Below are 270985 nucleotides of genomic sequence, written 5' to 3' on the forward strand. Positions count from 1 at the left end.
ACCCCTATCTCTCACCCTGCACAAAAATCAACTCACAATGGACCAAGGACCTTGAAATCAGACCAGAGACCCTGCATCTTATAGAAGAAAAAGTAGGTCCAAATCTTCAACTTGTTGGCTTAGGATCAGACTTCCTTAACAGGATTCCCAAAGCGCAAGAAATAAAAGCAAGAATCAATAACTGGGATAGATTCAAACTAAAAAGCTTTCTCTCAGTAAAGGAAACTCTCAGTAATGTGAAGAGAGAGCCTACAGAGTGGGAGAATATCTTTGCCACTCGTACTTCAGATAGAGCACTAATTTCCAGAATATATAAAGAATTCGAAAAACTCTACACGAAGAATACAAATAACCCAATCAACAAATGGGCTAAGGATATGAATAGACGCTTCACAGAAGAAGATCTACAAGCAATCAACAAACATATGAAAAAATACTCTTTTTTTGAACCCAGGGCCTTGTGCTTACAAGGCAAGCATTCTACCAACTGAGCTATCTCCCCAGCCCTGTTCACCATCTTTAGTAATAAGAGAAATGCAAATCAAAACTACACTAAGATTCCATCTCACCCCAATTAGAATGGCGATTATCAAGAATACAAGCAACAATAGGTGTTGGAGAGGATGTGGGGAAAAAGGTACACTCATACATTGCTGGTGGGGCTGCAAATTGGTGCAGCCACTCTGGAAAGCAGTGTGGAGATTCCTTAGAAAACTTGGAATGGAACCACCATTTGACCCAGCTATCCCACTCCACGGCCTATACCCAAAGGACTTAAAATCAGCATACTACAGAGATACAGCCACATCAATGTTCATAGCTGCTCAGCTCACAATAGCCAGATTGTGGAACCAACTAGATGTCCTTCAATTGATGAATGGATAAAGAAACTGTAGTATATATATATATATATATATATATATATATATATATATACACACACAATGGATATTACTCAGCTATAAAGAATAATAAAATTATGGCATTTGCAGACAAATGGATGAAATTGGAGAATATCATGCTAAGTGAGATAAGCCAATCTCAAAAATCCAAAAGACCAATGATCTCACTGATAAGCCGATGATGACACATAATGGGAGGTGGGAGCAGGGCAAGAATGGAGGAAGGAGGGACTGTATAGAGGGGAAAGAGGGGTGGGAGAGGTGGGGGGAAGGAAAAAAATAACAGAATGAATCAAACCTTATTACCCTATGTGAATGTATGATTACGCAAATGGTATGCTGTTACTCCATGTACAAAAAGGAACAACATATATCCCATTTGTTTACAATAAAAATAAATTTAAAAAAAAAAAAAAAAGGACCCTGGAAGGTCCTTTGCTTTAGTGGATTGTGGAGACTGATATGTACTTGTGTAGAAATTAAAATTTGTAGTCTACTTCAAAAAAAAAAAAAAAAGATAGAGTGTAGTTAAGTTGCTGAGGCTGGCTTTTTTTTTTTTTAATTAATTAATTTTTTTTTTGCTGAGGCTGGCTTTGAACTCATGATACTCTAAGGTCCTTGCTCAGTCGCCAATCAGATTGCCTCTTTGTTGTACAGTTGTAGAGGTTCTTTGTCTATTCTGGATATTAAATCCTTATCATATATGTAATTTACAAACATTTTCTCACTCTCTTGATAGTGTCCTTTGATGTTGTTTTGGTCAGCTTTTTCACTGAGGTGACCAAAAGACCTGACAAGAACAAGTAGAAGAGGAAAAGTTTATTTGGGGCTCATAGTTTCAGAGGTCTCTGTTTATAGATGGTGGACTCCATTCCTTGGGACCTGAGTTGAGGCATAATATTGTGGCAGAAGTGTGTGGCAGAGGAGAGCAGCTGGGGACATAGCATCCAGAAGCAGAAGAGAGAGTTCCACTCACCCAAAGGCTTGTACCAGGGACCCACCTCCTCAGGCACACTCTACCTGTCTGCGGTTACCAGCCAGAAGATTAATGTACTGAGTAGGTTAAGACTCTCATAACCCCATCATTTTACTTCTAAACTCTCTTGCATTGTTTCACACCTGAACTTTTGGGGGACACCTCATTTCTAAGCCATAACAGATGTACAAGAGTTTTTAATTCTGATGAAACTCAACTTACCTATTTTTTTCTTTTGTTGCCTATGCTTTTGTGCTACATTTGCCAAGTCCAGTGTCATATAGACTTTCCCCTTTATTTTCTTCTAAGATTTTTATAGTTTTAGCTCTTAAAATGTAGGTAAGATGAGAATCCAACTCCATTGCTGTATGCGGATGTCCTGTTTTCCCAGCAATATTTGTTGAAAAGAACATCCTCTACTCATCTGATGGTCTTGGCACTCTTGCAACAAATCAGTTGGCTACAGGGCTGGGACTGTATCTCAGTGGTAAAGTGCTTGCTTAGCATGTTTGAGGTCCTGGGTCCAAGTCCCAGCACTAGAAAAAAAAAAAAAAAAAAAGGTAATTTGCCACAGTTGTAACACTTTACTTCTGACTTCTCAGTTCTAGTCCATGGATCAGTATGTCTTCGCTTATGCCACTGCCACATTGGATCACTGTTTTGACTTTAGAGAGTTGTAGTAAGCTTTGAAATTGAAAAGTGTGAGTTTTCCAGATTGTTTTCCTAAATCATTTTGGTTATTTGGGGTTCCTGGAAATTCTGTGTGAATTTTAAGGTAGATATTGTTCATTTCTGCAAAAACAACAACAAAAAAAACAAACAAACAAAAACCATAAGTGAGATTTGGATAGGGATTACATTGAATCTATATAAACTTTTGTCGTCTTAACACAATTAAGACTGGAAAGTCTGTGAACATAGGATGCTTTCCCATTTATCCATATTTTTCTTAATTTCTTTAAGCAGTGTTTTGTAGTTTTCCACGTTTAGGTCTTGCCCCTGCTTTGTTAAATGTATTCGTCAGAGCCGGGTGTGGTGGGGCACACCTGTGATCCTAGTGGCTCTAGAGACTGAGTCACAAGGATCTTGAGTTCAAAGCCAGCCTCAACACTTTAGCAAGGCCCTATGCAACTTAGCGAGACCCTGTCTCAAAATAAAAAATGAAAAGGGCCGGGGCTGTGACTCTGTGGTTGAGCGTCTTTGGTTTTGATCCCTGGTACCAAAAAAAAAAAAAAAAAAAAAATCCTCAGTATTTTATTTATTTATTTATTTATTTATTTATTTATTTATTTATTTATTTATAGCAGAAATTGAACCTTGGAATGCTTAACCACTGAGACACATTCCCAGTCCTGTTCATTGTCACTATCCTGCCTCAGCCTCTCAAGCTGCTGGGATTACAGGTGTGCCTCTCTGAATCTGGCTACTATTTTATTTTTGATGCTCTTAACAATGGAATTGTTTTCTTAATTTTTGTTTAGGATTATTCACTGCCCGTGTGTAGAAATACAACTGATTTTTGCTTATGGATTTTATATTGTGAAGATTTGCTGAATTTATTAGCTCTAATAGGTTTTCTTTTTAAAAATGTTTTATTATAGTTATACATAATAGTGGGGTTCCTTTTGACCTATTCACACATGCATGGAATACAATTTGCTCCATTTCCGTCCCCAGTGCTTCCTCTTTCCCCTCCCTGCTCCCCTGCTCCAGAGTCCTTTACTGGAATGGTCTTCCCTCTATTTATTGATCTTTTTTTAAATTGGCACTTTTAATGGAATATTCTTCAGTTTCTCCTACAGAGATCATATTATTTGCAAACAGACATCATTTTGTTTCCTCCTTTCCAATTTTGATCTTTTTTCTTTTTCTTGCCTCATTTCCCTGGCTAGAATTCCCGAGTTGAACAGAGATGGTAAAAGTGGACTTCCTTGTGTTGCTTCTGATTTTAGGAGAAAAACTTTTCGTCTTTCACAATTTACTATGATGTTAGCTGTGGATTTTTCATATGTGGTCCTTATCATGTTGAGAAAGAACCAGTCCATTACTAGTTTAGTGTGTATGTGTGGTTTTTTTTTTTTTTTTTAATTATGAAAGGGCGTTGGATTTTGTCAAGTGCCCTTTCTGCGTCAACTGAGATGGATGGTGGCATTTTTCTTCCCTTCGTTCTATTAAATATAGTGGATTACACTGATTGTCTCATGTGAAACTACCTTTGCAATCTTGGGATAAAATCTTTCTTGCTCATGGTGGCTAATCCTTTTAAAATTCTGATGATTCAGACTGCTAGAATATGTTCTGTCCTGGAGAACGTTTCTTGTGAACCTGAGAAAAAATGTACATTCTGCAGTTGTTGGATGATTTGATGTATGTCTGTTAGATCTAATTGATTTGTAACGTTGTTTGAGACCTTCATTCCCTTATTGATTTTTTTTGTGGAGTTGTACTACCCATTACTGAAAGTGGGTTAGTGAAATCTGCAACTATTATTGTAGAACTATTTTTCCCTTCAATTCTGTCTGTTTTGTTTTATATATATATTTTTTGAGGTTCATTGGTAGGCACATATATTGTTATGACTTTTTGATGAATTGAGCTTTTATCAATATATAATGCTCTTCTATGCTTTCTGTGCATTTTTTGGACTTAAAATCTGTGTTGTCTGGTAATAATTCCTCAATTCTTTCTTGGTTACTATTTGCATGTAATATCTTTCTCCATATTTTACTTTCAAACTCTTTGTGTTTTGTATGTAAGTCTCATGTAGACAAAATATAGACAGATCATGTTTTTAACTTCACTCTGTCAATCTCTGCCTTTTAATTGTAGAATTAAATTCGTTTATGTAAAGTAATTACTGAAAATGAAGGACATACTTTTGCTTCTTAGCTATTTGTCTTCTGCATGTCCTTTTTTTGGGTCCTCAATACCTCTATTAATGACATTTCATTTTTGGATTTTTTTTTGCAACATAACATTTTGATTCCCTCATCTTTCCTTTTCTGTGCATTTTAAATCATTTTCTTCGTGGGCTCATTTGGAGATTACTGTTAATATCTTAAGCTTGCGACAACCTTGTTTGAACAATAACTAACTTAATTTTAGGAGCATACAAATTCTCCCATCCTATACATCTTCACTCTTCAGACAGATTATATCTTTATATATGTATGCACATTAGCATGGATTTAAATAGATTTTTTATGCATTTGCCTTTTAAATCATATAGAAAAAAGAAGAGTTACAAAGCAAAAGTAAAATATTCTCTCTCTTTTTAAATATAAAGATAGAGATCAGTAAAGTGCCATCTGATATATATATATATATATATATATATAAATAATAGATTCTAATAAAATAACACTGGGTTTTATCTTCACCTACAGTTATCTTTGTCCTCTTCTTTGTGACTTTGAGTTGCTGTCTAGTGTCCTTTGATCTGAATTCCCTCTACTATTTTTCCTAGGGAAGGGGTCCTAATAACAAACCCCCTTAGCCATTGCTTCTCTAGGAAATGGAACTTTCTCTTATTTTCAAGGGATCATCACTTTTTGAGGTGGGGGATAGAATTCTTAATAGAATTCTTGGGTGGCAGTTTGTTTGTTTGTTGATGTTGTTGTTTCAGGCCTTTAAATTTGTTATTCCACTGCCTTCTGTCCTCCAGAGTTTCTGATGAGAAATCAATTATTAATCTGAGGACCCCTTGTATGTGGACGAGTTGTTTCTCTCTTGTTGCTCTGGTATTTTGCTTGGAGTTTGATGATTAGATTCATGTCTTTGGTCAAATTTGAGATGATTTGGCCATTACCTCTTCAATACTTTTTCTTCCTTCAGAAATCCCCATGATATTGGTTTTATGATATCTCCCAGGTCCTCCAGTTCTGCTCATTTTTTCATTATTTTTCTTTCTATTCTGCAAACTGGATTATTTCAACTGCCTTATCTTCATAGTTGCTGATTTTGTTATTTGCTTACTCAGATCTGATGTTCAGTTCTTATTGTACTTAATTTCATTTTTTAAATTTGGTCTTATGATTTCTGTTTTTATGCATTCCTTATTTGCTAATATATTATTCTCCAATTTCCTTTCTTTGTCCATGGTTTCCTTTCGCTGAACAAACATATTTAAGACAGTTGATATAATGGATTTGAGTATTCATTTAAATATCTGGTCTTCCTCAGGGATAGTTTCTGTCAAATATTTTATTTTCTTGCAAATGATACATAATTCTGATTTCTTCATATACTTTGTGGTTTTCTGTTTGTTTAGGTCTGGGCTCTTTGAATATTATAATGTGGTTACCTTTTAAATCAGATTCTCTTTTTAAAAAAATATATATTCTCTCTTTTAAAATTAAAGATAGAGATCAGTAAAGGTGTGCCATCTGATATATATATATGTATATATATATGATTCTAATGATTAATTAATAAAAGACAAATAACCCAATTAAAAATAGGCAAAATAGCTGACTAAACATTTCTCTGAAAGAATATACAAATGGTCATTAAGGACATAGAAAGATGCTTAGAATCATTAGCTACCAGGGAAATGTAAATTGAAAATAAAATGAAATACCATTTTGTACCCACTGTGGTCACTATTAAAAAAAGGACAGATAACAAGTATTGGTGGGAACGGGGAAAAACTCTCATATGGGTTTCACTATGTGAAATCAGCAAAGTTACAAGTTAGATGGTCAATATACAAAAATCAATTTATCTCTATATACTAGCAAGGAACAAACTAGAAAATAAAAATTTTAACATATTTATAGTATCATCCCAAAACATAAATTATTAAGGAAAAATTTTACAAAATATCCATAAGACCTATACAATGAAAACTAGAAATGTGTCTAAAAGAAGCTACAGAAGTTTGAATTAAATAAAGAGCTAAACTATGTTTGTGGATTAAAATACTCAATTTTTCTCAAATTGTTCTGTAAATTCAACATAATCCAAATCAGAGTCTTTTTTTAAAAAAAGGAAATTGATAAGCTGAATCAAAAAATTGTATGGAAATAAAGAAGATCAAGACTAGCCAAAACAAACTGGAAAAAAATATATTACCTGACTTCAAGGCTTACTCTAGAGATATAATAATTAGTACAGTGTGGTATTGGCATATGGATAGAAATGGAACCAAAAAAGTGATTTCATAAGTAAATTCATAGATACAACAAAAGTATGACAAAGCACTTAAGCAACTGTTAACTAGAAAGTATTAATTATAAATTGGTAACAGAAAGCAAAGTACATTCATGAAATAATTGATGAAATGAAAGTTATTTAATTTAGGATTTAACAATTAATAAATGATGAAGTGCCAATGGCATGGTGTACATTTTACTTTATTACATTCTTTTATGGAGATGAACTGACATGATGGAACAAGTGTAGACTTTGTAGTTAAACCTAAAAACAGTAACAACCACACCAGCAACCAACATTTCGGAGGGTTTCCCAGGTTCCTGGCAGCAGTACATGAAGCTCTGTGTATCTTACATTATCAAATCTCAGTAATGAATTTGTGTAGTAGGTACTACTATTATTACCCGTTTACAGATAGGAAACCGAGAATTGAAACAGTAACTTGGACCAAGTTTACACATTTTTTAATCCATAAACCGAGAATTAAACCCAAGTTTATTGATCCTGGAGCTCAGCTTCTAAACTATTTTATGGTCTCAAATTCCAGTTTGGTACTTATCAGCTACATGTCCCTTGACAAGTCACTTAAGGTCTTTGAGCCTCAGGCAAAAGGCATGAAGGCAAGAATAATTTAAGGAGGGCCATTCTGAAGATTAAACGAGATAATTTAGGTTACATCTCTTAGCACAGCTTTGGAATTAATACAGTAGATAATTTTTCTTTTACTTTAGACTTACTTAAAAACATGTAGAGTATAGCACTTTGTGAGGATCAAACAAGAGAATTACATAAAATCCCTTTACAATCAGTAAAATACTAAAATGCTAAATAAATTCTGATGAGGATTATAAATGTACAGAAATGTAAGTGTAAACTAACCATGTTTTTTTTTAATCACCATATTAAACTAAAACTCTAGGCTTTAAAATTCCCAAACCTGTGTGCTTAGCAGAATCACTAGGGAAGTGTTTGTAAAAATCCTATTTCTTATATTCCATCTAGAATCTAATATTCCAATGGTGAGGCCCTGGGATCCAAATGATTCAAATGTACCACAAAGTTTAGAGAATGACTTTCTTATGAAAACTTCTTCCTGTTTATCAATCATAAATATTTAAGGTACCTCCAATGATGTCAAAGCACTATGCTGGGTCCTCAGATCAAGGATTTGTAGTAAATGATATGAATTATTCATAATTGGAGTCTCCAAAGTATATAATGGCATTCTTTGTACTATTTTAAATATTCCCCATATCTTGATAAAATGCCTTCTTGATAAATATCAACCATTTCCCTGATAAAAAACCTTGTTTACTAGCTAGGTTTCTCTAGAGAAATAGAGCAGACAGGTTATATATAGTTGGCCTTCTATATCCACAGTTTCTTCCGCCTTCAATTCAACCAACAGTGGATCAGAAATATTAAAACAATAGAATCAATACTGAACAGGTACAGACTTTTTCTCTTGTCTTGTCATTATTCCCTAAACAATACAGTGTAACAGCTATTTACACAGAATTTACATTAAGTTAGGTAATATAACCCAGGTTATATATAATTAACCTAGAGATGATTTAAAGTTTGTGGGAGGATGTGTGGGTAGTATACACAATTATTGTGTCATTTCATATAAGGGAATTGAACATCTGCAACTTTTGATATCTGTGGAGGGTCCTGGAGCCAATCTCCCATGGATATCAAGGGACAATTGTGTGTGTGTATGTGTGTGTGTGTGTGTGTGTGTGTGTCCTGAATTAGATGATGGCAAATGGAAGAATTATCAAAATAAGGAATCGCAAGCATGGGTAAGCTTACAAGCACACGAACCCAAAAATATCTGAGGAAAACTAACAGCACACTTGTAATCCCAGCAGCTCAGGAGGCTGAGGAAGGAGGATTGCAAGTTCAAGGCCAGCCTCAGCAACTTAGCAAGGCCCTAAGCGACTCAGTGAGACCCTGTCTCTAAATAAAATATAAAAAAGGGCTGGGGATGTGGCTTGGGGGTTAAAAGCCCTTGGGTAAAATCTCTGGTACCAAAAAAAAAGAAAGAAAAAAGAAAAAAACAAGAAAGAAAGAAAACTAACAGCACAATATGGAAGCATCAAACTCAACAAAGACATTAATCCCTGAACTAACAGAAAAAGAGTTTGAGTGAAATAATGACTTTCCATTAAGATGCCAACATATATTGACATTTTTGTGTACCCTTTTTGATGTGAACATGTAGAAATGACTGGGAAACATAAAAAGCAAAACCCAAAAATGTTCCTACATCTATGGTCAGTTGAGTTTTGACAAAGGTGTCAAACAATTTAATACTTCAAGGTAAATGAGAATGGCAACATAGCATATCAAAATCTCTGGGACACTGTGAAAGCAGTTCTAAGAAGAAAGTTAACAGCATTGAGCTCATTCATCAAAAAAATAGAAAGTCACCATATAAATAACCTAACATTAAATCTCAAGGCCCTAGGAAAAGAATAAATCAACACCAAAAGCAGAAGAAGACAGGAAATAGTTAAAATCAGAGCTGAAATCAAAGAAATTGAAGCAACAACAAAACAATTCAAAAATATCAATGAAACAAAAAGTTGTTTCTTTGAAAAAAAAATAAATACAATTGACAAACCCTTAGCCAACTAACCAAGAGAAAAAGGGAAAACCCCTCAAATTTCTAAAAGTTGTGATGAAAAAGGAAATATCACCATAGACACCACTGAAATATGAGGATAATTAGAAACTACTTTGAAAACTTACACTCCCCAAAATTTGAAAATCTTGAAGACATCAACAAACTTCTAGAGACATATAACGTACCCAGATTGAACCAGGAGGATATAGAAAATTTAAATAGATCAGTTTCAAGCAATGAAATCAAATGCCATCAAATGCTTATAAGCAGGAGAGCTGGGTAGTGGCTCCGTGGTAGAATGCTTGCCTAGCATTCTAGGCAATGCTAGAATGGGTTTGATCTTCAGGACCACATAAAAACAAAGAAAGAAAATAAAGATATCAGGTCCATCTACAATAAAAGCATTTTTTTTTAAAAAAAGAAGAAATGTAAAAGGAAAAAAAAAAATAAAAGCCCAGGACCAGATGGATTCTCAGCTGAGTTCTACCAGACCTGCAAAGAAGAGTTAACACCAATCCTCCTCAAATTATTCCATGAAATAGAGAAGGAGGGAACCCATCCAAACTCATTCTATGAAGCTAGTATCATCCTGATACCAAAACCAGACAAAGATACATCAAGGAAAGACACTTCAGACCAATATCCTCGATGAAACTGGATACAAAAATTCTTAATAAAATTCTGGCAAATAGCATACAAAAACACTTTAAAAAGATAGTGCACCATGATCAAGTAGGGTTTATTTCAGGGATGCAAGGTCGGTTCAACATATGGAAATCAATAAATGTAGTTGATCACATCAGTAGACTTAAAGGCAAGAATCACATGATTATCTCAATAGATGTGGAAAAAGCATTAGACAAAATACAGTATCCATTTATATTCAAAACACCAGAAAAACTAGGGACAGTAGGAACATACCTCAACATTGTAAAAGCTATGTACATTAAACTCAATGCCAATATCATTCTACATGGAGAAAAACTGAAAACATTTTCTCTAAAAACTGGAACAAGACAGGATGCCCTCTTTCACCACTTCTATTCAACATAGTTCTTGAAACTCTAGCCAGAGCAATTAGACAAAAGAAAGAAATTAAAGGGATACGAATAGGAAACGAAGAGCTCAAACTATCCCTATTTGCCCATGACGTGATCCTATATATAGAAGACCCAAAAAACACCAGAAAGCTTCTAGAACTCATACACAAATTCAGCAAAGTAGCAGGATATAAAACTAACACCCATAAATCAATTGCTTTCTTATACACCAATGGTGAATCAGCTCAAAGAGAAATTAGGAGAACTATTCCATTCACAATTGCCTCAAAAATATATATACCTGGGAATCAATCTAACAAAAGAGGTGAAAGACCTCTACAATGAAAACTGCAGAACTCTAAAGAAAGAAATCGAAGAAGATCTTAGAAGATGGAAAGATCTCCCATGTTCTTTTGGATAGGCAGAATTGTTTTCAAAATGGTCATGCTACCAAAAGTGCTATCCAGATTTAATGCAATTCCTATTAAAATTCCATTGATGTTTTTTGTAAAAATAGAAATAGTGATGAGATTCACTGAAAAAAATAAGAGGCCCAGAATAGACAAAGCAATCCTAAGTGAGAAAAGTAAAGCTGGAAGCATCACAATACCAGAGCTACCAAATTAGTTATCTCATGTAGGTCCTTAAAATATATTTGTAAAGAATTGTGGTTTTTAAAACTATCTTTTTTTTTTTTCTTTTTTTTTATTGTAAACAAATGGGATACATGTTGTTTCTCTGTACGTGGAGTAAAGGCATACCATTTGTGTAATCATAAATTTACATAGGGTAATGTTGTTTGATTCATTCTGTTATTTTTTCCCTTCCCCCCACCCCTCCCACCCCTCTTTACCCTCTATACAGTCCTTCCTCCATTCTTGCCTCCCTCTCTAACCCTAACTCTAACCCTAACACTAACCCCTCCCACCCCCTATTATGTGTCATCATCCACTTATCAGCGAGATCATTCGTCCTTTGGTTTTTTGAGATTGGCTTATCTCACTTAGCATGATATTCTCCAATTTCATCCATTTGCCTGCAAATACCATAATTTTATTATTCTTTATAGCTGAGTAATATCCATTGTATACATATGCCACAGTTTCTTTATCCATTCATCAATTGAAGGACATCTAGGTTGGTTCCACAATCTGGTTATTGTGAACTGAGCAGCTATGAACATTGATGTGGCTGTATCTCTGCAGTATGCTGATTTTAAGTCCTTTGGGTATAGGCCAAGGAGTGGGATAGCTGGGTCAAATGGTGGTTCCATTCCAAGTTTTCTGAGGAATCTCCACACTGCTTTCCAGAGTGGCTGCACTAATTTGCAGCCCCACCAGCAATGTATGAGTGTACCTTTTTCCCCACATCCTCTCCAACACCTACTGTTGCTTGTATTCTTGATAATCGCCATTCTAATTGGGGTGAGATGGAATCTTAGGGTGGTTTTGATTTGCATTTCTCTTATTACTAGAGATGTTGAACATTTTTCCATATGTTTGTTGACTGCTTGTAGATCTTCTTCTGTGAAGTGTCTGTTCATTTCCTTAGCCCATTTGTCGATTGGTAAAACTATCTTTTTTGAGAGGGGTCAGATACTGCGGATTGAACCCAGGGGCGCTTAACCACTGAGCTACATTGCCAGCCCTTTTAATTTTTTATTTTGAGACAGGGCCCACTGAGCTGCTGAGGCTGGCCTCAAACTTGTGATTCTCCTGCCTCGGTCTCTTGGTTCATGGGATTACAGGCACGCACCACCACATCCAGCTAAAATTACCTGTCTTTTGACTGTCACTTCCCCTTGCCATTTCTTATTTGGTATCTTTCTCCTTCTTTTAAAAGAAGTTAGGCTGGCCATTATTTTTGTTAATTTTTTCAATCAAATCAGCTTTCTAGTTTATTAGTGTCAATGTTTTAATCTCATTAATTTTTTCTCTGATTCTTACAAATATCTTTCTGCTTTCTTTCCATCTGTTATTTTCCCATTTTTTTGGTTGCATACATAATTGATTTATTTTAGTATTTATTAACATAGGTATTTAATGCTGTTAGTTTCCTTTCGGCATTGCTTAACTACATGACTGACATTCTGACCTATCTGTTTTTAAGATCATTATTTTCTTGAAATTCTGCAGTATCATTTTGCATTTCTCCTTTGATCTCAGAGCTCTTCAATTGAAATATTTCCAATATCATAAATAACACAGGCCTTTTATTTTTCTTTTTATCCTTGTTTGCCCTTTTGTAATATTGCAAAATTCGAAATAATAGGATTGGAAGGCATGAAGTTTTATATTTATCTGTGGGTACTTTGCAAACCTCATGCAAACTCCAGGCCAAGTTTGTGACAGGTGCCTTGGGGCTTGATGCCCTCTGAAATTCCTTCCAGTTCTAAGATTATATTATTCTAACTGTACATGGAAAATTGAAAAAAAAATTGGCTTTTAATAATTGTTTCTCTCCTCAGAAAGATTTTCACGGCTCTCTGAGAAAGCCAATGTCTTCATTCTGTGGCACACCTGAGACTGCGGGGCAGGGTGGAGTTAAGTTCAGCTGAATGGGCAGAAAACTTCTTGAAGTGGAGTAGTAAAAGAAGGAAGACTGAATACAGCTTTGTCCATTATCAAGCAGAGCCCCTGCTTCCAGGGCCACGCTGGGTGTCATTTTGTCCAGCCACAAGAACATTACACTGTTATCTGTTGGGGACACACATAGAGCTGGGCATGGCGTGGCCTACCTGTCATCCCAGTGACTCAGGAGGCTGAAGCAGGAGGATCTCAAGTTCAAGGCCAGCCTCAGTAACTTAGTTTACTGAGAGCCTGTCTTAAAATAAGAGAAAATTTTATATAAAAAATGGGGAGCCAGGTGAGGTGGTATATGCCTTTCCTCATTCCAGCAACTTGGGAAGTTGAGGCAGGGGGATCGCAAGTTTGAGGCCAGCCCTGGCAACCTGGTGAGATTCTGTCTCTAAAAAATAAAAAATTGGCTGGGGATGTGTCTCAGTGGTAAAGGGCCCCTGGGTTCAATTCCCAGTATATAAAAAAAGTGGGGGCTGGGATGTAGCTCAGTGGTAGAGCACCCCTGAGTTTAATCCCAGTACTTAAAAAGAAAAAAAAAATCACTCACTACTTTTGTCCAGTGAGGGGAATTATGTTATGACCACTGTACACAGTGTACAAGTACCACTTCTCAGAGTCACAAGTGGTACTTGAAGACTCACCATTTGCAAGCAGTTACGGCATCAGGAATGCTGTGATCGCCTCTGTTTCAGAACAGCTCTTACAAATTTTCTCACAAGGAGCCCAAACTCACTGCTGCTCAGACCCTGATAACTTGAAATTCCCTAAGCCAGCAGCACCTTGTTGCCGCATCTTAAGTGACTAGTCCTCCGTAGTTGGAACAACACCACGCCTTGCAGCAGAATTCAGAAGCAAAGTGGCTTGATGTTGGGGGATGTGTTTCCTGGTCCAATTCTGTGTTTCACGAATTGCATGTCCTGAGGTATCTGGAGTATTCTCGGAAGCACTGTTCTTTTTCTGCCCTTTTGGATATAGATGTTCACATCTGGCACCATCTGGCATTTTACAGTTGGGCTGTTACTTGACAGCAAAAAACTCAAAAATTGGTTATTAAGGTTCAGCTCCACAATAAGAGTGTTACCATCTTAGACTTGCTTTCATGTTTTATTTATTTATTTTATCTTGGGTACTGGGGATTGAATCCAGGGCACCTAACCATTGAGCCACCTCCTCCGCCCTTTTTTATATTTTATTTAGAGACAGGGCCTCACTAAGTTGCCTAGGGCCTAAGTTACTGAGGCTGGCTTTGAACTCACAATCCTCCTGCCTCAGCCTCCTGAGCTGCTGGGATTACAGGCATGCACCACCGCGCCCGGCTCATATTATATTTAAATACAGTATATACCATACAGTATCCAAGAGGGATTGGTTCCAGGACTCCCACGTATCCCAGAATCATAAATCCTTAAGTCCCTTATACAAAATGACGCAGTATTTGCATATAACTTATATGTACCCTCTTGTATACTTTGAATCATTTCTATATGACTTATAATACCTAATGCAATGTAAATGGCACCTTGGGCCATTTTACCCATGGGCTTGTATGTGTCTACAAAAAGTTCAGTGTTTAATTTTTTTTTTTTTTTAAATTCCCATTTTGGCTCTGGAGGGTTGGTTCTACTTACTTGTTTAGGGAATAATGACAAGGGAGGAAATCTGAACACGTTGGGTACAGACGTAACCATCGTGGGCCTACATCTACAGCAACGCTTGATTTTTGTGTTAGCTGGCAGCTAGCAATGGGCAGTGAAATGCATGGTAAGCTCACAAGTGTCCTTTAAATTATTGAGGGTCTTCTTTAAACTCTCCTCAGAGTGGACAGATGAGAAATCAAATGGTGGCCGTTAATCTGTAGAAAATAAACAAAAGCAAGGAAGTTAATTGGAAAACACGTCAAGAGAAAAAGGATTCATGGGACTAACCTTGGACAGGGTCCACTGAGGTTGGTGTGAAACTAGGAATTATGGCTAAAGGTGTCTCCATCTGTCTGGGAAGGAAGATGCCTTTAGTAGTGCAGGCACAGAAAGTTAACCTCTGACCAGCTCTTGACCCCAGTGACCACATTAACAAGGGATGGTAGATGAAGTCCCCCTAAATAGGATGGCGGTTCTTAAGAGGACCAACTAAGATAAAAAACTCCACCACCCAATGTGACAGAGGACTGAACAGCTGATGGAGAAGGTTGCTGAAGGAGGACCCTAGTGTTCAAGTCAACCATCGAACAGTAATAACCTGGGAGACTGCGCCGTCTCCTTTGTCCATCTCGGCTGGGAGACCGCCCATCCTTGAGAGTGTTCTCTGCTTAAGCTCACTTTGCTTTTTCTTGACTTTCACCTCACTTTCATGCTAATAAAGTTCTTGCATGGCTTTTGGTGTCTGACTTTAAATTTTCTTTCGTTAGAAACACAAGAACAGAGGTTTGGAGTTTCAGCTCCCTACTTTCCTGGGACAGCTGGATGTGGAACTCATGGATAAGGGGGGCCAACTGTATTTTTAAATGAATCCCTTCATTTCATATAAAGCTATGTCTCTCTCTACCCTTCCATCTCACAGCCCTGCAGCCACTGAAGACTCAGGGCTTACTGAAAGGCAACAGCAGTTAACTCAGGCAGGAGAATGGCACTTTGGCTCACCCCTGCCTATGGTATCCAACAGGCTCTGGAAAACCACTAGTAAGAAGCTGGATCTTCCCACCAGTGCTCATCCGGATTACCTGTCCTACTGCCTGTGAAACTTGGCGAGAGGACTCTCTCTTCCCACAATGCCCCTCAAAGGCTTCTTCCCTCCAAGCTCCCTCTTCCCTGCAAGGAGTAAAATATATCTTTTCTGGTCCAGAATGATCTCACCTGTGGAAGTCTTGGACTTCCTTATAGATGAGAGTGAGCTGGAAAAGTCGTTGGTGATAAGATGGCAATGTATGAAACACATTTTTAATATTCTCTACCCTTAGACTTTGTAATTTTTAATTAGATGGATTCCGTCACTTAGGGTAAATGTTTTAATTAAAAGAATAGTTCAAGCAGCCAGCAGCCCTGAGGCTTGAAGCAATTGTAAGGATAAAGATACTGCCAAAATGCCCAATCCCATTTTCCAAGGTACTCCCTGAGGAACCCCGCCCACTTTGTCTTCACTGGGCTGGAGGCAGTGGGCTGTGGTCCAGAGGCTGACACAGAGCCTCTCCCCTTGTTAGAGATGGAGTGTTCTAGCAGGCATCACACGTTACTATCTGTTGAAGCTTCCTGCCCTGTGCAGCCCAGGTGGATTTCAATATGAGCAGCTTCTACTTCTCTTTGATAATGGTTATACCACCAGCTTAGCTCTTAGCTGATTTTTTAAATTCTTTTTTTTTCCTTTGGTACCAGTGATTGAACCCAGAGGTGCTTTACCAGTGAGCCACATCCCCAGTCATTTTTATTTTTTATTTTGAGACAGGGTCTTGTTTAAGTTGCTTAGGGCTTTGCTAAGTTGCTGAAGCTGGCCTTGAATTTATGATCCTCCTGTCTCAGCCTCCCTAGCTGCTGGGGATTATAGTTGTGAGCCACTATGCCTGGCTTAGCTCAGATTTAACTAAGCAGGAAGTTTAGAATCTTATATTTAAAGACAGGGATGTAGACCATATAGCATGTTTGGATTAGACCAATAATAAACTCCAGCTTTCCATGGAACGGACCCAGGGGGTAAATGGACAATAGAGAGATCAGCTCAGTAATAAGTCTGACCCAAAGCCCTGATTAATCAGAATAAATGTACTACAACCTGTGTTACACATTTATATTCCATGTAAATTTTAAAAGGTATTACCTTATCAAAGAGTAAAGTTTGAAGACTACTGGACTAAAAACACCATTTAAGGTTTGTGGATTTCCCAGAGAATGGGGATTGCCCCATCTTTTTTAAAAAACTTATTTAATTTTATTTTTTGTACCAGGGATTGAATCAAGGTCTTCTTAACCACTGGACCACACCCCTAGTCCTTTTTGTATTTTAGTTACAGACAGGGTTTCACTGAGTTGCTGAGGTTGGCTTTGAACTTTCGATCCTCCTGCCTCAGCCTCCTGAGCTGCTGGGATTACAGGGGTGCACCACCATGCCTGGCTGGATCGTCCCATCTTTGAAGGCTTACTATATGTACTGAGAACTGACTTTGAATGAAATTCCAGGTTTCAAAAGGATTACCATTATTTTAGAGAGGTGATTTTAGTTTTTGCATTTGTCTCTAAATTCTAATTAAATAAAAGCCAGCTTAGCACTTTGGGAGCAAAATCTGGCTGAATGGAATGACTGGAATGTAAAGATTATCTTTTTACCTTCTTCTCAAGCTAGTTATAATCATAAATTATGTTTTTTTGAGTTCTTTAAGTTACGTAATATGGGGTTCCAAAAAGCCTGTGCCGCTCTCAGTGGTAGGACCAGGTCCCCTTACCAATGTGTAGTCAGAAACAGCTTCATGAATATTCAGAATACCTCACATGATTTTTAGTGTGTCCTGTATTTTGACTTCTAAAAAAATTTTCTAGTTGAGAATATTGGATAACAGCTGTTATTTTATCATATTGATCTATTGATTAGGATTTTTATAAGCATAAACGTTTTCCTTTGACATAAATTATTCTACTATTTTGCTTTTCCCTCTATAAATAGAAAGGAATTTGATGCAATGTTAGCAGCATCTTCTCATTTTTGAGAGTTAATACCACTTGAGTTGAGACACTCTGTGGGCAAAATGACAGAGGTGATAGACAAGATATTAAAAAAAGAAAAAAAAAAGAAAAAAAGGCCAGGTGCTCTGCTCTGGTGCATGTCTGCAATCCCAAAAGCTGGAGAGGCTGAGGATGGAGGATCACAAATTCAAGGCCAGCCTCAGCGATTTAGTGAGGATCTATGCATCTTAGTGAGACCCTTTCTCAAAATGAAAAATTAAAAGGACTGGGGATGTAGCCTCACCCCTGCGTTAAATTTCCAGTGCCAAGAGAAAAGAAGAAAACAAGAATGAAAGAAAAGAAATAGTTTCATGGTGAAACGTGGGAGTCTTAAAGAGTGGGGCTATTTGGACAAGGAGAAGAGAGATGCATGAACAGAGACCTCATAAACAGAGCTGAATAGGCAGGAAAACACAAAACACAAATGCCATTTGGGTAACGCTGAGTACACCATCGACTGGGGTGGATTTATATAGTAGGAAGCTAAGACTATACGATGGGTTTTGTTTGCAGAGGGCCTTGAGGACAAGCTCCAGATTGTCTTTTGTGCTCTAGGCAGCAGGGAACTATTCCGGGTATGTGAGTCAGGTATGGGTTATGATGAAAGCGATGCTTTAGGCTTTATCTGGCCTAACTTTTTAGAAAGGATGGGGGAAGAAGATCTGGGAGTAGCAAGAACATTGCAAGAACATAATTCACGGTTCTGAACAAAGGTGATCTTTGCTTTTGAAAAGAGCAACATCAAAGAGACCAATATGGTGACCCAATTAATAAGAAGTTGGAAATCCAGGTGGGTTTGCTTGTTTTAGAATGCATTCATCTCCAATCTGTTACATTTTAGTTAGTCCCCTCAAAGTTCAGTAGATGTTGTATAAGCCACTGCTGGGTTATGCTTTGACTCTACAGGTTGGGTCCTTCTATAGTTGTTCCTCATCAAATTTTACTGTATTATAAATATGTATAGCCATATTTTCAGATAAAAATCAAGAAAACCTCAGCTGGAATGTAGCTCCCCCTTAAAATCAAGAAAGCCTACTGATTTCTGTCTCTATATTCCTTCTTTCCTTCCTTCCTTCCTTCCTTTCTCTCTCTCTCTCTCTCTCTCTCCCCCCCCCTTTTTTTTTTTGAAAGAAAGGCTTATTTTTAAGTAGGGTGCTTGAAAGAGCTTTATCAAATATTAAAAGCAACCTCACCTGGGTATGGTGGTACATATCTGTAATCCCAGCAACTCAGGAGGCTTAGGCAGAAGGATCCCAAGCTCGAGGCCAACTCTGGCAACTTAGTCAGATCCTGTCTCAAAATAAAGAAAAGAAAGGGTTGGGGATGGAGCTCAGTGGAAGAGTACTCCTGGGTTCATTTCTCAGTACTGGCAAAAATAAAAAGCAATCTTATCTTTCAACAATACCCTTACTTCAAAAGGTCATGGCTTTTCTGGGAGAGGCCAAACTCCAAAGTTTAACAAAGATCATCTGGACAACCCAAGAAGAGGTAACAAATAAATGCAAAGATTTCATAAAACCAAAGAAAAAGAAACACCATTGCCACATCCCATACTGATTTCATACCTTTTTTTTTATACTATCCTCACTCACGTGAATTACTCTCCTTTAATTTCCAAACCATCTGCTTACAATGTTGCAATAACCAGTCCAAAAACTAGCTTTTTGAGGAATCTCACCCACTTGAGGCAAAACTCCAGGGAAGGCCTGTCCTTAATACATTTTTGTTGATATTTATCAGCCAGCTGCAGTGTGGAAAGGAACAACTCTCAAATACCAATGGCTTACCATGTAAACGTGCTTTTGCCACTTAGGTTACATGTCGGCAGCTGCAAACTTGAAATGGTTCTGTTACATCTCTCCTTCCCCTTTGGGGACCAGTTTCGGCCATTTTTGTTTTGTAAGTGAGATGGTACTTATGCACTTATGGAGTAATTCTGTTTCCATGCCCTTGGCTGAAGAAGACCCCCTAACCAAGCATCACGCTAGGGGGGACAGGAAGGCAAATCTCTTAGCAAAGGGTGGTGATGTGTCAACTACTTATAAGAAAAGACAGTGAATTGTGATCAGTCATATTATTCCCTGATGACATCCATTCTTTCAGCAAGTTTTTAGAGTTATGTCCAAAGGGTATATTTACCAAATGCGAAATAAATAAAAGAGAAAAGAAATGAGAAAGCTAGTCTCTTTAAATATAACAATGCCTTTTGGAATGGCAGTCTTAGTAATAAGGTTCCCATTGAGAATGTGCCCAGCCAATTGATTAATTTAGCTCAGTGGCCAAAATCTGGCTTCACAATGTCAAGATTGGACCTAAAGCCTGACTAGAGATTTAGTCAATCTCTGACTTGCTTCCTCAACTTGAGACCAGCTATGAACCCATTTCTTTACCTTAGAAGGGTGAGACAGATCCTCAAAGAAAAAACTAAGAAGAAAAACTATGAAATTATTAAATCATTCATCAGGAGGAAATTGTAGAAATCTCCTAAGTAAAAGCCATGTTTCACTCATTTGTACTCAGCCACAAAAGAAATTACAAAGTCCAGCTCGAGAGGCACTCTTTATGACATCTTTGTGTCTAGAGTTCTTTGCTCCCACCCTAAGCTGCACTTTCTGTGAGTCTAGGGTCTCGTTTACCTAAGCTCCTGTTTTTCCTGTAGTCTAATCTCAGGCATCTCTGCTCAGCTACCCAGAGGACCATATTTCCAGTTCACTGGTTTAACTACTGGGCTTAGCCGGACATCACCATGTTCTTCCACATAAGGCTTCAATTTTACCTCTGAGCATCTGGTGTCTTCTAAAGGAGCTTGTGAAGCATCTCTTATGACTGTAACAATAATAATTGCACACTCCATCACCCATGCAGAAAATAAAGAGATGATTGTTATACACAAAAGCATTTGGAGATCTATACCTCTAAGGCTCTGGGCTTATGTTTTGGGGATGCTCATTTATAAATAAATAAATATATATATATACATATATATATATATTTGGTACTGGGGATTGAACTCAGGGGCACTCAACCACTGAGCCACATCCCCAGCCCAATTTTGTATTTTATTTAGAAACAGGATCTCATTGAGTTGCTTAACGCCTTGCCATTGCTGAAACTGGCTTTGAACTTGTGATCCTCCTGCCTGAGCCTCCTGAGCCACTGAGATTACAGGTGTGCACCACTGAGTACGGCTTCTTATATTTTTGAATGACTTCTCAGAATTCCATTTCTAATCTGCCAGACTTAGTTGAGATCCCCATGTACTTTATATTTAACTCTTTATAATGATCTGTTCAATAGCTAGCTTCCTCATTTAAGTTACCAATTCCATGATAGCAAAATCTTTATCTGTTTTGTTTATCACTACATTCCCAGGACCTAGAAGAATACAAGGAACATAATAATTGGTCATTACAGTCATTGATTTACCATCAGGTTAATGACTTAATATCTTAGGTCATTAGTTTTTAAAAATCTACATAATTAGGGATGAACTAGATCATCTGTAAAGTTCTTATTAGATAAAACTGATTTGTGTGCATGACTTATAGAATGTACTGATGTCTGAAACTCACAATAAAAAATGAAAAATGAAAAATGAACTGGATTGTTTGATGCATAGTGTGATTAATAAGTATGAAATAAAACAAGGATGATAATATAATAATTGTAGAATATAGGTGATGGGTATAAGAATGTTCCCTGTACAGCTAGTTTGACCTCCTGTGTGTTTTAGATTTTTCACAATAAAATATTGGAGAAAATGTGGGGTTCAGAATAGCCTAAAACATGGTCCTTAGTAGAAAAAAGAAGTTAAAGATACTATGCAAAAATTTATAACAAGTGTTATAATTTATGACTAGAATAAAAAGCTAAAACAGACACATGCATTTTAATAAAATTGCATGAACTTGCAAACAAATCTGAGATTTGTAAATAGTAGAGGCAATAAGTATGTTTTAAAAGTTTAGAGGAAAGAAAATAAATCATGGGGGACCAAGGAGGTGGGCAGGAAATGCCTTGTGAAGTATGTGATATTTCAGCTGGGACTTGAGGTATGATTTGGATGGGTCATAAGGCTAAGAAAAGTAATTTCTTTCTTTCTTTTTTTTTAAATTTGAACCCAGCAGAGCTTAACCACCGAGTCACATCCCCAGACTTTTAAATTTTTTATTTTGAGACAGGTTCTCACTATGTTACTTAGGGCCTCACTAAGTTGCTGAGGCTGACCTCAAAATTACCATCCTCCTGCCTCAGCCTCCTGTGTCACTGGGATTACAGGTGTGCGCCACGACACCCAGCAAAGAAAAATAATTTTTAAGGGGGTAAGGACAGCTACAATCCATAGAATGTGCATAAGTGTGAACCAAGAATACATAAGATTAAATTTCATATTGGTTTAGCTGCAACTGAATTGGGGAGATAAAACTGAAAAGCAATGACAATGGATACAAAATGTATTATATTCTTCTTTATGTGTGAGGGACTCTCCTGTGATATTTGTCTGATATTATCTCATTTAATCCTTACAACAATCATCTGAAGAATTATTACTACTATGCTTGTTACTCATGAGGAAACAGAGGTTTAGAATTCAGGCATTTGTTGAGGTTGCATAGCTAACAAGTGGTAGAACCGGTAGTGAAACCAGCCCAAATCCTGTACACTTAACCACTAAGCATGCTGCCTCCCTGGCAAACGGAGGCTAGACTCCTCAGGACCTTCAACACCAAATTTAGGACTTTGAGCTCTACTCTCTAAGCCTGGGGATCCACTAAAAGATTCTGACCAGAGAATGATGTGGTTAGAGATTTTAAAAAGAGGCCCACTTGACAGAAATAGGCAAGAGATTGAAGCCCAGAGTTAGGGGGCTGTCATACTTAATAGAGGTGAGGATAAAGGCCCCAGATCCAGAAGAACAGTAATGCGGACAGAACAAAGGAATCGTTCTTAAGAAGAAATTACCTACTGTCTTCGTTCTGGTAATATTACGTTGAAACATATTGAACAATTCACTGCTGCAGTGTTAACTATTCAAACCAAAGCATCTTTAGATGTCAAGTGTATGGGGTGTCAAAACCAGCAACCCACCTTTATTCCAGGCCACATTTATTCCCCAAATCACCCAGGTCTTGGTGCTGGTTTGAGGTCTTCAGAGTATTTGTAGATCAGGCTCTGCTGAGCTGTCTACGGATCCTCCCTGGATCTAGTCTTGCAATTTTCTATCCTTACCAAGGAGTTCCAGGGAGGATCCCAGAAGCCCCAACTTGTAATCCAAAGTCCCATCAGTCACCCAATCTCCCTCCCCTAGGAACTAGATCTGGAAAAACTAGGGTTTGTCAGGTGCTCATGGAACTTAACCTGATCTACGGGGGTAGCTGTAGCTCTCTGCTGCGAACTGCCTGGAGGAGTTAGCTGATTGGTGGAAATTCTTATCAGAAGAGATGGATGTGGATATGGAAGTGGCTGAGAATGACCAGAGGGGTGGGGTTCCCTGGGGAGCATTCATTTACACGTGGGGTGAGGCCCCTGTAACAGGTGTTCTCTCCGCCCCTCTCCCTTAGGTTATCTCCTTGATAAAGGTGGCAGGCTGGGGAATAGGTCCTGTAAAATCACAGAAGAAAAAGGGTCCTGAAAACACAGATCAGTAGACAAGCATGTGTGTGTGTGTGTGTGTGTACCTGTGTGTGACTATATTAACTTCTAAGTGAGGCAGAAAATGATTTCTTGAACTGATAAGGTTTGAATCAGAGGAGGGTAAATCAGAGGGAATGACTAGTTGCATTATTTTTCCATATGTTTACCAACGAAAGGTTTCAAGTCCAAGGAGACTTGTCAAAGGAAAAGTACCATTCAAGGGTGAGTCCAAAGCTCAGATACAGAGGCCAACTACAGTGAGGGACAGCCTCATGGAACTACTGCCATTTGTTTACAATAAAAAAAAAAAAAAAGAAAGAAATGACAGATCAGCCAATGTGTTGTAAACTACCTCTTGACTGCAAGGTGCTGGGTAAACAGCTAAATAGATACAAATATAAGGGATGTAGGTGGTGATTTTTTTCAGGGGGAAAATAATATTCTGAACACAGTCTGTAATCTGTCAATCAGAATTACGACTGCTTATTTTTTAACAGAATTTGGAATGCATCTTTTTCTCTTTTGAAATCAATAACCTAGATGGGACTAGATGTGTATTTCAAAAGGAAACTATTCAAAACACATCTGGGACTCCTTTTTTGGAATTCATTTGCTTTGGGACCAGTTTACAACCATGGAACATTATCTTGTTAATTGATGGTCATTGTGTTTTGAATCTTATATATTATCCGGTTTAATCATTAGATTTGATGCCAAAAGGCTTCTGAGTGTTTTAAAATCGAAATATACCCCCTAAAGAAATGATTCTTAATCTGTGTGTGTGTGTGTGTGTGTGTGAGACCTGGCTGACACACAATACGCAGAAAACACAGAATGGTTGTGTAGGAATCTCTGGCTCCTCAGGTAAAAAACTGATTTTCCAAGAGTTACAGAAATCCAATTAATGTATCACAGATTTATGGGCAATCATTTCATGTCTATAAGCAGCCGCCTCATTGGAATAAATGTTTAGCCTCTCAGAGGAATTGCTTTGAAGAAAACCACATCACTGCAGGAATATGGTATGGTCTGAGTGTTTAAAAATGAGTCCATGATTGACACACGGGTTTTGTGTTGTCATTTCTACAGCTGTCATGGGTTTTTATGGAGGGGATGTTGCTAGTGGGATTCCTGGCAGCAGCATCTGCCTGTCCAGGTGTCCACCCTCAACTCAATTTAGCCAATTCAACTTAAAGGCCATGGCCCCAGGGAAAGTACCAGATGTGCTGGAATTGCCCTAGAGGCCCACCTGCTTACAGGAGCTGGAGAAAGGCATGATTGGCATTTGTTTGGCTCTTCTGGGAGGAGTCCTGGGAAAGGGGAGTTTGGAGCCTACATGTGTGTTTTCTGAGACAGGAATTCTTGTGATTACCTCACCTGCCAACCTGCCAACAACTGTTAGCATGTTATTAACTCATTTAATTATTTTAAGAAATTTCTTTAAATGTTATGGTGCTGGGGACTGAACCGAGGGGTGCTCTACCACAGAGTTACATCTTCTGCTCCCTGCCACCCCTTTAAACATTTTTTTTTTTTTTTTTTTTTTGAGACAGAGTGAACTAAGTTGCGCAGGCTGGACTCGAACTTGTGACCCTCCTGCCTCAGCCTCCGAGTCGCTGAGATTAGAGGTATGTGCTACCATGCCCAAATGGCTCATTTACTTCTTAAACTGCTCTGCAAAGTAGTATTGTTATCATTTTACAGATGAGAACATTGACACACAGAAAAGCTAAATAACTTATTGGGCGGAGCCAATTAGCTCATAATTAGCACAGTCAAGATTTAAATGCAGATTTCCTTCCAAAACCCAGGCTCTTCCCACTGCCCAGTACTGTCTCTTCCCATTTCCTCTTGGCTTCTGTGAAATGTTCCCATAAACCTCTCCCTCCCTGGGGGGCCCCAGAAATGAAACCCATTTCATTACTCTCAGGAAGGATCATGTCCTGAATGACCCCTCAGACATCCAGGACGAAGACACATTTGCTTCTAGTACTAACCCCCTTTGTGACCTTGGCAAACTCCTCAAGTCCCCTGGCTTCCATTTTCTCATCTGTAAAATAAGGGGACAGAATTAGATGCTACTTCCAGCCTTGAAGTTCAGTGACTGTATTCTTTGCTCCATTTCCTCCGTTACCATGCCTTCCCATCCTGTGAGCTGGGCACTGCTCATCTCTGGAGTGCAGTCTCTTCTGACCCCAAGCTAGAAGCATACTCCATGGTGACATACCACTTGGCGTCCATTTTACACTTGCTTAGCCATCTTATTCTCCTTCCATACATTATCTGAGCTCATCTGAATTCCTCACATTTTTTTCAACTCCTACATAGTATTCCTATTTATGTTTTTTATTTTTATTTTTTTTAAGTTGGGGTGTCTCTATGTTACTCAGGCTGGTCTTGAACTCCTGGACTCAGGCAATCCTCCTGCCTCAGCCCCCCAAGTAGCTGGGACTAATAGTATTCTTATTTATGAGCAAACCACCATATTTTAGTTCCCCATGAGATGTTTGGTGTTTTAAAAAAAATTGGGAGGTGGGCTGCGTACCGGAGATTGAACTCAGGGGCATTCAACCACTGAGCCACATCCCCAGCCCTATTTTTTTGTTTCTTATCTAGAGACAGGGTTTCACTGAGTTGCTTAGCACCTTGCTGTTGCTGAGGCTGGCTTTGAACTCACGATCCTCCTGCCTCAGCCTTCTGAGTTGCTGGGATTATAGGTGTTGGCCACTGCACCCAGCTAAAAGATTTTGTTTTTAGATATACACGACAGTAGAGTGTGTTTTGACATAGCGTACATACATGTAGTATAACTATTCTAATTAGGATTTCATTCTTGTGGTTGTACGTGATGTGGAGTTTTACTGGTTGTGTATTCACATATGAACAGGGGAGAGTGATGTCCAATTGAGGTGGTTAGTTGTTTCCATTTTTTTCAGTGTCATGACCAATACTCTTTTACTTGCCTCCTCCTGTACATGAAGAGATTCTCCAGTGTTAAGTGTCCAGAGATGGAATTGCTCAGTCATAGGGTTTGTGCATGTGATGTTGCCAAATTGTTCCCTGTAGTGGGAGTACCCACGCGTGTTCCTACTGGTCATGTGTAAGTTCCCTTTCTCATATCCTTACCATTAACTGTCAAATTTCATTTATTTCCAAAGTAATATTTTGACTGCATTTGTTTTATGGCATTACATTATTTTCTTATCTTCCTTGCTGGGTGGTAAACTTTGTGAGGGTAGAAGCTTTGTTTAACTCATTTTTTATATTTCCTCCCGGGAAACAGAGAGCTTAGGAAGTACACAATAAAGACTTGTGAACAGTCAGGTGGGGGGCAAACGCCTGTAATCCCAGTGACTTGGGAGGCTGAGTCAGGAGGATCAGAAGTTGAAAGCCAGCCTCAGCAACTCAGCAAGACTTTCAGCAACACAGTGAGACTTTGTCTCAGAAATGGGAGGTGGGGGTTTAGGGATGCAGCTCAGTGGTAAGGCACCCCTGGGTTCTATCCCCAGAAACAACAACAAAAGAAGTTTATAAAGACAGTTGTGAATAAATACATAATGAACAGAATGAATTCATCTTGACCCAAGAAGACGCCTGAGGTCCATGAGGACGTGGATGAGGCTTTCTATATTTATTAATCTGGGGTCAAGATGAAGGTTGAATACACTCACAAACTGCAGAGGCGATTTGCGCAGTTTCCACATCTGTCCTATAGGCCAAAATCTTAAACATCTGGAGAACTATGACCAGTCTTTCCCAAATCACATCCTTTAGGTCATATTTTTTTATCCTACTATTCATCACACATTTGAGTGGCTGTTGTGAGGAGCCCATTTCCCTGCCTCTGGGGCCATTTTTATTAAGTACCAAGAGGCCTGTTTCTGAATGGAACTCCCCCACCCCTGGTCCCGCCCCAGTACTAAGGGTTGGGTACAATCCATGTGTCCTTTGGACTAGGGTGCTGCATGACCTATGGTAAATGCCTCCCCTTTTTGTCACCCCAGCAGTTCCTCCAGTCTGACTCATTTTCTAAATAAGCTACTTGTGGTTTTTTTGGTCTGACATCACATGTGGAAGAATGAGTAATTTTTCAAGAACCAGAATTATATTTGATCCTAATAAGATATATAGTGTATGTTACTCATGGTTGTAGGACAAGGGGTCAACGTTGGTAGCAAGTTCTTTAATCTCCCACCCCTTTCCCTGGTTCAGTGGATAGAGGAAAGGTGAAGGAAGGAGGCAGCAGACATGCGTGTGAAGAACTTTGGTGTATGCATCTCATTTTGTGATCACATTAGGCAAAATTTAATAAAATTATATTTTATTGCCTCTGCTAGATTAGACAAAGCTAACATGGAGAAGTTACTAAGGCCATGAGTTTTGCTCCTAGATTGCTTGGGTTTAAACTTCAGCTTCATCACCTGACCAGTTGGTGACCTCAAGCAAGTTATTGAACTTTGATGTACCTGCATTTCCTCATATGTTAAATAATAATAGTACTTATCCTATGGACTGGTTGTAAGAAATAATTAAGTCATTGTATGTTAGGATAGTGCCTGGAACTTAACAGGTACTATGGAAGTGTTGGTAGATATTTCTTTGAATCTATCTCAATGTTCATGCTCATAGTAAGTGCTCAATAAATGCTTGAGTAAGTGAATGCATTCTATTAAAATATTTGTAATCAGGAAGATAAAAGCAACAATAGGTAGAGGATTCTTGGTTGTGAAGGGGTTAACAGCAGGCCACCTCAAAATATGCCCTTTGAGAACATACTATTTATTTTGAGCTCAACAGTGAAGCAATGACAGGTATAGGGAGGACTCGCTGACCCCTTTGGTGCTTGAAGCATTATCTAAAACTTTTCACATGGAAGGCGTCTCACCCGCAACCGGTACAAGATGGAAGAGAACATTCTTAGTATCAGAGACAGGGAATTGATGCAGGGATGGACCTATACAAACAGAACCTTACTAAGATTTGTAACTTCTCTTCCTTTAGTTTCCTCCAGTTACTTTCCCATAATTTATGGGCTTTGCTCAGACTCCTTTGTCTTGTCACATCCTCACAATTTATCATTCTTTGTTTAATCTGGAGTATACGTTTTGGGCCTAACAGCTTCTTCGGGCCTTCACTTTTCTTACGAAGATTCCTGTGTGTGTGGAAAAATGTTAAATAAAATGCACATGCTGGGGTAGGGATGTAACTCAGAGGTAGAGTGCTGGTTTAGCATGCGTGAGGCCCTGGGTTCTCTCCCCAGAGCTACAAAAAAGGGAAAAAAGCATTTGTTTTTGTCCCATCCAGTTTCATTCTCAGGCCCAGTCAGCCACAGAACGTAAGAGGGCAGAAGGAAGCGTTCCCGCTCTTATAGTTGAAACTAGAAGTAACCCTGAAGATGGATTACCTTGAGCCTAGCTATGCCTCCATCTTTTGATTGGTAGTTACACGTACTGTGCAAGGGCTACCGCAGCTCAAGTGCCACTCCGTGGGAGGCTCCACTTCCTGTTTTACACATCTCAGTCCTTGAACCTGGAAAACCTGGGATGAGAGTGACTAAGGAAATTCACCTCTGACTTATTAGTGTCTACAGCTTGTGAGGCGGGTTAGCTTGATAGTGGCCGAGTGTTCTCTCATTCACTTAGATGGGTATCGTGGGCAGGAGATTATTTAGATATGATGTTAACAGGTTGGTTTGTTTTTATCAGTGCTGATGTGGTATTGATCTTCAGAGCATTTGTGGTTGTTGGGAACACACTTGAGCATCAAGGAGTCATGAAGAAGCCAGAGCACAATCCCCCGGAGCCCACCTCCACGGCAGGCCTCTCTGGGCTGCCTGTGAGGGACCCGCCCATCAGAGCAGCTTGGTCCATTCACGCTGGCACCACCATGTGAGCTTTAGCTGAGGAGCTCGACAGACCAGAAGAGTGGGTCTAACTTGCCTGATACGGAAGCAAGGGTGCTATGCTGATGGAAAAGGTTACAAATTCAGTAAAACAGGTAACAAAGAAATGCTGAGTTGCTGAAGGCAGGCCAGCTGTCCTGGAGGAGGCTGATTTGCTGGGCCTGTTGGAAGCCCAGTGTAAGTGGCCTGTTGAGGATGGACAGAGTCTTGCAGACACACATGTGTACCTACCATCACGCTCACACACACACGTGACACAAGCCGCTCACCCTCCTAGGCTTTCATTTCCTACACTCACAAACATACACGCGTGCCTCTCAGATGCTCTCTCAGACTGAAGGGTGGCCCAGGGGAGACCTCATGGCTGAATCAAATGCTGGTTAATGTTGTTTCTTTTATTACACCAAAGGTCTGACATTTATTAGGTGAGGAACACAAAACTGGGCATACTGCTGTTAAGAGTGACATGCATTCTCCTCTACGACACAGCTTTGGAGTTCAAGGTCACTGCACTCATACAGAAGAACTGCTTTCCAGAGAGGACACTGCAGAGCTAGCTTTCTGGAATGTCACAGACTCTAGGCGCTTCGCCACCACAGCAGCCTGGGGATTGCGGGGTTGGGCGAGTGTGCTTTAAACAGGTGTGACAAGGAATCAGGGTTTGGGAAGGTTCCGAAAACACAGAGACAACAGTATGTCTAGGTAAGCTGACACTTTCCACGCAGGTGGCACTGGCTACAGGGGGGTCATGCTTCACACTGCCTATGAGCTGGGTTAAGCTGTCAGGAGTCCTCAACTAGAGTAAATCTGGCTTCACGGAAAGAAGACACGATGGCGCTGTCACAATAAGGCCACTAAACTCACAGCGACGATGACTTCAGAAGGAAGCTCTCATGACTACAGGGGAGCAGCTCTTTCCTCTCTGATGTCAGGTGCCCCCTTCTGGGTAGGCACCTGCCCTGAGTCTGTCACATGGTCCTTTCTGGGCTGCACAACATCACTGAGCACGACGGAGCAGAGGAAGGGGGCCACACACGTCAACGCCATGGGACTTGGCCACCAACCATGGCTGACTGTTGTTGGTGAATGTCTAGGTGCCTTTCCTGGTTGGGTCAGGTGCCCCCATGTGTCTGAAGAGCTAATCTGAAAAGAGGCTGGCAAAGGACTTCCTCAAGCTCCGGATGGTCTCCGCTTGGGCTTCGTCCTCATTGGTTGAAGACCGGAAGAAGGAGGACTCAGAGAAGCTGAAGGCATTTGTCAGGGACTGCGACTTGCTTGAAGATAAAAACCAGAGAGAATGTGAGAGGGTGGTGTTCCAGTGAGGCAGGGAAGGACGACGACATGAGGATATACAACCGGAACCCCCACTCCCACCCCAGGGAGACCAGGGTGACAGAGGGGAAAGCTAGAAGTGGCTACTAGGGAACCTGGATGTGCTCATGCTACTTCCTCACCTTTGGTGCTGCTGAAATAGGAAAGGACAGGGGCAGAAAGGGAATGAGAGGGAAGGGGGGAAAAAGTGAGACGGAAAAGAAGAAGGGGTGACTCAAAGTCTTTTATTTTTTTAAATGTTAGTTTTTTGCAGTGCAGGCCTCATGCAGGCTAGACAGGCGCTCTGCCGCTGAGCTGCATCCCCCACCTCTGTTGCTTTTATTTAATGCTAAAATAGCTGAGGGCTAAAGTTCAGAGGCCCCCAACTTGGAAAGCACTAATGCAGGAATATCACACCCTTCTCCTCTGCAAAAAGGCAGAGACCAGGGCCTGTGGGCTCTCGCCTTCTTGTTCCCAGCTGCTGCCAAGTGGTGGATTGAGCATTAGAAGATCCCGGGTCCAAGTTTTGGTTCTGACACTTGTGCCTGACCTTGGGCAAACCACGTGACCCCGGTTTTTCCACTTGTGACAAGAAGATGTCTGGTCAAATGATCCCTAGGCCCTCTTGGTTCTTTCCTCTCTATTCTCTGAATCTAAAGGAACCTTTTGTCTTGGCCAAAACCTCTAATGACTCCATTTTCCTGTTCTTAAAGTGGGCGTGGTCACCCCTGCAATTCTCAGCCCCGATATGAGACCTGGGAGGTGTTCAGGGCATGGAGCAGCAAAAGAGATATGTATCAGGACATGATTATTAGGCAGTTTACTAATAAAAAAACCTGAACCACTACATTTTAGGGGACCAGTTTTCCCTTGGAGACCAGTGAATGATCCAAAGGGAAAAACTGTGAAGACAAAGAGGCCATGGGGAGATCCAGCCCACAGTCTTGAAGGGCGCATCAGGTCTGGCTTCTCCCGTGGCTGGGCTGGTCTCCTTCTTGACTCCCACCAAGTCCCTTTCCTGCTGATTTCTGACTCCAGAATGCTGCTCCTGCAGCCCTCTCCTCGATGCTGGATGCCACCCAGGAAAGCTGCTTCTGTAGGACTTGTAGCAGGCTCTCCTCCTGCAGTGGCTATGAACAGATGGCCTGTCTTTCATTGGAGCTGGGGACAAGCCCCAGCATGCTGGCCTCTGTAAGGGAGGGAGCTCCTCTACACGCAACAGGCAGAGGGCACCAGGTACAGGCCTCCAGCTTGTCATTGGAGGCTGGCTCTGTTTGATAGCTTCAGCCCAGAGGCAGTGATGGCCCAAAGAACTGCCCTCAGGGTGGGGCAGGGCTGGCTAATGGGAAGGTAGGAGAGATTGGAAACTCAATACGCAGCAAAGTACGGGGCAGGCACAATATGGGAGGTGCCACTGGCTGGTGCTGGGGAGAGGAGTGGGCGATGCCCTTGCCATCACCCGGGATTGGGAGGCCTAGAGAAACTGACCATCTGGACACTTGAGTCCCAACCCTGGCTCTGCACTAACGGTGTTGAAAAAGAAAATCCATCAAATATCTCTGAGCAAGGTTTTCTCATGTGCACAATGACTAGATTATCTCAAAATGGCTCGTATGAACCCTGAAGATCTGAAGTCCCCTTTTCTCCCTCCCTAGAGATACATTTATTGCATCTGAGCAGCTTGGTTGGGTCACTCCTATCCTCTTAGGACACTGAAGGGGGGTCTTCCAGGTTGACAGCTGGACAGAGTTGAAGGTGGAGTTGAAATGGAGTCAACACTTTTTCCTTTTCCTTCTGGGCAGCCCTGAACTATGACTCAGAGGCAGGAAAGAGTGTAAAACAAAACATAAAAAAAAAAATTTTTTTAGAAGGAGAGAGATGCACACAGAGAAAAGGAATAGAAAAGAGAGTGAGAGATGGGTTTAAAAAAAAAAAAAAAGACAACCAAAACCCTAGGCTAGTACGAGAGTAGAGAGGGGACTCTGACTCTGCTGGAGGAGTGCCACTCCCCGAGAGAGCGGTGGGTGTGAGCTTCTAGCTAGACCTTAGACTTTCATTTCCCTCTTCCCTCCCCTTCCTAGTCAACCCCAAACATTCCCCTCACCAAAAACAAGGCAAAATTAAAAACAAAACAACAACAAAAAAAACCCAACATTGAAATACACACAAAACACCACCAAAAAAACCATTGTGAACTATGTGTAGGAGAAGCCCTGCTTGAAGCAGCTTTCTAGCAGCTCTGGAGCCTGAGGCCCATGAAGAGGGGCAGGAAGAAGGGGAGGGGAGGAGCTGCTGAGTTGTCTCTTACTTGAGCTGTGGGTGAGGCTGGGGCTTCTGTGGTGGAGCGGCCGGGGGTGGCTGGGCCTCTGCCAGGGAGTTGCTGCTGGAGGGTGCATCTCCGTGGGTGGCGGTGGGGCCGCCCGGCCGCTGAGGAGCCGAGGAGGAGGAAGAGGAGGAGGAAGAAGAGGAAGGTGGCAGTGATGTTCCAGGGGGGAGCCGGCGTGGTGGCAGCACTCTGCCTGGGGGCTGCGTTCCTTGGGGTTGCCCAGGGCCCCCTAGGTTCAGTACAAGAAAAACTTCATAATTTAACCATATCAAAGGGGTTCCTTTGTAGAATCTATGTCTCAAAGGGTGTGGTTAATTATCAAAGGGATAAGTTCTATTACGAGAAGCCACCCAAGTCTCTGAAGGGCTCCAAAGGGAGTCCCTGCCCTCGTACATCATCCCTGAGGCATGGCAGAAGTCAGGAGGACAGGCGAGAAAGTAGGGGGTGACCGGGCCCTGGACAGAGGTAAGCTCTCTTACAGAAGATTCCCACACCAGGCGGACCCCATCCCGTTCCCCAGAGGCTTCTCAGAACTCCCAAATTCTACACATCAGAAGCAGGAGAGGGCGAGGTGGAGTCGGGGAGCACGAAACTGGGATTCAGAAAACACAAGAAAGAGTTTATCAGTGACTCCCTGAGCAAATCGCCAAACTTCTCTGGGTCTTGGTTTTTCCAACCGTGAAACCGTTAAAAACTAAGTCCTAGCCTTATCTTTCAAGATGATAGTGTTTTGAAGATGATAACAGATGAGAAAGTTCTTCAGAAAGAATTGTGCTTTACCATCATCGTGGATGATCATGGACTGGCACTGCTTCCTGGAGCTGCCCTTTGTCCTGCTCCAAGCCTGAGGGTCTGACTGCTGTCCCTGCCCCACCCCCAGGCTTCAGCGCTGTACCCCTAACTCCCATGACTAGGATCAATCCTGTCTTCTCAGACACTCTTGCCTCTCAGGGTCATCCTCAGGGGCTTTCAGGTGTGTGGAGAAAGTTGAACCCCATTCTCCCTTGGAGATGCTGTCGGTATCATCTGGCAAAGAGCCCCTCTACAAAGAACCAGTATATCTTTCTCCCAGCATAAAACACACAACAGTCTGGTAGCCTTGAAAGAAAAAAGCCCATTTTCTTCTGGGGGTTGATGGGCTATAAGGGTAGACACCAGTTTGCTCAGATTTGGCTGAAGGGTCTCTACACTCAGAAGTCAAAAGATGACCCCACAAGAACATGCTGACTAGTGGAAATGATGCTTCACTGGCCTGGAAGATCCAGTTTCCAGAGTCCACATCCATGGGCTGGCTGGAAGGAGTGAGCTTACAGGAATTCAACAGGAGCTAGGAGTTGTACTGTTCCTTAGTTTTCCAGAAACACCAGAACACCAGAACCCTTGGGTTCTGGGTAGGCAGGACTCTGTGTCTATGCTACTGTGCCTTCATGACTGTAAGTTGGCTCCCCTGTCTATGACAGGACATGGGTTCCCCTTTATCATCAACACGAATTAATATCAGGGTTAGTCACACATAAATAGGTACATACATAAACACATGGAATTCTGCAAGTTTAAGAAGTTCACAGTTCAAATCAAATTAACTATTGACGATGACAGATTAGAAGATTATTCCACCTTAATCAGTTCTTGTCTTTCCCCAAGCTTCACATCTGTATTAGCATTTTCTTGTAAAGTCATTCAGGTTGATAGCTCAGCCTCTTGTTGCAGAAACCTGAGTGCTTTCCCACTGTACAGAAAGTTGAATAGCCAGAAACTTTACAACTTAACACTGAAGACAGATATAACTTTTCCTTTATTGCACATTAAGCTGTACAAGAGAGTCACAAAAGAGAGAGGTACTTCAATCACACTTCCAGCATTGGCTGAGGGTCTCCCAGCTGGATCAGTACAAAAAAAAGGTGGGTGGGTGGGGGGACAACATCAGAAAAGAAATGTGTACAAAACACCTGAACGGCAATCCTACACTGTGACACAGATGTCCCTCAGGCCACAGAGTTGTCCCTTAGCATGCTGCCTGAGGGCACATGACAGTCAGGTGATGCAGTCTACTTGCGTTTGGCAGTGGGAGTCCTGATCAGTTTCTCCCTGCCTCGGAGGCCACGACTGACCCCACCTCTTAGCCTGACTGAATTCAAATGGCAACTTTGTATTTGTGGCTCACGAATGTCACATGAAAAGCACCTGGATGTACACACTGATAACATGCAGAGAAGCAACACCACCATCAGCTCACTGCTTGGACAAAAAAAATTAAAAAAAAAAACAAACAAAAATAAATGTATTCCTCCATTCTGGGAAATGTTACTTTCATCATTTCATCAGATTGGGAGGTATTTAAGGACCTGATTCTTAAGCAACCCACCCACAAGAAGTGCACATATGCAGGTATGTATATATTTACAACAGACTGACTACCATCATGATCCAAGGGAGGGATCACAGGCAAGAACATTCACACTCTGTGCATTTCTCTATGGTCTCAGAATTTGCCAAAGGAGAACCACGGCACGTGCCCCTTGACATGTCCCTCAGGTTCCATACTACCAATACTGCTTACTCCTCAAACCTGACAGTCCAGAATGGGGCCCGGTCGGTACAGAAGTGGGAGGGAATGTAAAAATAGAGCCAGAAGCATTTCTTGTAAAAGGCTAACTGCTGGCACGATCTCCCCAGGGCCAAGGTGCTAGAGAAGGCCACTTGGTACCCGTTCCCAGCCCTGCCCAGAGATGGCAAGATGAGGCACTGACTCCGAGTCCTGGTTTAATTAACTGCCGCATCATCTGCCCAGGTGCTTCTTGTGGGAGGAAAGAGGACAGACTGGCCAGGGTTCTTCCAGCTGTGGAGCCTCTGTCCAACACACATATAAGCTATATCTGAGACAGTTCTTTCCAGAAAGCTCTGCATTCCAAGGCCTGTGGAAGGCTACAGCAGCAGCTGAGAACTAAAGCTGGAATCAACCTCAGAGTTACGTAGGCAGTGTACCCTACCCACTGGGGTGACAAAGGGTATCTATGGTTTGGTCTCGAGTTACCTTGCCTCAGAAATGGGCAAATTCTTCCCAGACTTTTAGTAGCTCCCTGCATTCTCTATCCAACATTGCTAAAGAATCATCTCTGAACGTAGGTCAAACTTTGGGGAACACAAAGCAGCCCTGGTACCAAAAAAATGCACATATGGCTGGTTCAGAAACAGCAACGAGGAAGGAACAACTTTGGGGGGGTCTGAGATCAACACACAGAAAACACTCACGAGTTCACTTGGATATTGCACATTGGCGGCCCCATTTTTTTTTTTTTTTGTTTTTTGTTTGTTTTTGTTTACTCTCATAGCTAATTAGTTCATAATAAAAACGAAGGGTTCACTGGGATGTAAAATACAGAACACATTCCTGGAAGTAGCTTGTTCATTGTATTTCATCACTAAAAACACAAGAGCTCTACAGGCACAGCCAGCCTATTCACATAAACTCAAACTGCACCAAATTTTAGCAAATGGAGGAAAAGGTGGATGCCTTCAAATTCAACGGATGAAGCTATGGATATCAGATCTTGAAAATCTCTTAAAGTTCTATTTACCCTAGTCATGCAGAAAGGAAGCGAAAGCACAGTTCACTGAGGATCCCAAGCACACTCATGGAGGTAAGTGGGAGGGGTGTTCATCTGAGCCTGGGGGAGGAGACGGGGAGCTGGGTTGTATTTGTGTGGTTTTTGTTTCTCCCCTGTCCATCCGCCATGCTCCTCTGTCACCCAGCATCATATAATACTTTAAAAAACACTCTCAAACCGCCCATAAGGTAGAGTCCCACTGGACTTGGGAGAGGCACGATTCTTTTGTACACTGTTGACAAACAGCCCTGGAATCACAAGTTATACAGAGAAACAAAAGTGAGCATTACAAGCACGAACAGGAACAGGTAAACAACCAGACAGAGGAGCTGACACTGCATAGGAAAACACAGTCCAGTCAGCACTGAGAACAGAACGCAGCATCGGCACCAACCGGAGGGCTGTTCTCCCCTCCCCACTTTCCTTTCTTTCTTTCTTGTTTTGTTTTGTTTTTGGCTTAATATTTCTGCTTTGAAAAATTAACTACCAATCACTTTAAGAGGCTTGGACTTGTTTTGGCCCTACTGCAATGCCATTACAGTCGAGAATATACTGTAAACAACCTTGCGGGGGTGGCCGCTGAGGTGGGGTCTTGCTCGAGTCTGGATCCTTGAGTGTTCCGCTCTGGAAGACAAAAATGCAAAAGAGATAAAAACAAAAACTCCAAGCAAATTCCAAAGAGAAACCCTGTGGCTCCTTGGCAAGGCTGCAACAGAATCCAGTGGGATGGGTCACGAGTTTGTGCTGTCCCAGGAACACCTCAAAAGGACCCGGGGCCTCTGGGTTGTTGCTGGGGCAAGGTGTGGGCAGTGTGGGAGCCACCTTGATACACAAGCCTGGGACTCCTCCACCCCTTTTTCTTTTTGCTTCTCTTTAGACTTGCTCTTTCTAGAAACTTTGGGTCTTGTAACACCACCTGGTTTCTTTTCTGGCACCCTGCCTGATGTCCGGGAGGGTTCAGCACCCAACTCCAGACGGGGTTGGGCTGTTGGTGGCTCCAGGGGCAGGGGGAGTGGTGGCTGGGCCAGGTGACTAAGCCAGACGTGGCTCGCTGCTAGAGTGAACTTGGTCTGGAATGGGATCAGTTCTGGGGCTAAATCAGGGTCATATCTACTCTTTGGGCAGGGGTGGACCACAGAGAGGAGGAGACAGTCATTTTTTTTTTTTTCCCAGAGTCCTCCTTACCCAAAAGGAAGGGATAAAACACTAAGGCTTGTAAAGTGCTCAAGGCCAAGCTGTTTTCCCCTCTCATACAGCAGAATGACATTGTGCCCAACAACATGGCTCTGCTCCCATGCTTCCTCTCTTTCCAGCTGTGATTCTGATTATGCCCTGACAGGATCAAAACCACTATGACTTGGTTCATCTAACATTGTATTAAAGACAATGAGCATTTGGAGCTTGACTTCAGCACAAGGGAAACGCTCTATAAAGCCTAAAGCCCGCTGAGTGTGCTGACAGTGATGTCAAAGAGCGGGCTTCTGAGGCAGAGCTGCGAAGTGAGCTAAGTATATCTTCAGCATTCTCCCGCTTCCTCTTTTCAGTACTCCTCTCCCCTTGTGACATGCCCCCAGCTCTGCTCCCACATTAACGCCATTTCCCCATGTTCCCTGTTTCCCCTGGTCCTTGATTCTGGCCATCTATCTCACCTCCGGCTGATTAGAACCTGTTTTCAGACCCATGACCAAGTAGAAGTGTTACCCTTCCCAGTATCACAGTTTTGTTGACAATAGCATTATCTTGAACAGTTCTACCAAGAGAATTTGGGATAGTAATAGGCAGACGCATCTGAAGTGTCCTTAGGACATCAGAGAGTGCCCATCCTACCTGTAACCCCCCACCACTCCTAAGTCACAGCAAGAACACTGCACTGCTTTTCCTTTCTTCCAAGTACTCTCACGGGGTCCAGGAGACTATGCCTGAACCCGGATCCTGAAATACCTACATCCAGTGTGCCAGGTGGAGACCACTCTGTCCAGCCAGTCATCAAGGTTCCTCAGTTATCCCCTCCTGGCACCTAAGATTTACTATCGTCTGTTTACCAAGATGCTCAGGCCTGTACCAATTCTTTCTTAGACCAGAAAGTCTCTTAGTTCTTCTAACTCTTCCCTCTCCAATCTGTCCTCTCCTTGGCTGCCTATTACCCTCCTAAACCCCTTCCCTAGTTGTACAACTTAGCTTCTCTAAGTAATTTAGAACTAACACTTAGTGAGTACTTACTGTATGCCTGCTAACATGGGGCCATTTTTATGCACTATCTCCCTTATACCTTGCAATGGCTCCATGAGGTAGACACTATTTTATCATCATCCCTAATTGCTTCAGCATGGTTGGACTCAACCTTTCTAAACTTCTCTCTTCTTTTTGGTACAGCGGATTGAACCCAGGGACACTTAAGCACTCAGTCACATCCCCAGCCCTTTTTCATATTTTTTATTTGGAGACAGGATCTTGCTGAGTTGCTTAAGACTTCATTAAGTTGTTGAGGTTGGCTTTGAACTTGCAATCCTCCTGCCTTGGCCTCCTGAGCCACTGTGATTACAGCTGTGTTCTGCTGTGCCAGGCTAGACTTTTCTTTATGTCCTAGATGCATCTGCTCCTTCTGGTCCTGACCTTGATGTTTATTCTCTAGTCTAGGCCATGCTATCAGTGTCACAGCTTCTCACTGCCTGAGATGGACACTTATGTATAGGATAGCAAAAGTCATACAGCTTGTCTCCACAAGCTAGGCTGGTTCTCGCCAGTCTCCTCCCCCAGGCATCACTCCAGGTATTACTGATTACTGCCAATGAATTGCCTCAGACACTGGTCAGGAAGAGTTTCTACCACTACCCTCCAAGAAGATTCAGAGAGGGCTACAGAAGACCATAGAGCAGGAGAGCAGAACAAGGGCCAGTGTGCCACAGCTCCAGAAAGGCACCTTTCACTCACAGGAAGAACTTTCTATTGTAAAAATGGGCCAGGTTATCTTAGGAGGTAGATGTGTTCGTGCATAGCTATCTCTAGCTGACAAAGATATTGTAGAGAAGAATATACATCTACTTAGTATGAAATAGATTAAATAAACACTAAGGGTCCTTCTAATCCTGAGAAACTATGATTCCAGAAAAATTTTTTTTTTTAAATTTCAGATGAAGTTTACTGGGAGAACTCCAGTCATTCACAGGATGAGTTCACAGAGGGGATTACACCACGAAGGCTGGCCCCAGTTCTCCTCAGCCACAGAAATACACATGTGAGACTCTTGAGGATGAACTCAGCCCAAAAGTGTCCTTCCCAAAGCTTTGGGGAAGAGCTCCCAGGGCACTCCTTTGGGCTGCAGCCTGGGAATGTGCCTTGGCCATCCGTGATGGCGCCTAGGGAGCCTCTCCTATTCCTGTTCCAACGAGGTTGTGGACTGAAGACTTTTCAGGGGCTATGGGAGACTGGGAGGAGAATCCCTAAGGACTGTCACTTGCCAGGCTGAGACACTCTGGCTCCGCCCACAAGCCTGCTGTCTGCTAGGGGCTGAGGGCCTATTCCCTGTGGGGTTTGGCTACCATGGGATCTGTCTCCAGTCACCAAGAGCCTCCTGGGATGCAGAATTCCACAGAAGTCTGGCCACTCTGGCGTCACTGCCAAAGTCTGGCTTGTAGCCAGCCCACAGCAGGAACTCGTGGTCATTCTGAGCAGCAGAGTTTCTCTCAGGAAGCTGGTTGACTCAAACAGGTAAGAATGTGAAGTCCAGTGCTTGTGACCAGCTACACACATAAAGGAAGGGGGAAAATGGCCTTATAGCAACATAAGAAAAAACCCCAAACAACCCTGGGCTTCCAGAATGACTACAAGCTCAGAGGGTGTGAGTCTGTGATGCTGCTGTCAAAGATCTGATGTGGTTGGAGGCAGATCAGCGTCTCCCAAAGGGCGAGTCACAGGTTCATTGCTTGGTTGACTGACCAAGCCTCACGTGAAAGTTCTGCCACCACTTCTGGGCACCTCTTTTAAGGGGCACACTGGCAGAATAAAATGGAACTGTGGAACAGATAAGAGGGTGAAAAGTCTGGAAATGACATCTTTTCTCATGTGACTTTGGGCGAACGACTTAATCTCTGAATCTGTTTCCTAAACGGGCAGATGGTAAGGATTAAATGGGGTGTCCGTGGAAGCACCTAGGCCTTAGAGCAGAAGATCAAAGTTAGTCCAGTGTAAATCTGAATCAAGTCAAGGGCTGCCTGGGGAGTAGTCAGCTTTTTGGCATGAGGGGTGTTTAAGCAGGACCTGGACAAACTCTGGTCGGAGACACTGTGAAGGGCTCAAGCAGTTATAGGGAGATGACTTCTACTAGGCTCTCTGGCTCTAGGCTCCCATTAATTCTTTCATACATTTTTCAGTTCTTCAGATGTCTGAGATAAGAGATAAGCCCTTCTTAGCTGCACAGTCTGGAGCCCAGCAAGACCCCAGGGCTATTGGGCCTTAGCAGAGAGACCCCGCAGGCACAGGCGTGAGGGATTGGCAAGGAGATCTTGCTGCTGCCCTCCATGGAAGCCGGTATCCTGATGTGCAGACTCCATGGAGCTTTAGTAATCAGAGAAGCCAGGAGGGCAGAGCAGAGCTGGGGAAGCTCAGAGACTCCACAGGTTGGTCAGCTCTGCCCTTGGTTGTTAAAGGTTGTTAAACAAGAGTTTTCCTCACACAGGGCCACAAATGCCCATTCTTACCTCACCCTGTGCTCTGGTGTAGCACCAGAAGAGCACGGTGCATGGTATTGTGCAGAACTCCCTGAAATAGGGCCCAGAAGATCCAGCTCTCCTTCTTAGCAGGCATGAGACTTTGGGCAAGTCATTTGCATTTTCTTTGCTGATATATAAACACAGATAGAGTTACTAGTTCAATCCATCTCACATAAGGGTTGAGAAGCCTAAAATCATGAATATGCTTTGTAAATCAGTGCTAAGCAAAGCAAGACTGAAAGTGAGCATCATGAGTATTATTTAAATCATAATAAATATCATCCCAAAGGAATGAAGCTGCAATGTCAGAATCGCGTGCATCAGTGGAGAAGGTATCGTTGCGTAGCTTCCTGTCTGCTGGTGTGCAGTAGTTTCATGTGTGGGAGGTTTCTGGGCTGGGCAAGGTCCCTGCAGATACAGAAAAGGCAGTTCAGAAAGAGCAAATATTAGCTCTTGAGGTGGCTGTAAAGGAAATTACTGGTCTGGGCGAAAAACCAAGTCCATGGATGAGGATTTGTGGGTTTTTGTTAAAGGCACCTTTAATTTGCCATTCTGTGGCTTTCAGCAGGCAAGCTGGAAGAGGGGAGCTCCTATCTGAGGTCCCAGCAGGATGAACAGCTGAGGAAGGAAAGACATGGAGTGACTCAACTCTTGAGAGCTGTTGGCTTGAGACCAGCTGCCCCCATCAAGGAGGAAGGCCTGTGCTTGCTCAGCATATCTGAGACAGGAAATTGGGAAAGGGTCCCAGGGTCTGGCCCCAGGAAAGGGGCCAGGCCAAGCTCCTTGCCGGACACGCCACAGAACTATTCTGATCAGCTCCCCCAGGCCCCACTCCCCCGGTCCAGGACCCCAGGGAGAATGAAGCAGCAGGAAGGAATGTGGTCAGGAGGCTGAAGGTTTAGTCAGAGCAAAGGGGACAGCACGTTTCAGCACCTTGGAACCCTTCCGGACTCTCCTTGGCAGTTGCCAGCGCCCACCTTCCTTCCTCTAAAAGTCAGAAAGGTAACCAAGGATGAGCTGCTCCTACATTCTTTCCTGAGGGGAACTGCTGGCCAGAGGGCAGAGCTTGTCTCCTGGACTGGGCCCTCCCATAACCTAAGGACACAAGAAATGTCCCGGGGGGGCAGTCCATGAATCCTATGGGGGCACTGAGGGTCAGGTCACGCCAGGTCAGAATGTCAGCTTCAAGTGATTAAAGATGTCCCTGAAAGTTAAGCCAATCCCAAAATAGTCAGTTTCTCTTAATAGTCTGTTAAGGGATCTGGTCACTAGTGGCTTTATCTGAACCTGCCCCAAATCTCCTCATTCTCAGCTTATCCTCACTGGGGAACAAACTCTCTAAAGTCAGTCCTGCTGTGGGAAGCAGGAAGGCCTTTCATTTGTCCTAAATTTACCTCTTCCAAACTCAAGAGCAGCTGAAGCTCATGTTTGGGATCTGAGGAACAGTTGTGTCCCCTAAGTGCACAGTGCTCCAGGCTCTACTTCTTGGGGTGAGAGATCCCTTTCCTGTCTTGATCTCCTTGCACTCAAGAGAATGTGGCTTTTGGAGTTGTGGGGACTCAAAGACCTGGCTGGAAATGTTTTGAGTCTCTCTTCAGACCAGAGAGCCAATAAAAATAGGCCTGGCAAAATGTCCCACCACAGGCCAGAGGTAACCTGGCCCCAGTCCTTCAATTCTGAACTCTTATCATGCCTTTCCCTGGTCCTGTGACTGTGCACAACCTGGATCATGGCAACTAAGATTGGAAGGAGGTTTTAAAAGCCCAAGACCTCCAGCCCCAGCCTGTCCTTCCACCACGTCCCTGAGAAGCAGCTCATTCTGCCCCTGCCTGAACATCAGCTACCACATGAGCCACGTGCCACTCCCCAGGGCAGCCATTTCCTCTCTCAGAGTCAGTGAGTTTATTCCCTGTGCTGGGTCAGAACCTGTCTTCCAGCAGATTTGCCTTTGGAAACATTTCTAACCCACAGTGGCTTCGAGAGCTGAAGACAGTGAACCATAGGCTCCTAGAAATGACTGCTATTCAACTGTAGTTCCTTTACCTCTAACCCACAGAACAAGTCTGCCACATCCCTCCACCTCCCATTTTCTCTCCTCCAAGTACATTAAAGTTCTCTTGTGACCCTCAGACCAGAAACAACACTCCTGTGTTGTGTGGCCTGTCAGCTCAGGGAAGAAGAAGAGGTTCATCCTCACCCTGGCACCAGATGGGTATTAATGTTTCCAAAGACGGAGCCAAAGAATCATGGCCCAAGGGTCTAACCCCTAAGCTAAACAGAAAGGCAGCTCTGTGGTACAACGGAGGGACACCGAAGAGAGACTAGTCCTCACCTCACCCATTAGGGTCTGAAATTCCTACATTAGCAATTCAGTCTTTTGATTCCAGAAGATTTTACAGGAAAAGAAAACTGAATGGGACCAGTGTAATGAGATATGAAAAAGATTAGCTACACAAAGGAGAGAACTAGATACTGCCATCTCTCCTGATGTGACCTGAAAACTTTCTCTCCCCGAAGTCCTCTCCCTTGATTCTGGGGGTCTGCGGAGCAACCACACATCTCCAGAGCCTCAGGATACAAGGCTCACCTCAGATCCTGGATGATGGGCCCCAAGGGCCAGTGAATGTGTTGGGAGGAAGGGAGGGAGACTTTTGGACCCAAGTACTGGGAGGAAGCTCTACACCAACAGAGCCTGGGGGCTTTGACCTCTACTGGCCACCAGGTGTCACTGCCACACTGAGAACAGTCCCTAGCACTTCAAAAGAGGCCAAGTGTGGAGGGTCAGAGGCCCCAGCAGCCCCAAGCCCCAAGGCTGACACTCAGACAGGCTGAGTCCAAGCTGCTGTCTGTTCAATCAGGCCTTGGCACTTGACTCCTGCTTTTGATGACACGGCCAATGCCTCTTGCATCCCTGGCCTTATTCCTCAGAACTGTGCACAGCATTAGCTAGCTTATATTTTCCATAATGAATCCACCCCAGGATAGGGAGTTGGCTGGAAACAGGTAAGTGGTGCCCTCCACTCGCCATCCTCGCCCTCCCTGTCTGCCAGCTGACACAGGTGCTCTTCTATAATCAAAGAAACGAAATCTCTTCTGGGCAAGCTGGAGGCAAGGATAGGGAAAGATCAAGAGAGGAAGCTTCGCAAGCAGCTAGTCACTGGTCTGCTCTGGTCTTGGTCTAGAATTCAGGGCAAGAGACTAGGAACGACCTCATCCAGAAGCTCTTTCAGCCTGATTTTCTAGAGCCACAGAAAACAGACCAGCAAGAGGGGCCTAACTCTGAAGAATGGCCCACAAGTCAGTGACAAGAGCCAGGGCCTCAGTTGGCCATGCAGCAGCCAGGCTGGGATCCTGATAATGTTCCTTGGTTTACATCTTTCTACTTGCACAGTACCAAGGTCTCCACGGGAACCTGATGTCAACTCCAAATACACTGATAGGGTTGTTCATGATGTTCATTCCCAATGGGAACTCATTCAACCAAAATGCCTTGCAACAGCCTGCAAGGAGAGAGGTAGCAAGAGTGGTTTGCCTGGACAGGAGGAACATTTTAACTGTCATTTGTATAGAATTGATATCACATGGTAACAGCAACAAAAATAATAGAAGGCAGGCAGACTTAGTTTTGTTATTATTGTTTGAATTTTCTACAGAAAACTGACCGCTCTTGGGCCAACCACTCTCAACCATCCTTCTTAAAACAGCTTTGATATACAATCAAATGCTGCAAAACACAAACCATTGGATCAATGATTGACCAGGTATATGATGGTGGTTCCATGAGATTATAGTGCCTAGTGATGTCATAGCCTTAGTAATCTCAGCTGATAGAAAGTGCTATGCCAAATGTTAAAGAAGGGAGAGGTGGCCCCCAGTGAGTCAGTGACTAGGTGGCAACTTTGGGTTCAATGGTTGAGGAAATACCTGTTACACTGCTGTGAAAGAACCAGTCATGCAAAAAATGCAAAAATTAAAAAGGAGGCTGAGGGAGAACATTTCCGATAGAGGACACAACTAACACAAAGGCCCTCACCACTGTGGCTAGGGCACCATGAGCAACAGACAGGATGATACAGGGGCAAGGAGCTAGGCAAAGGTCTACATAAATTAGTTGGAGAAAATTAAGCAAGGGGTAAAGACACATTTCAAGGGAAAAACAAACAAACAAACATGAATCCTACTCTGGGCATGTTATATTTAGGACGCCTTTTTAGGAATTCAGATAGAGGCGTCAAAGGAGTTAGATGTGTGAATTTGGAGTTCAAGAAGTGGTCAGGGCAGGAGATAGACAGGGCTGGCCATGACCACACTAAGTTCTGGGGCACTGACATTCAGAGGATTAGCAGAAGCAGAGGGGTCAGGTAAAGGAGGAGAAGCCAAAAAGGTAGTGTGAAAAGCCAGTACGGGTAGGTCGCAGAGGCCTAGCAAAGGGCGTGCTTCAAGGAAGTAGTCAACTATAACAAATGCTGCTGCAAAGCCTGTAAGGTAGAAACAGAATTGACCAGTAGGTGTGGAGGGAACATGGAGAAGACTTTGCCCAGACCAGTTTCAGTGGAATGGTGGTGAAAGAAAGCCAACTGGAGTGGGTTGAAGAGAAAATGTGATGGAGGAGGAGAGATGGTAGCTAAAACAACTCAAGATTGGGCTGCGAACAGAGAAGGCGACAGTAGCTGGAAGGGAATATGGAATTGAGGGATGCTTTGGGGTTTTAAGTGGAAGCCATTTGTATGTGGGTGTGACAATTTTTTGGAAAAGGAAGAACTGATGATAGGGAAGAGAGGGTACACTTGAAAGCAAAATGGGTGTGATCCAGATGACAGGTGGAAGGGGGGGCCGCAGAAGCAGATTCATGTAGGTAAAGATGCAGGAAAGTGGGAAGTGACTGTAGGAATATGGTCATCGAGTCTGAGAGATCCAAGGCCTGAACCCAGGGTAACTGAAATGTCTCCACAACCATAAACAATGTGTTGTCACCTAGGAGAAATGGAGGTAGGATTGTGACCAGGACAGTCATGCCTTCAAGCCCAAGTTGCAGCATTTTGCCAAGTGTGACAGACTGTTGGGTACCGTCTGTCTTCTAGGCAGCCTGGGGTGAAGGCACAAGCTTAGAGGAAGCTAATAGAAGATATGAGAAGACACCATTTGAAGGCCAATGAATTCAGTCACGATTTCAACTTAGAATATAAACAACTTTTAGACAAGAACTATATCTCATTCTTCACTGAAGTCCGAAGGTGGTTAGCTAACTTAAGCATACACTCTGGGCCAGGTCTGCGTTCAACAGTGGAAACACAGAGGAATAAGGCAAGGTTTTTGCCCACAAAGGGCTGAGAGTGTTTGAGAACATTTGCTATATTAACTTGATAGTGTATGCAGTAAAGAGTTTGGCCTCGCCCTAAGAGAGGTCTGGCCTTTGTGACAGGCTCCCAGGAAGTAACCTATAAACTCCTGGAATTTCCTGAATGACAGGAGTATCTGTTATTCATGGTAGGTTCCTTAAGTCACATGGCATTAGCCTGATCTCCAGGGACAGGGAGCTGGAGACTGAGTACAACCAGATGATCAGTCAATCATGCCATGTAATGAAGCCCCATAATAACTCTGAACTCTGAAGCGCAAGTGAGCACCCTCTGGTTGGCAATACTTCATGTGTGTGGTCACACATGATGGCACAAGGGTAACACATTTTAAGGATGATGGAAGCTTTGTGTTTTGAACTCTCCCTGACTCTGCCCTATGTATCTTCCTTTGACTTAGTTTTGACCTATGTCCTTTCCCCACAATCTGCCGTAATGGTGAGCACAACAGGGTTCAGTGAGCTCTGTGAGTTCTTCCAGAAAGCTATCCAACCTGCGGCAGTTTGGGGAACCTCTGAATTTCAGTTGATGTCAGAAGTTACAGCAGTCTCATGGGGAACTCTGCTTTACCTTTGCAGTGTGTCTAACTCCAGGGATTACATGATTTTAGAATTGAAAGAGATCTAGAAATCATTTAACTCAACTCCTTCACTGGTGAGGAAGCAGATGTCCAGAGATGGAAAGTAACTTGTCCAAGGTCATAGTGAATAGCCTGAGAGTCTCCTGACTCCCAGCACAGTAAGCTTTCTACAATATCCAGCTGTAGTCCTGAATGTGAGTCAGACTGACTTCACTACTAGGAATTTCTGCAGGGGCTCATATATTGAGGGAAGCTTATTCTTTTCTGTTTTCTGCCTGCACTTTGAGATATATTTCTCTTGAAAAATGTTTAAGTTGCAGTATTTAAACTTTATAAAATAAAGGATGCAATATTTTGGATAGGTGAGTTTGAAGGTTTCCCCCAGGGATCATGTGCTAAAATTTAATCCCCAAGTATTAAGAGTAGAAACAATCTGACTGGTGTTTAGAGGTGGGACCTTTGGGAGATGATGATCAGGATTAGATAAGGTCATCAGGGTGGAGCCCACAGAATTGAATCCCAATGAGCATGAAAAAAAGAGAAATCAGAGGCCACAGATATACATGTGCTCTCCAACTCTTGCTATGTGATGCTGAACGTTGCCTCAAGATTCTGTTAGCAACAGAGGCCATTATGAGATGCAGCCCTTTGTCCTTGGACCTCCATAACTGTGAGTTAAAATAAACCTCTCTTCTTTATAAAGTAGCCTCCCTCAGGTATTTCACTTTAGTAACACAAAATGGACTAATTTAAGGGGCTTATACCAAAGAAGAGCTAATGCTTTTTGTGAGGTAAAATTTTTTTCATGGATTATCTGTTTGCTATTGAACTTTGATGCTTTTTGATTCAACCACTGTAGACATAACTACATTTCTGATAGGCAGTTGGCTGAATTTGCAGAAATGGAATGTACAGATATGGAAGGTCAACTGTTACTTGTCCTCTAGAGCAGGGAAAAGCAATCATCTGATGAACAGGATATTTCTAACTATCCACTAAGGTCTACTGTGCACGAAAACACAGGACTAGTACCCAAATATTTTGATTTCATCATATTTACAAAGTTATAAAATCTAATTACAGGCCTGATCTTTTTTAAATAATGAAAATATTTTTCAATATCTACCTACTTTCCTACCTACCTATCCATCTAGCTATTTAGGGGTGTTAGGGATCAAACCCAGGGCCTTGTGCATGATGCTAAGTCACACTCTATCACTGAGTTACACCCCCAGCCCCAGGAACAGATAAGATTCTTGCATTTGGTCAGAGGTCAGATACAGTGTGCATCAGTTAAAGAAGGTGTGAAAACCTCACCATGCATAACAGGTGGTAGGATCCCACTGTACAAGGTTACTCTAAACTTGGCTACTCAGAGTCAAAGTCAATATCTGTTAGCCCAGGGTTTCCATTTATCCAGAATCCATAAGGACAGGACTATTCTATTCAAGACATTTTTATTTTTTGTTGTCGTTTTTGGTGTGCTGGGAATGGAACCTAGGGCCCTGTGCATGCTAAGCAAGTGCTCTACAATTGACCTGCATGCCGGACCCCTAAAGGTATTTTTAGAGCAGAAGAGAGATTTAGATGGTTTCTCATATGACAGGTGAGGAAACAGATTCAGAGAGAGAACTGACTTACCAATTGTCACATTGTTTTATTTCAGTCAATTATTTTCTGGAAATATTCCTGTTATTTTCTGGAAATATTTTCTGTTTGTAGCTTCTTAAACAGAACATGAAACACTAAAATGTCAGCATTCCCCTTCCCGATGATTCGGGTTCATTATTATGAGTTCATATCAACAAGACTAGCAGGCTATCATCCTGTGATACTCCAATCTCTGGCATAATTTCTTCTATCCTAAATAACCCACACTGCTGTTTTTTGTTTTGTTTTTGTTTTGTTTCCTTCTCCTCTTCCAGTGTAAGAGTGTCATTCATTTCTTCTTTCTTACTGAAGGATTTCTAGATTCCAACTATCTGCTCCTGAGTGCACACTCATCTTCAGAAGAGGTGGTGACGATCTCCAGGCCTAAGGCTGCAGGGATCCAAGGCCAGAGTCTACTTATTTCTATAACAACAGTTGACCTTCACCAGGTGCTTTACTTTGTGCGATGCCACCTTTTAGGTTTCTTACATCATTTAATTCTCCTAACAACCCTAAGAGATAGGTCCTGTGGTTATCATTCTTGAGCCAAAGACAGGGATCTTGCCCCAGGTCACAACACTAATAAATGCAGGGTTTAGAATTCAAATTGGGTAGTTCTCATTTCAAAGCCCACATTTTAAATCACTATTATATTCTACCTGCATAACTGTTTGATGTTGGATTTTGAAGAAAAGGTTTTTTTGAGAGAATTCTGATTTATAAATGATAAAATTCATAAAGCCCTCCAAAGCTAATAACTTCTTCCCAAAATTACACAGCTACTTAGGGGAAAAGCTAGATTAAAGCTCAATTCTTTGATTCATTGCCCCAAGTTCTTCTCACTTCATTATATGAAAGTTCAGTGGAAAGAAAAGTATAAATATTTTTGAAAAATGAGATACCTTCTTTGTGGAACCAAAGAACTTCAGATCCAGGGTCTCTTCCTTTCTTTGGCACATGCTGAAGCCACAGGGCCACAAAATTTCAGTGTGGATTTCCTAGTAGGCCTGCAGCTGGGATACTGTTATGTGACTGGCCCTAAGCTAGGTACTACTTCAATTCAACCTCCTCTCTCTTAGGAAAAGGGGATCTTTAATTTTGAGTTTTACCTTGTCACTCTCCCAGAATGAAGAATCTGACTCTTCTCTTTTTCTATACCAGATGTCTCAGAAAGACACTCCCCAGCTTTTTTAAAAAACAAATGTAGCAGTGAACAACTAGTGAGCAATCTGATTCAGCTCTTCCTCAAAGACCTCCCACTTTAAATATGGGAGCATCCTGAGTCCCAGAGGAAACAAGCTCTGGTTCCCTGGAGACTTCAAGTTCAGAGAGAAGAGATCCAATACTCCATACCTGTCAGTCCTATAGCTGTTACTGCATACTGCTCATGAGAAGGGCCCTATCACGGGTGGTGGGAGATAACAGGTCTCCAGAGGAAGACAAGAAAGAGGGAGAAGATTGCTTAGATCCTACCCAGGCCTGTGGGTGTCTGACGTCTATTCCATTCTAGAGTCACTAATGTACAGAGCAGTGGGCTGTCCTATGTCTCTTCACAGTTGCTTACCTGGGGCTGCTGGGTGGTTAAGGGCCTCTGAGGAGACAGGACAGGAGTCCTGGACAGAAGCTGGTTCATCTTGCTGATGACTAGTTCAGTGATGAGTTGTCTGTCCTCCACCTGGTGTTCTCCAATCAGTGGCATGCTACAGTCCATGACCTGGTGGAAGACGTGAGGAAAGGGTCTGGAAATGGAAAGGCCTAGCCTGGTCTTCCTGGGCTGGTGACGAAGCAGGTGGTTCTTGTCTTTAGCTGGAAGCATGGTCCTTGCAGAAACAGGACCTTGGTCCCCTCTTCCTGCAAACCTTTGCCTCAGGCCACTTTCCTTTACCTTCACCCAAGCCAGGGATGGGTGAGAAGGAGATTGCTAGCTGAAGGTAATGGGAAGAGGGAGGGAGAAAGGAAAGGGCTTGAAGGACCCAGGGCTCAAAGTTTGCAGACAGAGGAACAGGAAGACATGAAGGACGTTCCCGTAAGTTTCTGATGAAGAACGGGCAGTTTTCATCCCTGTGAATTTTCACCTGTACAATCTCTGTCTCCAAACAGACTCTGCTCATAAAATGATCAGATTCCTCCCTGTGCTTCTGACTTGGGATGCCTTTCCTAACTGCCACCAATTCTGATTCTTCTTGAATCTCAGAGTCAAAAGCAATTGGTCGCTCTTTTTGGAAATGTCTGATTTAGTAGGATCATAGATTCCATAGTCCAACTCTCTCATTTACTCAGGGAAAACCTGCTCCCACTCCGAGAGGGGTGGTGGCCATCCCGGAGTTGAAGCAGGCCATGGGGGTGGGGGTAAATTTTGAATCTAAAAGCCACTCTGGGCTCCTGACACCAGTACTCTGAAATCACTCTGGCAAGGAGCCATTCCTGCTCCCAGGAAGACTGGGCAACAATGTATGTGAAGAATTCATACTGCCGTGGACTTTTCTCTGAATATGGAAAAAGAGAGTCAGAAAAGTTGTGTTAGAGGACCAGGATGAGTAAAGTGTCTCCAAGGACCAGAAAAATGCTAAGAAAAATCTCCCGCCCGCAGGTGCCCAGGTTAAGACACCAATTCACCCAGTGTGCCTAGGCACAGGATCACAAGACTAGGCCAATTTTCTTGCCTGTAAAATGAGCAGGTTGGACCAAATGACTCCAAAAGGAAGCTTTCTCAGACTAAGAATGCTAAAGTCACTACAGTCTTCCCAAAGGAATGGCTAGACTAGGATGCCAGGAACCCATATCTGCCCTCTATTATCCAAGGTGTGCTCTGGATTAGCAGGTTGGAAGCAATAGCTCCACACTGGTGGAGGTATCCCACTACTCAGATGTGCCATCTGGGGCCTTGAGACAACTCAGATTCTAAACTAAATGTAGTCTGGGCTGCCCACATAGTTTTTGAGCCAAGAGTTTGGCCTCCAGCCTTGGGTATTGTTTCTCAGATACTTTTGGGTCAGACTTACCTCAAAAATGTAGTCTTTTCCATCTTTGCCATGTACAGCTTTGACAGCACAGATGTCTAGACCACCAAACATCTCAGAGCAGGTGTCCACCCATAGTTTGTACCTGGAGGGAATGGGAAAGTGTCCTGAGGATGGAGCATTAGCTCACCTCAAGCCTGCTTGCTGACTGGACTCTTCTTACAGCCTCCATCTCTCCCATCTCCATCCCACCCCCATTTTCCATCCTGCAACCATCCAACATGGTCCCTTATTTACATACAGTGCTTTCCCTTTCTGCTCTCCTGATCCTACCCATCTTTGCAAGCCCAGGGAAGGTTCTACCTCTTCCAGGAGGCCTTCTTGGCTATTCCAGCCCATGTTTACTACTACTCCTTTCTTGGACCTTCTTTAGTATGTAGTCTTTATCTCCATAATTTAGCACAAGACCCAGTCCTGCCTGATCTTGTTGACTGGCTTCTTGGGTCTTTGTGTTTTATTAGTCCTGTCTGCTCAGAGGCTCCCTTTGGGCAGACTTCCTCCCTTCTTACACCTCTTCATCTATGGCAGCCTCCCTCTCACTGGGGACTGGATTCCTTTTCTCACTCACCTGTCTGACATGGCGATCTGCTCCAGCATTGCAGAGCCAGTATTCGTCTTCCAGTTCCCCGAGATTGATGTCCTCCTGCAACAAGGTCCCACCAGGGTAGAACAGGCCATGAGCCACATCAGCAACAGGAGGGCATGAAACCTTCCAGAATTGAAGCTCACTTTCCCTAACTGCTTTTCCCGCAAATAGCCTGGGGTCTGTCTGTTGAGCCTACAGCACACCCCCTGCCTCTGCCAAACTCCCACTTGTGAGGCCCTCCTCTCTCCACAGTGGTCTAGCTCAGAAGACTCCCGCTCCATGAAGACTTTTCTGATCTGATCTTTTCAAATAAATCAGTTCTTGCTCCCATTAGAATTTTGCCTATACCTCACAATCTTACATCTACTTTTTAATTTAGTTACTTGAGCTGAAACTTAAGCCAAGACTTGTCCATGACTTTGTAAAACACCTGGGGTATATACTGTGTCCTGTACCCTTGCCAACTCACAGTGCCTGGGCATACAAACTGAATCCCACTTGTCCTGGAAATTCTAACAGGGTTCTTGTGAATATTCCCCAATGTCTTCTTCACTAACACTCTCAATGCATTCATTCAACAGTTAATTTCTGAGCTCCACCACACTATTAGCCGTGTGGCTCTGGGTAAGTCAGTTAACCTTTGGGCTTCACTCAACTGTCAAATGGAACTGATGGCATCAAGTCATCAACCTCTGTTATGCCCACTGCACCGGCCCTCCATGAGCATGTGTTAAGAGTCAACTAGTCTTGGACTCCATAAGAGGTGGAAGACCAGGTTTCTGATTCTGGATTTGCTCTTGACTGACTGGGTGACCATGGGAGAGTTGGTCACAGGGTTGCCAGGAGGACCAGTTGGTACAGGGTTAATGAACTGTAAAACAGCAAAAATGTAACTTTTAAATCGTAAGTCTTCAACCAGACACAGTCAAGGGGGAAGGGAATGGCTTAGGGGACAGAGTCCTTCTCTTACACCATGAACAGAGCCCTCCATGTACTGTCCTCACCATGAAGTACTGTTTGCAGAGTGGCTGTGCCAGTTCCTCCAAGTATCCCCCCACAAAGATCTGATTTCAGACACTGAGAAAGCTCCATATATGGAGGGGACAACAACAACCATCTACTTGGACAATTCTGGCTGCTTTCCAGGGTGCCTCCTCACCAAACCCTTCACGAGAACCCCACTTCAAACCCCCTGCTCTGAGCAGGCAGGAATTCTTGCTCTGCTTTATAGGCAAGAAGTTCAGACTCAGGCTAGATGACTTGTCCAAGATTGCATGTCCAGTCACAGCAGATAGGAGATAAAAATCCAGGAAGCTTGATTCCCTCTGTGATGTGCTTTCCCCTGCATCCACTACCAAGTTCAGAAAAAAACTAATAAGTAGCTGAGTAGCTGGCAAAACCTGAGTAGAAACTCAAAGACAAAAATCAGAATAACTATAACTGTCTTCCTAAGCTTATGGCTTACTAAGGTGTCCCTGTAAAGAGATTCCTCAAGGCAGGGACAGAGAGACACTCACTTTTAAGTTCCCAGCATAGAGCCATGACACATAACAGGGTCTCAGAAACTCTGAGTAAATAATAATATCCCTTATGTTTTCATTATATTTTCAAGTTTGCAAAGCTCTCTAAGACTTTACATCCTTAGCTAACAATGGGACATAGATATAGATCTATAAGGGCCTCCTCAGGTATGGGAATGGAGGTGACACCAAGAGGCCACTCATCTGCCTGTGGACTTGAAGGCCATGTGACCTCTGTTATGGTCTACTGAGAGTGAGGGCAGAACCAGCATCTTCTTTTCCCCAAACATAGATTTTTTTTGTTTTGTTTTGCAAAGAAACAAACAAACAAACAAAGGAAATGCCATCTAAAGTTTCTCTAGTTGCTCACCCTTCATCAATTTTAGGAATTTTTCTTTAAATTCTAATGAGGGAAATTTTTAACTTTTCATTTTGCCAAATGGATACAGTTATGTGGGGAAATAATTTCCTCTTAAAACCCTGGACTTTTAACTCTCTGTAGCATTTTTAGGGCTAGATATGTATGTTAGGAGTTTAACTTTACTCGTACTTTGGCAGTCTGGTGAAGCACAGTATTCCTTTCCATGTATAAAATATATAAAATGGGCAAATGTATAAAGTATGTAAGATCACAAAGACACCCAATTAGAGTTATCAAAAATATGTAAATATGTAAATCAAAGGACACAGAAGCAGGTCTAATAACTACCATAATTTTTACATAGGAATGACAGTAACAGTTACTCAGATCTGTCACAACTGTAGTGTGATTACCTTTGGTGACAAAGTCCTATGTACTGCTACTACTATAGTCTGTGGTAGCAGACTGTTTTTATAATTGAAGAGAAAGCTAGGGAAATTAATACTAATTTTATTTTTCATATTAGTTTATAGACTGGCCTCCCCTAACTTCCAAAGAACCCAGGTTAGAAGTCCCAGATCTAAGTGGCATGCTCTCTCTGTATCCTGCCTTGTGAGCCAGATGAGGTTAAACGGAGAGCTGTTTGACAAGAAAAATAGCATCTGCTGGGACACCACACCTCCTCACTTACATGTAAGCCTTGTAATTGCTGCCAATCTTCTGGACCCGGATATCATACTTGGCATCAATAAAGGGCTCTGCTGTGGCATAGGTCTGAGTGAGGGCCACCACACTAGCAATGTCCTGGAAGTCGTAGTGGTTTTCCACTTTGACCTAATGTTGGAATTAGGCAAAAAGGAAGAAAGGGAGACATACACATGTACACCCTGAGAAGTCAAAAGGGCCCAAAGCATTCAAACCCACTGAAGAGTGTCCTTCTGTTTTTCCTCCACTATGGAGGATTAAAGCTAGGGCCTCATGCATGCTAGGCAAGTGCTCTACTGAGCTATTTCTCCAGCAGAAATGCCCATCTTGGTCCAACCCCATGGCACTGCAGGCCCCTCTGCCTTACCTTGCCCATGCCAGAGTGAGCATGGCCAATCTTCACCACCACGGGGAATGTGGGCAGTGTCAGCTGAAGGCAGAGAAGAAAGGAAAAAACTGGTCAGGTGTGCCTATCTTTCTGTGGAATCCTACAAACATTTTTCTTGGGAACACCCTTTGGAGGGTCCTTAAAGAATCAGACCAACCTATTTGCTTTACAAATTAAAAAACTGGACCCACAGAATGATGGTGACTTTCCCAAGGTCACACAGCATGTTAAAGAGCTTTTATGAACCTGTTCTTACTCTACATCCACTGCTTCAACCTTCTCTGATAGACAAACCCTGGCAGGATTGGCTCTCAGCTAAAGAGAAGAACAACAACAAAAATTTTTGGAAAGGGTAAATTTTACTATATGTAAATTTTACCATATAAACCCAAAATTTTTTTAATGCATATATATCATCTCAATGTCGTTTCATCATGTACCTCTTAGTACCCAACCCCTTCAAAAATATGCACTCTCCTTTATTCACACTCTTCACTGCTCACCAGCACCACAAACTCAACCCCAAATATAGCTTAATATGCTAAGGCCTATTTCTGCCTCATTTGGGGTTTGGAAGAGAGCTCATATAAGAATTTAATATGTTTACCCTTGGAAAGGGATCCTTAATGAAAGTAAATGCTTCCTTGAAGTAGTCTTTAACAGAGGAGCAATAAATCTTAAAAGAAAAATTACCCTCTAAAGACAGGATTTTGAGTTGTTAGAAAAAAAAAGACAAATAAAAGCCAAATGCAACTGGAAGAAATAATGTGGTAGAGAATATGGAATGCTAGAATAGATGTCAGGATACTTATATTCTAGTCTTCCCTGCCACTAACTTATCACAAGTCATTTTATATCACTGACCTTCAGCGTTCACACCTGTCAAATGATTGGACTGGATGGTTTGGCGATTCCTCCAAATAATAATACATCCAACTCTTATTTTGGTCTAGACATGGTATGAAGAACCAACCTGGATACCAACTTGGACCTATCCTCTCTTTCAGTCTGACTTGGCTCTCTCCTTTCAAACATCACCAATACCATCCAAGTGAAAAGATATCCTCTGAAGAAGATAATGGTCACCCTGATGAAAACGTCAGATTCCCATGGAATCTTGGTGTGATGAGATACTGGGAGAATGTAACCTGAGGATTTCAGCATTCCTGGCTGAAGCCAGTAGAGGCTGGGGGAAAGGGCTTCAGAAAACATGTACTTCAGGGCTAGGGGTGTAGTCCAATAGAACAGTGCTTATCTAGCTTGTGCAAGTACTCCTTATCCCCAGCACTGAAAAAAAAAAAAAAAGAAGAAGAAGAAATCATGTAGTTCAAGCCTGTTTTATGGAGAAAAAAATTAAAGTCCTGCAAAATAAAGGTGGCAAAGCTACCTAACGACAGAATCAGAACCTGACCTTCTACTTTCTAGTACAGCACGTGTGGAAATACCCTCCAGCTATAATTCCACAGGTCTCCTATTTGGAGACTTGGCACCCTATGCTATCAAACAGTGGACAAGGCTTGGGTCACAGTGAGCCTAAGCATCATGCTTCTTTGGTCTCCAAGCTGCTCCACCTGCTATAACATGACATAGTCTCCAGTGGCTATAACATGCAATAACAATCAGTATAGCCCAGGGCCTGGAGTCAGGGCCTTGAGGTCTAAAGTTTGCCCTGAGTGATAGGGCACACAAGGTGTTAGCAGACACTGAGGAATGCCCCTAGCTATCTGCAGAGTCTAAGGCTCTGGCTTTGAGAAAGGGTTTCTAAAGCACAGGCTGCTTTCTCTGACATCTCTCCCCACCCCACCCCCCAGCAGACAGAGCCAAGACACGCACACCACAATGTTCTCTGTCCCTTCCCTTACTGTTTGTTGTTGCTTTGGAGCCTCATAAATAGGGCATTGAAAACACTTCCTGCAGCTGAAGGAAGCCCTGAGTAGCTTGTCTCATTCCCAGTATGCAGCTCAGCAAGGGTCCGTCCTTCTCCATCACTGTCTTTTGCCTGTTGTAATTCTGTCTGTCTCTCACTGACTCTGCCTGTCTCTTTCTCTCTGAGTCTCTCCTCATTTGTTCTTTCTGCCTGAATCACACACAGTCCCTCTTCTTTCTGTCCTCCTGCTCTTTGCCGCTCTTCCATCTCTGTGCCCCTGACACCATCCCCTCTTCCTGTCTTCCCTCCACCTCCAGAGGCTTAACTACTTAGGATTCCCACTAACTCTCCCTGAGATGGTCAGTTGGTCAGTCAAGGGCCTCAGGTCCTGCGGCCACACGTGGCTTCAAGCCAAAGGAGGGAGGAGCCCATTGGGGCGGGGCTGGTTCTAGGGCCACCTCATAAAGCCTTGGGGGGAGGGTCAGGCACGTTCTGGAGGAGCCTTGAACTAACTGGCTGTTCTGGTCCGACAGACTCCACAGTCTCCACTGGGTCTCTGCCTTGTCATGCCCCGGAGCCCCTCCATCGCGCCGAGCTGGGTGCTGGTGCTGAGGCTGCTGGCTTTGCTACGGCCCCCGGGGCTGGGCGAGGCATGCAGCTGCGTCCCAACGCATCCGCAGGAGCACTTCTGCAACTCCGCGGTTGGTGAGTCTGAGGCCCAAGTTCCCCGTAGCAGGGGAGGGTTGAGGTGGAGCTGAGCAGTAGACAAGGAGTCTGAGGAAAGGGGAGGAGCTCAAATCCCTCTCACCGTTGCCTCCTGCTGAGGCCGATGGGTTGAAAGGGCTCACCATAGCAATCTTGCTAGCACAGAATCTGACTGATTTGTAAGAAAATAGATTGTCAGGCCCTCTACAGCAACCTCCGCCCCATCTTGGCCATATTGCAATTTAGGAGTCTCATTGAACTGGAGTGTCAGAGTGATCCAGCTGGGTTGGGGGTGGGAAGGAGGAAGAGAGGGAATTTGCCTAACACCTACCTGTCTCTGTCCAGATCTATAATTGAGACTGTCACCATGTCCTCATCTCAACTCTGATCTTTTGCCCTTTCTCTCCCCTCTACCTGGATGCCCTTCCCCCATACTCTTAAATTCCTGGCAAACTCCTATTCATCCTTCAAGGTCTAACTCAGGTCCCTTCTTTGAAGGCTTCCTCATTTCCTGGCTACTACTGTGTCTCTATCAAGTTTGGACTTCTATTCTATTATTCTTTAAAGGCATGTCCTCTGCTAGACTAAAAGTTCTGCAGAATGGGGACCCTGTCGTAATCACAGCTGTGGGACTTATGCTCAGACAAGACCGAGAGGAAGACTTTCATAAACAGTTTTTGATTAATGCACAAATGGCAATAGATGAATTTTCTCAGTGCACGCTCAGAATATTTACGGATTCAATAAACATTTACTAATATCAACTCTGGGAGAGCTTCGAGGCTCTAAACTAGTTCAACAGATGAGTCTCACAGGAATCCTTCAAGGGGCTCCTTCCCCCTCCACCATCCTGACTCCTCCCGTTTGCCCACTGTCCCCAGGGTTACAGGAACTAAAGCTCTCCAATGTAATAGGTTGAACATGGCCAAAAGAGCACAGAGGCTGAGGATAACAAGTCCTGAAGAGTTTGAACTTGCAGTGACTGCAGAACTCATAGCTATCACACCACTCAAAATCCAACACCTGAATGAAATTCTCCAGCGTCCCCAGATCATCCAGAGCTCCAATGGACCACTCCAAGTGCTTCCCTCTTTCTTCTCCCCATGCAGTGATTCGGGCCAAAGTCTCCAGTGAGAAGATAGTTACTGCCAGTGATGACCCTTCTGACACTCAAAAATTGATCCGGTATGAAATCAAACAGACAAAGGTACATGGGGGCAGGACAGGGGGTTTACCCTCATTGGGCTGATAGGGGGACTGGGTCTGTGTTTGGGGAGGGTAGGTTTCAGACAATTTGGTTCAGTGATCTTTTCAAAGTGGAACTGGCTGGAATGCTGGGAGCAGGGGCCACAAAATCCAAGGGCAGTACAGGGTGGGGCCTCAGTGGGTCCCATAGCTGCCTGTTCACAGAGCCATTGAAGTACCTTTCCTTTCACTGGAATAAACCAAGGTTTAGATTTTTTTTAAAGACAAAGACAACCCAATTGGAGTCCGTGGACTCTGTGCACCAATTCTGAAACTAGACTTTTAATTAATTTTTGAGAATGAGAAATGAGAAGTTTTTGCCTGTTAATATACAAATCATATTCACTGGCCCAATATTTTTGTTTGTTTGTTTGTTTTTGCAATTGCCTTTCAGATGTTTAAAGGGTTTGAGAAAGTCAAGGATATTCAGTATGTCTATACCCCTACAGTCCCTCCTCTCTGCGGTGTGAGACTAATAGCCAACAACCAGAAGCAGTACCTTCTGACTGGTAAGTCAAAGACCAGCAGCTGGCTGGGATGGAGTTTGTCCCAAGTAGGTACTGAGGTAGGAGCCAGGGCCTTCCTGGGGCTGCAGGCTAGTCAGGTGGCATAAAACAGTTGTGATAGTGACAGCCTGCTTGTTAGTTGGAATGAGTCTTGGTGACCTCCCTTTAAGGCAGGAGTCCTCCTTAGAGTGATATTGGCCACTGCTTCATAGTTTTAAGGACAACGTGCTCTCCCAGCCTAGGGCAGCAAGCTCAATTTTGAAAGTTTTAATTAGTATATGATTTTTGGCATCTTGAACCAAAATCTACCCCCTGAAACTGCTCCTTATGGGTTCAGCACTGCCTTTTGCATAGGCCCTCATGGGAGCCTTGAGTCTAACACAGTTCTGTCCCATGAACTTGGGCACAGGCAACCCTCCTCCATTCTGAAATGGTTTGGATAGAACAGTTAAAGAACTGTATAAGAATATGACTCCATAAATTAATAAATACAACACTAAATTACTTTGGAGTTTAGGGAAAGGAGGTATTTGTGTGACTGCGAACAATCAAGGAAGCTTTGCTGTATAAGTGAGATCTAAATTAGCTGCTTTCAAAAGATGAAAAATAGCTGGGCATGGTGACATATGCCTGTAATCCTAGCGACTTAGGAGGCTGAGGCAGGAGGACTGCAAGTTCAAGGCCAGCCTCAATAACTTGGTGAGATTTTGTCTCAAAAACAAAAACAAAAAAGGGCTGGGGTTGTAGCTTAGTGGTAGAACACCTCTGGATTCAATCCCTAGTACCACACACATACACATACACCTACACATACACATACACATACACAAAGAAAAGAAAGAAAAGAAGAATAATTAGAAAGAAAGCAAGGAAAATGAAAAACATAGCAGGGGTAGAGAATAGGTAGAAGCATTTGACTATCCATCGATCCATTGGACAACAAATGACCACCTAAACACACTGCCAGGTCTTAGACAGGAGAATGGAGATTGAAAAAAACATAGTCTTCAAAGAGTTTGGAAATGGCTCTTGAGAAGTGACAGGCATGGGAAGCCACACTGATGGGGGTCAGCTCCAAGGATGTGGAATTGTGCTAAGTGGGGAGCTTCTGGGTGGGAGACGCGGCATGCTGCTGAGCCCTCAGGTTCCCAGGAGACCAGTGCCTACCCTCTGTGTGTCTGGTCATTTGTTAGGCTCTGAGGTACAAGCTCTCTGCCCTCAAGAAGATCAAGTGTAACTGAGGGTTGGGATAAACAACAAATTGTAAGTCCATGGAAAAATCATCAGTGGCACCCACACCCTTCAGAGAAAGTCAGGAACTCTCATGGCTGATTATGAAAGCCCTTTGAGACCAGAAGAACATTTCTAGCTTGATCTTCTGCTGTTTGTCAATAACAGTTCCCTGCCCCTCCATCTCTCAGAGCTGAAATAAACTACTTGCAGCTGCAGAAGGTGTGCCAATGGACTGTCATTCTGCCTTTGTGTAGGACAGAGCCAAGGTCCAGAAAACCCTCCACATATGTGGCAGATGAATTCTTACCCATTCCTTCAAAGCACAACACAACCTTCCCCTCCTCTGAGACACCTTTTTTTCTCTCTTCCTCTTCCTTACCTGGAGATAATTGTACTTTCCTTTCTCTTACACTACATCTTCTGTATAATCACACAATAGGGTCATTTTGCCTACTTAAGGATCTACCCTTCACATTTGAAGTTCTTGGGGGCCGAGATCCTGTCATATTTATTTCTGTATTCCTGGTTCTGGTCTTAGTCGTTATGCTTTGTGAGCAACTGAAGTTCTAGGAGAGGTGACAGCCCACATGGTCACGACAAGGACAAGGTGGTACTGAAAAGGATCTTTGAAAGATGGGAAGGAGCTTGCTAAGGAAAGAAGGGGAACTTTCTAATGGGCAAAGACTCACCAGGGGGTAGGAGATGGGAAAGATTGGAAAGGGGAAGGGAACCTATTATTTATTGAACGTTTTCTGTGAGCCTTCAACTGTATGGGGAATTCTACAGACATTCTTATTTAATCTTGACCACAACTTTATTATTCTCATCTTCCAGTTGAGAGGTTTTGTGACTTTCTTTAAGGTTATACATTAAGTAAGTGAAAAGAAGGGGGTCCCACAGAGTATGACTTTTTTTAAAGTTGTTGGGGATCAAATCCAAGACATTGCACATGCCAGGAAAGCATTTACCTCAGCTACATCCCCAGTTGAAGTCTGATTTTAAAGTCCACCTTCTTATTTCTGTACCATGCTAAAGGACAATGTCTTCACCAGACCCTACAATTCTACCTTGCACAAATGTAATATGTTAATCTCTTGCTATAAAGGTTAGAGGGGGTTTTTCCAGTTCTTTCAATTGAGTCCCATATTGCCACGGCTATCAAAAAGCCACTGGACCCTATACACTGAGGCATATTTTAAACCAGCACAGAGGCCCCTGAGTTATTTCACTGGAATATTCAGTAAGATGCAGAAGTTCAAGAAGGAGAGGGTAACACAGTTAAAATTATGTCAGGTTTCTTAATTAAAGTTCCTTATTAACCTTACATCTAATTTTGGTAATTCACACAGTGAAAATTAAAAATCAATAAACTTTATTGCTTACAAATCTCTATACCTAATTTAAAACATTGCTAGTTACAGATAGAAATTCTGTTTCCTTCATTCTTTCAACTCTCTATGCCTTAAAATAAAATTCCAATATTTTTCATTAAAAAAAAAAAAAAGCCACTGGAGCTTTGGCTTTGTCATTGGCTATAATTTTGGGTTCTTGAAGGACTCAGGGCTCTAGGAGCAGTATCCTGATGTTATATTCTCTTCCATCTCCCCATGAAGGTGACGTCCTCAGTGACGGAAAAATCTTCATCAGTCTGTGCAACGAAGTCCTGCCCTGGGAAGACGTGTCCTCTGCGCAGAGGGAGAGTCTGAATCATGGCTACCTTATCAACTGCGGATGCAAAGTGAGGGGATGGCCATTTCTAAGACATTCTGGGGTGGGCGAGGGTCTTAAGCCTTGCAGCCTCACCCTTCATGCTTCCTTCCTTCATGTATGCATTTATTCATTTATTATACTCCACTTGAAATATGCCATGGATCAGACACTGCATGAAGCTGGGGGTGGGGAAGCAAGAGTCCATAGGCTCTGACCTTGAAGAAATTAACATTTTGACTGGGAGAGTGATCATCATATAAAGCAGACCGAGATGACATTACCACAGTCACTATTAAATAAGAGTTACATTTTAAGGTAAAGAAATTAAAGCTCTGGGAAGTGAAGTGATTTGCTCAAGGTAAATGGTAGATTCCAGAAATGATATTAGGGAGCACAGGGCAGGAGAATGTAGGGGGAAGTGTGGGGATGAGGAAAGGCTCCATAAGACACAGGGTGAGGGCTGGGGATATAGCTCAGTTGGTAGAGTGCTTGGCACAAGGCCCTGGGTTCAATCCCCAACATCGCAAAAAAAAAAAAAAAAAAAAAAAAAAAGACACAGGGTGGGTGATTGAGAAGGGCTGAGAAGATATGCAGGGGTCTGAAAGGTAGCAACAGAAAAGGAAGGACCTCTTCCTCACCCTAATGTTGTGGTCATGACTCTAGATTACCACCTGCTATTCAGCGGACTGTACCAACTTGGTTCGCAATGAGTGCCTCTGGACAGACTGGCTGTTGGAACGGAGGCTGTATGGGAACCAGGCCCAGCATTTTATCTGCAAGAAGAATGCAGACAGCACCTGCAGCTGGCAGCTGGTACACCACCATCCCCTTAGGAAGGCGTTGGTTGACATCATCCAGCCTTAGTAAAGACCAGTGACCACCACATCCTTTCAAGAGACCTGAAGACCAAGCCAGTTCTCCTTCTCTGTGGAACTCTGACCGTGACCATCTACCCTGTTGCTCTAGCCAAAGGGAAGTACCAAGTGGTCAGCCTTACCAGCATCATGGCAGGGATGGGGCACATTACTGCTTGTGTCTAAGACTCTAGTCTACAACCTGAGAAGGTGGTATGACTTTTTTTGTCCAGCCCTCATTACTTCTCTCCTTCCCCCCAACCCCCTCCCCCCAATAGTTTAATCTATTGTTGAAAGTTTTGATTCTGGCTCAGTTTGTTTTCCAGGGCCAAGACTAATTTCTTTTCTCCCCAGGAAAATACGTGTTCATTTAGCTTAAATTATCTGATAGGAGAGAAATGGTGAATGTTACACATATCACACCCTTGTGATGTGTAATAATAGAAGATGGGTTGACAGGAGTAGGAATGAAGTGAACAACACTACAGCTGTGTGTCCTCTACTCCTGTTGACTCCATTCATCCTAATCCTCTCATGCACTGTCATGTGTGGGGGACACAGAATCACTTGATGTGAGAGCTAGAACAGTCCAACGCCCCTCTCTATGCTGCAGTCCCCTTGACACCATTCCTGGCAGAAGATCCCAGCACACCTCTGGATAAGAGAAGACCTGCTGTCCCTGATGCCCTCAGCTGATGTCCAGAGGCCATCTCTTCTGCCTATTTTAGGTTACTAATATTTTCATTCCTACTTCAGGACTTTTTTTTTTTTTTAAGCCAAAAAGGCCTTTCTCTTGCAGAGTGGAAACACCCACTTCATCAGCTTTTGACACCCTAGAGAGGTGATCTCAAATTTCAGGACAGATGATAGGAGATAACACAAGGACCCTTGGGGGAAAAGAGGAGGAATACACCTTGCACTTAATGTAATTTTCTTCCTCATTGGTCAGCCCTGCTAGAGGTTACAGCAGGAAAAAATTGCTTTGATCCCCAGAGATTTCCTCTATCTTACCACTGTGTCCTAGACTACCTGAGATCTCCAGCCACAGGCCCTCAGGGTTCCTCAGGCCCTCTATAAACCTTCCTGGCTTGCCTTAAATGGGAAAGTCCTGATATTAACCTCTAGGATTTATTTAGGGCAAGAGTTTAAAATTCCAGAGCTCTCCCTGAGGAAGTTCTGGCAAAGATGATAATAGACATAATTCTTTTTAAGCCCCAAGCCCCCCGACCCCTCTTCTATATGTGTGGTCTGCTGGTAAACAGGGTTGTTATGTACAATGTGCCAGAAGAAGGCTCAGGATTCACAGAGGTGCTGCAAATGGAGATCCCTTTTGGAGAATGAACAACACGGTCTTTGTTCCAGAGCACAATATTTGCAAAGCTTTGGCAGCCAGTCTCCATTGGTGGGTTAAGCAGCATCACCAACTGATCACACCAGCCTTGGGCAGAGAGTATGATAGCTTGAGCTCCAGACTATCCTGGAGGAAAAACATTAGTCACAGCCTTCCTATGGACCAATCATCCCATCTCTCTGATCCTTCTGACCTCCTAAGATGGACTCAGAGAAGGCATAGGGTTAGCCCAGCCTTATCACAATCTGGAGGAAGCTAAGGGAATGGAAGTCTGAGGAATAATATAAGAGCAACACCTTATATCTAAGGAGAGCATCACACTTTATCAGAAAGCTATTACTAAGAAACTCAAGTTACTTAAATTTTGTACATATCATATTAGACATCCTGATCAGGGATAGTGTTTGCCTACCCATCTGTCTGGTTGGAAAACTGACACACAGTAAGGGGATGTAACTTGTTCTGTGATACCCGGCAGAACTAGAGATATAACTCCTAATAGTGAGATCGGATTGTCGGGCCACAAGTTTGTTACTCCCTTAGATTGACTAAACTGCCTTTGTTTCTGTTATTACCTATTCGGTCTCCAGAATTTAAAAACAAAGGTTGTTGGCCAAAATTCAGTTACTATAGCTCCACAAAGTGACTCTATAGTTCCATTCCAGGGAGTCTTTGGGGTTGAGATAGTGAGGCCATGGTTAAACTCAGAGGGCAATCAGCAGAGACTCAGTCCCTACTCAGTACCTACCATCTCTTTGTGGTTGGGGTAGTATGTCTGCTCAATGAGTGGGAACTTGTCTCCTCCAAGTGTCTTGTAGATGGCCACCATCTGGGCGAACTGCAAAGAGAAGAAAACATTTCAGCTTACCTAAAACAACTCCTGGAACAAGGGGACAAAGCACCTATCCATCAAATACTGAGCATTTGCTCTGTTGAGGCTTTGTGCTAAGCACATTGAAGATATAAGTGAACATATAATTTCTGTTTGCAAGGAACATATGCTTTAGTTGGAGGAGAGAGAGAGAGAGAGAGAGAGAGAGAGAGAGAGAGAGAGAGAAAGAGAGAGAGAGAGAGAAAGCACTTTCATTGGGCACCTACTCAGTTTTAATGGTATTTAATTTAATTCATATGAAATTGATAAATTAGATATTTTATCTTCATTTTATGTACAAGGCACAGAGATAAAACTGAAATAAAACCAAAGGACTGAAAAGAGGTGATGCTAGGATTGAAACTTGGGTCTCTTCACTGCAAATACCTGCTTCTCTGACCAATGGCGTCAGAAAAAGCTAGAGAGGTAACACAGGTCAATTATTGGAAGTGCAAGTGCCAGCCGAAGGAATGGAAGTTTTTTCATGGAGCTGTATGGAATCCCCAGAATTTGGCAGAGGGTGTCAAGAATAAGCTGTTCTTCAGGAAGATTTAGATGGTTATGGTGTGAACAGACAGACCCAGTCTTTCTGGGACTGTCTTACCTAAGGACTCAACTTGCTGGACCCTTCCCCTTTGAGAAATGGGATAGCATCAAGGGGAAGAGGCAAAGCCACATATACAGTGTCAGGGTTAAAAGACTTTTAGCACCCAGTCAGCACCACTCTTCCTTTGTAAATGAAGAAACTGAGGCCCAGGAGGCCACTTGCCCAAAGTTGTACAGTTATTGAGCAGATTCATACCCAGGGCCTTTAATTCCCAATCTATAACTCTCCCAATTCCTTCAAGTAGCTATCTCTCAGGCTCTACAGAGGCCCCTCTCACAGGAAACCCAGGACTTTCCTGTCCAGTCCCTCCACACACACCCCACACTCCCAACTCCCATGTATGAGCACAGGGAAACTCTTGCACTGTGGGATTAGTTCATACTACAAGTCACCAGTATCTAGAGCAGCTAGAATGGAAAGTTATCTGATCAAACCTAGCTTCTACTTATCAGAAAGAAAAGCTAGGACAATTGTTAAAAGCTCAGGCACTATTTCTGCAAGGGAGGAAAGCTGGCGCACAAGCCAGGCAGAGGAAAAGTGTTAGAGTAGTAAGAGCTCAGAACCAGATTATTAGAAACTTGGAGTCTTCTGGTTCTTTGTTTTGCCTCTTAACTTGCTAGATGTCTCTGGAGAAGAGATTGATTACTCCTCTCCAGGTCTCATTTTCTTCACATATAAGAGGAGAGGGTTAAATCTGATCAGTTTGTCATATTCTATACCACAAAGACTATCCCTTTACTGTATATCCTCCCAAATTCCATTATATAACTGCAATTTAAGTAGTCATCTGTTGAGATCCTTCTGTGGACAAAGATATGACCTTGTAATTTTTGAAATATTAGAAAATATTGGAATTCCTGGGCCACACCCTCTGGTGACACATAATTGGTGACCCTAGAGCTCTATGGTCTCCTCCAGGACAGAAAGCGTGATTCACAAACTCTCAATAAACAAGATTTTATTGCTGAAAAAGACTTCACAGAGTCTCCAGACCAGGCCTCCCACTTCACAAATGAGGATACTGAGGCTAGAGAAGCAGGGGAGGGTGCAGGCTCCCAGGACACACCTGGAGAGGATGCGGGACTCTTCCCTTCCCCCAGTGCATTCTCTATTGTAACCTGCTGCTGCTGTTCTTTGGTTCTTCAGTTTGCTTTGACTATCAAGACTGTTCCCTCGGACCTTTCCTATCTTCTCAGATTCTCTCCACCATCTCATCTGCCTGCCCACGTAGAACCGGCTGGTCCCCTGCCCTACCTGGGCTCTTGAGGCTCTCCAGCATCCCCGGGGAGCTGATGCCAGCTCTGCCTAACAACCTCTGTCCTGCTGCAGCCCACGCTCTGGCAAGGCACTAAGGCATGTGGGGCCCCATCTTCCCTGCATGTGGGGGAGTTACACAGATACCACACGGATGCCAGGAAGGCCTGCGGCAGACTCCCAGGGCCCTAGGACAGCCAAGACCAAAATGACAGCCAGTTCCCAGGCTTTAGCTAGGTTCCAGGGAGCTCACTCCACCCTCCTCACCTGATCTCCAGCAGTCCCTGTCTGCTCAAGGTACTAGGCTTGGCATCTAACCTCAGCCTCCCTGGAAACGTTGATAAAGTAACAGGTACACAGTTACCAATTAAACAAATATAATATCTGATAAGGGCTATTTCCTCTATACACAGACAAAAGAATGAATTTGGGAGCTGGGGTGCTGGTGACAATGAATAGGAAGAAATTCTCATTATAACCAATTACCCAATGAAGAAGAAAAAATTCATGGAAGAAATGAGATTTCAAGATCTGTGTCAATAATTTTATCCCCATCTCTTGGAACTTAAATGCTTTAATCTTGGTTCACCTGTCACTAAAAAGCTCACAAAGTGGGCTAGGGATTCAGTGGTAGAGTGCTTGCCCGGCATGTGTGAGGCCCTGGGTTCCATTCATAGCACTGGAGAGGAGAGGAGAGAAGAGGAAGGAGAGGAGAAGGAAACAAACCAGAAAGACTGACAGGAATTCAGATAAATTTAGAGCAATAAGGGGTGGTGGCATTCTTACTTTCTCTGGAATTCTGCTTTCATTGAAAGCCCCATTTCTGCCTCTGAAACTCCAGTGGCCTGCCCTGACAATTTCAGAGACAGCGGATGTGTTCACATGTGCAAGGCAGCGCCTTTGTCAACCCACTGGAGGCCTCCCCTGACATCCAGAGCAGAGTAAGAAATTTAGAAACATGAGCCAAAGTCGTCATCTCAAAGGTACCCTCCCCTCAGTCACCAATTTGTCCACTTCTATTAACAGGCAGAGAACAATATGTAAAATGTCATCTGTGCGGCAGCTGCTTAGTCAAACTGAAGGGAATACTTGGTATGTGGCCAGAGAGTTCTGCTGTTCTCATGCAGTGCCAAAGGCAATGTGCTGGGATGGTGAATGGGTGAGAGTGTGACCCCTCACCAGATCCCAGATCCCAGAGCCCTCAGCACAGGCTCTCTCTGTTCCATTGCTGGCCTCTGCCACAGTTTAGGTAAAGAAAATAGGGAACTAGTTTCTTTATGAGGTTTCAGATATTAGGGGACTATAACAACCAGGCTGGTAAAAAAGAAGCAGGTAATACGATTAATCCCAGTTTGTAGACAAAGAAACCGGACATAGTCAGAGAGCTGATAAGTAGTGAAATTACCCAGAAAAAGCTGATAATGGTGGCATCAGCCTGTGTGGCTACAAAGGAGCCAACTTCTGACAAATCCTGGGGATGCGGTGTAGGTGGATTAGGGCATAAGTACATGAGGAAGCCCATGTGACTGAGGAGAAAGGGGAGGTACCCAGAAAAAACACTTGCTGAAGGTCTCGTGTGCTCTTCTGGGATGAAAGACACAACCCCTTTAGCCGGTTTCTGCAGAACTCCAGGATTCCAGACCTCCAGCCACACACACAGAAAGGCTTAACAAGTAGAGCTCGGGAGCCCAACCCGCTCCTTCGCTCACTGTAAGGCCTCCTGGCATCCAGGGAAACAGGAAAGCTGTCAGATCAGGTGTGAAAGAAGATCAAGAGCAGAGGTGATGGACCTGTTTGGTCAACCAACTTCCCCAGACTCCAGCTCTCTGAGTGGTGAAGAGGCTTGGGGTTCCGAAACTTCACAATTAACCACCAGTGCCAGAAACCTTGGCAGTCGTGTATGTAGCAGCTGAAATCTGATTTTTGTAAAACATGAAGATGAAGAAGATGTAATCAGGGCAGGCATTTCTTTCAGAGATGGTCCGGCTGGAGCAGGAGAGCTAACAACTAGAGGAGCTGGGCCCCCTCAGGGTCAGAGTGGAGGCCAGAGTGCCCTAGTAGCAATCACACGTCACTCTCCCTGTCAACCTCACATGCTCCCTTTTTCTGCTTACAAGTTTCAAATGCTCTTTCAAATGCTCTGGAAGAGAAAACCAGACCAGCTTTTCCTCACAGAGTAGCCCCATCTGTGTGAGAGGCAGTGTGATCTAGACAAATTCTGGCTCTATAACTTTGGCAAGTTACTCAAACCTTTCTGGATCTTGTTTTTTCATAAAAAAAATGATGATGATGATATTTTCCTTCTAAGGTTATCATGAAGATTAAAGGATATTAACTCAGGAAAATCTCAGAGGCTGGCACCCTGTAATAAGTGATTTTACACTCTATCTTCTTCATTTTCACATCCCCACTGTGAAGTGGTCAGATTTGATGATCTCAAAGGACACCTACTGTTCACATATGTGACTGATTCATATGTATATGGATAAATCTCACTCTAAGATTGTTGAGACACTTGATGGGACTTTGTCACTAACACCCCTCTGAGCTGGACCATTTCCTTGGTCTCACTGGGCTCAGGCCTCTCTAGTAGTTAGTCTATTCATTCTAAAAGGCAAGAAATAGGCATTTTTTCTCATTGCCACCATGGTCAGGGGCACAGCCTACAGAACTGTAAGGATTTCTTCACAGAATATCTGTACCACTTCATTAAGAAACCAAAGTTTCACTTTGCAGCAAAGGTACCCAACCTGTGACAGGTGGTCACATGCTGTTGTGATGACCTGCCCTACCCCATGGCCCAGCTAGGGCTCTTTATCCTCTCAGCTGGTGCCTACCAGTGGAGCACTAGGGTCCCTCCTGGGAGACTGGGAGATACAGGATCTAGGTCTCCCCCTTCTACCTGAGGGGAAGAAGAGCCTCACTTACCACCCATGGCTTGTCACAGAAGTTGTAAATGGATTCCAGAGAGTTAATGCTGGGGAGACCTGCATATTGCATTCCAATAATCAAGTGGCGGAAGTCCTCATTCTCTGCCATGCCAAACGCATGCTGCCGGATGAGCACAAAGTCTGGCCGGAAGGACCTGGTAAGAATGCAGAGGCAGGTTTTCCATTACCCAACACCTCATCTCATACATCATCTTGTCTCCCATTTCCAAAGCCCAAGTCCGAGAACAGGTGTTAGGGACCACCTAATCCAAGACCCTCATTTTATTACTTTTATTCCTTTCTGGACAGGGAAATGAAATATTACAGAATTTTTCAAAGATTTGAGAAATAGATTTCTGAAATCCTCTTACTCCTTTGGACTAAGCATAAATAGCTTCAGGAGGGAAGAAACAATTTTAAATCTTCACAAATTAAGTGAGACTCCTTGTGTTTCCAAAGTTGGTGCTCAAGGCAGGTCACGGAAGACTCTGAAGACGACACATGAAGCTGCCTAAAGCACGCTGCCATCAGGTCTGATCTCAGTGTCCTGTTCAGACTCGTTACAGCTGCTCCTTAAAATAGGCAATGCCCTCATAAGGTCCCCAGGAGAGCAAGGGGTCAGGCTGGCTGAGAACAGATGCCAAACTTCCCAATGGTATTCTTCCAAAGCGGACGCTAGGGAGGGGTGCAAATATTTTTTGCAGAACTGAGGTTGAGCAACGGCTGCAGGAAGCACTGAGAATACAGAATGTTCTGAGGCATGGGAAAGCTCCTTGTTTCACCTCTAGCCAGCAAAATGCCTAGCCACAGCTGCTGCACAGGACCAAGGCTCTGTCTTCATGCCCTAGCCTCAGAAACCTTCCCAGAGAGACGGTCTGTGGCAGCATCCACCCCCGGGACTCCAAGGCTCAGCAGTTTCACACCATGTGCAATGACCTACCTGGTTCTCTGCCCAGGCACTCATCCAACCCCACACCTACAGACTCAGCCCCACCCAAACTCAGAGATCAGGCCTCAGTAGTGGGGGTTGAAGGAGTTCTCAGTCGCTCAGGGACTTAGCATGTCAGCATGACATCTGCTTGAGCTGCTGTGACCTTGTTCTCAGTTCTGGGATCTGTTGTTAGGCCTTTTCTGTCACTGACCTAGATCCTGTCAGACACTGAAAGCCTCCAGCTGAACACCTGAGATCAAACTCCAACCTTATATTATACTTACAGGAATGGAGCTCTAGACGCGGGGCCAGACCCTGAATTCCTACACCGGCACTTGGAAGGGCCCTGCCTTATTCTTGTCAGTTCCCTTCTGCTGCCCTGCTACTACACCTTTCTGTCACTACCTGCTTGTTTGTGTATATCTACACAACACACTCTATTTCCAGTTGGAGGATCCCATCCATTCTCTGTTGTAGGACCAAACTGAACTCACTTCTCACCTAGATGGACATTTCTGTCTTCTCTTTAGTCTCCAGAATGTACACACTCACGTTTCCTGTTGATAGGTCCTAGACACCCCCAGTCTGGCCTTTCCTGTCACTGACCCAGATCCTATTGGACACTGGAAGCAGACTGAGATGCAAAAGAAGGTGAGCTAGAACAGGACTCCTAGAACAGGACTGATTTTTGAAAATGTGAAACCACACTGAGCTCCTGGATGGACACTGTGGAAACCATTCCCCACCATCTGGCATTTTCGTTGCCTCCTTCAAAGAACTGTTGTGTGTAAGAAAACCTCTCATCTATAAGGAACCCAGCACATCATCTGACATGGAAGTGTTCAATAATTGCTAATTTTCTTCCACCCACAATGTCTGTTCCAATCTGAGGTTTTTCTATTAGACATGAGTTCCCAGGAATGAGAAATATAAAAAGAACACAGGGCTGAGAGTCAAAAGAACTCGCGAAGAACACAGGGCTCTGCCACCAACTCACTGGGTGAAACAAAGCAAATCAACATAAAATGGAAAGTTGAACTAGATGCTTTCAAACTTTTTATAAAGACATGGAACCTAGTTTTCCAGGGGAAAACTCTACAGAGAAAGAGTAGAGATGTGCAGTGACTGAAGGTGGGGCAGGAGCCCTAGTAGGAAGTCAGTTACCTCTAAGTGAGCATGAGTCCTGGAAGCTTGAGGGTGCTTTCTCTACCAGAGAACTGAGAACATCGAAAGGCAGGAGTTCTGCCTTCTCTGCCTCTTCCATGCCACACACATCATGGCGTTCTCTGCACCACACGCAGCTCTGCTACCTCACACTAACACTTGGCTTTGAAACCACCTCTTTGAGTCAGAATGGAGACAGTGACAGTGACCCCGAGGACAGAAAGGCTTTTACCGGACAACCTTCGTGCCGTTCCTCAGCACCTGCATATCCACAGCATAGGTCCCATCTGCATGGGCCACCAAGTTGAGCTCTGAAAATTCCGCCTGGAAAATAACAGTAGGGGATATAAGTACATAGTCCTGACTCTGCCAAGTCTCCAAAGAGCAGCAGCAGTGGCGGCAGCAGCAGCCCCACCACTAAACACTGATTTATAGTTTTCAAAGCGTTTTTCCTTACCAATTTCATCCAATTCTCACAGCAACCCCATGAGGCAGGTGGGACAGAAATCATTATCCTCATTTACCAAAAGGAGGAAACTGGACAAACAAAACTTCTCGTTGGAAGAAACAGGAACAAAACTTGGGTCTTCTGACTCCCATCCTGGCATCCTTTGTGACTCCTCTCAACAATGAGGGAATGAACAGGACGAATGTTCCCTTTCTCCAGTTTCAACATAAAAGCACTAGATTTTAGTTTAGGTAACTGGGCTTTAGTTCTGCTCTTCCCCCAACTAGCTGCGTAAGATGTTAAGTGAATTATTTGTCCTGCCTGGGATTCAGTTTCCTCCATCTACCAAATGGAAATAATTTTGATCAACCTTGCCTATCTAATAAGGTGTTTTAAGATCTGAACGCAATAACAGAAAGTACTCTATTATCTATAACACTGCGCAATGAATGAGGAATAACTTCTATCATTACCTAGAAAATAAACAGATTATTTAAATTGGGCATCCCCCTCCTTCCAAATGGACTTGATCATCTACTTACCATGGAGCAAGGGTTAGAGGAAGGTGAAAAATGTACCTTTTAGGACTCCCCTGTATTAAAACAAAGGGGGGCTCTTTTCTAAGTTCCCTTTGAAGTTAGCCTCAGGCCCAGGTCAGCATTACTGGAAGCAGCACACCTGAATGGTCCACATGTGCCTACCCAGGAATACACTGCCACTAAGGACATGGAGGTATGGCCAATACCTAGGAAGACATTCTTCTAAGGTCTTCCTCGGCCTGGGAACCATGTACTGCAGGTGGCCCTAAGAGCCATAATGTTTGCTCTGTCCCAACATTAGAACCATAAAAACAAATCAAAGAAATAAAAAGGAGCAGCCTTTAGGACTGTGCTTCAGAGACAGGAAAGCCCTAGGGAAAGTATGTAGAGAGGAGCTGGAGAGCCCAGAAGTCCATGACAGACACTGCACTCCACTTGGCAGTACTAGAGGGTTCGCTCTGGGATGCTAAAGGGAATGATGATGTCACAGAGGCAATTTGGGGCTTTGGGCTGGTTACCTGTTCCACCTTGATATCAAAATCTCCAAGGACTTTTTTGCCCCGAAAGCACTTGGCCCTGGAGAAAGGAAAAAACCCACACAAATTAGTTTTGTACAAGTGTTTGGAGTCAGACATTTACTCTCACAAAGAAGAGGACTCTGGTAGACTGGATCTCAGAACAAGACTGTCCCTGCTACTGGATTGTCATAAGCTGTCAAGCAAACCACCTCTCACTTGGCCTCAAGTTACCTGCCTGTAATATTTCCCAAAGCACCCTTTTACTCTCAGCTTTTGAGATTTTATGATAATATCCTTGGTTATTTGGTTACAAGAATCTAGAAATAAAAATTTGCTCAATGTTACTCTTGGTAAGACTAGGTCAATGTTAGACATCTCTATGGTTTCCTTATCTTTTGATCCTTTGTTTCACTCTGATTTCCTAGCTGTTTTCCATCTGTGGATTTTTAGTTTTTGGTAAAACTAGTAATAACGCTTCATCTCTTCACATTTATACAAGGAGAGGAGGCAACTGAGGAGAGCTACTACAAATGGACATAAAATTTATGCTACACTTCTGAGTAATCAAAAAAAAAAAAAAAAAAAAAAGTCAAGTTGAGTTATCCCGTACATGATACCTAATTTGTCTTGGACCTAAAGGAACCTCAAATTAATGTATTAATGGCATCACAGTCCCTCATAAGCAGACTTTGTGGATGTCTCCATTTATATTCAATCTTATCTTGCCTCTAACCTACCCTTCCTATAAAATCTTTGCCCATTTAGGATAGTTCTCCACTTGTACAAAGGGCCTTTCCACACTGTACTCATTAGCTAGATCAGGCTTGCTTTACAAGTTCTTGAAATGTTTCCTTAGAAATTTTATGGGAATTTCTTTCCAAAATAAAGAAATAAACCAACATTTATTGGGCATTGCGTTCTAGGAATTACATGCTAGTTGTTTTCAAGACTATTTCATTTGATTCTCATAAGAAATAATGAGATAGGGAGACAGGTCTTAATTTTAAAATCAAGAAAACCAAGATTCAGAGGGGGAAAACAGCACAGTGAAAGTTATTCAGCAAGTCAGTGGTGGAGCTGGTATGCATACCCAAGCCTGTGGGACTCTGGTCTGGTGGCCGCCACAGAGCATAGCACTGTCTCCCTCTGCTGATTTCTTCTTTCCATCTTTCCTCCCACAGTATGAAAACTGACTTGCCATGTGTGCTGTACTTTTTTTTTTTTTCCATTTCCCTTCTTCCATTCAAAATGGACTTGATGTTATGAACACTAGTCGTCCCTCTACAAATACTTCCTAGCCTGGTTCCTGTCAACTTACCCAGGACGAGGCCAGGCTATTTCCTTTTCTCTATGGATTCTGGAACAGCCTGTTCTAGGAAGTTGTCATTTGTCCTATCCAAGTCCCTGGCCACCCTGAAATTGTTCCTCTGAGGCACTTAGCAGTCCTCAAGCTGGATCACTGAAGTCCATCCCTCCCACCTCTGCCCCAGTTCCTTACTCAGCTTCACATCAGCTTGCTTCCAGGACCGTGATCAAAATTCACAGTTCAGCGAGCCCCTGGCGCAGGGGACTGTAGTGGGTGCCATCCCTTTGGGTACTAAGCTGTCTATGCATGGCACTATCACTGCTCTGTAGATCTCAGTCTAAGATGTCCAGAAAAAGGAAGAAATGGAGCAAATGACCCACAAGGTCACTTTCTTTCATGGGTTGAGGTCTGTTTACAGTGCTATCAGAATGCCTTTCTGATGTTTCCTCCTATCTTCCTGTCTCAAAATAGCTCTCCTGTGAGATAAGTCTCAAAGATATTAACAATAACCTTTCATTTTGTATAAGGACTTGCATTTTCAAAGCACATTCCTTGACTTACTGATACAATTCTGTGAAGAAGCCAGGAGAGAGAGTGCTGTCCATTGATGCTGGGACAATTGAAACCCAAAATAAATAATATGCCCGAGTCACAGAAAAGTTCATAGGAGTTGAGCCTAGAACTAAGGACTTATAACTAGATGCTCACATGCTGCCAAGTTTTCTAATTCACTCATCTATTTCGTGGGTTTAAACACTGATATTGAAGTATATTTATAGATCCTGGCTGGGTTTATCTGCCACTTCCTGCACCTGCCTATTGACCAAGTTGGCTAGTGAAACTGTTTTCATGCCTCCCCATCACCCCCACCCCCAGCTATCCTAATGCCTTTTCCTTAAGGTAATTTGTCCTGTTGGAAATCTTAGTTTGTGTTTCCTGGCCCAGGGTCACTGACCTCTCTTGGCTGAGCCACAATCTTAGAGCAAAAGAGCCAAGATGGCAGGCAGATGGGGCACAGAGCCCTCTTCTGGAGAATGAGCACATTCTCATAGCTTCTGGCCCTTGAATATTTTGATGCCAGGCATCTACATGAAAAATTCTAGAACTTGCTAGCAAACGACAGAAGTCTTTCCTGATACTAAAAGAGCACCAGTCGAAGACAGTGTGTTGGGATCCAGAGGATGGGCTCTGAAATCAGTCTAGGGTGTGAATGAATCCTGGCTGTGCCCTTTTCTGTCTTAGGCAAAAAATGGTGCATCGTATGGTTAAGCCATTCTATCTATCTATCTATCTATCTATCTATCTATCTATCTATATCTATCTATCTTCAAAATTACATAAAAGGGTAGAATTTTAAATGTTCTCTTTTCCCATTATTCTTGTATCACACACACTCCCCATTATTGGTTACAGGCATAGCTCTCTGGTGAACGGGTTGGGGTGGGAGTGTGGATATAAATGTATGCATATATGCTTCAAATATGCACAAATGGCATCATGCTACAAGAGTTCTTATGAAATGTTCATTTTTTGGAAATTAAAAATATATCTTAGAGATATGCTTCCAGCACACACCAATGGACCTTTCTTTGTAATAGCTGCATGAAATTCCATTTAAAGGGCATACAGTAATTTAGCCAATATTTATTGACAAACATTTAGGTCCATAGATTCTTGATATTGCCATTAAAAATAGTGCTACAATGGTTTGTTTGTTTGGTTTTGGTACTGGGGATCAAGCCCAGGGCCTATGCGCATGATAGGCAAGCATTCTACCACTGAGCTATAACATCACGTGTCTGGTTTACATTTTAAAATACCACCATAGGATAAATAATACCTTGAGGAATTGCTTGTTCAAGAAACAGAGATAATTATAGTTTTTAATGAATTATCAAACTGCCCCCCACCTAAGAAAAAGATCATATCACTCTCATCAGTGTTCAAAAGTTTGGGAAATGCACTTCACCTCCCTTAGTTTTCCCACACAGTCCCTTGCCATAAGATGAGAACAGAGTAGGTACTCAATATTGATTTTCTGATTGGCAGTCTTGTAAAATAAATCTAAAATTCATTCCAGTGTGCTCAACCCTAAACAGAACCCAAGATGTACATCCTTGAAACACTGACTAAAAATATCTGTAGTGCCTGTGTTGTCAATTTCCCCCCATTGTGACATTTTCTTAACAAGCCTAGCAGCTGAGGACCTATGCAGGTTTAATGGCTTGCAGCTTCCTTGATGGACCATGTAATAAACCATCTCCCCTTATTGCCAAAATGAGTTGAAGCTTCTAGATTTAACTCTTGTTACTCAAGGATGAGAATGCCTTTGTAATTTCCTATGCAGTTCCCAACCAGGGCTTGTGACGCTGAAGAGCATGATTTCAGAAACTTCTGTGCTGATACCATCTCAAAACTTGGCCCAAGCCAGGCAAACTCATCTTAAGTATTCCCTCCTATGCTTGGGACTATGTAGAGTAAGTTCTAGAAACAGTAGCCAGAGAATTGAATTCAGGCCTACTACCACCATTCTCAGCTGTGTGACTTTGGGCAAATAACTGCTTCTCTGAGTCTTAGTTTCCTCATGTGTAAAACAGAGTTAAAGCTGGACACAGGGGCATATTCTCTGGTACCTGCAAATCAGGAGGTTGAGGTGGTAGGATCACTTGAGCCCAGGACTTTGAGGTTAGCCTGGGCAACATAGTGAAAGAGCTCATCTCAAAAGTGGGGGTGGGTAGTGATAACTTTAATAATAATAGTGAGAACTCGTCTATGCACTAAACACTACTATAAATATTTTATTAGTTTTATCCCATTTAATAATACCTGGCTCATAGATTGCTGAGGAGAGAATGAAATCAGATGACATGGACGTGTTTTGGAAACTCTGAAGTAGTTTGGAAATATGAAGTCTGTTAGCAAAAGGCAGCGGACATTTATGCTGTTTTACTATTATTTCAGCCAACACGGCCTCTTTCTTTTCTGAACTTCCATTGTATTTATTGTCTGCTCATCTTGGGCTGACAGCATCATCACCTGACACCACCTTCTAAAGTTAGTTATCTAATAATCTGACCTCTTCCCCAGTGTCGCCCTCGGACCATCCCATATGAGAGTCTTGGATTTTCCAGATATTTTGGTTTTTAAATACTAATTATGTCCTTCTATTTGATTACATGCTCTGAGCCTATACAAATATAATCATATCTGTAAATTTCCAAATTCTTCACAGAGTGGTGTACTTAGTAGATCACAAGCAAGACTTGCTTATTGACTGGAGATGTTGGGAGTGATTTGGACCAGACTACTAGTATAGAAACCAGAAGGGACCATCCTTGGGACTGAGTGCGTCTGTAGACCCCACTGTCTTCTCTCTCCTCAAAAATGTCAATCCCAGACTATCATGTCCTTTCTTCCCTATCCTCCATAAAACAATCTGTTCTCAACCTCCAACTACACTGGAGCTAAAGGACCCTAAACAGGCTAGAGCACAAATCCTCCCTACGTGACTAAAGTGTGCAAAGAACAAACCTCAAGCTAGAGAATGAAAGCACTGACAGTGCATCCACAGACTCCCAAAGGCAGTTAGGGAGACGTGGAGCCTTGGTATTACACCTAGTACATCCCGAGCACTAACTAGTCTGGACATCTGTCTCTAACAACGTGCTTAGCATTTGGCTCTCACTGGCTATAACTCAGGTCTCTCTCTTTCGACCAAGCATTTTGAGGTTTCAAGAAGTTAGAAGATAAACTGGAAATAACGGGATTCCTATTTCCCACCTTACACTGGGAGGGTAAATCCAAGCCTGCCTGTTTTGGGGAGTTTGTAGGCGCCTGCTGCCACCCACTGGCAAGATGTATACAGACACTCCACTGCAGTCGGCTCACCCATGCACTAATGATCATAGACTCCACCGGCTCAGGGATATCCTCCAAGTACTTGTTTCCTGCTCTGAAAAACTGTGCTTGGAGACCAGGGCGTAGCTTACTGGTAGAATGCTTGGCAAACAAACACAGGCCCTGGGTTTGATCCCTAGAACCACAGAAACAAAACAAAGCAAAAATCCCATGACCCAAGTTTAATTATTGCGCTCTTCCAAAAAAACGTGTTTTACACGCATACCCCAAGCTGAATTGCCAGCTTTTTGCAACCTGAAGAAAGAAAGGCCATGGTTTGTCAGTACACTCAGTAAAAATTTACACAGCACCCGGTAGTAAGACCAGAAATATAAAAATGCATTAACAGCTGCCAAGTAGAGAAAACAATCTAGAAAAGACCAGTGTCAATATGGGTAAATGTTATGGTCCCTTTTAAGTCTTAAGATTATTATTCACATTTCTGCTTTTCAATCTCTTCCTAATAAAAAAAATTAAAGCACCCACATAAAATGACAGCAGCAGCCACAGCTTCATATGGCTTAGAAAGACATATCTGGAAAGTAAGTTTCTTTGACCTTGCGTGTTAGTGGGGAGACAATAAAAGACTGTAGTACAAGGTATTGCCTGAGGACACAGGAATGGGGTACTATGGGAACCAAATGAGGGGGCAGTCTCAGGAAGAGTAGGAATTTGCCACTTAAGAAGGACACAGAACTGAAAGATGAGGGCAAAGGCCCAGAGGCTTGAGCGTGAGGTCAGAGCACTGCAGGGGTCCAGCTCCCTTGGGCTGAGCAGTGCTGGCTGAGGCTTTCAAAAGTCAGGCTTACTGTCTGGGGCTTAAAGATCAGTCTCCAAAAACTTTTGAAACCTTTTTTATTATGAAATCATTTTTCATCAATAATCATCAACACTTTGCCAAGCTATTGCCCTCTCTGTTTTCATTGTCAGGACCGTGGTTTGTTTTGAGTATTTTAAAGCAAATCCTAAATGTCATTAGCACACATCTGTCCACTTTTAAGTATTATCTCTAACTGGTAAGGACTTCTTGTTTTTTATTTTCTTATTGTGGCAAAACATATAAAACAAAATTTGCCAATTTAACCAGTGTAAGCGTACAATTCAGTGGTATTAAGGACATTCACAACCATCACCACCATCTATTTTTCAAAACTTTTTCATCATTCCAAGTAGAAACCCTTTTTTCTTCCCCCAGATCCAAGTAACTTTTAATCTACTACCTATCTCCATGAACTTGCCTCGTCTAGAGCAAAGCCTTTTTAAATGTAAGCACCATTTCATTATTTCACCAAACAAAATTAACAATAGTTCTTTTTCTTTACTTTTTTGGTACTGTGGATTAAACTCAGGGGTGCTTTATCACTGAGCTACATCCCTAGCCCATTTTATTATTTTGAGACAGTCTCACTAAGTTGCTGAGGCTGGCCTCCAACTTGTGATTCTCCTGCTTCAGCTTCCTGAGTTGCTGGGATTACAAGTATATGTGTCAGTGCCTGTAATAATAGTTTTATTAAAGATTTTAAGCAGGGAGGTGACATGGTCAGGTGTGCCCAAGATCCTACAGTCCATTTTGTCTGGAAGTGGAAGGGACTTGAGGGAATGAATCAGAGCTCAGAGAACTGTGCAGTAACCAGATTTCAGGATTTGCTGTTTTACTGGTAAGTGGCAAACCAAAAGTTATTGTATAGCACTTACCTGATAATTCAATTAATCACTCAAAAAATTAGCCCGAGGAACTTAGAAACTAGCTGGGCAATGGCTGTGACAATAAGAAAACAAACAAACAAACAAACAGGATTTAATGAAATGATAGGGGCATAGAACTTCCTCTGTAGATGTTTTGGAACAGAGACATCAATGAGACCTAAAACAATAGATAGGGCCTTAACTGTGGAAAAGGGGTTCTCCACTCAAATTTGGACTTGCTAATCTTATTCACAGACCTTAAAACTTTCTTCCAATACACGGAGATATTTCAGTTATGGATAATTAACTGCATTTGGAATAAGAAACAAAGAACAGGACGACATTAGCACGTGTCTCGATAAACGCAATGCTCTTGATATTATTAATTCAGTGATTAAGTTGTTAAGTCAAACGTTGTGCAACAAAGACACTGCTGAGATGGAGAGCAGGCTGCATGGTATCTTAGTCAACATTCATATAAATGATCTGGAAGAGAGTGCATGGGGAATTGCCAAGTTTGCAGATGGCATTCAGCTATTCCAGGGATTAAAATGCCAAGCTGATTAGGGATAAACTGAAGGAAGATGTGGACGTGGGCAGAAAAGTGGCAGAGGAGATTTAATGTGACTAAGTGTAAGAAAACACAATCAGGGGAAATAATTTTATCAGAGGATTATGAACCAGAGCGCTCAACTATAACCTGGTAAAGGAACCTGGAATGACAGAATATTGTTTCATGACGATAATTCTTGTGAGATGCCAGAGGCAAAACCTAAAAAGACTGAGTGAAAAGTGAAAAAATGTTAGTTAGCATCAGCGAGTTTACTGAAAACCCAACATATTCTATAAACTGTGGGTTTTTTTTTTTATTTTATAAGAAATAAGAAATCATGTATATCATATCCACTTGTCTAAACACAAATGACATGAGGAAGGTAGAAGTGGTCCCGAGAAACACAGAATTCAACGAAATGGCTCTGATTTTAGGTAAGCTAAAAGAATGGTCCTCATCAGTCTGTAAAGACCCAAAGGTGACCCTCAGTTATGAAGGTCACCTTTTTTCTTATGAAGAAAAGAGAACTCTGACTGTAAATAGTGCCACTCATCTCAAAAAACCTAAATTCATTCTCACAATATTTTGTGCCTCTTCTAGGAATGTTACCTCAATTTTACTGATCTTATAGAAAAGTGAGGCTCAAATGAATTAACTGATTTGCTTGAAGGTAGTGGGTGGTGGAGCTAGTGAAATCAAATTATAGCTCTTCTGATGATCAAATTTAGAGACTGAATACTTTTTTAGATGGGAGTGTGCTCTACTCATTTTTGTATTCCTAGTGCTTATTCCACTCTTTGGCTGAGGATGTGTTTGCAGGATTATTGAACTGAATACAAGTAGAAGTTTGGAGGTTAATATCAGAGAGGGCAACCAGGATCAATCTGATATAGAATCCTGGGCTTGAAGACCAGGATACCCATTGAGTCCTTTTGTGGAGTTGATGAAATTTCCTCAAGTGATGTGCAGAAGGGCTTCAACAGCCTTATGTGGTAGATGAGACCCCTTCAGTAAAACAGCAATCTCAAAGCTTTGAAAAAAACTAATTTCTGAGTAAACACCCAGCTGTGACTTCAGTTGGGAACAGCAAATCACTTTCTGAGCTGATTTTCTGAAGACATCTATTTTGGGGAATAATTAAATGATGCCGTATCACAAGATAACAAGATTATCAAATACATGGGGTAAAAAAGATTTTTCTAACTCTGGAGAACACATGATGGGAAGATTAGATGCATTTGTCTGTAATTATAGTGGAGCTACAGAACAGAATGCTTTGGAGTCATGGGACAGATTCTCTTTCCATGACTGGCTTATAAAATTAAGTTGGGCTGATTTGATATTGGAACAAAGTAGATCAATTATAAAGTTTGCATTGGAAAAAGATCAGGCAAATACAATTATCAAAGGACACGGATGTATTTTATGCAAGACAACCAGGCTCCTAGCATTGAGAAAGCTCCAGGTTTACCTCCATAGTAGTCATACCAAGAACCCTTGACCACCACCAAAGCTGCACATTTCCATCCTTATGTAGCAGTCTAGATTCAAGACGATGTTCTTTAGGACCTGGTCCCACCCTTCTATTTAAAACATATCCCCCACTTTTTCCCTCCTATAGGTCTGCTGCAGAGTTTCTCTATGAATTAGAGAAAGGTAGCCTTTCCTTTGGGAGCCTGCACAGGACATACTCCTGCACTGGGGCACTTGGCTTGGTGAGCAGAATGTGAGGCTGGATTCCAGCCTGCACTGTCTCCTCAGTCAGATGTCCTTGTGCAGTGAACTATGTGCACAAATCACATGCATGGACCCTGTCCTACTTCACCTCCCATTCAGCTACCACCCTATGCCTTGGTAAATCACCCCCCTAACATTTCTCAAGGTTCAAAATAAGTCTGCCTCCCTCATGAAATCTTCCCCGTCTTCTCCTCCTGCCTCAGTTTCTCTTTCTTGAAAGCCTAGTCTGAAATCCACTGACTTGTCATTTTAAATAGACACCGTCTAGCTCATTTCCCCCTTACGTATATCTCTTCCTCCCTACTGCCTCAGAGGCCTCCTGCTATGTGTTATGCTTCCCCCTGCTCCCCAACACCGCAACATCATGCCCATTACAACCTGATCTGAAGCACAACTATGATGGTTGAGTTTATGTGACAACCTGAGTAGGTCAAGGGATACACAGATATTTGGTCAAACATTATATCTTGGTATGTGTGAGGATGTTTTTTGGTAAGACTAACATTAGACTAAGGAGACTGTCCTCCCCAATGGGGTTGGCATCACTTAACTGCATTAAAGGCATGAATGGGACAAAAATAAGGAATAGAGAAGAATTCGCTTTCTCTGCCTAATATCGTTAAGCTGGGACATTGGTCTTCTCTTGCCTTTAGACTTGAACTGAAACTTGTACCATTGGTTTACCTGGGTCTCCAGTTTACCAAATGCAAATTTTGGGACTTCTCAGTCTCCATAACTGTGTAAGGCTTGTGTGTGATTCTCTCTCTCTGTCTCCATCTCTTCCTACCTTCCCCCAACCCCCTGCCAACACACCTCTGTATCAACACACCAATGGTAGCCTCTGTATCTATCCCATACCCGGCTTAAACAAAATGAATTTATTGACTTCAGTGAATAAATTCATTTATAAATACAGTTGAAAGTATGATCATTTATTCCAATATGTGATGGGCCATCTCTATCTTAATGTACTTTTTTTTTTCAGTGCTGGGAATCAGATCCAGGGCCTGGTGTATGCAAGGTAGGCACTCTGCCACTGAGCTGTACCCCAGCTCTTAATATACTCTTCTAGGTACAAATTAACATGCCAGTTATTGAAGTGCTTATATAGTTCATTCTCATGATAATGTAACAAATTAACAAGATCACAAAATTCCTTTATCCTTCTGAGAAAGAAAATTTTGCTTAGAGGCATTTTTCTTATTTTCGTTTCAGGGAAACAGATACCAAGAAAGGAAAGGTTTGATTAGCTTGAGACCTAACGAACGGTTAAGGCAGGCCATGTTCCCTTTCCATCCCACCATGATGTCACTTTAAAGCAACAAAGGCAACTTTCTCCCAAATTAGAGACTGGAATTCAATGGACAGAAATCCCTAAATGATATGACAGGATGGAGAGGACCTGGTTTCCATTAAGAGTGCTTGTGAGATCAAGTATGACGCGGAATGTAAACAGCTGGGCAATACAGAAGAACGTGCAAAGGAACTTCCTTTTCACTTCACAGATGAATTCGTTCTGTCTGTGATACTGCATCACCAGTGCACAGCTCAGACAGTAAACTGCTAGAAGGTAACAGATGAGCTCTCCCCACATTCTGTTCTCACTAGCAAAAGTGACTTAGTCCTCTTCTCCTGATCCAAGTTCAAACTGCCATGCTTAGTATAATCAGCCCACTCACCACCATGGTTCAGCAGAAACATCCTTATATCTCAAGGCAATAACACTTCAGATTTCCAAATCCAAACCCAGGTGGCACATTCCACTCTACAATTTTCCAACTGGCACCAATCCAGGCGAGATATCATTCACCAGAATAGGCATTCAAGACTGAAGTTTGGCAGGCTGAGAAGAGAACTGGCACAGTCCTGAAAGAGTCATGGCACAGGTTCCCAGATGTGCCTAGGTTGAGCACTGTGGAACCACACAGGTTCTCAATGGAGAAATGGACCTTTGATCCCATCCTCTTGTTTCCATAGGTGGAGAAACTGGGGCCCCAAATAATGCAGTGGGAGCCCTGAAGAAATGCTGGCATCTCAATCCAATGGTCTTTCCCCCACACCAAGTTCAGCCTAGAACATATGCCTGCATACCAAAATTGAGAGAGATGATGAAGTGCTAGCTCTTCGTGACTCTGTCCTTCCTTTTAGCTACTTGTAATGATCAACTAAAATATTGCTCACATTCAGTAAGCCCTAAAGGGTACTTTTAAAAACCAACCCGAACTTATCAGTCTGAAAACCTAGTTCCTTTTTTCCTTATGCTTGAATGCATTTCTTTGAAAAAATATCTATTATTCAGTGCTGCTATAATGAAATATATTCTTTAAAAATACTTAACTCGCATTCATTTAGTCATTCAAAAGAGATTCATTAGATTAGGCACCTATTATTCACCCAACTACATGCCAGGCATCAGGCAGTGGGCAGGGGAAGGCAAGACTGCACCTAGCTCCAAAACAAAGTAGAATAAAAATAATTTGTGTTAAAAGAAGTACAGTAGATTATTAGCTGGGTGCAGTGGTAAACACCTGTACTCACAGCTAATCAGAAGACTGAGGCAGGAGAAAAAGTTAGAGGCCAGCATGGGCAACCTTGTAAGTAAAATTAAAAAAAAAAATTAAAGGGCTGGGGATGTAGCTCAATGGTAGAGCACACCTGGGTTCAATCCCCAGTACTGAGAAAAATAAAAATAATTTTAAAAAGAAGTTGGACAAATCTGAGATTTTATTCAGTACAGCTCTTTTTGGGCAAACTATCACTTAGGAGAGCATGACCTTGGAGAAATACAAGTTTGTTTACTTCTTTAAATGTATGTATATTTTAATCAGATTCAGAAGAATCTGTTTACATTTATACCACCACTTTATATCATGCCTCACTGTGGCCAAACAAAAATTAGTTAGAATCCTCAGTCAGCTACACACATTTCCTCAAAGTTAGGTTCATTGCTTGTGTAAATGAAGAAAGATTTCAAGCATGCAGAAATATTTAAAGAATGATGTAATAATTACTTGTTTATTCATCAACCTGGCTTTGTCAAACCATAATATTTTTCTACATATTCTTCAAAATTTTACAAAAGAAATATACCATTAATATCCATTGTTGAAATGCCTTGCATATTCCTTTGCAACCCCATTCTTCTACTTCCTTCCTCAGGGATAACTATTCTGAATTAATAATTGTCATTTCTTTGTGTGTATTTATATATTTTCCCATATGTTTATGTACCCATAACTATATACTACTGTTTTGCTTATTTTGAGGTTTTATATAAGTGGTTCTAGTCTACATTTTCCTACAACTTGCCTCTTCTTAATGTTATATTTTTGACTTGCATTCAAGATATTTTTTTAAATTTTTTATTTTGTAAAGATTTTTGTTTTACCCTTTTAATTTCAATGACTATACCTTTCATTTCTAGAAACTAGTTTTCATATCTGCCTTTACTCTTGGTATCTTGTTTACCAACTTCTTTGTTATTGCTTTTTTCATGTCATTACTTCCTTTTGGATTTACTTCTTACTTCCTGAAGAATTATTCATTTCTGTGAAATCCTTTCAGAAATGATCAATGAAATGTAAAGTTGATGTCCTTATCTGTCTAAAACTGTCTCCATTTTATCTTCACTTTTGAACGAAGGTTTAACTAACTGGAAAATTCTAGACTGTTATTTTCCTCTCAGCTTTTGAGGGCATCTCATTCTTTTATATATTTTACCCTTGCACCCTGATCTAATTGTGATTCCTTGTAGGATATTTCTTTTGTCTTTGAATGCTCTTGTCTTTGATGTTTGGCAGTTTAGTTCTAATATGTCTAAGCATGGATTCAATGTATCCTTGGAATTTGGTGTGCTTCCTAATGTCTTTCTTCAATTGGGAAAAACTTCAAAACTTCTGAATATTGCCTCTTTTCCATTTGATCTGGTCTTTCCTTCTAGAACTACCACTGGACATATATTGAATCTTCTCATTCTATACTCTATGTCTCATAACCTTGCTTTCAGATTCTTCTGTTTGTTTCTTTGAGAGGCATCATGGGTAATTTTAACTTTATGTTCTTAGGTTTTGTCCCTTGTACCGAAGATTAAATCCAGGGATGCTTTACCACTGAGCTACAGTCCAGTTTTTTTTTAATTTCTTATTTTGAGACAGAGTCTCACTAAGTTACTGAGGCTGGTCCCCAAATTGTGACCCTCCTGGGTTAGCCTCCTAAATAGTTGGAATTACAGGTATGTGCCACCATACCTGTCTTAGTTTACCTTCTTATTCACCAATTTTATCTTCATCAGTGTCCAATCTCCTGTTTAAATAGTCATTACACTTTTAATTTCAATGACTATCTTTTTTATTTCTAGAAATCTATTTGTCATATTGGCCTTATTTTGTTTATGGTGTCTTGTTCTTTCTCAAATTTTTAATTCTTTCCTGTCCCTAACAATTTAAAGTATATTAATTTTATGGTACAGATATTTTAATCGTCTCACAGCTTTACATCTTTTGCCATCTGTGTGTATGTGTTTATGTGCATGTGTGCACACCTACTGGGAAGTGAAGCCAGAGTCTCATGAATGCTGAGCACATACTCTACCACTGAGCTACATCCCCAGCCTAGATCTCTTACCATCTTAAGAAGATTTGTATTTTCTTCTGCTAAGCACCCCAAGGTATCACTAGCTGGGCATACTTTTTCAAATTCTGAGACCTGGATCTCCTAGGTAGTATAAATCCAAACTCCAAACCCAAGTGAAGATAGATTTGTGGTTATGAATTTTAAAAGGGAGAATTTCTTTTATTTTTCTTTCTCTGGAGGAAAGTTGAGATAGACAACTTTCTTGTGTGCATGTATAAATGAGAGAATATAAATTTTCTATTTACTGTTTTACTGAAGATCTAACCCTCACTTATGGATCTCAGTTTTAACTCCTGTCTTGCAAAGACTCAAGTCATCATCTCTTCCATCCTGTGTGGGTATTAAAAATCCAAGCTCTGCAGTTACAATGACAGACATCCCAAGAGTCCTGATTTTAAAAATCCTCTTATAGGCTTATTATTCTGTCTGTCTTCATTTTCAGCCTCTGGACACTCCCTCACTTTTCTGCAAACTCAGTTATGTATTTCAAAAAACACTATTTTTTATTCAGGGTTGTTAGGAGTTTAGTGGTGGAAGATTTTCAGGTTACTGAGTTCAGGTTATTACTGGCAACAGAAGAAAGATTGTTCTCTTTTTCTAAGCTGCAGATAAAAGTTCAAAAGCGTACCTCAATTCAATTCAGCAAGCATTTATTGGTTATTTACCATGATGATTAAATTTTATGTGTCAATTTGGCAGGGCTACGTTGCCCAGTTGTTGGGTCAAATACTAGTCGAGATGTTATTAGGCAGGTATTTTCTAGATGGGATTAACTCCTATAATCGGTTGACTTTAAGAAAGTTACTCTAAAAAAACATGTGTATGAGGCTCATCTAATCAGTTGAAGGTTTAAACAGCAAAACTGAAGTTTCCCAGAGAAGAAGAGATTTAACTCAAGACTTGAACACAAAAACTTTGCCTGAGTTTCTAGTCTGTTGACTTACCCTAAATACTTCACACTTGCATCTATAGTATTACCTCTTGCCTGAGTTCCCAGTCTGCAGCCTTCCCTATAGAATTTGAACTTGCCAGCTCCCACAATAATTCCTTAAAATCCAATTTCTTAAAATGACTCTTATCTTTCCCATTGTTTCAGTCTCTCTAGAGAACACTGACTGATAGATTTATTCTGAACAGGTTTTAGAGGGGACAAAAAGATGAGTAATATGCCATCCTTTTCCTGGTTCTCAGAGCTTATAATCTAACTGGAGACAAACAACTGCCAAAAAATGTAAAATATAAAAAAATTACCTATGTATCCATTCCACAAGTATTTATTAAACACCTACTATAAGTGAGATGTTGCTAGATGTTAGAACTAGAAAGACAAGGCATAGATCATCTCTCTAGAGAGACTAAACAGTGTGAGGTTTAGATGCGAACAGGTAAATACACTGTGTAAGTAAAAGGTGACAGGTACATTCTATCCCAAGGGAACCTAACTCAGCGTAGAGAGTTAAGGGAAGACATCCTGGAAGATATCTGAACCCTTCCTAAATTTAGGAGGGTGTCAGCTGGACAAAAGTGAAGTAAGGGGTAGGAGCAAAAAATTCCTCACAAATGGACAGCACAGGCAAAGGCACAGGAGTGAGGAACAACGTGAATGTGCAAGGCTGCTGCGCACAGACTATGAGGCAGGGAGGGAGTGATGGAAACTGAAGTGAAGCAATTACGGTACTACAGCAGGAGACCGCATCAGGGTGGAAGCTGAGAAAGAGTTCTTGAGAAATGTGGCGTATAAGCTTGCTCTGGAAAGATGAGGTGCAAGGGGGAAGAGAACATAGCACCCAGGGAGAAAACAGAGGTACATGAAGGTGACACTGGGAAATAAAAGTACAGGGGTAAGTTATGGCCAGACCACAGGGAGCTTGGGATGATGGATGACTCCCAGAGGACAGGTGGAGATGTATTCCCTCAGGTAGTGGCTGCAGGCCTGTGAAAAACAGAAGTTAATGAGGAAACTGCGGTTATAAACACCTACCACCTCCAAGGGCTTGGAAGGCCCTGAAAAACACACCTGGCCATGGCATTCGGTTGCTCTGAAACACATAGCCAGACTGGCCAAGGGACAGGAAACATCTGTGCCACCATTACCTGCCTGAATCCGCTCTCTCCCTATCCTTCTTGGCACCACAAAAACTGGGAACAGAACAAAGGCTAAGGCAAGCCCCAGCCTGGGTCCCAGAGAAAAACAATAACAAGAGGGGCCAACCTGAATTTCTAGTGGGGAAGGAGAGGTGGACCCTGTCAGATTTCATCAAGGGGAATACAATAAAAGACTCATTGTTACTGTTTCCTCCCCTTGGGAAATGAAGCTCTGAACATTAAGTTGTGGTTAAGAGCACACTGACCTGGAAAGGAAACCTGGGTTCTAGTCCAGGTCCTGTCACTAGCTTGCTGTTGTTTCTCCAGGTCTCTGTTTCCCCATTTGTACTTGGAAGGGGTTGAACCAGACCAGTGTTTCCTAATCATGTTCTGTGGAGTCCCAGAGTATCCCTGGGGAAGCCCCAAACCCATTTCAACAAAAGTAGCTCCATTTTAACCTGTTTCATATATAGGGTTCTAGCTAAAGTTTTGTTTAAAAAAATTCTTTTCATTTTAAAGATGTAAAAACCTCTGGACTTGAATCTCCAGGGTACTTTCTAACAGGAGTTTTGACTTGGTGGTTTCGTGGTAAGTTGCTACCAGGGGGATCCCACCTTCAGGACAACCGGGCTGACTGCATTAAGAACTTCAGGGAAGGTCCACATGGAGAGAGCAAAGGCAGGTACAAAGGGAAGAGAGGGAAAGTACCTGGAAAAAACATCAGAAATCACAAGTAAGCAGTTAAGTAACCAAGCCTCCAAGTAGAGCCCAAAGGCTTTCCTGACATACATAAATAAATCTGACAACCTGAAAGGTCTGAAGAAACAACTATGGAAGAGGTTTAAAATTCTGGGGGTATGTTCTCCTGCAAGTAATTAAAACCACAAATAACAAAAGCACAGAGCTGTGGCAAAAACTATTGTTAAAGACAAAAAGAGGAAAATCACTGTTGACCGGGACAAAAAAAATGCTGGTGAGGGATCCAAGAACAGTTTCTTTCTTTGTTCAATTATTAAAAGTTTATCAAATTTCTGCTTGAGGTCACAAACTGTTGTGTTGCTGGGGTTGCAGAAACGAATAGGACACTATCCTTGTCCTTCAGGGACACAAAATTTCGTAGAAGAGACAGATTATAAATAAAGTGAGATGGGAGTTCAGTTCAAAACAGCTTAATGTTCACACACACACACACAAAAAGAAAGGGATAGTTCAGGAAATACTAGCTGATTTCAAATAGTAGTTAGATAGAAAAGAGATAGATAGACAGATATTTTTTTAAAAAGCTGACCAAGGAAGGATACCTTACACTGAGGCAGAAAAGAAGATGGTTTTTTTTAGGGATTAAAGAAATGAAAATAGGCAGATCCACTGAAAGAAAATAATGAAGAAAGGAGGAAAGGTTAGAAAACCAAAACTGGAAGGAAGGGGAAATGGAGATTACAGAGGCTGCACTTTCCACTCCAGCAGCCCTCAGCCACACTGGCTCCTTAGCACCTGAAGAGTGACTGGTGCAAAAGGGAAGTGTGTGAGTGGAAATGCATGCCCAATTTTGAAAATATAATGAGAAAAGAATTTAAAATGCCAGTGATCTTTATATTGATCACAATGTTAAAAAGATAATATTTTGAACATAATGTGTTAAGTAAAATATATCATTAATTTCACCTGTTTCTTTTTTTTTTCACTGTGGCTACTGGGAAATTTGAAATTTTATATTTTGCTATGTGTACTAGATTTTTATTAGATCACACTGTGTTAAACCTTTGCCAACTCCAGCAAATAAGGTGATAGTATATTTCTATAGCCAATATTCTTAGGTTGAAATAAGTATGGACCCATAAACATCCCCACATTCTGCCAAATGACATTTATATGGAGCCACCAGCACACTGGTGACCTAACAGTCTTACATTACCTGAGGTCTATGAACAACGGAGAAAAAAGAAAGCCATGCTATTTTGTACCTAAACTTTTAAAAGTCATGCTATTTTGTCCCTATGCTTTCATCACAAGCATGGAGACTTTCAGCAAGCTTTTTCATCTCTCCATGCCTCATCTGTCCTCACCTGTAAAATGGGATAAGACAACTCCCTACCTGTGTTTGTATTTTAATTTGTAGTTTCCAAAGTTTTCATATAATATCTCATTTGACCTTGAGAGTTACACAAAGTCAAGATCATTATTACTTTTTTTTTTTTTGAGATCAGTAAAACTAGGGCAAAAGAAGTTCATTTACTCATGAAGATACAACACATGAACCTGAGTCTTCTAATGGTAAGTTCGCTGCCCTTTCCATTACTCCATCCTACCTCTCCCTGTACAAGCATCCTGTCTGAGACTTTCTGTTCTTGCTTTTTATTTAGCTTCATTTGTGCATAATCCATCTCCCTAACCAGACTAAGTTCTTTGAGTGCACTATACAGGTCACTTTCATCACTATAACCACCATATCATCTAACATTCTTTGTGAAGCAGGAGCTCAGAATTAAGACTAGAGTGTTGGAGAGGGTCAAGGTCAGAGGATACTGGAATCCCCACTTCACAACCTGTCTCGGGGAAAGATGCCACTAACTTCAAGGCAGGAAAGTCAAAAGACAGAAAACATAGACACAAGCAAGAGGATTTACTATTTGAGAACTCAAGCAGAACTTTTAGCAGGTTATATAATGGATTCTGGTGCTTCCACTTTCACCACACAGACTGCTGTTCATTCTAGTTCCTTCTGTTACTAGGGAGGGTGGGCTGGGACTGAGCCAGTTCTCTGCCTCATGGGGCCTTTCCAAAGAGTGAAGGATGAAATCTTACATGGGCAAAGCACTGAATGGTACCAATCCAGAGCAGTATAACAAGCAACCTCCAGCATTTATTTGAAGATTTTGAGACCAGATTTAAATAAGATAGAATATTTATTTTCCTAAGGATTATACCTTGGTAAGGTACAATTAGGGACTAATCTATTCCAACACTGAATCCAAAGCACCTAGCAAACCTGTCACTTGACAAATGTATGCTAAATGACTTGTAATTTCTAGAAGAAATTGTCTCATAGTTTTCTCTAGGAATAAAAACTGAATTGAGTGATCTTATATTTAAGCTTTTGTGAAAAAGAAGAAACCACAACAATAGCACATACTAAGTGAATCTTTTTACATGTCTATAAAGATAGGGAAAGGGGCAGGGAGTTGTAGCTAACTGCACTGATTTTATGTAACCCCCACCCAATAGATCTCTAGGAAATTCTTGAGGGACATGGGCACTGCAATGCCTTTATTTTATCCTGAGGTTAAATGCCAATCAAGAATGCCCTTGAAGCAGGTATAGTCATGGAATTCACTTGGGAGGCTGAGAAAGGGGAATCTCAATTTCGAGACCAGCCTGGGCAACCTAGGCTCAAAATAAAAAGGGCTGAGGATGTAGCTCAGTGGTAAAGTGCCAGTGGGTTCAATTCCCAGTACTGGATGGAGGGTGTCCTTGATTCAGAGCTTACAGTGTCCTTGAAAAAATCCCTACTTTGAAGTCCAAAAATCTGATGAAGGAAATTTTTTTTTTTCCTTTTCCTGGGAGTTCAGCAAGATCCACAGTTTTCGCTTTCTGGGGCTTATATGCTCATTATTGCCAGGCTTTGATTTATCTGGGCCATTTCCCCCCAAGAGCTGATATATGGCTTATGAATCAACTAACAGGCTCAGGGCACCTTTTCTGGGCTATGATTAACCCTCCGATCCTGACTAAATGACTCACTCAGGGCTCTGACTCTCTTGGCTGAGAAATGCCTTTGTAAAAGAACAGGCACTCATCTAAAAGTGAAGTAACAATCTCAATTCAGTTGATTCTTTAAAAAAAAATATTTAACCTATGATATGCTAGGAGACATCACACTAGGAGATAGGCAACCCCAGACCCTGCCCTGTGGAAGCCAGCAATGACCCAAGTCCTCAGACCTGACAGAATACCCACTGTATACCACTTACTATATTCAATGCTAGAGGGAAAGTTACATTCTGGGAAAGAGAAAGAACTCTCAAAACATAATCTCAGCCCACTGTAAAATCAGGAAGACAAAAATCAAAGACTTCACCCAGAACCCGTTGGGACTTAAGTTCCTATGTATATTGGAACTTTCTGTCCTGTTTGTTTAAGGATATCAGAGTAGGTTACTAAAAATATGGAATGAATAATGGGCTAGAAGGGGCTCCTGAACCCTGGAAGGTTTCAATTATCATATGTGATAAAAAAAATCAAGTTATTCACAGCCAATTTTCTTGATGCCTTTTGTAGGAAAGTGGAAAAACAATGTACAGATATGAGGGTTGAAACTGTCCTTATGCAGCCACTGAGAACAGGCTGTGGACTTGCTTTCTCCAAAAGTAGGCTTTACTTCCAGGCAGCTAGCTGTCCATGCAGCAGGGCTGGAGAGATGAAATACATCCTTGTTTTCTGAAACTTCATCACATATTCCTTTAGGTTCTGAAAAGAGCAACAGTATGATAAATTGGAATAAGGTGCCCAAATCTAAATTCTGACTCCACCATTTATCAATTGTTTGGTCTTTCATGAGTCATTTACCTGACTAAAACTACTCTAGAATATGGGTCTCCTGTGTCCCAAGCCCATTTGCTTTCTGTAAAAATGCCTCGTTCCAATAAAAATTAGATCATTCTTTGGAACAAAGAGTGGGAATCATTTCAGGGTAATAAGACATTTCTCCAACAGAAACAGTAATTAAGTATAAAACTGGGAACTGAGAGGCAAGTTTCTTGGGGGCATATTGCAGAGGAAAGATCCTGGGTTATGACATAGAGCCACAGGCTAACGGAGGAGCTGGAGTTAGCAAAGTTGTCACACTGGCTTGGAGGCTGGAGAGTGACCTCATGTCACATTCATCTTGCTGGCATTTGCTTTTACCTTATGTTGTGCCCACCTTGAGGGATTGTGAGAGGGCAGATAGGAAAGGGTGCTCTAAGAGGAACTAGTAGGTGTCTAAATTTAGTTTTCTTTCCCCTTCAACATTTTATTATGGAAATTTCCAAACACCCAGCAAGAATATTAGATGAAAGAATTTTACAGAAAACCTATTAGTATTATAACATTATCCAACAATTACCTCAAAATGGAACAAAGACCAAAGGGTAAAACCATTAAACTTTTTGGAGAAAACATGGGAATTAATCTTTATGATTTTTGAGTAGGCAATTATACCTAAAGCCCAGTAACAAATGAAAGAATAAACTGGAACTTTGTCAAGAGTAAGCATTTTTGTGTATCAAAGCACACAATCAAGAAAGTAAAAAGACAACTCACAGAATGGCAGGAAGCATTTGCACATCATATATCTGATAAGGGTTCCGTCTCCAGAATATAAAGAAAACTTATGACTCAATAACAAAAAGACAACTCAATTTAAAAATAGGCAAAGGACCCTAGTAGACATTTCCTCAAAGAACACATACAAATGACCCACAAACACATGAAAAGATGCCCAACATCATGAGTCACTGGGGGAATGCAAACCAAAAACCACAATGAGACATTACTTGACACCCACTAGGAAGTCTATAATAATAATAATCATGATAAAAAGATGGACAGTAGCAAGGGATGGAGAGTTTGTGGAAAAATGAAAACTCTGATGCACCACTGTTGGGACTGTCAAACGGTGCCACACTGTGGAAAACAGTATGGCAATTTCATAAAAAGTTACACGGAGTTGCTGTGTGGCCCAGGAATTCATCTGTATGTACCCTAGAGAATTCAAAATGGGTGCTCAAATAAAAATATTTGTATATAAATGTTCAGACTTGCATTATTTCAAATTGTCAGAAGGAAAAATTGTTCATCAACTGATGAATGGATAAATAAAATGTGGTATATTCATAATAATGGAATATTATTCAGTCATAAAAGGAAGAAAGTACTGATACACACTATAACATAAATGAGACTTGAAAACATTGTGCCAGGTGGAAGAGATCAGGCACAAAGAGTCCACTGCATTATATCATTTATGTGAAAAATTCAAAACAAGCAAATCAACTGAAATGAAAGCAGATTCAAAGCTGCCAGGGTGGGGGAGGAAGAAATTAAGAGTGAATGTTTAACTAATGGGCACAAGGTGTTCTTTTGGGGTGATAAAAATGTTTGGAATTAGATAGTATTTATGGTTGCACAACTCTGAATGTACTAAATGTCACTAAACTGTTCACTTCTAAACGGCTAAAATTCCTTCAGAGATTTTATGTCATGTGAATTGTACCTCAATTTTAAAAATGGAGAGGGTTAAATATGGCCTGTCTCCCTGATGCATAATTTTTACTCAAAGATACTTTTTCCTCTTTTGTAAAAGATTTTTACATTTAACATTGACAAACATTTTAGAGTAGAATTCAAGTTTTATGCCTATTTAAAAATCAAACATAAAGTTTTAAATATTTCAAATTATGGCAGGTATTGGGTTACAAATGTACTTTCTTCTCTTTAGGATATTCTTGGTGGAGAAGTATTGTATAAAGATATCAATGCAGATAAAGAATAATAAAATTATGGCATTTGCAGGCAAATGGATGAAATTGGAGAATATCATGTTAAGTGAGATAAGCCAACCTCAAAAAACCAAAGGATGAATGATCTCACTGATAAGCGGTTGATGATACATAATGGGGGGTGGGAGGGAGGCAAGAATGGAGGAAGGAGGGACTGTATAGAGGGAAAAGACGGGTGGGAGGGGTGGGGGGGAGGAAAAAACAACGGAATGAATCAAACACCAACAGAGAAACAAGATGTACCCCATTTGTTTACAATAAAAATAAATTTTAAAAAAGGTAACAATGCAGAGAAATAAGATGCTGATCTGGGCCACAAAAATTCCTGGAGAGTGGAACAGAGATGAAGGTCATCTTTAGGATAACAGGCAAATATTAAGATCACCACCACTCAGCATAGAATTTGCACAAAACCCTCTGCAAAAGAAAACCCTGTCACTCAGAAGAATAGGCACTAAATACCTCTGTGGAGATTTCTCTATGCATTTAAAGCCCTACTCAAACCTTATCTACTCTACAAAGCCTTCCCTGGTCATTACAGCCCTTGCTGAGCATGCCTCTTTGGACTATCACAGAACTTACTATTCGTGCCACAAGAATATACCATATACCACCTTAACCTGAATTAACTCTTACAGCATTTATCTTTCAAAAAAAGTGCGCTGTCAGATATCCATCAAGACAGCTGAGGTGTAACGTAGAGCTTTCACTGGGATGCAGAAGAAATGGGTTCATGCTTTTGTCTGCCATTCACTTGTGGTATATCGAAGCCCTGGCTGGGCACTTTCCCCTATTCAGGCTTTAGAGCCCTCATTTACAAAATACATAGTTTAAATTAACAAGGACTACAGGAGTCACTGTATTAACCATGAGAGAATTATGTGCAATATTTTCCAAAGTGCTAAATACTACACAAATATGAGGGATTTGTACCTATGTTTTCATGGGTTAACGGCCTTGTAACTTCACTGTAAAATATTTGAAAACATAGCCCATATATCTGTGTCCTTCACAGCTGCAAATAGAGTCACCCTCAAATAGTGAATGTAATAACCCATGTCACATTTCAGTTGATAGAGGCAGTTGGCAATGCAGAATAAAGGAATAAAATGAATTAACTGAATCTGACTGTAAAGTCACCAGGAATGTACACAAAGAGAATGAGTTGTTCCAAGATGTAAAAAACCAGGGCAGGGGATGGCAGATAGTCAGTCTGCAACACAGTATTTCACTTGTATATGGGTGCTGCACTCTCAGACCCCAAGCAGAAGGGGTCAAAACACCTCTGGCAAGACCCTCTGTGCACTACACCACGCATGTTTTTCAGCATTAAACACTACTCATTTTGCAGGAATTCTAGAAAGACGATGTCACCCAAGTGTTTTCCTCAATGTCCTAAATCATTTCTCAAAGCTTTTTCCCCCAGAACCCTGCCTGACACAATGACGCCATGACCCAGACTCTGATTCCTTCTACCAGTCACTTAGTACATGGGGATCCTAAAATTACACATCATAGTACAGTGGCCAAGGATCCTGATTCTTCAACATGGAACGGTAGGCAATATTCTCAGAGATGAATGGCCCAATGCAGTGCATAGATAGCTAAGAGTTCCAGATTTCCTTTAAAAATTGCCACTAACCAAAACCATTTGATAATATGATAAAGTGCACAATATATTGACACCAAAAGCAAATTCAAAGCTTTTGATCAGAAGTCCTATTTGAGATAAAGAAGAGAAAGATCTGAAAAGGGAAACTTGCTAAATGATGAAGTTTGTTTCCTGTAAGTCCTCTGATAGGACTGCTGAGGAATTGCCAGTTCTTTAAAAGTTCATTTGGGTTTGCCTAAGGACTGAATGGGATCTGTATAGGATGAGAAGAGGAGAAGGAGCAGGAGGAAGAGGAGGAGGATCACAACTAACATTTATCATGAGTGTCACGATACTCCAGATACTAAGGTTATTCAGAACACAGCCCCATTCGGTAAGTATTCCATCTTAAAAAGGAAACAAACAGAGGTTTTATCAAAAAAAACTTACCTTAGGTAACTCAGTCAGTAAATGGCAAGAGCCAGGATACAAATTTAGATCTGAATTTCTTCCAAGCATGAGTCTTTAATCTACATACTCCATGGCCTCTCAGAGTCTAAGCAGAGTCCTCTCTTCTTATACTACACGTCTACCCTAACCCCAGGAGAGTTCTTGGAACAGATAAGTCTTATTCTCTTCCTTACAGAGGCAAGAGAGGAGGGGAAAAGAAATCAGGGAAGTTTGGAGGTGGAGGCTGTGCTGGGGGAGGAAGGAAAGATGAAAGAAAGCTAACATTGTACTGAGCACTTAGTAAATGTCAGGCACTTCGCATAGTTCCTTTTTACATTACAACAAAAATGTATTCATCAGTTTTCTAATCCTACATAATTAGCATGAGCATTTCAAAAAAAAAAAAAAAAAGAGGAGAAAGTAAAAATTTTTCTCAGTCTCACATCCCAAAGGCAAGCTCTAATTAGTCTTATGAAGATAATGTAACATAATGATATAATAAACACCCATACTTTGATTCATGTAATCTTCATAATCCTGAAGACGGGTGGTATTATCTTCATTTTAGAGATCAGATACCAAGTTCAGAGAGATGAAATACCTTGTTCAAGATGATGTAGCCTAAAACCAAGAGGTCTGGTGACTGCAAAGTGTGGGATTTTCCCAGCACTGCCTGGGTCATCTGCACCTTTTCATTTCCTGCCTCAATTCTCTCCATGTCCCCCACCCCCATCATGTTTCTTTCCTGAATTTAGCCTATTTCAATTTCCTATAAAATACTCCCTTAAAATGATTTCTGTTAATGTTACTCTAGGAAGGGAAAGCAAGAATGAAAAATCTTCAACGTATAAAGAAATAGTTATTTAGGGATGGAAGTATAGGCTGTTAGCAGGGGCAAGCTGCAAGCCTCAAGTCTTTATGAACACATTTTCTTTTTTAAATTGGATGTTTGGAATAGAAATTTGAATTTTCTACATACCATCCCTATTCCCCAAACTTTCTGTCTCCTCTCTTCCTCTCTTTTAAGTAGCTGGCCAGCAAAAGCTCTATCATTATACTGCAACAATAACACCCATCACTCAAAATTATAGGTTAATAAGCTATGCAGGCAGGATGAAAAACATAAGCATTAGATAGTCCCAGGGTAACAGAATTTCAATTTCAAAGATAAATTTGTCTTTGAAGCTACTGTTGGTATCTATCTAGATGCTAGGAGGAAACAGTTTCTCTCTCTGATGCCTATTTTCAAGCATTTTTTTCCTTTAGTTGGAATACTTCTATGGAACAGAAATGCTTAATCAAGTCAAAATGCTTAAGGTGGGCTGGGGTTGTGACTCAGTGGTAGAGCGCTTGCCTAGCACGTGTGAGGCACTGGGTTCGATTCTCAGCACCACATAAAAATAAATAAATGAAAAAAAGGTTAAAGAAAAGAATGTTTTAAAAAAATGCTTAAGGCATATGATTATATGATATCGTATGTCTGAACAGTTGAATAGAACATGAACTAACAGCACAGGGTATTAGAATGTAAAAGGTTATCTAATCCAACTTGTCCTCTCCTCTAAAACACACACACACACACACACACACACACACACACACTTACTGGTTAGTGGCCAGGCCAAGATAAAATCCAACTTTCATCTTTTATTCCAGAAAAAAAGCACAAGACATTCATGTGAATAAACCCTTTGCAAATTTTTGAGTATAAAGCAGAGATTAAAGAAAAAAAAAAACACTAGTAGATCCTATCTGTACTCTACCATTTTATTAAAGCTACAAATAAACTGCAAATAGAATTATACTTTACTTTTGAAAAATACATCATGTTACATAATAATCAAAATAGTAGCTATGGCTCTGAATTATATAATTATTCATTCTTTCATTTATTTATTAAATATTTACTAAACTATACTATAAATTATATGCTATGAATATTTTATTATTCATATAAATTATATGAATAATATTGCAATCCTCATGCATAACACTAATTTTTAGTTTCTGAAAATGTAGATACCAGTATTTATTAAGTGGCATATTGTGTCAGACATGGAGCTGCCCTCAAGACCCTAAAGATCTAGTAACTGAGATAAAATACAAATGTGGTAAGCAGAATTCTAAGATGGCTCCATATTTCCCACTCTAATGCCAGGATAATTGAAAAAGATGGGTTTTACTTTTAGTTGGCTTTCAAATAGGGAGATTATCAAGGTGGGTCTAAGCTCACTCAAGACAGAAGTTTTCACCTGCTGTTGGCAGAAGAGGAAATCAGAGACTTGAAGCATAAGAGGATTTGAAGTTTCATGGTGGGGCTGAAGGCCCATGCATCAAGGAACGCAGGCAGCCTTGAGGAGTGGAGTGGCTCCTAGCTGACAGCTAGTGGCAATAGGGATCTCAGTCCCATAACCATGAGGAACTGAATTCTGCCAACAAGAATAAGCTTGGAAGCAATTTCTCCAGCACTTCTAGGTGAGAACTCACCCAGCTAACACCTTGACTTCAACTTTGTGAGACCTTAATCAGAAAAAGAATATTATATCTGACTACTGACCTGCAGAACTGTGAGCTAGTAGATAGGTGTCACTGTGCAGCAACAGAAAACTAGTACAACAAGCCCTTTCCAGCTTTGGAATGACAGGAACCACATAAGTTTATAGCATGTACAAATGTGGCAAGGTAGGTCTGGGATGACATTTAAGCCAGGCTAGAAAACATTTCCCCCGTGGTGTAAGAGAATCCACACATTCTCCTGAAATCTTAAGAGACAAAATTTCAAATGAAGCTATGTGACTTCTGCAGCTAGGGGACTTTGAGAACATTATGGATTGTTTCCCTCCAAGTTTGTAACATTTTCCCTTTTGTTTTGGCACTGGGTATTGAACTCAGAGGCACTTGACAAGTGAGCCATGTCCCCAGCCCTTTTTCTAATTTCTCAGTGAGATAGTGTCTCACTGAGTTGCTTAGGGCCTTACTAAGTTGCTGAGGCTGGCCTGGAATTTATGATCTTCCTGCCTCAGCCTCCCAAGTGGCTCGGATTACAGGAGTGCACCACTGCGCCCTGCTGTTTTCCTTCTTTACAAAGCACCAGAGTTTCTCTAGAGCAAGGTTGTCTTGTATGTTAGTTTTCTTGACTTTGCTTTCCTAAGGTTTCCAGGGATAAACACCCCAGGAAGACATGGATCCTTTCTTTCCTTCTTGTCCTTATTTTCCATCATTCAAACATTTGTGAGATAACCAACATATGCCAAACATGCAATGATAAAAGACAGCAGTGTCTCTGAAGAGATGGAGGCTACTCCTGGCAATATGGGGGTGAGGTATTTTTTGAAGGGTCAAAAATTATTTCACCAGGCTTTCAGATATGCAAAGAAGTTCACATTTAGGCTCAATAATAGTGAAGGAAGTATTCTGCTCCAAATTCCTATTCCTCTTACTCCAGTGAATGAATGCAATGTCCTTGTCTAACACTGCAACCACTGCATGAGCTGGCATTCTTCTAATTTAAACTTGATGAACAGCTGAAATCAGATTGCTCATACAATTCAATTATGTTGTCAAAGACACAGCAGTTCCCTCTCAATTCATGGCAGGGACTGGGAGTGGAAAAAATGGATGTGTCTCAAAGGGATGATCAAGGCTTCAGAAACTGATTACAAGTATTGTGCTCAGTGCTAGCAATGCTCAGAATCAACAAAGGACTTAAAGGAGAATCAAGTTAATGTTCATTTATATCATCACCATGTTTTCCTTCTTGTTTGTTTTTAAATTTTGTTATTTTGTTTTGGACAATGTTTCACATGTATTTAAAAAGTATGTATGTTCTCCAATTGTCAGGTATGGGACTTGTATATATGCCCTTTAGTTCATGTATATTAATTGTGTTGTTCAAATTGTCTATATCTTTACTAAATTTGTGATGCCTCAACATCAAATAATTTTAAAAAGAGGTATTGAAATCTCCTAGAAATTTGTAAATTTCTCCCTGGAGTCCTATCAATTTTGCTTTATATGTTTTGAGGCTATTTTAGAATTAGTAAATTTTCTGAGTTGAACCTTTCTCCCTTAAAACATATTTTGTCTATTATTAACATGGCTACCTTAGCTTCTTTTTAATTTTGCCTAACTCTATTGAGGTATTTTGCTATCCTAAGATTTTTATGTTTACTATTTACCTTGAACATCTAGTTTAAATATTTTCATGTTCTCATAGTTAAGGTATATTTCTTATAAAAATCATAAGGTTATATTATTTTACAATTCTATCTGACAACTCCTCTCTTTTGACTGACAAAATCTGACCACTCATATTTATCAAGCTTACTGGTTATGTTTGAACTTGACAGGGATTTTCATTTTTCTCTTCTCCCTCTTATTTTTTATTTGTTAATTTTCTAAGTCCAATTTTTTCCATGCTCACCTGGAAGTTTTATATATGTTATTTTCTTTAATTCATTAGTTATTCTTTTTTTTAAATTTTGTTGTCAATGGACCTTTAATTAATTAATTAATTTAAATGCAGTGCTGAGGATTGAATCCAGTGCCTCACACATGGTAAGCAAGTGTTCCACCACTGAGTCCCAATCCCAGCCCCTCTAGTAGTTATTCTTGAAATTACATTGCTGGCTGAGCAAGCTGGAGGTTAACTGATATCACACTTCCCATTCCAAACAACTCAAGGACACACAGAAGAGTGCTTCTTCTTCTTTATCACAGGTAGGAATCACCCAGGGAGTGTTAAAATGCAGATTCCAATTCAGCAAGTAGATGATACTAGCATTCTATATTTCAAAGTTCTCAAGTGACACAACACTGCTGAGAAGCAAGGCCTTAGAACACTTTACTTTAATTATCCCTCTTTAGGCTGACTTGATTGCAAAACCCAGGGATTTTAATTATCTTTCCAAATTCTATAATTATACATTATTTCATAGAATGTTCATTTAGAGTTACAGAAATGTTTACTAATTTCTTTGCTCACCTTTCTCACATCTCAGAAATTTCTTCTGGGATTATTTTCCTTATTCCTAAAGTTCCTTAAACAAAGCTCTACATTTTATTTCATCCTCATTCATAAAAGATAGTATTGCATTAACCATGTGAGGCAGGTTGTCTTGAGTTTGAACCCCTGATATGTCAGGTGTGGACTTTGGGAAGTTCACATTAACTTTTTAGTCTTCAGTTTTCTCATCTGTAAAATGAAGATAAAAAATAATGCCTACCTTAGAGGGCTGTTGTGAGGATTAACTGAAATAATATACTCTTAGAACTGTCTGGTCTATCATAAATTCTAAATAAGTGTTAATCATTATTATTAGAAAATTCTAGGTTATCAGTTATTTTCTCTCATCACTTTGGAAATATCACTTCAATTTTTCTAGATCCTATTATTGTTATTGAGAAGTCTGTTATTTGTCAGTATTGATCAGAACAGTCTAGGTTATGTATGCTTCAGATAACAATTCCTGAAATCTCTATGGTTTAATGTCATAGTTCATTTCTTGCTCAACCTACATTTTCTACAGTCAGAAAGGTTCTTTCCCTCAAAAGTCACCCAGATTCAGGCTTGCGAAGGGTCAGTCTTGACATATGCTTCATAATAGCTCAGACAGGAAAAGAGGAAAATGACAAGTCACATACAGGTCCTCCTGGAAGTGATGTATCATTTTTGTTCCCATCTGCTAAAGAAAATCACACACCACCTCTGATTTCAAGGAATAGGGAAATGCAGATCCTGCTACACAACGACCCCAAAGAAATATTCGTTATCAGCATTGTACACAGTCCGATCGTTCTGTTGCTTGTGACCTTTTTCTTCCTGTTATGTTTAAGATGTTCTCTTCTTTCTTTGGTGTGGAAGTTTTGCCACAATGTACATACATATACGGTGATTTTTTTTCTGTTTGCTGTACTTTTAAAAAATTCTGTTTTGTACTTTCTTTGGAGACTGTTTTTTTATCATTCCAAATTCTTACCAATATATTTTTGGATAATGCTTTTCTTATTATTTCTGACAAAAATTTAGATACACTTAAAATCTTTTAATTATATTCTCCGTGTCCTATAACTTTTATGTGTGTGTATGTGTGCGTGTGTGTATGTGTGTGTTTTGTGGTGCTAGGGATTGAACCCAAGGGAGCTCTACCACTGAGCTCCATTTCCAGCCCACTTTATTTTTTATTTTGAGACAGGACCTCAGTAAGTTGCTTAGGCTGGCCTTGAACTTGTGATCCTCCTGTCTCAGCCTCCCAATTCATTGGAATCACAGGTGTGCATCATTGTGCTCAGTTCTGGGTTATTTATTTATATCAATTATCTAATTTGTTAACTCTCTCTCAACTGTGTCTATGCTGCTATTCAATACACTTTACTGAGTGTCCTTTTCAATAATTTTTTTCTTTCTAAAAGTTCCACTTGATTCTTTTTCAAATGTTTGTGGTAATTTAAAATTATATTTCTTTAAATAGTTCTTGAAATTTCTAATGTCTGCATTTCTTGGGATTCTAAATCTGCTGCTTGTTGTGGACTATCTTCCCCCACCCCCATGAAAGGGTGTTAGATTTTTTTCCAAATACTTTTCAGTATCTGTTAAGATGATCATATGGTTTTTCTTTATTAATTAGTACATTAAGTAATGTTTGTATGTTGAATCAACTTTAAATTCATGGGATAATTGTAATTCATGACTTACAATCCTTTTCATATAGCACTGAATTAAACTTGCGATTATTTTTTTGATAAGTTTTGTGTCCATATTCATCTATAGTTTTACTCCACTGTGTTTTCGGGTTTGATATCAGGGGCTTAATGGCCTCAAAGAATGAATTACTAAGTGTGCCCTCCTCTAGTCTATAGAAAAGTTTGTAAAGAATTAGTATTAAATCTTCTTCAAATGTTTAATAGTAAACAACCAGAGAAACCTTTGGTCCTAGACTTTTCTTTATGGTTCTTTTAAAAATTACTAATTCAATCTCTAATTTTATGGATCTCTTCAGTATCTCTATTTCTTCTTGGCCAATATAACTAAAAAATTGTCAAGTTTTGTTGATCTATTCAAAGAACAAATTTTTATTTCATTGATTTTTCTCTATTGTTTTTCTATTCTCTCATTTATTTCCATTCTAATTCTTATTTTTTTTTTTCTTTTACTTGCTTGCTTTGGATTTAGATTTCTCTTCTTTACTTTTTACTTTTTTTGGTGGCGGGGGCTGGGGGTGGTCCTAGGGATTGAATCCAGAGCAGGGCCTCATGTGTGCTAAGCATATGCTCTGTCACTGAGTTATAACGCAGTCTATTTTTTCAAGGTGAAGTTTAGGTTGATTTTTAACTCTTCCTTCATTTTCAATGTAGACACATTAAGCTACAAAATTCTCTCTAAGCATTGCTTTCACAACATCCTGTAAACTTTGGTATGCTGTGCTTTTTCTTTCCATTTACCTCAAAGTATTTTCTAATATCCTTTGTGATTTCTGCCTTGCCTCTCTGGTTGTAATAACAAAGCATTAATTTCCATCTATTTGTAACTTTCTCAAATTTCCTTCTATTATTGTTTCTAATGGCATTCCACTGCACTTGGAGAATATACTTGGTATTAGTTCAGTCCTTCATGTTTTATTAAGACTCACTTTATGGACTATCTCTTTTTTTTAATGGACTATCTTAAAGAATGTTTTATATGTATTTGAGAAGAATGGGTGTTCCACTATGTTAGGTCTGGTTGGTTTCTGGTGTTAAAATCCTGTTCCTTGTTTTTGATCTTCATTCTTAAACTATTACTGTTGAATTTTCAATTTTTTCCTTCAATTTTGACACTTTTTACTTCATGTATTTGGAGACTCTTGTTAGGTATATGTACCATGATTATAATTATTATATCTTTTGATAGATTGATTTTTTTTTCTAATTTCAGAATATTTTATTATGCAAAAAGAAATCCTATACCTATTAGTAGTCACTCTCCATTTACCCTCCCCACAACCCCTGACAATCACCAGCCTATTTTCTGTCTTTATGGATTTGCCTATTCTGGACATTTTATATAATGCAATCATACATTATATGAACTTTTATGGCTGGTTTATTTCACTTAGCACATTTGCAAAATCCAGTCACATTGTAGAATGCAGCTATAACATTTTATTTTATGACTGAGTAGTATTTTTTTTATTCTTTTTTTTAATTATTGTAAACAAATGGGATACATGTTGTTTCTCTGTTTGTACATGGAGTCAAGGCATACCATCTGTGTAATCATAAATTTACATAGGGCAATGTTGTTTCATTCATTCTGTTATTTTTTTCCCTTCCCCCCCACCCCTTCTACACCTCCCACCCATCTTTTCCCTCTATACAGTCCTTCCTTCCTCCATTCTTACCACCCTCCTTATCCCTAACCCTAAACCTAACCCTAACCCTAACGCTAACCTCTCTCACCCCCCATTATATGTCCTCATCCGCTTATCAGTGAGATCATTCGTCCTTTAGTTTTTTGAGATTGGCTTATCTCACTTAGCATGATAGTCTCCAATTTCATCCATTTGCCTGCAAATGCCATAATTTTATCATTCTTCATGGCGGAGTAATATTCCATTGTATATATGTGCCACAGTTTCTTTATCCATTCATCAACTGAAGGGCATCTAGGTTGGTTCCACAATCTGGCTATGGTGAATTGAGCAGCAATGAACATTGATGTGGCTGTATCTCTGTAGTATGCTGATTTTAAGTCCTTTGAGTATAGGCCGAGGAGTGGGATAGCTGGGTCAAATGGTGGTTCCATTCCAAGCTTTCTGAGGAATCTCCATACTGCTTTCCAGAGTGGCTGCACTAATTTGCAGCCCCACCAGCAATGTATGAGTGTACCTTTTTCCCCACATCCTCGCCAACACCTATTGTTGCTTGTGTTCTTGATAATCGCCATTCTAATTGGGGTGAGATGAAATCTTAGGGTAGTTTTGATTTGCATTTCTCTTATTACTAGAGATGTTGAACATTTTTTCATATATCTGTTGATTGCTTATATATCTTCTTCTGTGAAGTGTCTGTTCATTTCCTTAGCCCATTTGTTGATTGGATTATTTGTATTCTTGGTGTAGAGTTTTTTGAGTTCTTTATAGATTCTGGAAATTAGCGCTCTATCTGAAGTATGAGTGGCAAAGATATTCTCCCACTCTGTAGGCTCTCTCTTCACATTACTGATAGTTTCCTTTGCTGAGAGAAAGCTTTTAATTTGAATCTGTCCCAGTTATTGATTCTTGCTTTTATTTCTTGTGCTATGGGAGTCCTGTTAAGGAAGTCTGATCCTAAGCCAACAAGTTGAAGATTTGGACCTACTTTTTCTTCTATAAGATGCAGGGTCTCTGGTCTGATTCCGAGGTCCTTGATCCATTTTGAGTTGAGTTTTGTGCAGGGTGAGAGATAGGGGTTTAATTTCATTCGGCTGCATATGGTTTTCCAGTTTTCCCAGCACCATTTGTTGAAGAGGCTATCTTTTCTCCATTGCATATTTTTGGCCCCTTTGTCTAGTATGAGAAAATTGTATTTCTTTGGGTTTGTGTCCATGTCCTCTATTCTGTACCATTGATCTACCTGTCTATTTTAGTACTAATACCATGCTGTTTTTGTTACTATTGCTTTGTAGTAGAGTTGAAGATCTGGTATTGTGATACCCCCTGCTTCGCTCTTTCTACTGAGGATTGCTTTAGCTATTCTGGGTTTTTTATTCTTCCAGATGAATTTCATAATTGCTTGCTCTATTTCTGTAAGGTACATCATTGGGATTTTAATTGGATTTGCATTGAATCTGTATAGCACTTTAGGTAGTATGGCCATTTTGACAATATTAATTCTGCCTATCCAAGAACACGGGAGATCTTTCCATCTTCTAAGGTTTTCTTTAATTTCTTTCTTTAGTGTTCTGTAGTTCTCATTGTAGAGGTCTTTCACCTCTTTTGTGAGATTGATTCCCAAGTATTTTATTTTTTTTGATGCTATTGTGAATGGGGTAGTTTTCCTAATTTCTCTTTCTGAAGATTCATCACTTATGTATAAAAATGCATTGGATTTACGAGCATTGATCTTGTAACCTACTACTTTACTGAATTCACTTATGAGTTCTAAAAGTTTTCTGGTGGAATTTCCAGATTCCTCTAAATATATAATCATGTCATCAGCGAACAGGGATAGTTTGAGTTCTTCTTTTCCAATTCGTATCCCTTTAATTTCTTTGGTTTGTCTAATTGCTCTGGCTAGAGTCTCAAGGACGATGTTGAATAGAAGTGGTGAAAGAGGGCATCCCTGCCTTGTTCCAGTTTTTAGGGGGAACGCTTTCAGTTTTTCACCATTTAGAATGATATTGGCCATGGGCTTAGCGTAGATGGCCTTTATAATATTAAGGAATGTCCCCACTATCCCAATTTTTTCTAGCGTTTTGAGCATGCTGTAATTTATCGAATGCTTTTTCTGCATCTATTGAAATAATCATGTGATTCTTAACTTTAAGTCTATTGATATGGTGAATGATATTTATTGATTTCTGGATGTTGAACCAACCTTGCATCCCTGGGATAAAACCCACTTGATCGTGGTGCACTATCTTTTTAATATATTTTTGTATGCGATTTGCTAAAATTTTGTTGAGAATTTTTGCATCGATGTTCATTAAGGATATTGGTCTGAAATTTTCTTTCCTCAATGTGTCTCAGTCTGGTTTAGGTATCAGGGTGGTATTGGCTTCATAGAATGTGTTTGGGAGGGTTCCCTCCTCTTCTATTTCATGGAATACTTTGAGGAGTATTGGAATGAGCTCTTCTTTAAAGGTTTTGTAGAACTCGGCTGAGAACCCATCTGGTCCCGGACTTTTCTTTGTTGGTAGGCTTTTGATGACCTCTTCTATTTCATTGCTTGAAATTGATTTATTTAAGTTGTATATGTCCTCCTCGTTCAGTTTAGGTAATTCATATGTCTCTAGAAACTTGTTGATGTCTTCGAGGTTTTCTGTTTTGTTGGAGTATAGATTTTCAAAATAGCTTCTAATTATGTTTTGTATTTCACTCGTGTCTGTTGTGATATTTCCTTGTTCATTCCAAATTTTAGTAATTTGAGTTTTCTCCCTCTTTCTCTTTGTTAGTGTGGCTAAGGGTTTATCAATTTTGTTTATTTTTTCAAAGAACCAACTATATATTTTGTTAATTTTTCTGATTGTTTCTTTTGTTTCAATTTCATTGATTTCAGCTCTGATTTTAACTATTTCCTGTCTTCTACTACTTTTGGTGTTGGTCTGCTCTTCTTTTTCTAGGGCTTTGAGCTATAGTGTTAAGTCGTTTATTTGCTGATTTCTACTTCTTTTGTTGAATGCGCCCCATGAAATAAATCTTCCTCTAAGTACTGCTTTCATAGTGTCCAAGAGATTTTTGATATGATGTGTCTTTGTTCTCGTTTACTTCTAAGAATTTTTTTATTTCCCTCCTGATGTCTTCTGTTATCCATTCATCATATAATAGTGTATTATTTAATCTCCAGGTATTGGAGAAGTTTCTGTTTTTTATTCTGTCATTTATTTCTAATTTTAATCCATTATGATCTGATAGAGTACAAGGTAGTATCTCTACTTGTATTTGCTAACAGTAGCTTTGTGGCATAAAATATGGTCTATTTTAGAGAAGGATCTATATGCTACTGAGAAGTGTATTCGTTCTTTGTTGGATGGTATATTCTATATATGTTGGTTAAGTCTAAATTGTTGATTGTGTTATTGAGATCTATGGTTTCTTTATTCAATTTTTGTTTGGAAGATCTATCCAATGGTGAGAGAGGTGTGTTAAAATCGCCTAGTATTATTGTGTTTTGGTCTATTTGATTTCTGGAATTGAGAAGGATTTGTTTGACGTACATGGATGAGCCAATGTTCGGGGCATAGATATTTATGATTGTTATGTCTTGCTGATTTATGCTTCCCTTAAGCAGCATGTAATGTCCTTCTTTATCCCTTCTGACTAGTTTTGGCTTGAAGTCCACATTATCTGAAATGAGGATGGATACTCCAGCTTTTTTGCTGTGTCCGTGTGCACGGTATGTTTTTTCCCATCCTTTCACCTTTAGTCTATGGGTATCCCTTTCTATGAGTCTCTTGCAGGCAGCATATTGTTGGATTTTTCTTTTTTTTTTCTTTTTTTTTTTTTTTTTTTTTTTTTTTTTTTTTTATTTTTTTTTTTTATTTTTTTTATTTTTTATTGTGAACAAATGGGATACATGTTCTTTCACTGTTTGTACATAGAGTAAAGGCATACCATTTGTGTAATCATACGTTTACATAGGGTGATGTTGGTTGATTCATTCTGTTATTTTTTTCCCCTTCCCCCCACCCCTCCCATCCCTCTTTTCCCTCTATACAGTCCTTCCTTCCCCCATTCTTGCCCCCCTCCCTAACCCTCACTCTAACCCTAAAACTAACCCCTCCCACACCCCATTATGTATCATCATCCACTTATCAGCGAGATCATTCTTCCTTTGGTTTTTTGAGATTGGCTTATCTCACTTAGCATGATATTCTCCAATTTCGTCCATTTGCTTGCAAATGCCATAATTTTATCATTCTTTATGGCTGAGTAATATTCCATTGTATATATATGCCACAGTTTCTTTATCCATTCATCAACTGAAGGGCATCTAGGTTGGTTCCACAATCTGGCTATGGTGAATTGAGCAGCAATGAACATTGATGTGGCTGTATCTCTGTAGTATGCTGATTTTAAGTCCTTTGGGTATAGGCCAAGGAGTGGGATAGCTGGGTCAAATGGTAGTTCCATTCCAAGTTTTTTAAGGAATCTCCATACTGCCTTCCAGAGTGGTTGCACTAATTTGCAACCCCACCAGCAATGTATGAGTGTACCTTTTTCCCCACATCCTCGCCAACACCTGTTGTTGCTTGTGTTCTTGATAATCGCCATTCTGATTGGGGTGAGATGGAATCTTAGGGTGGTTTTGATTTGCATTTCTTTTATTACTAGAGATGTTGAACATTTTTCCATATGTTTGTTGATTGTTTGTAGGTCTTCTTCTGTGAAGTGTCTGTTCATTTCCTTAGACCATTTGTCGATTGGATTATTTGTAGTCTTGGTGTTGAGTTTTTTGAGTTCTTTATAGATTCTGGAGATTAGTGCTCTATCTGAAGTATGATTGGCAAAGATTTTCTCCCACTCTGTAGGCTCTTTCTTCACATTGCTGATAGTTTCCTTTGCTGAGAGAAAGCTTTTTAGTTTGAATCTATCCCAGTTGTTGATTCTTACTTTTATTTCTTGTGCTATGGGAGTCCTGTTGAGAAAGTCTGGTCCTAAGCCGACATGTTGAAGATCTGGACCTACATTTTCTTCTATAAGATGCAGGGTCTCTGGTCTGATTCCGAGGTCCTTAATCCATTTTGAGTTTAGTTTTGTGCACGGTGAGAGATATGGGTTTATTTTCATTTTGTTGCATATGGATTTCCAATTCTCCCAGCACCATTTGTTGAAGAGGCTATCTTTTCTCCATTGCATATTTTTGGCCCCTTTGTCTAGTATGAGGAAATTATATTTGTTTGGGTTTGTGTCCGTGTCTTCTATTCTGTACCATTGATCTACCTGTCTATTTTGGTACCAATACCATGCCGTTTTTGTTACTATTGCTTTGTAGTAAAGTTGAAGTTCAGGTATTGCAATACCCCCTGCTTCATTTTTCCTGCGAAGGATTGCTTTAGCAATTCTGGGTTTCTTATTCTTCCAGATGAATTTCATAATTGCTTGCTCTATTTCTGTAAGGTACATCATTGGGATTTTAATTGGAATTGCATTGAATCTGTATAGCACTTTTGGTAGTATGGCCATTTTGACAATATTAATTCTGCCTATCCAGGAACATGGGAGATCTTTCCATCTTCTAAGGTGTTCTTTAATTTCTTTCTTTAGTGTTCTGTAGTTCTCATTGTAGAGGTCTTTCACCTCTTTTGTGAGATTGATTCCCAAGTATTTTATTTTTTTTGAGGCTATTGTGAATGGAGTAGTTTTCCTAACTTCTCTTTCTGAAGATTCATCACTTATGTATAAAAATGCATTGGATTTATGAGCATTGATCTTGTATCCTGCTACTTTACTGAATTCACTTATGAGTTCTAAGAGTTTTCTGGTGGAATTTCCTGGTTCCTCTAAGTATATAATCATATCATCAGCAAATAGGGATAGTTTGAGTTCTTCTTTTCCAATTCGTATCCCTTTAATTTCTTTGGTCTGTCTAATTGCTCTGGCTAGAGTTTCAAGGACGATATTGAATAGGAGTGGTGAGAGAGGGCATCCCTGCCTTGTTCCAGATTTTAGGGGGAATGCTTTCAGTTTTTCACCATTAAGAATAATATTAGCCATGGGCTTAGCATAGATGGCCTTTACAATGTTAAGGAACGTTCCCACTATCCCTATTTTTTCTAGTGTTTTGAGCATGAAGGGGTGCTGTATTTTATCAAATGCTTTTTCTGCATCTATTGAAATAATCATGTGGTTCTTGACTTTAAGTCTGTTGATATGGTGAATTACATTTATTGATTTCCTGATGTTGAACCAACCTTGCATCCCTGGGATGAAACCCACTTGATCATGATGCACTATCTTTTTAATACATTTTTGTATGCGATTTGCTAAAATTTTGTTGAGAATTTTTGCGTCGATGTTCATTAAGGAAATTGGTCTGAAATTTTCTTTCCTCGATGTGTCTCTGTCTGGTTTAGGTATCAGGGTGATATTGGCTTCGTAGAATGAGTTTGGGAGGGTTCCCTCCTCTTCTATTTCATGGAATACTTTGAAAAGTATTGGAATGAGCTCTTCTTTAAAGGTTTTGTAGAACTCGGCTGAGAAACCATCAGGTCCTGGACTTTTCTTTGTTGGTAGGCTTTTGATGACTTCTTCTATTTCATTACTTGAAATTGGTCTATTTAAATTGTGCATGTCCTCCTCGTTTAGTTTAGGCAATTCATAGGTCTCTAGAAACTTGTTGATATCTTCGAAATTTTCTATTTTGTTGGAATATAGATTTTCAAAATAGCTTCTAATTATGTTTTGTATTTCAGTCGTGTCTGTTGTGATACTTCCTTGTTCATTCCGAATTTTGGTGATTTGGGTTTTCTCTCGTCTTCTCTTTGTTAGTGTGGCTAAAGGTTTATCAATTTTGTTTATTTTTTCGAAGAACCAACTATTTATTTTGTCAATTTTTTGTATTGTTTCTTTCGTTTCAATTTCGTTGATTTCAGCTCTGAGTTTAACTATTTCCTGTCTTCTACTACTTCTGGTGTTGGTCTGTTCTTCTTTTTCTAGGGCTTTGAGCTGTAGTGTTAGTTCATTTATTTTTTGAGTTTTACTTCTTTTATTAAATGCGCTCCATGAAATAAATCTTCCTCTAAGTACGGCTTTCATAGTGTCCCAGAGATTTTGATACGATGTTTCTTTGTTCTCGTTTACCTCTAAGAATTTTTTAATTTCCTTCCTAATATCTTCTGTTATCCATTCCTCATATAATAGCATATTGTTTAATCTCCAGGTGTTGGAGTAATTTCTGTTTTTTGCTCTTTCATTTATTTCTAGTTTCAGTCCATTATGGTCTGATAAAATACAAGGAAGTGTCTCTATCTTCTTGTATTTGCTAACATTAGCTTTGTGGCATAATATATGGTCTATTTTAGAGAAGGATCCATGTGCTGCTGAGAAGAAAGTGTATTCACTCTTCGTTGGATGGTATATTCTATAAATGTCTGTTAAGTCTAAATTATTGATTGTGTTATTGAGATCTAAGGTTTCTTTATTCAATTTTTGTTTGGAAGATCTGTCCAGTGGAGAGAGAGGTGTGTTAAAATCACCTAGTATTATTGTATTGTGGTCTATTTGGTTTCTGAGATTGAGAAGGATTTGTTTGACATACATGGGTGAGCCACTGTTTGGGGCATAGATATTTATGATTGTTATGTCTTGCTGATTTATGGTTCCCTTAAGCATTATGAAATGTCCTTCTTTATCCCTTCTGATTAACTTTGGCTTGAAGTCCACTTTATCTGAAATGAGGATGGATACCCCAGCTTTTTTGCTGGGTCCATGTGCATGGTAAGTTTTTTCCCATCCTTTCACCTTTAGTCTTTGGGTATCTCTTTCTAAGAGATGAGTCTCTTGCAGGCAACATATTGTTGGATCTTTCTTTTTTATCCAATCTGCCAGTCTATGTCTTTTGATTGATGAATTCAGGCCGTTAATATTCAGGGTAATTATTGAGATATGATTTGTATTCCCGGTCATTTGACTCATTTTATTCATTTATTTGCTTATTTTTGACACGACTTGGTTCCTCTTTATTTGAGAGTTCCTTTAGGATATCTCCTCCCTTTGCTGATTTGCTTCTTTGTTTTTCTTTTCTTCTTCATGGAATATTTTGCTGAGAATGTTCTGTAATGCTGGCTTTCTTTTTGTATATTCTTTTAGCTTTTGTTTATCATGGAAGGATTTTATTTCGTTGTCAAATCTGAAGGTAAGTTTTGCTGGGTATAAGATTCTTGGTTGGCATCCATTTTCTTTTAGGGCTTGAAAAATGTTATTCCAGGCCCTTCTAGCTTTTAGGGTCTGGATTGAAAAATCTGCTGATATCCGTATTGGCTTCCCCCTGAATGTAATTTGGTTCTTTTCTCTCACAGCCTTTAAGATTCTGTCTTTATTTTGTATGTTAGGTATTTTCATTATAATGTGCCTTGGTGTGGGTCTGTTGTAATTTTGTGTATTTGGAGTCCTGTAAGCCTCTTGAACTTGATTTTCCATTTCGTTCTTCAGATTTGGGAAATTTTCTGAAATTATCTCATTGAATAGGTTGTTCATTCCTTTGGTTTGTTTCTCTAAGCCTTCCTCAATCCCAATAATTCTCAAATTTGGCCTTTTCATGATATCCCATAGTTCTTGGAGATTCTGTTCATGATTTCTTACCATCTTCTCTGTTTGTTCGACTTTGTTTTCGAGGTTAAATATTTTGTCTTCAATATCTGAGGTTCTGTCTTCCAGGTGTTCTATCCTATTGGTTGTGCTTTCTATGGAGTTCTTAATTTGGTTTATTGTTTCCTTCATTTCAAGGATTTCTGTTTGGTTTTTTTTCAATATCTCTAACTCTTTATTGAAATGGTCTTTTGCTTCCTGTATTTGCTCTTTTAACTGTCTATTGGTGCATTCATTCAATGCCTGCATTTGCTCTTTCATTTCATCGTTTGCTTCCCTTATCATGTTGATTATGTACATTCTGAACTCCCTTTCTGACATTTCTTCTGCCATGCTGTCATTGGATTTATTGATATAACATCCAGATTTGTTTGAGGCATTTTCTTCCCTTGTTTTCTCATATTGTTCAGGTATCAGTGGACTGCAGAGATGTTGCATATTTCCTCTATTGACTTATAATGTCCCTGAAGATTGCTAGTGTATCCCCTCTTATCCTTCAGTAGCCTGAAGTCTTAGAGGAAGTTGATACTTCGGTGTTCCCCTAGGTAGCTGCCTCTCTAGGGGTGGTGGTCTTCAGGTGGGGTATATTCCCTGCTAGAGGGCAGAGGTGCCTCTACTTGTTGACCAATGGTCATCCAAAGGGGAGCTAGACTGCGGGCTAAGGCAATGCCTGTTTGGGCCTGTGTCTCTGGTTTTACTGTCTTTGTGGGAAAACCTCACTCTGCGGGGAAGACCCACCCGGTGGGGAGGTCTCACTAGTCCGTTCCCCTCCTAGAGGTTCTCCTCAGTCCACAACTACCGCCTGTGCAGGGCAGCCTTCCCAAGCAGCGTTTCCAGGGGCCTGGACCTACCTCCTGGGCTTGGGAGCCCTGCCCTTCGCAGACGAGTCTCCTTTGGTGGCCCCTCCTCAGAGAAGCTGCCCACAGTCCTGGAACCTTCGCTCCACCCCTCAGCTGGTCTCTGTGTAGCTCTTTCAAGAAAAGGTGCTTAGATCCCCGGCTCAGACCGTGCTTTGCACCTAATCACTTGGCTATGCGACCCCTCCTCTGAAGAGTCACTTGGAGCCTCGTACATATGCTCCAAGCCCCAGTGACCCGTCACTCGTCTCTTCCTCCAGGCAGGTGTTCTGTGTGGGCGCTTGGAGACCAAGCCACTCACTGCGCACCTCCACCTCCTCAGGACAGCCCCCTCCCCGTTGTTCAGGCAGTTGCTGAATCCAAATAGTTCGCCACCCAACTCTTTCTCTGGCAGCCCCCGGAGCCCTGGCAGATTGGTCCAAAAAACCAAAAAACCAAGCGGTGTGCTGCTCGGCCTCCTCTGCAAGGTCTCCCACTTTCCGAGCTCACTGTTCCAATGAGGGTAGATGTGTCTTGCTGCCTGGGCAGGGCAGCCTTCCCAGGGGCCCAGACCTACCTCCTGGGCCTGGGAGCCTCACCCTTCGTAGACGAGTCTCCTTAGGTTGTCCCTTCTCAGAGACGCTGCCTGAAGTCCTGGAACCTTCACTTCGCCCCTCAGTTTGTCTCTGTGTAGTTCATTCAAGAAAAGGTGCCTAGGTCCCTGGACCGGACCTTGCTATGCACCTAATCGCCTGGCTATGCGACCCGCCCTCTGAGCAGTCACTTGGAGCCTCGTACATATGCTCCAAGCCCCAGTGACCCGTCGCTCGTCTCTTCCTCCAGGTGTGGGCGCTTGGAGACCAAGGCACTCACTGCGTACCTCCACCTCCTCTGGGCAGCCCCCTCCCCGTTGCTCAGGCGGTTGCTGGATCCAAACAACTCGCCGCCCCACTCTTTCTCTGGCAGCCGCTGGAGCCCTGGCAGATCGCTTCAAAACCAAGCAGTGTGTCGCACAACCTCCCTTTGCAAAGATCCCCGCTTTCCGAGTTCACTGCTCCAGCAGGGGAGGTGTGACTTGCCGCCTGGGCAGGGGCAGCCTTTGCAGGCAACGTTCCCAGGGGCCCGGACCTCCCTCCTGGGCTTGAGAGCCTCACCCTTCGCAGACGAGTCTCCTTAGGTTAGAGAATCTGCCCGCCGTCCTGGAAACTTCAATCCGCCATTTTTCGCTCCGCTTCGCTGTCCGTTTTTACCGCTCCGGCGGGGGAGGGGCGACCCGCCGAGTCACTGTACTTCACAAAGTTCTCTGCGTTCCAGGGCTACTGCCCCTTCGGGGACGCCTCCCCTATGGGAGAAACTCCCCGGGCGGCTTTGAGTTGGTCCCAAGTCACTATCTCCTCTTTTGAATCTTGAGTCCTGGAGCAACATGAAATGCAGCCGCCCTCTAGTCCGCCATCTTGAACCTCCCTCGGATTTTTCTTTTTAATCCAATCTGCCAGTCTATGTCTTTTGATTGATAAGTTCAGGCCATTAACATTCAGGGTTATTATTGTGATATGATTTGTATTCCCAGTCATTTGACTCATTTTTGTTTTTTGACATGATTCGGTTTCTCCTTTATTTGACTATTCCTTTAGGCTAGTTCCTCCCATTGCTGATTTGCATCGTTGTTTTTCATCTCTTCCTCATGGAATATTTTGCTGAGAATGTTCTGTAATGCTGGCTTTCTTTTTGTAAATTCCTTTAGCTTTTGTTTATCATGGAAGGATCTTATTTCATCGTCAAATCTGAAAGTAAGTTTTGCTGGGTATAAGATTCTTGGTTGGCATCCATTTTCTTTCAGGGCTTGGTAAATGTTGTTTCAGACCCTTCTAGCTTTTAGGGTCTGGATTAAAAAATCTGCTGATATTCTTATTGGTTTCCCCCTGAATGTAATTTGATTCTTTTCTCTCGCAGCCTTTAAAATTCTGTCTTTATTTTGCAATGTTAGGTATTTTCATAATAATGTGCCTTGGTGTGGGTCTGTTGTAATTTTGTATATTCAGAGTCCTATAAGCCTCTTGTACTTGGTTTTCCATTTCATTCTTCAGATTTGGGAAATTTTCTGATAGTATTTCATTGAATAGATTGTTCATTCCTTTGGTTTGTTTCTCTAAGCCTTCCTCAATCCCAATAATTCTTAAATTTGGCCTTTTCATGATATCCCATAATTCTTGTAGATTCTGTTCATGATTTCTTACCATCTTCTCTGTTTGGCCCACTTTGTTTTCAAGATTAAATATTTTGTCTTCAATGTCTGAGGTTCTGTCTTCCAGGTGTTCTATCCTATTGGTTATGCTTTCTATGGAGTTTTTAACTTGGCTTATTGTTTCCTTCATTTCAAGGATTTCTGTTTGTTTGTTTTTTTCAGTATCTCTAACTCTTTATTGAAATGATCTCTTGCTTCCTGTATTTGCTCTTTTAACTGGTGATTGGTGCGATCATTTAATGCCTACATTTGCTCTTTCATCTCCTCCTTCAATGCCTGCATTTGCTCTTTCATCTCCTCGTTTGCTTCCCTGATTGTTTTAATTATGTACATTCTGAACTCCCTTTCTGACATTTCATCTGCTGTGCTCTCATTGGGTTTTATTGATATAGTATCTAGGTTTGTTTGGGACATTTTCTTCCCTTGTTTTCTCATATTGGTCAGATGTCAGTGGGACTCTGAGATATTGCAGATTCCTCTATTGGCTTATAGTGTCCCTGTAGATTTCTAGTGTATCACCTCCCAGCCTTCAGTAGCCTGCAGTCTCGGAGAACTTGATAATGCAGTGCTTCCGAAGAGAGCTGCCCCTAGACCACTATTGGTTCCAGGGCTTGGAGCTGGCTCTGTGCGGAAAGGCTCTCACTGGGGGGCCTGCTCTGAGAAGCTGGCCGTGTGGGAGGAGCCCACCACCGGAGTGTGCAGGGCTACCTGGGGAAGACTCTAGCTGCCCTGCCCTGCTCTGATAAGCCGCCTCTATTCGTGCCTGCCACCCAGGCCGAGCTTCACCCGGTGGGGGAGACTCACCCCGTGGCTCTATTTCAGTCCAAGTCTCTCAATGCCTCCCCTTCTTGAATCCTGTGTTCTGGAGCAACTGGAGATGCAGTCACCCTCTAGTCTGCCATCTTGGATTGCCCCATGGAAAGAGCCTACGGCCAGAGGGGGCAGGGCCGCCTGGAGAAGTCTCTGGCTGCCCTGCCCTGATCCCAGAGGCTGCTTGCGGGTCGGAGCTCTCCGTTGGCTTGGGGACTTGTGGCTGGCTCTGTGTAGAAAGGCTCTCACCGGGTGGTCTGCTCCAAGAAGCTAGCCTTGAAAGGTGCCTCCTGCTGGAGGGGGCTGGGCTGCTTGGGGAAGTCCCTGGCTGCCCTGTCCTGGTCCCTGAGGCCGCTTGCAGGCCGGGACTCACCGCGCTGGCTCCGGGACTTGGAGCTGGTTCTGTTCAGAAAGGCTCTCACTGGGGGGCCTGTTCCGAGAAGTTGGAGAAGCTGGCCGTGTGGGAGGAGCCCACCACCGAAGTGTGCAGGGCTGCCTGGGGAAGACTCTAGCTGCCCTGCCCCGCTCTGATAAGCCACCTCTATCCGGGCCTGCCACCCAGGCCGAGCTTCACCTGGTGGGGGAGACTCACCCGTGGCTCTATTTTAGTCCAAGTCTCTCAATGCCTCCCCTTCTTGAATCCTGGGTTCTGGAGCAACTGGAGATGCAGTCACCCTCTAGTCCATCATCTTGGATCGATAGATTGATTTTCTATAGAAATACAATGTTGTCTGTAGTAACAATTTTTGTTTAAAGTCCATTTTGTCTAATATTAGTATAGCTACTCCTATTGTTTGATCTATTTGCATGGTTTATATTTTTCATGCTTCTGCTTTTAATCAATTTGCAACTTTAAATCTTTTGTAGACAGCATATAGTTGAATAATATTCCTCTTAAAATCTGTTCTGTCATTTTGTTTTTTAATTGGCATGTTTAATCTGTTCACATTGAATGCAATTATTGTTAAGGTAGGATTTACATCTGCCATTTTGTCTTTTCTAGATCTTAGGTATTTTTTATTCTTCTATTCCTCCATTAGCTTCTTCTCTTGTGCCAAATGGGTATTTTCTTCTGTACCATTTTAATACTCTTATTATTTTACTTTTCTAAAATTTTTTTTTGTTATTCAGAGGATTACAATTAGCATCTTAATTTATAACAGTCTTGTTTAGATTAATACCAAGGTAATTATAATAATATACAGAAATTTTGTCCCCATATAGTTCTATTCTTCCCTGCCCCCACATCCTTTGTGCTGTTATCATACAAATTATATTTTATTACATTTTATGCTTACCAACACAGGTTATTTTTTGTGGGGTGGGATATGGCATTGAATTCAGGGACGCTCCACCTCTAAGCCACCCAGGCCTTTTTTGTCTTTTATTTAGAGACAGGGTCTCTCTGAGTTGCTTATTTAGTGTCTCACTTTTGCTGAGGCTGGCTTTGAACTTGTGATCCTCCTACCTCAGCTTCCCAAGCTGCTCAGATTACAGGTGTAGGCCACCGCACCCAACAGATTTATAGCAACAAATTCTTTTTTTTTCTTCTTTTGACCTATCTAGAAATATTTTCATGTCTTCATTTTTCCCAATAGCTACCATTTTTAAAATTTAATTTTTAAATGTACATGAAAACTGTACATACTTGTGGATATTATGTTATTTTCCTCTACATGCATACATTGTATAGTGTTAAATCAGGTTAAATTTATCTATTTCCTCAAAAGAGTTATCTTTTTTATGTTGGTAACATTCAGAACCCTTCTAGCTTTTTGAAGTATGCCATACATTAGTGTTATCTATTGTCACTCTAGTGGACAACAGCACACCAGAAGCTTTTACTTCTAACTGTAGCTTAATACCCATTGATCAACCTCTCCTTGTCTCTCTCTCTCCTGCTCTCCCCACCATTCTTTCTTTTTAAAAAATTTTTAATTTGTTCTAATTTGCTTGGGGATAAACCAAGGAATGTGATAACTGGGTCAAATGGTGGTTCCATTTCAAGTTTTCTGAGTAATCCCCACAGTGTTTTCCATAATGGTTGCACCAATTTGCATTCCCACCAGCAATATGTGAGTGAACTTTCTTCCCTACATCCTCACCAACATTTATTGTTGCCTACATTCTTGATAATTGCCATGCTGATTAGAGTGAAATGAAATCTTAGTTTTGATTTGCATTTCTCTAATTGCTGGAGATGTTGAACAATTTTTCATATATTTGTTGATTGATTGTATATCTTTTTCTGTGAAGTGTCTGTTCAGTTCCTTAGCCCAATTATTGATTGGGTTATTTGTTTTTGGTGTTCAGTTTTTTGAGTTCTTTATATATCCTAGAAATTAATGCTTTATCCGAGGTACATGTAGTAAAGATTTTCTCCCAATTTGTAGGCTCTCTCTTCACATTATTTTTGTTTCTTTTGCTGAGAAACAGCTTTTTAGTTTGAGTTTATCCCATTTATTGATTCTTGATTAACTTCTACTTTCAACTTCTATGAGATCAACTTCTTACATTCCATATATGAGTGAGATGGTGTGGTATTTGTCTTTCTGGGCCTGGCTTAATTCATTTAACATAATGGTCTCTGGTTCCATTCATACTGTTGCAAACGACAGGAGTTATTCTTTTTATGGTTGAATAGTATTTCATTGTGTACATGTACCACATTTTCTTTATACATTCATCAGGTTTTGGACTCTTGGGTTGTTTCCATTTCATGGCTATTATGAATAGTATTCAGAGGCCTCTTTGACATACTGGCTCCATTTTCTCTGAATGTATATTTAGTAGCTGGATGACTCAATCAGGTGATAGTTCTATTTTTAACTATTTGAGGAACCTCCATGCTATTTTCTGTATGGCTATGCTAATTTAATTAGTGTACAAGGGTTTTCTTATCAACATCCTCAACAGCACTTGTTATCTTTTCTCTTTTTGATATTGTCTCTTACTGGGGTAAGATGACTTCTCACTGTGCATTTCTGTAACAAATAGTAATGTTGGACATTTTTTCATATACCTATGGCCATCTGTATGTCTTCTTTTAAGAAATGTCTGTTTAGATCTATTATCCATTATTTAATCTTTTTTGTTTAAATTCCTTATGTATGCTGGATATTAACATCTTGTCAGATGTATAGTTTGCAAATATTTTATCCCATTCTGTAGGTTGTTTCTTCACTCTGTTGATTCTTTACTTTGCTGGGGAGAAGCTTTTTAGCTGATATATTCCCATTTGTCTCCTTTTGCTTTTGTTGCTTGTGCTTGAGTCTTGTTTAAAAAAAATACTTGATCATTCCAGTGTTCTGAAGCAATTTCCTTTGGCTTTCTTCTAATAGTTCACAGTTTCAAGTCTTAGATCTATGTCTTTAATTCATTTTGAGCTGAATTTTGTCAAATGGTGAGAGAGAGGGGCCTTGTTTCATTCTTCTGCATATGGATATCCAATATTCCCAGCACCATTTATTGAAAAAGACTATCCTTTCACCACTGCATGTTCTTAGCACCTTGGTCAAAAATCAGTTAGCTATGGATGCAAGAGTTTAATCTGTTCCATTGGTCTATGTGTCTGTTTTTTGCTACAAGATCATGTTGTTTTGATAACTATGTCTTGAAATATTTTTCAAAGCCAGACAGTATAATGTCTTGGCTTTGTTCTTTTTACATAAGATTGCTTTGTTTATTCAAGGTTTTTGTGGTTCCATATAAAATTTAATATTTTTTTTCTAGTTCTGTGAAGAATGTCATTGCTTATTTTGGTAGGGATTGCATTGAATCTGGATATTTTAACAATTTTGGTTCTTCCAATTCATGAACATAGGCTCTTTCAATTTTGGTGTATCCTCTTTGGTTTCTTTCATCAATGCTTTATGGATTTCATTTCAGAGATATTTCAACTCTTTGGTTAAGTTTATCTAGGTTGTTTTGTTTCTCTAGCTATTGCAAATGCAACAACTTTCTTGATTTCTATTTTAGATCATCATATATCAACACTACTGATTTCTGTATGTTGATTTTATATCTAGCAACTTTGCTGAATTCATTAGTTCTGATAGTTTTTTGGTACCCTTTAGAGTTTTATATATATATATATATATATATATATATATATATATATATATATATGTTATAAGATTATAATATCTAGAAACTCACAATTTAACTTCTTCTTTTCTAGTTTGGATGCCCTTTATTTCTTTCTTTTATCTTGCCCTGGCAAAGGTTTCGAGAATAGAAGTGGTGAAAGTGAGCAACATTGTCCTCTTCCAGATGTTCGAGAGAAAGCTTTCAGTTATTCTCTATTCTTAACATCATAGTATTATTTTAGCTGATGGATTATAATATATGCCCTTTATTATGTTAAAACATATTCCTTCCATACCTAATTTTTTCACAGTTTTTATCATGAAGACATATGGAATTTTATCAAATGCATTTTCTACATCAATTAAGACAATTACAGTTTTTGTCCTTCCTTCTGTTGATAATTTACACCACATTTGTTGATTTGTGTTTGAACCATCTTTGCATCCCCAGGATGAATTTTCCTTAAGATAAATCATCTTTTTAATGTGCTACTGGATTGGGTTTGCTAATATTTTGTTGAGAATTTCTGTGTCTCTGTTCATCAAGATGCATATTGGCCTATAGCTTTCTTTCTTTCCTGTGCCCTTGTTTGGTTTTTGGTGTTGTTTATGTTCTTGTTCTGGCCTCACAGAATGAGTTTGGAAGAATTCCTTTCTCTTCAATTCTTTGGAATAATTTAAGAAGAATTAGTATTAGCTCTTTAAGTTTTTGGTAGAACTCAGCAGTGGAGCCATCTGGTCTTAGGCTTTCCTTAATGGAAGACTTTTTATTACTAATCAAATTTTGTTACTTCTTATTGTTCAGTTTTTCTATTAATTCATGACTCGATTTTGATAAGGTGTATGTATACAGGTACTTGTCTATTTCTTCTAGGTTATCAAATTTGTTGGTGTAAAGTTGTTTATGATAATCTCTACTATCCCTTGTATTTCTGTAGTGTCAGGTGTAAGTCTTCCTTTTCATTCCCGATTTTTATTATTGAGTCTTCTCTCTTTTTTTTTAAGTCTAGATAAGGTTTGATAATTGTGTTTACATTTTTGAAAAGTCAGCTTTCATTTCATTGTCTTTTGCATGTGTTTTAGTTTGTAATTTATTTCTGCTCTGATCTTTATTACTTCTTTCTTTTATTGATTTTTGTTTTCATTTGTTCTTGTTTTTCTAGCTTTTGAGATGCAGGGATAGGTTTGAGATATATTTCCTGATGTAGATGCTGACTGCTATAACCTTCCTTCTGCACACTGCTTGAGCTATACCCTATAGGTTTTAGTATGTTGTATTTCCCTTTTCATTTGTTTGAAGAAATCTTTTAATTTCCTTCTTGACTTCTTCCTTGATCCATTTGTTATTCAAGAGAAAGCTATTTAATTTCCATGTATTTGTATATTTCCAAATAGTTTTTGATACTGATTTCCATTTTTACTGTATTATATTCAGAAAAGATACTTGATATGATTTGAGTTTTTTAAAAATTTTTGGAGATTTGTTTTATGGCCTATTATATAATCTATCTTCTTTATTTCTAAAGGAAAATGTTATTAGATAAATTCTTGGCTGAGATTCTTTTAAAAATTTTCAGCATTTTGAACACATCATTCCATTGCCTTTGATTTCTAATTAGAAATAAGATGTTAATCTTTTTGAGGAACTCTTGGGTATGAGTCACTTTTCTTTTTCCACTTTCCAGACTGTCTTTGGGTTTGCTTTTGACAGTTTATTATGATGTGTCTAAACTCTTTTAGGTTTATCCTCCTTGAAATTTGTTAATCTTCTTGGATATGTAAACTCATTAATTTCACTGAATTTGGGAAGTTTTCTGTCATTTCTTCAAATATTCTTTCTGCTCCCTTTTCTCTCTCCTTCTGTGTTCTGCATTGGTACGCTTGACAGTGCTCTACAGATCCCCAAGGCTCTGTTCATTTTTATGCATTTTTGTTTCTGATCCCAAAACTATATAATCTTAACTGACCTGTCTTCAAGTGTACTAATTCAATCTTTCTTTCTTTTTCTTGCTTAAATCTGTATTGAAACTCTCTTGTGAATTTCTCATTTTGGTTATTGTATTTTTAAAACTACAGAATTTCAATTACATATACATAAATGTACACACATATATACATATAACTATATAGATGTGTGTACACACAGACACACACACACACACACACACACACACATATATTCTATCTTCTTATTGCTATTTTCCATTTGGGGAGACAGCATTCTCACATTTTCTTTAGTTATTTAGACATAGTTTCTTTCAGTTATTTGAACATATTTAAAGGAGCGGATTAAAGTCACAAACATAAGGAGAAGCTGATGATCACAAATGAAATTTTTAATATAATCTAGTAGCAGAAGTCTTAAAAGAATAACAGAAAAGTCATGTGCCTTCCTTTCAACGTTAAGAAAATGTCACTTGGAATCCAACGAGTGAGAATATCCTTCTGGAGCTCTGGACTGGTTCTCAGGACACCTGGGTTCTCTTCCAAGCCACCCCCTGACCTGCTGTAAGATTCTGAAAAAGCCAACAAGAATCTGTCTTTCAATGTGAAAATGCTTAATTTCATCCTTAACTCATACATGCCCTACCGAATTTACATTTTTAGGAAATATCCTTTCCTGCATTATGGAGAAAGATTTATAGGAAAGCAAGACTAAAAGTAAGCAGAGGAAATAGGAAGTTGCTTTAAGAGTTTAGGTGAAAGGTGATGGCGATGACCTGGGCTAAAGGGAAATGGGATGGCTTGAGATAACTACTGGGGGTATAAAAGATGTGATTTAGTGTTAGATGTCACAAAAGGGAGAAAGCAATAAAACAAAAGCCCTAGCTCGATTGGGTGGTTGGTGGTACTATTTATTAAGATGGGAAAAAAATGTTGGGGAAGAGAGAGATTTGAAACAGAGAAAACATAAGAGGTCTACTTTATTTATTTATTTACTTATGGTACTGGGGATTTAAATCAGGGGTGCTTAACCACTGAGCTATATCCCCAGATCTTTTTATTATATTTTATTTTGAGACAGGGTCTCGCTAAGTTGTTGAGGTGGTTTAATACAAAATATGCCTGTCTCCGTGCTGCCTTTGATCCCCCACGTACCCTTTCTGAGACAAGTCTTCCCAGAAATAAAATGGACCTATTGCTTCCTAACTTTAGATTGTTAAAAAAATTTTAAATAAGTGGTAAGGTACATATCCAATATCTAGTTAAGAGAATAAATGCAAGAAACACTAAATCCCCTCCATTCTCTCTCTCTCCTTCCTCTATACTGTTTCTGGGGCCAGTCAAGTGATATCAGGATTATACGAATGAACAAAGACTTCCTTGAACTCAAGAAGCAAAGAATCTATTTGAGATAAAATGAACATGCAAAAACCAATGAGGTAATAATATAAGACAGAACTAAGCATTAAATTCATGACAAATGCTTCTTAGAATTTTTGAGAAAGGAGCAAAGGCATTCAAGGGATGGACTTGGGAGACTTAGAATACCAGAAAACAGCAACAGGATACTCAGAAAAGAATACACTAACATAGAAAGGAAAATAATGTGCTCAGAGTCATTGATGAAAGCAACCCTTATTTTAAAAGGGGCTTATTATTTGCCACATCAAACTGTTTTTAGCACTAAAGTTTCCTTTTGGGGTTAAAGTTTCCAATGGAATAAAGGGAAATTTTGAGCCCATTATTAAATCCAAATGCCTTTTAATGATGGCAGAGCCATCATTAAACTGTCTATCTACCTTTACAGGGGAGGGAACCAAACCCCAGACTCTGACCCACACGAGACAAAAATAACTCAGATGCTGGGATGTGCTTTGAGAATATCACATTTGTCCAAATGGGTCTAATGATATCAACCACCTTTTTCTAGCTTGCACTCTCAGTTGTAGCTGCTGATACTGACAAACGTCACTATTTCTGAGTCCAAAGTTTTCTTTGATTAAAAACTACTGGAGACTACCAGTACTATTATGTTCACAAAGTCTGGGGTTTAGATAAAAGTTTTATTCTCCAGAACTTGTTCAATCAAAACCAATTTGACTTTTATGTGAAATAAATGTGATACATAGTTAGTCCCATCATTCAGCAGAGATTCTGGATAATAGTGTCATAGAATGTTAGAGCTGGCAGGAAACCTGAAGGTAATTTGATGTTATTTTACTAATGAGAGCATAGAAGCCCAAAGAAAGGAAAAATGTCAAGGTCAAAGGGACCCTACACAAGAGGAAAGATCATTAAGATGATTAGCAGACCTTGGAAATGAGGAATCTCAGAGTAGCAATAAGAAGAGTCATAAAAATGAGGAAAAAGGAAAACTTCATAGAGCTACTCTCAGAGCACCTATAATGGCTTTTGGTGCTGATCAAGAAACCTAAAAGATATTGCAGATTTCCTCTATTGGCTTATAGTGTCCTTGTAGATTTCCAGTGTATCACCTCCCAGCCTGGCTTAGGATCAGACTTCCTTAACAGGACTCCCATAGCACAAGAAATAAAAGCAAGAATCAATAACTGGGACAGATTCAAACTAAAAAGCTTTCTCTCAGCAAAGGAAACTATCAGTAATGTGAAGAGAGAGCCTACAGAGTGCCACTCATACTTCAGATAGAGCGCTAATTTCCAGAATCTATAAAGAACTCAAAAAACTCTACCCCAAGAATACAAATAATCCAATCAACAAATGGGCTAAGGAAATGAACAGACACTTCACAGAAGAAGATATACAAGCAATCAACAGATATATGAAAAAATGTTCAACATCTCTAGTAATAAGAGAAATGCAAATCAAAACTACCCTAAGATTTCATCTCACCCCAATTAGAATGGCGATTATCAAGAACACAAGCAACAATAGGTGTTGGCGAGGATGTGGGGAAAAAGGTACACTCATACATTGCTGGTGGGGCTGCAAATTAGTGCAGACACTCTGGAAAGCAGTATGGAGATTCCTCAGAAAGCTTGGAATGGAACCACCATTTGACCCAGCTATCCCACTCCTCGGCCTATACTCAAAGGACTTAAAATCAGCATACTACAGAGATACAGCCACATCAATGTTCATTGCTGCTCAATTCACCATAGCCAGATTGTGGAACCAACCTAGATGCCCTTCAGTTGATGAATGGATAAAGAAACTGTGGCACATATATACAATGGAATATTACTCCGCCATGAAGAATGATAAAATTATGGCATTTGCAGGCAAATGGATGAAATTGGAGACTATCATGCTAAGTGAGATAAGCCAATCTCAAAAAACTAAAGGACGAATGATCTCACTGATAAGCGGATGAGGACATATAATGGGGGGTGAGAGAGGTTAGCGTTAGGGTTAGGGTTAGGTTTAGGGTTAGGGATAAGGAGGGTGGTAAGAATGGAGGAAGGAAGGACTGTATAGAGGGAAAAGATGGGTGGGAGGGGTGGGAGGTGTGGGGGGAAGGGGAAAAAATAACAATGAATCAAACAACATTACCCTATGTAAATTTATGATTACACAGATGGTATGCATTGACTCCATGTACAAATAGAGAAACAACATGTATCCCATTTGCTTACAATAAAAAAAGAAACCTAAAAGATTATCCAAAGTCATCTCAAACTGTGATTCGACAGTTCCTTCTCCCATCTCTCAAATGCTCCAGATGATCAATCAGTAAGGATTTATTATGTACCAACTATGCATTTTGCAACACTGCAGGGTGCAGAATGCAATGACAAAACATAGTCACTGACCCCCAAGAAGTCTACAATGCTGCTAAGGACTTAAGAAATAATGCATGCAAATGAAGTTACTATGAATGGTAAGGGGATGGCAAGCAAGGTGGTATAGCTAATAAGTGTTCTGAATTCAGGAGGGCTTAGAAAGATCCAAGAGGAAGGAGCGGAGTGAGAAGACATCATGGCGGGAACTAGAACTTGGTCAGGATAGGTATCTGGCTAGGAGAGAACATGGAGAAGTCCCTTCAGTCTAGACCAGAACAGAAAACCTACATTTATACATATCATCACTGATGAAGAGGAGATCTAATCAGAGAAAGCACAACAGAAGATGAGATTGGAAGCAACAGCAAATACTAAAAAAAATGCACTTCATTAATGTGTTTTAATATTCAGTGCTGCCACCTGCTAGTTTTGTGGCTTTGAGTAAGTTATTTAACTTCTATAGAAACAGGAATAAGAGCCTCCATCCTATTGTAAGAATGTCAGAGTAAACATGGGTAAGTACCCAGAACAGACCAGTGATATATAAGTGGACAAAAAATGGTTGGGCATTTTTGCTGTTCTTGTTAATTTTATGTTTGAAATTAAGTGTATGAAGGAAAGGTCTAAGTCAAGCAAATTTTGGAGAAATAATAATGAGGTCAGTTAAGTCCTGAACAAACAGGAAAAGCTGAAAGCAAAAATTTCACTCACAGTGTAGAGACTATAGCTCTGGTGAGAGCTGGATGAAAAGAGGATCAGTGTAGCTAGTGGTTCTCAAACGGGTCCATATCTCTGTCAGGCAATTCCAGGACAATCGCCTGGAAAGCTTAATAAAATAAAATAAAATAATCTGTGATCCTAACAGTCTGATTACAGAAAGCTGAGGTGGAAACAGGGTATCTTTATTTTTTTTTTTTAAGTTCTGCATGGAGTTCTGATGCATAGAAAGAACTGATAACTACAGACTAAGGAACAATTGAGGTTCCTTCCAATCCTAAGAATTTCTGATTAAGAACATAAGAATGGTTATATACACAGGAAAGTAGTTTTTTTCACTTCAATATCATCGAGAACTTTTTGTTTGAAGGGAACAATAGTTTATTTTTTAAAAATTACCCTATACTAATCATGATGACCAGTATGTAGGCAATAATGCCTTTTTTTGAGGATATTAATGCTGCAGTATTTTTGTAAACAGAAATGTTTCAATAGGACCAAGAACATTAGAGAACAAAGATCTTAGATGAAAATGGACAGTAATAACTCTGGTGTTCTAACCCACGGAATTAATTTAAACCCCCTATGACTCACTGTGTCCTCAAGAACTTTAATCAAAGTAATCCAACAGACTTCCTCAAGGGGCAGAAATATGAGAAAGGAAGAAACTCTGAGATAAACATGTTCAAAGCCTTTATGGGCATATAAGAGAAATTAAGGAAAGATGTGAAGAGTGACAGTTCCAAGTCAAAACTTAGGTATCCAGACTTCCAACCTAGTACCTTCCTCATATATAATAAAGGATAAATGCATAAAAAAATGAAACTATAAAATAATACATATATCACAGGACTATAAAAGTCTCAAGGTTGGATAGTGGCAAAAGATCTATCGTCTCTAAAACTTCTTCCTTTCTTCTTTTTTTTTGGTTAGAACAACTTGGCAAAATTAAATTCCAGTTTATTATTCAACAACATCATTTCACATACATATCAAATAGGCCAAAAAAGTACGTATATAAACAGAAACTTTATACATAAAAAAGGGAGGGGAATTTTTTTTATTCGGCTTTTTTAACCAACTACTTATAGTACATACACAAAAAAGTTACCAGAATGCTTGCAATAAGACTTTGTTGTCATTGTTTTTGCTTTTTTTACAATTTTTTTTTCTCTTTTGAGATTATAGGGCCTGGGGATGTAGCTGGGTAGCACCACAAAAGTGGTAGCAGCGAGTAAGGCATTGAACTGAGAAATAATGCAAAGATGGCTTTTCAGAGCTGCCAGGAACCCTACAACTATCCAATTTATTTATAAATACCTTTCATAACAAGGTAGTTTCTACTTCCTACCTTAACCTACTTCTGCTTCTAACTGCCTTCAGAAAGTTCTTCCTTATACCATACTTGGCAGAAAAGAGTTACGATAGCAGGCCTAAGACTGCTAATCTCAGAAAGACCTGTTTGCAAGGTGTTGGCCTTGGCTGCCATATGGGAACTTGGATTTCACAAAGGTTAAGACCATTCTCAGAACTCAAAGGAGTGGTTCACTGTGCCTAAACTGTTAATATAAACAATGTGGTTTATGCAGAACACGTGCTTTCCTTCTAGGAATCTGAAATTTTGGTATGTACTAGGCAGACATTGCTTACATGATCAGCCTACAGCAAAAACTTTGGGCACGGAGTCTCTACTGGGCTTCCCTGATAGACAACATTTTAAACTTGTCACAACTTGCTGCTGGGGGAATTAAGTAGATCCTGTGTGAAGCCATGAGAATAGGACTCTTGGAAGCCTACCCTTGGTTTTCCCTAAACTTTGCCCCATGCCTCTTTTCCCCTTGTTGATTTTGCTTTGTACCCATTCACTGGAATAAACATAATTAGGAACATGACCATATGCAGGTCCTGGGTGTCCTTCTATTGAGTCATTAATCCTGGGGCTGCCTCGAGGGTCCCATACTGAGTCAAATTCTGTCTTCCTCAGTTTCTGCCCAGTGGTCCTTCAGTTTCACACCATAGAACAAATGTTAAGTTTAATGCAAACCAATAAGCACATGAAGAAAGGACAGGGTAAGTGATACAGGAAAGCTCCTTAGAGCAAATAATACTTGAGTTTGGCTTTGAAGAGAGAGTGACACATAGACAAGCGGGAAAATAGATTACAAATCAATTTATTTTGATATTCAAGTATGCAGTTTGAATATTAAAAAAAAAAAAGTCTAAAGATTGGGGTGCGGGAAGATATAGTGGTTGCAGGAGGGTAAATTAGATGGCTACTGAGAAAAATGCTTCCAGGATCCTGACTGTACTTTTCTAACACAGTTAGAAATCATCAATACAATTATAAAACCTCCCTCACTCCAGAAATGTACAGAACACATTCTTTGAGTCTGTAACAAAGGACAGATCACTATCTAAATTGCCTTCTTAAGCACTCTTTCAGAATCTTTGCAATTTGCAGTGGTAACAAGAAATAAAAATAAATTAAAAGGAGCTGAAAACTCAATCTAAAATGAACAACCTAATAATGTACACTATAATTAGGAATACCAAAAAAGCATATCCTTTCAGGTAACTTTTTATTGTAGAAATGCAAAATATGTGGAATAATAGCTTGTTCCTTCAGAAACCAATGGAAGGAAATTACTTATTCCATTTTCCTTTCAAGCAGCTATGTGATCAGATATTATAGGCACACTTGTAACATTGTATTAGATAAAACAATTGTGGTGCATAAATAAAAGGCATATTTTCACTTATTTATTCAACGAGCATTTTTCAAGCATTTATGTGGAAAGCATTATACCAGGCTAACAGTGCAGATTAACCTTTGATTAAATGTTGTTGCCCACTGTCTAAAAATAAAGTTCTAAATTCTCAACTCCAGATGTGGTGAAATTCTTTCATCAGTGAAAATGCATTAATAGATGATGCTATTTACTTTCTTCACACTACTTAATGATCTTTTCCACCACAGAACTATTAGCATTCAAATTCTGCTTTTATTTTAAATCCAGACCATGTGACTTGGGCTTGTGTAGGAATTCAGTTTGACATGACTAAAGATGACTGAAGTCATCTTAAGCCATAACCGCATGAGTACCCCTGAATGCCCTGATGGGCTTCCTCCACAGTTTTCCTGGCATTTATAATAAACAAAACCATTAGAGTGATATGTGAAGCTTTACAAATGGCCCTAGTGCCATTTTAGCCAGAGATATGCCTTTGATGTTACAGTGAGATAAACCAGGTATATTTCAACTTGGATGAATTCACTTGTCCTGACTATATAAATACCCCCTCTTCTACCTCAAATTAGGAGGATCAATTGGTTCTGCCAGCTAGAACCATGCTTCTGTCAATATTGCCTACTAAACTGCCCTCTGTGAAAACCTAGATCCATTTGTGTCTTTCTGTACCGAGGGGATGGTTCTAGACACGGACAGGGTTGTCCTCATCCATAAAATTTTGATAATAATCATAACTACCTCATAGGATTATTGTGAAGGTAAAATGTATTAAAGCATGTTCTAAAGTATCTACAATAGTGTCAAGCAAATGCTCAGTTCTCAAGGAATGTTGGTTATTCCAGCTACATGTTCTTTTAAGACAGTAACTAACTCACTGTTTTAAAAACAATGTGGCTTAATGTTACAAATAGACATTATATGTGCTTTTCAGGAAACAAATTTTAAAAAGGATTTATATATTACTAATGAAGTTTTAGAAATGAAAACCCTCTCTCTAAATCACTCACCAAACATGGAAGAAAATATTGCCTTGATAATTCATACCATATAAAAATTTTATTATTAGGGAAAAGATAAAAAGTGGCATATCTTTTCAAATAATGACCTGGAAGATTTAATTTTTTTCATTTCAAGAAAACTGCAAGGGTAAGAAGAAAACAAACTGAGCAGCATCCACAGAAAAATGGACTGCAAGTTATTTTATTATTCTACTACAATGGCAGGGCATCTGTTCATTATATGCCTCCACCTGTGCTAGGTATTAAAAACTACATATCATATTAATTATGCCCAAAGTAATTCTCCTCCAAATATAATAAGCGATTTCTCATCATATTATCTAAGTATGTAAAGTAACTGTTTTCCTGTGATCTTAATTCTACTTTTTTGGAATAGAGGAAGTTCTGGGGTGTGTATTTGTGTCTCCTTTGGCTAATTTTGATGTGGGATGATGCACAGAAAGCCACGGGACTGAAAATAAGACCTGCATTTTCACCCGAACTGATAAACCACATCTTGCCAGTACTTGAAAAGTCATTTCAGTCTAGCTATCAGATTTTTCATTTATTAAATTGAAAAAATATCCAATGGTCACATGTTGGGAGAAAAATAGAATAATTGGTGACTCATATTTAAGAAGCTATGAAGTATTAAACAGTCATACAATAACATAATTTAAAATTAGTAAAGTTTTATGTTCTAGTAGAAAAATAAAAAAGAATAAACAAGTATACAAAGAAATGATTACTGATGAGTGCTACATAGGAAAAAGGATTTACCAGATATAGATGGTATGACTATTACCCAGAGAGGGTCAGAGGATAAGAAAGGCAGGGACCCTACATTTCTGGCAGAAACTGTAGTATTCAGATTTGTGACAAAATCAGGAGCGTGCCTTTCTTCCCAAGTTGGAGGTCTTCCTTCCAAGTCACTTCTGTTCCTCCCCTTCCTGTAACCTAACCCTAAATACCAGTGCTCCTCCCCTTCCTGTAACCCAGCCCTAAATACCAGTGCTCCTCCCCTTCCTGTAACCTAACCCTAAATACCAGTGCTCCTCCCAGCATGGCTCTGAATAAGCAAGTATATTCAGTCTGTAGCCCAGTCATGTCCCAGCCAGTCTGTTCTCCACCAACCACCTCTCTCACAATTGATCATTTTTGTTATTTTTTTCATGCATTTTTCCAGTGTTTCTTTTTAAAAATATAAATGAATGTATCACAGTAATGGTTCTCTTGGGTTTCTCTAATCTTTCAGTATTAAAAATAATATGGAGTTTGTTGCTAATGCTCAACCAAGAGACAAAAATGAACTCTTAAGCCTGCCCAAGGAACTAAAACTGGGTCACAAAGCAAAAATAATAAACCTAATGACTAATTTGAATATAAAAGCAAGTGAAATATAAAAACTGTACAAACAATAACAACCTGAGATGGAAGAGAATGATGAGAATGACTATGAAAGGATAAAGAAATTGGTTGAACTTGGACTTTATGCCATTTGCAACTTTCAAATTTTAAAGGTTTCAATATAAAAATAAAAATAGAATGTATAACTTTCAAATTAACGGACAGGAAAAATGGGGATTTGCAAGTTGGTAGAAGGCAGGAAAAAAAAAGAAAATGATGAATGTTCACACTAGTGAGCATTATATGAATGGTAGAAATTAATCAGCATATCATTAACTATAATAAGTATAAAATTTCAATTAGGAAAAATATTGTCAGATTGATTTTTACTTCACTTAAATGCTGTTTACAAGAGATATACCAATAGGAAGGTTAAAGGAATGGAAAAAGAAGTATCAGACAAAACTATAAAATAGATAAAACAGAACTAAAGGCAAAAAGAACTGATGGAGGGATAAAGATAGTCATTAGATGTAGTTAGTAGGAGCAATCTACCAAGAAGATAAAACTACTTGGAAACATCTATGGCCCTAATTCATGGTTTCAAAATACATGAAGCAGAAGTTGACAGACTTGCAAAGAAAAACTGACAAATCTACAATTGAAATGGTGGGTTTTAACAAACCTCTCTAGATAATTGATAGATTAAGAAGAAGAAAATTAGTAAGTACATGAAAATTTATATATAATTTACAAACTTAATTCAACAAATGACTAAGATACCAACAATTAAAGAACATGTTCATCTTAAGCATGCATGGAACATTTATAAAAATCAACCTCTCCAAAGCTATAAAGCAAGTTTCAACAAATTTCAAAGATTAAAATCTTTGACACTAAATTAGAAATTAGTAAGAAAAATTCTCCAATATTCCGTCCTTTGGTTAAAGATGACAGGACACAAATATTTAAATCTGTTACCTTCAGAAATCCAACAATAACATATGTAAAGGGTTGCTTTATTATTGTTTTTTTAAAGGTATAAATCTACAAGGACAAACAAAAAAATAGGGAAAAAATGACTGTCCCAAATTTTACATACTGGAAATGGAAGGAGTAGTGATTAATAGTGGATTTGAGGAAGCTGAATACTAAGCCAGGCACAGGGAAAGCATAGTAGTCTTTGCTGTCCTCAAAAGTCACTGGCAGTTGTGTGGCAGGTACAGGTGAGCAGAGAGATTGAGTATTAGGAAGCAGGTAGGCTTTATTGTCCTTTCCACCACTACAGTTGGCTGGGTACCATTTCCCTGGGCCCTTCACCCATACAAGAAGCTGAAACTTTATCTCTGAAGAGGTTAAAATAAGGGATTTTTTTGGCCCAGGGGACACTAGGCACATTTGAAGACAGGGATACTTACCTGGAAACTGGTGGGACTAAGGAAAAGTTTACTTTCTACCTGTTGAGAAACCCCCGTCCATGCCATAATGAAATTTGAGAATGCTTATATTCATGATTATACCCTCCCATGAAGAACTGTTAAAGAATCTTCTGAGATGTTCAAGAAAAAAAATGAAGATACTGTAATAGTTAATTTGAATTGTCAACCTGATTAGATTAAGAGATGTCAATGATTAAGAGGCTTCTGGATGTGTCAGTGAGGGCATGTCTAGGAATGTGGGACAGTGAACTGGAGACCCTCCCTAAGCATGGGCAGTACCACCCAACAGGATGGTGGCTTGGATGGAATAAAAGTTGGAAGAACAAGGAAGCAGAAGTAGATTCAAACTTGACTCTTCTTGAACTGCTTCTTGATTGCTGCTTCAATCGTCTGAGGATATCGGACACTACTAGCTTCTTCACTCTTCCAAAGTGGATTCTGCCAGTGATTCTCCAGGAAGCTTCCAGAAGCATTCAGTCTTGGACTAGGGTAGCACTGTTGATCCCTCTTGTTCTGAGGTTTCTGCCTCTTGGACTGCGCAGCTGCTGGTTTTTCCAGCTCTTTAGCCTATAGACAGCCACTGTGGACTCTCCAGCTTCTGGTCGTGTAAGCCAATCCAATAAATCCCCCTTTTTTATAATCCTACCTCCTGTTGATTCTGTTCCTCTAGAAAACCCTAATACAGATACTAACATATTGATGAGGTCTATTGGATCACCTGACCGTGAGGCCCAGAGTAGATAAATTCCATCTAAAAACACAGCTTTCAATCACTCTTTGGTGCCCTGTCTTCACAGTGGAACAGACAGTTGAGAATAACATACACTTTAATAGATACTACTTGACTAGACACAGAGATTAAACCCATAAACAGAGAAAGAAGCAACCTGGAGAAACGGAGTCTTAAGTAGGGAAGTTAAAGTTTTAAAGGTCATTGTTAATAGCCTCAGAAAGATAATGGACCTATTATAGAAAACAGGATGAATAAGAGAATAGTTGAAGAAAAATAAAGAGGAGAAGCTCTAAAGAAACTCTCACATTTATGGTCAACTGAATTTTTTTAACAAGGGTGTCAAGAAAAATCAACAGAGACAAAAAAGAAAAAATCCAACAAATGGTGCTGAGATGGCTGTATAGCCATATGCAAAAGAATAAATTTAGACTAACCCAATTGTGTACAGAAATTGACTCAAAGTGAACCAAAGGCCTTACATTTGTAAGAGGTAAATCTATAAAATTCTTAAAAGAAAAGAAAACCTAAATTCTTCTGACAATGGATTAGACACTTGATCTGACCCCAAAAACATCAATAAAGGAAAAAAATAAATTGGACTTCATCAAAATTGAAAACTTTTGTGATTCAAGATATTAACAATAAAGTGAAACTTTAACTCATACAATGGCAAAAAATATCTGCAGATTATATATTTGATAAAGATTTGGTGTCAATAATAGATGAAGAACTCTATAATTTAACAATAAGAAGACAACCCAATTAAATATGGTCAAAAAGATCTGAACAGACATTTCTTTCAAGAACATATACATATAACCAATATCACATGAAAAGATTCAACTTCATTAACCATCAGGGAAATACAAATCAAAATTGAGGCACCAATTCATAACCACCAGGATGATTATAACAAAAAATAAGTGTTGATAAAGATGTGGGTAAGAGGGAAACCCTCAAATATTGCTGGAGGAAATGTAAAGTGGTGCATTTGGAGAAAGTCTGGCAGTTTCTCAAAAGGTTAAACAGAGAGTTACCATATTGGCCAGCAATTCCATTCCACTCATGAGAATTTAAAGCACATGTTCATACAACAACTTATGCACAAATGTTTCCAGCAGCCTTATTCATAAAATCCAAAAAGTAGAAACCCAAAGGCCCATCAGCTGATAAACGAATAAACAAAATGTGATATATTCATAGGATGGAATGCCAGTAAGTAACAAGGTATGATGCAATACTGATATGGCTAAACATCTTGAAAACATGCTAAGGAAAAGAAGCTAATCACAGGAGACCACACACTGCATAATCCCATTTACATAAAGTGTCCAGAAGGCAACTCTGTGGAGAGAAAGCACATTAGTGGTCACCCAGGGCTGCGAAGGTTGGGGAAAATGGAGGTGAGAGTGCTAATGGTTTATGTTGGTGTGATCAAAGTGTTTTAAAATCTAGTGATGGTGGCTTCACAACTCTGTGGATATACTAAAAATCATTGTGCTTTAAATGGGAAAAAATATCTTACAGACAAGAAATTATCACAGAAAGGAAACTCAGCTGGAAGACCGGAAGAAGTGTTATTGAGAGAACCTTCCTTAAAAGACAGAAGAAAAAAAAGGTTTTTCTTTTTCTTCTTCCAGAGGTGGTGTCTAGAGGCATTCAGAACGGTTCAGCATTTGACGTACCATCTTAGCCTTTTCTCTATTACAGTCTCTAACAAAATGAGGCTGTATAGAACTCCTGGTAATAGAATTGTTTACATTTATACCAAGAAGGTTAGGAAACTGCCCAGATCCACACATGGCACGTGCCCTGGTAGACTTCAAGGGGGTTTGTGCTGTGAGACCTAAAGTTATTTTGAGATTGTCTAAAATGTAAAAAATATGTCAAAGGAACCTATGATGTTTCCAGTATGCTAAATGTGTCCATGACAGGATCAAGCATGTGTTCCTCTCTGAGAAGCAGAATATAGTTGTGAAAGTGTTGAAGGCACAAGCACAGAATCAGAAAGCCAAATTTTTAAAATGAAACTTTGAGTAAGGAAAGAAATAAAGGCAGAAAAACTCAAAGATGGAAGGTAGGAATGAAAAATGAGAAAATTGGCAGAGCAGTTTAGAAAGTTCAACCTCCAAATAATAGTTACAGAAAGGGAGAACAGAAAACTATGGACTGGCAATCAACAATGAAAGAATTCAAGAAAATGTCCCTGAATTGGAGGACCTGTTTTCCAGAAAGTGGAAAGTGTTTTCATTGAAAGTGTCCTAGAAAGCCAAGCCAAATAGATAAAAATAGATTCTCACCAAGATTCGTCAATATAAGTTTCAGAAAAGCAAGCCAACAAGAAAATTCTAAACTCTGTCAGGGAAAAGAGTGGGAACAGATCACATTAAGAAGATCAGATATCAAAGTGACTTCCCAGGAGCAATACTGGAAGCCAAAATTGAGCAATGTCCTCAATATTCTAAGAGAAAATGACTTTCAACCTAAAATTCTAGAGCCAGAAAATCATCAGTTAAGTTCTAGGATGGTATAAAAATATTTTCAGATGTAAAAGGTAGAACTTCAAATGTTCCCATAAAGAGGAAGAGAATTAAGTGGAAGGTACATATGAAATTCACTTACTACATTTAAGTTCAAATTTTAATTTTAAAAAGTTAAGGAATGCTTGAGAAGTGTTTACATGACACAGAGGGAGGAATCTGAGAAGTTTTTGCAGGAAAAGAACAAGGAAATTGGAAAATACCTACAGAGAAGCATGAGAATCAAGAAAGCTTTTCCCTTTTCTCTTTCCTTCTTTCTTTTTCCTTTTTCATTTTCCTTCTTCTTCTTCTCAGTTATTGTTTAAGATAAGGGATCTTAGAGCTTGTGATATGCAAATGAAACAATTATTCAGTAGAGAGGAAGAAACTGATGCTCCTTGGAACACCTCCTCCATGAGTTTTGTAAGTCTTCATTTACAGCAGCATAAAAGTTTCCTAAGGAGTGAAGTAAATACTCTATTGAATCTTTGACGATTTTCTGGACACCATCAGAAACAAGTACAATCAGAGCCTTGGACTGGATCTGTGTGTTGTCATACAAACTTTGCTCTTCTAAAGCTGCAAAGACCATGAAGTGATCTATCTAGGAGGTTAATACTGATAGTGCTTGAAGGGCTAAGAGAAGAGGCAATCACTGTACAAGAACTGCCTTGGAAAATACATTGATTCTCGCGGTGCTCTAGGCTCAAGCTATGATCATATCTGTGATTCTTGATATTTTTATTGTGAAATCAGAAGCTGTAAGCAAAGTTTATCATCTCAACCGAATACATAAACCATCCAACTCTCAAATGTTAGCTGTGGAAAGGACTTCAGATAACATCTTGTCCAACATTCTCAGTGTGAAACTGAAGAATCTAAGGGCCTGAAAGGAACAGTGATTTTTCTAAGTGTAATGAAGATGAGAAATCCTTTGAATGGTTTGAAAACAATAATGTTGGAATCAGATTTTTTTAAAATCATAATTCTTTCATTACTTAGAAAAAAATAGGGGCCAGCAATGTAGCTCAGTACTAGAGGTATTGCCTAGTATGTTTGACGCTCTGGGCCGGATCCCTAGTATGACACAAACACAAGAGTAAACCACAAACAAAAACAACCCCAGAGGCATCAGAACTGGAACTCATAGCTTCAGTTCTATTATATTCCCTCTGCTTTGCCTTTTCTTCAATTACAAGACATTTTTACACTTGCTACCTCTTGCACAAATTCCTGACATATCGTTATGTTGGTGTATATTATAGGGGCTACGGTAACTCAGTTGATCAATGGGTCAAATAAAGCACCAGTGATTTGGGCACAAGTGCAGTCATTTTTGCCAAGGCCCTACAGAAAACCTGAGGATATGTGCAAGTGGCTCACAGTACCGGAAGGCAACGCAAAAAAGCTTGCATTCCTCATTATTATATGAAATAAATGTACCTTCCCATTGTTTAGTAAAAATGGCATTCTGATCTCAACCTGAAAATCTCAATAATAACGACTTCACACACAGAAACAAAATGTTCAGTTAAAAAAATTATTAAGGTATTCTGCCCTTTGTAAGATGCTCTGCAGGATACAAGGGATGATGTCTGCCACCAGGGGACTTTCAAATAGTTCATAGAATGAGACTGACATATATGCTTTCTTTATATCAGGAAAAGACTCTAGAAACTATATGAGTCTTCAATTTTGATAATAGGAAGTTTGAAGACAGGAAAAGCAAATGGCAAGGTAGTGATCCAGTTCATGTTAGAATACAAGTCAGCAGACTTCCTAATTACTGCTCTTACTGCACCAGCTACAACCACACACCCATAAGTAATTTTAATGTTTCATTCCTTTGCAAAGAAATTGAGAGTACTTTCTAGGACATATAATAAGAAAAAATAAAAAATAAATTATTGATGGTGTTAAGGCCAGGAAAACAGCAGCAGCAGAAAATAATGAAGCCAGAATGAAAAGCAGTACAGATATAATCCATATGGTCCTATGTACAGTTGCTAGCGATGGACAATAAATTTGGCACTCAATTTCTGTACAGCAAAGCAAGCGAAGGAAACCAATCGGATTTGTCTCATGATTAAATGGAAACAGACAAGTTAGTTGGGAGAAGCCTCACTGTTCCTAAAAAGAAGAATTGAGAAGAAATTCTCCCAGAGTCTCACAAAAAGGAAATGTACACATGATAGGTAGATATCCCATTTAATCAAAAATATAGCAATTTAACAGACTTTTATTACAGCAGTTCAACAAAGAGACATAATACAGACTAGAGAGAAACAGAGGTTCCATAGAAGACTTGGCCTTGGAGGATGGAAGGAATTTCACAAGGGAAGTCTACCTCCCCGAAAGAGTTGAAACAATAAAAGAAAAAACCCTTCTGTCACTGAATGACTTGGGTTAAAACATGGACACCATTCTGTTTCTTTTACCTTACTAAAACCTGTATCTATCTCTCCTCTCCCAGGAAATGTGAAACCCAATATAACAAAGCTTGTGAAGAGGTTTTTGAACAGAACTGCTTTGCATTTTGAATGCATCTACCACGCCACTCTCTGTGATGATGGGACATGTCTATTTCCATATTCTGTGTGCTACAAATATTCTGATATATCTATACAAATGTTGTTAGGTGGAGCTGGGGTGGTGGCTCAATGGTACAGCACTTGTCTAGCACATATGAGACTCTGGGTTCGATTCTCAGCATCACATACAAATAAATAAATAAAATAAAGGTATTGTGTCCGTCTACATCTAAAAAATAAACATTAAACATATTTTCAAAAAATGTTGTTAGGGTGTTATTTGGCTTGGAAAACTCAGTAGCTAGGCAGATATGAAACGCAGTTTACATAAAATTCATCCAGATTTTCTTCCATTGCCTCCAAGAATTTTGGTGAATATAATTCATGCCATACAGCTTGATTAGATCCCCCCCAATCCTTTTTCTAAAACAACTGGCTCCAATTATCCCTGTTTCCCTAAGAGAGGTCTTGTTTATTTTTACTTCTGATGTTGAAACAGCTGCTTCCATTTTTTAAAATCTAAAATGTGGGTGTTTTTTTTTTTTTTTTTTTTTAAGTGCAGTTGTAGATTTACAGAAAAACTGCAAAGATAGCAGAGAGTTCCCACCATCCCACACCCAGCTTCCTCTATTGGTATCTTATATCACTACAGTACATTCATTAAGTACATTCATTATAGTTAATGAACCAATATTGATTCATTATTAACTGCAGTGCATACTTTATCCAGAGATCCCTAGTTTTTTCCTTCTTTACTGATGTATAATTCATACACAATTCACTCTCTTTTAAAGTGTGTAATTCAGTGGTTTTAGTATATTTATCACTATCTAATTCTAGAACATTTACATTACCCAAAACAGAAACGACATACTCATTAGCAATTACCTTCCCAAGAAAACCCCATTCACACCCCAGTTCTGGGAAGCCTTTGATATGCTTTCTTTCTACAGAGCTGCCTTATGAACTTACACTAGTATAACTGGAATTATACAATATGTGGTCTGTTGTTACTGGCTTCTTTTACTTAGCATCATGTGTTTAAGGTCCATCCATGTTGTAGTGTGAATCAGTACTTCATTCCATTTTATTGCCAAATGACACTGCACCATATGGTTATACCACGTTTTATTTATCTGTTCAACGGTTGATGGGCATTTGGGTTATTTCCACTTTGGGGGTACATGGATAATGACACTGTCAACATCTGTATATAAGTCATCGTGTTTTAATTCCCTGGATATATATGGGAGAGGAAGTATGGCTCATACGAAACTCCACGTTTATCCTCTTGAGGACCTGCAAACTGGATTCCCAATCATACCACTTTAACTTCCCACCAGCGGTGTATAAATGTTCCAATTTCTCCACTTTCTCACCAACACCTGTTATAGTCTTTTTTGTTATAGTTGTCCTAGTGGGTGTGGAGTTGTATCTCATTATGGCTTTGGTTTATATTTTCTCCCTTATGACTGCTGATTTTGAGCATCTTTTATGTACTATTGACCATCTGTACATGTTCTTTGAAGAAATGTCTATTCAAATCCTTTGCCTTTTTAAAAACTGGGTTGCCTTCTTAGTGTTGAGTTGTAAGTATTCTTAATGTATTCTGTTAACTACAACCTTCTTGGTTATGTCGCTTAGTTTTTTTGTTGCCCATCCTATGAAATCTTTTAATTTTACTGATAGTGTAATCTGAAGCATGATTTTAATTTTGATGAAGTTGAATATATAGTAAGCTTTCCTCTTGTCAGTTTCTCAGACTTTCCTTGTTTTTGATAATCTTAGTTTTAATAAGTACTGGCCAGGTATTCTGGAGAATGCCCTTCAATTGGGCTTTATGCAATATTTTTTTCTCTAGACTTGGGATATATTTTGGAGCAAGGAAGATCACAGAGGAATGTGTAATTTTAGTCACATAATGTCAAAGATACGTTCTACCAACATGACTTATCACTGGGGATGATGACCTTGGTCAGCAGAGTTTAGCAGTGTTTGTGTTTTTTCACTATCGAGTGACTCTTTCTTCCTACTTTCCATGCTGTAATCTTTGGAATGAATCACTATGCACTGCTGATACTTCAAGAGTGAAGTGTTCCATTTCCTTGATGCAGAGCATCTACATAAATTTTTGGTAATTATATTACATGGGAGATTTTTTTCTCTATTTAATTCTTTAATCATTTATTTATATTAGTATTGACCTATGGATAGTTATCAAATATTCTGGATTATAACCCAATACTACTTTATTTTCTTGCTCAAATTATTCCAGCTTTAGCCACTAGGAACCCTTTCAATTGACCTCTTTCAATTGATCCTCTGACACACCCCAATCAATATTACAGATTTCTCTATTTAACTATCTGAACATAAGCTGAACATGAGTTCATATGGATGTTTCCCACTCTAATCCATTACTTTGTGGATTAGTCTACCTTCCCTCCCAGGTTTATCAGTAAACTCAAACTCCCACAGTGAGAAACCTGGCTCCCACTAATTTGCCAGTCATTTACCTGATTGTTCGACTTCAGTATTTATGTGCAGAAGGGATGCAACATTATCGATCAGGAGAAAGTTCTTATATACAGTTTCTTTTGTCTTTAGTCTTACAGAATCTTCTCATTTTCATGGTCAATGAAGTCAGTACCCTTCATTTTCCCTGATTTTAGTGAGGTTGTTTCATACCTGTGGAATTGTGTCACATCCTGCATTCTGTCCTGGGATCACCTGACCTCCTAAGTGATTCTTTTAAAATTTTCAAATTTAATGCTCCACCCCTTGTGCTATTGAATTCTATAGATTTTGACAAGTGCATAGTGTCATAGTTTCAGTATCATAGGGAATAGTTTCACCATTCCCAGAATTCCCTGTGCTTCACACCTTATTCAAGTCCTCCCCTCCCAGTTTCCCCTAGCAAGCACTGATTTTTTTTTTTTAGAGAATTATAGTTATGCATAGCTGGGTTCATTTTGAAAAAATCATATATGCATGGACTTTGACTTCAATTCCTGTTCCCCTCCCCTCATTTTCCCTTCCCTCCTCCCTCCCCTATTCTTTCAACCACTGATCGTTTTAAGTCACTGTAGTTTTGCCTTTTTCAAAATGTCATATAATTAGAATTGCTTACAGCTTTTTCAGATTGGCTTCTTTAACTTAGCAATATATATCTAAGATTCATCTGTATCTTTTTGTGGCTGGATAGCTTATTTTGATCACTGAATAACATTCTCACTGTATGGATGTTCCACAGTTTATCTATTCACCTATTGGAGGACATCTTGGTCACTTCCAGTTTTTGTCGATTGTGAGTAAAGTTACTATAAACACATGCAGGTTTTCCTCTAGGCATATGTTTTTGAATCATTTGGGTAAATACTTAGGAGCATGAATGCTGAATCATATGGTAAGAGTATGTTTAGCTTTATCTGAAACTGCCAAACTGTCTTCCAAAGTCTACTCATTTTATTGAATCTTAGATTTCTTTGTATATTTGGATACAATCCCTTTAATCAGATATGTGTCTTACAAATATTTTCTCCCAGTCTGTGGCTTATCATTGGATTCTCTTAATAGTCCTTTTCATAGAGCAGAAAATTTTAACAAAGTTCAATTTATCTTTTTTTTTCTTTCATGGATTATACTATTGAGGTTTTATCTAAAAACTCACTGACACTAGGTCACATATATTTCCTTCTAGGTTTTCTTATACATCTATCATTTTTTATTTGAAGTTTTGAAACACAGCTCCTGAACTTCCTGCTGCAGTTTGTTTATGGTCCATTTTGAGTTAATTTTTGTCTAGGTATAAAGTCTGTGTCTAGGTTCACTATTTTGTATATGAAGGTACATTTGTTGAAAAGACTACCCTTTCTCCATTTAATTATCTTTGCCCCTTGGACAAAGATCAATTTACTATATTTGTATGGGTCTATTTCTGGGCTTTCTATTCTGTTCCACTAATCTATTTGTCTATACTTTCACCAGTATCACACTGCCTTGATTACTGTAACTTTACAATAAGACTTGAAATCAGGTTGTGTGACTCCTCCAACTTTGTTCTTCAATATCATGCTGGCTGGCTATTCTAGTGAATTTGACTTTCCATATAAAACTTTAGAATTAGTTTGCTGATTTCTACAGAAGTAGCCTGCTGGGATTTTGATTGGGATTCCATCACATGTATAGATCAAGCTGGGAAGAAGTGATATCTGAATAATATTTAGTCTTCTGATACAGAAATAGAGAAAAAAATATATATATATATACATATACTTCTTTCTTCAGGGTTTTGTAGTTTTCTGCTTATTGATCCTGTACATATTTTTGTTAGACTCATACCTTCCCTGCCTTGAACTCTTGTAAATGGTGGTGTACTTTTTTTTTAAATTTCAAATTCCAATTGTTCATTGCTGGTACACAGGAAAACAATTAACTTTTGTATATTAGCCATGTGCTGTGCAATCTTGCTCTACTTCTTAAGTATAGGTTTTCATTTTTTCTGTCAATTCTTAGTGATTTTCTTCATAGATAATCATGTCATCCATGGACAGTTTTATGTCTTTCTTCACAATACCTGTTCTTCCCTTTTCTTGTCTAACTGCGCTACCTGGGTTACCCAGTAAAATGTTGAACAAAAGTGGTGAGAAAGAATATCTTTGACTTATTTCCAATCTTAGGAGCAAAATATGGGTTTTCACCATGAAGTACAATGTTCACTGTGTGGGTTTTTTTTTTTTTCTTCTTAAAATGTTCTTTATCAGGCTGAGAAAATTCATCTCTATTTCTAGTCTCTGAGTGTTTATCATGACTGGATGCTGCATTTTGTCAAAGGCTTTTTCAGCATCCATTCCTGGTTATCAAACATCTCCCAAGGATTTTTTTCTGTTCTTTTTTTCTTCACTTTCTAATATTCTAAGCACATATTATACCTGCTGAAAATGCCCCACAATTCTTGGACGTTCTATTGTTGCATGAAACTCTTTTCTCTTTTGCATTTCTGTCCAAGAGGTCACTACTGATATATCACTGACTCTTTCCTCAGCTGTGTCCATCCAAGGTACTCACCATTTATTAGGTATTTTTTTTTAATTTTTTTCGGTGCTGGGGATTGAACCCAGGCCTTGTGCTTATAAGGCAAGCACTCTACCAACTGAGCTATCTCCCCAGCCCTTATTAGTATTTTTTATTCTAGCATTTCCTTTCCATTCTTTCCTACAACTTCCATCCCTCCACATACATTATCCACCCATTCTCTCATGTGAGTTACTTTTTTCCACTAGGACCTCTACCATGAGTAGGCTAATTTAAATTTCCTGCCTAATGATTCTAAAAATCTGTGTTATCTCTAAGTCTGGTTCTGATTCTTGTTTTGGAGACACTTCAGATGATTCTTTATTCCTTTTAGCATGACTTATAATTTTTTTGTTTAACCTAGATGTGATATATTGGGAACAGGAACTGGGGTAAATAGGCCTGAAGTGTAGAGCTTTATGTGGATCTGCCTGGGAGTTTAGTTGTGTTGTGTGCTATAGCAATAAGTGCCAAAGTTTGCAGATTCCTCAAGTGTCCCTGTCTGCATCTCCCCTGAGGTCTCCTGAAACTTCCACTTAGATAGAGTCTGTATGTTATATTTTTGGCTGTAACCTGGTAATGATTCTGGAGTATTATTGGTATGGTGATGAGATGAAGGGAAAGGAAGCATTTGGTACAAGTATAATTAAATCTCAAGTCTTTTGAAGGGTTGTGTTGCTGGTTGGTGACCTTAACAAGTATTTCTCAGTTTCATCTCCTTCCCCAACTTAGGTGAGACCGACTGGAGGGCTCTGGAGTCACAGAAATGCTCTTTCCCAGGTGGGAAAAGGCTCTGTTGAGGTCTCATCACCTAGAGAGTCAGTGTTTGTCATGGAGAAAATTCTGGGTCTATTTCATAATGGTAATTCTTCCTCTTTTCCTGCCACAACCAATATGGGATCCTTGTTGGCTCTTCACAGTGAGAACTTGTAGAGAACCTGGAAGTAAAACCCTTACAAGTGTGAGGCTGCTCTGAAAACTAAGGCCAGGAGTTTCTAACTCTCAAGCCAGTCCAAACTCGGCCTCCAACGATTCAACAAAATGATTTTTATTTTGTTCAGCTTTCCTTATGTAAGCCAGAATGATGCCTTCCAAGCTCTTCATACCCTGGAGCTGAATGATTTTTCATCCTTCATCCTTTCATCAATTGTTCTCTTGAGAAATCAATCTGGCAAGATACTACTTGGGATGTATGTAACCAGAGAGGTAGAGTTAGGTACATCTTAGTGGCAGGATCCAGTTTTGGACCAAAGAATAAGGATCTCTCTGTTACTCTGTCCTAATCTTGTAATGCCTAGGTGACCCAGCTGAATTTCTATCCTGCCCTAATTTTGCTTATCCTTGAGGACAGGTCGTCAGAAGGCCAGGAGTCCCTTTTTGGGTGAAGTCACTGACTGGACCTAAGATAGCTGCTGGAGTGACACCAGACAACCTCTAACTCATCATCATAAATGAGAGCAACATTCCTCCTATCAGCCTATCCCTCCCCTCACTTCCTTTACTCTGTATCTATACCCTTCTGTAAATGAAGGGGCAGAAAGTTGATTTGTGAGTTTTACTTCCCCCGATTCTTGGCCAAAAATAAACATCTCCTTCACTGCTCAGTGGGTGCTTGGTCTTGTTATTGGTTCCATAATTTCAAGAGGGAAAAAGAACCCAGCCTTTGGGATAAAAATCAGTTAACACCTCTTCCATTTGGTGGGAATGTGGAGCTCAAATGCTATAACTAGTTGGTTTTGTAATATGAGAAAGCAGTTGAAACCTGCCTAGAACTGGAATGAGAAGGAACTCTCAGGACCCAGAAGAGTACAGGTGGGTACTCCTTTTTTTTTTTAATTAAAATAGTTTTTATTTTTACATATTTTGATTCATTGTACACAAATGGGGCACAACTTATTTAAAGCCATTCATGAGGCACCAATAGAATCCTTTGAGTGGGTCAGGAAAAGCAAAATATCAAATACAACTCTAGCACCCATGCTCCTTTCTGGGTTTTTCTCTGCTTGTCCCTCCCCGCTTTATATTTTTTCCAGCAGCTTCATAGTTCCCTTTCCCAGTGTTTTTATCTTATTCAGTGCCATTTTGATACGCTAGTGCTTATTGTTACCAGGAGGGCTGATTTCAAAGTAAATTAAAATAATTGAGGCAAACTGTCCAGCTCTGGAAGGAACAGTCTGCTTCTGCAATGGAACAATCACTTGACAGGAAAAGAAGTAAATTACTATTATCTCACACCATGCAAACATAGAAAGGTTAATGACTGGAATAACTGACACTTGTGAAAAAAACCTGAGTTCTGAGTCCTTTTTTAGTCTTATATATGTGAACAGTATAACAGCACATCTGAATTTAATGTCTTTTACAATGCAGCTGGGAATCATTCAGAAGTCATCTACTATCATTAAAGGGATCATTAATTTGTGGGAAAGAAAATGTATTTATGCTAAACTGTCAAGATCTCCAAATTACATCAGAAATCTATGATTTTAAAAATATGCAAAGAGTCTACCAAATCAACCTCCAAATGGCCTATTAATATCTATAATGTACTTAAAGTTTTTTATATAGATTAGTCCTAAGACATTATAGATGATAAATTTGCAGTAAAGAAATAAATAGAAACATTTTAAAAGGATAAGGATCAAATTCTGGACATGAACACTTAAAAAATAAAGAAATTCTGATTGAGAAGGGTTGGGTTTTGACATAGAGTCAGAGAACCACACTTTGAAATACTATGCTCTGAAATGATTAAAATAAAGAATATGTTTCAAGTATGTCCATAATTATTTTTTAGTTTTAACTTTTTCAAATTATAGAAACAACTCAACTTACATTTTATTTTAAGTATTTTCACTGTATTTTTTCATAAAATTTTCCTTGATTATCTCAGCAACAATAAAAGCATGCCAAGGGTGAAAAAGCAGAAAGCTAGAAAGCATAGAAGAGGTCAGTTAGACTAGATAAAGTTAGAATGGGTAAAATAAAGAAAATAAATTGAAGTCAAAATTAAAATTTGTTATGGTTTGGAAATAACACTTATGTAAGGCAATGTGGCAATGTTCAGAGATGAAATGATTAGATTATGAGAGCTGTAATCCAATCAGTGGGTTAATCCATTTAATGGGTTAATAATCCAAATAGATTACTGGGTGGTAACTCTAGGCAGGTAACTGTGGCTAGAGGAAGTAGGTCACTGGGGACATGACTTTGGGGATTATATTTTGTCCCATGATACATTTGTTCTCTGTGTCTGTCTGTCTCTGTTTCTCTCTCTCTTTCTCTCCCTCTCTCTCTCCTTGTCCCTCCCTCTTGAATGCCATGAGCTGAGTAGGTTTCCTCAGCTACACCCTTCTGCCATGCTGTTCTGCCTCACCTTGGGCCCAAAGCAATAGAGTCAGACAACCATGGACTGAGCCTCTGAAATCATGAGTCCAAAATAAACTTTTCCTTCTCCAAGTTGTTCTTGTTAGGTATTCTGGTCACTGTGACAAAAGGTTGATTAATACTAAACTATTAAATAGAAAGCCAACTTTCAAAAAATCAAGCTGCAATCCAAGAAAAAATACTTTGAATCTTGCTCAACTAGATGCACATCTAATCCATGTTTATACAATGTTCAGGGCTAAAGTCAATACCACATAAGAAGACAGAAAATATAATCCTGTCCTGTAGCATATATGTATCTTTGAGATTGTTCTGGTATTGCTCAGCTGCTGGACTCTATTTGAAACTCATGTAAAACATCTTTGTTCATGTTTCAATGGAAGAACAACTTTTTTAAAAAACATAAGATGTTAAAGATGTCACTATATTTTCATATCTGATGTCTTCTTCTAACTATAACTTTCTTCTGTTAGAATAAAGAACATGATCAGTCCTTTATAGAGATTAGTTGGGGGTGAAATTTTAATATACAGGTCAACCCTCAATATCAGCATGGTTTCAGGACTCTTGCAGATACCAAAATCCTGGGACATTCAAGTTTCTTAAGTCAGCTCTCTACCTGCAGATTCTGCACCCACAGAAAGAACCAAATGTGGATAGATCCCTGTGGATATGAGGTCAACTTTAATGTTTCCATGGAATTTTTAATACACATTGAACACACAACTTTTTAGAAGAAAACTAACTGAAGAATAGCTACTACAGACACTGGGTTTAGAGAGATATTAATGTAGCACTCACACTTCTACCTGCCAACACCAATGAAGAACAGAAAGTTTACTTTGAAACCAAACCAGGTTTGGACTTAAATTCCTGCCCTGCTGCTTCTTACCATGCACAAGTTATTGGACCTCTAGTAGACTCTATAAAATCAGGATAATTAGTATTGATTTTATGCAAGATAACATCTATGAAATACCCTAGTATGGAGCCTATTCCACAGTAGTCAAATGTTTATATATATATATATATATATATATATATATATATATATATATCTTTCTTTTCTCCTCTCTGTCCACTAATCCTCTAGCTCATGAGTTCAGATCACAGAAACCTCTTTAAACTCTTATGCTATAAAAGAAAATGAAGATACAGAAAAGCCACACCAAAAAATGTATTGCTTAGAGTTTAATCAGTTGTTATAAGGTAAACAGTCATGTATCTGCTGACCAGTTTCTGTAACAACTCTGTCCACTGCTCAGCCAGCTCCTTTAGTGCCCTGTCCCAGCCTTAACCTCATCCCTTCCCCCAACAGGTATGACTCTCCTGATTTTTATAGCAATCACTTCTTAAGTCTGCATCCAAGGTTGATTTTTGGATGTTATAGTTTAGAATTGCCTATTTGAAAATTTTTTTTCTCCTAAATTTCTCTTAATCCACAGGTTTCCTCTTCATCCATTTCTTTTCTTTAGAGATGCTCTGCTGAAGAACCCATACATTGAGCCACATAGAGCATTACACACAATCCAAGTTCTGCTAACTGCATTCTCACCAGGAAAATCAACATCCTTCTCAGTTCTGTGTTTTCCACAAATTGGCAGCTGGATCCAGAGGATTGATGATTCAGGTTAGATCACTTTATGCTCTTTTATCATAAGTTCATAGTATTGTTTATCCATTTTGTTTCTGCTTTTGTGATATTAACAGCTGTTGAGATCCAGTGTCTAAGTTGATGTCCAGTGTAATGTGTCAATTCATTAGGAGTTACAAACTGACAATACTGTAAATGTTATAAATTTTTTTTTGCAAAAATTTATCTTATTTTTATAGGTTAGCAACCAATAAAAAAAATGAAATTAAAAGAGTATACTACTTATAATGGCATAGAGAACCACCAAACTCTCAGAGATAAAAACAATGAAATATCTGGAAGACTTCCACACTGAAAAACCACAAAATGTAACTGAGAGAAGTTAAAGAAGTAAAGAAGCATCATATAAATGGTGGGCTACACTGCAGTGATGAACTAGAAGATTTTTTTTTTTTTTTTTTTTTTTTTTTTTTTTTTGGATACCAGGGATTGACTCAGGGGCACTCAAACACTAAGTCACATCCCCAGCCCTATTTTGCATTTTCTTTAGAGATAGGGTCTCACTGAGTTGCTTAGCACCTCACTTTTGCTGAGGCTGACTTTGAACTCTCAATCCTCCTGCCTCAGCCTCCCGAGTCACTGGGATTACAGGTGTGTGCCAGCACAACTGGCTAGAAGATTCCTAATTACATAGATGTCATTTCTCACAAAATTGATCCACAGAGTCAAGGTAATCACAAAATCCCAAAAGGTCTTTTCTATGTACATGGAAATCCACTTTCTTACATACTTCTTTTTTCTTTTGTGTTTATTTTCTTCATAAATGGGACTTAGTTCATTCATTTTAAAACTTTCTCTCTGTAGTATAAATTTTCTTCAAAATACCACCTTTGCTGCATCCCTGAAACATTCCTCTGTAGGGTTTTCCTTATTATTGAGTTTTAGGTATCCTAAATTTATATTATTTAACAATGAGGTTTTAAGTTTTCAACATAAGAAATTTTAAAAGTTTATCTTTTATATTAATGTCTAATTTCACTGTTATAGTAAAAGGTCATTCTTTATATCTACTTTTGAAATTTTTTATGGATTCTGAGTTTTCTGTATTTTATGAATGAATATTCCAGTACACATGAGAAAACGTATATTCTTAAATTGTTAAATATTAAAATCCATATGTTCAAAAAGTCAAGCATCAAGCTTTATTATTTTGGTGTTCCTATTCATATTGCTGATTTTCTGCTTTATTGATCTATTGACATTAAATTCCTCAGTAGGATGCTAAAAGAGAAAAGAAATCTAAATTTTGAAGAAAATTCTTTTCCACATAAAATTCCATATTCCACTAAACCTTTAGCCAAATGTATGGATGAATAATGGTACTTTTGAACATGCAATTTCTCAGAAGATTCATCTTCTGGGCATCTTTTCTTTAAAAAAAAATTCTTGATAGATATGCTTTTGTCAAATGAGGGAATACAGTAAGGCAAAACAGAAAAAGTCAGGAGTTGAGGATGTAACTCAATGGTAGAGTGTATGCCTAGCACATGAAAAACCCTGGGTTTGACCTCCAGCACCACAAAAAGGAAGGAAGGGAGAAGGGAAGAAGATGGAAGGGAGGAAAATAAAAAGTGGCATCCATAAAACAGTATCTATTTCCCAGGAAGGTAGTAAGAAGTGATGGGGGGAGTCCTAGAATGCAAGAGACCTTGATAGCAAATTGTCTAGACTGAAATAAAATAGGTCTCTACGGGCAGAGAATAGGAGAAGTAAGAACTGGAGGATTATTCAGATACTACTGGTAACTGTTGTGTAGGTACATCTTTGGCTCCTCCTCTGGTTCTTGTAGATTTACTCACTCTGCTTCAGGTGCCACTGTGGCGATTCTGTGTGGGCTCATATGGTTCCACCTCCTGAGGTCAGACCGCAACTTCCAGGTTCAAATGAAGTGCCACACTGTGGGAACCATAGGATCTTTCTTCTCTCCAATTCACTGCAGACACATTTGATGATGCAAACAGGAAGTGGGCAGGGTGGGGAGAAGGTATTTTTCATGGTAAATTTTAACCAGTGGAATACAGAATGTAGAAAGCAATCAACAGATAAAGTCTCTCTCCATTCTTCTGATGAACTATTCTGAACATCTGCAATATAGCCGAATGGAAATGTCCTGAGTAGGTAGGTAGGTGTACTTGCCAAATGATCAGCTATTATCTCTTTGTGACTTGTGAAACAGTAGCCAGCATGATAAAGCCTCACCTTCCATCTTCTTCCCATCCTTCCTACCTCACTTCCCTCTACCATGATTCTTGCTTTCCTGGGATTTCGTCTCCTAATAGTGCTAGCATTTAATGCTTACCTCGACTCTGTTACGTAGGAAAAGTTAACTAAGTCGCAGGTGTATGATGGATTCAAATGAAACATTACTAAAAATTTTAATTGAGGTTTACAAAATTATTCAAGAAAAATAACAGAGAATACTATTAACTCTAGGGTGGAGAGAAAACTCTATAAGGTAAACATTGTAATCATAATACAGTGTATCATCTAGCTCTGTGGTACATATTGTGAAATAATTAAATTTGATGGATGGACCACAGAAGAGGAATGGGAGAGCTACATTTATGATCCTAGTTTAAAGTAATTCAATGTATGACCCCGGACAAGTTGTTTAATTTACCTTTGTCTCAGTGTCTTCATTTATCAAATGGGAATAATATCTATCATGTTTTCTGCAGCACTTTTGTAAAGGTATTAAGAAACAATGTGTGGAAGCATGTTGAAAAGAGAAAAGTCATCCTTCAGAAGAGGCATGCCAGCCAGTAGCAAGTTCAAAGCAGCATCTGGGATCAAAGAAAGGTAAGTAGGATGTGAAGAGAAACCCACTAACTTATCACTTCTTTGAGGATAAGCTATGGGGCAATGCTAAGAATTGCAAGATGTCAAGATTTTAAACCTTTGGAATTTGAAAAAAAATTTTTTTCTCTTTTCCAAAGGAGAAAGACATGACCAGGCCTGACTCCTGTAGATAATCTCCTAACTCATTTTTCTGCCTTTAGTCTCTTTTCACATTGAACCATCTAGCTAACGTAACATTCCTAACCTAACTCTCTCATGCTATCCACAGATCAGGGATCTATCAATAACAGCTCTATATCCCCAAACTTAGGTTCTATCCTCTTTCCATAAATTTGCTTTAATTTCTCTGGCCTACTGAAATTTATTTCTTCTTGCCTTCTTCAAACAATCGACTTAAGTTCCCCCAACCCCAGAAGTATAAGCAACAATTAAGTCCTACCACTTGATTAAATTCTATGCCATCTTTACATACCTTGACTCCTTCAGGCATTGCATGAATTATAGAGAAGAGCAAATATGTCTTTACTGCTCCTAAGTGCTAAGCACAGTTCTAATCAGGTAATAGGTACAAAAAAGAAAGAAAGAAAGAAAGAAAAAAGAAAGAAAGAAATAAACAGAAGTTACTTACTTAACCTCTTTAAGCTTCTAGTTTTTCTTCTCTAAAATGTGGATAATACTTACAGAGAAAATCTGAGACTAAAAAATTATGTGTGCGTATATGAGTATATAGTACAATACTTAGCATGCAATTAGCATTAAATAAATGTTTGCTGAATCATAATACTGAAATGTAGATAATATCCATCCCATATGACTGAAAAGATTAAATAAGGATGTGTCAACATATTACCAACTGAAACATTTGCTAGGTGCATAATTATCATTTCAAAGTACAAAATTAAAAAAAAAAAACAGAATGAAAGAGGAAAGCAGCAAGGAGCCAACTCAGAAGTGGTAGCCACATCAGAAATACATCCTGGCTTTAACAAGACTTCTGGTCTCTGAAAAGCTTCCTTCTTAGAGAAGCTGAATGGACACCTGAGAAAACTGCCAGAAGAGGTGAGATTCCAACACATCCAGCACACACAGGCCTTGAGCAGATGAAGTTACAGAGTGTACTCCAAAGGCCATTCTTTGCAAGAGATCTACTTAAGGAATATTCCTTCTGGTTCAGAGAAGATCCTCAGAGTCAGTTCCAAGTAGGCTGATGCAGGAACAAGCCTGTGTTCAGTTTTGGAGATTTGAGATCTACTTCATGGTTAGAGTGGCTCACAATTAAAAGTACTCCATAAAAAGAAAGGGGCAAGCCACAGGATCTCTTGGAACTTTCAGTTCTGACATTTGGGGATTCATCTTTACTTTAAAAAAGAAGAAGAAAAAGAAAAAGAGGAACTTATAGAGGCAGTGGCAATTTGAAGAAGAGACCATTACCACTCAAAACTAGAAGAGCAGCAGTAGCTCTGGAGGAGAAAGTTTCAGTTCCTTTGCCCCTGCAAGAGATGTAGAACAATGTAGCAACTCATCTCTAGCACAATATCCTTCTCTGTGTTTCAACAAATTAGAACATTTTCCACCTAGAGTTACCAGAGAACCTCAAGAAATTGACACTATTCCGTTATTACAATCTAATAAGTTCATCTTAAAATTCTGCTCATCTGGAAAGCTTTTTTAAAAATTTTTTTGCTAAAGTATTTTTACTTAAAATAAATCGCTTTTTATTTTCATTATCTGAACTGCCTGTACTAGCAGTTAAAGAAGTAAAAACAGGTAGGTCCACTGTCATTCACTAAGCATTGGCCTGTGAGTCAAAAGACCTACTTCCCGTCCAGACTTTTCTAATGGCTTGGTGCATATCCTTTGGCAAGGCACTTATCCTTTTGCTATTCTACTTTATGGACTCTGTTTTGTTTATATTTAAAATAAAGAAGTCAGATAAACTGATTCCCCAAGATCCTTCAAAGTCTAGGAACCTACAAAAATCATTCCAAACTGTGGCCAACCATGTCAAGGGCAGCACACTAAATGAAGAGAGTAAGCTAAGAATCTACTCTAATAAATCTAACAGTCAAATTCTTGTACATTGATTCACAGAACTGCTGAGAATGATACTAGTGCCTGCGTGGAGCTCTCCAGGGTACTGATTTCATTTCCAGCTGGTTTCTGACCTTCTATTTGGATGCAAGGATGTTTCTGAATGTATCCATCACCCAGGCAGAGATGTGGCACAACCATAATGCATGCCTGATGGATACATGAATGAACAAAAGGGAAGACTATCACAGCCTAAAACATAAGACTGCAAAACAAAATGAATTCATCATCAGTGGTTGACCTAGCCTCCTACTTAACAGAGAAAATAGAAGCCACCAGATGGATGAATCCTCAACTTCCCACCATCCAATCTACACAGCTTTCTGTATCTTCACCCCTAGTCTCCTCCATCCCTTCTGTTAAAATAACATATCAGGTGCCCTCCTTATGTAACACCAAAACCACCTGTGAAATGGACCTCATTCAGCTCCTCCTTTTCTTAAAGAAAACTCATCATATCAATTACTGTTCTCTTTCTATACAATTCACCTTTCTTATAAGTTTATGATGGCATGTAACTGCAACTTTAGTACATAAAATGAATCACCATTCAGTCATGAAGAAAATAGTAAGGTAGTTCTTTTTTGTCCTGATATGTAACAGTCAAGGAGTGAAATACACTCACCTAAAGTTCAAGCTGCCCATAGTCATCCTGGACTTGATTATCTCACAGGTACTTCAAACACAACATGTCTAAACACTATGCTCATCATCTCCCCCCAAAATCTCTCTCCAGAATTTCTCACCTCAGTAAATAGCACTTCTATCTATCTAACTGTGCATTCAAATACCCAGTTAACATACATTTTTTGATACCTTCCTCCTTTTCATTTCCAATCTAATCAATCAACAAATCCTGACAGTTTTAGCTATTATTATTATTATTATTATTATTATTGTTATTATTGGTACTAGTGATTGAAACTGGGATGCTTTATCACTGAGCTACATCCCAAGACTTCTTTAATTTATGTTGAGATAGGGTCTCACTAAGTTGCTTAGGGTCTGGCTAAATTGCTGAGGCTGGACCTGAACTTGCAATCATCCTGCCTCAACCTCCTAAGTAACTAGGGTTACAGGCATGTGCCACAATGCCCAGCTTAGCTATTAATTTTTCTTATATTATTTCCTTTTTCTTATATTATTTCAGGATCTTTGTCCAAGACAGTGTCATTTCATGGGGACTTCTGCAATAGCCTTTTCATCATTTCTCACTAACTTTTCCCCTCCTCCAAACCAGTCTCCACTAGATCACAGCCAGGAAGTCATTTCCAAAGGAATTTCTAACTGTGGCTCTCCTCTATCAAAACTCTTACATAGTTTCTTATTTCTATTAGAATTGAGTGCAAAGTCCTTAGCAAGTCTTTGCATAATCTAAGCTTCATTTACTCTGGATTCTGTATTCCAAATCACTCATCCCCCTAGCTACATTCCAGTCACATGGAAAGCATTTATTCAAACTAACTATGCTTTTTCCTTGCCAAAAACTTCATATTCTTTCTTCTAGAATGTTTTCTACCTTACTTGCCTATCCAACTCCTAGTCACCCTTCAGGTCTCAATTTAAATGTAATATCCTCAGTGAAAACTCTTCCAGTCCCTTAGATTCAGAAAAGCTGATTTTAATCCCCCCATCCAATTTACCAGATATTCATTCATTTATTCATTCAACAAATATATATTGAGCATCTAAACTGTACCAGTTCTTCTGCTAGATATAGAAAGACTGTAACTGTGAACAATCCTTACAATATTTTTAACTGATAAAACATATCCTAGTACAAAGTGTAATCACTAAATAAATGATTATTTAATTAGTTATAATAAATACTATAAAAGAGAAATACAGGGTACTTTGAGAATGAATTATGTCTGATAAATGAGGGAAGTAATTCAAAAATAGTTTTGCTCTGCTGACTCCAAATCCCATGCTTTCTCCTTTGTACAGTAGGCAGTAAAGTCAGGCTTTATTTTTATTTCTAAGTATAAGTGATTTTATCTTTCTTTTTCTTCTTCTTAACTCCACCAGAAAAAAATTCTGTATAGTTCTCTCCTGTGCTTCTGGGAGGTGCTCCTGAGTGCCCCACTATCCAACATGGTGGCACTCCACTCCACAGGGCCCACACAAATCAGCAGCTCACTGTCAATAGTGTTCTGGGAGACTGTGGGGCTAGGGATCCAGTAGAGTGCAGACATGTGCAGAAGACTATGCAAACACAAAAGACAGGAAGATTTATTCTGCTGGGGGTTATAACATAGATGAAAGTGCTCTGTAAAATGTAAAGCGCCACTCCAATGACTGTTATTAGTGATGGCAATAGTGGCAGCAGTCTCTAGGCAATTGATTCCCCAAAGACAAAAACAAAAGCGTCTATTCAAATTGAAACAGTAGGTCCATGTATTTATTTAATCCATAAAAACTGAAATCCATTTCTACTCATTAATTCTTAGCATTGGATTTTTACTCATTTTACAAACAAAATTCCTATTTACAGTCAAGAAGAAATTAATTTGTATATTTTGTTTTTACCCACTCCTTTATATTACATCAGAACAACCTTGAAAGTATAGCAGTTCTCATTTATTATAGTCATATCTTAGCCTTTAAGCAGTCACTGAGTTAAAGAAAAACACTAAAATATACTAAATGTAAGAAACCTCATTTTTGTGATACGCCACAAGCACAGCCACAGCCCTCTGGTGGTCACACGGTGGAATGACACTGGGTTGAAAATGATTCCACATTACTAGATTCCTGAAAAGCCCAGTATTAGGAACCTCTGGATCGTATAATCTTTAAGGTATGCAACATATTTTTAATGATTCCACCTATTTAACTTCTTAGATACATGACCTTGCATTTCTTAACTTCTCTAGTCTTCAGTTTCCAAAGTCATAAAATAGAAATAATTGCACCTTTCTCATAGGATAATTGTGAGGATTAAGGTATATATTTTAAAAAGATTAGTACAGTGTATAGTGTACAATTAGTACTCAATAAATATTTGATATATTATTCTTACTATCTCTCAACTCTGAAGTCCTTAAGAATTCTATAAGCCCATTTCTATAAAGCACATAAAATATAGAAAACCTGTACTATATTGTTCTTATTCCTCACCAGTGGGCATGTGCTATAGTTTATAACAAGAACTATTACCATTAAGACTTCAAAGGAATGCCAACTGCTCATCTAGAAATCTCAACGCTTCCATACACTTCTATAAAACAAAATCACCATCATCCAAGATTAAAGGACTTCCCTTATTTTGAGGGGTTCTAATGTTTAATCAAATGTCTTCATCAGATTCCACATATCTCATACTCATTAGCCTAATTCTTTCCTCTGTAAGAGTAGAAAACAGTTGTTCAGAATTATTTTAACCACAGAGCAAAATAAGTTTAGATAGTTACTAAGTTTTCAGTCATATTTTTGAAACCCTTTACTTTCCCACTAGGATCTTATTTCAAATCTTTCAATATCCTGCTTACTCATGAAGTGGGAAAGACAAGAGAAATATGATATTCTACCTGGAGTCTGGACAAGCTTGACTGTGAGAAAGAAATTCTTATTTATTTTCGCCTTGCTCAAGCTGTTCAAGTTCATATTTTTTTTTCTCCTCTCCTCATGTGACTCCTACCTATCTGTTAAGTTCCGATTTTAATTTTCTGCTAGCACTTTTGATTTCACTTCACCATTTGACTTGTGAGTTGAGCAAGGCAACCATCAGCATCCTAAGAGTGGAAACCAAGGCTCAGAGGCTAAAAGATTTGCCCAAGTTTACAGAGCTGATAAGTGACAGCTCTGTAATTTTATAAGTCCATTGAAACATCAACAGTCACAGTGGTCAGTTAACTGTAAAGGAAATGCAATGACAATTCATAGTACCGAGAACATCTAAACTGCCAATCTGGATTCTTCTGATGAAAAAATATCCAGTCTATTTAAAACAGATATTAAGACATAAGCAAATCTACCACTTACTGAACCTGGTATACTCATTTTAAAGATGAGAAAACAGAGGCTCATTAAACTTGTCTAAGTTGCTTTGTTCAGTTAGAACTCACACAAGTATAAACTAGGCCCAAAAAATAATTTATAATGCACATGTTTGAAAAGTCTAGATTTTGAGTTCAACAGATGTTAAGAGTTATAAGGGCCAGGTTTTTGCTCTTCATGTCTGTTGGGGTCTCACTACCAGGCAGAACTTTTCTTGAGGACCTCAGCCTTGCATCCTCTTAGATTAACATCTAGTGTAAAAATAATACATCTCTTTTCTTTGATCAAAACATTTTGATCAAAAGTCAGAATCACAGATCCAAACTGAGATTGGAGTCCACTCCTAAATAGATCTCTATGATCAGAAGAATATAAAACTTGAATTAGAAAGGCATGAAATCACATCGCTGTAGCCAGGGATAAAATGGGCTCTGTCTAATGCACAAAGTTTGAGTTCTAGGGAAGAGGTGGCTCCTCAGAGGAAAATCTGGACACAGGGACTAAAAGAAGGGGACATGGATACTCAGAGACAGAAACAACAAAAGTCCACTATAATAATACAGCTAGTTAGAGTCAGATCTGGGACCAGAACTTGTATTGTGACTTCCATTTCAGTGTTTTTCTATAGTACTATGTTACTCCCCTGGAGGAACAGACTATTACAGGGACCTCAATCAGCTCTCATCTCTGAATTAGCCAAGCTTAAAATATTTGTTTTTCTTCTTAAAAAGTTATTTTTATGAAAAGACATATTCAGAGAACTCTCTGGGAAATAATCCTGCTCCACAAAGAAACTTTAGTATCACCATTCAAGATGATATTGTTATCATGATCTACCTAAGGCTAGTCATACAAAACAGAAGATAACCTATAAGGCTGAATATTCAGGGAATCAAAATACTTCCAACCCAGACCTCAACCTCACTACCAATCAATGTATTTTTTAATAAAATTCAATTGAATTTGGAAGGCCTACTGGGCTACTGGTGTTGCTAGAAAACCACAGATATCCTAGGAAGAAAATACCTTTAATTTACTTAGTCAACACTTAATGAACGTGAAGCAAAAAGTTAGGCATTTGGGGAATAAAATGAGCAAGAAGAACTCTTCTTTTAGGGAGTCTGCATTTTGGGGAGGCAGACATGTAACACAATTATAAGGCACTGTGAAAGAGTTATGATACATTTCTTATAAAGTGATATGCAATAAAGCACAGAATTCACTTCAGAACAGAAATTATCTAACAGAGGAAAAGGCCCAGAGAGGGTACCAGGTATACCATGAAGGATAATGATGCAACTAGGAAAAAGATAGGAAGAAACCAAAGATGAACTCCTGTCTTCTCAAGGTTGGCAAGGGGGCCTGAAAAAGAGGGGAAGCTGGAAGAGGAAAATAAAAATTCTACAATTAATTAACAGATGTTAGGGAGTAAGGATTCCTCATAAATAATATAGAAATATAAAAATGAACAGGACAAGACCTCCAACCTCAAGAGACCTATAATATAATATACCAAGGCAAATAAGACAAGGCAGAAATCACATTATGAAAGACAGACTGAAATTGCATGCAATAAAACTGAAACAGAAAAATGGATATGGAGTTTCAGACAACAGAGAACAGTGACAAAAAAACAAGGAGAATGTTAAGTAAAGAGGAATCCATGAAAGAGATGTGATTATGTGGGAGGTGAGGAATAAGTGATGACTAGGGGAAGACAGATGCTGAAAGAACCTCAGGAAAGGGCTGGGGTTGGGGCTCAGTGGTAGAGCGCTTGCCCAGCACATGTGAGGCAATAGGTTCGATCCTTTTTTTTTTATTAAAAAGAAATTAATAAAATAAAGTCATGGTGCCCATCCACAACTAAATACACACACACACACACACACACACACACACACACACACATTAAAGTCTTCCATTAAAAAAAAAAAAAAAAGCTCAGAAAAAAGATGGTTCCAAGACCCCTAGCTTTGCCCTGAGTTATCCACCTTTAACAACTGTCACCAATCCAGCATGGATGGACCGTCACAATTTAGTGCCCAGCATTCTGGAGGCCACCATAATAAATTCCTCAGGCAGTTGTCAGAAGAAGAAAAGAATACAGCTGAAAACATAATGAAAGGATAATCCTAAACCTGTGCTTTGTATCTTATCTAAGTCTTATTTTTCTAACCAATAAAAGATGGATACATCATCCCTACCCTTGTAAGGTTTGGGGAGATAAAATAACATATTAAAGTCCTTAGAACATACCTGGTATATAGGAGAACTTTGAGTAAATGTCAATTTTTCTTCCCTTCTATATTAGTTTCCTAGTTCTGCCCTAATAAAATATCATAAACTTAGCAGCTTAAAATAAGTGAAATTTATTCTCTCACAGTTTTGGAGGTTACAAATCTGAAATCAAGGTGTTGGCAGGGCTATTTTCCTGCCAAGTTTTAGGGAACTATCTGTTCCTTTTTCTTCCAGTTTCTGGGCTATAAGCAATCCTTGCTGTCCCCTGACTTGTAGCTACATAGTCGCAATTTCTGCCTCCATCTTCACAGGATCTTTTCTCTGTCCCCTCTTACATAAGACACTGGTCACTGTCTTTAGGGACCACTTTAAATCTAGGTTTAAGATCCTTGGATAATTTTATCTGTAAAGATCCTATTTCCAAATAACATCACATTCTGGGGTCCTAGGTGAACATGAACTTGGGGAGGAAATATTTAGCCAACTACACATTCCTTTTCAGATTCACTGCATTTGAACATTTGTAGCTCTTATTATTGTCTAGTTCACAGGAAAACATTTTTCCACTGAAGTCCCAGTATACTTCCATGGAATTGAACAACTATATCTAGAAATTCCTCAAGGAAAACTGGGATTTTAAGAAATCCCAAGGCAAGTTAGCATTTCCAATAGACCCAAAGCTTGGGTTCTAGTTCTGTCTGGGCCAGTTACCAGCGGTGAGGCCTTGGATGGATTATTTCAACTCTAAAAGATTCAATCTCTTGATATCTAAATAGACTTATCAAACAATTTGGGGGAGACTTAAGAAAGATAATAAATGTGAACGTATTCTGTGACCTCTAAAATGATATACAAATACTAGTTACTAGTTATAAAACTTCCAATGTTTAACTGCTTAACAAAATGTACTGAAGGTGCTAGGCACCATCTTAAAAACCTCTGTGACTTCAAAGGGTGCACATCCAACACTAATACACAAATTAAGAATATAAAACAATTTAACATTAAATTATTTGGAAGGTTTTATACATGCCTGATAGGATAGTTTAGACTGTGATTGAGACTGGCTTGAAGGAGGAAGAAACTAAGCTCAGTCTTATAGATCAGATAGGATTTAGCAAGAGAAAAAAAGGAACATTTTGAGCAAGGGGTACAGGCAGAAATGAATACTACATCTTGCGGGAGAGTGTGAAGACCAGCCTGCTCAGGGTAGATGGTGAATGCTTGGGAGAAAGAGAAGACATAAAGCTAGACAGTCTGCCCAGACTTGATGTAGAGCCACAGTTAGTAGAGGGGCCTGAATGGAGATTGCCAGGATAAAAGTAGGGATTTAAGGGCGAAAAGCCTGGCAGCATTTACAGGCTAGACTGGCAAGGAAGAGGCTAAAGGCAAGGACACAAACTAATCCAAAACATGCTCATCTTCACCAGTTGCTAAAATCGTGACTGGCAGCAGGCTTGTGATTTCTGGAAAGCTGCTTACTTCTTAGACAATAATACTAAGCCTTTCCCAGGTTTTTTCTGGTGCTGACCTCACTAAACCAATCACTGGATTGTATAGAAGCTTGCATTTCATATTTCTCATAATCCCAGGGCAGAAAAGCAGCTTGGAGGACACCTAGGCAAGCTCCAATCCAATGAAAAAGTCCCCTCTAAAGCAATGGATGTGGAAGAAACATAGAGCCCCTGGCAAACCACTTTAGCCTAAGAAATGCCCATTCCACTAAAGTCCCCATCCTGAAAACAACTGAGGTCAAACACATCAGCTCCTCACAGGGACGCATATCTGCCTGAGTCCTGGAACTCTTGTCTGAGAAAGTGAGTGTTCTCCAAGGCTAGAGTACAGGAGGGACACCAGGATCCTGCAGCTTTTGACAAAGATGCAAACCATACCCAGTGGTGGTTGGCTGCAGGGAGGCAGGTCTGAGTCAGTCTGTCAGGTAATGAAATTCTCACTCCATCTGCTCTGAGTTCTCTGCCAAGTTTTGGTGCCTGGACACAGGAGCTCCCACCCCCACACCCATCCATTTCTCCTCTGAGAAGCAGAAACAAAGTCTGTTCCAATGCTTCATCTTTTTTCCTCTTTCCAGGCTCCAGTCCTAAGAAATTACCTCTCAGTTATAGGTTATAAAAGAGATTAGGGAGGCAGATACTCCCCTAACGGGCAAAAGTGACCACAGTACAACCTACATTGGGCCAAGGATGCCAGGCTTTTCTATCACTAATACATTAGTTCCATGCTGGGACTTGGTCCTCTTCTTTCATTCCTCCATCTTTTTTTTCATTGATTCCCTCCTTTTTTCTGAAAGAAATACTGAGTCTTTTTATTAATGTGCTATATATGAAAGTAATAAAGCCTGGTAATAAAAAGAACACTTGTGACCTACCACTCAATTTAAGTAATGGAACTTACTAATACCATTGAAGCTTTCTACCATACCCTCCTGCCTCACCCTGGCCTCCATCAGAAGTAACCACCAGCAGTATTTCGTGGTTGCCATTCCTTTCTCCTATTCATCACAACTAAATTAGCTCAACAATCCAAAGACCTCCTGCATCCTACTTTTCTACTTTAAAGTCCACTTTCACTGTCATTTCTGTTTGCAACTATGCCAGCTTATCTCTCATCAAATTCTAATCATCTTTGAAAAGCTGAATCATCACTAAATCCTTGTTCATGATAATCCAAGTGGTGAACACCATGAAGTCTCTTTTCAAACACGGACACGAGTCTCCCAAATCACCAACTTGTGTCCCAAATCTGCATTCCCTCCCTCCTCCCCACCCTTCCCTAACTCCCTCTTTCCTTCCCCTCTCTCTCTTTCTTTCAAGTGATGGGATCTCACTATATTGCCCAAACTGGCTTGAACTCCTATGCTCAATCCCTCTGCCTAAATCTTCTCAGTGGCTGGGACTATCAGTACAAGTCACTAAGTCCAGCTAATTCAAACCAGCATAATTTATACCTAATTGCTCTATACTTTATTTTTATTAGGTACATAATGAGTAGTCCAGGTTCCCCTACATCACTGTCCACTTGGCTAATGTGAGCTACTGCTAGAGGTCCAGAACCTCAATATATAGGCTACATGTCATGCACACTAGATCATCAACTATGTAAAGGCAGGAAATGTGTCTGAAAGAGGCTAATTTAGGGACTAAAGCCTGATTCTATCTGATCTCCAAAAAAAAAAAAAAAAAAAAAAGTGTGACTGTAGCTGGGCAGTGGTTCATAATTACTGTAATGCGGGCTACTCAGGAGGCAGAGGCAAGAGTATTAAGAGTATTGCAAGTTTGAGGCAAGCCTTGACTAAAACCACTGAACTGCATATTTTAAAATGATGAATGCTATGATATGCAAATAATATAATAATTTTTTAAAATTCCCAGTTACATAAAACTTGGTCTCTTATGTCCTACATGGTCTCACACCAGGAAATTATCTGAACTCACCCCTCACAGCATAATCTGTTTCATTTCCAAAGTGCAGTACTAGAATTGCTTATAACTCTTTATACGCTTCAGGTAGGTTACTCTTCTGATTAGTGATTCCTCAAAACCCCTTTTCTGATATTAATACCTAACATCCTCCCCCTAAACTTTTTCCACTGAGCTATGAAATTTATATTTAATAGTACAATTATTCTGCTCTCAGAGTCATGAAGTAAACATGCATTTTGAATTCAGACAAAAATTCAATTCCTCACCACTTTCCAGCTATATGGGGTGAAGTTATTTAATCCATGGCTCATATGTAAAATATGAGATATGAGATATGTAAAATATGAGAGATAATACCTCTCTGAAAGTACAAGGATTCGTGTAGATTACATATTATCATAAGATAATATGTAAAGTGTCTGTTAACAGTAACATTTCAATAAATGCCAGTTCACTCCTTCTCATCATTTTGTAAAAGGGATGAAGATGACATTTGGTCCCAACTGACCAGGTTCTATGTCCCAATTTAAACATTTCCTTAATCATGATAGGAATCTCATGGGATCTAGAGACCAGAAATGATTAAAAAAAAAAAAAGAGGCTGAGGGGTGAAACATCTTTTCTATACATTTATTTAAAAATCTGATTCCCTACCTAATATAATTTGTAGGCTCATTATATCAGACTCTGAAGCTCTCTAGGCAGGGAGACAAGTCCTTGACAGGAGAATGAAAAGGCACGCCGCTACAATTACCACAAATGGGATATATTATAAATAAACACATGTTTCTGGGGACAGAATGAGGAGGTCCTTTATGGGAAGAGCTGGAAAAGCTGGGCCTGGAAGGCTTATTCTAATTTTTCACACAGGAGGTAAAATTACAATCTTGCCACTTCCACCTTTGATGATGAGTTTAACTGGCAAGGACACCACAGAGCTTATTACTGTGAGACGTGCTGCCCATCAGCACAGCCCCTCTCGCTCTCCTTCCCCTCTGTTTCATGCACGCATTGCACATATATCCAATACCCTTGAGCCAATTTAGAAATTAGTATAGGCCCCAGGTCAGCCAGCTCTCTAACCAGAATCACTTCCGAGTTTGTGAGTGCTTCCACTGCCTGCTGTAACATCCAAATGCTGCTGGACGTATCAGAGGAGCTCAAATTCATTAGGCAGTGCTAATCCTAGTGACACCCACCATTCTTCATTAGTTCTCACCACTATAATATTCTAGTCCCTTTACAAAGTGCCCAGGGACCCTCCCAACCTCCTCTCCCAGCATTCCTCATTCTTCTCTTCATCACACACATCCACACCAAGAAGACAATCTTCTAAAACAGCAATGCCTGGCCTGCCCCTCTGCCTAGTTATTCTCCCTGAAATGTCTTACTCCTTCAATCCCCCAGTCCACTTAGGGAACTTCTACTTTTTTTTTAACTCCAGCTCTGATGCCCCTTACCTTCCCTAACCTCTTATTCTACGCAAATTACATTCCTCTCTATCTTCTTATGGTCAGAAGGACAGCAGGAAGGCCTTGTTTATATATAAAAAAAAATTAAGGGTGAAAATTTTGCTCATTTCAGTTTTTCCATTCATAATATTTTACAAAAGTCGATGGGACCCTTAGCAGAGGTCACCTAGTATAGATTTCAAGCATATTATTTGTCTCATAATCCTTTACTTTAAAACCAGGAATAAGTTCAACACATATATAATAAATAAAACCAGAGTTACTGTGGTTGCAATAACATACAGAGGGTTCAAAGTATTTCCTACTTGGGTCTTGCCACTGCAAGGTCCCATGGAATCACTGACCCCAATTCAATACAGTCTTTTTATAAATTAGAAAACCTAGGCCAAGAGAAGGGAAATGTGGTATTCAAGGTCATACAACAATGTTATAGTAGGGCCATGACCAAGGTCTCCTGCCTTCTAGCTCTTTCTATCACTTGTTATTCCTGCTTTCCTACTCTTGAGGGAAATAAAGCTACATGAACAAAACTGGTAAAAAGAAATAAGAGGTTTGGCTAGTTTTAAAAATTCAATGGGAGCTTCTTCTGTCAGCTTCCCAGCTGAGGCGGAGGATGTGCCAGGAAAATATCTACCCTGGGACAGTCTAATGACTGGCTGCTAAGAGATTCAGGGAGGTTGGCAGAGTGGGCAGAAAGATGGGAGAGGTGCCTGGTTGCGAGGCTGCCGTTTACAGGGTCAGCCAAGTACCATGTCTATGACGGGGACCACTTATATGATGGGCTTTCAGGGTCATTGGGAAGAGTTCCCTCTATGCACCAACAGAAAACAAAAAAGCAAGCACACGCCTCACTGGCAACTGCAGTTTCTATGTGGTGTGTTTAGTTTGGGCTCAAGCAGATCTAGGTTGGATTCTGGAGGGCAAATATGAGCTGCCTGACTAACCTGTAGTCTCAATTTTCTGGCCTGTAAAATCAACACAAAAACATTGATCTCACAGTTGACATAAGTGTTATTTTGATCAAATGAGACAATGTGTACTTGGGCAGTACCTGGTATGTAGCAGGCATCCAATAACCAGCAGTTCCTTTCTTCCTGTATGTGAATTACAGCCCACTCTGCTCAAGTTTCTTATAAAAGCATTTGAAATTTAAAACACTGACAATATGAAGTTGCTATGGACTCAATGTTTGTCTACTCTCAAATCCGTATGCCAAAACCCTAATATCCAATTGTGATGGAGGTGGGGCCTTTGGAGAGTCGTTAGTTTAGAGAAGGTCATGAGTGTAGAATCCCCAGGATGGGTTTGGTGTCTTAGTAAGATGAAGAAACCATAGCTTTCTCTCTCCACCATGTGAGGACACAGCAAGAAGGTACTGTCTACAAGCCAAGAAGACAGACCTTACTAGAACCAGATCATGCTAGCACCCTGAACTCAGACTTCGAGCCTCCAGAACTTTGAGAAATAAATGTCTATTGTTTGAACCACCCAGTCCATGGTCTTTGTTATAGAAACATGAGCTGACTGAGACACTGTATTGGTGAGAAACTCTCATACATTGCTAGTGGGAGTGTAAATTCTCTCTGTAAAACTGGTACTACCTACTATGGTTATATATATGCCGTAAAACCCAGTAAATTCCACTCCAACAGAAATAAGAGATTATACTCACCAAAACACATGCACAAGAATTGTATATAGCAGGGCTGGGGATGTAGCTGAGTGGTAAAACACTTGACCCTGGGTTCAATCCCCAGTGCCACAAAAAAATTTAAAAAAAAAAACCTTGAATTGGTCATGGCATCATGATTCATCATAGTCCCAAACTAGGAACAATTTAAGTATCCAGCAACAGCAGAATAAATAAATTACAGATTAGATACATTGTGGTGTAGTCATACAATGAAATACAAGTCAGCAGTGAAAAAAATAAACTAATGCTACCTAAAAGAAACTAGATGAATCTCATGAACATGTCAAACTAAAGAACCAGACACAAAAGATGTTATATTTTATGATTCCACTTATACTAAGTTCAAAAACAGACAAAATTAATATATGGTAAAGGAAATCAAAATAGGTGTTACTTGTTGAAGGAGAAATAATGATTAAAAGTTTAGCAGGTGCTGATATTGTTATATATCTTGACTGGGGTCATACTTTGTACTTTGTGAAAACTCATCAGGCTATATAATTATTATTTCTGAACTTTTATGTATGTAAATTTTATACTTCAATTTTTAAAAAATTTACAGAGCAAACAAACCTCTGAGAGAACAGAATGAGAGTCATAAGCTCCCAGAGTTCCTTTAGCCTAGGACCATGTTCTCTGACACCAATGTATCCTCCTTCTCCACTGCTGAGGTTCTATTTCAAGTTTCTGGTACTCTGTAGAAGGACAACAAAAACCTGCTCCTAACTGGTCTGTACAGCTACACAAGTTCTTTCTCACAGCTACAAGTTCTTTCTCATCCCCATTTTCTACACTGTCTCCCCTTAAACTTTCCTAAGCATGACAATGGTCAAGTCAGACCCTTGAACAAAACCATCACTTTTTTCCAGAGACCACAGGGTAAAGAAAAAACCTCTAATCTTTGCATTCAAGGTTCTCCTTAACAGATTTCAGGATCAATCCATGATCCTTCCTTATCTTGATTTGCTGCCTCAATCAAACATAACAAATCAAATAAGACATGGCCCATGCTTTGGCTTTCTCTTTTCACTGACCTATAGGAAATGGACTTGGGCAGAAAGTCGCTATCTGTTTGCTAATGTGATGAAAAGCTAACAAAGTCTGTGTACTCCCCAAAGCTACCTCTCTATCCTCCATCCTTCCTCATTATTTCCTTGAGGCTGTGGGATAATATTTTACAAACTTCAATTTCATCCTCAAATGATAAGGACTGGTTGCAAAATATAAAGAACAGAGCTGGCTCCTGGCAAATAATAAAAGTACTTTCATCCCTCTATTTGGTGGGTCTCCTATATGATAGTGGTGACAACAGTTTTTTTATTTATATAGTGCTTGAGAGTTTACAGAGCACTTTACTTACCTGCTTTATTTCAATTAAATCTCAGAAGAGCCCTAGAAAAGAGGCATTCTCACCCACATTTACATATAAGGACATTGAGACTCAGGTGAACAAGAAGGTTTCCTTCCAGTTCTCACATTCCTGGGACTCTGCAATAGAAGAGGTTTATTTCTGACAGCTGTCTACCACTCTTCTGAGCATCTCTCTAGATCTCCAGCATTAGGTGTGTATTCCAGCCCTGTGGGTATTGTGGTTATGACCTCCAACATGCTGAGTCAGAGTGTACCTTATTTACCCTCCTATGGTAATAATATTCCAGAGGAAAGTGAAGTAAAAATGGTTGATGGATAACAAATTGGAAATAAACTTACAGGGAACCTTTTACAGATATCACAATATAACAATATCTATCAAAAACTACATATTTCATCATAATCTTTCAACAAGTTGTTCCTCGCCTAAAAATAGAGAATATTATGCAATAGTGGGAAAAACTAGAAGTTAACACAGTTCTCTAATAGATAATTGAAGAAATCATGGTGCATCAGCCACAAAAAAAATGCCACTATTAAGACTATGTAAATACAATTATTTCGCAAAATTAAGAAGATATTTATAAGAAAAATGAAATAATAACTACACTACAATCACAATTATGTAAAATATGTTTGTGTTTGGACAAATATTGGAAAAGAATATGGAAAAATGTTAAAGCAGCTGCCCTGTATGGTAAAATTATGAGAGAAACATTTTCTATTTAAAACTTCCTTTAACCATGTTGACCTAGCAATAAATCACACTTCCCCACATTGTTTATTTAATTCCTTGTCTCCCCACTGAACTAAAAGCTTTGTGAAGACAAGACAATGTCTCCTGTGCTCAGCATTATAGCACCAATTCCTTTTGGAGAGTTCATGAAAAATGAATGAAATCATGGGAAACCTCAAAATAAACACCGCCTCAGGGGGAGAGGAGGTGGATCATTAAAACAAACAAAGGCTCATCTCTGTGTGTCTGCTTCTAGGATTTAACTATGGGAAAACCAAGTCAGTCTACAGAAGAAACTCTGAGGAGTCTTTCTTCCTTCAAAGCTACTGCCAAGATCTTCGCTCCTACAGGGTCTGGAGAAAAGCACAGTATCTTGAGTGGCCATGGCAGCTAGGAGCTCCCAAGACTTCCAGGTAACACCAGGAGTCAGAGGAGCAGGAGCTTTAGCAAGTCCCCACCCGAAACTCATTTTTAAATACCAGAACCTTCCATGTAACAGATGGAATTAATGGGGAAAGACAAGGATGTAGAAAAGGGGCCACATTTTTTAAAAAGAGGCTTAAAAACCAAATCAGCAAAGAACAGTCTTTTTAGTAGAAACTTAGGTCTGATGCCACCCAAAGTTCTGGCTAAGAAATAAATTTTGAGGTACAAAGAAAAATAAGAAGCTTGAAAGGAATTGAGTTCTTGAAAGTAAATCCCCTTTCTTGACAACTTAAAATCATTGAGATATACCAGAGGCAGCAGAAGGACTCCTCAGTCATTAAACTATTATAAGCATTAACAAAACACACAGGGGAAGAAGAGACAATCTTTTAAGTTATTTTTCAACCAACCTACACAACACATGTCACAAACCAGACAGGATCTTTCCAGTTTAAGCAATTTCTTATCCATCCTTGGTGATTTTATGCAAAAGCATCATCAATAGACTAATGCAGAGTTCAAAAAGGAGTTCAGCTGAACAAAGAAAGGAGCATTAAGTAAGGAGAAAAAGGCATAAAGAGTCCAGATTTTAGATGGAGCTCTACCTATTTCAGTATTGTAGCTTTATGCAAATCACAACTCTCTGTGACTTGGTTTCCTAATATAAATAAGAAATTATACCAAGGCATCACAAGGTTGAGGTGACTATTAAATGAGATGATACACAAAGTCAAGATACATAACAAATTGTAAAGTTTTACTTAAAACATATGAACTTACTGCAAAATCACAAATGCTACAGTTTTCTTCCAAGGTCACAGTTCAGTCCATGTTTTCAACTAAAACTGACTACATAAGTCATCTGGAGGCTACAGGAAAATCAGTCTTACTCCACTTTGCCAAGTCAACTAATAATTTATTCTTTCAAAGAGTAGAATTTTCAAGCAGGTAGGGAAGTTTTTGTACTTTCCATTTCTGTCTATGAAAATGCAAAAACATGCAAAAGGATTGCAGTGGTCATTCACAACTCATAGTGGAGCTACAATTAACTCAACCTACTGAAAACTAAGGGCAAGGAAACAGGGCTGCCAACAGCAACTTGGCCTATATCTTCCAAGAACCTGCCAATTTCAAATTTTCAGTCTCATCATCTCCAATCACCAAAATCTCCCCCAAATTTCAGCATCTAAAAAATCTTCCAGACTATTTCTTATACTGGAAGATGAGACTTCATGTCACAATTCTGTTTCAAAAATATGTCCACTTCTGGAATGGGTCCCAGGTCCTAAGACACACGTCCATGGACAGAAAATAAGAGGCACCAGTGGGAAGAAAAGGCACAGAAAACAAAATTCACTATTTCCACAGCTATGACCAGAACCAGCAGTCCTGATTCTAGAGAAAACTGATTTTCCCCCCAACTTCTTACTCTAATAACTAGGAAAACTGCCCATGGTCATACTCAAGAGGAAATTAAATGGAGACTTCTTCCTCATATCTACTCTCCACTCCAACAGTTGCTATAGCCCATACCCTCTACTGGAATCCTCTGTATATGTTACAGTATGCAAAGTCCTTCCATAGTTATCTTGCGAAGAAAGGAGGGCAGGTACTATTTCTCCAATTTTAAGGATGAGGAAATTGTGATTCAGAGAAGAGCAGTAGCAACTTCCCAAGGCCTAAATTAAACCAGTCTTAACCTTCCCATAACCACAGTCCATGGCACCATCCCATCAGCTTTTTGTGTCAGAATCTAGCAGTTTCTGTAAGAGATTCCCAGGTAGTACCAAAGTGAAATAATTGAGCTAGATGCTCTTGAAAAACAAATAAGTCTAGAAAATGGTCTGAATTGATATTTTTGTCCACTAAAACAAGTTTCCAACCAGATTAGCTAGTTACCTAGCTCTACAACACCTCAGACTCACTCCAGGAAGCCCATAGAAATATACACATTGTCAAAGTCTTCAAAGCCTGCGTCCTGATCCTGACTCCATTACTTCCTGGCTACTGGAGTGTGGGTAATCCTCTTCTTCCTCAGATCTTAATTCCTTCATTAAGTAAAATGAGAATAATATTAATTTACTGTCTGGAGAATTAAATGAAGCATGGATGTGACAGTGCTCAAAGTATAAAGTTTCCACAAATAAGCCAGCTTAAGAACATCTTCCTTGGAGAGTGTTTCAAAACACAGGTAATCAGTGTTTTCTAAACTATGTCCAAAAAGCTACTCCAACAAAAATTAAGAAATATTCACCAAGGTTTGTTCTATTTTTCAAAATTATTTTTGTCATGGAAACCTGTCTACAAACCTGTCTACAAATTATATGACCTGACTTGAAGTCTCCTATAAATACATTCTCATGTTGTAAGTTGTCTTAAAGCTGCTATGAAAATCTGCTTGACATGGTAGAGTATTTATCGAACATCTCTCATATGCCAGTCATAATGTTGGACATTTTCAATGTTTATTTCAATTGATTCTTGTAAGAATATTCTAAGATACTTTGTCTGCCTTTTATAGATGAAGAATCAGAAGTTCACAGGGAATAAGAAATAGCCCAAGGTCAAACATGTTCCTGTAACACTGAGGAAAAGAAACACCAAGGTGTTCAGGCAAGGAGAAATCTGGAACATTGTTATCCAGAGATTACAGAGCATGATGGTTAGGAGAATGGACACTGGAGCTGGACTCCCCACTTCAAATCCTGTAAGCTTTAGAGTCCTTGTTTGTAAAATTAGGTTAATAGTAATTACTTCATAACCTACTACATGACTTAATAAATCCACTTAAACTAGTGCCTGCCTCTAACATAGTACATGATCAATACATTACATATTATCATAACTGGGTCCACCCCACTTGTCTAAATTTCTTTTGCTCTTATCTCTAAAATCTGTTCTATATACACCTTAATCATTACTGTTATACTTTTGCTCTTTCTCTTCCTTTTAACTGAAAGGTCTTTCTCCTTCCTCACTAATCTAAATCCCACTCATCCTGCAAATCCCAGCTCAGATTTTCCCTTTCTGTGAGACATATCCTGACTTCTCCAGTCCAGTGTCTTCTTCTATCTCTGAACCACTTTATACTGTCAAACAGTCCCACCTTTACACGTCATTCAATTTCTAAAGACCACTCAATTTATAAGGGCCTCTAAAGTTCTAAAGACAGAAAACTTGGCTGATATCCCTAATTTTTGAAAGAGAAACTGAGGCTTCAAGAATTCAATTTCATATGATGATACCAAACATTAGTTGGCACAGTACAGACTTCAACCCAGATGTTTTAATTGTTTGCAATGCTCTTTCCACTTTATTACCCTAATTTTCCCTCCTTTGAGATTCTGTATGCATTCTCCAAATTGAAAGCATACATTCTATAATTATCTGACTCCAAGTATTTCACTGGTTTCATAGCCTCCACAGCAACTAACACAGTGGAGTTACTAGTTGTTGGTGGAATGATTAGTTCATCAATCTTTCGTTGGTGCCCTTTTATCCAGCAGTTAAAATGTTAGTGGGCACACACTCTTGTAGAACTTAAAGCTATTTATCAAAAAGAGATAAGGACCAAAAAGGGTAAAATACTTGTACAACTTGCATCAGAAGTTCCAAAAAAGAAAGAACTCACTCTACATCACCAGAACTTATGAGTATAAAAGAAAAACAGTTTGAAGCTGTGTTGTCATTATTATTAAAAATCCTCCAAGGATTCAAGTTCACAGTAGAGAAAGGTGACCTCAAATTTCCTCCCACAAAGTCCAAGCCTCTATATGTAGGATTAAATCATGCTGGCATTATTGGATAAAGTTGTGAGGCCCCTTGTACAGAGAAACAGATAAGAGGTACATAGCTGGAAAAGGACTGGGGTTGTGCTTGAGAGGACTGAAATGAAAGAATGGTCCTAGACAGGAAGAAAAAAAAACAGACCTAAAACGTGAGAAAGGGTCAAGTAAACAAAGACATCTCAGTGTTGAGGCTGAGAGAAAAAAAGCAGAAAATAGCTCTTCTCCAGAAAGAGCAAGCAAACACAGGGTGTTTATGCACCCCAAAAAAGGGGGCATAAATTAGAGATAGGCAGAACAGATACCTCATCAGCTCTGCATAAGGGAAGGTGTAGGAAATTCTAATCTAGTAGCAATAATTAATGCTTTTATACTACTTTATATTTTATAAAAAGATTTTATATACACCACCTGTTGTTGACTAGTCACTTTAGTTAATGTAGCTATTGTTTGCTTACATTTCTAAAGAACTAGAGAGTTTCTTTTGCTCATCACTGATATTTTCATGAGTCACTCACTTATTGGTTTAACAGTAATTTCTGCAAATTTTCTTTTTTCTACCAAATGCTGGGGATGCTGAAATAAAGTTAAAGTCATTGCCTTCAAGGGGATCTTAGCATTGTTGAAGGTGGGGCAATGGGGCAGACAGACAAAAAAAAGCTCATTATAATTAGTGAGTTAATTGCTAAGATAGGTACCAAGTATATCATGGGTTCTAACATATACTGAAAGAATTTAAGGAGGATAATGTCTAGCCTTGACTCTAAGTGAGTCAACAACTGCAATTAAAAATTATATATGCATATTTTTAAAATAACTTTTATTGTGAATATTTAAGTTGTGCAACATCATGCTCTGGGATGCATGTATAGTAAAATGGTTATGATAGTGAAGGAATTAACATATCCATCATCTCACTTAGTCACCCATTCTCTCTCACTGTGGCAAGAGCAGTTATCTTCTCATTTAGCAAATCCTGAATACAATACACTAGTAACTATCATCCTCCTGTTGTACATGATATTTCTTGACTGGATCATCCTGTATCTTTGCTATTTTCTACTATATTTTATAAAGGTCAAATATACAGATAGAAAATAAAACAGTGGTTATCAGGATGAGGAGAGGGGCAGGAAATGGGAATATACAGGCCAAAGGATAGAAAGCAACAACTAAACTAAGTCTTCAAGATTATCCAGAATTATCCAGGCAAAGACACAGGTGAAAAAAAACCCTTTCAGGTATTAGTAGTAGCCACAGTATAGTTATACTCTTAGTAGTCTGTTATGGCTATATCAAAATGGGGGGCGATCAAGGAAAGACATGCCTAAGGAGGTAAGCAGAGTCAGATCATGAAGGCTTTCTTTCACCATTTGTCAATCACAGAGCTGACCTGATTCTCCAAAACTCTACCATTATATTGTTAACAATAATTAAAGTCTTATTTTCAAGGAAACAAATATATCATTTGTGATGGTTCTGAAGAGCCCATGTAGATCAGAAAATTAAGCAATTTCCACATTATACTTGAGAGAACAGGAAAAAGCTGTGTGGAAGAAGGCACACAAAACTTTGATAAGCGTAAAAGCAAAGCAATAATCCAAAGGAATTTCTTCTCTTATGAAATAAACAGCTTTGGTGGCCCAAGATTAGACTTTCACAAGGAGGGGAATTTTCTCTCACTGTGGACATGGCAAGAAGGCAGGGTTAACTTCAGAAAAAAATGGCTCCTTAAGAGCCAGGTCAATATAGGATAGAAAAGGGAAACTCAGTCCTGGGTTTATTCCCTTTGCCCTTGCTGTGCTCAGAGCTGCTGTGAACCAAATATTACTTTTTAGTATTACTGGCTGCCATGGCTTTCTCTCATTCAGAAAGAAATCTTTCAAGAATTATGATTTGGAGTATTTGAAAATTAGCACTTAATTTATCTTTCATAGAGGATAAAAGTTAACATTCTAATGCTTCTATTTGAAGAGAATAAGGATAACTAATATAGCATAGACCTCAAATTGTAGGATACTTCTTTCTCCATTGTTCCTTTTCTCATTCTCTGAATCTCTCTGCTCAACTCAAGAAAGCAAAGACTTGTTGACCTCAAACTATGTGTCAGGCTTCCACTTGGTGTTGGGAATACAAATATAAATAAAACATTAATCCTTTCCTCAAACTCACTATCTTGTGGGGGAGGCATACAAATAAGCAGGTCACTGTGCTGAGTCCAATGATAAAACACTCACAGGATTGAAAGAGGGTCTGCAGGGGGTATATAGTCCCAATAAAATCTAGGCATTGGTAGAAGGATTTCTGAAAAAGTAAACATCTATCTCAATCTCAAAACAGATATGAATTTAGTTGAGAAAAGGAAGGAAAAAAGAACAAAGACAATTACAGCAGTAGTAGATAGCATAAGCAAGGGCAAGGAGGAGGAATTCCATAATGTGTGTACAAACAGCAAACAGTTCAGGATTACTAGAAAAATAAGTCTAGGGATTGGTATGATTAGAAGGTGGCTGGGGAAGAAAGTAGGGGTCAAATCACTCAAAGGGCATGAATTTACCTATAGAACACGGGAAACTATTTGAAAACTTTAAGCAAAGAGTGTCAAATTTGCCTTTTAAGTATTTTGTTTAGCTTATTAAGTGGAAGTCACAAAGAGGCTTGCAGAAGTACTGTGTGAAATCCAATGAGACCTGGGAATAGGCAACCACTGGTGTCCCAGTAGAGAATGAATATGAGAAGAGCTGAAATACAGAGGAAAATAAATTGTATTAATATATAATGATCAAATGAGCAGTGAGTTACCTTTAACCAACCAGATGGAAATGTCCAGAGGGAAACTGAACATATATCTGGAAATCAAGACAGATTTATGGGTTTAAAAGTAAAGAGATAGGAACAGATTACATTTAGGAGATAACTGACATCTTGAGAATAGATGGGCCAGTGACAGTAAATGGAGGGGAAAAGGAAATGAGCAGAAAATGGTCCCCTCAGTAACATCTACATTTAATGAGGCAGGTAAAAGAACTTCAAGAGGAGAGTGTTCAGTAGCCAAGGGACTTTCAAAGGGAAGATAAATAGTGTCAAATGCATCAATGAAGGTATAGACTGGCATCTTCCTCTGGATTTAGCAATTAGGTTCCCCAACAAGAACAATTTCAGTATTAGAGAGAGACAAAATCCAAGGTCAGAGGAAAAGGACAAATACAGGATAAGGAAGTAGAGACAACACTGACAATTCTCTTTCACATTTGGAAGTGATTAAGAAGGTAAGGAGAACAGGGCTGGTGGCTCATGCCTGTAATTCTAGCAGCTCAGGAGGCCAAGGCAGTAGAATTTCAAGTTTAAGGGCAGCCTCAGCAACTTAGCAAGACCGTTTCAAAATAAAAAATAAAAATAAAAAGGGCTTGGGATGTGGCTCAGTGTAGAGTTCCCCTGGGTTCAATACCTGATATGCAAATTTTAAAAAAGGTTGGGGAAGGAGGAGGAGGTTGTTGTTAGAAGCAGTTTTTCACTTATTTAGGTATACAGATGGAACAACCAGTAGAAGAAACAATCAGTAGAAAGTGACAGCATGAACAGAAGGAAAAAGGAATGAAATTTACAGCAAGGGATGGAAAAGGCAGGAGGGGATGGGTCTTTTTAAATAAGCAGCACTCTCATCCATTGAAAATGCAATAAGGAATGCCAGTATGAGGATAAGACAGAAGCAGCAGGGCACAGTGGTGCACACCTGTAATCCCAGCAACTCGGAAGGCTGAGGCAGGAAGATCACAAGTCAGAGGCCAGCCTGTGCAACTTGGCAAGACCCTGTCTCAAAATGTAAAAGTAAATAGATACATAAAAATAAATAAACGTAGTTGTAAATAAATGTAATGAACAACATGTGTTAGAGAAAAATGTTAAGAAGAACATTAACTTCATAAGATCTGTGGATACTTTTTTAAAAAATACATATTCTAAAAGCAATGTGAAAGATAGGCTGGATAGGAAAACTGCAGGCATCGTCTTCCAAAGGCATCCTGTATATTCCTCTCTTCTTTCACATCCCTTTTAGCCATTCTTCCTTTATTAGTCACAAATAGAACTGAACTTGAGCAATTTTAGAATTTATGTAATTCATTAAATAAAGATTCGTGTGGTTCTGCCCCTGTTAAATATAGCTGTTAAATGATGATGTTTCTTTCTTAAAAAAAGAAAAAGAAAAAAAAACTAAATTATATTGCCTTTAAAAAAATTTTTTTAAAAGCCTCCAATGACACTGTCTTTGAGCAAATGGCCCTCAATTTAAGCAAAAAGAAAAAAAAAAAGATTTTCTCTTTGAAGTGGGCAAAATTAAACAATCACCTGCACAACAAAATTTGGAAAACTCAAAAAAATGGGACCAAAACAGGTTGGGTATCTGATATTGGAAACAGAGAAGGACACATCAGGAACTATGGCTCTTTAGCTTACTTATATGAAGTGCTTTCCTAAGATTTTATTTTTTTAAATTCTCATAACATTTTTTGAGACTTACATATTGCTATCAGTGTTTTACAGATAACTAATTTTAAAAAAATATTTTAGTTGACATAATAACTTTATTCATTTATTTTTATGTGGTACTGAGGATTGAACCCAGTGCCTCACATGTGCTAGGTAAGCACTCTACCACTGAGCCACAACTCCAGCTCAATTTTTGTCTGTCGTATTTTAGAACCTAAAACAATGTCTGGCTCATAGTAGGCCCCCAGTGAAAATTTGTCAAATGGGGGAAAGAAAAAGTTCAGAGACATTATATAAGAAAAGTCAGATGGCTAATAGTGGACCAGATCTTCACCCTAGGTCTTTTGACCCTCAATCCTGTATTGTCACATTGTTTCATGTTGCTGAAGAAGAGAAGAAAAGGATAAGGTGACTGAATATAATCTTAATCTACTTTACACCTTTCAGTGAACTTGTCAACATTTCAGAAATGCCTGCTATCAAGATATGAACACCAGAGCCTGTGTCATGGTCATAGTCATGCTGCATGGGCATGCCTAGAGTCCAGGAACTGTAGGATCTGCTCAGTTTATTCTCTCCATAGGACACTTGCCTTTTTCTAAGCTACCTCCTCCTAATGCACTGAAGCAGTATTTACAGAACAGGAAAGTCTTCTAGATCATCCTCTCCTCTCTCTCTAAAGAGATATTATAGCCTTCTGGTCCCCAACTGCACCTATGTAGGAAGCTAAAACAAATGCCACCCAGTGAATATGCAGAGGGTCTCACTCACAAGATTTAGAGTTGCCCACACAGTGGGAGTGTCATGAAACACACACACACACACACAAATCCATGATGTAATCCTCCATCCTGCAGGCACTGTATTTAACCATGCCCTCAGTATATATGGTTGGATATCATCTTGAAAATTTTGTGTATATCAACTTTGTGTAAACTCAGTAATTTTAATAGTATGTAGGGAGTACATACTATTTAAATGAATCCCATGGTAAGTATATTTACAAGAGAAACAATCTTTTTTATGAGAAAAACTGTGACCTAATCTCAGCTACTTTGGAGGCTGAGTCAAAAGAATCATAAGTTCAAGGTCAGTCTGGGCAATTAGTGATATCCTGTCTCAAAATAAAATTAAGAGAAAAAAAAAGAACTGTCACATGATTTTTCTGTTGGAGAATTTAGCTTTATTTTTTTCTTTTTCAAATAATCTGGGTTCAGATCCAGACACTTCAGTTTAATAGTTGGCTAATCTTGCACAAGGGACTACTTTTCTGAGTCTGTCATCTATGAAATAGATATTCAACCTACTGCTCAGGATCACTATGAAGATAAAATGAGACTGTAAAGCAGGAATTGAGAAATAAATACCATTCAACATATGTATGCAAAAGATCTTGGGTCTATCAGGGAAAGAATAACTAAACTAAAAATCCCCAACTCTCATCCTTGATGAGGAAACACACAGCAGACTCTATTTCCAAGATAACACATGGTAGCAACATTGAAAGAAAGTGGTATGAATGGAAAGTACTCAAATGTAAGCTTTTCGTTCAAGGGAATGTTTAATCATGTACTGACATATACAGGAATAATGACATAGGAAGAAATTACAGAGCGAAAGTTTTCAAAAAAATATGACACAAAACTGTTCCACAGAAATAATGTAGTACTAGAAAGAATCTTAGAGAGTCTGTTTCAATCCTCTCATTTAACAGATTTTAGAAAAGTTTAAGGATGCAAAGTGGTTTACCTAGGAATATGCACTGGCACATTCTTATGGGCGACTTCAAACTATGACATTTCTATTCCCCAGAATAACCTATCTCTATGCTCCCATAATGCCTTATACATACTTATTATCGTGTTATGTTAAAATCCTGTTTAAAACTATCCTCTTACCACCTGGCGTGGTGGTGCATGCCTTTAATCCAGGAAACTCAGGAGGCTGAGGTGGGAGCATGACAAGTTTAAGGACAGTCTCAACAAATTGGAGATGCCCTAAGCAACTTAACGAAATCCTCAAAATAAAAAATAAAAAAGGGCTAGCTCAGTGGTCATGGAAGGGCCATGGAAGGGAAGATTCCATTATACTAGGCTGCTGCTCAACTTATTCTTATATCCCTAGCACTTGGCTTGTGTTAAGATGCTCAACTGCACTGAACCATAATCCAGTTAAAACTGTTTTGTAAATCTGAGGGAAATACACGCATTTCCTATTTTGACTTTCCATTCCTTTTAGCCAAGCAACGTACTAAAAATACTAATGTTAGTATAGAAATGGGTTCCTGAAAAGAATATCATTATTATAGCATAGTTCTGATTAGAATGTTGGATTTGGGGTGGGAGAGTACCAGTGATTGAACCCAGGGATGCTTAACCACTGAGCCACATACCCCACCCTTTTTATTTTTTGTTTTGAGACAGGGTCTTGCTAAGTTGCTTAAGGCCTAGCTAAGGTGATCCTCCTGCCTCAGCCTCCCGAATCTCTGGGATTACAGGTGCGCACCACACTACCCAGCAGATTGTTGGATTTTAATGACTGGTTTTCTAAGAGTCTCTAGACCACTTTGAAATGATCTATGCTGAAACAATAATAGCCCAAATAACAAACAGTATAATTGCTGGTGTGGCTACAGTGTGATATGTTCAGGCTTTTCTTTTTTAAGCACTTACTAGAAACTCCACAATGAGCCTTTAAAAGAAGCAGACGAAAACAGTATTTTTAAGTAGAAAAGGGACTAAATTGAGAATCTGAGTAACTTAAGAAGCTTGAATTGGAGTCAGAAGATATAAATTTTTATTCCCATTCTCTTGCTAACTTCTTATTTGACCTTGGACAAATTATTCCATTCTCTGGGTTAGATGATCATTCAGGTTCCTTTAAGTTTAATGCTATAATTACATAAGCAAAAGTCTCCATCAGTTCTTGAGAGTCAGGAATGGAAAAAGATAAAAGTAAGGAAATAGAAGACAGGCAGTAAAAATGGGTGGATACCATGTTATCAAAAGGGGAAAAAAGGCTTAGTGGAGAGAGTGAAGTTCTAGATTCTAGTTCTGGGTGTGCTCTAACTAGCTGAATCACCTTGAATAAGTCACTTCCCTTCTTCAGACCAAGATTTCCCCATTTAGAAAGCAACCCAGATGACCTTCCAGTTATAACCCCAGAATTCTAAAGTATAAACTACTGCTGCTATAACAATGAAACTTTAAGAAGCCCACCCCCCATCCTCTTTGAGTTTTTCCTCCATATCCAATCCAAGTATTTTTCTAGAGTCACTCATAAGCACTGGTCCAAAAGGACCACTGTACTTCGAATTCTCTATTCTTCATAAAATACCCAAAGATTGATCAGAAAAAAAAAATGGCAACAGGTCCTGCCTACATAATGTATCAATTCAGTCTCTTTTCTGCCACTGTATTTTCTTTATGCTACCAACTATCTGAACTGAGTCAAATCTATCTCTGTTGACTCAAATTTCTTCAAGGTTCAGTTCAAATCTCACTTCTGCCATGAAGACTTTTACTCCCACTCTTTTAAACTTCTCTCTCTTTTAAACTTCTACAGAATTTTACTACTATTACAAAGAGTTAATGAGATTTGTAGTGTTTATACTAACATCTGGCTTATAAAAACTGCTCAATAAATGACAGTAGTTGATGTTGTTCCCATGCCGTTAGCACTAATCACATATCCTTCAGTTTGATGCATCTCAAATGAATGATTATGAATCACCTGGAGATCTTATACAAGTATAAATTCCAATTCAAAAGATGTGAGGTGGAACCTGAAAGGGTGTAGTTCAAAAAGATCCTGGTTGACACCAATGTCATTGGTCAAGGATCACAATTTGAACACATGGGTAATTTCTAGTAAACTTTTAAAAAATTTGTATTTATCTTATCTACCCACCTGAAGAGTAAGCTCTTAGAAGTTGGATACTATTTCCCATTTTTCTTAGCAAATGTACCTTATATAGAAAAGATGTTCAATGAACATCTGTTGATTTATCACATATGCTGTCTCTAGGTAATCAAGAGTGCCTATGTTATACTGATTTTCAAATAAAACACTGAAATGTACCAGATTGAAAAGCTAATTTGGTCACTGGGGTCAGAAGCAATGGAATGGAGGCTGAGGAGAATCTGAAAGAAAACTTACCTCTTTGCCAGTGAGAAGATTAAAACAAAAAAATAATAAAGACATACTCAAATAGGTACCAGTTCCTTGTTTAAGCATAAAGATTATTAAAGTGCAATCCTAATTGCATTTCATATTTAGAAACAAAACTTAAGAGAAGACATACGTTTTCTGATGATACAAAAATACTAATAATGAATAACATAATGAATCCGACTTCATTTTTTAGTGGCGCGTTTGCGTTTCTCAATGATCCTTTAGTGTGCAATTAATCTAAATATCTCAAGCAACATGAAAATATTCCAAGCAAAAGAAAAAGAGAGAAACACCCTTCAATTTTCCCATCAACCTAGTCAGTAGTAAGGTCTCCAAATTACATTGCCCACAATTACATTAATAGAAATTCAAAGAAATCTGCTATGTAATAAGGATGTTCTCAGAGGGTGCCTATTTTAAGCCTTTCTTTTAAATCTTCAATTATTTAGATGCTTGTTAAAACCCTCTGTATTTTAGCATTCTATAATTCTGGTAGGATCAATATTCTTAAATTCTACTGGGAGATTACACTCTCACTCCCTATTTAAACACCACGAAAATGATACTGGGTATATATGACACCTGCTTAGTGAATACTACCTAAGTGGCTTAAACTGTGAGACAAATTTACCAAAATTAGCCTTCTGAGCCAAAAACACCTTTGTATGTAAGGTACTGTGCTTGTCATAAGCAGGCACCTGTTCCTTAATTCATAGAGATCTTTCAATAAAACCACTCATCAATATTTAACTGAGTTGTTTTTAACAAATTAAGACATATGTTAGAAGACGACAAACTGCAATTCTGGGAATTGTTATTAAGCACAAAAACACAGAAGCACAGAACCACCATCAAGCACTAGATTCAAACTGAGCTTATGAGTTTTAATAAATCAATGTTATCACTTCAGAGAAAATCAGAAAGCAGCTGGGAGTCAGTCCACAGGAAAGTGACTTCTATTACTTCCATCAGAAGTCTAGTCTCCAGGGCAAGGCAAATTCTCTGCTTTATGCCAGGTACTCTTCCTAGAAATACTACTATAAAAGGAGAGTTGCATATCTCAATCCACTGAAGCATTTCAAACAAAACACAGATATATAGCAGCCTTATAGTACACATACAAAAAATTATCTACCTACCTCTGTGCACCTAACTAGCACTGAGACGCAAAAGAATAACTTCAACAAGATGAGAAATCAGGAGAAGATGAATAAGGGTTAGATTGTTACATAGAAAAATGAAAAATCAGTGTCATTCTCTTTTCTCCCTTTTTCCTGACCTTTCTTCAAAACTTATCTTTTGTGAATCTTTCTCCAGTAATTCCAACTCTAATTATTGAAACACTAGGCTCAACCAATAATTCTAGATTCCTTTTCATTAATTGTTTCATGAATCCATTTGTCTCCAAAATATGAGTATGAGTTCTCCAAAAGGGCCCCACATTGCTCATCCCCTAAAGAGAGCTTATTATTAACATTGCTAATAATAATATAATGATAGTGAGGCAATATAATATAATGGGGTAGCAACACTGGAGTCAAAACAGGCCTAAATTCAAATCCTGCCTCTACCATTTGCTGGCTACTTGACTATGAATATTTCACTTACCTTTTCCAAAGCTTAGTTTTACAGGTGAGAATCCAAAAGGATATTGTTATTGACCGTATCCTTAGGGTTCAGCACAGAATGGATGCTCAATAGAGCTTAGTTACCTTCCCTTCCCCCTTAATAAGCACTTGTTGATTTAAACTAAGAGCAATTCTCATATGGGGGTTGTCAATGGCACTGTAGTATTCTACTATACCTTCCCCATTACCCTTTTGCATGACCTCTATTTCCTGACAAAGGTCTTTCTACTCTACTGTTGAAGAGAAGAAGCCAATTACACAAGTCACCCAAAGGACTCTAGAATGGTCACATTAGCAGCCAGCAGGAGGGCATCTCCACATCTACATCTCATTTCTACCAGCTCACATACTCCCCCTCTCCCTGGGTCTTTCAATGAGAGAATGAGGGAGGAAAGCAGTGAAGCAGCCAAGAGGAAATGGAGATAAACAGCTCTGTGGTCCCTCTGTGCCTCCCTCTTGGGAGGAAGACTCAGGTCCAACCTCAACCCCTTTGAGAAAAAACAAACAAACCTTAAAAAACAAACCTTTCCTCATATTCCTAAGGAAGAAGCAATCCAGATTTCTGGTCCTTATTTCTTCAAGCCCTTTACTAGTCAATTTCACCATCCCACCATCCCAAAGGTCAACCTTCTGCTACATCAAAAAGATCCACTCTTAGCCTTAAATGTTCATTCATGCTTTTCCTAACTAGAGATAACAGTTTTCCCAGCCGTCACCATTCTAAGTTGGAAAAATACTACATATGCCTTTAAAAAAAAAAAAAGGAAAGGAAAAGAAAAACATCTTGAAGTTTCCCATCTACTGCATTAAGGCAGATCCTTTTATTGTGCACCTGTAAAAATCCAGAATATTTTATTTAGGTCTTCATCTTTCAGTTGGAAAAAGCCAGCAATCGCTTCCACCCCCCAACACACACACACACACACACACACACACACACTATTAAAAACAAAAACAAACCAAAAACCCATACATCCCTGCTGCACAAAATACAAGATTTTTATTCTTATTAAATAGACTTTATTAAACAGACTTCAACCAGACACGGAGGAAACCAGTCGGTGGACACCTGGGCTACTGCATCTGTGATTTGATCCACCTTGATGTAGATATTTGATATCAGTCTTCGAGGGTCCAGGTTTAAAAAAACAAATCACCATCACCACCACCCCACCCCAAGCCAATTTTCATTCCCAATTCACTGCTTGTTTCACAAAGTAGGACCTTTCTTATCGGTCTTTTAAAAATGGTCATCCTGGGACCATTTTCATTTGGGGCTTGTATGTGTCTCAGCTGTCAAGTCTGCCCCTTCCTTCTCCCAATCCCCCAAAGAACTATTTCTTAAGAGCCTTTCCCGTTGCAAAAAGTAGCTCCTCTTCTCTGTCTTGGGGAGGTGGGGTGGGGGGATCTGTAGCAACTGAGGAAGTCTTTTAACTCAGGATTCACCTGTCGGGGCTGATCAGCGCCCTCCCTCTCCCCCAACCGCACGCACGCGCGCACGCTCGTTGCCATCTCCCTGCTGCAGGACCACGCGGACCCACTTTGCACTGGTCTGAGCTGTGTCCTTGGGGACCACCCGGGACCTTCCTCTCCCCAGCCTGCGCCGCTCCCTGGGAGGCGCCGGTCACCTACCAGTCGGTGTGCGGCTCGTCGACGACCAGCAGCACCTTGGCCTTCCTGGCCGCTGCGGGCGCGGGTGCGGGCGCGTCCACCAGGCCGGCCGAGGCGGCCGTCTGCTTCACGGCTTGGGACAGCGAGCTGAAGAAGCTGCTGCCCACCGACGGCGCCGCCGCGGGTTGCGGGGCGGGCTGCGGCGCGGGCGCTGGGGCGGGCTGCGGCCTCCGTTCGGGGCCCGGTGAGGCGGCCGGGGTCGCCGACGAGGCCGAAGCCGCCCCCGAGGGTGGCGGCGGGGGCTGCTGCGGCTCGGGCCGCTGCAGGTCGGTCATGTAGCCATTGGGCAGGTTAGCGATGAAGCTGCTGTCCGACAGCCGGCGCCTCAGGAAGTTCATCATCTGGTTTGAGGGGCTGGGAGCACGCGGGGCGGCGGGGCCAGGAGGCGCGGAGGGAGGGCGAGGGGCGGAGGGCGAAGCTGAGGCGGCGGCTGAAGCAGCTGAAGCGGCTGAGGCGGCAAGAAGCTCGGTCGGCGGCGCGCGAGCCCAGCAGACAGCCGCGGCGCACTGGGCGGGCGAGCCCGGCAGCGCAAGGCTGGGCAAGAGGCGGGAGGCGGGAGGCGGGGCGGGGCTACGATTGGCTCCGCCCCGCGCCGCAGAGCCGGCCCCGCCCCCGCCCCGCCGCCCGCGCTGGGGGCACCTAGCCGCCTTCTCCTGCTCGCTCCCGGGACTTGGGGATTGGGAGAGCCAGGCCTCCCGCCACTTGAGCGTGACTGTGTGGAGAGGGCGTGGGAGCTAGTCCTCCCCGAAGGGAGGGAAGAGAGAGCTGAGAGTCCCCACCACCTTTTTTGGTTGGAGAGAAAAGAATCGTGTCCCAGCCGAGATGGAGGCGAAGAAAACCATCCCCACTCCCTTTGGAAGGAAGAGAGGTGTCAGCCTCCCTACCTTGAGGTGAGAAAAAGGAGCCATCCCCCTCGCGCGCGTGTGCGGACACACACACACACACACCGTAGTGAGAAAGAAAAGAACCACCTCCTTTCCCAAAGCTAGGGAGAAAATGTGCCATCTCCCCAACCCCCAGGTAAGGGAGAAAGGAATATTTCTCCCCCACTAACAAGGCACCCAGTATGGTGAGACAAAAAAGAACTACCCCTTCTTCCTCAACGCTGAGGAAGGACTTCTCCCTACCCCAAGAGGAGGGTCAAAACCACAGTGAGGGAGGTAAAGGTCTACCTCCTCTACTTTGAGGAGGCAGAGAGATAAATGGATCCTATCCAGTCTGTCTTGGAAGGAGCTATGACGTGCATTTTCAGTGGCCCAGCTAATACCTCAAACTTCTCTCCACCTCCTCACTGACCAGAGAGTGGAAGCCATGGGAAAGTTGGAAACCCTCTCTGCAAGACTCCACAAAGGGGATGGCTAAAACTCCCCACCTGCTTCTTTGACATGCATTGATGCACCCGATGCTGTTCAAAGATGTTTGGTTTTTCCAGTTCATTTATTGTTCAGACCTCTCTTGCCATCCACAAAGACTTTTCTGATTGTCACCTTCTATGTGCCTGGACTCTTAATCTTTTATGAACCTTGGATTTTACTTTCACCTCTCATGGTGTATATCTCATGGGATATATTTGTTCCCTGTGTTATACTAGAGCAGAACAGAGTAGATATGCTTTGCAAGTAGACGACCTAGAGTAATAAATGACCTTGGACAAATTACCCCTCTGAACCTCTTTTCCCCTGATGATAAAAATGGCATAAATAACCCTTTTCAAGGATGTTAGAGTAAATGAGATCATGTGTGTAAAACATCTGGTACATAGTGGATATTCTAGAAGGGGTGCCTAAATTATTATTATTTAAATTGACTCTCAGTAGGCATATACTAGGCTGGATAGAATCAGTAAGTAGCTTGTCACTAATATTGGCAGGCCATTCTTGCTTCCTACATCCCAGCTGGCACAGCTTGGGGCTTGGAGATGCACAATCCAGCTCTGAGTCAGTGTTTCAGAGGGGTGTGCAGTCAATTGTAATAATGCAGGGGGCTCCCCTGCTACCATGTCCCAGGTTCAGTGGTGGGAACAATTAGGAAGTGGTCCCTGAGTATCAAAAGTTTGCAATCTATGGGGAATAGAGGGGAACACAGAAACGATTCACCACAATAAGATGGGAGAGATGCCTTAGGTAGTCTAGGAGCACCAAGAAGGGAAGAATTCATTCTGTTCTTGAGGCTTGGGTCTTGAGGCATCTGTAAGAGTTTACCAGTAGAGAAGCAGAGGAAGTGCTCAAGTGAATACAGCAAGGAGGTATTGTAGCTGATGACTTCTCTAGAAATTTTCCCTCAATCCTCCAGGATGCACTTAGTGTTCCACATATTGGCATTGTTAAAGCTTCCGAAGAAATTATAATAAAATATTATGGTGACAATGTAAGCTTTTCAAGGATAAAACTGGGTCTTCATCATCCTTGACCCCAACATTAGTCACTGTACCTGACACATAGGTTGTGTGAGAGTTGAACTGTGTTCTTACCGAACTCAGTTCTTATCTATTGAAGAATAATACTGTTGTCACTAATAATTAAATGAACCTAATTTAATGCACTGTCCTTCCTAGAAGTATTTTTAGGAACTCAAAGGAATCTTTTCCAAAGGCATATATCTCTGATGGTAGAATGTCAGGCACTGTGTCGCTTCTGCTTTTTAGGTGACTGGGTTATCCTTTATATATAATTATATACAAAATTTGATAGATAGAAAATAGATTTTATTAAGCAATTCCCCCTTTAAGCTTGTAGTATATGTATATCTTTTTAATGAACCAATTAACAAACATGTTTTGAATGCCTAATTCACATGAAGTATTATGCTAGGGACTGGAGTGTAAAGGAGATTGAAAGATGAAGCAAACTCAAGTTCTTGCCTTAGGAAGACAATTCAGGCCTGGCGCAGTGGTGCACATCTATCAACCCAGCAACTCAAGATCACAAGTTTGAGTCTAGTCTCTGCCACTTGGTGGGACCCTGTCTCAAAATAAAAAGGACTGGGGAGGGAGCTCAACAGTAGAGCACCCCTGTGTTCAATCCTCAGTACTGCAAAAAAAAGAAGACAGTTTATAAAAACATGTGAGCACATAATTAGCAATAGCACAGCAGTGTGTGAGTGACCAGAAAGTGGAGCAGGCAGTGAGTGTTAAGGGAACCAGAGGAGGAAGAGATTGCAGGAACAGGAAATTTCATAGGGGAGTTCGGGCTCAGGCCTTGGAAAATGTGTAGAATTCAGAGAAGGCAACCAAGATGGAGGAGATAGCAAGAGCAAAGTCAGGACAGCTGGACTCACAAGTAATAAGACTATGTAGATCTACTCCTGGAAATTTTTTTCTTTTTGGTACTGGGGATTGAACCCAGGGCCTTCTGCATTTGAGACAAACACCCTACCAACTGAGCTATATCCCCAGCCCTACTCTTGGAAACTAAAACCCTTGTCCTTTTTGTTGCTTTTTTCCTTGAACTTTTGCCTGGCACCTGGCAGGTAGTATGTTCTCCAGTAGGGGAGGCTCAGAGAGACTGTATTTGTGTACTGAGGTGCCCTCTTATCCACAGTTTCGCAGTGGCACACATAATGCCAGTTACCTATGGTCAACTGCAGTCTGAAAACACTAAATGGAAAATTCCAGGAACAATTCATAAGCTTTGAGTTGTGCATCGTTCCAAGTAGTGTGATGAAATCTCCCACTGCCCTGTTTGGTCACAGAGGACGTGAATCATCCCTTCGTCTAGTGTGGATGTACCGGCCGCCCATTAGTCACTCAATGGCTGTCTCCATTATCCCATCAACAGTCATGGTACCATGGTGCTTGCGTTCAAGTGACCCTTGTTTTGCTTCATGACCCCCAAATTGCAAGAATAATGATGCTGGCCAAAGAGAAGATGCAAAGAGAAGCTGTAAAGTGCTTACTTTAAGTGAAAAGGTGAAAGTTCTCAATTTAATAAGGAAAGAAAAAAAATCATATGCCAAAATTCTAAGATCTACGGTATGGTTGGATATTTTGAGAGACCAGATTTGTACAACTTTTATTTTAGTATATTGTTATAATTGTTCAATTTTATTATTAGTTATTACTGTTAACCCCTTTCTGTGCCTAATTTATAAATTAGATTTTGTCATAGGTATGTCTGTTTAGGAAAAAATAGAGAGAGATTTCTGTGGTTTTAGGCATCACTTGGAGTCTTGAAGTATATTCCCTGCAGATAATGGAGGACTACTTTGTATGTTAATGCCATTAGTGTTCATCCAGCTTGTCTTTTTACACACACTTGAAAGTGAGGGGTTCTGTCTTCTGCTTCTCAGAATGATCTATAAAGCCAGATAAAGCATCTAACACAAATTAGTATCCCCATCATGGGAACTAGATCAGAATGTTCCCAGAGGATCGCTTTACTTAAGATTCCTTCATTAAAGCAATAGAGACTCACAAGATCATTTAAAAACTTATCAAGCTGGGAGCAATGGCACATGCCTACAGTCCCAGCAGCTTGGGAGACTGAGGCAGGAAGATCCCAAGTTTGAGGTCAACCTCTGCAACTTGGGGAAGCCCTAAGCAACTTAGTGAAACCCTGTCTCAAAATAAAAAATAAAAAGGGCTGGGAATGTAGCTCAGTGGTAAGGTGTCCTTGGGTTCAGTCCCCAGTGCCTCCAAAATTAAATAAATTAATATATGTGTGTGTGTGTGTGTGTGTGTGTGTGTGTGTATACACACACATATATCTCAAATATTCTTTTAATTACATTATTTTCTAGTAGATTTGGTTTTTTTAAGACTTTTAGGGGTTTTTTTAGTTGTTGATGAACCTTTACTTTTTTTTGTTTTTATGCAGTGCTGAGAATCAAACCCAGTGCCTCACACATGCTATGCAAGCACTCTACCACTGAGCCACAACCCTAGCCCTTTTAGTAGGTTTTAATAAGAATATTCTTGTGGAAGAACAGAATGTTTTCTCACTGGGCATAGGTGGTCATTGGTCAGTTTTGTATGATCAGAAGTTCTTCATCAGCAGGTACAACTGTAAATCACTTCTGCTCAAACCAAAATCCTCCTCCACATTCCCCTGGATCCTTGCCAAGAAGTGTGTTTGCATCCTGTACTTTATTATGAATGGTCCTGGGTTTTAACGAACTGTAATGGAAATCTTTCCTTCATCCATCCCTCTGGATCTTGGTCCCAGATTCAGGTAGAATATGGCACTGTTGGTCTTTTACCTGGAATTGAAGAGCGAACTGGGTTTGGATTCAGGAAATTCTACAAAATATAAAATTCTATCACTGTTAGGGTCTTTTCTTTCTATCTTCCTCTAAGACTAATAGGACTACCTAAGGAAGAAGGCATTTTTCCAGAGCAGTCAGCAGAGGTATCTTTCCCACCTCTCTTTCTTTATTCCTCAGTGACCTATGAAGCCAAGTGTTAGAATCTCAAAGGTCTCTCCCAGTTATGGAAGCCCAAGACTCTTTGAGGTCTTCCCTTGTGTAATCCTTATCTTACCCCTGAATCGTAAACACAGATAAATGTCTGGCAACTGTAGGTGAAAGAACCCCGCTAAAAGCAAGAACCAATTTAAATGCTTTGTCACCTTTCTGATTTCTCTTCCCCCAGCAACATAGCAGCAGAGAGAGCTTACAGAGAGGAGGGCTGGGAACGTGACTAAGGAACTGACGTGCCTTGGGTAAGCAGAACTCAAAAAAACCAAGCTTAAAGGAAAACGTGCTGCACTGACTACTTGCCAAAATGCTAGTTGTCTAGATTTCTGCTCGAAAAAGGAAGCTGGCTGAAACTGTGCCTTCCTTGGCTCTTGATCACGTCCCAGGATCTCGATCATGTCCCTTTGACCTGCTCTCAAGAGAAGTCAAAAGAGTTTGGGATTCAGAAATTGCTCATTCTCGCCCTGCTCCATCACTAAATGGCTTTGCAATTGTCTCTAAATTGTTCAGGTCTCTGGGCCTCATAGGCACATAGGAAGTGTAAGCCTGATTTGAGAAGCACTCTGGAAGTGCCAAAGATTTACCAGAAGAGACATCATCATTGCCTGCCAGACCAATCGTTACCTGTTGCTTTGGACAGCCCATGACAAGCATTCATCATGTCCATTGAGGTGGGCCTTTTTGCCAATGCTCATGTCAACCCTCCAATGCCTTCCACTTCTACCTTTCTATTAGGCCAACAGAGAATAGCTATGTCCCCAACATGAGCTGGGCCAGTTTGCTATTCCAGTTAGGAATCACACAAATATAAGTCAATTTCTAAATCTGTCTTCTGTTAATTATGTATCTTTGAGCAAGTCACTTCCTGCCTCAGTTTCCTTACTTGTAAAAGAACAGTAATAACTGTTACAACTACTCTGAAGGATTATTGAGAAGACTAAGTAAGACAGCATAGGAGTGTATTTTACAAGCTATAAAGCACCATGCAAATATTAGCTATCAATATTTCTGATGCTTGTGTAACCACAGAGCTCACCAGCACTACAACTGAAATACAGAAAAAGGATTCTACTCGCACATACTTATCCCAACATTAAATACCCAGGGGAATCCAGGCAGCTGTGAGGCTGACCCTCTTGCAGTGACTCTCAGGCTTAGTCATACCCACTAACGTAGCAACCACTTCAACTAATGCTTCTACCTTCCCAGGTGACCTTGAACAAGACACTTCACTCTTCTTTCAAGGTTTCCATTTCCTGACCTGGAAAATAGGGAGAGGAAGTTGAGTGAGGTGATCCCCAAGGTCTGGTGCTATGAGATTCTCTGGGTGGAGTCAGACTGAGCCAGGGAGTACAAGAAGCAGGGGCCAGTTCTGCAGAACAAACACTAGACACTAGATGATGGTTCTAGAAAGATGCATAGGAGATACGAATTCTATTTCCAGGTTTTCCCTGATTTTAAGGGAATCAGAGATGGTTACCCCACCAAGTCTCCATTTCTCTGATGGTGTTGGGGACTTAATAATAACTACAATTAAACCACATACCAGAAGCTGCCCATGTGTTATCCTCACATGTTAAATATCACCCCCTCTTTTTTTTCTGACCAGTGAAGCAATTTATACTCAGAGAGGTTATATCAGCTAACATAAGATCTTAGGACTAAAATGTTGCAGAGCTGGAAGGCAAAACTGTGAGATTCTCCATTAGGATATTCTGACAAGCCCCTAAAAGAGGTGAGTCCATCGTCAGCTTGCCTAATAAACACACTTATCAAAAGCCATAGGAAAAATAACAGGCCCTCCCGGACTCTTCTTGTAAGCTTCCCTACCATTTCCCATTACCCAGAGTCTTGCAGGCACGAAGGATTAGCATGACCAGGACCCTGTATAAACATTCCTGCCCAAGGAGCAAGTTATCTTCAAACAAGAAGAATCTAGCTAATTAGACACCCTTCTTCCCACCCCAGTATACCCCACCCCTGTTTTTACCCAGCCAGGACCCCAGCTCCCCACAGAGCAGCTCTGGCCTTTTGCAGGATGCTGGTGTGTTGGCTGTTGCCATGGCGACGGAGGAGCATCTCTGTCATGCACACATGAGCAACAGAGAGTGGGTTTCCCCCACCTGGGAAACTCAGAGGATTTATCAGCAGTTGTTTTTCAGCAGCCTCCTCACACAGCTTCAACAAGGAGTGAAATCCCCTCCACTTAGTGTGCGACCCATGCCAGAGGCAGGGCTGAGCTTTCTGTACCAAGTCTATGCAGAAAGCAGCCCCTCCTACTTCTGGTACAGTTCTTGTTCAATGGAGATGCCTTCCAGGTGCTGGGAAGTGGGACTGACAAGGTGCCAGAGAATGAACTCTTGTGTTTACAGAGTCAACAGGTAGCCCCTGGCTCCTCAGTCCTTCTGGGCCATTTCTAGATTGTGAACCAATTAAATGACGAGAGCCAAACTCATGTAGCTTTATATACCCTGCTTCAGTCACTTATGAACAGGGCAATATCATGTCATTTCTCTAATAAGACTCAGTTTATTTATCTATAAAATGGGGTTAATTATTCTTTGCAGTCATTGAAGAAAATTAAATGGAATAATATATAAATAGTTCCCCATACCAAGGGTACATCATGGTAGGAACACTTATGATAGCAATTATTTTAAAGAAAATAGCTTAGTGAAACATGTTCTTATTTGAAGATAGGCAGATACAGGTTTTGTTGTGGTTGTTTTGTTTTGTTGTTTTGGTACTGGGGATTGAACCCAGGGGCACTTAACCACTGAGGCACATCCCCAGATACATCCTTATTTTTTGTTTTGAGACAGAGTTTCACTAAGTTGCTTAGGGCTTCACTAAGTTGTTGAGGCGGGCTTTGAACTTACCTCAACCACCCAAGTTGATGGGCCACCACACCTGGCCCAGACATGTTTGAATCCCTGGTGTATCACTAAATAGTCTGATATCTATCCAATATTCTGGAGTCAATTTTTTTAGGTCTCCTTTTCTTCATGTGCAAAGAGGTTGGGATAACCTATGAGATTCTATGCAAAGATTTTATTTCAATATAGTTATAATATCTGTTGGGAATCTGAGGATGTGGACTAAAAAGAAAAAGGCACCTTCTATATTAGTGAAGTGGCATGTCAAAATCATTGCCACCTTTAATGAGCACTGTCTATACGCTAAGCACTGTGTAGCCATTATGAGGTAGGAATCATTTTCGCAAATTTACAGTAGAGGAAAATGGGCAAGTGATCCATCAGTTGCAAAACAAAAATAAACAAATCCTAACTTTGCCCTTACTATAACTGTACATTGAGAAGAAATTTTCCTTCACTACCAACCCACAACACCACATTATATGAGTTCCTGTGTGGCTGCCCCCAGGGAAAGGTTCCTTAGTTCCAGGGCCAGCTCAGAGCAGATGGCCCCATTTCTACTCTTATAAACAGCCAGCTCTAGGGATCTGAGAAAACAGAGTTACAGTCCAAGGTCTCACACTTGACTGTTGTCTTTATGAGTATGATTGTGTCTGAAAGCACATCAGCATGTTCCCTCCATCCCTTCCCCTTTACCCTGCACAGTTGCAGAATCTGCCAGTATGCATGATGAAGAATTAAAGATACCTGACTGTCTTGCCTGCCCCCCATTCCTGACCAGGAGTGAGTCAGTATTTTTTCTATCTCCTGGTTTTTATCTTCTCCCTATACTGCCAGTGTCAAGAGAATGTCTTTTCTCATCTCCAAAATAGCATCTGGTCCATTCGAAGCAGGCTAGAAGTAGGCTGACTGCCAGCACCCTCGATTCTTGGCAGATAGATGGCATTCCCCCATCCAATTATCTTAAAGTCTCCTTGCTTCATGATTCAGCCAACCCTTCCATCAAGAGCCAGACCCGGGTAGCCTAAAGTCACCTTGAACAGATCAATAGTGATGATGGCTACAGATCTCATCTTGAATTCTTGCATCAGTTCTACTAGGTAGGATTCTCTCTCTCATTTAAAAAATAAGGAAACAGAGGCTCAGAGAAGGGAAGAGATTTCCCCAAGGTCACACAGCCTGGCACAGAAGAACTGAGATTCTCAACTTTAGAAGGAAGAGTTGAACAGTCACTGGCCACTTGCTTTTCCTATAGATCATAGCCAAATGCTTAGAAGGTTCTGGGCATTAGAAAGCATGGCAAATCAGGGTCGCAGAAAATAGCCCCTGTGCTGTCTTCTAGTGTGCCTTCAAGCTTTTGCCCCAGCTCTTCCCTCTGCTTGGGATGCCCTTCCCTGTTCCTAGCAACACAGTGCATGTTCCGAGAGAAAAACCACAGGCTTCGTGGTTGACAGAGCTGTTCTGGAATCCTGACTGTACCATTTGCAGGTTTCTGATTTCAGGCAATTTATCTAATCCCTCTGAGGTTTTCTTCCACTGTAAAATAGGGCCATCTGCCTCACAGTGTTGTCATGACAATTTGAGCTTGAAGGGCCTAGCATGGTGTCTGACAGCAGGTGCTGATGATTACAACCAGCCCTTCTAAATGCAGTTCAGGCACCACCGCCTCTGTGAAGCCCTACCTGATTGTGCCTCTCTCCTCCAAGCCCTGGCATGCATTCATTTTTTTTTTCTTAATTTATTGAACCAATATTTTAGAAATACATAAATAACTCAATCATAGTACTCAGCACATGGTGTTGCAATTACTGGGTCATGTTCCATTTCCCCCATTAGACTAGGATCTTTCTGAGGGCAGAGATTTTTGTCTGAGTCATCTCTGAATCTTGAATGCCTATTCCAGGGCCTGGTGGGAGGGAGGAAGTGAGAAAGCAAAAATAAACAAATAAACAAAAGTAAAAACAGAGGGAAAAAAAATGAGACACAGGACTGCTTGTGAAAACTTGCTCCAAAAAAAAAAGTAAGAAAGAAAAGTAAAAAGGTACAACATCTCTGTATCCAGGCAGACAGGAAAGGCACCTAGTCCTGCCCAGCCTCCCCTGCAAATGCCTCCCAATTCCCCCATTGACAGGAGCTGACAAGAGAAGAATATCAATGACCGCCTGAATAGGAAATCTCAGATGAGCCCCACACCCAACGTGCAGACAGACGGGCAAGTGGGTAAAGAACAGCTGCAGAAAGGAAAATTCCGATTGAACAGCCGATGGGGATAGACTGCAGCCCCAGGCCTGGTAACAGTGTGTGCAGCGGTCAGAGCTCCACCCACCTCCAGCAACTGTGACTGCAGCCCCAGCAACAGCACAGCTTGGCAGGTGATGAGGGCAGCCAGAGACTCAGCAGGGAAGCAGGTGGTTCACTGAGGTGGGAGCCTCTGCCCCAGAGCTCGACAGAGCTGAAGCTCAGAGACCAAGCCTTGGGCGAAAGTGCCAGGTCTGAAGAGGAGCAGATCTTCTGCCTCCCCAGACAGCACTCCTGCCCACCACCAGACCTCCAGAGGGACTTTTTAAAAATTCCATTCTCATCCCACCACCCTTCCTCCATAGAGGGCAGAGCTGCTGTTTAACAAGGAATTTACGCATCTCTGTACTACCCTTCTAGTTTATCTCCCTGCCTGTCTTTCTTTTTCTTTTTCTTTTTTTTTTTTTTTTTAATATGCAGGGGATTGAACCCAGGGGCACTTAACCACTGAGCCACATCCCCATCCCCAGCCCATTCTTTGTTTTTTATTTTGAGACAGGGTCTCCCTAAGGTGCTCAGGGTCTGACTATGTTGCTGAGACTGGCCTTGAACTTGCGACTCTCCTGCCTCAGCCTTTTTGAGCTGCTGGAATTTACAGGTCTGTGCCTACTTGCCCGGCTCCTCCCGGCCTTCCTTGAGCTCTTCTTTTTCCCTAAACAAAGTATACTCTGTCTGTCATACTTCTGTGCTTCTTCCTGGAATGCTGTTCCTTCTTGCTGGAATGCACTCTTGAGTACGCTTTGCTGAGTCAGGGTCAGTGTACCAGATGAACTCTAGAATCCTCAGACACGCATTTGAAAGCAGAGAGTTTGCTTAATAGGCTATCCTAGGAAGCATGGGATTGGGTAGTGAGACAAGAAAGGTAAGGGAGCCAGGAGAAGATATATTAGTGAACAGTTGTCTGCTTCAGGCACCTGGGATCAAATCCCACTGAGGAACCCTGGTAGTTACTGTGGGTCACATTTTGGAAATGTTTCACTTGAGGGGTGAGAAATCCAGAGCATTGATCCACCAAATCCCATTCAAACTGGTTAAGTAGTGTTCCTGGCCTCATTCTCTCCCCCAGCACCTGCCCTGCACAAGAGCCAGGCACATCCTTACACCAGAGTAAGGGCTCATCTAGAAACTTACAGGGGGCACTGTAATCCTCCACATTTTTTAAATCCTCCACATTTTTTAAAGCTCAGTTCAAAAGCCAGTACCTCTAATCCTAAATAAATTTCACAGCCCCTTTCTCTACATTGCCAGAGTATGCTGAACACAACTCTACTGAATACTTTATCCTATGGGACTCTCTATGTCTTCCCCACTCGACCATGGGCTCCTCTAGTGGCCTAGCTCCCAGCACAGAGTGGCACATAACTAGCAGGTGCTTGTTAAATATCAGTGATGGCTGAGAATGTTAACTGACTTTGGTGAATCCTAATATGAGCTGCTAACTGAAGAACAATTAGAGGGGTTTTCTTTGGGGCCTAAGATTCCATTTTCCTGGGAGGATACTAGACACCTTATTGCCTCTCATGATATGAGGAGAAAACAATTTTATGTCTTTGAAGGTATCATACTGGATTGTACCTTGATTTCCTCAAGATGAGCAATTACCAGTACACCAAAGATAAGTCTATCCAGACTGAAAAAAAAGATAAGTCTCAGATTGAATCTTTAATTGGCCACCTATTGCCCTGATGGGGTCACTTCATGGTGGATTAAAAGGCATTAGATTTATACAGATTTGTAGCTGTTTATAATATGCATAACATTATCAACCTGTTTTAATATCCATCCCATCCTAAATGTGCTGCAGTATATGGACTGGGCAATTCTTTGACCAGAACCTTTAAATGACTTCTGCCTCAGGGGTCTGGACCTTGCCTACAAGCTGGGAGAAAGAACTGGAACTCAAGTCAAATCAGATGTAAAGTTTTCCAAGGTAGCCTGAGACAACACAGCCAGAATTGGAGCTTTTAAATTGTTGCCAAAACAACATCCACTTAGGAAATAGGAGGGAAAGAAGAAATTATAATAGCAACAAAAATGATGGATTACCCAACATAAAACTTAACAAGATGTGTGCAGATTCTTTTGGGAAAAAAAATTAACATTACTAAGGAACAACAAAGAACACTTGAGCAACAACAGAAAAGGTAGATCTTGTCCTTAGAAAGATGCAACTTCGTAAAAATGTCATTTCTCCATAGACTAATTGGGAAATGGGATGCAATTCAAACAGAAAAAAAAAAAAAACCAGCCAATGAATTTTTGGGGGTTAAATGGACAAATTGACTCTGAAATCCACGTGGAATAAACAAACTGGAATAGCAAGAATTCTGAAAAGGGACATTAGAAAGAGAGGGACTGGCTTTACCACTATTAGAACAATGTAATTTAAGCAATGTGGTTCTTGTGTATGGAGAGACAGATCAATGAAGAGAAAACTCCAAAATAAACCTAAATGTATCCATAAATCTAGTATAAACATGGCCTTTCAAACCAGTGGAGAACAAGATTATTCCATCAACATTATTAGAATAACTGGATTGTTATCTTGGGAAAAATCTGTTAGGTGCATATCTCACACTTTACATCAAAAAATTTCCAGATGGATCAAAACCAAAATAGTAGTAGAAGAAAATGTAGGAAAATTTATTTTATAACCTCAGAGTAAGGAAAAGCTGTCCAAGAGTAATATATCACAGAAGTTATAAATTTTAAAATTGATAAATTTGACTACCATGATGTTTTTCCATGGAAAAAGCTTTCATGAATTCCTAAGGCAAAAGACCTACTGAGGAAAATACTTGCAATCCATACCACAGGCATAGCAACAATTTTAATATGTTAAAAGCTTGTACATATCAGTAAGAAGTAAAACCAACAAATACATACGTGTGCATGTGGGTACTTGTGTAGCGGAGCATGAAAGAAAGGAAATACAAATGGCTTCTATGCCTCAACGTAAGAAGAGAGCAAGATGCTATGATTTAGATATGGTTCATCCGCCAAAGATTCATGTGCTAGAAATTTGGTTTCCATTGTGGAGTCGTTGGGTTGATGGGAACTGTTAAGAAGTGAGGTCATTGGGGGGAACCATCCTTGGAAGGGATTAATGTAGTTCTCAAAGGATGCCAGTTAGTTTCCAAGAAAATGACTTGTTATAAAAACAGCAGACTTGTTCCCTTTGGCTTCACCATGTGGTATCTTCTACACTTGTTCCCACCATTATGATATATCCACCATGAGATCTTTTCCAGAAGCTGAACAAGTAGGGCAGCCCAATCAGGGGCTTTCAGCTTCCAAAACTGTGAGCTAAATACATCTCTTATCTTCATAAATACCCAGCCTCAAGATATTTTATAAATAGCAAGAGAAAACAGACTATTATACTGGATAACTGAGAGAGATGCCTTCATGCCCTTTTGTATCTTTTTATTTTATGCTGTTCGCCTGTGTTACCTAGTCAAAACAAACAAACAAAGATGATTTTAATAATAATCCATAAGGCCCAGGGTCCCAGCTGAAGGGATAACTGTGGGCATCCAATGCATCCCTAGGAAAACAAGGAATAAAAGTTGGTAACAGAGAGTTAAAGAGTTAAAAGCAGACCATGGGTGTACAAGTGGTGTGATCAGTCTCACAGTCTTAGGTGTTCAAGTTCCAGATCCACTTTGTCCTGTGTGACTTTGTCAATTGACTTTGCTTCTGTGACCCTCAGCAACCTCATCTGTGAAATGGAAATAATCATAGTAATGACCAAGTATGGTGGTGCATACCTGTAATCCCAGCGGCTGGGGAGGCTGAGGCAAGAGGATCGCAAATTCAAGGACAGCCTTGGCAACTTAATGAGACCCTCAGGAACTTAGCAAGGCCATCTCAAAATAAAATATTTTTCTAAAAAGGACTGGGAATGTAGCTCAGTGGTAAAGCACCCCCGTACCCACCCCTGCACCCCCCAAAAAAGAAAAGATGCACAAGATGTGCCTAACACAATACCCAGTATATAGTAAGGATGCAAAGGGTACCTTGTATGTGCTCAAAAAGAGAGCGGCTGTGACAGATTGGTGACAGTGCAGGTGAGTACAGGGTCCTAGACCTCTGGTTTCCCCAGCTTGACTGTCAGTGTGCATCTGCACTTCCTGTCTGGCAGTCCCCAAACCACCTCTTTTATCTCAGAAGATGCATAAGAAATAAATACCTCAAATCCTCTTTTGCAGTTATTCTTTTTATTTCCCAAAGCTTCCAATACCGAAGAATTAACAGATTTTTATTGACTTGCACAGAGCTCGCCGGCCCTGACTTCTCTTGGAAAATTCCGTTAAGGTTCTAAATATACTAATCTATAATTGTGGCTCAATTTGGTTTGCATTAAGAGTTCAGTGTGTGCATTTTATACCATGCCACAACCGATTCAGTCCTAGACCTGTCGACAAGGCTCTCCCACCCACTCGTCACATTCCTGCCAGACCTTAAAAGCAAACTAGAAGTGGTAGCTGAAACCCTGGGCGAGCCTTAAGTCCATTTCCACTGCTATCTGATCCTAACTGACCTGGATCAATCCTGTGATCCGGATCTTCCTGGTCTATTCCCTGACTTTGATCCCTACCTCTGACCCCTTCTGGATGATGGTGATGTTGATGATTTTTATTATATTTTATCTTTAAATCTTTAGAATAAATGGTCTTTATTTGGGCTCAGATCAGAACCGACCTCTCTGTATTCGTCAGTTTTCTTATCCACTTTCTTTTCAGCCTGTTTCCATAGCCTCATGAGCTGTTTTTACTTCCGGTAATAGATCTTGGCCTTTTTTCCTTTTCTCCTCCAGAGTGGCTATCACTGTCTGCTACTTCCAACTAACCTGTTGATGAGCCAGGGTCTCCATGCGGATCAATTTTCTTATAGGTTTTAGGCCCGTGACCTTGAAGATAGAACCACCTTCTGCCTTTTGTCATAGAGTGGTGGGGTCTCATCAGAGGTGATCCAGGGTACTCTGGCCTTATTTGGTCTTATGGGGCAGAATGCCTTGCACAGCCTTCCAAATGATGTGGCCCAGAAGTGGTAGGGTTCTTGGGATGTGTTGGTGTTCATCTGCTTGCAGAGAAAGGCCAGGTACTTCCACTTGTTTCTGTAGAAATACTCAGAACATGACTTGCACTTTCTGGCCCCAAAATATCTGTTAACCATGAGAGTCACCAGGTAGCCCAGGAATTGACCCCAGCCATGTAACACCAGGACGTTCTCCTCCACCATCTTCAGCAGTGCCCTGAGAAGCCCCTTTCTGAATTTATTTTGTCTTTCCTCCTGGCACTGGTCTCTCAAGGCTCCTGAATAATTTTTTGACACTTTTCAATTATATATATTTATGGGGAATGATTTGGTGTTTCAATACAGGTATAATGGTCAAATCAAGACAGTTAGCATATCCATCACCTCATGCATTTATATTCTCTTTGTATTGAGAACATTCCAAAACCTCTCTTGGGACTGAGGGTGTACTTTCTTCTGGCTATTTGGAAATATTTAATACCTAATATTCAATTATAGGCTGCTATGCCCTAACATGACTCATTCTCTTGATTACAGTTAGTTGGTTCATCCAACCCAGGCCGATCCAATTAGTCTTGCTCTAGGAGATTTTTTTTTTTAATGGTTTCTGTTTTTGTTTGTTTGCTTTTTTCACCCCCTAGAAAAAAAGAATGATAATTATTTTTATGGGGGTAGGAACTAATGTAAAAGTTGTAAGATACATCCATAGCCCTTTGTACCACATGTCAGTTCAGGTCTGTTGAAGAACAGATACCAAGGTGGTATTAGACATGGAAGAGACTTCTCAGAGGAGCACCAGGGAAGGATAAAGGGGAGGGAGCAGGAGTAGACCAGGGAGAGCCTTCCAATTGCAGGACATCTTACAGTTAGTTCCAAGAGGAATCACTACGTCAAAGTTGCCTGTTAGCAGATGGGGCCAGCAATAGATTCCCACTCTCTTAGCTAGAAACAGTTTGTATGAAGTCTGGCCTCAGCAGAACGCTATTTTGGATCAACAGGAGTGCAACCGTGTCTTTTGGTTCACCCTGCTCCCTACAGCAAGGTCCCTCGAAGGTAATCTGATTCTCCAGAAGCAGACATTGAGATAGGATTAAGTGTGCAAAGATCTTATTAGGTGAATCACCAGTGAGAGAAAACAGAAAGGAAGCCAAGAAAAAGAAAATGATAGAACCATCAGACTGCAGTGCAAATCAGATCCCAGTTGATAGAGAACGAGAAGGTAGTAGCATCCTAAGTTCCAGTGTGCTCCAGGGAAGGTTTGACAAGGTTGTTGGAAAGTCTTCAAGCCAAAATCAGTCATCCAGGGGTGCTAGGTCTTCCAGGGCTAGGCCTGCCTTAGTATCTTTGATAAACTTGTCACTAGCTAGAAGCAGCACACCAGAAACATAATCTTCAAGCTAACATAAGCAATGAACTCCAGCAGCTGGGGGCTCCATGGAGTTCTCTAGGTGCATTTCTCTCAGGCACGGTCTCTCAACCACCCTAAGGAAATCTGAGTGGTGCATTTGTATAGCTTCCAACACCACCATACAGAGAGAAATGTAGTCTGCTGCAAGCACGACATCACTATAGTGACAAGACAGAAAGAGAATCCTGGCACTAAGCTCTTGATGCCATTTCTTCCTAAAATCCAGAGTTCCCTGCCTTTCACAGAATTCAACTGTTCACATTTTCCTTGCTGAGCCAACAAGTTCCTCATTTTGCTTGCTTTGGTTCGAATTGAGTTTCTGTCAGACTCCTGATTAATATAGACCTAAAGGAAACAAATGTGAACGGTGATATTTTGGTCTTGTGATCAGCTGTTAGGGGAAGTATATTTGGTCAGGGAATTCAAAGTAAGTCTAGGTAGTGGGAATACACAGACAAATGAGAACTGGTGTTGGGTTCCTTATAACAGTTATCAATTTGAACTAAATTTAATGAATAAATGGTTGCTTAATAACCATGAATTCCCTAAGAGTAGGAACCATGAGCTGTATCTCTCATACTTCTAGCATATGCAGTTATTCCTAGCACCCAAGAATCAATAAATACTTACTGAATAAATGAGAAGGATTCTTCACCTTCAGTGAGCTCCCAGTCTAATAGCAAACCAGACAAAGAAACTCCCATAGGATAAATGCATGATGGAACTACATATAAGGTGCTATGGAATCAAAGAGGAGCAACATTTAATTCTGCTTCAAGGATCAAGTAGCCTTTGACAAGCCATGCTCGGTGGCACACACCTATAATCCCAGTGGTTCTGGAGGCTGAGGCAGGAGGATCACAATTTCAAAGCTAGCCTCAGCAACTTAGCGAGACCCTAAGCAACTCAGTGAGACCCTGTCTCTAAATATAATCCAAAACAGGGCTGGGGATGTGGCTCAGAGCTTAAGCACCCCTGGTTTCAATCTGCAGTGAAGAAGAAGGTGGAGGAGGAAGAGGAAGGAAAGGAGGAGGAGGGGGAGAAGTCTTTCACAGTGGGACTACAAAGAATAAATTAGACTACCGCAAAAAAAAGAATAAAAACTTCTTACTGAAAAAAATATAGGAAGCATCTACAAAGATGTTATGACATAAAATATAAGGAAGTTTCAGAAATTGAATTGAACTAGACTATAAGCTTCTGTGTCTTATAAACTGAGTCTTATTCTTTAGCAGAGTCCCAGTACTTGGCAAAGGGCTTGGAGCTTATTGAGTACTCAGTACATTTTGGGGGGTAGTATTTCAAAGTAGCAAAAACATGGCAGTGGGCAAAAACAAGCTTGGTATCTTTCAGTAGACAATTGGATCAAGAAAATGTGGTCCAGATATAAAATGGAGTTTCACTCAGCCATAAAGAAGAATGAAATTATGTCATTTGCTGGTAAATGGATGGAACTGGAGAACATCATGCTGAATGAAAGAAGCCAGACTCAGAAAGTCTGAAAGTTGAATACTTTCTCATAAGCGGGCATTAGAGAGAAATAAGGATTTTTGAAAATACTTTTTTAGTTGTCAATGGACTTTTTTTTATTTTTTTATTTATATGCAATGCTAAGAATTGAACCCAGTATCTCACACATACCAGGCAAGCATTCTACCACTGAACTACAACCCCAGCCCTGAAAGAAGGACTTTTTTTAAAAAGGAGGATCTCATTAAACTAGGAGGGTAAACAGTGGAGTAGAGAAAGGGGGTTAAGGCAGAAGAAGGGGAGATGGGAATGGGGACAATCCACAGGATGAAACTGACCAAACTATATTATGTACATGTATGAATATGCCAATTCCAGTTTTATATAACTATAACACACCAATTGAAAAAATTAATAGAAGGAAGACAATAGTGTAAAAGAAGGGGTTTAAGGAAAGTAGAGGGTAAGTAGATAGTACTCGGGATTGAAATGGAGTAAATTATGTTCTGTAAATTTGTGAATAGGTCAAAAGTAACCCCACAATTATGTATGATTTTAATGAACTAATAAAAAAAAAACAAGTGGAGTGAGATAAGGCTAAACAACTTGGAACCAGATGGTGATAACAATAAAATAGTTAAAATATAAAATAAGAATAAATAATACCCATAGGAGCAGACATTAATCATGCGCCTGATGTATGCCTGGCTCTGTCCTGAAAACTTCATGGGCATTATCTGATTTCCTCTTTCAACAATTCTATGAAATAAATACTATTATAATTCCTTTTTTTAACAGCTGAAAAATACTAATGCTCAGGAGGTGGGTGACCTCACCAAGGTCAAACAAGAATGCTAGAACAGAGCTGGGATTCAAATCCAGGTCCAGTTAATGCCAGAGGCAAGAGCATCAGAACATGATAACACCTCCTTTGCAAAAGAGGTTTGCTTCTTTAAGATCTGTCTGATACCCCCAAGCAGTATTGCATCCATGAGCCCCTTTGTCCACCTCTCTGGAATAGAGAGTCTCAGAAGTGAGCTGAGGTATGACCACAATGACAGCTTTGGATGGGAGAAAAAGATGAGGGTCAGGGGGCAATGCCAGGACATGGTCATAAAAGCCACTCTCACACCCAATACTTGAGAATTTGTTCTGTACCAGGTCCTGTGTTAAGTCTTCCATTGGATCCTCTTGTCCCATCCCTGTGTACATTCCCACCCACTGCATGAGGATTTCAAAGCTCAGAGAAGTATAAGATCATGCTTAAGGTCATTTAGCTAGTTAGTAGCAAATCAAGGATTCTGTTTCTGGTTCTTAAATCCAAGTTCTGGTCACAGCAGAAGAATGCTTTCCTCTGTCTTATTTTAATCGCTTTCTTTTTATTCTTATTTTAATCACTTTCTTCTTCTTTTTCATCCATGGCCATGTAAAAACAAGGGGCCACATTACTGGTGGGGCTGCAAATTAGTGCAGCCACTCTGGAAAGCAGTGTGGAGATTCCTCAGAAAACTTGGAATGGAACCACCATTTGACCCAGCTATCCCACTCCTTGGCCTATACCCAAAGGACTTAAAATCAGCATACTACAGAGATGCAGCCACATCAATGTTCATAGCTGCTCAATTCACAATAGCCAGATTGTGGAACCAACCTAGATGCCCTTCAATTGATGAATGGATAAAGAAACTGTGAGATATATATGTATATATATATATATATATATATATACATACACACACACACACACACACACACACACACACACACTGGAATATTACTCAGTCATAAAGAATAATAAAATTATGGTATTTGCAGGCAAATGGATGAAATTGGAGAATATCATGCTAAGTGAGATAAGCCAATCTCAAAAATCCAAAGGACAAATGATCTCCCTGATCAGTGGATAATGACACACAGTGGCGGGTGGGAAGGAGGTAAGAATGGAGGAAAGAGGAACTGTATAGAGGGAAAAGAGGGGTGGGAGGGGTGGTGGGGGAAGGAAAAAATAACAGAATGAATCAAACACTATTATCCTATATAAAGGTATGACTACACAAATGGTATGCCTTTACTTCACGTACAAACAGAGAAACAGTATGTATCCCATTTGTGTATAATAAAAATAAATTAAAAAAAAAAAAAAACAAGGGGCCAGCTATCTCTGAGGTTTAAGGGGTTGTGTTAAATGCTTGTTAGGAATCAAGGATCTGCCACTTTCTCAGATTTTTCTCTCTGATCAGCTCTGTCAATAGACCTGTGGCCGTTCCCCAAGCTGAACCAAAGTCTAAAGTAAACTGCTTTGGGAAGGGTTTCACCTCGGAGATTAATTGGGGGAAATTCCCAAACAAAAGCATCTTATACTAATTTTCACAGAGGGAAGCCATCACCATCTTCCCAGTCTATATCATGGGTGAAGAAGCATGCATTTATCGTTTGTTTTGCAACCTGAAGTTCTGTTTAAAATGTGTTCATTTCCTCCCCCCCACCCCCCTTTTTTTTTCCTTCCTGTGCTGGGGATAGAACCCAGACCTTCCACATGCTAGGCAGCACTCTACCACTGAGCTACACTCCCAGCCCTTAAATCTGTTCCTTAAAGTTATGCTCTGATAAACTTGGATCTCTAACTGAAAGCTCTCTGACTGAAAAAAAAAAAAAAAAAATGGTAACAACTTCTAAACTAGCTGTCAGGAAATGTGGTAATTGGAGAAAAAAAAAATGAGTTTGAGGCATCAGTGAGATCACACCATTATGTAAACTGTTTCTTTCTCCTTCTGTTTCATCCAGAGGTGAGAAAGGACCCCTTTAGGAGAAGGAGCATGGCCCAGACCCCCCCTTGGCAGAACGAGAGCACTAGGAAGGACAACTGAGGCCCTTCCACTAATGATACCCCATAATGACTGATGAGAAAGGGATGTGAAGCAGAGAAGCCACTGGGAGTCTGAAAAGACTTTTAATGTCAACCTTGTTTGAAGCATGTCCGGCACAGATGAGCTCTAGGAGGATTCAATGTGATGAGAGATTCAGAGGGTTTCAAAAACATCATCTGACCATCAGCCAAGTCAATTCTCAGTTCTGGCCCTCCCTGGATAGGGGATGGGGTGACCTTATTCAAGGTCACAGAGCAAGGAGATGACAGAATCAGAGCTTACTCTTCAAGTTGTTTGTAGCTATGCTCCAAATCTATATTCTATTTGTAGATGATCTTAAGATGGGAGATTAGGTCTGCTTAAGATTCCCTTCTTCCTGTACTTAAAACAAAGGTTTAGGGCTGAGCGTGTAGCTCAGTGGTAGAACTCTTGCCTCTTATGCATGTGGCCCCAGGCTCCATCCCTAACACTGAAACAACAACAGCAAAAACTTATCATTAACCCTAAAAGTTCCCTTTAGTCTAAGTTACTTCTTCAGCAAAGTGTTTTAAGGAGCTGATTATTGTTCAGGTCCTCAGACCACCCGTTTTTTTTTTTGTTTGTTTGTTTGTTTGTTTTTTTTTTACTCTTTCTTTCCTCCTCTTCCTCCTGCCCTGAGATTTTTCTGTCTTCTCCTGTCCTCTCCCCTGGTTCCTGGTCTCCAGTGAAAACCTGCTCTCAGGAAAAGATGCACCCATCTATATTAGAATACTTAGACAACAGCATTTTAACAAGGAGATAAGAATGACCTAAGCTAGAGGAATTAATATTTAATGGTAGAACTTCAGAGACCATCAAATAGGGAAACAGGAAAAGCAAAGCCTTCCCAGGGCCCCCAAAGTCATTCCAACCACCAACTATATGCATTATGAATCAGATCAATGTCGCCAAATTTTCTAGGTTTGGGCCAGTTTCAGTAAGAAGCAGTGCACTGCATCAGAAACCGAACTGGACCAGGAATCATCTGAACTTTGTTTTCTGCATGTACAAATGTGGGAGGTATACCTCATAACCCCCTGCTTAACATTGTGGTATTTCAGTCATAGCTCTGTAAGGGTCATTGCTATGTAGGCAATCAGACTGGGATGCTGTCTCTGTCACTGACATTGGGGAGATTTGGCAAGTCCCTGAACCTCACTAAGCTCTAGCTTTCCCATCTGCTTGATGGGAATTAAAAGTACCTACCTCAGAGGATAGTGAGAAATTCAACAAGTTACTGGTGCATGAAAGGGTTCCATGAGTAGTTACATTCATTGCTTCCTGTTACAGAATGATCTGCTCTTCCCCAGGCAGGAGCCTATCACCTGTAAGGTGACTACTCTTTCAATAAGGTTTGGAACTGGGTATAGTGATGGACACCTGTAATCCTAATAATTCAGGAAACCGAGGCAGGAGGATTGCAAGTTTGAATCCAGCGTCAGCAATTTAGTGAGGCCATTAGCAACTTATCAAGACCCTATCTCAAATTTTTAAAAATAAATTAAAAGGGCTGGGGATATTGCTCAGTGGTGAAGTGCCCCTGAGTTCAATCCCCAGTACCAAAAAATTAAAATTAAAAAAAGTTTGAGGATGAACATTTTATTACTTTCACCAGTTTCTCTAATCAACTTCAGAGAGACGTTTATGTCCAAAACAATAAGAAGTCTGTTGAGAAGAGAGAAAATAATTTCTTTCTTAAACAAATGGAGCTTTAATATTCTAACTTTTCACCCCTGCATTTATGAGTCACTGAAATTAATTGGGTTTGGTATTGAAAGAATCTAATTATTCTCCTTATGTTTTCATAATCAGGTCCCTGGAAACTATTTTTAAAGAGAAATCAGTACGTTGCACCTGGTCAATATTATAAAACAATTAGTTCTCAAATTAGCAAGAGGTTAACAAAAATATCACATTTTATTAGGTCTTCTTGGAAATAAAGTTTGATCCTATCAGCTTAATATTTGGTGACAATTTCAGTCCTCTTTACTGTTCAGCACAGATCATACACAATAAAATATATAAAAATTGAATATTTTGTTCATTAAAAGTTAAAAATGTTTATCAGAGTTTAAAATATCCCTTTATTTATCTAAACTTCTTATAGTGCCATTGATTTCTTTCATATTTTCTTTCTTTAATGTATAAGTAGGTGCATTATAAGAAATATAGGTCAGAAAAGGGAAAAGAAAATTCCCCATACTGTCCAACTAGTTACCCAAACCAGACACATAGAAGACATCCTTGATTTCTCCACACATGAGAGGATTCAGCTAGTCTTGTCAACTCCACCTTCTTAATAGCTCTGGAATCTCCAGTCCATGGCCAATATAACCCAGGTCAAGCCGTTCTCCTGTCTGACTTAGATCCATGGATCAGCAGCCTTGGCACCACCTGAGAACTTGTTAGGAATGCAAAATCACAGGACCTCCCCAGACCTACTGAATCAGAAATTGCATTTTAACAAGATCCCTGGGTGATTCATATGTACCTTAAAGTTTTGAAATACACTGCACTAGATCCTGCAATATCTACCAAGCTCCTGGATGATACACATGTAGCTCTTCCACAGATATATTTTAAATGTCTCCTCACATATTTCCCTGCTTCCAGCTTAGCCTTCTTCCAATCCAACCTACATTTTGCCAACTGAAGATTCTTTCTGAAATATATTTTATACTATCACTTCTCTGATCAAAAACCTTCAACAGTCCCTGGAGTGCCCATTTGTGTTTCGGCTATCAGTAATAATAGTAGGAGGAGTTGTCACTGTTGGTTTGGGTTCTCATTGTTTTGGGAGTGCAGTTTGGTCGACCCCTTCGCTAGTTTAGCAATCCCCTGCCTTTTGAATGTTGATGAAATGCAAAGATGGCTTCCATGTGGAGAAGCTGGAAAGTCAAGATGAACTCTATCTCCTTCTGGCAACCAGAGCTTGGGTACATTACCTGTTTTGGTCAAGCTGATCCTTTTGGGGGTTTTGAATGTGCAGTTAGTAACAAAAAAGGAACAAACACAGCTGAGCAGTTCAGTTTCTAGGAGTGGAAGTGACGGAGGTACCCAGGGCTGGAGGTATAGGCTGGGTAAACCTAGTATTCAGCAATGAGAGCAATGATATCCTCAACAGTCTCCTTCTGGGGTGGATTTTTTCCTGTGATTCTGGTGCATATTTTCTTTTTGTTTCTTTCCATTTTCTTGGATCCCTAGCCTTGCTGACAGTTCATGGAGTTAACCAAAGTCCTATCAATTAATTTCCCTCCTGCTGATATAATTAGCCCTTCATAAATGTGAATTCTACATGCATAGATTCCACTAACTGCAGATTAAAAATATTTGAAAAAAATGCATCTGTACTGAACATGTTCATACTTTTTTCCCTCTTTTCATGATTCCAAACACAATATACTGTAACGCTATTTACATAGCACTTACGTTAAGTATTGTAATTACAATTGAGGGATTATCTAAAATATACAGTGAAATGTGTGTAGGTTATGTGCAGATGTACACCATGTTATATAAGAAATTTGAGCATCTGAAGATTTTGGTATCCACAGGGGGTCCTGGACCCAATGGAGGCATGGATACCAAGGGATGATTGTATAATACAGAACTAGTTTCTGTAACTTACAAATTAGACCCCTGACAGGTAAATTTACCCATCCATGAAAATCACATGTAAGCTCCTTAACCTGGCCTCCAAAGCCCTTCTTTATTTTTGTATTAGTGAAGGTTCTAGGATCTGCCAAAATACATCAACTCTCAAATCTCAGAAGTTTAATACAATAGATTTTTTCTTGTGTACATTTTGTCCAACGTGTGTATTCTTGATTTAAGTGGTGGTTCAAGAACCCAAGCTCTTTCTATCTTGAGGCTCAGCTGTCTTCAGTGTGACCTTCATGATGCTGGCCTGCATCAGGCTGGTGGAAGAGAGAAGAATAGAAGTCTTTAACTGTGATCACCATTAAGTTTTATTGTTGATGGGATTTTGTTTTGGTATTATACTTTGCCTTCCATCCATAATGGCAGGTTGTTGGGGCTGGTGGCTGGGTATAGATGGTATTAAAAGGTAGGATAAGAGATCTGAAAGAATCTCAACCAAGGATTCTTCAAGTTACCAATAACAGAATTCTTCCCAAAACCATCTTCAACCAACTAAAGGAAAGAAATTTCTAATAAATATAGAGCAACATGCAATAAATACCTATTGTATACATTGCCATGTATCTTGTCTTCCCTTCTCTGGTGATAGCACCATGGTTTTCCTCTGGGGAATCATCTTTCCCCTTTCTCCATTTATATGATTTGAGTGGAATTGACCCCAACTTCTGGAATAACATCTCAACAAGTAAGCATTCCATCTCTTTGAACATAGTAATACCCTGATGGGGCAGAGAACAATTGGGGAGTTATTGGACATAGGAGGAATTTCAGGAAGTAAATAGGGGTTGGATATTAGGAGTTGGCCTTCGGGCTGTTGTTCTAGCTGCTGAACACTCTTTCATGCTTGGAGAAGAGGTAAACAACAGCTTTCCCTACTCACATACTGCTGTGGATTGAATTATGTATGCCCAAATTCATGTCTTGAAGTCTTAACCCCCAATGTGATGGCATTAGGGAATGGGAGAGAATTATGTTTAGATAGGGTCATGAGGGTCCCATCCTCATGATAGGATTAGTGGTCTTATAAGAGGAAGAGACACCACAGTGCTATGTGTGTGCTTTCTCCTTCTCTCTCTCTCTCTCTCTCTCTCTCTCTCTCTCTCTCTCTCTCTCTCTCTCTCTCTCTCTCTCTCTCCACCACAAAAGGACAAAGCAAGACAGCAGCCATCTACAAACCAGAAACAGAGCCCTCACCAGAACCCAAACATACTGGCACATTGATATTAAATTTGCAGGTTCTAGAACTGTAAGAAAATAAATTTCAATTGTTTAAGTCACCCAGTCTTTAGGACAACCCATCCAACTAACACAGATTTGACTTGTGATGGTTAATTTTATGTGTCAATTTGACTAGGCTACAGAATGCCCAGATAGTTAATTAAATATTACTTCTGGAGTCCATGAGGGCACTTCTGGATGAGAGCAGCATTTGAACTGAGTAAAGCAGATTGCCTTTCCCTACGTGGGTGGGTTCATCCAATCTGTTGAAGGTCTGAAAAGAATAAAAATTTGAGTGAGAAAGAATTCTTTCCGCCTGAAGTGTCCTCCAGCTGGAACATTGATCTCCCACCTTTGGACTTGGACTTGAGCTTGCACCAATGACTTTCCTGATTCTCTGGCCATTCAGTTCAGGCTAGAACTATATCGTTGGTTCTCCTGGATCTCCAGCTTGGTCACTGCAGATTTTGGATTTCCAGCAGCTAGAACTATGAGCAATAAATCTTTGTGGTTTAAGCCACTCAGTTACGGTACTTTGTTCTGGCAGCTGAAGCTAACCAAGACACATACCCCAGTTCAGACCACCTTTGGAGGTTCATCTTCTCCAGTATTACTTAAATGTGTATGCAGTGAGAGGGAAGAAGGTAAGAGATTTCCTAATTGCATCTCTAGGGACAAAGATGCATATCCATCAGGATGAGCAGGAGACACCTCATCCAGCCCCCAAAGAAACAAGTTTGTGATCCAAAGCCCAAGTGGACCATCTGGTCTACCTAGTAGAAAACTGGGAAGGAAGCAATGACTGAGTGGAGACGCAGGGTTTCTTGCCCTTTTCTCCATTCGTTCATTTTGTCATCGTACCACGACTTTCTCAGTGCCTCTCCAGTATCCCTATAACAGCCTCCTGATTGATCTATGTGCCAACTGCCTCTTCCACTCCCATTTATCCATCACCATGCAGCTGTAGAAATCTTTATCTGGGTTTGTCCCTTCATTTCTTGGTGGGTTGAGAGCATGGGATTTGGAACCATAATGCCTAATTTCACATCTCTTTTCTGTTATTGCTAACTGTATTGCTTTATCAAGTTACCAGGATTCCTCATCTATAAAACAAGGGATGTACAGATTGATTGATGACTCTCCCACCATGTCCTAACCCCCAGAAACTGCTGTGAATGTAATTGCATTTTAAGAAGAGGTCTTTACAAGTATAATTAAGTTAAGGATCTTAGAATGAGATCATCCTGGATTATCCAGTGGACTCTAAATTTAATAACAGGTATCAAAAAACAATTGACCATAAAAATAAAGAGTTGATTTTGTTTTAGGTTCCCAAGGTGATTCCATTGGTCTATATGTCTGTCCTTATGTGTCTTTTTAATTTTTTTATATTATTTTAGTGCTTAATTTACACAAGTTAAACAAGTGTTCTAACACTGAGCTATGCACCCAGCACCACCACCCCCAATTTTTAAAAAATTTTCTTTGAGACAGAGTCTCCCTTAATTGCTCAAACTGGTCTTAAAACATGAGATCCTCCTGCCTCAGCCCCCCAAGCAATTAGAATTCACCACCAAGCCTGACTGTGAGTCATATTTTTTATTAATGGGATATAATTTACAAACCATAAAATTTCTCCTCCTAAAGTATGCAATTTGGTGACTTTTAGCGTATTCACAAAATTATGTGAAGTGTGACCATCACCACTAAGTCCGGAACATTTTTTATTATCTGTGAATCCTCTTATGGTCATTTTTTCTTCTTCTTCTTCAGACTATAGTTTTAAGTTTTGTTTTGTTTTTCTTTAGTTCCGAGGATTGAACCCCGGGCTCAAGCACACTATATGCTCTACCAAGTGAGCTACACTCCCAGCAGGGTGATACATGTGGACTTTCATTTCCTATGTTGCTTTGACCCTGAGCCAAGTGACTATAACTAAGGTGGCTGCCTCATCCTGGTTGGTCTGGGATCTTCCTAGTTTTAAAACTAAGAGAACCTCTTTAGTCTTAGTCACACTTAAGTAAAATTGATGAAAATGGGCCTCCAACTAAATAACTACAATTATTACATATAGTATACATTGTCAATGCCCCTGTCTATATTTATTACCACTTGGGTGTGTACCAGCTGCCTCCACACTGCCTGTCCCTGCATCTCTTTGTCTAAGACTTTCACCAAAGCCATGGAAGCCTACAGTACTCAGAATGGTAGCCTGAATTAACCTTGCTGTGTGGGAGCAGCATTGGTGGGCACTGGAGTATAAATACCCCAACTCCTTCACCTTTGGGATGGGATACTTCTGAGGCAAGAGTTTTACACCGGATCTCATCATTTCCCTAGAGGGATATGTTTCATTCACCTAGGGTGGAAGCTGGCTTCATCGTGTGACCTTTCTTTCCTGCCTTCCCTCACTTGATCACTTTTCCACTCATATCTTTATCTCAAGGTCTTTTCTAGCCAAGTCCAAACAATGACATCCCCTAATCCCAGATCTTTGAAATAGGACAATGAGTATTTTCTCAAACGTGTGAAGTGTTTTGCAAATGGAACTTCCAATCCTTTCTTTCAATCAAATTGCTGCTCATCAAGTATAGACATTCTAGAACTACCAGTCCTGCTGGACAGATCTTAACATCTTTCCGCCCCCAATACACACAGTTCCTCACCCAATGCCAACACCAACTTCAATCTTCATGTTCCCTCTTGGGTTCAGGAAGGCAGACTTCAAAGCAGGAAACTTTCTGGTCATGGTTGGCTGGGTTCCATTTGATGGCACAGAAGCAGATCAGCACTTCTTATTTCTGTTTATTATCAATGTCAGGTCTTCTTGGCAGGCAGGATCATGCCCCTGCCTATCAGAGGTGAGGGTTGTCTGAGCCCTCTGAGAAAAATGGATCACAAACGAACTGCAGTATAAATGCAGAGAAAAGCAAAATTATGAATCCAGATAGTTGGAGCAAAGTGATACCAGGAACAATGGGATTTGACCAGAGTCACACCAAGGGGACCCTCCACTGCCCAGAAGTCTGTTTGTGACTTGTGCATGAAATCCCACCATGAGACAGTTGAACCATAATGTGTTTGCCAAAGGTATCTTGTAGATATATATCCATCCCACATGTTTTTATGATGTAATATCAACACCCTTCCATTGAGAGGTTGGGTCCGTGCTACCTTTTCTCAAAACCAGATGGAACTTTTGTTCTGCTTCAACTCATGAGATGAGGTAGAAATGATATTGCATGAACTCTGAGACTAGGTCATAACGGCAATAAGAGTTCTGTCTGAATCTCTAGCAGGATGGATCCATTGTAGCCTCCACAGGGCTCATGCAAATGTAATACCCAGAGACCCAAGCATCTGGTACAAGAAAGCCCTCAAAGTCTCAAAGTCACCAGTTCAGGGAGCAAGGGAAGGTCAAGGTCAAAGTAGGATCAAACTAGCAAAGAACCCAGATAGGGTGAAGGGAATTCAAGGTGAGTCACAGTGTCAAAATATACCTCACAGGTGTGACAGTGAGGGACCAGGTATACAGCTGATAACTGGCAATGGGGCCACCCATTGGTAATATTAGATAAAATGAGGAGTTCGGACTCTGGAGCCCTGAGCCCCAAGTCCAGCTCTGCCACTGTTGGCTGAAGCAGCCTTAGGCATATTCATTCACCTGATTTGGGCTCTGTGTCCTCATCTGTGATACAGGGGTGATAACTACATCACCCTCTTTATAAGGTCATTGTGAAGCTCTCCAACCTTGTACAGTAAGCATTTCCTTTGCACCTAGCGAAGCTGCCCTTCCTGTGAAGCAATGCAGGCTGACATTTCCCAAAGTCAGGAAAGTGATGGTTAGAAACAGAATTTTAGAAGGTAAATTCACAGGTCCTTCAACATAAAATCATATGCTTCCTCCACCCTGTCCTCCCTCCCCACCTTGCAAAAAATAAACAAGTAAATAAATAAAAGTTGAATTCAATTAAAAATCTTTGTGTCTTTTTAAGTTGCCAAGGGTCTCTCTTAAGTTACTGAGGCTGGCCTCCAACTGTGATCCTCCAGCCTCAGCCTCCCCTGCAGCTGCTATTACAGGTGTGCACTACCACACTGGCCTTTCAATTAACTTTCAATCCTTCTCATTATACTAAGAACAAAGTGTCAGATTGGTGCTCCTGAACCTTTAACACTTCCCTAACTGTTGCTGATCTGCTGATCCCTCTTTAATAATGAAAAGCCTAGGGCCTGGAGCTCAAAGTGTTCCCAGGCAAGTGTCTAGCTACAATTTAATGACTTTTTTTTTTTTTTTGCTTTTCTTATAGTTATTTTCATAGTTCCCCTCCTTTTACAGTAGATGACTCTGCTTTCCCACTTAACATAGTGACATAAAATGTTCTTTTAAAAGAGTAAATCGTGTTTATGTTTGTTTTTTTTAAAAAAGCAAATCTGTTTCAAAATATTTAATATATTCTGGGGTAGATGGTTTTTGGATTTGGAAAAGAGTGGTGAGAGCAGTAGTCAAATGATGTCTATCTGGAAGCATGATTCTAGACTGCGAAGGGCAGAGGCTTGGATAACAGCTTCATAACATGGTACACATACATTATTTACAAACCAGCAACTCCATTTCTAGGCGTTTATTTTAATAAAGTAAACTTGGATGTGCCAAAGGTATATAACTGGGAAGATTTGGGGCCACATTATTTAGGACAGGGAGAAACAGGGAGAAACTAAAGAGTCAACCATAATGAACCAGTTTAGCAAATGATAGTACTATATATCCCCCAAACAGACTGGTCAAGTGACAATAAAATACCAAACACTCTGCACCAAATACTTTTCTAGGTTTACATGTTAATTCATTTAATCCTCACAGTGTGTCTACAAGGCAAATATTATTATTGGTTCCATTTTACCCATGACAAAGCTAAAAGCACAGAAAGGTTAATTATCTTGCCCAAGGACACACAGCTGATAAGTAGAGCTGCACCCCTGTAATCCCAGCGATTCCAAAGGCTGAGGCAGGAGGCTTGCAAGTTCAAACCCAACCTCAGCAATTTAGCAAGACCCTGAGCAACTTAGTAAGATCCTATCTCAAAATAAAAAAATAAAAAGGGCTGGGAATGTGGCTCAGTGGTTAAGCACCCCTGGGTTAAAAAAAAAAAAAAATAGGGCTGGGGATATAGCTCAGTTGGTAGAGTGCTTGCCTGGCATGCACAAGGCCCTGGGTTCAATCCCTATCACCACAATCAATCAATCAATCAATCAGTAAACAAGCTATCTCAATCACAACACTGGAGTCTGCTCCTTGAGACCATTATTGAAGGTGAAAATTATTCACATGGGAAAGCATTCCCAAATGTATTAGCAAGTGAAAAATTCAGGTAGGTACCAAGAAGGAAAAAAAAAATCTGGAAAAACATACACCATATGTCAAAAGAAGATACTTCTGGTTGGTGGGATTATTTTTGTTATTTTGTTTGTTCCTCTGTGTTTTCCAAGTTTTCCGTACTGAAGATTTGTTACCTTTAATTATAGAAATGAAATGTATGCCAAGATGATTTTTCTACTCAGCTTTCCTATTCCTAGCTGCTCCTAAAGAGAATGGACAATAACAATAAAAACGATCAGTGCTATGGCCAACATTTAATGAGTTATTGGTGTGTGACTGGATTGACAAGCAGGATCTCAGTGAATTTTTCACAGCCAGCACCATGCTGTCTATGGGCTCCCAAGTTGTGTACTGCACAACTGCAGGGGTTCCAGCTGACATACAGCCTACATTATGGACTGAACTGTGAATGGTGACCCTTGGCAACCCAACTGACTATCAAAACCCAAGAGAAATAATTTTGAAACCCAGGGTCCATTCTCTTGTTTTTAATTGCAGAGAGGAGATACCCAGGGCATGGCAAAGAAGGCAAAATAAAATCTGGACATCTAGACACAGGCTTTGGAACAGATGCGTGGTAACAATGTGAATAGAGAATGCCAAGAGATAGGACCCCTCCCCCACCCCCACAGGCTGTGGACCCTGCTCTGTCCCCACCAAGCTACCCAATATCTTCAGATCTTCAAGATCTTCAGAAAGTTCCTTACCCTCCCCCCACCGTCCGCCCCTCTCTGGGCTCAGCTTCACCATCTGCAACAAGAGGGAATTAGACAAGATGATCTTTAAGATCTTGCAGCTCTGAGAGTCTACAATTACAGATGGCATCCCAATATGGGCCCAGAATCGTACCCTCCCACGCAGCATGGACCATCTCCCTCCTGCTTGCTGGAGGCAGCATCTCTCAGGCTGACCTAGTTTGTGTGACGGGGGAGAGAAGGGCAGAACAGGGCATTAAGGGGGAGTGAAGACCCACAGGTCTGGCCTCCAGAGAGTCAGGCTCCTCTCCAGCCCGCCTCTCTCACCTCCTGAGGCCTCTCCTCCCAGCTCCTCTGAATGCAGAGGCTTAAAATATCTGACAGGGTGGCCGCGTGGTTTCAAAGCATTGCTTTTTTTTTTTTTTCAATCGCATTGGTGATTCACCAGGGTATCTCTCTGACTTTCCAAACATGCTTTGTTGAAGTCATGCTCGCGGGATCTTCGGGATGTTTTATTAAATGCAAAAGCAAGATGCAGAACAGTGTGTATAGGGTGAGAAAAACGATTCAAACATACATTCGTGTTTGTTCGTGGAGGGAGCGCTGGAAAGAAACTTGAGACCGGTAGCCATTTGTCATCTGGGAGGAAAACTGGGTGGAGGTGGGGCAGAGAAGGAGGAAAACCTTATGCCTTTTGAATGTGTGTACTACCTACTCAGTTGTTTGAAAAATCAACAAAAGACATTCTTCCTCCAATACTCCCTGCCTGGCTGTCAGTCTACTAGGGCTCCCATAACAAAGTGGCTTAAACAATAAAGCTATAGGAATTTATTTTCTCACAATTCTAGAGCCTTAAAGTTCAAGATCAAGGTGTTGGCAATGTTGGTTCCTTCTGAGAACTCTCTTTGGCTTGTAAAAGTCATCTTCTCCCTGTGTATGTCTGTTCAATTTTCTACCCCCCCCCCCAACTTTTTTTTTTGGCATTAGGGATTGAACCTAGGGGTGCTCTACCACTGAGCCACAACCCCGGCCCTTTTTATTTTTTATTTCGAGACAAGGTCTCACTAAATTGTTCAGGGCCTTGCTACGTTGCTGAGGCTGGCCTCCAACTTGTGATCCTCCTGCCTCAGCCTCCCAAGTTGCTGGGACTACAGACTTGTGCCATGTTTGCAACACACTTTCATTATCTCTAGTTGCAGACCCTAAGGTCCATCACTTATCTTGCCTCCTAACTGAACACTGGGCTCCAAAGAGCAGGGCCTACAGAATTTTCATCCTTATGTACTAGAAGGTAGCGATGAAGAATGGGGTCTGTCTGAGCAGTTTTCCTGGAAGCAGCAGCCCAGGCTGATTTGGAAGGCCATAAGGATATACCTCAGAGGAACTTTCAGAAATACCATAGGGCCACCTTTAAAATCAGTTTTTTGGAATGAATAAAATATGAGCATTAATGTAATACAACCCCCTCGGGAACCACAAGCTGATGACGCCAAGGGATGTTTGAGCTATATTTGAAACTCCGGTCTTTCATGACACACAGATCTGCCCAGCACAATGAGAAGCACATTAGATTTGTAGCGGGCATCTGCTGTTTTGATCTGTCAAGCACTGATCCTGCATTAGGTTTCTCCAGAGACACAGAACCAATAGGATATATATGAAGAAATTTATTTCAGAACTTAGCTCCTGTGGTCATGGCAGCCAAGAAGTCCCATGATCTGCTCTGGGCAAGATGAGAATGGGGACAAATGGTGATATCATTCAGCCCAGTATGAAGGTGAGATGATGGTAGTCCAATGGTATAAGTTCCAGTCTGAGTCTGAAAGCCTGAGAACCAGATGCATTGGCACCCAAGGGCATGAGAAAATGTATATCTCAGCTCAGACTGAAAGAGAGAGAGAGAGACAGAGCAAGATCATCCTCCCTCTCTTCCCTTTGCCTTTTTGTTCTGTTCAGGTCCCAATAAATTGGATGATGCCAACCCACATTAGTAAGAGTGTGTCACGAGCGGCAAGCAGGAGTCAAGGAGAGTAAATTTGGTCCAAAATCAATTGGCTTTTATTTGATGCTGATCACACCATTATTATAGTTATTCTAACTTTAGTCACACCAATATCACACACAACTTAATCACTAAATTATTATAAGCCCCGAATAAGCAAGACTCACTCCTTACTGAGACCCGTTCCTAAGATCCACTCCTGTGTGACGTGTCTTGAGTCCAAGGGCAGCGACTCCCAGAGGTCAGTCAGGAAGACAGCTCAGGAGATCTCGCTGGGGAACTCCCTCCAGCTGGGAGTCCTGATCGGCCAGGACGGTTGGAAGGCGAAAGAGGGCAACGAGGTGACGGCAGGCAGGCCGGGAGGAGACGTCTCAGGCAGGATGCACACGGGCAGCTCCGCTGTCACTTCCACAGGAACGTCTCGGTCACGGTAGGATGATGGATGTTCCAGCAAGCAACGAGCAAGTCAGTGAGTCCCCTTCAGGCTTGGCATAGCACTGGCGTCATTGGTGTAAAACGAGGACTGGAGCTAGGCTCATCATGAGTCCTTTTAAAATCCTTTTTATCAGACCCTGCCAGCCGGTCTTGGTCCGAGGGAAGTTAGTTATCTTACTCGGGGTCAGTTGCACATGTCTCCAACTTGGGGGCAACGTCAATCCTGTCTTGGGGCAACACCACATCATTACCTCATTACAACACAAGCAAGTTGTTTTTTGTAAGTTACACAGCACAGAGTAAACAAGTTGTTTTTTGCAAGTTATACAGCACACAGAATGTCACACATTTAATTTTGCTCCTTACAGGGTGCATTCTCTTAACTCAGTCTACTGACTCAAAAGCTGATATCTTTCATTTATGCCCTCATAGATGTTCCCAGACTTAATATTTCATCAGCAATCTGGGCCTCCCTTATCCCTGTCAAGTTGGCACATAAATTAACCATCACATTCCCTTTGGATACTTTTTGTCCTGATAAAAGAATTCAGCTTTCCTTTGGGGAAACCATCTCCAGCCATTCTTCTCAACCCATGTGCTTTTTTTTTTTTCTTTCTTTCTTTCATTTTTCCCCCCCATGTACTTTAATGATGGGCAGCATCTCCTACTCCAGGAATCAGCACACAGTCCACACCCAGCCATGGCAAGTCCTATATTCTCTGGTTTACTGTGATTGGCTCAGAGCTGAGCACATGACCCCAGTTTGGCCAATCAGAACAATTTCTGGGAGTTTTACTGTCAGGAATTTAGGAATTGCTCTGAAGGAAAGAAATATTTTGTTTTTTTCCCACCAGGGTTGCTAAACCTGAACAGCTAGTGGCCATTTTACTACTGTGAGAAGAAAGTATGTCTGAATTCTTGTTCACATTGCATGAGCAACCTGGATATAGCTGTGCATGAAGCCACACTGGTCATCTTGGTTATGTCATCACTGAACATCTTGGTTATGTAAGCCAATAGACATTCCTTATATCTTATATTGGTTTGGATTGGGTTTTCTATCACTTATAGCCAAATGAATAGCACATACAGAACTGGTTCTCTATGATTTCTCCTCATTTGTAAGTCTAATCCTTTCAATGTAGAATTGACCTGGAACTATTCACTACTAAGTATCAATTCATGCATCAAACAACTTGCACACATATGGCCCTTTGGAGTTTACCCATCCCTTTCTTAAATCGTGTGTATATGTGTGCATGAGTGTGTGTGTAAATAGATATTGGAGATGGGGAGGAAACAAAATGAGCTTGACTGAAGATTCCACCTGCCAGGCATATCCAGATGTTGATTTGGTCCCAACCAGGGTACTTTACTGTAAGGTGGTTGATTTTGTGCTCTGGGCCAGTGGTGTGCTCAAGTTTGCCTGTATCAGATGACAAGATGATGTGTTAAATACTTGGGAATTTTGTGGTTGGTTGCTGGTAGGTTGAAATCAGTCATGATTAGAGTATTCATACCATGGACCTTGCCAAATCTACCAGTCAGGGCAATTTGCCCTCTTGGAGAATTGGTTTACCAGTATATCACAGATCCTGACCTTGATTCAACAGGTCCCCAAATGACCAGCAAGAATAACTGCTGAACAATGGTAACAACCACCACCAACATCTGTATTCCTCTTCAGAGCACTCTTTTTTTTTTTTTTTTTTTTTTTTTTTCCTGGTAAAAGAATTCCACTTTTCCCTTTGGGCAAGTTCCCTTTGGAATTCCCTGGGGATTGAACCTAGGAGTGCTTTACCACTGAGCCACATCCCCCACTTATTTTAGATTTTATTTTGAGACAGGTTCTCATGAAGTTGCTTAGGGCCTTGCTAAGTTGCTGAGGCTGGTCTCGAACTTATGATCCTCCTGCCTCGCCTCTCCAGTCAGTATGACATATGTGTGCCACTACACCCCGGTCTCTTCAGAGCACTTTTTGTCCCTATTTTCATCTTGTGCCTCCAGCGGTGTGGAGAAGTAGAAATTCTTACCCACCTCCTACAGGTCAGAAACCCAAAGTCTAGAGAAGTACCTTCTGTGGTCAGAGGCAGAGCTAAGAAATAATCTCAGGTCTCTGGGCCCCGCGCCTAATGTTGTTTTCCTGACACCCTGTGGGAGGTGACTGGAATATCAAAACGGGGTCTAAACAAGCAATTTGGTCACTGGGTATGGAAAAACTATTTCTATAAAAAGAGCATTTTAACAATATCTTTCTGAGCAGAGGTGGCCAATTAGCAAAGCAGTCACCCAGGGATTAGCAATAATACCACACATTCAATCTGCTGAGAAAACACAGCATTGCTTCTAATAAATTATATACCTCACGATTTGCACATAATTTTTTTGGTTAATCAAGTCCTTTCGAGTATTTTGCTTCCATAGATCGACTCCTTTAAAGCAACTAGACACTGGGCAACAGGCTGATTAACCTGAAACCCACCACCAAAACTCATCTCCCTTAACAGCCTCCACTAAAATAGCCTGGAAAACAACAAATATTTGCCTTTGCAATCTTCTTTAGCTACCTACAGACACGTGGTCTAGATCAGGCTATTGAGATTTAAGTACAAGTCTACTTTGCTGATAAAAGGTACCAACTATTTCTTCTTTATCCTAAAGATGGATGTGATAGCTGGTGCTGCAGAAACCGTTTTGTAACCATGAGTTGACAAGACAAAAAGCTAAGTACAGCAGAGCAGATAGATAGCAGTGTATGGGTCTTTGATGATATTCGTAAGTCTGCCCTGGGCTTCTTCCTGATTCTCTTGCTAGTGACAAGACAAAGCACTGTTTTCTGTTAACTGCAATAGAAACACTTCTCAGGTTACTAGCTATTCAAGTTCTAGGAATCTATCATAGAGATCAATAATAGTAAAGACAAACTGGACACAGTCTAAATTCAATAGGAAGCTGATGAAATAAACTGGTGGCAATATATTACATACTATTAAGTTATTGAAAACTGTTATTGCTTACCAGGAATTCTTAACCTTGTGTTCTTAAATAATACCCTTAAATTATATACACACATTTTAGTGTGGATACATATGTGCCTTTTTCTGGGCACATAATTCATATTAGATTTTCAAAATTTTTGAAAAATGTTTAAAAATAATTATAAAATTAAAATTTACAGAAGTAAAAAGCTGCCCCTACTATTTTAGGGTAATGTACGTTTGCAAAACTGTACGTATAATATTCTTGCAAGCAGGAAAATTGTATGTATGTTGTAAAAGCTAGCATATGTGGTAATGGGGGAATTCACAGAATACATAGTTGGATGTCCATAAAATTGTTTCATTAAAAACCTTTAAGGGGCTAGGGGTATTATATGACTCAGTGATAGAGTGCTTATCTTTTTGTCATGTCAGATCATGGATGCAACCCCCAGTTTTAAAAAACAAAATGAAACTTTATTTCTTCAAAGTGAACTTACTCAGGCCCACGTGTTTCATTTCTGATGAGAAAACGTAATCTTAACATTCAAAGTAACTCAGACACTTCCTGATATAAAGTGATCCATTCAAGATTCTCCCATTCCCTGCTCCTTCCCGGCACTCTAGGGGTGATTTGAGTTCTTGGGTAGATGTAGGTGTCATCCTGGACTCCAGAGGAACACCTGGGCCCCCACTTACCCTCTGCTCTTCCCTGGCCTTTGCAGTTTATCTTCCCCAGTCCCCATCCTCAAGCTCTGGCAACATCTGCTAAAGCCCTTGATCCTGTCCTGGCTGCCAGTTGGGATGTCGGTGTGCTCCAAGTTTACTTTGCTGCAATTTATTTCAGTCCACTGAGCACCTGTTGCAAAGGTCCATGGGAAATTCTCAGATGCTTTCCCACATCTGAAAGGATGCCCTCAGCCTTACCCAAGCAATGGTTACTTTGCCCCTTGAGATACTAGGTTTGACATGCAGTGACTTAAATGAACTTGCACATGAGAGAAGAGGCTCCAGGGCCTTCTGCTTTTGTATTCTTGCTAAACCTACTGAGGATTCCTATTGTCCATTCCCCGTTCCAGGTGTGGGACAGAGCTCTGAGTACTTCTCAGAATTTAGTTAGTATGTCACTTCTCTTCTCATCCTTCTAATTCTCCCTCTTCTTTCCAGATGTATCTCTGATTGTCCTCTGTGTCATCCTGGAATCCAGAGGATATGATTTCTATTTCTTCTTTACTCTGTGGTTTTGCTCACCAACATTGTGCTCTGAGCTTCCAGGTTTGCTCTTTTATATGCAAAGTCAGGCTGTTGGAAATCTAGCTAAACTTTTTGGTTCTTGTGAATAAAAAGTACTTTGGCTTCCAAATTTTGTCCCTGCTATAGATTTTCCAATCCCCTGAGAAGTAACTAAGAATTTGGTTTTATGTTTGTGTAGAATATTTATTGTCCTTTGTGGATAACGCCTGCAAAAGGCCTGGATGAGGAGTGTAAACACAAGATACGAGATAGCATGTGTTAGGAGGAAGAAGTCTCTTAATAATTCAAAATATTGTCCTGCCGTGGGTGCATTAGAAAAGACCTGAGAAGATCCACACCAAGGTGTTGGCAACTGTGATATCTGGATGATGCGAGTATATTAATGTAATAGCTACAGTGGCAGTTACAGAGTACCCAACCAGCAGGGGCTTAAAATAATGAGAGTTTCTTTTTCTCATAAAATAAGATGTCTGGAGGTGGGCAGCTGCTGGCTTGGCTGCTGGCATCGACTTAACAGCAGGGCACCGTCAGGGCTGGCATCTACGCAATTCCCTTGGCCTATCTCTGTGGTCTGAAGATGGCTGCACCTCTCATGTTCAAGGGAGAGAGGGTGGCACAAACACCATCTGTTTATTTAAGCTGGAAAAGTAAGTCTCAACACTTTCATCTCATTGGCCGGAACTGCGTCACATGGCCATCCCAGCTGTAAAGGAGGCTGGGAAAATCAGAGACATGGAGACATGAAGCTAGCTGGCTGCTGATGCCCACCTATCGCTAAGAATATTTACTTTTTAAAAAAATTCTTATTTCTTGGTATCTTCTAATTTTCCCACTGTTGTCTGGTATTATGCCTGTAAGGTGCTATATTTAATTAAATACAAATACATAAGACTTACAAATTAAATATACTGTCTCATATGATTCTCCCAGCTCCCTGCCCTGTATAAACTTACCTTCATATTAAAAACAAAAAAAAAAGGTAGGGCCAAGTGTGGTGGTACATGCCGGTCATCCCAGCGGCTCAGGAGGTTAAGGCAGGAGAATCATAAATTCAAAGCCAGCCTCAGCAACTTAGTGAGGCCCTGTCTCAAAATAAAAAATAAAAAGGACTGGAGCTGTAGCTCAGTGGCTAGCCACTCCTGTGTTCAAGCCTTAGTACCAAAAAAAAAAAAAAAAAAAAAAAAAAGTAGGGCCCAGAAATCTAATGATTTTTTTAAGAACATGTGGCAAATTATTGACAATGCTGAACAAAGCATACAGGTAGCCAGACTCCAAATTCTTCCATTCTTTGACTACACTATCTTGCTATTAAATGTCAGAGGGTTTTCTGGGTACCAGAGCCCACACCTATAATCTCAGTGACTCCACAGGTTGAGGCAAGAGAATCACAAGTTCGAGACTCAGCAATTTAGCAAAACCCTCAGCAACTCAGCGAGATCCTATTGTCTCAAAATTTTTTTAAAAATTAAAAATAAAAAGGACTAGAGATGCACTCAGTGGTAAAGTGCTCCTGGGCCCAATGCCTGTAGACTTTTAAATGAAACTTCAGTTATGTTGATTGATAGACTAATAAAGAGTAATCAAGTACAGCACAAAAGGTCTAATTTCCATGTGTCAAGCAGCTGTGAGACATTAAGCCTACACTGACTGTCCATGCCTCTCTATGCCCCTCTTGTCTGTTCTGCCCAGCCTTTCTCTCTTGCCACCCCCAGCAAAATGTCACTCAGTGGAAAGAACTCCAGCTTTACCTTCAGTTACACTGGAATCTGTTTCCTGATTCTGTAACATACCATCCACAATGTCTTTAGCAAGTTGCATCCACTCTGGGCCTCAAATCATTCATCTGTTAAATAAAAAGGTTATTATTTATCTCCTAGGACTAATTGTGCAATTTACAAAACAGAATAAGAGAAAGTTCTTTTTAACAGGTATTCAACACTTAGTATGTGCTAAACTAATCACAGTAACAGTAATTATTGGCATCGTACAGAAGCTCAATAACCTATGAAATTTCAGCCTGTAGCCTTGCATTCATTATTACAAACTCAGGCAAGTACTCAGCTAGAGAAGGAGGGCATTGTTCTGCTCTCTGTTCACAGAGCAGTCACTTGTACAGTGTCCCTGTGAACTTAGAGCAAGCAGATTTATGACTAGACTTTGAGAACCCAGTTGGTGTGCCAAGTGGTTGGTCAGTTTTCCATTACTGTGACAGACACACCCAAGATGATCAGTTTATAAGGAGGAAAGGTTTTATTTTAGTTTATAGTTCTAGAGGTTTCAGTTCATGGCCTATTAGCCCTGTTGCTTTTGGGCCTGTGGCGAGACCGCGCATCATATTTCAAACAGCAAGATTTTGAGCACCAATGATTGACATCATGACTCTTGACATTTATTAGCTATGACCTTAGGTTACCGAAAACCTGTCTCACCATTTGTGAATTTAGAAAATGGGGATAATAAGAGTGTTTATCTTATGGGATTGTGAGGCTTCAATAAGTTAATATGCATAAAGCACTTCAAACAGTGAATAACATATCAAATGTGTTATGTAACTCTTTGCTATGAACATTATTCTTATTACATTGAACACCTACTTTGTGCCCAAGGTGATGAGGCACAGAGTCATTTAAGATTTTAGCACTGATTCTACATCAGCACTCCTAACCACTCACCTGCTTCCATCTCTAATTACCTCCCCAGTTGTTCTCCTTTCCCTTCACAAGTCTTTGTGTCATCCTTGTGCATTCTTGCCCTTCTTCATCTTTCCTTTTCTTTCTTTATCTCTTTCCCTCTGCCCCAATGCTGGAGGTGATGATTGTTACAACAGTTACATCAGAGATTCAATTCCAATGGCTTAAACACATTTTTTTTCTTTTTTCTCCTACATGAAGGAAAGTCTAGAAGTAGGTAGTTAAGGGCAGGTCTCATAGCCCTACCCTCAAATAGTCTTTCTTATTTTATGGCACCCATCCTCAAATTGCCTCATGTTGACAAGACTGATGCTGCATTTCCAGCCATCATATCCACAATCCAGTATTAGGAAAGGGCATGATTACAGGGAGTGACTCTGAACAACCAAAGCCCTTTAAAGAGCTTTCCTGGAAACCCCTGCTCAAGTACTGTGATTTGTTCACTCTTATCTCTACAGGAGACTAAGAAATAGTTTTTCATGTGTGCACATTCTTCCACCTAACTAAAATCCTGTTATGGAGGGAAAAAAAAGAATGTTTACTGGGTAAGCAGCTAGTTCCTGTTACTATACTACCTTAAGAAAGAAGAATAGGAGAATAGATGCTGGCTAGAAAGTGAGGTTTCTACCCCACCATCTTTACTGTTCCTGCTGAGGTAAACACTGTAAATAGTTGGGAAGAATTCTCTGAGAGCCACTTAGGTAGATGATAAGACTCCCAGGAAGCACGGTTCAAGATCTGTGGGTCCTTACCTCATCTTTTAGATAGGAAGGTTCAGACTGGTCTTGTGTTTTGCTGAATGAAGATGTTTGCTTGAATCCGGAGCTGTTCCGTTGGACAACAGAGAGACCAAATACTGCCAAGAGTCTTAATTGTTTTCATTCTTAACACCCAACAACATTCAGTCTCTTCTCCAAATAACCTTTTAACAAATATTTGAAGAATAATGGTTTAAAGGGATGCCAAATTATTAGGCTGCCTGGGATAATTCCCGTGTTCACCCATAACTGGTTCCCCTTTCCTCTTCCTGATCACATAGAAAGAAACCACACTACCCAGCTCTCTTGCAAGTATGCATGGCCACGTGACCAGTGCTGGCCAGCAGGCTGTAAATAGAGGTGACATATTTGATTTCCAAGCCTAAGCATCCAAGAGCAGGTGGGAGTTTCCCTTGTTTCTCTGTTCCCACCATGGTAAATGTGGAGATCTTGTGTTGAGATGGAGCTACAAAATTGAAGTAGCCTGGGTCCCTGGGTGTCATAATGGAGTGGGGAGGGCTGCATGGGGTGTTGGATCTGGGTTCTCATGGACTTTTGCCACTCAAAGAATAACATTTTCATAATAGCCCCAAAAGAAAACAACCCAAATGTCCATAAGCTGAGAGATGGATAAATTAAGTGTGGTATATCCATCCAATAAACTGTTATGCAGCAATAAAAAGGAAAGATCGATTGATCTATGCTACAACCTGGATAAACCTCGAAAACCAGACACAAATGGTCACATAGTATATGTTCCTTTTACATGAAATGCCCAGAAAAGACAAAGACAGGAAGTACATTACTAGTTGATGGGCATTATGTTGAGAAAGAGAATAAGAAGTAACTTTTAATGGGTACAGGGTTTCTTTTGGGTATGATAAAAAATGTTCTAATATTAGAGAATGGTAATGCTTGACTAACTGAATACATTAAAAGTCATTGAATTGCAAATTTAAATAGGCGAATTTCATGATGTATGAATTTTATTTACCAGAGTTGTTTACAAAATGGCATAAACCTTTGTTGGGGTCTACCACTGAGAATCCAGGGTTCACTACTGTAGCATAACACAGGTTTTTTTAGATAAATACTACCCAATAGACATTAGATCAAATGTCTATAGTCAGCCTTGGCTATAATAAAATATAAATAAGGCAGTATGGGAACATAGATCAAGGATTAGCTCATTGCACCTGGCAAATGATGGAAGAAGTAACTTTGGCACTCTGTATTGAATAGTGAGTAGAATAGCTCCCTCCTCCCCAGAAACAGATAGATGGGAGGATAGATGGATGTATGAGTGGATGGACGGGTAGATGGATGGATGGATGGATAGTGGATGGATGGAAGAAGGATGAATAGATGGATGGATGGGTGCTAGATAGACAAATGGATGGATGAACAGGTGAATGGGTGGTTTTTCCTGTGCATACATAGGTGGGGTACTTTTGTGTTTTTTATATTCGTCACTGAACCATAAGTACCAATGAGTTGAGCTTATCTTTTTTTATTGGTTCTTTTTAGTTATATGTAACATTAAGATTAATTTTGACATGATTATGAAAGCATAAATATAACTTGTTCTAATTCAATCTCCAGTACTTCTCTTTCCCCTCCCTCCCTCTGTTTCCTTCCCTCTACTGATCTTTCAGCTACTTATATATATTTTATATATATATTTATAAAAATATATTTATATGCATATAAATACATATATTTATATATATTTTTTAATGTGTCTTGTGGATATACATGATGCCAAGATACTGAATTTTTCTTTTTCTGAGACAGGGTCTCGCTAAGTTGCCCAGGCTAGCCTTGAACTTAAAATCCTCCTGCCTCAGCCTCCTAAGCCACTGAGATGACAGGGGTGGGCCACCCTGCCAAGCAAGCTGGGCTTGTCTTGCTCACTGCTGTATCCCCACTGCTCAGTCTGGTCAAAATCAGATGCTCAGTAAAAATGTGGTGAATAAGCTGAGTGGGTGGGTGACTTGGTAGATGAATCCAGAATTTTCATAGCTGACTTTTAGGAGGTGAAGATGCTTCTGCAGGGAAAGAAAAGCATGACCTCAACTTGCATAGTCATCAGGCATGAGGAGAACACAAAACCTGGAGTCAGTCTGGCTCAGTCGTGCCCCAACCATGCGACCCAGGGCACATCACTTTCCTTCTCTGAACTTCGGTTTCTTTCTCTGGAACATGGAGACATTTGTCTCACTGGATCAAAGTGTACGCAAAGCAGTTAGCATCATTTCACACAAGGGTAAACTCCCTATATATTTATATAAATTTATATAATAACCCAAACAAGAGCTCTATGTCCTCATTTAACTCTGATAATAATCCGTTAAGCTTTATAACATTGTATCTCAAATGCATCTGATTTGAAGAATTACTTATGGGCAGTATAGTATAAACACATCTTCCCAAACCTTCACCCTGCACATTCTGATTTTGTAGGACTAGGGTGAGTCCTGATGAATCCATAATTTCATCAGATATTCCACCAGACTCTTAAACAATGAACAGGTTAGTCTGAGCTTATCTTATGAGCAGGTAACTGTGGACGTTATACTATGCCCACCTCCCTGATAAGGAAAGTGAGTCTTAGACCAGTACTTCTCCCATGCATGTGAAGATGCAGAAGAATCTCCTGGGGATTATGATTCAGTAGGTCAGAGATGGGATCAGAGGACCAGAATTTCTAGTTATTTTATTTTTTATTATTATTAGCATCATTATTATGATGCTGGGGACGGAACGTAGGTCCTTGCACATGCTAGGCAAGCACACTACCACTAAGCTACATCCTCAGTCAGGGGATGAGGATTTCTAACAAGCCCCCAGGCTTGTGGTTGGTCTGAAGTCCACAGAGCCACCAAGAACCCGCCTGCAGAGTTAGCTACCTGTCTTCAGGAGTTGCACATGCCCATGCGAGCATCCTTCCCTCAGAGATTCTGGTGTAAATGGTAGGGGGTGAGGTGGGTGCACTGGGCTTTTAAATATCTCTGCAGGAGGGTCTACTTCACAGTCAACCCTCCATATCCTCAAGTTCTACATCTGAAAATTCAACCACCAGTGGATAGAAAACATTAGTGAAAAATAATGTGTCTATACTGAATATATACTGACTTTTTTCTTGTCCTTGTTCCTAAGTGCTACAGTATAACCACTTTTTATGTGGCAATTCCACTGTATTGAGTATTGTAAATCATCCAGAGATGACTTAAAGTATATAGGAGGGTTTGCCCAGATTCTACACAAACACTAGAAATTAGAGCATCTGTGGATTTTGGTACTCCCAAGAGATCCTGGAGCCAAATCCCCTGCAGAAACCAAATGATGACCCTATAGCAAAGTTTTGAGAACCATTGGTTTAGGTTGAAGTCATGTAATTTTAGCCAATCAGCCAGCTTTTTGTCACTAACCAGAATATTGGGGGGGGGGGGGGGGGGACTTAATTTGGCTCATGGTTTTTAAACTCAAGCTTTGAGACGTAACTCAATATGCTGCTTCTGCTGACAGGTGAAGTCTGCCCAAGTTGCAGGACTCTAACCAAAAAGTGTTCCAGAACTCAACAGTGAGCCACATGCTGCAGTGTTGGAGCAGACTATCACACATCACCATTAATTTGGGCTTTTGTCTCATGAGTTTAAAGAACAAAACCCACAGACCAGAGTGAGTATAACGTAAGTTGCATCAAAAACCAGGAAGGAGACAGACATCATTACCCTATGTATATGTATGATTACACGAATACTAAGAATCTGCATCGTGTACAACCAAAGAAAATGATGTACCCCATTTGTGTACAATGAACCAAAATGCAGTCTGTAAAAAAATTTTAAAAAATAAATAACTAAAAACAAACAAACAAAAAAAACTGAAGCAGAATTCCAGTTGAGTAACAAGACATCCTAACAGCCCATCTGCTTTGCAGCAGGATTATAGTCAAAGAGGTTTATATAGATAGCCCTTGGTTCACTGCTATTGGTCCAAATTTATGCTAATTAGGGCTTGGAAATGTACTAACGCTATTGGTCCAAACTTATGCTAATCAGAGCTTGTACTGATACTATTGGTCAATTTTTGAGTCCCAGTTTTCTCCTGGCAGGTCAGGAAATGGGCAGTTAAGGTCTGGGATAGGGCTGCAGCTCTGCATGGAGCGAGTGTCCACACTGTGCCCAGGCCTGGCCGCGGAAGGATGACAGGCCAGCCTTGGCTCACCTCTGCGCTGGTCCACGGTGGCTGCATGGGGAGCTCCACCCCACCGGAGCCATGCTTGCCGCGGGCGCTCCAACCCACCTGGCCGCCACTCCGCAGCTCCAGTGCTCAGCTGCGGTTTCTGGTCTTGACAGCTGGGGAGCCTTGTGGGTTTCAGAGGATTTTGTTCATGGGGGGTCGGCTCCGTCGCTTTGGGCCTAAGATAAGGCGAAACATCATGGCAGAAAGGCGTGGAAGAGGAAAGCTGCTCCGCTCAACGCAAACAGGAAGCAAAGAGAGAAAAAGAGGAAGGGACCAGAGAAAAGACAAACCCTTTCCAGGACATGCCCCCAGTGACCTTCCTCCAACTAGGTCCCACTTCCCAGGAGTCGATTCAGCTATCAATGGATTAGCCCATCTAATGGATTAATCCACTGATGAGGATAGAACTTTTATGATCTAATCATGGCCTAAAAGCCCCACCTCTGAACCTTGCTGCATTGGGATCGTACTTCCAACACGGGAACTTTTGGGGGGATATTCCAGAGCCAAGCCATAACGTGAACCTAGGCCTATAGTAATCCCATAGCCAAGTATCACGTGAAAGAGTACACGAAATGGTCACCATTATTATTGTCATTATAAATATGACTGTTACTACCAGTGGAAAGGGTCACTCCACAAAGAGGGTCATTATTGGCCGGGATCTGGGGAGGTCCCAGCCATCAATGTCCAAAGAACATAAGGGTAGGGTCAGAAGCTAATATTTGCAAGTACAAGGTGGGACAGGCCACCAGCACACACAGGGTGTCGTCTAGGAGAGCAATTCCTGCTCTTATTCCCAGCTGTGGGCAGACAAAAGCAGACAGGCGTGGGTGTGTGCCACTTCCCTCTCCCGCTGGCAACCCTCCAAATGGTATGAGCAGCTGCTGAGGCCTGTGCTCACCTCACACCCACGCTTACAGCCTTTGAAAGCATGGAGACAAAAGACAGGCTGTCCCGATCCCGCAATGAGAGACACACAATTGGACAACCTTGAGAAAACTGTAGCAGCCCCTAACTCAATTTCTTACCAATTATCCCAGCGAGATGTCTCCAAGGGATGCAGGTCTGTGGCCTGATTAACGAGAACACCAGACCTCCGGAGGCAGACAGACATCCCAACCACAAAACTCATTTGGAAGATTCCAAATGGGGAAGGGATGGCAAAGAGGCCTGGCTGTAATTTCAGAAACCATGAGAGGCACCACATGACACAAATAATCAAAATAAAAGGCATCAGGGCTGGGAGTGTGGTGGAGCATGTGCTTAGCAGGTATGAGGTCCAATTCAATCCCCAGCAAGGCCCCCCCAAAAAACTATCATTTATGCATTTATGGAGAGTCTGCTCTGAGCCAGACTACGTTATGCCCTGTCCCTACATTATGTCATGTATGAAGTAGGTACTCTGGACTCCTCTCAATAGGCAAGGGGATTGGAGTTCATAAGCAGAGTCCAAGGCCACTCCATGGGTCAGTGGCACAGCTGGGGGTTTGAACTCAACCCTAGTTTTTACCACTTTCTATTTTGCTTTTCCCTGTGTAGCTGGGCCTCATCTCTCACTGCCCACTTGGCCTCTAAACAAAGAATATTCTTCCTCTGACTGTGGTATTCTTCCTCTGACTGTGGAGTATAATAATCTTTCTTCCCTGCTGAGCCCAGGAGAAACAGAGCCTAGCTGGTCCTGGGTACCCACATTCATCTCCCCAAGTTCCCGCTCCACAGCCATGAAAGGCATTGACTTTGAGAGACGGCCGGAGGGCCCCAAAGACACAAACTAATGAACATACCCTGCTTTGAAGGGGCGCCAGCACCTGAAAGAGAGGTTGTTCTGAACCTCTTGTCTATGGTTTTTCCATCAGAGCTTTGTGCTGTTTTAATTTGCCCCAGGGATTTCAGGGACAAACCCTCTGTTCTGAAGGATTCATGCAGAAACAACTACAAGCCTGGCCATTTCATTTCCTATCACAAAAAAAAAAAAAAAAAAAAAAAAAAAAAAAAAAAAAAACCTGGTGACATTTTGAACCAGCTGGCAGATTTCTGTTCTAAAGAGCAGTATTGTTATTAGTTCTTATTTTATCCCTTCACCCCAGGGCATACCATGGTTCTGTGTCCTGCACAAGGTGACTCCCAGGATCCAGCACTGTCTACCTCCCCTGTTTGATCTCTGAATCCCGAGAGCCCTTTCAGGGCAGGACAAAAGGTCCCTTTCCATAATTAGAGAAAAGGCTTAAAGGGGAATAGTCATGAGAATGGTAAAAGAGAGCTCTTTCCAGATGATGAGCTAGCAAAGGCCTAGAACCTTCCCGACTCTCCAATCTGAACTTTGGGAACCCATACCTAGGAATGTCTTGGCTGGGATGATGGCAAACGAAGAACGTAGGCTCAAGCTTCAATTTCTGACTTTCAGCTAGCTAAACAAATTAGTGAGCACAGAAATTCAAATTTCCTTAAAGACCTTGCAAGGTAATGAGGAAATGTCTTCCCTCGAGTTCAGAGCTAGCTAACCAGCGGGTGAAAAACTGGACTTCATGGTGAATTTCAAGTTCATTTGTTGGCTTGGATCCATTTTGGTCTGGAAACTATTTAGTTAGCAAGCATATAAGTAAATCCTTGGGGCTGGGGGTGTAGCTCAGTGGTAGAGCACTTTCCTAACATGCACAAGGCCCCGGGTTTGATACCCAGCATTAAAATTTTTAAAAACAAGCCAATTCTTTAGAAGATTGTTTTGGTTTCTTCTTTCTAAAATCATGTTGGGAATTGAATCTCTTCTAGGTTGTTGCCAGCAGGTGTAGCCTTTGTTTCTTACCAGGACTGGGCCACAGATTGATCCCATAGCAGAAATATCAACAGGTAACCTTGGTAGAGTGCTATTTGCCAGGCACAGTTTTAACTCTTATTAACTCATTTCTTCCTTGCAACAAATTCTATGAAGTCCTATTTCCTTCTCCAATGCACATATGAAGAAACTGAATCACAGATGTTACTTGTCCAAGGACATGGACAATAAAGAGGCCAACTCGGGAGGATTTGAACACAAGTGGTCTGGTTCCCGAGCCATTATTCTTTTTCTTTTTCTTTTTCCTTTTCTTTCTTTCCTTTCCCCCCGCCCCTCAGGGCGGAGGCTTGAACCCAGGGCCTCATACATGCTAGGCAAGTGCTGTACCACAGAGCCACATCCCCAGTCTTTCTTTCTTTCTGTCTGTCTGTCTGTCTTTCTTTTTCTTTTTTTATTTTTATTTTATTTTTTGGTACTGGAGATTGAACTCAGGTGCTTTATCACTCAGCTACATCCCCAGCTCTTTATTTTTTATTTCTTTTTTTTATTTTTTAGTAGAAGCAATTGAACCAACAGGTGCTCTTAACCACTGAGCTATATCCCCAGACCCTTTTTATTTTTTATTTTGAGACAGGACCTTACTAAGTTGCTGAGGCTGGCTTTGAACTTGTGATCCTCCTGCCTCAGCTTCCCAAGCTGCTGGGATGACAGGCATGCACTCCCCACCCCCAGCTCTAAGCCTCAATTTCTTTGTTTTTTCTGTAGTATGGAGGATTGAACCCAGAGCCACTGAGCTACACCCAGTCCCCCATTTTTTTAAAAAAAGTTTTTCATTTTGGAAAAGGATCTCGCTAATTTGCTGAGGCTGACCTCAAACTTACAATCCTCCTGCCTCAGCCTCCTAACTAGCTGGGATTACAGGCATGCACCACTGTGCCCAGCTAAAATAATTTTTAAATACTGACCTTCTATCCAGTGAGTTTGCTAAATTCACTTATTAATTTAATAGTGTTTGTATACAATCTGTCAGATGTAAATGATACCCTTCTTTCCCAATAACTATGCCTTTTAACATTTCTTACTTTGGATCAATATCTCTCTCATTCTCATTCATATTCATATTCTTCCCCCCCCCCCCCCCCCGCTTCCTTTGTTTTCTTTTGCAGTGTTGGAGATGGAACCCAGAACCTCAGGCATGCTAGGCAGATATTCCACCATGGAGCTATATCCCCAACCCTGATTCTCATTTCTTGACTGCTACAATATAATCCAAATTGCAATGCCAAACATCAGAGTTCTCTGTAGAATCCTCTTCCCTCCCAAGATCAACAATTCCCTGGATCCTACAGCAGATATTCTTTCCATATGTCCTTTATCAAATTTGGAAGGTCTTCTACCTCCCAAAACAGAAAACCTGACTATAGTGGCATAAAAATAGAAGGTGTTTGTATGCTTACCTAAAGAGTCACCTAAAGGAAAGTCTAAATAAATGACTGCTGCAGATGTGTGGACATCACATCTGCATTCAAGGCAGGAAGAAAAGCAAAGGGGACAAGGATTTTCATGTTTATACTTAGAACACATCCCCATAAATCCCCAGAGCAGATTGCAGACCATGTGACCAGAGCCAGGTCACATGAACTAGGTCACGGGGTGTCTCCTAACTTCAAGGGAGCCGGGGAAAGTGGGGTATGGAATGATTCCTGTTGATGCAGATCTGAGCAAGGCATATTACCTCTGAACAAAATGGTAGTTCAGTTACCAAGGGTGGGGGATGGTAGTAGATAAGCAACTAGCAGAGTCTACTACAGCTCAACCATAATGACCTTCCACCTCCTCTGCCCTGAATCCACTGGGTATCTTGGTGTCACCTCAGAATACCACCATCTTCTGCCACAGTTGAAGTAGCCTCTGGGGTCAAACTGCCCTGTGACATTGCAGCCAAGTTCAGCAAATGTTTCTCTCCTGTCTCAATGCCACCCTCATTTAGAATTGTTACATGGTAGTATCACTTGTGCTTGCAACATAGCTACTTGGTGTTCAGTTCCCCTAAAGCCCTCTCCATGCTAGAACCCAGACACAAGTGTCTGGAGCTATGCCCAAGGTCCAAGAGAAAACCTCCCCTCTGTGGACACTGCCTCCTCTGAAGGCCACTATTGATTCCTGAGTCACGTTGGCCATGCTGGGCACTACAGTTTGGATCTTGAATGTCCCCCATGTGTTAAAAGATTCTTCCCCAGCCTGTGGTGCTATTGGGAGGGGGTGGAACCTTTAGGAAGTGGAACCTAGTTGCAGGAACATAGGTCTTTGGGGGCATGTCCTCAAAGGGTATATTGGGACTCAGCCCCTTCCTGTCTCCCTTTTACTTCATGACTGCCATGAGGTTAACAGGTCACCTCTACTATGCAACTATGCAACACGGTCAATCAACTTTGGATCGAAACCTCTGAAACTGTGAGCCAAAGTAAACCCTTCCCCTTGTTAAGATGATTCTGTCAGGTATTTTGTCACAGTAACAGAAAGTTATCTAACACACTGGGGCACCATCTTTCCTTAGGATGACACGGTATTCATAAGGTATTAGTGGTCTAGTGAGTTGAAATGCTGATCATGAGTTGAAATGCTGATCTACATCCCCATGCACATGTACATAGGCTAAAACCTAGGAGATCATTTTGGCTTCAGAGAGTTTTCCAACTGGAAAGACCAAGTGATTTTGAATGTTTTCTTAAGCTGACTGGCAAATCAAGAAAACTGGGGTCTAGACCCACTCCTGGTCCTAACTGAATAATTAATCATAGCAATCTTACTCCCTTCACTGGGCTTCAGTTCCCACATCCAAAAACATAAAGACAACTGGAACAGTTGGTCTCTCATGTTCAACCCAGTTCAACTTTTTGGAGCTCACTGGAGTGGGCCTAATGACTAAGAAAATGCCCTAGTGGGCCTTCAGTATTTGTTCCTTGGTATTTACTGCTTTAGATCCTGAATACCCTAGGAAGAAGTCTTAATATTATCTCATTATTAAGCTGGGCACAGTGGTGCACAACTGTAATCCCAGCAACTCAGGAGGCTAAGGCAGGAGGATCACAAGTTCAAGACCAACTCTTCAACCTAGCGAGGCCATGAGCAACTTAGTGAGGCCCTGACTCAAAATAGAAAATAAAAAAGGACTGAGAATGTAACTCAGTAGTAAAAGACCCCCTGGGTTAAATCCCCAGTACCAATATATTATCTCATTATTAAAGATGAAGAAACTATGAGCCAGAAAAGTAAGACAACTTGCCCAAGATGGCACAGCTAATGAGCAGTGGATCCAGGATGATGATGATGATGATGATGATGATGATGATGATGATTTGCAGGAACCCAGGGTCTCCTGCATGCTAGGCAAGTACTCTACCACTGAGCTACACCCCCCACCCTTGCATCCAGGATTCAAACTCAGGTACATTTGACTCCATCCCAGACTCTGGAGCATCAAAACATGTGGCCTCTGCCATTACTGGTCTCAGAGAATTCTTCCTGAGAATGCAGCGTTTGGTTCCAGCTATGCAAATCCTCAGCTGCAGGGAAGATGTTCTTGCTTCTGGTGGAGTTGAAAAAGCTCCCAGGTGAGGGGCAGGGCTGTCAACCACCCACCCATCCTTTCTGTGGATTGTCTGCCTACACAATTACAATTTTCTGCTAAGCTTTTGGCTTTCCTCTACATTTCCCTATCATGGCTTCATATTTTATGGCTTTGATATAAATAATTTACTGAGAATTGTCATGTCCTAGACTGTGCAGCTTGTAATAGAAATCAGATTGCTCACATCTATAGCTCAATTGAACACAGTACAAGGACCTTACCTCTAAGGATCTAGGATCGAGACGAGACAGAAGGGGACCTGCCACACTGGCCATATGCGTTGCTCATGCAGTGGCGCATCTCAAGGAGATAGAAAGAGATCCAAGTATGTGTGTCCTTTTCTCATAATCTCCACAGGAGGCTACATACCCATTCCAACAATTCCACCTCAGAACCTTTTGGTGAACTTAAGTCTTATTTGTTGAGCTGCCTCACTTTCCCCCAAACAACCAACATCTGTCGGGGAGGTATTATGGTTTGGTATTATGGTATGGTTTGGAATGTCCTCCAAACGCTCATATGTTGAAAGCATGGTCCCCAATGCAATAAGGTTCAGAGATAGGGCTTTTAAGCAATAATTAAATCATGAGGGCTCTGACCTCATCTGTGGATTAATCCACTTAGTGGATTAATCCATTGGTAGGTGAATTGACTACTGGGAGTGCGACCTAGGTAACTTCTGCCTGGTGCGCCTCTCTCTTTCTCTCTTTCTCTCTCTCTGTCTCTCCCCTCCTCCTGCCCCTCCTTCCTGGCTGCCCTGAGCCGAGAAGTTTTTCTCTGCTGTGTCCTTCTGCCATGATGTTTCTGCCATGGACTGAACCTCTGAAAACGTAAATCAAAATGAATCGTTCTTCCTCTAGGTTGCTCTTGTCAGCTATTTTGGCCACAGCAATGGAAAGCTGGCTAACACACAAGGAAATAGTTAAAAAACAAATTGGGATTGTTCAGTTTATTGGCCCTTTTCTGAGGCAAAGGCAATCAGGGTCCCCAAGTTCAAAACTCCCCACCATTCACTGACTGCTGTGGTATCCTGGGGATTTGCAGAAATCCAAGCAATTGCTACCCTTTATTACTTTGTTGTCTCCTATCCTGATAAATGTGGGAATCTATAAGGAGACAAAAGGACTTCTTTTGCCCACCTTAGCTACGCTACTGGCTAGTGCTCCTTCACCTCTCTAGTGAAGGACCATCTTTTATGTTTATATAAAACACAATAAAAATGAATTATAAGAAAATAAGACATCAAAATAAAAACCCATTTTTTATTAGATTCAATAGGGGAAAATTATTTTGTGCAATTGCTGTAAATACTTCTAAACACTTGCAATTTCAATTCTTGTCTTGTTGTAGATCCATTTCAAATGTTTTGCAAACCAGCACTGACAGACTCTGACTTAACAGCACTTTACCAGACTGCAGAAGGCAAACTCATGGTCTGTGTGCCACCAGGCCCCTGTCCTATAACCAAAGGGGGAATGTGGGTTTATCACAATGCTCCTTCTTCAATGGGGCCCCAGATTCCTTCCCAGCATATGCATCCACTCCCCCAAATCAGACTGGGCTTGCAAAGGGAAAGCCACTTGCCATCCCTTGTTCCTTTTGTTCAGCCCCACACTCTGATCCTGGCTCATCTGACAACATAGAACTGATGTCCTGACCATCTTTTCCATCTCTGTCCCCAACTCTATCCAACCAGGATCTGCTTTCCAAGTGAACTCTCTGTGGGGAAGGCAGATCCAACACTGGATTCATTGGAGGGAAGAGAAAGAAATGCAATCCTGAAGTTTGGAGGAAAGAATTGATGAAGAGAGTTTTCCTCCATCCACTTCTCTTTTTTATCTCTCTCGGTTTTGTTTTTTTGTTTTGTTTTGTTTTGTTTTGTTTTTTTAACCAAGGATTGAACCCAGGGGCACTTAATCACTGAGCCACATCCCCAGCCTTTTAATTTTATTTGTTTTTTTTATTTTTTATTTTAAGACATGGTCTCACTAAGTTGCTGAAGCTGACTTTGAACTTGCCATCCTCCTGCCTCAGCCTCCTGAGCATCTGGGATTACAGGCATGCGCCACCACACCCGTTTCTTTTTAAAATCTCTTTATACTTCCCTAGCATATGGCCCAACCATGTGCTTTGAATCTTTTAGTAGAGGTACCATCTGTGGAGCACCTGTAGTATACTAGGCTTTATTTTAGATGATTAGTTTTGTCATCTCAATTTATCATATGACATTCCTACTAAACAGCCATTCTGAGAGCCCCATTTTATCAAAGGATGAAGCGCAGGGAAAATGACTACTCGAGATCATGCAGCTAGCCAGGTGTGGTGGTGCATGCCTGTAACCCCAGGAGTTCAGGAGGCTGAGGTAGGAGGATCGCAAGTTCAAAGACAGCCTCAGCAATTTAGTGCGACCATGTCTTAAAATAAAAAGGGCTGGGTATGTGGCTTAATGGTTAAGTCCCTGTGGGTTCAATCCCCATTTTAAAAAAAAAAAAAATCATGCAGCTATTAGTGATAGAGCTTAGATGGCAACAGGGGTCTGCCGTGTTCCAGGGTTGGTCTATGACTCGCAATTTGTGTGCGTGTGTGTGTGATGGGAATTGAATCCAGGGCCTCACACATGCTAGGCAAGAACTCTACCACCCAACTATACCCCAAACCCGCCATTCACTATCTTCTCATCTCCATCCAGACCCAACCTTAGAATGGGGAAGTCGGGCTTGAGCTCCCCCTACAGGTGATATTAAACAATACAATCTTCTCCAAAGGGCAGTACCAAACAGGAGTGGCCGCACTTCCCCTCCCCACCCCTAGGTGGCACGGGAGGGCAGGCCGGGGCTCAGCCCAAACTCCAGTCTTTTACCTTAAGAATCATAAATTGATGTGCATCGAGGAATTACAATGTGTGTCCACGCCCACAGTTCGTGGGTGTTGCCAAGGCATTTCACCCCCAGCCTCTCAGAGTCCTGGAATGTTGACATTTTAAGGTGGGAGGGTAGATAGTGTCCACCCAGAATAAGTGATGGAATGAGTTAATGTTCGATCAGAAGCATTGGCTGGAGAATTCACCCATCTGGCCTCAACAATCTGGCCTCCCAGACAACTGCAGAAATAAATAAAACAAAATAAGAAAATGAGAATAACAACTGCTACTATTTATTGAGCTCCATATGCTGAGGACCGTGATAAGCAAAGAGATGTATACCTAAAATGCAAACCACATTCCTTTGCCTTTCTTCAGTAAAGAGGGAAAGTTTTATTCTCTGAAATAATGATTTTTCACAAGACCCTGAACTCATTTTGAAATATAGACAGATAAATAAGGCACGCCATGGACCTGAATATCGGCGGTGTTTATGTAAAATGGAGCGATAATGGTCTACAGAATAATGAGACCAATTTCTTATGAATCTCGGAAACTAGCTAGCTCTTATGACCACTAAAAAGAGAACCCTGGAAGGTTTTGATCAGTGGCTGCCCTCTGAAAGAATATTTGTAGTTAAAGTGATTTTTTTTTCCTTTACAAAAAAATCAGCATTTGTTTTGTTTTCTAAACAAAGGCTACTTATCTTTACTGTAGAAAGTAGAAAGTAAAAAAGATCAAAAACAAAAACCTCAATTCTTTCTCATTTGTGTTATAGCTTTTGTTGTTTCCAATTTTGTTACTATTATGCTGCAATGAATATTTTGTATGCATATGCTTCTTGCAATCCCTGATTTTATTTCCTTAGTACAGAAAAAGAATTTGCCGGCCAAAGAGTACATATATTTTTTAAAACTTTCAGAATTCACTACCACATCTGTAAGTGAAAAAATGCTACCTTAAGATGGATGTTTTGATTATTAAGCCAGAATTATTTTGTTGTTGTACTAAGGATTGAAACCAGGGACTCAGGGATGCCTTACAACTGAATTACATCCCTAACCCTTTTTTTATGTTTTATTTTGAGACAGGGTCTCGCTAAGTTGCTGAAACTGGCCTCGAGCTTGCGATCCTCCTGCCTCAGCCTCCTGATTTGCTGGGATTACTGGCGAGTACCACTGTGCCCAGCTCAGAACTTTTTTTATATGTTGGTTTTTGTGTTTGTTCTTATTTATATTGCCAATTCAAGACTTCTGCTTTATTTTCACATTGAAGTAGTCATATTTTTAATTAGCGGCTTCTTTTTAAAGATTGCTGATATACTAAAGAAACAATCCTTTGTATGTCATATGCTTTGCAAGGCAAGCTCTCTACCATTGAGCTATATTCACAGTCCCCTGTCATATACTCTGCTTTCCTAAGTTTGTCCTTTGTTTTTTAATCTTTAATGATATTTTAAATTACATTTGTTGCTTTCATGTGGTTGGGTCTTTAGGTCTTTTTCTATATGGAATCTGTCCTTGGTTGTATACTTAACAGTCTTTTCCTGCGTGGAGATTAATATTCACTAAGGTGACTGCTTTGTAGGGAACAAGAAGTTTGGGGATGTATTTTATAAACACTGATCTATTGCTTTCAAAGTCCTTGGTGTTTTATAATCACACTCTTAAATTTATTCATTTAATTTTTTTCTTTTATTCTCCCCACCAATATCTGATGGGCTCTTTTATTTTCCAGGCTCTATGCCAACAGCTGGAAGTGCAGAGAAGAATATTTTAAGAGCTCATAGGTCAACATGACCCTGTTCCACTTCAGCCAAGGCCTGACTTGGTGACCCAAGAAGCCACAGGAAGAGGAAGGCTATGTTACAGTCTCCTTCTTGGCCTTCGGTCCTTGACTGGAGCCTGCCCCTTAAGAGGTGGTGCTTGCTGAAATTTCATTTTAGATTTTCATTTCCCTGTGGCTCTTCAGGGTGTCCCTGGGTGATCGGCTCCAGTGAGTCCGGGTGTTCAAGGACCCACGCACCATCCCCAGCGGCAGAGCTCTGTGCGCTGTTTCATATGCCACCGTGAGTCCCACAGCATCAGTCCCAACCTATCCCGGGGTCTGGGGGCCGTGGCTCAGTGGTGGAGCACTAGCCCAGCATGCATGAGGTCCTGGGTTCAACCTCTTGCACTGGAAAACGCAAAAACCCCACCACGACAAATAAAGCTCGTCACCTTCCTCACATCCCTCTTTATCCTTGTTGGGCCCCACTATCTACCCAAGAAGGGAGCCAGCAACCAGGGATTCGCCCCTCATTCCCAGCCTCTCTGTTACCTCTAGCATCTAACCAGTCCCCAACACTTGGCAGCTCCACCCCCTAACATCTTTTGTCTCCAACACCTCCTTCCCAAACCCACGATCATGAATGACTCTGGGTTACTCTCCTCTTGCCTCTTAACTAATCGTGTTGCTTTCCATCTGGTCCCCTTGCAAGCTGTCTCTGTACAGCAACCGGAGTGACTTCTACAGAGCGGCTCCAGCCATGTCCCATCCTTTCTTGAAGTCTCTTTAATTGGTCCTCCTTGGCCTCAGGATAAAGTATAAGCTTCTTAGCCTGCAGACCTTTCAGGCCTCTCTAGATCTCTCTAGACTTACCTGGATTAATCCTTTGCTCATTTCTTCCTCCTTCTTCCAACCACATAAACTGTTCACAGACCTCTGAATATACCCAGCTTTCTCTTGTCTCTAGCGTGTTTAGTTGTGGTACTGGGGATTGAACCTAGAAGCGCTTTACCACTGAGCCATGTTTTATGCTGAGACAGGGCCTCACTAAGTTGCTAGAGGCTGGCCTCAAACTTGTAATCCTCCTACCGCCAGTTCTCTGGGATTATGGGCGTGGGCCGCCTTGCTCCAGGGCTTTTCAAATGCTGATTCCTCTGCTTAGAACTCTTTCATGCACACCCTCACCTGGCTAACTTCTGTTTATCCACAGAGCTCAGTTTAGATATGACTTTCTCCAGGAAGCATCATTCGAAATCCATCTTCATGTCCAATAACTTTATTAAATATCCCTCCTCTCTGCTCCCATACTCTTTGCCTTCTTAACTTAAATACTGTGCCTAGTTGTCTGTTTAATTGTCTCCTTTTCTCAACTGTAGCATAACTGCATAGGTTATCTATTGTCCACCTCACAAGAGACAATGACATAGACTGGCCCCTAGAGTCGTGCAGTGTACATCCTGCACAACCATATATGTGAGCCTTAACTGTGACCACCTTGAAGAGCAAGAGGACTACTGCATCTTGTTCATTCTTGTATAACAGAAAATATTCCTTAAATTTTAGAATGTGTTTTGAACATATAGATGGATAAATGATTGATGAATGGGTAAATGAATGGATGGATGGATACAGAACTTGCTCCTTGGTCTCCATGCCTGCTAGCCAGTAAAGTCCACACCATTCATTATCCTCATTATTTCCTATCTGCTCACCTCTAATCAATTCACCACTTCATCTTGTCTTGTGTTTTGTTTTACAAATGCCTTACTTATCTCTGGGAGTTGGTCCTTATATTGCTTAAAATCAAGACTTATTCTCTTTATTTACTGCCCCAATTCTAGGAGGCTTAAGGAATGACTTATTACCTGGGGTTATGTGGGGTTTTCATCTCAGGACTATACTGCTGTTTCCTGCAGTGTGGAAGAATTGAAGAGAAAAATCGTTTAACCTGTGCAAGATCCTGGGTTCCATTCCCAGCACTGAAAAAAAAAAAAAAAATCATATGTTTGTTTCTATTTACTTTCTACCTCCAGAAATCCACAGAGATACCATTTGTTTATATCCTTTGGATTGCTTTCTTTATACCTCTCTTCTCTCAATCAAAGGCAGACTTACATTTGAGATTTCACTTGGCCCCCTCCTAGCAAATGAATCTTGGACCTCACCAAGCCTCAGTTTTTTAGTTTCCTTATCTGTATCCTGGAGTAGTTCTCCATCTCTTGGCATTTGTGCGTGTGTGTGTGTGTGTGTGTGTGTGTGTATGCACCCTAAAAAAAACAATTCAAGTAAAGGGAGGCACAGTGTCCCGGGAAACAGGTACAGAAAATCTAGGGCACCATTTTCTCCATTCATCCATTCATCTATCCACCCATCCATCCACCAATCCATTCACCCATCCTCCCACACACCCATCCATTCTTCCATCCATACATCTATCCATACATCCATATAGCCCATCCACTCATCCACCAACACACCCATCCATCCTTCCATCCATCCATCCATTCATCTGTTCATTCACTCATCCATCCATCTATCTGTTCACTCATCCATCCTCTCCTGATCACTTAGGAATTAAAGGCAAAAAAGGACCAGGACACTCTTTTTTTAAATATCTGTGCTGTTAAACTTTGACAAAACTTCCATTTTAAGTTTCTCATTTAAGCCAGGCACAGTGGTGCACACTTATAATCCCAGCCACTCTGGAGGCTGAGGTAGGAGGATTGCAGGTTCAAGGTCAGCCTGGGAAACTCAGTGAGACCCTGTCTCAAATTTTTAAAAAAGGACTGGGAGCATAGCTTAGTGGCAAAATTGTCCCTGGTTTCAAACCCCAGGAGTGCAAAAATAAATAAGTAAATTAAGTAAGTTTCTCTTTTAATCCTTTCAATCCCACAAAGAAATGCAGTTTCAGAAACATCATGTTGCACAGCCAGGAAAAAGTATCTACACGATGCAAATTCCTCTGAGTTCACCCACTCCTTCTCAGGGGTCAGAAACTGTTTTGTTTTTTTTTTGTTTGTTTGTTTGTTTTGTTTTGTTTTTAATGTTCTCCGTTTTGGCTCTCACAATCACCTATATTGCACATAATCTTTTCCCCATTTTATACTTGTGGAAACTCAGGGGCTGTCCTTCGCTGAAGGACACATGAAGCTAATAAGTAACTTACTTCTACAGTTCCATTTCAGTCTTACCACCACTAACTGGTCCAGCTCAAGTTGCCAAACGTGGCATGCCAGGACTTGGGCTGTGTATGATGCAGCTCACGTGGAAGACTTGCTGTCACTGGCCTCAGGGGAGTTTATGGGCACCTGGCAGGTAAGCAAACTTCATGCTGTGTAGGCTTTTCCATTATTACTTCCGTTTTCTGAACCTCAATTCCCTCCTCTGTTCAATGGAGATTGTTATTATTATTATGCATGCCTGTTGGAGCATGCATAAGACACACGAACACACACACACACACACACACACAAGCAGCTAGCACAAGGAAAGTTCACCCTGGATGCTCCATAAAAGAGAAACTTCCCTTTCAAAGGACCTGCCTTCCCATGACTCCACCTGCCTGTAACCAGATGGTCATGATATTTATGGCGTGTTTACATGCAATGGGCTCAAATCAGCAGCACCTGTAGAGGTAACAGGTATAGAATGAGATCATCTTAGCACCTGCCCCTGTATATTCAAGTAGGAGACTAGAAAGAAGAAACCTAAGGGAAAAATACCTGGAGTTACATGGGGGTGCCGGGTGCTTAGATCCTGCATTAGATCTTCCTCTGGGAAGGTTTAGAGATGTCCTCAGATGTAGAAAAGGTTGTTAGTGCAGTTACTCGTGCCCTGAGCTGACGCTGGACAGACCCCATGGCATCTTGGGGCTTGGGTGGGTGTTATTGTGGAAGGTCTTGGTTGAGTGTTAAAGGAAGTACTTTGCTCACCAGCAAGAGGGGACAGCAGAGCCATTAAAACAGAGGCCAGAGAAACCCAAAGACACCCAAAGCTCCTTTCCCAGATGCTCCTTTTGGCAGGTGGGGACAGTATTCATGCTGGAGGGGAAGCAGAAGGTGGCTCAGCTCCTGTCCATGTAGTCCCTTCTTATCCAACTTCACAAACTTTCAAACTCCTCAGGACCTCATCATCTCTCCTCCACTCCAGGAAGAGAAGCATTCTGAGGTTTTGAGAAAAACAAGCCTTGATCTGAATCTTCGATTTTTGTCCCAAGCATATCGAATATTTTCTGAATTCATCTCCTAGGTACTAGGTACTAGGAATTGAACCCAGGGGCGCTTTACCACGAAGCCACATTCCCAGCCCTTTTTATTTTTGTAATTTTCAGTCAGGGTCTCACTAAGTTGCTGAGGCTGGCCTCAAACCTGGGATCCTCCTACTTCTGCCTCCCAAGTCACTGAGATGACAGGCATGTGCTACTGGACCCAGCGAAAAGTTCAGACTTTTGAAACTCAAAAGCGGAGACCTTTCCTCCACCAACACATGACTTTCCCAGGATAAAATGTCCTCGAATAATCTAGCGCTGGGATTCTCAAAGTGTGGTTCCTGGACTAGCAACAACAGCCTCACCTGGGAACTTGTTGCAAGTTCAAGTTCTCAGGGCCCACCTCAGATTGACTGAGTCGGAACGCCAGGAGCCAGGCTTGGCAATCCATTCTAATACTCCAGGCGATTCCGACACAACAGTTTGAAAACTATTGCTTAGCTGATGGATGAGTGGTGACATGGTGAAGGGCCAAAGAGGAATTGAAAATACTAAGGAAAGAAAAGCTTTAAAATGTATTATTTTAAATACATTTTCTTATTGTAATAACGACTAACAACATACTTCATCGGCGGATGTGTTTGAGACTGCTTATTATGTATCATGCACTAAATCCTGTAGAGGTCAAGATAGGACAACCATTTCCAGGTTCCAGAGGGAGGAAATTGAGGCTTGGAGAGGATTAAGAATCTGCCTGTTGTCACACGAGAAATAGTGAAGTCAAATTCAAGAGTCTTGGCACTGGGGATGTGGTTCACTGGTAGAGCTCTTACCTAACATGTTGGATTTGATCCCTAGGATTGCCAAGAGAAATTTGGAATCTCATAAATTGGATTCAAGGGCCCTGCTTTAGCACTAACACTTTTTAAATTAGATTATAAGACAGGTGGTGGTATATGCCTATAATCCCAGCAATTTAGGAGGCCAAGGCAGGAGGATTGCCAAGTTCAAGGCCAGCCTCAGCAACTTCGCAAGACTCTGTCTCAAAAAATAAAAAGGGCTAGGGATGCAATTCCATGGTTAAGTGCCCCTGTGTTCAATCCCCAACACCCCCCCCAAATTATGTGGTAAAACAATATTATAGAAAAGTGCATTGGGGGTGACATATTTTCTTCTGTTTTTCTGCATGTTCGACATTGCTCCATGAGCATGTGTTATTTTCTAATCAGAAAAGAGAAAAAAATGCTTTTTAAGAAAGCCTATCTATACATTATGGTTATGGTACAGATTTACCCATATTGGAAAAATTAAATTCCATATAGTGGGCTGGGGGATGTGGCTCAGTGGTACAGCACTTGTCTAGTGTGTGTGAGGCCCTGGATTTCATTGCCAGCACACACACACACACACACACACACACACACACACAACACACACACACAGAGATCCATAAAGCATATAAAGCATATAATTACATATAAAAGCATATATGTTTTTACATAAATACATTAGACATATCAACAACTATTTATTTACAAGAAAGAGACCAGAAGTCTCAACATCAAAATGTTAGCAAGGATTATCTCTGGGTGGTAGGACTCTAAATGATTGCAATTTTATTCTGTTTTTTATGTAGTATTTTTTTTATAGTAAACGTGTGTCACTTCAGAATCAGAAAATATATTATTTTAATAATCTGAGGCTTTTTGACTCCAACACCAGAATTCTCTTATAGCAAACTGTTGGTGTATTTTAAAGTCCCCTTTTCTAGGTTTTCCCAATAAACCAGCCTTGTTTTTCTGTTGTGTGTTGTGACCAATCACTTATCCCATTCAGTGTCACCCAAAAAAGAATCAAACCTTCTAATAAGTGGCTTCCTGCAAAGCTACCAGATGATAGCTGTTTCAGATTTTGCCTGCAATCTTGTTGTTCTAAATAAAGACTAGAAACACACTCTGTCTTTCATTAGATCATAATTGAGCTGTCACTAATTTATGGTGCTCTGTGCAGTGCATTATGGACTACATGTACAGAAAGGCCATGTTCTCTTTCTGACTTTTACAAAGATTGTGGGATCCCACAGGGTATGATGGTGCACACCTATAATCCCAGTGACTCCAGTGGCTGAGGGAGGAGGATCTCAAGTTCGAACTTAGCAACTTAGCAGTAAAATACCCTGGGTTTAATCCCCAGAGCCAATTCCAGCTACTGGAGCTGGGGATGTTGCTCAGCGGTAGAGCCCTTGCCCAGCATACACCAGGCCCTGGGTTCAATCCTTAGCAATGAAAAAAAAAAAAGGTGGGGATATGTGCAAGGTCCTGGTTTCTCTTCCCAGCACACCCTCACACGGGGGAGATAAAGTAATGAATATGAATGCATTTCAGGGTTATTATGAGGATACAAAGATATATAGGAAATTCCTAAAGTGCCTGGCACATAGTCACTCTCAATATCAGTTTCTTTCTCAAAGATTCATGTTTTGATTCTGCTAGATACTAATAGTGCACTAACTATGAGAACTTTTCAGCCTCAGCTTCCTCTTGTGTTAAGTGAGGTTACTCCACTCACCTTCCTGATCATACAGTGAGCACAGAGATGAACTTCCCAGATGCCCTTTCAAGAAAGACTTGTCCCCAATGTCGGTTCCTTTGGAATCTCCTTCAGGCTGCCTGTGCCCTGATCCAAAGACTGATCACAGCAGGGGCCTAAGGGACAGCTCATTTCAGACCACTGCAGGGTCACTCTGTGATAGGGTTGACCAAGACTTTGTTGTGCTGGATCACAATTGGACTTCTCCTTCTGCCCAATCCAGCTTCTTCCCACTCCCTCTCCCAGCAATTTTTCTCTGATCAGTATCCTGCCTGCCAAACTCCATCTCGGTGACTGCTCGCAGAGAACACAATCTGTGACAATAACAGGATTCTGAGAAAACAGGCAACAGATAAGGGTTTGGAGCTAGATCATTCACCAGTAAAGTACCTCACTAATTGTAGATGGAGCAGAGACTGCCCTGGCACAGGGCATGATGGCTAAGTCATTAACATGTTCAGCCATGGTGAGGTGGGATGGCATACACCGGTGAAATGGAAGTGTGAGCTAGTATAAGGTAATTGAGAAGTTCTGGAGGTTAGAAGTCCAAATCAAGATGGCATCAGGTTGGTTCCCTCTGGAGACTCTGAGGGAGAATCTGTTCTGTGCTTCTGTCCCCTGCTGCAATTTTTGGATCTTCAAACTCCAATCTCTGCTTCTGTCTTCATGTGGTTTTCTTCCTTCGGTGTCTCTGGGTCTCAAATCCCAACCCCCTTCACTTATAAGGGCATTCATAATTGGATTTAGGGCATTTTCTAAATCTAGGATAAATCTCATCTGAACGAAGACCCTATTTCCAGGTTATGATCAGACTCTGAAGTTAGGATAGCCGTATCTTTTGGAAGCCACAATTTAACCACTACAAATGATTAATGAATATCACCCTTAATGCCTTAGAGAGAGATCATGAAAAACCTCTGGATCAATAAGCAATTGAAAGCCACATGTGAAAGCCAAAGGACCTCCTGAGAGTGTCCAGAGAGGCTCTTATCCCACAATGTGAGGGCAGGTGGGCTGGGGAGATAGCTCAGTCGGTAGAGTGCTCGCCTTGCAAGCACAAAGCCCTGGGTTCGATCCCCAGCACCGGAAAAAAAAAAAAAAATGTGAGGGCAGGGAGCCAAGGACTAGCTAGCTCCAGGGCCTTATGGTCAGAGTGGCCAAGATCCAGAGCTCAATCGAGGGAGATCTGTATGCCAAGGGCAAGCCCTGACTGGGGAAAAAAAAAAAAAAAAAAAGTTGAACTTGACACAAATTGGGAACATCTGGTCCAGATGTAGAAGCTCTGACCCAGCCAAAGCAGCCCAGCCCTCCTTAAACAATGGAGAGTCTTCTCCCTAACAACATAACAGGTGCTCCCCCTTAGGGTCTGTCCCCACTAGGACTCTATAATGTAGCTATGATGGAATAGCCAGTACACCTAGATGTAGATGACATGCTGGGCCTGACAAGGGAAGGAAAGAGACTATAAGGCCCAGAAAGGGAGTCAGAGTATACTAGGCAAGTGCTGAGGTGAGCCCCGCAGCCGTCAGTCAGCCCATGCACCCTACTGAGTATGCCCAAGCAATGACTTGACCCTCCCCATTCCTGCCTCTGGGGAGAAAATGGAAGTAAGGCAAACCTAAACGGGACTCAAAAATTGACCAATAGCGTTAGTACTTTTCCAAACCCTAATTAGCATAAGTTTGGAGCAATGTTATTGATCCTTTTTTCAAACCCTAATTAACATAAGTTTGGACCAATAGCAGTGAACCGAGTGCTCTATAAACCCCTAGCGGATGCTAGTTGGAAATGTTATTTGATTGAACCCCTCTTTCTGTTTTGTCTTGTTATTTGCTTCAATTCCCTACTGCTGTTTTGTCTTGTTTTTGGAGAAACTGTGCCTTGTTCATTTGTCCTGATCTGTGGGGTTTGAATTCGTTAGATAAAAATCTAAAAAGAAGTTGGTCTTGAGCTACTGTAGTCTTCTGCAACACAAGAGGATAAAACTTGGCCTCAAGGCCTGCAAATTTTCTCTGCGGAGTTCCTGCAATTTGTACATGATCCTACCTGCCAGCAGAATCAGTGAATTGAGATTCATCTCCAAGGCGTTTTGCTTGCTTTAAGTTACTGGAAAAGCAAACTTTGCTAAAGTGTGAGCATCAAGTTTGCTTTCCAGAACATTGGCCTGACCATCTGAAAGAATACACAGGCTTCCGCGTTTGATTTACAATAATCTAAATTTTTTTTTTTTTTTTTTTTTTTTTTTTTGTGGTGCTGGGGATTGAACCCAGGTTCTGTCTTGTAAGGCAAGCACTTTACCAACTGAGCTATCTCCCCAGCCCTACAATAATCTAAAGGCGAAAATCTGTAGCTTTCATATGTATTACTTTGTTGTGTATTTTGTGTAAAACCAGGGATTGACCTTTAGCGCATGTGTAACAAGAATTATGGGCAAGGTTAATTGCTTTCACCCCCTTTTTAGCGTAAATGTTCAGATCCCCTTGGAGCTACTAGGTAGATGTCTTCTTAACTGCTTTTCTTTCTCTATGGAACTTGTAACCACACATGCACTGGTTATCACCCAAGTGCGACTAAAGTCCCTCAACAGAAAGCACATGTCTGTAGACTGCAGGCAAAAGTAGGATTAGGTTCTGAGGATGTAAGAGCCAGAGGGCTGATGAAGATTGAATTTAGGAGAGTCTTTAGATTTCTAAGCATATTTCAAAAAAACATAAGGAAATGGTGCAAACTGTTAGGCTTATTCCTTAAAAGCATGGGAAAAGTGATGATCCGTGCTAGATGAAGTTGTAACTGCCGAGGGAAGACCAAGGAGGGGACTGAAATGTCCAAGCAAGAGAACATGTATTAGGCAGAGCCTCCCAAGAAATAAAACCAGTAGCGACATGGTTCCCTGGTAGTTTGCAGCCACACAGCCCACCTACTTGTCCCTGCCTAGAAGCCACAGCAGAGCAGTGGGGGTGGGGTTGGAATCAGAGTTTTGAGATGAAAATTCCCCACAGCTGCTGCCTGGTGACATGAATTTCTCCAATTCCATAAGTGGGCAGGTGAGGTCTGTGTAAGGTAGCAGGCCTCTGTAGCCAAGAAGTGTGTGTTTTTAATGACCCACCATGCCTTCCAGTGTTGCTGCAGACTTCAACAGCACACCATCAAGTTTTTCTTCCCAGTTTTTGCCTTTTGAATTCAATGAATGAAATCCACAGAGCAAAATGAGTGTATGAAACAGGATTTCTAAAGCGTTATGGAAAATAATATTCCTACAAGACAGTCCCTGAAGAAAAATGGAGAGAGGTGCAGCTTGGGAGGAGAGAGGGGAAACTAGCCAAGGATTAACCTTCCAGTAACTCCTTTCCTTATAACAATGGGCCCTAAAGGAAAGGGGTGGATACTGAATGCTGGGCCCTGAACTTTGACCTTCTCCCACGGCAAATTAGTCCTAAATGGAGGCACGACAAATATTAAAACTCTGGAAAACAATGGATCCCAGAGAAAGTAAAACAATGGGCAAGATTTGAGTAGTCATCCCTTGGGATCTGGACTCTTCCCTCCCAGACAACAATGAGTTTCAACCTTTTTATAACTACACTCCTAAGTTAAAGTTTTAACCTGTACAACTAGCCCCTGATTGTCCAAACTGCACATGTTTGGCTTCCAATGATTAACCCATCCTCATTGTACCCTATAAACCCAAAATCCCCTCTGTAACTAGCAGCCATTTTCACATCTGGAAAATGAACCCCAACAGTGCCTGAGTTCCCAAATGAATAAAAGTCTTCTTTGAATCTGTTGATCTGCGTCCCATCCTTTTACACTTACAATTTCTTCAAGAGCAGGAACAAAACTCTTGCAGTACAATGAGGGAAATTCCCCCCACCCCCATTGTTCTCTAGTTTAGATGGCACTTTGTTCACTGTTATTGGCCCAAATTATACTAATTAGAGCTTACCCCACTTGCATTTTTACATCCATACCATACCCAGACCTGGCCACTGCAGGGTAACAAGTTTGCATGCCTCAGCGCTTCTGGGCACTGGCTCGCTGTGCAGGTAGGGTGATCTCCACACACAGCTATGCTTGTCCCCAGTGTTACAACCCACCCAGGCTATCACTCCGCAGCTGCCAAGTGGCAGCCTAGGTGGGTAGGAGCAGCAGCAGTAAGCATGGCCTGCAGCAAAGTGGAGCCTACTATATAGGTAGGGCAGTCTAGAGCACTTTAAGGTGAGTGGGACTGTCACCTTTGGTAACCAGGCCTGAGAATGGTAGAGATGACTGCTTTAAAAGCCTGCTGCATGCGATCTTCCAGCTCCATTGGATAACCTCAACCTCCCACTTCCTGTCCTGCCACTAAAAAAACAAAGGTCAAGTGGAGCAGATCCAAATGAAAATGGGGACTTGAGAGTCCACAGACAGCATTAGTTTGCTTCTAAACCCTAAATGAGTTTGAAGAAAAAAGCATTAGTACTTCTTTCAAACCCTAATTAGCATATGTTTGGACCAACGGAAGCGAGTTTGGAAATAAAACTCAATCCAGTGCTCCTGCTAGCAGGTGGCAGGGTAGGTCTACACAAGTTGCAATTTCCTGCAGTTGAATAGTATTATAGCTCCTAGGTATGGACAAGTCTCGGTAGTTAAATAGTACTGCAACTCTTAACAGTGGGCCATGTCCTCCAGAATGCAGCAGATTCCAGTAGCTCACCTCCAGTTTCAGGGTTCTTACTTTATAAATTCAAAGAGTACAGTTTGCTATAAAGCAGAGTTCTTGCAACACAATGAGATGCATAACAATACATTTTCCCCAATTGACTGGTCTAGGAGTTTATGTAACCCTTGGTTCTCTGCTATCGGGTCCAAACTTATGCTAATTAGGGTTTGGAGGCCTACTAACACTATTGGTCAATTCTTGAGTCCCAAATTTCACTCAAATCGGCCTCACTTCCACTTTCTCATGGTGCCTCAGGAAGCAGGAGACTGAGGTCATCGGACTGAGCTACAGGGCTGAGCTAAAGCACTGCGTGGAGGGGCTTCTGCAGCTGGCATCCACACAGTGCCCAGACCTGACTGCCACAGGAAGTCAAGTCGGTACACCTCTGCTAATCTGGGCACGGGCTCGCCATGCCTGCATGGAGGGCTACACGGGGCCTCGGCCGTGCTGGCCGCAAGTGCTCCAACACACATAGGCCACCACTCCACTGCTCCGCAGTTCCGCTGCCACTTCTAGGTGGGAACCAGTTACACCCCTGCACAGCTTGGCAGCGGGGATCCATTTCAGAGCTGCCGAGTGGCAGCCTGGGTGGGTTGGTGTGTAGAGAGCAAGCACAGCCTGCAGCCAAGGGACACCGCCATGTAGCCATGGCGGTCCTGAGGCAGTTTGGACCAAGGCACACCAACGTGTCACCCTTCCGCAGCCAGGCCAGGGCACAGCATGGATGCCTGCTGCAGAAGCCCCACTCCATGCAGCTCTGGAGCCCCATTGGACAACCTCATCCTCCCACTTCCTGACCTGCCACTGGAAAAAAAAGAAAATGGAAGAGGGGCAGACTTCAGTGGAAGTCAGGACTTGAGAACTGACCAATAGCAGTATGGTTCCAAGCTCTAATTTGCATAAATTTGGACCAATAGCATTGGTTCCTTTTTCAAACCCTAATTAGCATAAGTTTGTACCAACTCCTAGATATACCCCTAGACTAAGCGAGCTGGAAAGAAAAAAAAAAAAAAAAAAGAAAGAAAAAAAATCTGTTCTCGTGGCGGGTGATGTATTGTTGGATTGTTTTTTATTCTCTTTAGTAGATTTTGCTCTTGACATTTGTTTTTCTTGGTTTCTAGGGAGAAATTGCATTCGAGCTGCCGAAGTCTGCTGAACACTGAAAAACATCGTAGGTCATTAAAAGTTATAGTACTTTTTATTTAGAGGCTTGTGTAGATCTCACTTGCTAGTAGATGGAATGAATTGAGTTTCATCTCAAACCCTGTTTTAATGGATACACACATCTGTTCACGCTCTTGGGAGAGCTGGCAATGTTTAATATCTGCAGTCAGAAAACTCAAGACTCAGGAAGAGCTGATGTTTCAATATGAGTCTGCAGGCAGGAAATCCAAAATTAAAGACACGGTGGTGAGTTCCTGTAATCTCAGTGAAGCAGAAGGATCCCAAGTTTGAGGCCAGTCTCAAAATAAAAGGGTTGAGATACAGCTCAGTGGTAGAGCACTTGCATAGCATGCTTGAGGCCCTGGGTTCAAGTCCCAGTACAGCTAAAAAGAAAACAAAAAATCTATAGCTGATCACATTTGTTAGATCCCCCCACCCGCAAGATCAGAAAGAAAATAAGGATGTCCACTCTTGTCAGTCTTATTCAACTCATTGTCCTGGTCTCTGCAATAAAGCAAGCAACGAATTACAAGCCATAGATACTGAAAAGGAAGGTAAAACTGTCTGAATCACAGATGCCACAGTTGTAGAAAAAGTTAAATATACAAAGATTCCAGAATCTAAAAAGTGAAATTATCGAGGTTAGAGCATATGACATCAAAGCACAAAGATCAATTTTTTAATATACTAGCAGTAAGTAACTGGAAAATGAAAATTGAAAACAAATACCATTTACAAGAGCTCAAAACAACAAGAATAGGAATGTAACTCAGTGGTAGAGCTGTTGTCTAGCATGTGCAAGGCCTTGGGTTCGATTCCCAGCATAGAAAAAAAATATCTCCTAGGTTTAGTCTAGCAATATATACGTGATCCGTATGCTGAAAATTCAGAAGAGAATTCCAGCTCCTGCATGTCGGACTTATTGGAACCTCATTTTATGGACAAAGTGTTGCCTGTTCTAGAATTAAAAAGTAAAACCAATTAAGACCTTTAAAATAAACTGTTGCGCTCTTGTTCTTTGCAAACAGTACTTCATATATCGGGAAGCTTCACAACTTCTTTTCTGGGCTTTGGGTACCTTCAGGTACCTTCAGGCAAAAAGTGTGGAAATTGGCCTTGATTATTTTGGGACATGGCAACAATTCTGTGACAGGCGAGTGACAAGTGAGTGAGTGACTGGCACCAACATTTCCTAAATTGATGCCACAGAATATTACTCCCAGAACATGTTAAGAGAGAAGGGGATGAGGGAGGAAGTTAAGAGAGAAACCTACTCTGGGAAATCGGAAAGTTCTCTGTTCTATTTTTCTTATGAAGGTGTACAGATCTTACTGACATATTACTGCTCTGAGAAATCCCACAGCAAAGAAATCATTTGTCTCTATTTAATCCAAAATTTCCCAAACTCAGTTGATTATGGAATTTTTTTTCAAATAATAGTTCAATGAAACCACTTTCAGATGTGCTACAAATTTGGGAGACACTATAGACTTAGGTGGCTGGAGATAGACTTGGTATATGGCAATTAATTCTTTCTCCTCTCTTTGGGTTCTTCTTCAGTTTAATTTCAAAATTCAGGGCCAGTTTTTCAAGATGAAGTAGGCAGCTGCTACCTTGCTTGACTATCAGGGGCAGTAAAAAACAAACAAATAATGATAATTGCAAGCACAGAGTAATAATAACAATATTAGCAAACTCATACATAGTACCCACTACATGTCAGTATTATTCCAAGTACTTTATGTATATTAACCACTCTTGTCATGGCAACTCTGAGAGGTATATATTTAATTATCCTCATTGATACATGTTAAAACTCAGACACAAAGACTCTTGTCCTTCAAATAGATAATAACTTAACTAAGCCAAGATTCGAATCCATATAGGCAAACTTTAAATTTGCCCTTTCTCTCTGAAGTTTTGATCATTTTAGTCTATGAAATAAACCAACTATCAGTTACAGGAAAATGATACAGAGTTTCTTCTTTGTTTAAGCATGGAAGACACACATGTCCAGTATTAAGACTCAGCAAAGGGAAAGATGGCTGAAACTTACACAGTTTTAATAGACAGGTTTGGGCTTCTAGGCAAAAGGGAGATGTCATTGGTAATAGAAGTTTGGGGAGAAAAGGCACACAATCATCAAGGTTTATTTTAATGAGCTGATGATGTCTCCCAGGGCAATCTCTTGTCTAGGTCAGCTGTCAAACCACCTCACCCCTGCACCCCCCAAAAAATCTTTCCTAAGCAGAAAGAGATGCCAGGGGAGTATCAGATAGAAATGCCTCTGCTTGCATTTGCTGTTTACTAATGTAGACGGGTATAAATTGCCTCTTACAAGGCTCAAAGTGTAGCTTCGTTGTAGAATGCATACCCAGCGAGGACCTGAGTTCCAGTCCTGTGAAACAAGAGTTTGGAGATGAAGCTCAGTTCCCTGTTTCAGACGTCAAGTGAGACTGGAGTTTCTCAGCTTCTGGTAGCAGGTAAGGTTGCAGACCTCTGCAGCCAAGAAGTGACGCAGCTTTTAATGGCAGGTCATGCCCTCCAGTGTTGCAGTAAAACCCAGCTGCTCACCATCAGTTTCTTCTTTCCGGGTTCTTGTCTCGTGAATTCAAGGAATGAAATCCACAGACCAGGATGAATGAGTGTAAGATTTACTGAAAAACAGGAACAGAACTTTCCGAGCTTGAGGGTACGTGATACGAGGTTTTCTCCATCTGAGTGTGCTAGTCCAGGGATTTAAATAGCACTTGGTTCACTGCTATTGTGACATGGCTCTGTGGTTGCAAAACCTCATGGCCACCCTACTGGTCCCCTCCAAGAAGCAACAGCAGAGCAGTGGAGTGGCGGAACAGTGTGGATGGGTTAGAGCACTGGTGGCAAGCCCAGTTCATGGCCATGTGGAGCCTGCCAGCCTGAGGCGCCAAGGCCAACCTGAGACGCCAAGGTGAGCCTGGGCAAGCTGATCTGTCACCCTGCAGCAGCCCGACTTGCACATAGTGGGGATGCCCCCTGCAAAAGCACTCCATGCAGGGCAATCAATGACTTCAACTTCCTGTTTCCTGAAGCCAGGGAGAAAAAGAAAGTAAGGCAAACCTGAATAGGACTCAAGAATTGACCAATAGCATTAGTATGTTTCCAAACGCTACTTAGCATAAATTTGAACCAATAGCATTGGTACCTTTTTCAAACCTTAATTAGCATATGTTTGGATCAATAACAGTGACCCCCCCCCCCATGCTATATAAACCCTTGGACCCACCCTCTTGGCTGGGTGAAGTATGCTATTTGGTTCTTGGTGCACGGTATGTTTCTGTTGTTTGGTAAACGCCTTACTTCTTGTCTGTCCATATCACTCTCTGAATGTATGAAAGGAAAAAAAATCCCTAAGAAAAACTGTTGTGATCTACTGTTAGAGTAGATGTCCCAATGCACCCTTAGGAGCTGCAACATTTGCAGATTGCAAAGGTGCTTGTCTCAAAACTCTTAACTTCAACTGACCCAAACTTATACTAATTAAGGCTTGAAAGAATTACCAATGGCATTGGTTCCAACTTGTGCTAATTAGAGTTTAGCAATGTGAAACTGCTATGGGTCAATTCTCAAGTCTGTATTTGCATTCAGGTCTGCCCCAACTTTTTCTCCTGGCAAGTCAGGAAGCCCAGGATATAGGTCCTCTCATGGGGTTACAGCACTGCTTGGGGTGGGCTTCTGCAGCAAATGAACATACCGTCCAGGGCTGGCTGCTGAAGGGTGACAGTTGTTGTGCCTTCGGTGAAGGTGGTTCAGAGCTCTCATAGCTATATAGTGGGCTCTTGGCTGCAGGCTGTGCTTCCTGCTTGTGTTCTAACCCATCTGGGCTCCCTCTAGGTACCACGTTGACAGGGATGTGCTGGTCCCCACTGGAAAACGGGAATGGTGGAGCAATGGAGTGACACCCCGTGTGGCTGCATGGAACCCTAACCCTAATTCAGGCAAGGTGAACTACAGCCCACATTTGCTGAGGAGTGCTGACCTGTCCTCCTGTAACTGCCAGGTGTGAGCATAGTATGGACACCTACTTCAGAAGCCAGCTCCACAGCAGTGCTAAGACCTCCACCTCCCGCTTCCAGAAAATGGAAGTGGGGCAGACTTGAAGGAAGGTTGAGACTCAAGAACTGACCTATAGCATTAGCACATTTCCAAGCCCTAATTAGCATAAGCTTGGACTAACAGCAGCAAACCAAGTGCTATATAAACCCCTACACAATCAGTTGGAGAAAATGTGCTACTGAGTAATTTCTTCTGTTCCTGTTCTTTAAGAAAGTGTATTGTTACATTCACTTATCCAGGCCTGCGGATTTCATTTATTGGATTCATAAGACTCAGAAAAGGTTGATGGCACCACTTCACTTGTTTCCTTGCTGTTTCTGGTGGTTTTGGTGTGTGGGGAGACATGTCACCTGCACCGTAGGACTGGCGGTGGGGAGAAGATAAATAGCTTTCGTTGACAGCTTAATCTGTCAGCTGTCATTCTATGTACTTCCTAGATATTGTTTTGTTTACTCAGTCCTGTGAGCCAGGTATCATTACTGTTTCCACTTTACAAGTTGGGGGGGGGGGACAGGGAGAATGTGGAAAAGAAGGCTCAGAGAGATTGTCTCCTTCAAAGTCCCACAGCTATTAAGTCCTGGGGCTTGGATTCATACTCAGGTGATACCTCAGAGCCCCTTTTCCAACATTAAAGATATAGTAAGATGCTCTCAATCTGACCTTGCTGTGCATGTCAATCAACTGAGAATGGACGAATGTGACAGGGGTGATTTTTGTGACAAGATAGTTATCAAGACACCTCCCCTTCTCCATCAGTAGATACAGTGAACAAGGACTTCAATTATAAGAACGACGTACCCTGGATATTTTCTCCATTTTTTTTTTCTTTTAAAATGCTGGTTTGAAGAAAATCCAAGGCATAAAGAATACATTTTACAGTGCTTTAAAAATAAAAAAAGTTTAGGCGAGGTGAACCTTCTAGTTGAAACCCAGTCTGACAAGGTCATTGTTAAAGAATACAGACAACTGTTAGATAAATCAGAAGAATGAGGCCCAGCAATCACTCAAATCAAGTGGCATTCATCTTTTGAAATAGCTCTCTAACATTTTTATTTCATTGGCGTGAGCTTTCCAACAGAACCCTAAAGTGATTATATAGAACACTAGGGCTTTTTAATAGCTTCTAACTTAGCAAGCCACGGTAATTTAAAAGAGAGCGGATGAACTGTAAGGAGCAGAGAGATTTCTGTTGAAGAATACAAATGGGCTCTCTGCTACATTGCTTCTGCCTCTTTCTGGGCCAAAGCAAAATGCACACAGAAATGGGATGGAACTTTCCAGCTGGTGGTTTTGCATTATCGGAAAGGAACGTGTTTGTGAAAATTACTGATAATTAGGCATGAAAGCTGATAAGGGAGAAAAATGCAGAAAAATTGCAGAATCTTTATATCAAAGGCTGAGCCCTATTGGTAGGTTTGTAAGTTGATACTGTTTTGGAGGGGAATTTAGCAATGTGCTGATACTTTGACCCACCGATTCCAACTCTAGGAATCTATCTTATAGCAATATTTGTACAAGTACAAAAATGAACACATATATGGATGTTCCTTGTAGCATTGTTTGCACGTGCAAAACTCAGAAATAGGGCTTAATGGTAGATCACTTGCCTAGCAAGCATAAGGCTCTTGGTTCAATTCTTAACCCAAATAGGAAGAGGAGGAGAACTAGAAATAATCTATATCCATCAACATGAAAACATTTAAACAAATTATGGTATACACACATTTTAGAATGACTTGCTGCTAATAAATAGAATGAGATAGATGTACACAACTGACCCACAGAAATGCCTCTTAGATATTATATGAGTGGGAAATTTTTGCAAAATAGTGAAACCAGAATTTTGAGATGAAGCTTGATTCACTGCTTCTGACAGGTGGTGTCTGCAAAGCTAAGGCCTCTGCAGTCGAGAAGCATTGCAGCTCTTATTAGTGGGCTATGCCCTCCAGAATTGCAGCAGACACCAGCAGCTGTCAATTTCTTTTTTTCTTTTTTTTTTTCTTCCTGGGTTCTTTTCTGGTGAATTCAAACAATGAACTCCACTTATCAGGACTAAGTTACAGTAATGGCAGGTGAAGAACAGCGACAGTTTTGGTTTTGTTTTAGTTGTTTTGTATCAGGGATTAAACCCAGCAGTACTTAACCTGTAAACCAAGTCCCCAGCCCTTCCCAGGTTACTTATGACGAGACTGGCTTTGAGCCCACTATCCTCCTGCCTCAGCCTCTTAAGTCATTAGAATTATAGGCATGTACCAATTGTGCCCAAAATGTATAGAACTCTTACACACAAGACAGGACCCAAGGGTGGGTTTATATACCCAGTATACCAACTGGTTTACTGCCATTCATCCAAACTTATGCTAATTAGGGTTTGGACAAGTACTAACACTATTGGTTAGTTTTTGAATCCCAGATTTCATCCAAGTTTACCCTTTCACTTTCTTCGGACAAACAATAGAAGGTTGAAGTTGTAGGCAAGGAGCGTGCTTGTGCATCCCCAGTAGGTGACTAGGTGGCTGCAAGATAATGGGCCAGCACACCTTGGCTTGCCGTCATCAGGATCGATTGGCAGCTTCTCAGACCTGCTGCACCAGTACAGCAGAACCCAGAATACCCTATACCACGACTCCACACACACATCTCTAGAGAGACCAGAAGACTGGCTACAAAGCGCCTAGGTGTGCTGCTCTAGGGATTTATATACATACCAGTTGGTTCACTGCTATTGCTCCAAACTTATGCTAATTAGGGTTTGAAAATATACTAATACCATTGGTCCAAACTTAGGCTAATTAGGGCTTGGAAATGTCCTAACGCTATTGATCAGTTCTTGAGTCTCAACTTTCGTTCAAGTCTGCTTTACTTTCATTTTCTGGTGGTGAGGAGCGGGAGGTTGAGGCTGTAGGCGAAGACCGCACTTCTGCAGCAGAATGGGGTGCAGGCCCTGCTGGTACCAGATGACGGGTCAGCACGCCTTGGCTCTGGTTTGCTTGGTCCTCCACCGCTCCTCTGCTCCAGTACCACTTCTCAACAGGGACTGTAGCCTTGCGCGCAGCTTGGCACCTGGGAAGCCATGTCAGTAGTATCGTATTATGATTCCATTTAATCATGTTTTTTAAAAATTTTAAACTTGTTTTTAATGTTAATGTGTTTATAAAAACACCCGAAACATTATCTACTAAACATTACCAGTGTCTACCTCTGAGGGATAATACACAAGTTTTGTAATGTTTACATTTTTATGAGCATGGATTCATGCCTGCAATCAGGAAAGGAAAAGAGCTAAACTATTTCTTCAAGGGAAGAAAGATTAAAAGAAATGCCTGGCTATAATTCAGTGTTCAGATGAAGGAGTTCAGTGCAATTCCACTGTGAGTGTAGCCATCTGGGCAAGGGTGATATCCAGTCAGAATTAACCGAAATCTCTGTGCTCACACAGGGAGACTGAAATGTGCCATGTCTCCTTTCTGCCTCCCTTAGTACTTCTCTAGGCAGTGCCTTTGGCCACTGTTCCTGCTTCTGAAATATATTCATTTTCTTCTCTTGCACCGCAAGCATTTCTGAAGAGATTTAAACACAGTAGTAAAGACCTTGACACAGATAAGGCAGTCCTGGGTTCAACCCCAGCTTTGTTGTTCTGTGGTGTGACTGAGAAATCCATTTTTTCCTTCAGGGCCTCAATTTCCTCAGGTAAAAAATGATCGTCTTAGAGAACTTGCCTCAGAGTCTTTGAAATGGGGGAAAAGGGTAAAGTACAGACAGTGCTTGGGCATAGTAATTTTTTTAATAATTCCTATTACTATTTGTTACTCTTGGTGTTGAGGATTGAATAGAGGGCCCCATGCACACCAGGTATGTGTCTTATCACTAAGCCACACGCCCCAGGCCTAGCATCCATTTTTATTAGTCCTATTAGAACTGCAGCTTTGAGGTAAAGTCCGAATTCCTGCTTCAGCTAACAGGAAAGGCTGGAGATTTTCTGCTTCCACTGCCCAATGACGTCTGCATGAGATGCTGGTCTCTGCAGCCAAGAAACTTCTAATTCTTACTCAGGATACATAAGCACAACAGCATTTACAAAAAATAAAATAAAAAATAAACCGGAACCGACACCTTATAATGGCAGCGAAGGAGATTCCCGCATGTCTTCTGGCATGAAGTGGGCGGGTGGTTCACTCTTGGTCCAAACTTACACCAATTGGGGATTAGGAAAGTACTAACACCATTGGCCAATTCTGGAGTCCCAACTTTCATTCAGGTCTGCAACACTTTTTTTTTTTTAAGTTGTCGATGGACCTTTATTTTATTTATTTATACGCTGTGCTGGGAGTAGAACCCAGGGTCTCACACATGCCAGGCAAGTGCTTTACCACTGAGCTACAACCCCAGCTCATTGCCCCACTTCCATTTTCTTACGGCGGGAAGCAGACTAAAATTATAGGTTAGGAATGCAACACTACAAGGAGCACACTTCTACACTAGGCACACCCCATGTGCAGATTAAATTACTGTGGGCAACAGATCAGGGGATCTTAGCTTGTCTCAGGGTTTTTTTTTTTTTTAATCCCTAAGAAATGCTGTGCTTATTATAGGGACAACTCCACACAGCCCGAAGCTTCAATCCTACGGCGTCGCTGCTCTGCTGCCACAGACAACCGCCTCAGCAGAAATCAGATATCACAAATGACCGCACCGGGCTAGAGGTTTATATTCCACTTTGCTCGGTTCACCGGCTATTGGTCCAAACTTATGCTAATTAAGGTTTGGAAATGTGCTAACGCTATTGGTCCAAACTTATGCTAATTAGGGCTTGGAAATGTACTTAACGCTATTGGTCAATTCTTGAGTCCCGATCTTTGTCCAAGTCTGCCCTACTTTCATTTTCTTGTGGCAGGAAGCAGGAGGTTGAGGTTGTAGGTTAGGGTTCCTCTCAGCGCTGGTTCGCTGCACGTGAGACACGCTGCGCTTGCATGGCGGGCTCCACAAGGCCCTGTGCATCAAGCCACTAGTGCCACCACTCTGCGGCTCCACCCGCTCCTCCACTCCAGTACCACTTATCAGCAGGGACCAGTAGACCCGCTGTATAGCTTGGCAGCTGGGGAGCCATGTCAGTAGTATCTTATGATTACATTTAAACATGTTTTAATGTTAATATATTCATAAAAACATCTGAAAGAATATCTACCACACGTTACCAGTGCCTACTTCTTAGGGATAATACACAGATTTTTGAAATGTTTACATTCTTAGGAGCAGGGATTCAAGTCTGTAAACAGAAAAGAAAAAGTTTAATTATTTTCTCAAGGGAAGAGAGATTTAAAATAAAAACGCGTGGTTACATGGTTAATTCAGTGTTGGGATGAAGGGCTCAGTGCAATTCCACAGTGAGTATAGCGTCTAGGCAAGGGTGATATCTAATAGGAACCAACCATAATCTCTGTGCTGGCGCAGAGCGAGCTCAGCAAAAGACAAAACTAGTAATCAGGAACTGAGAGCTCTAGTCTAAGGGCTCATATACCATTTTGTTCACTGCTAACAGTCCAACGTTAAGCTAATCAGGGCTTGCAAAAGTGCTTACGCCATTGGCCCAAGTTTATCTTAATTAGAGCTTGAAAAATGTACCAACACTTGTGATCAATTCTTGAATCCCCACTTCCCTTCAAGTCTGCCCCACTCTCATTTTCTCGTGATAAAAAACAGATCGAAATTACACATGAGAAACTGATCTGCTGCACCTTCTACCACACCTGCCAAGCCTGTTTGATGACTTCCGTACTGCCCTGTGCCTCAGTACCACTTCTCAACATGAAAAGTGACACCGAAGCACAGTACAAGCTGTTTGAGTCTAGGGCTTTATATACCACTTGGTTCACTACTATTGGTTCAGATTTATGCTAATTAGGGTTTGGAAATGTGCTAACGCTATTGGTCCAAACTTAGGCTAGTTAGGGCTTGGAAATGTTCTAATGCTATTGGTCCAAACTTATGCTAATTAGGGCTTGGAAATATGATAACGCTATTGGTCAATTCTGGAGTCCCAACTTTCAAGCTTGCCCCGCTTCCATTTTCTCCTGCTACCTCAAGAAGCGGGAGGTTGAGGGTTTAAAGTGGGCTTGCAGCAGTGTGCAGGGCCAATTTCTGCAGTGGGTGTTCATACTGTGCCCAGACCTGGTGGCGGAAGGATGGCAGGTCAGTGGCTTTGCCTCACCTATGCGTTGGCTCGCCGTGCCTGTATGGTCGTCTCCGGCCTGCAGCAGACCTGCTTGCTGCTTGCGCTTTGACCCACCCATGAGGAACACTGCTCCCTTGCCCTGCTCCTCTGCTGCCACTGCTTGGCAGGGACCAGTAGGTTGACTGTGCCGCCGAAGCTAAGGATCCATGTCACTATCGATTTTTTTTTTTTTTTTTTCTTTTTTTGAGGTACTGGGAATGTAACTACCACTGAGTTACACACCCTTTTTATGTTTTATCTTGAGGCAGAGACTCGCTAAATTGCCTCAAACTTGCGATCCTCCGGCTTCAGCCTGCCAAGTCGCTGGGATTACAAGCATGAGCCATCATGCCTGGCCTTTCAGTTCTTCATAGAACCTGTCCTATTTGCCTTCTGCATGATAAACTGCTACCCATCCTTCAAGCCCTGGCAACAATGTCAGCACTGTGGCTATGGCTTCCTGTGGTCTCTCCCTGCACACCCAGAGCTGATTAATGTTCCCTTATTAGAAGGAGGTTATTATAGTGCTGGGTAACCAGGTTCATTACTATACATTATATTCTGATTTGTTTGCATCTCCTCCATACACTCTAGTCCCTGCATGACCATAACCCTGATGTATTCATCTCAAATTCCTCAGCACTACACCTCAATTAATTTTTCCAATTGATCTAATCTCACGTTTCCCTGCTTCTACCACCAGGGAGTCACCATTTTTCATTCATGGTGGCATTATGGTAACAGTTTTGGTTACTGGTGTCTCGGACTCTTTTTTTCTCCCTACACCAACCTAAGCTCACAGCTCACTCTTAACAGGATGGTACTCAAAACCCCTCAAGGACAGAGTAGAGAATTGCAAAAGAACCACAAGGTGGAGCCAGACCTAAATTTTAGCTCCAGTTTTGCTACAGAATGATGTGATCAAACAGGTTGATTTATCTCTCTGAGCCTCAGGTTCATCTGTAAAATAGAAGCGATTACCTCCTTCCACAGGGTACTAGAGGGGGATGAATGACAAATTCACATGAAAATATGCCCATATTACCTAAATGTTAGACATCACAACTTCCTTTTTCTTGCTTTGCTTTTCTATTTTGGAAATGTGGTCTCACTATGTTGTCCAGACTTGCCTCACAATCTCCGCTCAAGCAATCCTCCTGCTTTAGCCCTCCAAGTAGCTGGGTCTGTAGGCGCACACCACCATGCTTGGCTCATTTTTGACACATCGTGTATCTTGAGACAGAATGAGTAGCTAGTGCTGGCGATATAGTCCATCACGTAGAGTGCCTGCCTCCCAAACTGGAGACCAAGGTTCGAGTCCCCAGCACTGTTAGATTGCGAAAACAACAAACAAACGAAACCAATTCAGAATGAATAGCTATCAAGTGTCTGTCCTGGATGTCAAGCTGCATCCTGAAAATTCAGCTGATCTTAAGAGAGTTTCTATGATTGCAAATGAAGAGGATACTTCTAAGATCTTTTCTACCCTTGGATCCTATTTGATCCAAAAACCACATCTCACTCTATGTGAGACCAATCCCAAGGCAAAGGGGCAGAGAGGTTTCTCTGCCTTTAAAATTAAACTCAAATATCAGAGAACATGTGT

At 40.6% G+C, this 270985-nt stretch overlaps 2 protein-coding genes and 1 pseudogene across 2 annotated transcripts; 1 reads left to right on the forward strand and 2 right to left on the reverse strand.

Moving 5' to 3' along the window:
* Positions 1 to 29904: 29904 nt before the first annotated feature.
* Syn2 (synapsin II) lies at positions 29905 to 189209 on the reverse strand. The gene is made up of 13 exons (XM_047534630.1): positions 188641 to 189209; positions 74377 to 74434; positions 73104 to 73195; positions 70775 to 70931; positions 65863 to 65952; positions 55623 to 55685; positions 55242 to 55384; positions 52652 to 52726; positions 52066 to 52168; positions 50628 to 50777; positions 37331 to 37391; positions 33142 to 33388; positions 29905 to 30796 (listed from the first exon to the last, which is right to left on the reverse strand). The coding sequence occupies exons 1-13, from the start codon at positions 189018 to 189020 to the stop codon at positions 30661 to 30663; spliced, it is 1755 nt and encodes a 584-aa protein (XP_047390586.1). The 5' UTR covers positions 189021 to 189209; the 3' UTR covers positions 29905 to 30660.
* On the forward strand, positions 57731 to 64397 carry Timp4 (TIMP metallopeptidase inhibitor 4). The gene is made up of 6 exons (XM_047534631.1): positions 57731 to 57869; positions 58044 to 58215; positions 59325 to 59422; positions 59855 to 59969; positions 62813 to 62937; positions 63573 to 64397. Exons 1-6 carry the CDS (start codon positions 57867 to 57869, stop codon positions 63771 to 63773), a joined length of 714 nt encoding a protein of 237 aa, XP_047390587.1. The 5' UTR covers positions 57731 to 57866; the 3' UTR covers positions 63774 to 64397.
* A 14718-nt stretch (positions 189210 to 203927) lies between the features above and the next one.
* LOC124971219 (60S ribosomal protein L13a-like) lies at positions 203928 to 204347 on the reverse strand (annotated as a pseudogene).
* Positions 204348 to 270985: the final 66638 nt, after the last annotated feature.

This window comes from Sciurus carolinensis, chromosome 19 (assembly GCF_902686445.1).
Source record: "Sciurus carolinensis chromosome 19, mSciCar1.2, whole genome shotgun sequence".
In the NCBI taxonomy this organism is placed as follows: Eukaryota; Metazoa; Chordata; class Mammalia; order Rodentia; family Sciuridae; genus Sciurus; species Sciurus carolinensis.

Excerpts from the sequence above, each read along its gene's own strand:
- Timp4 (XM_047534631.1), top strand. Across the intron at positions 58,216-59,324 it reads CTTCTGCAACTCCGCGGTTG|TGATTCGGGCCAAAGTCTCC; the intron begins GTGAGTCTGAGG and ends CTCCCCATGCAG. Across the intron at positions 62,938-63,572 it reads TTATCAACTGCGGATGCAAA|ATTACCACCTGCTATTCAGC; the intron begins GTGAGGGGATGG and ends TCATGACTCTAG.
- Syn2 (XM_047534630.1), bottom strand. The coding sequence starts at position 189,020 with ATGATGAACTTCCTGAGGCGCCGGCTGTCGGACAGCAGCTTCATCGCT. Across the intron at positions 73,196-74,376 it reads TTGATATCAAGGTGGAACAG|GCGGAATTTTCAGAGCTCAA; the intron begins GTAACCAGCCCA and ends GTTATTTTCCAG. Across the intron at positions 37,392-50,627 it reads TAACCACCCAGCAGCCCCAG|AGCGGAACACTCAAGGATCC; the intron begins GTAAGCAACTGT and ends TTTGTCTTCCAG.